General features: G+C 46.6%; 3 protein-coding genes across 4 annotated transcripts; 1 reads left to right on the top strand and 2 right to left on the bottom strand.

Annotated features, from left to right (window-relative positions):
- Positions 1-13,078: 13,078 nt before the first annotated feature.
- EDN1 (endothelin 1) lies at positions 13,079-17,895 on the bottom strand. Its single transcript, XM_040984002.1, has 5 exons — positions 17,832-17,895; positions 16,002-16,173; positions 14,904-15,062; positions 14,612-14,725; positions 13,079-13,181 (listed from the first exon to the last, which is right to left on the bottom strand). The coding sequence occupies exons 1-5, from the start codon at positions 17,893-17,895 to the stop codon at positions 13,079-13,081; spliced, it is 612 nt and encodes a 203-aa protein (XP_040839936.1).
- Positions 17,896-130,482: 112,587 nt separating this feature from the next.
- On the bottom strand, positions 130,483-264,782 carry HIVEP1 (HIVEP zinc finger 1). Of its 2 annotated transcripts, XM_040984146.1 has the most exons (9): positions 264,542-264,782; positions 261,401-261,541; positions 186,682-186,735; positions 158,195-164,076; positions 154,612-154,745; positions 153,776-153,951; positions 150,419-150,520; positions 133,524-134,014; positions 130,483-132,165 (listed from the first exon to the last, which is right to left on the bottom strand). In XM_040984146.1, exons 2-9 carry the CDS (start codon positions 261,438-261,440, stop codon positions 131,023-131,025), a joined length of 8,022 nt encoding a protein of 2,673 aa, XP_040840080.1. In that variant the 5' UTR covers positions 261,441-261,541; positions 264,542-264,782; the 3' UTR covers positions 130,483-131,022. The 2 variants fall into 2 exon arrangements, with proteins under 2 accessions (XP_040840080.1, XP_040840079.1); XM_040984145.1 differs by lacking the exons at positions 186,682-186,735; positions 261,401-261,541; positions 264,542-264,782 and having other exon boundaries at positions 158,195-164,371.
- On the top strand, positions 263,725-267,845 carry LOC121158987 (basic proline-rich protein-like). Its single transcript, XM_040983970.1, has 3 exons — positions 263,725-264,152; positions 264,475-265,567; positions 267,399-267,845. Exons 1-3 carry the CDS (start codon positions 263,725-263,727, stop codon positions 267,843-267,845), a joined length of 1,968 nt encoding a protein of 655 aa, XP_040839904.1.
- Positions 267,846-288,358: the final 20,513 nt, after the last annotated feature.

The following is a 288,358-nucleotide window of genomic DNA, read 5'->3' as shown; positions in this document are numbered from 1 at the left end:
ACACAGGGGTGCCAGGAGCTTGATGGGTGATTACCAAGTCACTAACAAGCAGGCAACATGAACAGCCAGGATACGTTGACTAGATGACTCAGGTCCCAGATGAAGGAAGTTGGATGGTAGTAGGAGATTTTGATACACTGCTCAGAATGGTATACAGTTGAAAACTTCAAAATTGTTCATTCCTGGAATTTTCATTTTAAAGTTTTCACACCACAACTTCCACAAGGAACTAAAATCACAGAAAGCAAAACTGTGAATGACAGGGGAGAAAAGCAAGGAGACCACTGTGCTCGTGCCCAGGGGTGGCAGAGATAAGGCGGTGCTGGGAAGACGTGTCTTCCTGTCTGCCCAAGGAAACCGCTTGCTTTAGCAGAAGTAAAGCAAATTTCTCTTCTTCCAGCACTAAAAAGGTATTGCAGGTGGAAACCTGAACTGGCAGGCATCATTTTTCTGACTTATCAGGGTGGCATACAGGCAGGCACCCTTTCTTAGAAGCTTCCTCTCCAATAGATGCTCGGTCCTCTATCAGCCGCGTGTATTTTATCCAGTGTCTACATCACAGTTTCATTTTGCTTTGGCTTGGTTTTTGGTCTGCAGCTTGCCAGAGTTTTCCATCGTCTGGCCCGAAACTTTGTAAGACTCTTCGTCCAGGTTTGTAGATGATCCTAACGTCAGCTACAGGGGATATTCCGCTCGTTCTGCTTATAGTACGGAGCTGGGTTTGTCGTTTCAATGAGCAGACATTCAAAGCACGCCTGTTCTGGAAGCTGTTCATCTGGAGATGAACAATAAGACCCACCTCCTCCCCACAAGATCTCTGTTTACCAGAGCTCACTGTCAAGTAGAGAATCAGACCTGTAGACAAACACCAGGGCAGAGGTGACAAAGTCCTTTGGTCTTGGGAAGTCCAGGAAGGTCTCACACAAGAAAAAGCATTTAAGTAAAGTTGAAGAGTAAATACAACTTGAACAGCAGGACTGGGAAGACAAGGCATTCTTTTTCAGAGACAGTTGCAAAAGATAATCCAGGATGGAAGGAAAGTTCATTGGCAGGGTGAGGAACTGCTGACACAGTGCATCTAAGAATAAACTGGAGGCAATTCTTTCAAATCACCTGTATGCTTGTTTGTGACCTGGGAGTCTTCGTTTTGGCACACTGCCCAGGTAATCCTGTCATGACAAAATTTGAAAAGGGTTGCCCTGCACGGTGCCGGTGGAAGGTGGAGAGTGGAGCTAAAGCACGAGGGGTCAAGTATAGAAGGCTGCTTTCCAGATTCTTCCATGAAGTGTTCATTTTTGCCGTCAGGCTATATGGTAGGTATGATTTCTATATTTGTGATAAGCAGGCAACGATTTAGGTGGATTAAACGGCTGTGCACAGGTGCAGGATGGAGGACCCCAGGTTTGAATCCAGGTATGTCTGCACACATTGACCATCTTCTCAGCCATTTAACTCGAGGGACTTTTCCTAAGGCATCTGTGCTGATCCTCCTGTCCTTGCCCCCCTCTGCTTGTGAACAAGGACTCTCTCGGGTGCCATAACCATGCCTTCAGATCCACGTTAATCCATGGGAGTCCTTTGTGTTTCCGACCCTCCATTTTTGAGACCCAACAGTGAGTTCAATCCCTGACCATTAGGAGTACAATAAAGATTTGACTTTTTACTCTTTTTACATATTCACTTGATTCACAGTTTCTCTTTCTTTGCGTTTCATAGATCAGCCAGTTTGGTCTCGATAAGCAGTTTACTCTTTCTAGGGATTTTTGCCTGACGGGTGAAAGATGGAAGAGCATTTCATCCTGTTTATTTCACGCTCTGTGCATCTAATTTAAACTCAGATCAATAGGAAATTCATGCCAACCAGCAATTCAGCATTTGTAGGAGAGCATTTGGCAGTCTGGGATTTGTGCTTGACTTACGGTTGGAATTTTCCTGAAACTCTAAGCTTTTTTTCCAAGAATGTCTCTGTTTATGTATTCGTAACAAGTCTTGTTGTGAGAATGTGTAATTACTTTCAAATCTCCCAGTGGCACTGATAAACTAGATTAGTCTGTACTCTGACTGGTTTGGAGACAAATGAGTCCTTAGCTAGATTGAAGATCTTTTAAATACCAGGAAATTAAGAAAATTGTACTAGTACTTTAAGTGTGGAGGGGGAAAGAAAGAGATTTTCTTATAGAAGTCAACTCTGAAACAAGTTAAGAATTCAAGTTCACAAAATGTAGATGCGATTATGGGACAGAAGACAGCTTACTAGTTTTGATTTAATAAAAACAGTTACCTTTTTTTCCTGCTTAATCAAGGTCAAACAGAGTATAAATATAGATTTTCATTCTACTTGTAAGTTTTTTCTTAAACTTCCACAGTCTTATTGATTGATTATGTTATCATCACTTCTACTAAATATTTAAAATGACGAAAAACAGATTTGTATTTAACCGATGTGAATTCTTTTTCTGACATTTATTTTAGCAATAATTGTGTTTTATTGTGTTTTTTTGCTTTTTCTTTTTTTTTAAAGATTTATTTATTTTTATTGCAAAGTCAGATATATAGAGAGGAGAAACAAAGAAAAATATCTTCCATCCTATGATTCACTCCCCAAGTGACTGCAATGGCCGGGGCTGCGCTGATCTGAAGCCAGGAGCCAGGAACTCCTCCAGATCTCCCACACGGGTGCAGGGACCCAAGGCCTTGGGTCATCCTCCACAACTGCCTGCCCAGGCCACAAGCAGGGAGCTGGATGGGAAGCAGGGCTGCCAGAATTAGAACCAGCGCCCATATGGGATCCTGGCATGTTCAAGGAGAAGATTTCAGCCGCTAGGCCGCGTGCCAGGCCCTTTAGCAATAATTGTGTCTGCAGTGTGTCAACTTGAAGATAATTTGTAAGAGCTTGGGAAACTTAAAATCTTAGAAGGATAATGAATTGAGTTAATGGGTGGATATTCTTGTAATGCCTAGATCATTTCTGAGAAAGGAAGCATATGGAAACATGAGTTGGTATCATGGTTTGAACAGGATTTGGCTCCCCAAACTCACGCAGACCTTTAAACCTTAAGATGTCATATTAATGGGTAATGGATAAATGTTAATAGCTGATGAATTAAAGGCGGAGACTTGATCTGATTATGGCATCGTGCAGGTAGGCCTCTTGAGAGATGTATAGGTCACTGGGGACTTGCCTACTGGATGACAATTCGCATGAAAAGGTTATCTGCTTAAACAGATCATGTTTCTGCTATGTACTTCCTGTCCAGCCCTGTGATCCTCCCTCAGCATACAGATTACCCTCATCAAATACCAAAGAACCAGCCCACTAGATAGTAGACTGTGAACCTCCAAACCCGTGAGCCAATGCAAACCTTCTTCCTTCCTAAGATTCCCTTTCGAGCGATTAGGTTGTAGTCGTGAAAAGCAATCACCGTGTATGATTTTAAGCTTCTTGTATTTGTATGGCAAAAACCTGTACACATTTATTCCTGGATTTCCGGCACCCTGAGAAATGCAAGGATGAGCCATGCCTCCTATGGGGCTGAGGAGGACCGTGCAAGATTTCATGACCCTACACATAATTTATAACACAAGAATTGTCCATTTCTGGAAACGTCCATGATTGCTGACCATCGTTGGCTTTGTGGAAACTTTAAGTGCAGAGAGTGAACTTTGGATAAATGCTGTCAAACTTCAGTTTGTTTTTTAATATGAACGTGGTCATAGACTTCTTCAGTTTGACAGCAGTGTCTTCTAGGCCCATGATTTTCAACTGAAAATTCATTGCACTTAACTATGCAGTCTTACTGGCATGTAGATGCTTAGCGCATATTCCATCACAGATTGCTTGACTTGCTATTCCTGATTTATTATTGGTAGTACATGTTTGATATCTTTGTGATATGTTGTATCAGGATGATTATGATTTCATTGTCCACCAGGTCAGTGTTACAGTGCAGTGAGGTGAACCGCCACTAACAGCACCAACACTGCTTATTGGAGTGCCAGCTTGAGTCCCAGCTGCTCTGCTTTCATGCCAGGTGCTTGCCAACGAGCCTAGAAAGGCAGTATATGACGTCCTAAGCGTCGGGGCTCCTGCTTCCCTTATGGGAGATCAGGAAGAAGTCCTTGCTCATCGGCTTCCGTCTAGCCCAGAGCTGGCTGATGTGACATCCGGGGAAGCGAATGGGCAGCTCTGAGCTTCCTGTTTGTGTCCTTCCCTCTCTGTGTGCTGCTCTGCCTTTCAACTGAGTAAAATGTTTTTAAAACTCATCCATTTTTATCAATTAAATGCAGTGTTCATCTTTCTTTGAAAATAAGGGAAATGATTCGTTAGGATTACTTTAGGATGATTGTGTCAAAAATTTTCTAAATTGATTCTATCGTCTTATTTCACGTGTCACAGAAATAACCAGATTTTCTCAACAACTGTGTTATTTGTTAAAATGAACTGTCGGATTTTTTCCACTGTTGAAAATTACAAGCAATAAGTTAACAACAGCTACAGGCCAGAGTGTATTGTCTACACCAAAGGATTGTCTTGTTTGTTTTTTTTTTTTTTCAGGTACATTGGGTAAAGGGTCTGTGGGTATTAAACTATATTGAGTGAATACACTTGAACTGAGTCAGGATGTCCAAGACTTCAGCTGAGACAAAAAATGAGTCATAAGACCACCAACTCAAAACCAAGTAGATGTGTAATAAAGAGTATCATATCCAGATGTGAAAATACAAAAAAAAAAAAAAAAACCAAGTAGAGCATAGGATCTTAGTGCATGCAAGGTGAGGATTTAGCCACTAGGCTATCACGCCAGGCCTTGCTCTCATATTCTACTTGCAAGATATACAAGAAAGTCCTCAATGTACATGTAACTCAGGTCTATTTAGATCCTGATTTTGTCAACGGAAATGAAACGTTTTTAATTGCTGCCTTATTTCCTCTGCCTGACTCTCCCAGAATTCAGAAACTCTTACCAAACATGACTATGTCCACAGCAACATAAATATTTGCATAGGTTCCATGAGAATCTGTCCTCCTTGTTACCATGACATGACTGAAAATATTGATGGGACAAGAAAGATCTTGGCCGGCATGTCACATTTGAGAATTAGATTCCCTGAATCAGAGATGAACAAACACTTTCATACTAAGGTTAGTCTTCAGTAGTCTGATGTCTTACATTGAGGGTACGTGTATTAAGGGTGGATGTGCTGCCTTTTTATGCCATCTGAGCAGCAGACTTCTTGAAAGAACTTTAGGTCATGGAGGGTTTGCCTCAGAAAGCAGTTGTCTCAAGTGGTTTGGGTAAACCAAGTTTAACCTAGCTTCTCTATTTCCTGACTCTTAGTATGATTGTCCCCCTGCTTGTACTCTGGTGGTCAACCTCTACCAGATACCAAACCAGGTGAGCTGCCTGATCCCTGTGAGCTGTCAGGTCATAAGCCAAAATAAAATTTTCCTTCCCTTCAAACTTCTGTCAAGTGTCTTAGAGTAACAAAAGCTAACGAATACAGAAAACACATGTACCTCTGTAGGGTTGCTACTGTGAACCACGCCTGAAGCTGTAGACAAGCCTTTGAAACTTATCAGGAAAGACTGGAAGAGTTTGGGAGAAGCAGGCTAGAGAAAGCCTGGTTTTAAGCAGTGATGTGGGTGATTCTGGCAACCAGATGGTGATGGAAGTATGGCCTTCAAAGCCCATGCTGGTAAGATCTCCAATGGAAATGAGGACCTTACTGGGGAATTGACCTAGAGGCTACCCTTCTACCCCAACAAGAGGACCTTGGTTGTACTGTGTCCAGGTCTTGAGGTCTTGTGGGGAGACTGGACTTCAGGATGGTCACTGGTTGGTGGGGAAGATTTCAGTGCAGCCAAGCCTTCAGGTTGCAGCCTTGGTGCTCTTGGCTGCTGTTAACAAGTTTTACAAAGGCTTCCAGGAGCAAAAGCGAGCAGAGCAGAGGTCTGGAAATTTTTCGGCCTGGCCAGGGAAAGAACAAAGGACAAGTTCATTGAGGATAGAAAAAGTAAAGAAGCAACAGCTACTAGGTAAATGGATGATTCAAGTGCAAGAAAGTCAGGTATGAATGGGCAAGGCGATGAAAGAAAGATTCCCCAAAGCATCTTGAAGATTCAGGGGTCAGACCTTCCCAATTCTGTTCTCTCAGAGGGTTAGAGGTACAAATTCATTTCAAGGAACCCCAGGGGGCCCTGTTCCCCCAGACCTGACTCTAGCTTGATTGGCTCAGGCATGGTTCCTTTTGGTAGCCGGCCTTGTTGTTATCCACCTGCTGCTAATATTACAAGTAACATAGATGGCAAGAGTCACATACCCATGGCAGCTTCCACCAAAATTTCAAAGGGAATCCTAGGAGGTCAGGCAGAGTTGGCTGTGGGATTGGAATTGCTGCACAGGGCACTGTGAGGATTGTAGAGGATGCCCCCAGAAAAGTAGAGGTACCAACGATAGGAGGCACCTGCCTTGAAGCATGCCAGGCAAGCCTGAGAAAGCCACAGACATCAGTACACAGCCTCAGGAAGCAGCCACGTAGGCAAAGAGCATCAGGGCCATGGAGGCGTGAAGATGCCACAGCTTAGATGGAGATCACTTCCCTGAGAAGTCACTGCCAAGGGCTTCCACTGGGACCTTGTGAGGTAGGGTCGGAGCTGCTGCCAAGTCCCCACCAGGGCCATGACTAATGAGGCTGCCCAGGTGAGACTTCCAGCCCTGAGAACAGAAGCATGGGCTGCTGCCACCAAAGACATACGGGAAGACTGTTCGGGCCTTTGTCAATTCACTCTTCAATACAGTAGACCCAACATGCTAGACATGGAGATTTAGGATCTAAAGTGAGTTCTACTGATTTTAGATTCGGCATTGTCTTTAACTAATCCCTTCTTATTCTTCCTCTCCCCTGTCTAAAATAGAAATGTAGACCCTATGTCTGCCTCACCACTGTATCTTGGAAGTCTATAACCGATCTTAGTTATCCAGGGTTCACCACTAAGAGAACTTGCCTTGAGTGTCCCTGGAGACTTTGGACTACAGACTTCTGAATACATGTTGAGGTGAGTAAAGACTTCAGAACTTCCGGGAATGAATGGCTACATATTGTATGTGAGTTTTGGGGTGCCAAGGGGTCAAATGCTATGGGCAAAACAGGACTTGACTCCCCAAACTCATGCAGAAGTTTCAGCTCTGAAGTCTTACGTTAACAAATGATAAACTAAGAGTGAGGACCTGGCCTAACGTAGCGTCTAAGAGGAAGATCTGGTGGGAGGTGTCGAGGCCATTGGTGATTTGCCTTCAGGAGGCAGTTCTCATGAGCAGGTTGTGGGTTTAGGCTGAGTTTAGCTTCGCTTCTCTTTTGGCCCAGTGGCTCATTACTTCATGATCCTGCCATACATTCTTTACCATGCCCAGCCTTCACCAGATGCCAGACAAATGGAGTCACTATCCTGAACTGTAAACCTCCTCCAACTGTAAGCCAAAATGAACCACTCCCTTCCCAGGAAGCTCTTCTAGGGTGGTTGAGTGAAAGTAATAATAATAATAATAATAATAATTTTAAAAGCTGACTAACTTACGTTCAAAGAGGCGATACTTTATGGGCAAAAGGCCTGATGAGTTAGAGAGACCGTCAGCTTTAGGATATTCTGGGGATCTACGGAAGAGAGGATTTGTCCAAATGTGTAGATACTATGCTGAAATCTGATAGCGAGTTCTTGGTTGTGTTGCTTCAACCGTGTCAGTATCAGAGCCATTGTAGTGTCGTGGGTTGGGCCACCACTACTTACAAGATTGACATCTCACATGGGCATCGGCTTCAGTTCCTGCTGCTCCCTTCCTGATCCAGCTCCCTGCTGGTGCCTCTGGGCAGGCATAGAACATGCTCCAAACATGGGGCCCAGTAACCACATGGGAGATCCAGATGGGCTTCCTGAATCCTGACTTTGGCCTGGCCCAGTCCTGCCTGTTGTAGCCATTTGGGGAACAAACCCAGTGGAGTAGGATCTCTCTCTGTCTCCAGCTCTCTCTTTGGTTCTGCCTTTCAAATAAACAAAACAGATCTTAGAAAAAGACTGCCACTATCATTTAAGTAATTATACTTCCTGAATTTTAGCAGGATAAATCACCTCTTAATGATCAAGATATCTGTTTACCTTTCCCGTGAGTCAATCAGGTGAGCATGTTAGGCTATGTTCTCCTTATCAAGTCATCTGCAGACAAAAATATTTTACTGGGAGACTTCTCCATAACTTTGCTTAAGGTTCAAAGCTTTTGAGAGTGATACCATGTTTAGTTAGGGGCACAAGGCTCATTACTCATTGTTTCTTCCTAAGAAACCATCTCTCTTCTCCCTGCCCTTCAGGCAGGATAGATCACTGTCATTTTTTCACCCTCCTCAGACTTGATTATCCCATTGTGTAGCCTTTATCACTTTGTGCTCTTTTTTTTAAAAAAATTAATGATTTATTCGTATGAAAGAGTTACAGAGAGATGAAAAGACAGAAAGATGTTCCATCTGCTGGTATAGTCCCCGGTGGCCAGCTGAGGTTGGAGACACCGAAGCCAGGCCCTTCATCCAGGTCTCCTGCATGGGTGCAGGGGTCAGTAAACTTGGGCAATCCTCTGCTGCTTTCCCAGGTGTACTTGCAGGGAGCTGAGTGAAAAGTGAAGCAGCCAGGATGCGAATCGCTGTCCCTAAGGGATAGTGGCATCACAGGTGGCAGGTTGAACTGCTGTGCCACAATGCCAGCTCCTGATTTTGTGTTCTTAATAATAACAATTTTTTTTAAAAAGCTTAGTAAATAACACTGTGTGGTTTATACTAAGCAGCCACCTGGTCTTGGACAAATCGCTGTTGCATCTCTCATTAAGTTTCTTCATCTACAAAATAGGGTAAATGAAAGTGCTTGTCTTATGGGGAGGAACAGGAAGGAAGACATCAGTTGGTACACACAGAGCTCACAGCTCTCTGTACATGCATCCACCTCCATTGTTACTGACCATTTGTGGTTCACTTGTTCTAAGTTCTAGACCTACAGATCCAATGGACTATTTCACAGTTTACCCCACTGCGCAAAATGTATCCGATGCATTATATTCACGCTGAAATATTTACAGATGAGATGCTAATGGCGGCTGGGACTGGCTTCAAAGAAATCCACTTGGGGAGGGCAGGATGTGATGGAGAGAAAATAGTACCAATCAGAACCTGACAACCGTTGAGACGGAATGACAGGTATATTGGTTTCAATTGGATTTGTTTAAAGATACTCGGAATGAAAAAGTTTAAACATGTAGTGTATTCAGTATTTTCTCTGAGGTCTCATTCTTCCCAAACGTTCCTTGTACACCCTTACCTTGTAGATAGCATAATTTCATTCTATAAGCAGAGAATGGTCACTGAAGATAGTTTTTTTTTTCCTTTTGATGAGAAAATGACACGAATCACTTTCAAGTACTTCACAGTTTCATGTTCATTGAAATTACCGCTGAAGTATTCGCAAAGGTTATGATGGGGCCAGTGTTCTGACCAGACAGAGACAGAATTACCACCCACCATACTGGCATTTCATATGGGTACCAGTTCAAGTCCCAGCTGCTCCACTTCTGACCCAGCTCCTTGGCAATGCCCCCTGGGAAGCGGCAGAAGACAGTCCAAGTCCTTGGTCCCCTGTGCCCACATGGGAGACCTGGGAGAAGCCCCTGTCTCCTGGCTGTGACTTGGCTCAGCTGTGGCTGTTGCAGCCATTTGGCAAGCAATTCAGAAGATGAAAGATTTCTCTCTCTCTTTCTCTCTCTTAAAGGAAAAATAAAACAATGATAAATTGTATACATCTCTTCATATCCATTTTTCCTTCCCGAGGCTTCTTTCGCCTTAAGGCAATGGGAGGCCATCAAGCAGAGGTTTGTGGCAGGGATTTTCTCTTTGCACCCAGGACCCTCCACTGCGTGCTGAGGCGTCTGACCCTGCCAAACCACAGGTGTGTCTGGAACACCATCCACCAGGCTCCAGGATGGCCCAGCTCACCGCACGTCCTCAGGGTAGCTTCCTCTCTTGACTTTGGTCTGCCCTTTCCCACTGTTAGCAGGAGGCTTCCTGGGAAACTATATCTCATGATGATGTAATGTAGTTGTGTTTCAGGAACACACAGGTCAGATCAGAGGCAGAGGTTCAATCAAGCTGCGAAAGAAGCCAAGCTGGGCCTGATGGCTCAAATGGCTCATCCTCCACTTCCAAGCTCCAGCGGATCCCATATGGGCAACGGTTTGTGTCCTGGCTGCTCCAGTTTCTATCCAGCTCTCTGCTTGTGGCCTTGTGCAAAAGCAGTCGAGGATGACCCAAAGCCTTGGGACCCTGCACTTTCATTGGCGACATGGAAGAAGCTCCTGGCTCCTGGCTTCAGATTGGTTCAGCTCGGACCATTATGGCCATTGGAGAGTGAGCCAATAGATGGAAGATCTTTCTATCCCTCCTTCTCTCTGTAAATTTACCTTTCCAATAGAAATAAATAAATGGCTTTTGGTTGTTGCTGTTGTTGTTGTTTTGGTTTTTTTTAAAGAAGCAACTTACAGAAGACACATGGAGTACTCACCTGGAGGGGGGTTCTCTCTTCACACCAAAGGTCACGCCCACCCCACCCAAGTTCCACTAGTCCTCAGAATTTCAAAATGAAAGCCCCGCTGCTTGTTGGCCTGAAGAGAGAAAGCTGCTCTACGTGGGTCTGCAGATGCCACGAGTTTGCCAGAAGGTGACAGGGCATGTGGAGACCACCCCAGCAGCTCACCCCTCGTGCCCATGGGCCTCAGGCACTCCTGGGACTTTTCCCTACACTTTTGAGGATACCAATCCTGGGGACCACGAATGCATGCCCCTGCTAATCTTCATGCCCAAAGTCACTGCGGCAGGATGAGTAGGAGTGGGCAGAGAAAACGACAAACTCTGCTCTCAGTCTGATTGCGAACTATGAGACAGCAGGCTCACCCAACCCGCTGTCACCACGTCACCCCCGTGGCCTCACAGCTCACAGCTTCATATTTCTGTATCACCTCGACATCTTCCTGGAATTTCACGCTCCCTATGGAGCTGTTTGAGAAACTTCCTCACTCTTCCCTTAAACACCTGAGAAAACTCACAATGCCAGGGAACTGAGGAGTTTGCCCAGGCTTCAGTAGTGGCCAAGTTCGGGCCTGGTCCCCCGATGGTGTGGACAAAACTGGGTAATTTTTTGGGAAGATTTCTAGGCTAATTCCCACAGAGAGTAAGCTGTGTCTTTAAAAACAAATGTAATAGATGGGAAAGAATGCCAGTAAGGGTGGACCCCCAGCCCTGGCCATGGGCCCTCACCACGGGCTGACACTTGACTTCCTTCTGATGTTTGAGACTGTTTGAGACAGTAGTGATCATCCTGAGATTGTATTTGCGGAATGCCAGGCATCCTCTTAGGTATTCCCAGGGAAAGACCATTGGATATTCTTACTGACCGATCAAGCTCCAACTCACAAGGGCTTCTCTGCCACAAGGCCCCTTCCCAATATTGTGATAAAGGGGGAAAGAATGAGACTGCCACGAAGCAGGCAACCGGAAATTAACACCTGGCATCTCGAATCTGCATGCGTGAGTGTCCAGCCCTGGGCTATCCCAAAGGCACGGGGGGGGGGGGGGTATGCAGTGTTCTTTAATAGACGAAACTGTTTTTATCCGAGTAGCAGATAAGACACCCCTGGGAACCGCTGCTTGCACAGAGCACACGGGCCCCATTCTAACAGCAGCCAAGCTGCAGCACTGAGTAAAAGCAGCTTCTGTGGGGCTGCTTGCATATCATTAATCATTAATCATCTACATTAATGACTTTGTCTGTTTGGTTGGTTTTGGTTGACCTAGAATGGTCCTTCTGTCGCATCTGTACGAAGCCCTTTGGAGCTGTTTCTTAGCACTTCGTTCCACTCCTTAACGAAATTGCAGAAATGATTCAAACATCAGAATATAGTAGGGACACAAATATTTTATTTTCTAACGTCATTACCTTGACAGGCAAAAACAAAGCATTTTCTCAATTTCATTCAGAAATACATTTAAAAAATACATGGACCAATATGGCCTGCCCAGACATATTTAACATGGTAAATATAAGGAATAAATTGTTCCAATATAAATATCTATAAAAAAATAAGTACATCAAAATTCAATCCAACCTCTTCCATTACCCGATTATATAAAGGAAAAGAGTTTTACTGCTTTAAAGCATAACCAACATGTACTTTTCAGTATCTTTCATCAACAACCCTACATCTTTTTTTTTTTTTTAGATCTAGGTAAGGGAATCGCCTGAATCCATATTTTTTTTCTTTTTCTGATGGGTGGAAGCTAGTGGATGGCCATGAGAATGGAAAAGCTCCCAGTGACTGGCCAGCGGGAGCGGAACAGCCTAGAGGTGGGGCTGGGGAAGAGGGCAGGACTTTGGGGAGCCGATCTTGAGTGCAATAGAGGTGAGGTAGATTCATAGTCATGAAACATCCTGCTTGACAGTAGTAACAGTTTTAGTTTGGCATTTTATGAATCAAAAAAAAAAAATTACAAAGTCTTTTTTTTTTTCAGTTGAATGTCCATTTGAGCGTGTTTTCAATTTGTGCATTCCTTCGTCAGTCTTTGGGTGGACTTTGGTGGTTCTCCCTGAAATGTGTCAGGTGCCTGACACACACACACACACACACACACACACACTCACTCCCTTAGGACCTTCTGCAGAAATGCCACCCTCCCACTGCCTGGGCTTCCTCCTAGAGGAACACCACACCAACTTCAACGTCACTGTGTCTCTGTGCCTTCCGACAGGTCTACTGTCCCCGAGAGACCAGAGCGGTTCCCGCCGAAGGAAGGGGAGATTCTTCAGCCAGTCTCGGAATGTTCAGAGCAAGGGCGCCGATCCTCTGCCAGTCTGGCAAGAAGAAGCGGTCTGGCATGGAGACTTTGCTAGCTCTGATTCCAGCCAGTGAGTGTAGAGAGAGAGAAAGCAAGTGCAGAGTCAGCCACGTGGCTCTCCAGGAGGTGCTGGCCTCAGAGGGGCCCAGGAAGTCGGTCATCAATGGGTTCGGTTGTGGGTGACTTTCTGCTGCCGGTAGAGTTGAGCTTTCAGCTTGGCAACATGGAAGGATGTCTTGACGCTATTGCTGATGGCCTCCAACCTACGCACCGAGACAAGAGAAAACACACGTTACTTGGAATTCACTTCTCACCAAAGAAACGTCTGACATCAGACCCTGACACAAACAGAAATCTGACCCTGAACTTTTTTTTTTTTTTAATCACAAAGGGTAACCTATTACTATTGTGAAAGCAAAGCCTGCCCCTTAGGCTTTGAACAGAGCTGGTGAGGGTCATGTGGTTACGTCTAAGAGGAAGTGAACCCCAAATGCAACTTGAAAATAAACCATAAAGCTGTTCTAGCTTTCTCTGTGCGCAATCCCAACCTCAACAGCCATGGAATTCTGTGTGGACGCAGTCAGCACAGGTTTCAACTAGCCATCCACATCTCCTTAGCAACATGAGAAGTCAAATGTGGAAAACATCATTGAAAACAGAGAGGAGGCATACAGGTAGGCCCAAAGCTAACACCTCATCCAAGTGTTAAAAAAACGGGGGGAGGGGAGTTTTTTCCCACAATTTTTTTTTTTCTGGAAGAACTAAGAAATACAATGTTGATGTAATAACTGACATAATACATAAAAGCAGTAGTTTCCAGATCTAGTACAAAACTGATTCATGGGAGAACCAGTGACCTGAGATCACAAACGTGGAAGGGTAGCCAGCAGGTGCAAAAGGATGCTGGCCGAGGCTGTCCCACAACATGGCAGAAAACCACTCAGAAGCCACCTGTTAGCACCAAGCCTGGGCTTGGGACACTCGGGGTATGCAACGCTTCACTCCCAGGTTTCTAGGCACAATTCCCATAGATGCAGGTAGGAAATGTGGAACATATGACAGATCAGAGCATGGAATTCCTCCTTTCAAAAGTTTATGGTGGAGCTGTTTGTAGCATCCCCACGGTGGCACCTAACACAGCCGGTCCCTGTCCCACCTGAGGCTGACTATAAGCCCAGAGAGTCTCTGGAATGACATGGGCTCACCATCAAATGCATTCCCCAAATTAAAAAAAAAAATTAATAAATAAACCCGAAAGACGGAATGTTCTGAACTCTCACCAGCCTTGCCTAATGACTTCATTTTCCCTTTGGCTATTTCAATAACTGCTGGTTTTCAAAGACCTTCCATTATGTAAGGCACTCTAGGTTCGTTCTTGTGTGTTTGTGTTTTTGTTTTTGACTGTCCCCTCTCTGAAGGAATTTCTGACTGCACGAGGAAAGAACAAAACACGTTGAGCCCAAGAGGCCACATCCAAATGGGCTCACGGAACAGAGGCGTCCCTCACATGTTGACTGAGGGTTCATGCCCAAGTTCCAGGAACAACATGAGAATGTCCCACAGGGACTCCTCTGCTTTCTTCTATCGACTGAATATCAAGATCCATTTTGTGGTTATTTCGAAGGCCTTCTGACTCCTGGCTCAGCAGTTTTGGGGGGAGAAAGGCCACGATGCCCAAGTCCAAGCCACTCACCTTCTTATTTTTCTTCCTTCCACCAACTTCTGAAATATACATTTCCTTCCAAGCGTGGCACAGTCTTTTCCTTTCTTATGGTCATCCCTGATTTTCTCCACGGTGTCCTGGGCTCTGCTAAAACACCCAGCAAAAAGCACTTTTGAGCAATGGAATCCTCAGCTTCACCTTCCCTCAACACCTAGTACTCTCGCTGTCTCTTCTCAGACAAGGAGACAGTCTCCCGCCAGGAAAGAGGCCAGGAGGTGAGAACCTGGATTGGAAAGCTAAGGCGTGCCTGCTCCCGACTCACCTGAGTTCTTTTCCTGCTTGGCAAAAAGTCCAGCACTTCTTGTCTCTTTGGCTAGCGCACTGGCATCTGTTCTCGTGGTAGGCTGCCCTGGTAGGAAATAAATCCTTCAAGGAGCGCTTGGACCTGGATGGGCTTCCAAGGCCATACGGGACGATGTGCCTGTTATGGCAAGAGAAGAATAAAATATGTTAGCATCATGAATAGTCTTTAAAATGTCACATTCTTCAGGGTCAGCATATTCCTTCAGGCTCACACAGAGCTCATCACACAGTAGAGTGGGGCCACAGTTAAGAACACACATCCTTCTCCTGTGCCCAACCAGAAGGAAGACCCAAATCTAAGTCGATGAGACTCTATCTCATTTCCTAACAACATTTCGCTTTCCGGTACTTTCTAAGGTGACTCCTGGGATTCTCCCTTATAAGAACAAGCTAAGTCCCTAGTGATATATTATTTCATTGAAGTCAGGGCTCTTAGGGGGTTGGCTCTCTCAGATCTGATCAGATTGAATTTGGATTTGGGTTGTTCTTTGACAAAATGGGACACGGCAGACCCATCGAAGCATTTCTGTTCAAGACCACATCCGCAGGGGGCGTTTGTGGAAGGAGTTGGGTGGGAAAGGAACCCATAACCTGTGTGTCCACTGCTGCCTGGACACAAGCTTTTCCAGGGAATAATAAGGTGACAGACTCCAGACTTTGATCCTAGCTCTACCTCCGCCCCCTGTCTGCACAGGTGGCCTCCCCATCCGAGGCCCGACTCCCCTAGGGAGGAAAGGCAAGGGACCGGATCCCACCTTGGGGTGCCTTTCTGCCCTTGTCAGATTGGACCAAGCCACCCAGCACCCCGAGCCTTCCCTACCAGCCTTCCAGAGCTTCCTCTAAACCCCCTCATTTAAAACTTCTGCTTAAAAAATTCAGTAAGGAGACACCTCTCCACCGATCCAAGATACCTTCTGCCCCATTTCTTAAGGAGGCTCCTGTCACAGAGTCTCAGAAGACCCTCCCCCGGGGCACGGAAGGCCCCCTTCACAATGCCTGGGAAGTGTTCCTGTCGAGCTAAGGAGCCGCTGGAGTCAGACGCCCTCTAGAGACTCACCCGGGAGTGTTGACCCAGATGATGTCCAGATGGCAGAAGTAGACACACTCCTTGTCCATCAGAGAGGAGCAGGAGCAGCGCTTAGAGCGGTGAGGCCGCCAGGGTGCACTGGAAGGGGGCTTGGCCCCAGGGTTTTCAGCTCCTGTGCTGAGCTCCTCGGTGCCCAAGGCCACTGTGAAGAGAAGTAGCGGATGAGCAGGGGAGTCCTCCAGGGGCCCGGGGGAGTCCTCCAGGGGCTCCAGGACTCCAGGGGAGTCTTCTAGAGCCACACGGGGTTCCCAGGACTGACACCAGATCTAGATGAGCTGTTACACACCGGGGATGCCCAGCACCTGCGCTTTGCAACAAGGGTGGCAAAGAGAGCTCTCCACTTTTTTTTTCCCCCTTCTTTAACATGACTTCACTCCAGCGCGTGCTGGCTTCTCCATTCTGAGATGACACAAATGCAGAAGAGACATACACCTTGCAGCAGCCTGCAAGGCGACCCTGCCAGCTGGGGCAGGGCTGGCCTTCCCTTGGATCTTGGTGGGATGGCACAGCCCGCAATGGCTTAAAATGGACTGATGACTGAGAATCAATAAATCGTACTGCTTATTGCTAGCTGCTTCCCCACCCAAGGATAAGCGAATTCATTCGTGGCTTGTGTAGGGGCTGGGCTCGCGCAGGTGGCATCCACGCCTCTGGAAACTACCGGGCAATAGCGTGTGGGGAAGGGATACGGGAACGAGGGGGGCGAGGGTGGAGGCAAAGGTTTCAAAAGATGCAAGCGAAGCAGGCAGCTGCAAAATCCAGCGAACTCGGCTGAGAAGCTTCCTGCCCCAAGCGCTGTTGCTCCTGAACTCAGAATCCGCGCTAGAGGCTGCGGGACTGCCCACCCACCCGGGACTGCCTGCCCACCCACCCGGGCGCTTGTGTGGGGCTCCGCAGCCACCCCCTCTCCATCGGCAATTCATCCAAGCGATTTTTCTGGCCCAATTCTGGACATGTCCATCCCTTTGACATCTTTTCCCTTTAACCAGGGTCATAAATAAAACACCCCCTCCTCAAATTAAAAAAAAAAAAAAAAAGTGCAGTGACCCTAACAAAATGCGGAGCGGGGAGGGAAGGGAGCAGCAGCAGAGGCAGGAGGCCCTTAGGCTGCCACAGTCCTTAAACTGCCGAGAACGGTCCCAGGACAGGTGAGCATAATTGCACATAGAGCTCACACTGTTTTGAGTGCCAAAAACCTGTCACAAGGAAACAAAAGTCAATAATGACAAAGTTTAAGGAAAACATCTGCTTCACCCCCGAAACTGCGTGGGGGGCGGGGAGGGTGCTTACTCAACACACCGTTGTTCAGTAAGCAGCTTTTTACTGCTTAGATATTGCTTGAATGGCTGGAATAAAATTCCTTGGCTTCGTGCTGGAATGTTTAAATACAGCACACGTTATCGCAGTTAAAACAGTGAATGGGGCATAAGTTCATATTTACTCTAGGTGCCCGCATGAGCACCTATGTGGCAAAGACACACTTGACCACATTATGTCTGGTCCATACTCTTTTTAAAGTCTTATTTAAAAAAAAAGGGGGGGGGGAGAAGCAAGGAAATGCACTATGCAATAGCAACTTAGAAATGAGAAGCCGTTTTTAATGCTATGCTGTATTCCGCGGAGGAATTTTCTTTTCTGTTCGCTAGAACACTCAGGGAGTTTCGAGCAGCCCTTGCCAGACACTTGCTATCTGAGTTGCAGCAATAAAAATAAGGGGAGGAAAACAGAAGCGAGAAGCAGCGCATGCCGCGACCAAGCAGGCAGGAACCTTGGCGGAGGTTTGCAAATCCGCGTGCCTACCTGCTTCTGGAGCTCCTTGGCAAGCCAGCAACAGTAGAAAGAAAATCACGGAGAAATAATCCATTCTGGAAAAGGGTTCCAAAAAAGAAAGAAAAAGGAAAAAGAAAGAAAAAGAGAAAAAAAAATCTTCTGCAAACTGATCGAAGGAAAAAAAAAAAAAGAAAAGAAAACCAGCGTCAGCGCCTTCCACGCGCTTGCTGGTTGTTCGGGTCTCCGTAAGTCCAGCTGCGGCCCGAGGAAGGGTCCACCGGTGGCGAGCGAAGGGCCCGGTGCGGGAGCGGGGCGCAGACGGCGGGGCGCGGGGCGCACGCGGGGCGCGGGGGCGCAGCGAGGAGCCGGGGACGCGGCGCGGCTGCAGAGGCGCGTCTGGCTGGGACAGCTCGCGGCCGCCTTTTTATATTGAACCCCTATAGAGTGGGGGTAAACAGCTCCAACTTTATTCCAGCCCCCAGACAATCTTATTGTGTTATTAGTCACCAACAGGCAACGTGCAGCCGGAGATAAGGCCGGACCCGAGAGGAAATCAGTGCAACTTCAGAGGCAGACGCCCGCCGTCTGACAATTCGGGGGCGGGCTCAGAGAAGGAAAATACCCATTGGAGACCTTTGCTAAGCCTGCCCGTGCGGCGCTGCCGTCTGCTTCCCCTTTTTGCAAGCTGCCAGCCCCAGAGTCCAAGAATCAGAAGAGGCACTACAGAAAAAGTCATAGGATTGGTATGAAAAGTATGAGCCACGGTTTAAATAGATTGTATTGTTGTGTGCAGGGAGATTTTTTTTTTTTTCTCTCTCTCTCTCATTGTTGTTCACTTCATTTTCCCTTTTATGTCTCTTGGCTTTCTTAGACTCCCACAAACACGGGGACGCTCTCCTTGTTGCCTCCTCCGCCCCCTGCCCGCTGCCCCTGCCCCCTGCCCCTGCCCCTGCCCCCTGCCCCCTGCCCGCTGCCACTGCCCCTGCCCACTGCCCACTGCCCCTGCCCACTGCCCGCTGCCACTGGCCCCTGTCCAATGACTCTGGCTGTGCCAGGTGCTTTTTTGTCTTCTGCCCTCAAGCCCCTTCTTCCCAAAGACCTTTTCGATAAAGTTCTTGTGCGTCAACGGTGAGGAAGATCGAGGAGCCATTGGTAAGGAAGGGGAGCTTAAAAGAAATCAAAGCTAAGTGTTTTTTTTTTTTTTCCCCGTTTTGTTTTGTTTTTTATTACCACTCCTGTAAAAGTCCAGAAGTCCTCTTCTGCCTCAAGGTGCAGCAGCGCAGCTCTTAGGAAAATGGCACAGAGGGACGCCAGGGGGCGGGAAAGAGCCGCGAGGGCCGCTGCTTCATTATGGGACAAAAACTGATTTTTCCTTGGCTGTTCCGACCCCAACCTGCTACGGGGACGGAGGGAGGGCAGGGCAGAACGCTCAGCCCAGGGAAGGAGCATGCATCTCCGGACACCCCCCACCACCACCACCACCGTGGCTCCCACGGGGACCTCGTTTCTGAGTCTTGTCCTCCCCCACCCATCACTCCCCCAGCTTCCTCCCTCAGCCACAGCCACAAGGATGAGGTGGATAGCATCAGGCAGTGGGGAAATACGCGTGCTGAATAAGGGCTCCGCTAATGCCTCTCATTGAATAAGGTGTTGACATTTTCAAAGCAATTTCCTGTCTGTTGAACCTTGACATAGCCCCGGAGGTGCCCACGGGACAGACAGAAGGGCGCAGGTTACAACATGCCACCACCGTGAGAGAAAGCAAACAAAACAAAGCCAAACAAAACGGGCCGTCGTTGGTGTTCTTCAAGCAGCCCCATTCTCCGGGTGAGAAAACTGAGGCACTTGGCACATAAGCACAGGGGGTGGGGAATGACGCCAAGGTGCCAAGGAGAAAAAACGACCTCTTGCTGCTGCAGGGAGTGAAGGGGGCAGAGAGAGAAATTAAGCCAGCTTCTGCCCCTGCCCTGGGGGCGGGGGGGAACTGAACCTGGGAGCACACCTCCTCCCATCCCCTCCAGTGTCCCCAGGGGTGACAGCAAGGGGTCATTTCTGAGTCCTCCCAGGGGAGAGAAACACAGGTTTGATCGCAGCCCTCAGGCCCTCCTTGGCAATCGCACCAGCCTCCTAACCAGCTGGGCTCCCCCTTGAAAGTCATGGCCACCCCTGCTGGGAAGGGCTGGGAGGGGACTCCACGCCTTCACAGGAAGCTGACCTCAGCTTAGCCCTGAGGGCCTGGGAGATGGCCCCTGCAGCTGCCCCTGCCGGCCTGGGCTGGACTGGGGACTTGCAGAGGGAGGCTGAGTAAAATTAAGATTTTATTTATTTTTATTGGAAAGTCAGCTTTACAGAGAGAAAGAGAAACAGCTTCACTCCCCAAGTGGTCCACAATGGCTGCAGTGAACGAACCAGCACCTATGTGGAATTCCCGTGCACAAGGAGAGGACTTTAGCCACTAGGCTATCACACCAGGCCCAACTACCAAGTAACTTTGACCAAACCCTGGTACCCCTGAAAACCAACTCCAGTGGCCCCCTGACACACACAATTGGAGCCTTCCTCCTGCTTGGACGCCCCTCTCCCCGCCCCATCGCACTCCTGCAGGTGCCAGCAGCGCGAGAGCTGCCCAAAGGGTTTCCCACCAGCTGGCCAGGCGGGACTCCCCTCTCCTCATTGTACCATCATCCCCCGAGTGTATTTGAATTAAACCTCACAGAATGTGGGCAACCACCCACACCCAGCTGGGCCCTCCGCAGCTTCAGTGGACGCCAAGTGTTTGTGAAACGGGCAGGATTTCACACACCTGGTTGGGGAGGACGGGTCGAAGTGGCAGTGGGGGGAGGGCAGAAGGGGGAGCCATGAGCACAAGAAGGAATTGTGCCTCCCCCCCACCCCCCGGTGGCATGTGTGCTCCCGTGGCCATGTGTCTCTTTGGGGCAGAGGGGCAGGAAGGGCCTGGTCTGCCTCTCTCTCTCTCTCTCTCTCTCTCTCTCCCTCTCTCTCCCCTCCTCTCCAACCACTGGACCCCGAGGCTGCAGCCTCCTTTCCCTCCTTGTGGAGGAATAACAAATCCTGAGCAAGCTGGGAGAAGGCAGCTGTCGCACTTGCCAGGCAGCCAGTTTCCCCAAAAATCAAGGGGAGGGGGCAGAACCCCGACAAACCCATTTTACCAGCTGGGGGCTCCCAGCCTTCCTGTGCTTCAGACACTCGCTGGAGAAGGGAGTGGGAAAAACAGAGATACAAAGACCTGGGCAGAGAAATAGTGGGCTAGTTTGATGGCCTTGTAGGTGTCCGGGCAACCCCAGCCCTCAGACTCATCTTTGCAGCCCTAGGTCCTCAGAAAAGCCACCTGCAGGCTGGGGATGGGCAAGGAGGGATGCGAGAAAGAAGATGACTTCTTCCCTTGGAAGAACAGCTCCTTATTGCTGTTGTTGCCGCAAACTATTTGATAAAGCTGGCTTTTTTATGTGTTTCTTTTCTGTATCTCTTGACTATGTATTAATAGATATCTATAAATAATACGGCCTGAGCCCCACGTACAGATACAACAGAGTAGCAAAGTGTACCACTTTTAATACTCTTTCCTTTGCTCTTTTGTCAACTTTTGCGTCATAGCGTTTGGGACTTGGCCAAGCCAGTGAATTTGATGTGAGATGTTACATTCAGCTCAGGGAAGACAATAGCCACCGGATTGCTTAACAGCAGCCCCCGGGGGGGGGGGGGGGTGCGGTTCTTGAAGACACGGTGAAGCTGTGCACGCTGGTCGGGGCCTGACTCAGCCCCGGCTCGTGCCTGCCTCACATTCCCACCGTGTGTGGCGATCTGGAGTGAAACTGTGCGGCGCAGCCAGTATGCCTGTCGCATGCGTGCTGCACCGAACAAACACGAGTTTTTTTCCTTGGAGTTCAAAAAGAAATGGTTGGTTTCTGGCAGGAAACACCATCTTGCTGAAACTGAATGCATCGCATGCATTTTCAAAGCATTGCCTATGCAACTCTGTCTCCTTGCCATGTGTCCATAGGGTAGCGGGCAGTGAGCGGCGAGTTTGAACAAACACACCCAGTTCTCTAGATACGTATCACCCACGGCAGTCACCCACAGGCCCCCGTGCTCAGGTTCGTCACATTTTTGTGGCACCTGCGCACTTGTCCTTAGTTTTGTGTTAGAACAACTTTATGAAAATTATATATCGCTGCACTCTTAAGCAATAATACACATGAAGTCGTGGTTTACATGAAATCATGGTTTTAGTGTGTCAAACATTCAGTGATTATCCACTGTTAAAAATTAAAATGCCAATGCGTGTTCTACCGCAGCCAACAGCAGCCCACTCCCCACTCTTGGAGAATGCTATTCCATCCAAGCAAGATTATGCCTTCTTGGAATAAGAACTAAACCCTAACTTAGTTCTCTGCCCTCTGCTTAGGTAACAGCTTCAAACATCCCACATTAAAACTCATATAGATGCTCCCCAAGTAACAGCCCTCCTTAAGCCTGGCACGCGGCCTGGCAACTAAACTCCTCGCCTTGAATGTGCCGGGATCCCATATGGGCGCCGGTTCTAATCCCGGCAGCTCCACTTCCCATCCAGCTCCCTGCTTGTGGCCTGGGAAAGCAGTCAAAGACGGCCCAAAGCCTTGGGACCCTGCACCCGTGTGGGAGACCTGGAGGAGGTTCCTGGCTCCTGGCTTCAGATTGGCACAGCACCGGCTGTTGTGCTCACTTGGGGAGTGAATCATTGGACGGAAGATCTTCCTCTCTGTCTCTCCTCCTCTCTGTATATCTGACTTTGTAATAAAAATAAATAAATCTTAAAAAAAAAAAAAGAAAGAAAACAGCCCCTCACACACGCAGAACCAAGGCGAACAAAGGCTGTTCCACCAAAACATCTGGTGGACGTTCCCCCTTAGCACTGGCTTCAGTGATTGACAGGACTATATCATCCAACTGCACACCCTCAATCAAGAATGTCAATGTCCTGAGTGCTTCCACTGAAGACAGAGAGACAAAGAGACAGAGAGAGAGGACAAAGATTTCCTGTCTGCTGGTTCACCTCCCTAATACCCACAGTAGCCCTGGATAGAGCAAAAGCAAAGGTCAGAACTCAATCCAGGTCTTTTCCATGAGCAGCAGGAACTGGAGCTTTCACCTGCTACTTCCCAGGATAAACAGTAGCCAGAAGCTGGAGTCCAGAGCCAGAGCAGAGCTTAGAAGGCAGTGCAAGATGGGCTGCAGGGTATCAACCCATGTCCCAGCCACCAGGCCAAATGCCACCTGCTCTTTTTCATTTTGAGTCTATGTCATCTATAACACTAATACTAAAAGCGCTCTGATGGAGGAGAGGAAAAGGACCCCCCGCCAGGTGAGCCAGTGGAGTGGACTGGAGTCACTTCAGGCAGTGTGCTTCCTGGAGGTATTCTGCCCGAGTCTACGGTCCAAGCGTCTGTGGTTCTCACAGTCTTGCGAAATCTGAATCCCACTGAGGCGGTAACTTTAAGAAGTGACCAGGGAGCCAGGCGTTATAAGGCGGGTCTGGCCCTAAGGTTTTGGGGTTCCCACACTTGCCAGCTTGCTCTTGTGTTTTCTGCTATGAAGTATGCAGCCACATGACATTGAACTTGCTCCTAAGCCATAAGCCTGAATATATTGCTTGCTTTTAAATATCTGTGATGGCAACAAAAAGGGGACTGTGACGGACTATGAGGACACGAGGTACAGAATGGTTTGGGACAGTGGCTGAGTGGAGTCTTGACAGCCTAGAAGGGAAGATCTTCAAAGAGAGGAGGTTTTGGGGGGCAAAGGACAAAGACTGGACAAGAAGGGCTGGGAATTTCACAAGGCTGGCTTGGTTATTGCACTTACAGTTTCCACGAGAAGAGATGAATACCGTTGATGGCGTAATAAACAACTGGTACACGTGGTTAATATGTCCAGGACCTTGGGGTCAACCATGTGATAAGACAGCCACATGCAGGGACAGCATCTCCTATGGACACCAATCGCAGTCTAGGTTGTTCCACGTTCTTATTCAGTCTGGGAAAAGCAGCAGCAGATTGGACCCAAGCACTTGGACCCTGCCACCTGCAGAGGAGACCTGCTAAGGGACATGAGTCTTGGCTTTAGACCTGAAACACAACAGTCTTCTGAGGAGTGAGTCTATCGTCTGCACCTATCTATGCTCCCCGTGTCTGTAACTCTTTCAAATAAATGCATCAACTAAAAGGGATGTTCCGTGCCTGCCGGTCATGTGCCTGTACAATGTCTGCACGGCTTTCGCCCTGTGCGTCTTGCATCCTAACCATGAATGTGGACATACCAAAGCAGAAAGGAGAGCGTAAACCAGCCACGGTTGGATGAGAAACCATTGTGTGTGTGTGAGATCTGGATCTTATTTGCGCTAGAAAATACTAAATGAGCTAAAATTATTACCACGTTTCTCAAATCTCTTTTCTGGATTCAGTACTTTGTAGGGGATTGCGCGGGGAATCATTATAAAATTCTAGAAAGGTTCTCTAAGCTTTCTGCCTCTCTCCTCTTCCTTCCTTGAGCCTTTTGTTGAAAGGTTTCTTTTATTATTTCTACCTGCAACCCACCTGCAGTAACTGAGATCTTTCTCTCTAAACTATAAGTCAAAGTAAACTTCTCTCCAACTGGTAGTTGTAGTCCCAAATGAGAGTATGTTGGGGGAAAAACGAATATCTATTACCAGTTGTCATCATGGGGAAAAATATTAGGGGGAAATGGGTTACTTTTTTAAAGGCGCATTTGGATTCATTTTTAAAATGCACATTTAATTCCACAAATTCCAAATAAATTTAACAGAGGGTTTTGTTTGATCTGGCATTTGCACTTTTTTTTTTCCATTTGTTCATTTAATGAAAAGAAAAAGAAAACTTTAGGGGTGGTTATGAGAGCAAACTTCCGGGCAGTTGATGTTTCTCATGTTTATTTGGCTGTGAAGCTCAGTGGTCTCTCCGTCTCTGGTGCTAATGTTGTTTAACACCAACTGATTCCTGGTGTATGTCCAAGTGCTGCTCTCAGCAGGGGACTTTCAAGAGAAGCAATACTGAAGATGCACATTAAAAGAAAGAAGAGAAAGATGTGGAGGAAGGGATGGAGATGAGAACGGATCAAGGCAGGGGCACCTTCCGGCTCTCAGTCCCTTCTTTCCTGGCCAGTGCCAGAAGCAGGAAGCCTGGGTGAGAGAATCCTGAATCTGAACATTTTCAGGCAAAGCCCAGAATGTTGCTACAAAGTGGAAAAGGGCTGGTGAACTGCAAAGTAGCTTGTTTAAACTTTCTTTCCAAAGTTGTTTCAAGATTAGTCAGGGAGGGCTGACATTTTCTAGATAAAGCATTTTTTACAGCCTTGTTTCTTTCTGACCGTTCCTTCTCCCCCACCATCCATTCTATTTTTGTCCATTATCTGCAAGGAACTATCTTTAGGGACAAATGACCAGGTCTCTGTACAAGTGCCTCCATTTCTCTCAATTCTCTCTCAAACTCCTCCCTGTTTCAAGGGACATTTTGTCACTTTTATGATGACTTGGACACAATAAAAGTAGGGCAAAGAGCACAGGATCCCAACACAGAGAAAACTTTCTAGCCAAACCCTAACCTTTTTTTTTTTTTATTGGATTGATTGGCCTTTTTTTTTTTTTAATGCAGATCTAGTCGTAGGTCCCCTCCCTCCCAAGATCCCAAAGGTAAATAGAAACTACACTGGGGAGTTTTATGTTTCTCTATTTCTTTCAATTGAATCTGCGCTTAGTTTTAATCCTTTAAATGAAAGACAAGAATGATATTGTTTCAGGGTCTTACACAGAAATATAAGAAGTAATCAACAAGTGATAAATTCCCAGAGAGTTTCCAAGAGCTTTGAGTTTTTCCAGAGAACACAGAATCTAAAGGGGGAAACCACCTGTGGGGTAGCCATCCTTCGCCCACTTAGAAACAGGAACATATGAACATATGAACTCTATATGTTAATTAAAGGCTTAACTTAATTAAGATCTTAACTAAGGAAAGTGACCAATCTGTAATTCAACCAGAAAATCAAATTATGGGAACACTGAACTGTTAGGAACATAAAACCCTTTCTTAGTAAGGATGTGATCCAAACAGAGATGATACAATTCAACAGGAACTGGCATCCACCCATTACACAGTTCCTTGGAAACCAACCCTCCCTCAGACAAGGCAAGGAACCTTCGGCCATCTGCATTTTTCCTTTACAAAATGGATGGAGATCAGGTGCAGAAGGGGCCTCTCTCAGGTTCTGTGGAGACGTTTCTTTGGGGTCCATCACTCCCTCAAAGGATGGAGACAGATGAGAGAAATTCAGGGAGATAGAGATCTATCTACACATCTTCCAAAGTCAAAGGTCCAAACAAAAGCAAAGACCAAGGAAGGCATCTCCAGATGCAAAATGTGAAAAAGAAGTACAGCAAAAGTCAGAAGGACAAGTTTATATAGGCCCTCATTCCTGGGTGTTGACTGGAGCGAAGCACCTGCTGTTACAATCGTGCCAGAGACAGCTAACCTCAAGCGTCAGAACCAAAGAAGCTCTGCACATGGAAACCGACATTGTCCACAGAAGCTCGATGGAGGACTAACTGGACTAGCTCGGCAGATGCGGTTCTGAAACTCAACAAAATATTCCTGTTTCTTAACTGAAAACGTTATGAAGTGGGAAGTGGAGAAAATGCGATTTGCAAATACCTTTAGGAGGAAATTATTATTAGAGGGTTAAAATTTTCCCTTTGACTTTAACTACATCAAATTTGAATAGAAACGTGGGCAGTGGAGTTGCCAAATCAGTCCTATAGGAAGCAAGGTACGGAAGCCTCTTCAGAGGGGCCAGTGTCACGGCACAGCCAATTCAGATGCCACATGCCCAGCGATGTCCGCTCCGTGTTTGACCTAGCTTCCCAATCATGTGGTTGAGAAGACAGTCAGCGCAGACGGACCAAGTACCTGGACCCTGGCCACCCATGTGGAAGAGCCAGGAGTTCCTGATTTTTGACTGTGGCCTGGCTCAGCCAGTTCTGGCTGGCTCAGTGCTGCAGCCACCTGGGGAGTGAACTAGCTGGTAGAAGATCTCTTTCTCTCACTGATTTTCCCATTCTGTGTTCCATTCTGCCTTCCAAATGAATAGAAAAGAAGTCTTCATAAAACACCTTAAAGAAGTTATACAATGAAGAATTTGGAGTTCCCCATTTAGCACAAAGTATGAGGGAAAAAGAAGTCAAGAGTGTATGTAAAAGATTTTTGTGGAGGGTGATGTTATTATGCACAAAAGAACATGGGATGAAATGAACAAGAAATGACAGAATAGAAAGGAAGACATTTGTTTTCTCCCGTCTTGGTGTTTTTCTGTTATTAAAAGCAACTTCAGAGGTGGAACAAGTAGGACTGATGGCACTTTCCTCCATTGAGAATGCAGATTTTTTTTTTTTTTTTTGCCAATCCCAGCTCACTCTGCATATTTGCTTTTCTTTTCTCTAATTTATTTTTTTGCAGAAGGATTTTTAGGAATAAATTAAAGCCATCTTTATGTCTGGGCTTAATTATATTCCCCTTCTTACATTATTTATGTAGATTTCTATAAGCAACTTCTCTCTAAACAGGAAAAATTTCTATCATTTTTTCTTCATGATCAAAATTGGTTTTAGTTGAACTGCTTATAGTTGGACTCTGCTTTTTTTAAAAAAAAAAGATTTATTTATTTTATTGGAAAGGCAGATGTACAGAGAGGAGGAGAGACTGAGAGGAAGATCTTCCATCTGACAATTTACTCCTCAAGTGGCCGCAATGGCCGGTGCTGTGCTGATCTGAAGCCAGGAGCCAAGAACTTCTTTCCGGGTCTCCCATGTGGGTACAGGGTCCCAAGACCCTGAGCCGTTCTCAACTGCCTTCCCAGGCCACAAGCAGGAAGCTGGATGGGAAGCAGGGCCGCCGGGATTAGAACCAGTGCCCATATGGGATCCCAGTGCATTCAAGGTAAGAATCTTAACCATTACTCTATCACGCCGGGCCCAGAATGTGTTTCATTTCACCTTTTCACTTCCCAATATTCTTAAGTATGTTCCCTTTTAGTGATCTCCAGGGACTTTACATTTTTGGTTTTACCTTTTACTATAAGCTTTGTAACCTGCTTTCTAGGGATCCAAGCACGGTATCTGTTTGCTTTCTTTCTAGATTTTTCCTTCTTTGGGTATTTAAAAGAATAGCACATCAGAGTTTCCTTTGCAGCTCTGATCATTCTGCTTTCAGCTGATGTGTTTATTGCAGCCAGTTGGGATGTTCCTGACAGCATCTGAGACACAAAAGAACACAGAAGCCCATGCACAGGAACTCCACTCTCATTCACCCGGGCTCAGCAAAGTGTCTCCTTATCACAGCCTGGCTCTCTCACTCCTAGCCAAATTGGTTCAGCTTCCCATTTGTGTCAGAGCTGCCATTAGTTCCCATCTTGACCTAAAGTCTTACTTATTCTCCATCCCCAAACTCCATCTTTTAAGTTCCCAGTATACGTGCTGTTTACAGGTACATGGGTCATCCCTCAGACTACCTGACTCAACTAACAATCTTGGTGCTTAGCTTTGGCCAAGGACAAACCTCAACGCCTTCCCATCTCTGTGTCTAGGTGTTGTGCTTGTATGATACCCCCAACCTCCCTTGGCCTCTTATACCCAACAATTTGTGATGAAAAGAGAACTGACCTTGAAATACAAACAGGGTTTGCAAGGGTAGACTGAAAAGCCATCATTTACTGGGCTCGGCACCATGGCTCGACTGGCCAATCCTTGCCTTGCAAGCACAGGGAGTCCATATGGGCGCTGATCTATATCCCGACTTTTCTACTTCCCATCCACCTTCCTACTTGTGACCTGGGAAGACACCAGAAGTCCCAGTGCCTCGGGACCTTGCACCTCTGTGGGAGATAGGAAGGAAGCTCTGGCTCCTGGCTTCAGATGAGCTCAACTCTGGCCTTTGTGGGAATAAGCCAGCAGATACAAGATCGAGCTGCCTCTCCTTCTCTTTATAATTCTGCCTTTCCAAGGGCAATAATTAATTTGTTTAAAAAAAGGCAAAATTTCTCTCTCTTTAGGTCTTCAATGGTATGGGAGAGACAGCTGAACAAGTAAACAGACACATAAATTGACAAGTTATGGAGAGAGCTATATAAACAGATTTTATAACCACAATGGTTTTACAATGTCTAAATTGAGAGCTTAGCACAAACACTACTACAGAATAGGAGAAAACTAAAAATATAAATATTCAGACAGAAGGGAAATGTTGAAAAACCTACTTTGCTGATTCTAAGCGTTATAAAGGATTCAGACATCCAAGTCAAATTTTGCAAGATATTTTTAGATATAGAAATTAAAGAGTGAGAAACCATGTGGTGGTATATGGTGTGGGAATGACACACGGGGCTTCAGCTAGTGGCAGACAGGAGAGTAGCTAGCTCCTGAGGACTCCCCATCCACTGACAACAGGTGCATAGGGTCTCCTGGAGTTTGTGGAGTTTAATGAAAGATTGCGGGAGAGGGAGAGTTGAGTTTTCTCCAGGGAAAATACCTAAGGAGTCCTCCTTAACAGTGACTACAAACAGCAAGGGTTACCAATAACCCTTGTGAATCATAAGCCACCAAGATTCGTCTCAGCCTTGAATCTTCTGGATATAATGGAAATCTTCTGCTTCACTTCCTGGATGCTTTTCTAGCTTGTTTTAGTGGAGGGAGGAGAGGAGCTATGATTTCAAACAAATCATTTCCCAACTCATCGAATGTTACAGTAAAACATCTCACAGGGAATAAATTGGACTTGTAACCAACTTTATAATCAGGAGATAATCTGCATTTTTAAGTCATAACCATATCTTTCATTCCAGATGACCAAGAGTCTAAAACCTCAGCATCACACTCCAGGGGTCACTCTCCAAAGGCTGCCTTAGTCAGAGGGCCCTGCCCTGGGTCGTGGGAAGAACAACAGGTCCAAGAACACTACTGCAAACCCAGCCCTGCCATGCCCAGGTGTTGCTTCCTCATCTAAGGCAGACACCAGCCCAGCATGGAGGCCCAGGGCGTGTGCCACAGCACTGTCTCCGGAAGTCTCCAACCTCCCGTGCTGAGCCAAGTCCACTTCCTTCACACATTGGCTCCTAAAATATTCAAATCTCTCACATGTCCTCTCCTGACTTCTGAAATATTGGAATTTCCCTCGCTTGCATCTGAGGCTGTTTCCCTTCCACCAACAGAAGCTCCCTGAGTTTCTACTTTTCAATCCTCAAGACCGTCACAAACTCAACACTATGAAATCTGTCTCTTACCAGCCATGGGACCTTGGGCGGGCAAGCTGTCCTTTTTTGTTTGAATTTCCTCAAGTACAAAATGGGAAAAATAGTACTTGCATCATTGCATTGTTTTAAGACCCAGATGAGTTCACAGATCTAAAGCCTGTGGAGGAATCTCTGATAGAGTCGGTACTCAGTATGAGTGTTCTGTTGCTTCTTCACCAAATCCCCAAAGCCAACCGCCCCCCCCCCAGCACCCCTGCCTCTGGGCTGTGTTCCGCACAGACTTCCAATCTTCCCAGCCATCCCTCTTAGCAGCATGTCCACTCCTCGACTCAATCAACCTCACGGCCGGCCTCCTGCCTCCAAATTACATTCTCCAAGCTCCAGTCCCCACACTGCAAGAAAATCAACTCAAATCAGCTCATTTTATGTCTTGATGGATGTGCTAATGAAGGATTTTGTGAAAAAAGGCAATTTCTGAAAAGCATGAGCAGATCCTGCAAATGGCCATTTATAACAAAGTCCCTGTCCCTCATCCCCCCAATCACTCCAAACTATCAAGAATTTAAAAACGAATAAGCACGCTGACAGATTCGCTCTTACAAAATCGATTCCAAAATCAATTTTGCTCTCCTCCCGCGGTAAACTCTTCAACCCCAAGCCCGCCATCATCATGATGAACCTCAGTTCTTTAAAACATTCTTGCCTCTCTGCCCTGTGTGTTTGAGCCAAGTCCTTGCACTTGTCCGGTTTTGTCTTGCTTCTGGAAGGTTCTGCAGGGTTTTCCTCTTGCTTGCTGCATCTGTATGCGTGTAATAGGGTGTGAGGCCCCAAGTTGGATGTGACCTCCTCGGGAAGGCCTTCCCCCATGCCCTCCTTGGATGTACTATCCTAGCCTCGTCTTCATGTTTGCACTGAGCCCTGGCAGCTTTTAGCTAAGATGAAGTGTGTGTGCCCCTCCTTAGTTCTGTGTTATAGTCCTGCTGCAGACTCTTGCATAATTCTTACCACACCCATTTATGATCACCAGTTGTACCTGCCTTGCCTTCCAAACCATAAATTCCTTGGTATAAAGGAATGCACTGCACATTATTTACGTTTGCTTTCCCAGTTTTTGCACAGTAACATGCTTATGGAAAGCGTTTAGAAAAATGTACTCACGCTTAAAAATAAATTGAATCTATAACATACACAGAGTTCTCCCACAAGGCCTGCATCAGTAATCCTTTAGTTCCCTTCTCTTGCTTCTATTAGAGAATGCCTGATGAATGAAAACTGTCCTTTCCAGAAATTACCCTCATGTAGTAGCATCTTTGTTCAAACAACAAAACTCTTGGTGTGTTAGAATTCTTGTTTTTTTTTTTACATGTAAACATTGGCTAAACATACACACACACGAACCTAAACTGTAAATACAGAAGTCATGAACCTCTTACTCAGAGTTCTTACTTTACAATCGAATTGGCCAAAGAGGGGAGACAGGTCTAGGGGCAGGCATCTGGCCTAACAATTAGAATGCTGATTGCGGCCCCTCACCTCCCACTTCCCACCCCGAAATGACTGAGCTTAATTCCCAGCTGTGACTTCTGATTCCAGTTCCCTGTCAAAGCGGACCCAGGTGGGCCAGCCGTAATAACCCAGCAACTGAGTCCCTGAAACAAAAGTGGGGGACTGCTGACTCGTGGCCCCGCCCAGCCCAGCCCAGCCCAGGCTATGAGGCTACCACCGGTGTTGGGATTTAGGGAATGAACCAATGGGTGGAGACATTTTCTCTGTCTCTCTTTGTATCTCTCTCGTTATAGCAAAACGGATGCATTAAAACATTATCAATGTATAAATACCTTAAAAAGTCAGTTCCATCTTCATAGTCAAGCCCAACATGTTGGGAGAAACATAAATTTCGAGTACAGTCTACAGCACTGCGCTCCTGCTGTGTCAAGAGAAGGGTATCTATTTTCGACAGGTATTTTTAACAAAAGAAATATGTGTAGACCAAGGCTCCCCATCCAGGAACGCACACAAAGGATCTTCCCCATTGTTCTCCCACTGCCCGAGCAAGAAGCAGCTCCAAAGGCGAGCATGACTCACCAGGACAGTATTTTCTGTCTGCTCCTGTGACACAAAGAAGCACAGGGAAGGAGCAGCATGGTCAGCAGTCAGTAGCCGCGTGAGGTACTTGTGGACACCCCTGGAGTTGCATTCTGCTTAGAAGACTCTGAGCTTGCCTGACATACTTAGCCATAACTAAACGCTGATTTTTGGAAATAAATCCACTAGTCACTCAGCTAGAGGCTGTATAATCTTTGGGACTTGATACCAGCAGAAAAATGAACCAACACCCCTATGGGGATGCCAGTGCTTGAACATGGAAGATTAGCCAGTTGAGCCGATGTGCCATCTTCAAGACATCACTTTAAAATCTGTAGTCCTTGCTACAGTTATAGCTACATCTGCGCTAGTGTTCAAAAGCACCCCTTAAGAAATAGAATGATGTTGCTGAATTTGGTGTCTTCAACAGTCTTCACTATAATTGCTCCTAAGTATGAGTACAGCATGATTATTTGTTGTATTCATATGTTAATTTTTCTTCTCTGTTTTAAGGATTGATTTATTTACTTGAAAGTCAGAGTTACAGGACAGAGAGAGAGAAGAGACAAGTGAGAGATCTTCCCTTTGCTGGTTTACTCTCCAAAAGGCTGCAGTTGTCAAGACTATGCCAGGCTGAAGCCGGGAGCTGAGAGCCCTCTGGGTCTCACACGTGGGTGCAGAGACCCATGCCCTTGCACTTCTTTTCTCAGGCCGTTAGCAGAGAGCTGGTTACAAAGTGCGCAGCCAACACGCAAGCCAGTGTCCCCCTGGGATGTACATGCTGCAGTATCTACAGTATCAGTCCAAATGGAGCTTTCTTTTCTTAAGATTTCAGAAAGTGCAGATCTCATTTTGCTCTCTCTCCCCTCCAGCACTGAGAAAAGACAGTCTCAGCCACACAAGGGCACCTCAGGAACTTGGTGGGCAAATGGAATTTTAAAACAAGATGAGTTTAGTTGGTGAGGAAAAGCTGTTGAAACCTGGACAGAAGCTTTTCATAATACTCATTTGACATAGAAAGGAAAGCTGAAGATCTCTTCTCTCCAAGTTTCACCATTTGGGCACCAAAATCAGCTTATCTTTAATCTCAACTTTCCAGCTCTTGTGGTGTCCTGGGAGCGTTCAGCACCTGAGCCACAGTAGCCGGCTTACAGCTCCCCGGAATGAGTCACCTTCTCCCACCTCAGACTTCTGAACATTCCTGAAATTTACTTCCGCCCCTATCTTTACTTGCTTAGCCCTGGCTTTCTCTTAGGACTCAATTTGGACATCACGTTGTCTGGGGAGGTCTCCTCTGCCTCCTTCTTTCTCCCGGCACCAAACAAGGTATCCTTCTTCTGGCATCCCATCGGACACAGTGTGACTCCATCTTAGCCCTCACAACACCGTAGTGCCGTCAAAACATGCTTGCCGGGGTGTGTCACAGGATAAGGTGAACTTGTGAGGTCACACTGTGCCTTTCAGGTCTCCATCCCCTGCAGATTAGTTAGTGAGACCACTTCAAGGAGGTTACTAAGAGTTAAGCGTACGATAGCCTCTCTGTTCTTCCCTGTTGCACTTTTGCCCTGGACCTCAGGACTCCCTCGGTCCAGTCCAGGGCTCTGGGGTATCTGCTCCATTTATTTTCCCTGTCATGTCTGTCTTTGACACATGTTTTACAAAGGGCGCGACTCAGTAGTTAAGCAGCTCCCTTTTCTTCTTTGATGTTGGTTCTGAAGTTATTTTGCATGTATGAAAATATGAGTGATGATTGCAGGATTAATTGTTCTTGACCCCAAGTCTGTTTCATCTCTTCATTTCCCTAACCAGGGTTCAAATTCCAGCATCACTGCCTCATCACATTTCTCTCCTGTCCTGTATCTGAAACAGTGAGCTAACGATGAGGCCCTAATCCCTTCCTCCTCCTTCGGGACTAAGGGATTCTCTAGGGAAAATATCAGTCTAGCTGTGACCGGTCTCTGAGTCACTGGAAATGAGGGGGAGTTTTGCTAGCCTTGTAGCATGCTGGTCTTGCACCATTTCAGCTGTATTTCCCACATACATTCTTGCTTTGGCTCACCATCCACCTATGTCCTACATTAATTCAATTTATTTTCTCCTCTTCCCCTAGCTCAGTCATTTAGAACTTTCAAAGAATGAGTTCTCATCATGAGAATAGAAGACAGCGTTGTCTCTAATTTAAAAAGAGTCTTCGTTTCTGGGGACGCCATCACAAAGCGCCACAGACTCGGTGTTGTGAACAGTGGAAACACTATCTACTCAGAGTTCAGGGAGCTCAAAGTTCAAGATCAAGATGCCAGCATGGTTGTGTTTTTAGGCCTCTTTCTTCTTTGGAGGAGTGACATCCCTCACCACTGGGCATCTGACATGGGCATCTGATGTCCCTCACGCCTGGGCATCTGACATGGGCATCTGACATCCCTCACGCCTGGGCATCTGACATGTGTAGGCACATGTGTGGTGTCTGTCCATATCCTAATCACATCTTCTTCTAAGGGCACTCATCATTGGTTAGGCCCCATTTAAGTGACTCTGTTTGAACTTGATGACCCCTTTAGAGACCCTGTCTCAAAGACAATCATAGCCTGACACACTGGAGGGACAGAGCTTCAATAAGCATATGGGGGTAGATACTTTTCAGCAATAACAGTTACAGACTTATTTTCATTGACTCAACACTCTGTATGGCATTGAAACAGGTTTAGTGAAATAGCCCATACAACCTGGTCAAGTTCGCATCAAGAACTCCCACTGGGGCTGGTATCCACGCAGCTTGTTGCAAATCTGAATTGTTAAGTGGAACCTGCTTCGCACCCTGGTTTGCATTCATCTCGAACTCGGCCATCATTCACTTATAATCAGGCTTATGCTATCACCCTGGATTCTCTAATTGTGTTGGGCTAACCTCTTTTAATAAATACAGATAGTGCCGCCAAGTTGAGAATATGGTTCATAAAGGAAATCTACGATCAAGAAACCAAGAGTCCTCTGATATCAAAATCTAATGAAACAATGCTTTTATTCTTATTGATGAGCATCTGGGCTGAGAAGACCGACTTAGGCATTGTTTCCTTTCTTCATCTCCTGTTACTTCCCAGTTCACCTTCTCTAGTCCATTGTGCATCTCTTTGGCCATTCCCATGCCAGATCTTCTGTCTAGAACACTGTCTCTTTAGTTCTTTCCCTTCCAACCAGCTCCTTGAAGTTATGCGAGAGACTCAAGCAATACCTAGCTATTTAAGATTCCATCATTTTTGTGGGGGCAAATGGTTACCCAGTTCTTTGGAACCATTATCTGACACTGACTTACCCACTCCTCCAGTAGTCGTTTATACACATGGAAGCTTGTAGAATTAAGAAACTACTTCCCAGGGGCAGGCATTTGACCTTAAGACACTGATGAAGATGCCCGTGTTGGAGTGCCCAAGGCTGGTCCTGGCTCCATTCCCAGTTCCATGTCCCAAGACCTTTGGGTACAGTGGTGATGACTAAAGCAGTTAGATTCCCAGCACTCTTGTGACAGACTTGTATTCGGCTCTCGGTTCCCAGCTTGGATCTCAGCCATGGGAGAGATCTGGTAGACATGAAGTTCTCTTTGTCTCTCAAACAACTTTTTTTTTTTTAAATAAATACCAACATTTCCCCATTTCTACAATTCCAACCCAACTTGCTTTTGCTCTAAACCCCAAGTTCCTAACTGCACTGTATGTGTTATCTGAGATTTTTTATGAAACTACAGCCGTAAGGATTTTAAAGGCGAAGACCCAACCATGAGAAAGACAAGAAGGTTAGCTCTAATATGAGAGCTTAGCTGAATATTAATTTTATTCTTCATTTTATATTACATAGAAAAACAATTATATCAGATATGTTGGTAGCATGACATTTTTAGAGAGAGAGATTTATTCATGAGCCCAAATCCATGTTTAAGGATAAGGGGACTTACATAGTCATTGTCCTTTCCATCCTCCTTGAGAATCAGGAGAACAGAGATGTTTCCCGGGCCAAGAGTAGTACACAAGATAATGTGCAAGAAACATAAGGAGATTAACATAAACTTCCTATGGCTCCGTCTAAAGCACACTGCTTTTAATTTCCATTTTTGGTCTTCCTTCACTGATCCACTCTCTAGACTTCCATTAGTGCCAGGTAGGACCTTGGCAGATTTTGGCTGTTCATTGCCTTATTCTGCTAGAAAGCAAGATCTACCCATTGGTCCACCTGACTTGAAACTCAGCCGGAAGTTCAGTAACCCTACATGAGTTCTCGCTCTGACCATTCACCTTGACCCAGATAGCTTCCATGAATACCGGATTGTCAATCTTTTATTGGTGCTCCCTGGGTCTATTTCTGTCATTTGTACTTTAATGAACAAATAATCATATATCCACCCTGCCTATCATTTCATTCTCTTGCAAGGCATTCATTCAAATTATTCAGTCATGGGTTTTTTCCTGACACCCTTGCGCAAGAAGTCAACCTCAAAAAATCCCCAGAAGCCCAAGGCAATGAGGTGGACCTGAGGTGGCTGAGAGAATAGTGTGCAGAGGCATTTTTCTCGAGTTCTCTGTGAAGTTTTGGTTGAACTAGTAGTAATGCCAGCTCCATCCCGTTGCTTCTGTGACTGCCATTTCCTGTCCATCCCTCATCTTGCCGAATGTCCCATTGGCGGAATCCTTATAGCACGTGTTGTGGAGGCCACCCTCGTCCATGCGGCTCCATTCCAGGCAGAGGAGTTTGACCATTCTGCTTGCTCCCCATAGGTGTGGAATATGGTTCAGGTGCTTGGAAAATACATTGGTCTATGATAACCCAGTTTTAGCTGCTGGAATGCATGAGGTAACTTGAAAGAGTTCATGGAAGTGGAATTAAGACAGTCTTATTTTAGTGCAAAATACTGGAATTCATGATTTGGAAGACTTCTCAGTTGTGTACTTCCATTGATTTTCAGCACTAACATAAACACAATTCCATTTTTCATGAACTTTTAGAAGTGCCCTCTCTGTTACTGCTCTCTTTCAAGTATTTCCCCAAAACAACTTTTAAGAAGTACTTTACCAATGAATCTCAAGGAAGCCAGAACACAGACGTCCTTTGCCCTTCATGTTACATCCCAGGTAGCCCTTCATAAAAGATTGTAGGTTAGAAATATATTTAAAACACCAAATTTGCAAGCGTCCTGGCTCAACCTTGCCTACCTTACATATGCTGATAACCGTGACATCACGCTGGGTTACAGACAGGCCAAGTCATCTCACAGAAAGCCCATGTTACAATGAAGCTGAGTATCTCACGTAATTGACTGGGAGCAGTGCACTGCAACGTGCAGTGGCAGGCCTGGCTGGGAGCTGCCCTTTACTGACACTGCCCATGAGGCCAGGGAACTATCACATGCATATCACCAGCCTGGGAAAAGATCAAAATTCAAAATGCAAAGTCCAATCTTTACTGAATGCAACTCTTGCACCATCACAAAGCTGGAAATTTTTTTTTTAATTGAGCCGTTGTAAACCAGGGATGGTCTGTACACATAATCTGTTCGCCACTCCTGAGCACCCACGCACGTCACTTCCACTTCTTCACACAAACATTACGGAGATCAGCCTGGTGCATGGAGCTGCAATGCCAGCCTCTGCTGATGGTTTCAGAGACGTCTGCAGGTGAAGTGTGACAAAGCTTTGCCCGTTGATCGCCTTGACCACCTATTAACTGCCAGCTTTGTGGGGCACTTGGAGCAATCCGCCCTCCAGCCCGAATGTCTCACCACACCCTTTCTCTTTAATCATTTCCACACGTTTCTGCAAAGTAAGCAATCCAGACCAGGAGAGAATTTGCTTAGCACACTAGATATGATTAGAGAGTGGGTTTTTTTTTTAAAATATATATACATGTATATATATGTGATAAAGGCGATTAGCGTTATAAAAAAATAAAGATAATCAGAAACTCCATAGGGACAGGGGGCGAAAGACCATAAAACATATATAATCATAAAATATTACTGGATCTTGCAGGGAGACATATTTACATGATCATAGCAGTGTAATGATTTCAAATTGACATAACCCCGCAGGCAGGAAGGGATAGGAGGAGCATGCGCCATGGGAGTTGGTCTTATCATGTGTCACTGCAAAGATCAATATCTAGGGAATAAGACTGATAAGACAGGAAGGACAGTTCCAGCTTCTCATTTCAGGTGGAAGAAGCAGTAAAGAGTTAAGAAATTTCTTTCAGAGAATGAATTCAGGATACAAAGTAGGCAGGCAGCTTACTGATTTTTATTATGTTTGGTCACTGAGCATTTAAACTTTGGTTTCAAAGATTCATGATATTCTGAAGCATAGAGGTGATCTGATGTCAATCAATACTTTAAAAGGCGCTTCCTTTAATAAATATTATTTCCAAAAATCTGAGAGTGTTCTATCACCTGTGTCCCCTATCTCCTCATGTATTTTTATCAAGAGATGTTACCAGTTCTCTCATGGATTTATAAGTTTTTTTTTGTATATTTGTCTATCACATTTGCTAAGAAATATTGTAGCTGGTTGGCATTTACCCTACATTTGTTCCTGTTGTGGAACCAAAATAATAATAATAATAATAATAATAATAGTAATAATAAAAGAGCATATCAGGTTGTACTTTTTTGAATAGAAATTCCCAAATCAATAAAGAACTCATCAGAATTTTCTTTCATTTCTAAGGGTTTAATTTTTTTTTTACCATATTTTAAATTTTTTTCTTGATATCTTTATTGAGTGAGCATTTACACAAAGAACACTGTTTTAGGGCACCATTATATCCAACCAGTGGTGCAATGAATTCAAGCTCCTAGCCCAGAAGCTTAAGATGTGTTTGTTTCAGATTTTTTTTCCACTTTTCAGTAAAAACCAAACTACCTTACTTTGTAATACAGCTACAGCGGAAGGAGCGATTCACTTTTCACTACCTTTAGGAAAAGATATTTATTCAAACATTGGAGTAACAGGAATAAAAGGAAATACACTGTATTCACTGGTCCACTCTCTCAATGGCTTCAACAAGAAGGAGCCAGGAGCCGCTTCACCTATGGCATGCTGAAGTATGTGGGTCGTCTTCTGCAGCTTTCCCAGGCGCCTTAGCAGGGAGGCGCATCAGAAGTGGGGCAGCCAACTCATGAACCACATAACATACGGGATGCCAGTATCACGGGCAGCAGCTTAACTCACTATGCCACAAGGCCGGCCCCTTCTTATTAGTTGTAATAAACCATTTTGCCTATTTATTAGGTAACCTTTTGAATTTTTTCGACAAACTTTAAATTCCACTGGAACTGTAACCAGGAGTTTGTTCAACCTACAAATTATGTAAGAAGCATTTTTCTTCTTCACGGTATTGAGCAGCTTCACATTGTCTCAGCATGATTCCTCCCTCCCTTTCAGAAATTATACTTTCTCATCAGCTCATAATTTTGTACATTAAAATACTACTAAGTAAAGGGAATATATGTAACTCTACATTTTGAAGAAATATGCAAAGGCCGAATGTTTAAACAAACTACTATTGAACCCAAACCTTGGCTAAGTCATTTATCACCAATATTGCACAAACATCAGGCATACCAAATTCATCTGAAATGAGCTGTAGTTATCATCGCATCTGCTTTATTTTATCTTGACTTACTATTTTTCCAGTGTTCTCAATAAAGCAATAGGCGGTCAGTATACGGCATCCCTGGCCTGTTGAACTTGGGTCTTTGCTGGCTGGCCGTGTCCCATCGGATTCTCTCAGCAGTGCTAACCAGCGGCAGTGACAGCGACCAAAGCTCCCATCCCTTCCACCCCACAGCCAGGAGGGAAACCTCCCACCCTCTGCACTTCCCTGTGCTGCCACGCCACGCTGGTCAACATATAATGTTTTGCAACCAAGGATGGATGTCTAGATTTTAACCTGCCAACCGAGGAATATCTATATAATTTCATCATTCAAATTCATAGTAGTCTGATTTATAAATGCGACATTAGGATGGAGAAGTGCTGATTTTTCCACCCTATTGGCTGCCGGGTTCCTTCTAGGGGTTCCATGCTGCACACCGGTGATATTAAATAAACACTCAGTCTTAGCAAGGTGGGTGGAGAAGCCAGATTTTTTTTTTTTTTGGCTTATTCTACCAAGACAGGAACACTGATGAAGAAGGCACCGCGAAGATTTCCTTCCTTGTTAGCAATACTAAAGAGAAAAGGTGCATTCATTTGACATTCCTGGGCCTTAAAGGTTTGGCCGATGCTGGTCTGCAGGCTTGCTGAAACCATCTCATCGGCCAAAGGCTCTCACTGCAGGCACGAAGCACCCTGTGAAACTCAGAATCACACTGAAGATTTCGCCTCTCATGGACTTCGCTTCCTAATATATTTCGCACTGAAATAAGTCATTTGATTTTTTAAAAGAATGTTACATGTTCAAAACCTTGGACCGGAAATGTCACAAAGGAATGTAATTGGCCACCAGGGGACAGAGTAACCACGGCTTCTGCCTCCGTTAGCTCGGCGTCCACTGCTTGCACAGTGATTGCAGTGTTTTATTTTCCTGGAACCAAGTGATAAGAATATTTCTGCAGTAAGAATCACATAAGAAATATTTGCATTCTTTTTTTTTAAAGATTTATTTTTATTATTTTTTTTGTTGGAAAGGCAGATATACAGAGAGGAGAGACAGGGAGGAAGATCTTCCGTCCGATGATTCACTCCCCAAGTGAGCGCAATGGCTGATACTATGCCGATCCGAAGCCAGGAGCCTCTTCCGGGTCTCCCACGCGGGTGCAGGGTCCCAAAGCTTTGGGCCGTACTCGACTGCTTTCCCAGGCCACAGGCAGGGAGCTGGAAGGGAAGTGGGGCTGCCGGGATTAGAACCCGGGCGTGCAAGGTGAGGACCTTAACCACTGCACCACTGCGCCAGGCCCAATATTTGCATTCTTAAGAAGAATCACATTGATTATCGTGCAACTTGCTAGCCTGCAGCCATTAGTCACAGCGTGCGATGCGAAGCCTTTATTTTTGTTAAGGAACCCCTTTTACAAACCATTTCTTACAAATAGTAGCTGTTGCCCCATTTGTGTGAAACACGACTCTACATTTAATTTATTTATGTTTAATTTATTAGTTTAATTTATATTTTTTAAAGATTTATTTATTTTTATTACAAAGTCAGATATACAGAGAGGAGAGACAGAGAGGAAGATCCTCCGTCCAGTAATTCACTCCCCAAGTGAGCACAGCAGCCGGTGCTGTGCCAATCCGAAGCCGGGAACCTGGAGCCTCTTCCAGGTCTCCCACATGGGTGCAGGGTTCCAAGGCTTTGGGCTGTCCTCAACTGCTTTCCCAGGCCACAGGCAGGGAGCTGGATGGGGAGTGGAGCTGCCGGGATTAGAACCGGCACCAATATGGGACCCTGGCACGTTCAAGGCGAGGACTTTAGCCACTAGGCCATGCCACCGGGCCCATACATATAGTTTAATTTATTATCAAGAAACAATAATTGAAGAATTCTCCCTTCTTTCTTCGGGATATAGGCAAATCAGTTAAAATAGAGTAAGCCATAATTCGTTTCTGAGCACAACAGAAAGTGTGAGTAACATCCTGTATGTTCCCACCTCACTTGCAGCCTTCATTTTTTTGGCTCGTTGTTTAGGATAATGATCCTTACTCACTTCCCATTTTCTCTCCTTTCTCCATTTCTCCTCTTATTCTCCTGGCTAACTCAGGCTTCCGGCTTTCTCTGAAAGCTCCTGCTCCACTGTGCTGTCACCTGCATCCACAAGCTGTGCAGGAATTGCAGATCCAATCATGTCAATAGTTCGGGCACACAACAAAATGGAATTCAGGAAAAATGCGGATTTTTTTAGTAGTAGGTTTCATAGATTGTGCGAAGATGAATAATTCTTGAACATTCAGAGACACAAGGGATTATCTTCTTAATCTTGAGTTATTCTTATTTGCGCTTCTTTGAAGTTAGATTGATGACGTCAAATCTGGATTTACTTCCTCATTTTTGCTTTTATATATACACACACATGTATATATTTGCTTCTATTCAGTAATGTGAGTGCTGGCATCCAAGCAATTCTGCAAAGATTGCTACTAGTCTAGTACCAATGCAGTAGTTTTCTTCTGTTACATTCTTCTGTAATACGTTCTAGTAAACCTTCACTTGTTCAAAGTGTCTGTTTATGTCACAGTCAGCGAGTCTTATTCAACCTTCCAGTCTTTGGGGTGAACAAGTCCTTTCCTGAACTACACCTGTTCATACCCTTGAACTGGGCCTTGTGGCTCTCTCTCTTGCCAACTACATAATGATACCATCTTTCACCAGGCACATTCCCAGGGTTGCTAGAAATCTACCTGAAATGGGCACTTGTCCAATCAGTCTCCCATAGCCAAAACCTAAAGCAAAGACATGCAAGCAGATATTGGCCAATTATGTCCCCATACTGATGTCCAGGCCTGTCCTAGAAGTATAATGGCGATAGATAATCTCTTAAGTCTTACTCAACGGCTTAATGAGAGAGCCAGAGTTACTATTTAGCCACCAGATATTGAATAATAGCTCCTAGAAATGGTCTTTGTATTTACATTTTCTAAGAGTTATTATCTAGCAAGATATTTAACATTGCTATGTGAAATTTCTATGTTGTTTTTTTTTCTCAATAGATCCACCAAGACAGTCTGTTAACATCTTTCTCTTCTTAAGCCATTCTTGAATTCCAGGAATAACCCTGCTGAGATATTTCTTCTATTCACCACAGGTTTATACACCTTCTTATGTGCCTGTATTCTTTCCAAAAGAGTACTCTCCCATTTTCTGATTTATTTTCTTTTATTTTGGTTGGATTCTTCCTCTTTTTTGGTTTCCTTCATTATCCTCTTTTATAGCTTCTTCGTTGTAATTCTTACTTCTTTTGAAGAAATATTTCTTATTTAATAATAAAGCACTTCTAGATTGACCTTTGTCCTGGGACTACGGTCCACAGCTTTATGGGGTTTGTAATCTAGTTTGGATTACAGACATATCAGCGGGCTACTGTAATAAAATGGGAAAAGTTCTACAAGAGGGGGAGTTCAAGGCTCTCCCACAGCTCTTAGAGTAAGAACCCAAGCGGAGCCGCTCTCAGGGCGAATCAGGAAGTATTCAGAAATAGAAGCAATGTAGGCATCAGCGTAGCACCTGGCCTGGTGCAGGAGATGGAAGGGCACCAGGCAGGAGGGAACAGCCCGTGCTGTGACCCGAGGGAGTCTGAACCTGACCTAGCTGGGGGAAATGCTCATGACCTTGTGACTAGGCATGAGAGTCACAGGAGGCATAAGTGTTTGGCCGGGTGGCGAGAACACCAGCTGGCACCCCTGCATTCCTGTTGGAACGTCTGGGGTGTTTTGGCTTTGGTGCCTGGCTCCAGCTTCCTGCCAATGCACGCCCTGAATGGCTGTAGTGATGGTAGAGGGACTGGCTTCCTGTCGTGCATTTGAGGGACCTGGATTGAGTCTCCTAGGCTGAGGCCCAACACTGACCACAGCAGGCAAGCAGTGGATGAGAATCAATCTCTCTCTCTTCCCATTTCTCTCCCCATCCATTCTGCATTGATCTCCATGCCTATCTGCTTCTCAAATAACAACAGCAATAACAACAGAAGGCAGCTCGAGGGGAGAAAAACAGACTAGGGAGATGAGCAACAAACCACAAAAGTGACATTACAGAAGTGTGGACGACGAGAAGGCAGAGACCTTGTATTCAAAGTGATGGTGTAACCACATGGATCTCCTTGCGGAGAAACAAGACAGGAGCTGGGGACGCTGGATACGAGGTTATGGCAGAAACCAGGTAAGAGAGGGGGTGTTTGAATGAGAAAACTCAGCAAGTACGACAGCAAAGAGATGCGCTGAGATGTTTCTGGAAACATGAAAATAAATTGTGACAGGTGATGGATCAGATAGGTTGGGGTGAAGAATGGCACCCAGGTTTTTTTTGTGATGAATTCTGGGATTTAGAATAACAGCCTAAATTAGGAAGTCAAACATGGGGCTGAACAGGAAGAGTCAGATGAACTTGGTACATGCCACTAGTATTGTTACTGCTACTATTACAGGTGGGTTTTCGTCCTGCTTGCCTTGACTTCTGTCTCTATGAAATCATTTTTCTGTTCTTTGTGCTGTATGTATATGTAAACAAATGCTTGAAAATTATCAAACTCCTCTTTCTTCTTTCTAATTAAAGGAATTCATTCTTGCCTCACTCACTGGTACCCTGTTATATCCTTTTGTATCCCTATTCATTTTGTTACAAAAATCTAATATAGGGCCCGGTGCGGTGGCGCAAGTGGTTAAAGGTCCTCGCCTTGCACGCCCAGGATCCCATATGGACGCCGGTTCTAATCCCGGCAGCCCCACTTCCCTTCCAGCTCCCTGCCTGTGGCCCAGGAAGGCAGTCCAGAACAGCCCAAAGCTTTGGGAACCTGCACCCGCGTGGGAGACCCGGAAGAGGCTCCTGGCTTCGGATTGGCATAGTATCGGCCCGTTGCGTTCACTTGGGGAGTGAATCATCGGACGGAAGATCTTCCTCTCTGTCTCTCCTCTCTGTATATCTGCCTTTCCAATAAAAATAAATAATAAAAATAAATCTTTAAAAAAAATCTAATATATTATCCAAAATTATTGTTAGTATGTTACTTTGCACCATGCATTTCATTTATCCTGCTTACTCTCTGAGTCCCCTTGGCGTATGAACTCCAGAAAAGTCAGTTTATTTTCTATTTAATTTTTTTTCTTTCTAATTTACTATTGTAATTCACTGAACATGATAGTATCTGACTTATAATTGAGACCAGATAAACCTTGTTGAAAAAAATATTTTTTTTTCCCATTAAGAGTTCTCACTCCTCTTTTTTTCACGATTGGTTACAGCTTTTAAATAATTAAAGGCCTTGCGAATGTTGTGGCAGAGCAAGTTAAGTCGCCCCCTGTGACACCAGCTTCCCGTATGGGCGTTGGTTTGAGCCCCAGATGCTTCGCTTTTGATCTAGCTAGCTGCTAATGGCCAGGGGGGGGGAAAGGAAAGAAAAAAGGAAGGAAGGAAGGAAGGAAGGAAGGAAGGAAGGAAGGAAGGAAGGAAGGAAGGAAGGAAGGAAGGAAGGAAGGAAGGTTGGAAGGAAGTAGGAAATGTCAGAAAGTCACCAATGACCTGAGGCCTTTGCACCCACATGGGAATCTGCAAAGACCACACCCCACCCTGGCCCTGGGTTCCTGGCTTTGTACTAGTCCAGCTCTGGCCATCGTAGTCATTTGAGGAGGGAAATGGTGCTTAGAAGACCTCTCTATCTTTCTCTCCCCACTCACCTTCCCTCTGTCTGTGACTCTGTTTTCAAAATAAACAGATACATCATTTTCTTTAGAAATATCCACTATGTCATTGCTTTTGGGAAATCTGTTTCCGGCACAATTTCAGCATCTAGTTTTATTCAATCCCTGGTAAGCTGTTGTATGTGTCCAATCATTTGCCCCCAAGTGTGTGGGAGCATGTGTTCTGATTCTCACCACACAGAGAATGCTTTGGTCGACAAGCAAGTCCTCTAGGGTCCAGGGAGTTGTCCCATTGTCTTTGGCCTTGCAAGCAATGAAGGCCAGTCCTGAGTAAACTGCATGTCTGTTTTGTTGTAGGCAACCTCTTCTTTGTAGAGGCAGGCTGAACGTGTTTTCATTCTCTTTTAACTTGGAAATTCCTTCAAGTTTCTTGAAGACACTTGGGTTCATCTTTTGCGTACTCGGCGTCTGGTCCATCAGACCCCCACCAACAGAGATGCAATGGGCATCACAAGCGAACAGCATGTCTGTCTCTCTGCCTTACTGTGAGTCGCAGGTAACTGACACCTGTAGTTTCCCAGCAGTCAGGCTGGTCGCATCACCCGGCTGCAGAGCTGCCAAGGCCCGCCTGCTGTAGGAACCTGCACAGGAGCTTAGCTACTGTTAGAGTTCACCCCTGTGAACCCCCTGCTTGCACGCTTCAGAGTCTTACTTCACAACATTCAATATTCTATGCTGGAGACGTACAGGGGCCAAAACAATCTAATTTTCCATTTCCTTGGTGGTTGCTGTGAAACAAAAGCAGTCTCAAAGCCACAACACAGATCAGGAGTGAAGTTCCCTTTTGCACTTTTTGAATTCTTCCTTTGGCTACCACTAACTTCATCAAGACAGTCCTGCCGGATCTCAGCAACAAATTCTCACGATTAGGAAAGACACCAATGACTTTTACTACAAGCAGATTTTCAAAGCGAGTCAACAAAGCAAGCTGAATCCAAGTAAACCACACAAAGAATGTGTATCACTTTGGCCCTAATGCAGGTGTAGAAACCCAAAATGATGCTATGGTTGAGACCTTATCCATGCACACTTAGACCTAAGCATAAATCATGCTTCTATCAGAGTCACCTACAAATGGGCCCATTTCTTTTAAGATTTAATATTTTATTTTTATTTGAAAGGCAGACTTACTGGGCGAAGGATCTTCCATCCACTGGTTCACTCATCAAATGACTACAGAGGCCAGAGCTGAGCTAATCTGAAGCTGAGAGCCAGGGGCTTTTTTCTGGATCTCCCATGTGGGTACAGGATCCCAAAGATTTCCATTCTTCTCCACTGTTTTCCCAGACATATTAGCAGGGAGCTGCATCAGAAGTAGAGCCACCGGGACTCAAACTGGCACCTGTATGGGCGGAGGATTAGCCAACTATACCACAATGCCAGACCATGGATGGTCTCGTTTTAGGCACACTTTAGCAACAGTTTCTTGGGAAGTCAGGAAATTAAAATGGAAAGTCTTTGTGCATAATTGATATTTGAAGTCTGGTGAGCGTCCATCAAAGACATAGGATGCACAGCAGTTAGTTGATAACTGCTTTATTTGTTGTATTGACTTTCCAGAAACATCCATAGCATTTATTGGTTTGATTGTATAACACCGAAGATTTTTATGCCAGTGATCTGTGTATTTTATCAAGCACTAAAACTGCCCATCAGTTAACCAGGTTCTGAGTGTGACTCCATGCATCTTCTGTTTGGATTTTAATGTATTAGTTCCCTGAGTACTGCATATTTGTCAGTGTCCATGGAAAGTCAACTTTTAAAGCAAAGCAGCTAAGGTGACAAATACATTATTTTGCTAGCCTGTGGCTTTAATCTGTTCAAAGTTCTTTTATTTTGCTTCACTCTATTTTGGCTTAAAAAGATTTATTTCTTTTTATTGAAAAGACAGATTACAAGAGGAAAGACAAAGAAAAACCAAAAAAAAAAAAAAAAAGATCTTGCATCGTGTGGCTCACTTCCCAAGGGGCCACAACGGCTAGAGCTGAGCTGATCTAAAGCCAGAAGCTTCTTCCAGGTTTCCCATCGAATATAGGGTCCAAAGACCTTGGTCCATCCTCCACTGCTTTCCCAGGCCATTAACAGGGAGCTGGATGGGAAGAGGAACAGCTGGGACATAAAATGGGGTCTATATTAGATGTTGAGCTTGTAGGTGGAGGATTAGTCATTTGAGCTATCACGGAAGCCCCAGTAAGTTTTCAAATTTATTTCCTTTTCTGGATACAAGTAGATTATTTTGCAAAAGTAATTTAGGGCCCGGTGGCGTGGTCTAGTGGTTAAAATCCTCACCTTGAATGCGCCATGATCCCATATGGGTGCCGATTCTAGTCCCGGCAGCTCCACTTCCCATCCAGCTCCCTGCCTGTGGCCTGGAAAAGCAGTCAAGGACAGCCCAAAGCCTTGGGACCCTGCACCCGCATGGGAGACCTGGAAAGAAGTTCCTGGAACCCAGCTTTGGATTGGCTCAGCACCAGCCATTGCGCTCACTTGGGGAGTGAATCATCCGACAGAAGATCTTCCTCTCTGTCTCTCCTCCTCTTAGTATATCTGACTTTGTAATAAAAAATAAATAAATCTTTCTTTTTAAAAAAAAAAAAGTAATTTACACAGGTTTTCTCCTAACATCTGGATTGTTTTTTCATTGTGTCAACTCTTAGATGTTTCTATTTTAAAAATCTTTTCGCAGATATACAAAAATTCTCCCTATTTGTGGGGTGAGATTGATAGACATGCGTGCGTGTGTGATGTCTGATTCAAGTGAGTTTATCTCTTCAAACTTTAGTGTTCCTTTGTGACAAAACATCCCAAATTCTATGTTCTAGTGAAATAAATATAAAGCATTGTAACATTGTCTGTCGTCACTCTAGAACCTCAGAACTTCTTTCTCCTATCTAGTGATTTTTGCACCACTCCTCCTTCCCTTCCCTCTGCAGTCTCAAGTAACCAATATTGGTTTTTTAAAATGATTTTTTAAAGATGTATTTATCTGTTTGAAAGGCAGACTGAGGTAGAGGCAGAAAGATCTTCTATTCACTGGTCCACTCCCCAAATGGTCTCGATGGCCAGAGCTGGGTCGATATGCAGGCAGGAGCTACTTCTGGGTGCCCCCATGGGTATGGGGCCCAACCACTTGAGTCATGCTCCGTGGCTTTCCCAGGAACATTAGACGGGAGCAGAATCAGAAGGGGGTAGCAGTTATACCAGCTATACCACACTGAGTCCCTATAGCTTTAAATTCTTTGAAGTTACTTATATCTTCCTTCCTTCCTCTTTCCTTCTTTCTTTCTTTCTTTCTTTCTTTCTTTCTTTCTTTCTTTCTTTCTTTCTTTCTTTCTTTCTTTCTTTCTTTCTTTCTTTTCCCTCAAGATTCCACCTGTGCATGCAAGCCACATGTACTTGTCTTTAACTATGCTTGGCTGATGTACTCAACACAGTGAATTCCACATCCATCCACGCTGTTGCAAACGACACAAGCACAGCATCCTTTTGATGGTTGAATTATCCCTCGTGTACATGTGCAGTGTTTTCCGCAACCACTCATCAGCATGTTTGTGGGTGGCTGCCACGTCTCAGCTATTGTGAGCAGTGCTGCCACAAACAAGACATGCAGACGTCGCTGGGACCGATTGATTCCACCCCCCTGTGTATACGCGCAGTAGAGGGATGGCTGGATCACAAGGTAGTTCTAGGTTTAGTTTTCTGCAATGACTGTTCCAACTTACATTCCCATCATCTATACACCATGGTTTCTTCTTCTCCATCTTTGCCAACACTTATTATCTTAGGTCTTTCTGATAATAGCCCATCTAACCGGAGCAGGGTGCTAGCTCAGTGGAATTCTGAGGAGCAGTGATGTTGAACATTGTTGCATGCACCCAGTAGCCATTTCTACATCTTCCTTTGAGGAATGTCATGGGAACTTCAGGGGTATTCTTCCAAAGCTAGGTAGCTATGGGTTTTGCTTTTTCCAAAATGCATGGGATGGGAACATACCACCACTGTACCTGCATTAAAAAGCAAGCCCTGTAGGAGACAATCAGATCCTAGGGTCTGTACCCTCCAGTGGAGATGGACCTGCAGCAAGGGGGCATAGCAGTGCACTCCTGTGCTGCTCCCTGCCGGCTCCCCTCACTCTCTCTTTGCCCCTGACCCACAGGATGGTCCACCCACAGGGTGGTCTCACAGATGCCAGCACCTTGAGCTCAGGCTTCCCTGTCTTTGCACTCTTGAGCAAATATTTTTTTTTCCTTGATAAATTATCCCATCTCAGATTTTCTTTTGCAGCAACACAGAAGAGATTCACGGGCATGCAAACTTTCCAGGCACAGGAAGGACGGCACAGTCTGTTACATGCAGTAGGCAGGAATGACTGGCTGCATTTTACTCTACATTTGAACAGTCCTGGGGGACCTGGACATGCTGGGAACCTCCAGTTGTTACATTCACGCCTGCCAGTGGGCACTAAAATGTGTGCACAGGGAGCGCTTACGTTGTCCCCAAGGAGTGAGGCTGACCTCACTCTTCAATTCCTATCTCTTGAAGAGGTGGCTTTTGAAAAAAAAATCTTTTAATGAAATATTCTTCACTCTCCTTAAAGGAGTCCATTCTTTAATTGTGAGATTAAAGAAACACTTCCGTGGGAAGAAGAAAGTTGAAAATCGGTGCATTTTAATTGCCTAATTTTGGAACCTGAAATTTTTTATAATATAGTTATAAAAGTGTCACTTTATTGACTGCGGCAACATTGGCTTAAGTACACGCATGAGCAGGCCTTTACCCAGGTTATGCAACATACACCCGTTTTGCAAACTCAGCCTTACACAAAATTCCTCACAAGGAACATTGCAACCTTTCAGTATCTGAAAATTCATACTCGGAAATGGCAAGAGGCCCAAAGGACTTTAATCACTTGAAGAGTTCAATGGAATTGATCCCGACAATTCTTGCTCTCATTCAATTGTCCTCCAAGCTTTTTAGTGATTGTCACCCCTGATAACAGTGACAGTGGGCGCGTATCCATTCCAAGGTCAAGTCTAACTTTAAAAAAGAAAAACGACAATGCGAAGACCAAACAAAAAACTCACACTAACTTTCCCTACTCTGGCCATTAACAACAAACATGATACGGTATGTCCACAAGCACTCCTTTATTCGTATTTTTTTTTTAATTTATTTATTTCAAAGTCAAGTGACAGGGAGTGGAGAGAGCTCTTCCGTTTGCTGGTTCACTCCCCACATGGCGACAACAGGCAGGGTTGGATGAAGCCAAGTCAAGGTTCCAAAGCTTCAGCTCCAGCCAGGTGTCCCAGGTGGGTGATGGCACCTAAACATGGGGGCTAACTTCTTCTTGCTCTGTTAGGTACCCTGCCAGAGAGGTCTGCTTCTGGTCAGATTCAAGCAGTACTTTAAAAAAAAAAAAAAAAACGGATTGATTTGTTTTTATTGCAAATCAGGCACACAGAGAGGAAAAGAGACAAAGAGGAAGATCCTCCAGGCTCAATGGCCAGAGCTGCGCCGATCCGAAGCCAGGAGCCAGGAGCCTCCTCCGGGTCTCCCCTGCAAGGCCCCAGGCCAACCTGACTGCTTTGCCAGGCCACAAGCAGGGAACTGGATGGGAAATGGGGCTGTGGGACTAGAACCGGCACCCATATGGGATCTCAACGCATTCAAGGCGAGGACTTCAGCTGCCAGGCCACCTCACCGGGGCCAGACTCGAGCAGTATTAACTCAAGACTGGTGCCCACATAGGACACCGGCATCGCAGGCTGTATTGCACCCCCCCGCACTGTCCCCTAGAGTCTTTTTCCTTGTCATTTCATGAATTTTATATCTTTTATATACTCCTGGGAGATCTGGTTAGGAGTGCAGAGTAATTATTCTTTAAGTCAAAAATTCTCATTAATTCCACCTTTATTAATTATAGCACGTGGCCCGATGCACACTGCTGCATTGGTGGGTAAGTCCATTTGACACATACATCGAAAGAGTGCACAAAGAATTTCCTCAGGTAAGAGCTGTAGCCTGCCCTTGACCCCAGGGAGCTGCCTCATTTCCTTCCCTGGTGACACCGGTTCTGGCAGTCTCTGCCGTCTGGGCGAGAGAAAGGCGGAATCCAATCAATACTGAGTGGGCCAGGGAGGCGTAATCCACAGGAGGAATTTGCATGTCATAAATCACGGTGAAATAAACAATAGCACACCCACATACTTATCACTTGCGACCCAGTGCTCTGACTTTCCCAGCTTTCCAACAGGCAGAGTCATAAAAAGAGGAAAGACGTTCCCTGACCACACCCTGTGGCGATGGCTCACCTCGGAGCAGGGAGCAAACACACGCTCAGGACAGCCCACCTCGCCCCGTGGCTCTGCCCCGTCCGCTCTGTCTTGTTGCTGATCGCACACACCGATCTGCTGATGAGGGATGGATGAGGTGGTATTCTCGGCAGCGCAACTTGGTGTGTGTGCGTTCCAAAAACCAATCGGCAGTCAACTCGGCACTTGCTCGCGCCACGCACTTCCTGCTTAGATCGTTGTACACGCTGTCCTGGAGTTCCTGGAAAGGTGAAGCGGTGAGGCGTTTTCTAGACGTGTGTATTACAAAATGCAGCCGGCTTTTGCACAGTAACTCGCTCGTGCTCTGCCTTTTCCATCTGTTTCACGCTGTTCTCCACGGCGGCTCCTTCAGGCATGTTACACGCATCAGCCGGCACTGACAGAAGCTGAAACTCCTCAGAAAGGCGATACCTGGGGCTCTTCCCAAAACTGAATCAAAATCTGTGTCTTAACACACTCTGAGTGCTTCAGAAAAATGTTGTTAGGGGGATGGTATGACAGAGCAGCAGGCTATTCCTCAGCCCTGCGGCGCCAGCATCTCATATGGATGCCGGTTCATGTCCTGGCTGCTCCACTTTGCGTCCAATTTCCTGCTTATGGCCTGGGAAAGCAGTGGAGGAAGGCCCTTGGGACCCTGCACCTGTTTGGGAGACCTAGAAGAGACTCCAGGCTCCCAGCTTCAGATCAGTTCAGCTCTGGTAGTTGCTGCCGCTGGGGAAGTGAACCAGCATATGGCAGGTCTTTCTATTTCTTCTCCTGTCTTGGTAAAAAATCAAATAAAAATAAGCAAATCTTTTAAAATGTTGTTAAGACCTGCTAAAATAGGTTAGCTTTACTTCACTTATATCTGCGCACATTTTAAATTGCGCCAAGTTAGCAAGGTACTAGCACCAGTCTTTCAAAATACTAGAATCTGGGGAGTAGATCTGAAATTGCGAGACACAGCCTGCACGCTTGCTGCTTCCCCGTCTGAGTAGACGGTCCTCGCGCTCCCAGATAAGCATTATTTTCTGCGCATGTGCAGTAATGCAGCTTCCCCCACAGCAGTGGCGCGAGCAGAGTCAACCTGTCAAAAGCCACTTTGGAAATACTGTTGTAAATGAGACACAGAAGAGCGTGGGCCGAATCATGCTGGCTGCACATTTCCTAATCCACCAACATAACCGACGTCCTCTCCCTGCCCTGAATTTTCATGCAGCGTTTTTAGCTCAGACAGGCAGAACAGCTACACTGAATGCTTATTTTTGACTTGACGTTCAGTGGCTTCTAACTGCTCTTACGTCCTCTCTTCCGGCATAAGGAATTCAAACATACATATCCGGTCTGCTGTTGACCACACTTCTCTTGCACCTGGGATGAGGACAGCTACCCGGAAGCGAGCTGGCAGTCCAAGGGGAGAGAACATTGTACAGATAGCCCCCGACGTATGGATTCTGTGTCCTAAGACTTTCCTACAGTGGCACAAAAGCATTCAGTAGAAACCATGCTTCAAAATTTGAACCAGATCCTACCCCAGGCTAGATTAGATGTGCACAGTCTCCTGTTCTTGGGCAATGCTGAGTAGTAGCAGGGACCACAGCTCCTAGTCAGCCCCACGGGCCCAGAAAAAAAAAATGATGTTCTGCAGGACACAGTGTTGCTAGGAGACATGATAGGTTAGGTGTATTTAGCGCATTTTTAGCCTTGGATATTTTCAACTCGGAATGGCTTTAATTGGGATGTATCAACCATGGAAGCTGACGATATCGCATCCCACACTAGAGGAGGCTTGGCCTGCCATAAGAAAATAGTACAGAGGAAGTGACTTGAGCAGCATAAACTCAGGTCCACACAGTTTTGGGGGTAGGGAGTCCTAGTGTCAGGTGATAGCCACTGGCTTCCTTCCTGCAGGCACCCCCTTACCCATCCCAGCTGGCCTTCTTGTTGCACACAGGAACGGGTGTATTTTTTTAATCCTTTTATCATAATAACATCAGTCACCTGCAACTGAAGACTTCCCTGACAATCTCATTTTGTCGCCTCCTTAGAGTCACTGTCTCCAAACAGGCATGATGGGGTTAGGGTGCACACTTAAGAATCTTAGGGGGAACACAGTTGATTCCCTAAAACAAGTGTAAATAGGAATCCTCTGTAAGAACACTTCCAGATGTCTTCATTTTGCCGTAATGCTGGTACACTGCTGTGTCTTGCTTGCTGTGGAAATTCCTTGCAATTTTACAGCCAGCCGGATTTCTCAGCGCCAGCATCTGCACCATGCCATGTTATGAAGACATGTTATTCATTGGTTAACACAGCCCTGCATCAGCCCTCCAGCATCAGGCTGTTCATATCAAATGCTCGTTTAGTGCTCTCTGCTGGGCAGGGATCAGAGCCATTCAAGGCTGAAGAATCGCAGGAGCCAAGTGGATGCTCTAGTCTGCTCCACCTGCTCCTACGCCGCCCAGGGCAGGAGGAAATGCCAGGAGCACTGGTGGCTTCTAGAATCATGAAAACTATCATAAAAGCACTTGTATAATGATCTCATAGCTTATGAAGTATTTCCTATTACAGCCACCCATTTAACAAATGTTTATTGAGTAGCTCTTACAAGCAGTCGCTATGCTGGCCACTGGAATGAAAGTATTACAACAATCCACACGGCAATAATTGATTCTTACAAGGATCTCATAAAATGATCTGAATATGGTCTTTTATCTCAAATTCAAGGTGAACACTGAAGCAGAGAGAAGTTAATGTCTTGGTGTAGCCCAACCAGTGACCGTGTAAACTGACCCAGGGCTATTTCCTAGCTGAATTGAGGGTACTTTTGGACCCAAAGCACTCTCACTTATGTTGCTCTTTTGTAAATTTTATTTATTTATTTGAGAAACAGAGACAAAGAGAAAGAGGACATCCTCCAGTCTCGTTCACTCCCCAAATGTCCACAACAGCCAGTCAAAAACTGGGAGCCAGCAAATCAGTCTGGGGCTATAGGAACTCAAGGACTTGAGCCATCACCTGCTGGCTCCCAGGATCCGCACCATTAGAAAGCTAGAATAGAGAACAGAATCAGGGCTTGAACCACCGTGCTAAATGCTTGCCCCAGCTGCTCCCAATTCAGAGAAGAGTAAAGCGAAAAACAGTGATACCGAGAAAGAAAAACACAAGTCAAAACAGATTGCATAAAAGGGAGGCGAAGATAGGAAAAGCGTAGAGTAGCAGAAAGAACAATGAATCCCAATACGTAGCCTTGACATTTCCATGGCCCCGAAAGGCAGGTTTACAAACTCTGCACGTATGTACACGCTAGACTCTCCCCACTGGCTCCTGGACGAGGGACTTTTTGAACTGATTGCTATTCTTGGCACGGAGGGACAATGTCACCGCCATTCCTAGGCAAATCACTGTCTGAGAAAATGATTTTCCACCCAGACAAGTCTCTTCAAAGGTTAAGAAATGATGAATGCAGCTGAGCAACATGTCTGTTTGTTGTCTGTCTGTGACCTTGAGATGCAGGGTAGTGGCAGAGGCCTGTCACCTGCAGCCTCCTGCCCACCAGGTGTGTTGGGTCAAACAAGAGCCACTCAGGTCACCTGTACTGTTCATAGAAATCCAAGCCAGGATTTGAAGAGCAGGGAGCTTGGTGAAAGCAACAGGAGAAGAAAAGGCAAGAGTGTCTTCAAGAGAAAGGATCCTGGGACTAGGAAGATGGGAGAAGGCAAGTACCACTTTTCTTCACACCACAGAGAGTACCTGCGTTCTTTCAAGTATTGTCTTCCGCCTCTGATTGGTCAAAACGTGGCCCCCCATAAATACAGCATTGCTATGGCAGTCACTAACAGGGGTATGTCTGCCCCCACAGGAGGAAAAGCTCTCATTTCCCTTCTCTTCAGCTCCTCCCCTCCCCCCCACATCCACATCGTCTTCCTCTTCAACACATTCTGCTTAAATATCCAACAGTTATTCCAGCAACGGCAGGCCAACAGCTGTAGACTTCTCAAACAACTTACTCCTCTAGCCGCAAAGGGGAAGGAGCAATGCACATGTACTTTCAGAATGAACACCTCCAGGGGCCTCAGGGTGGGCGGCTCTGTCATCCAAGGCTGGTTCTGTAATCTGGAATTCTAAATTTAGCGAGTGGTGTGACCCAGAATGACAGAATCCCTTCCGTTGACTGAACTTCCTTCCACCTCTTAGCGGAAACAAAAACTTCATGAAAGTTGTTCTTTCTTCTGTTTGGAAAGCTCCACCTATGGAATTTCCAATGTCACTGGATTCTTTAGAATCTTGTCTTATTGTTCAAATGAGGCATGTTCCCTGGGGCTGGCTGACCAAGCCATTCAAAGATTCAGCTTGGTGAAAAACAGCAGAAACTGGAATGTTAATCAGGAGGGTCCCCTTAGTTTGACCACCCAGGTCCCAGTGGCTCTGTCATTGTCCTAGGTGACTGTGGATGAATCCCTGCATTTTCCTTCTTATCACCCGTGAAATGGGAATACCAAGATCTGTGCAACTATAACACAGAGATGTAGTGTGTTCAAATAAAATTATACACGATCGAGTTTTGGAGAAAAAGCTGCTACAAGCATGTTCAAATGGGACTTGGTAGTTTTTCACAGTAATTACTACCGCATCTTCTTAAATTCTGAAACGTGTAGCTCAAGTTACTGGGTAGAAATTTTGAAAAACTCACATTGAGACTCCTCCCTTACTTTGCTAATTGCTGATCACATGTCATGTGTGTGGGTCTGAAACTCACAGATATCATACATTTTTGTAATATTTTGCCCTTGGTTTATTTGTTCCTGGTGAGACAGGAAGTATAGAAAAAGAAAATTAAAATGCCCCATTATTGTAATTGCTGTTAATTGTATTGCCAAAAACGAATGAGTCGTTTAGTTTAATGTTAGGGTGCAGGTAACCGTGTGGTCAATGGACCGCCCCCCCAACACATCTGAGATTCTCTGATACATCCATGAGATTAAAATTATTTGTAAGTAGTACTAAGGCATTATTTGCCTTTTTCACAGTGTTGATATTTGCAGTAGGACTAGGCAAAATGCTTGCAACCAACAGTGCTGGGTCTGAGTCCCAGCTTCCAGCTCCAGACTCTTACTTCCTGCCAATGAAGACTCTGGGAAGAGGAGCTGGTGTCTCAAGTTACTGGGTTTCAGCACACACTGGGAAGACCTGCTTCTCAGATAAATAAGTGGATAAAATCTTAATAATAAAGTAAGGATTTCAGATTGTACCAACAATCACTGCATCCTCCATCAGCAGACACTAGCATAAAAAAGGCACAAAAATGGCTTTATAACCTCCACAAAGCAATAAAAATTATCAACTGCAGTAAGCCTCATCTCTTGTCTACATGTCTTTCTAGTATTGTCTTCGATGATAGACATTATTTGGTGCTAAAGATAAAACACTCTGAAATCTCAGTGTTTTAAAGACTCTTCTAATGAGATCAGTCATCTTAATAAATACGTTGTTTTGGTAAGTACTGTATAGCCAATTTTGAAAGATTAAATATTTACTCGATGAATCAACATTTTCCAAATGACTGACACATTAGATGGTGAAGTCATACTTGAACAAAATATCCCAACAAATAGAGATGAAAATCTTCCATGTGCAGACCCACTCCCCATATGACCACAACATCCAGGGCTTGTCCAGGCCAAAGGCAGGAGCCCACAACTCCAGCCAGGTCGCCCATGTGGGTGGCAGGAATCCACGCACTAGAGCCCCATCTTCTGTTGTCTTTCCAGCCACTTTAGCAGGAAGCTACACTGAAAGCAAAGCAGCCTGAAGTCTTTAATGTGAGATGCCAGCATTACAAGCAGCAGCTTAACCCAGTAAGCAACTACTGCTGGACCTTCCTCTCCACCTCATTGGCATGGCCATTCCCATTTCCTGAACTTGGAATGAAGCTAGTGAGGACTAGCTACGACACGGCAAGATCCATGAGGCAACCCTTAGTACTGCTATGCACAGCACACCTGCAGCCAGCTCGCAGCATCGCTGGACAAGGCCTTCCAGGTTCCTTGCAGGCAAGCCTTGCAGTACAGAGCAATGCGTTGCTGAAGGAATGTGTCCAAAGCTGAGTCTTTCCCTTCCTCATTCCAGAAAAGTTACTTTCACACACAGCGCATTACCTAATGGGGCTATGGTTTAACTTCCTTCAAGCCTTTTATGGAAAGACAGTAAAGATGGGTCAGCCTGGCTTTACACAGAGGGACGGTTTCAAGAGAAATTGCCACCACCACACCCTTTGGGTTTATTGGGTTTCAATTTGTTTTGGGCAGGTGTTCTGATGTAATTTGGGCAAGCTGTTGAAGATATAGCACTTGCCGGGGACAATGAAAGATCGCAAATAATGACGGAGTCTTCACAGAAGTGTTACTTGTGCAACGCTTGCCCCTATGAAACCAAGCAAGAGAATAATAAAAAAAAAAAATCTGTTTCAACTGTAAACTGTACTTCATCCGAGAAAAACAGTGAGCAGTGAAACCCATGTTCTATTTGTCAGAGTAACGGGCAATCTCGTTCGGCAAAGACAGAGTCATGCTCTTGTAAATGATTCATCTAAACCAAGTGGTGTGCCTACAGAAACCGTAATGTGCCACTGCCCGCAGCCCCCTCCTCTCCTTGAGCCGGCTATTTCATCATAACCTCAAAGGCACCTGCTTGTAAGTGTACACCCTCCGCGTCCTGCTTGGTCATCTTCTCAGGGCTTCGGGGATTGCTCCAGCCAAAAGCAAATGCCAATTCAAAATACGAATAGCTTTAAGTGAATCAAAGTTCCTGTGACCCACCCATGTGGGTCCTCCAGGACTTGCATGATGACCACAGCAGAATCAGGGCGTCCAGCACTTACTCCCTCCTTGTGCTATTATCCAGCCCATGATGGGATCCAGCACCAGCCATCGCATCTTCATTCCAGGCAACAGGATCCCAGGGGGCAGAGCTGGAGGAAAGAGTAGAAGAAGGGAAGAGAAGGGAGAGGGGAAGGGAAAAGGAGAAAGAGAAAAAGCCAAAGGCTGCATCCTCTTCCCGTAATGACGCTTCCCGGGGGTTCTCACTCTCTGAGCACTTGGTTCATCCATCAAAGGAAGAACAAAAGAACAGATTTCAGAGACCCCCTAGGTCTTGCTGTTGGTACTTGTATATTTCTGTGCACCCTTATTTCCACAATTTCGATGTCAACGTTTCAGCAAATTACTCATCTGATTTTAAGTCAAACCCCTTCTGAATAACTCTTGGTCATTTTCTCAGGTCTTAGTGCAGTTACACGTATTCCAGGGGCCTGTAAGACAAACACGTGGGCAGTGCAGTTGGCCTGGCAGATTCCTGCGCTGCCAGCATAGCGTATGGGCAACCAGTTCAAGTCCAAGCTGCTTCACTTCCAGTCTTTACACTCTAATCCCCTGTTTATGGCCTAGGAAAGCAGTGGGCAATGGCACAAGGCATGGGCCCCTGCACCCACGTGGGAGACCTGGAAGAAACTTCTGGCACCTGGCTTCAGACAAGCCCAGCTTCGGCCATTGCTGCCATTTGTGAGTGAACCAGCAGAAGGAAAGATCTGTCTCTCTGACTCTCCTCGCTCTAACTGTACCTTTCAAAGAAAATAAATAAATCCTTAAAGACAAGCCAGCAACTATTTCCAAAAAGAGATTAATTTTAAGAACAGACGTCTGGGTTTGCAGTAGACCCCCTTTCTTCCTGGTGGGTTACACTTGCTGCCTTGCAGGGCCCTTCCCTTTAGAAACATCTCCTTGCCCAGCATTCACTGAAGTGTCTGTCCCTCCTAGAATCTTCCCTGCCCTCATGGCCTTTCTGATGGTGTTAGTGGGGAAGCAAGGTCACCTCAAAGGTTTAATGGTCAAGTGCATTGGCAAGCCAGGCTTGTGATCTTCCTGTCAGCACAAAACCTAGTGGAGGATGGCAATCCATTCTGCTTCCAAGTGCCCACAAGGGTGAGTTTGTGCCCAATATCTTTGTTTTGCTTTATAGCCTCCATGCCCCACCACATCATCTCTCTCTCTCTCTCCCATTTACTCTCTGTCATGTATGCTCTTTTTCTGTGTGTGTGTGTGTGTGTATGTTTGTGTGTCCCACTGTCTCATACCAGGCTCTTTTTACCAGTTAGTTCCAACCATTTTCAGCAGTGACTTCTACCATGTGGTCCAAGTCTCAAGTAAGCAACAAGATGTAGTTTTTCTTCTAGGTGGCCATGACCTAGCTCGCTTCAGACTCTATTGTAGAGGGAGAGGAAAGATGGATACGCAAGGAAAGCTGGTGATTCTACTGTGCACGTATGTGCATTGCTAAGTGGGCTTAGGGAAAAGAACAACTGTGATGGCCAGTGCAATGTGCATCACAGCCTGAAAGCAACAAGAAATCATAGTGGAACATTCTGAAAAAGATGCTACTTACCTCACTTGTACAGAATTCTGGGCTCAGAATTTTAGCAAACACAAGACTTGTGGCTCTTCAGTCAGCACATGCTAAACGCTGCTGTCCATTGGTGGCCAAGCATTCACTGCTCTTGCTGGGTATCTAATTTATGCTGAAGAAGCTTCTAAGTATTGGAATTTTAAGGATTAACTTCTGAAAAATCAATGGAGAGTGGCTAATCCCACCCCTGCAATGAGAGAATATCTGCAGTGTTTCAAACAGCTGGCTTCAGTGCTAACTCTGTAGTTCCTCTAGGAAGAGCATGCATTGTACCTCCCGTGCATTTTCTAATGTGCCTTCACATGGGACACTGTGGTCAGGCGGCTTTAATGGAAATGACTGGCCGCACGACCTGCCTAGGCCCCATTTTTTCTTTCCTTTTCTTCCTTCACAGTTTGGACATGGTTTGAGCATAACCCATAAGTTCTGCATTGGAGCCTTGATCCTCAGTAAGGTGCTAGGGAAACAGGGAAATCTTCCTAAAGTGAGGGCTAGCAGGCTGTGGCATTGTATATGCATTGTATATGCTGCCCTTAGAATGGAGTTGGTAGTTATGCCACGCAGGCCAGCTTCCATGAGTGAGCTGCTATTAAAAAAAAAGAAGAAGAAGAAAGAGGGGGCCAGACACGGTAGCCTATTGGCTAAAATCCTCGCCTTGCATATGCCAGGATCCCATATGGATACCGATTCTAATCCCAGCTGCCCCACTTCCATTCAGCTCCCTGCTTGTGGCCTGGGAAAGCAGAAAAGGACAGCCCAGGTCCTTGGGACCCTGCACCTGCGTGGGAGACCCAGAAGAAGCTCCAGGTTCCTGGCTTCGGATCGGCGCAGCTCCAGCTGCTGCAGCCACTTGGGGAGTGAATCAGCAGATGGAAGATCTTTCTGTCTGTTCTCCTATGGTGTCATCTTTCTTTATGAGCCTTGGGGGACATGGAAAATATTCACCTGCAGAGATGCGGCTTGCAGGTTTTCAGTCACCTCCTGGAGGATAGATGATTTTTTTATACCAGGAGGAAGGAAGGCATAGAAGGAATCCTCCCAACAGTCCCATTGAACAGCAGTGGCGTCCCCAAGCAGCCAGCCACCACACAGCCCAACGGGAAAACTCGGTCACTAGATGAACTCTGTAAGGGTCAGTCCTTCATTGCTGGAGTGCCCTGGCAAATTTTGAACCGTGATAAATACGCTTTCTCATCCAAGCCTCCCTGTGGACATCACAAAGCTCTCCACGTTCTAGGATGCTTCCTTCTCTTCCAGACCGAGCGTCACACTCTCCGACCTGCTGCCCACCTGGAACTTGAACTTCATTCTTTGATGACAAAATGCTTGCTTTTGAAAGAAGTTGAGGATCATGTCATTCGGTGTTGGTCCAGTTAGGAAATGCTGGCTTAATACATTAGAAAAATATTTGGAATGGAATGCTATTTGACCCCATTCAAACTAGTAGTTACAGAATGAAACATTTAAAGCATTTCCAGTTGTTTTGTTGTAATGTCATCCTCCATAATAAGCATTCAGGAAAAATTCATATATGTGTGTGTATTTATGTACGCACATCTATATGAAAACCTACTTCTAGGGAGAAAATGTATTTTCATTATCTCTTGACATCAAAAAAAAATACATAGTAACTAGAAGGCATTATAAGATATATATCCACATTTATTCTGCTACTGACTTTTAAAAAAAAAAAAGCCTAAAGAGTGAAAAAAAAATCACTTTCCTTTCCACATGCAGCCGAGAAATAAGCTTGATTCCTGCAGGATCAAACATGGCTGCTTTTTCTGCTGCTCAGCGGGAAGTGAGCTAAGAAAAGCCTCCATCACCTCGAAGATGGAATGCCTTTCACAGAGACCTCTGTGCCCACTGTTTCTATGAGATGCTATTTTCAAGAGCAACAATGTAGAGGAATGATGTTTTATGCATCTGCTCAGAGAATCAAATGTTACAACACACACTCCATTCTTAGGGAAGCCACAGTGACTGTGACAAAAATCCGTCCCCACAGTGGCATGAAGCTGCACCGTCCACTGGCCACATGTGGCTGCTCAAGCTCAGATTTTAGTGAGTACAAATGAACACACAGAAAATGCGCAGCGTGTCAGTATTCGGAGCCACATTCCACGTGCTGACATGCCACCTGGGGCTGTTGCAGAACACACGTGACAGGTTCAATATTGTGAGTGCTTATTGGGCAGCTCGGTTCTAATGTGAATTTGGAAGAAGATAATCCGTTAAAAAATGATTCAGCAAAAAGAATAAGATCCAGGAATTGAGAGGGAAAGTACCAGGATGGAAAGTAGATTGGGAGAGGGTTTTGAAAAGAGCAGATACTGCGTTGGTGGTTTTATATTTGCCATCTAAGAGATGACAATTACACGGCAATGCTTCCTCTTTCCACAGTACTTTTAGGGCGCTTTCTGTATTTCTTCTTGGTGTAGAGAAGGAGGTGGGTGAGTCACGAATGATGTAGATGCATCTGCTTTGGAAAAACAGAGAACAGTAGTTCCCCAAATCAATAGAGTGAACTTCACTCTGTACCTTGTGCTGCCAAAATTAGCCTCAGATTCCGCTGCGAGTCGGAAGCAAGGATGGGCGAGAGCACGCTTTCTACGGAAACAGAGGGCTGAAGTTTCAACTCAAGTTTCCGTGAAGTGTCACTGTGTACTGTTTTAGACCCAGGCATCTTCCAGTGACGTCCAAACCCTCTTCTACAAGAAAGGCGGGATGCAGTGACAAAGCTACCCCCAGGATTCTCACCAGGAGGGAGGACTTCCCTCTGCTCCTGCTTCATTCACCTGCTAGCCATGATGCTGCGTTGCCTCATATTCGAAGCATCCTATATGATACAGTTCTTACTTTCCAGAGAAGATAAATTACAGCTCAGGACAGCACCACAATTGTACGCACACATATTTGTCACTTGTAGCTTCCTGATTTGTTCCTTTATGAAGCCATGTAAGGGCTGGTCATTTGCTCTCTGGCCCATCAACAAAAAGCAAAATTTCTCCCTAGCCGCTGGCGCTCTCAGAAAGTGGGTGGGCACAAGAATGTCCACACTTCTGAGGGCAGACCTCCTGGTCAGGGCAACGTTGGAGAACAAGCTCCTTGAATTCCCCTGGGATTCTGATGACTTTGGTTTGGTTTGGTTCGGTTCAGTTTGGTTTGGAGTTCAGAGCCCAAATCCTCTAGGCTAGGCTAACACAGACCCCCTGACCTCAATCTTGGCTGTGGAGGCCAACGAAGAGCAAGAGCCTTTGCTTCAAAAAGACTTGACTTCTAAGCCTTGCTTTTTCACTTTCGTGTGATTGGAACTGTAGAGAAACCTGAGCCTTAGTGTCCTCATTCACATGTGTAAAGCAAAAAGACCCAGTATATTTTAATGGTGCAGCAGGTTGAGCCACCACCTTTGATGCCAGTATCCCATATGGTACCAGTGTGTGTCCCAGCTGCTCTGCTTCTGATCTGCACCTGGGAAAGCAGCAGAGCTTGTCCCAAGTACTTGAACTTCCACTATTCATAAGGGAGTCCTGGATTAGAGTTCCTGGTCCCCGGTTTGGTCCTGGCCCAGTCCTGGCTGTTGCAGCTTGTCTGGGGAGTGAGCCAGTGCATATAGAATCTGTCTGTCTTTTTTTCTCTCTCTAACCTTGCCTTTCAAGTAAATAAACAAATTTTTTTTTTTAAAGAGAGGGAGGGAGAGGCAGTTTTCATGCACTGATTCATTCCCTGAAGGCCTACAATAGCCAGGTCTGGACCAGGTAAAACTGGGAGCCTAGAATTCAAACGGGATGGTGGGGATCCTAAATGCCATAACCTATGGCCTTCGAGAATTCACACCAGGAGGAAACTGGCATTGGGCCCAGAACCAGGACCCCAAATCTGGAGACTTCTCTGTGGGATACAGGTCTCCCACATCACATTTTAATCCCTGTGCCAAACGTCTGTCCATGCTCCTGGTTTCAAAAATGTTCATTCCATTGATTGCTGTATGTGACAGCCATCGTGTATTAGTGTCAGAAATGTGGGGCTCACTGGGACTCTCAGGAGAAAGGCCCCTGTGGGTGCGGGGGTGTTGCTTTCAGACACCTGGGAGTCCACTTTGAGATCACAGCTTCTGGGTTTCTGCCACCAGCTGAGGGAGCCTTCCCAGGCTCAGCTCTCAGACTGTGCTACTTTAATAAATGCCTGAAACCACAAGGTGGTGCTTTATTCTAATGTTTGGTATGAGGCGGTTTTGCCAACTGCCGAAGTGAAGAGAGCATGCGCTGCTCTTCCTAATGTGTTAGCAAGCTCCCATCTCACCAACACCGGCTCTGGGCGATTCCTCTCTAGTCTCTGTGGCTTTCAAGTGCCTCCTGAGCGACAGCTCGGGCAGTGCAACGATGAGAAGGGGACGTCTTTGCCTTTGCAGAGACCCAGCCAGAACACAACAAGAGTTGCATGTGGAAGGCAGGTGCTCCACCCTCGGGATTCCCAGCACACTACTAGGCATGCCACTGCGGCTCCCAGAGTGTGCGTTACACCGCCAACAGCATGTCCATCCACGGGACGACCTCTGCACACATTCAGAGACCCACTCGCAGGTTCCTCCTCCACAATGTTCAATCGCTGATTGAAAACATTCTTCAAAAACTACGTTGGTACTGAAGACGTACAGACGTTTTTCCTTGCCAATAGTCTCTAGTACAGGATGACAACATTTTAGGTAGTGATGTTGTGTTGAATAAATAAGTTATTGAGAGATGACATGAACTCTGTGGGAGGGTAGGGGCTGTGAGCATTTGGCATGTTCTTTAAGACTCTGGGTTGATATCTTTGCATCCCAAAGGGAGACTTCTGTCCCAGCTCCACTCCCAATTCCAGCTTCCTGTTAATGAGCGCCCGGGGAGGCGGCAGGTGATCCAGTAGCTGATCCAACCCACCATGTATAAGAGCCAGATTCCATTCCTGACTCCAAACTTTGTCCTGCCCTGCCTTTCAAATAAGTAAAATAAATTTAAAAAAAAATTTTTTGAAGTATATGTTAAAGAGAATTGAGCATGTGTGAATTTTGGTATCATTGGGAACCATGGAACCCACTCCCCTCGGATATCAAGAGATAACAATGACAACATCCCTGCCGATGAGTGGGGCTTCTTAGACCGTCCAAGGCCCTTGTGGCCAAATTGCAATCAGTATTAACAGTCAATGTGGAATAAGCAATCCTTTGCCTACGTCCATGAATTTTGTTTACCCATAAGACCCCGGACAGAAAAAAAAAAAAAAGGTGGGTGGGTGGAGGGTGAGGTGGGGGAGGTTGACCAGATGGTTTCTAAGGCTTTTTTCTCTCTCTCTCTGTCTCTCTCTCTCTCTTTCTCTTTATCTCTCTTTCTCTTAAAATTTTTTTTTATTTGAGAGTCAGAGTTACAGAAAGAAAGAAAGAGAGAAAGAAAGAAAAAAGGAGAGAGGTTTTGCATGGGCTGGTTCACTCCTCACATGGTTACAAAGGACAGAGCTGCCCCAAACCAAAGCCAAGATTCAGGAACCTCTTCTGGGTCTCCCACTTGGGTACAGAAATCCAACTACTTGGGCCATCCCCTGTTGCTTCTCAAGGCCATTAGCAGGGAGTCAGAGAGGAAGTGGAGCAGCTGGCATTCAAACTGGAGCCCATTCAAACTGGATGCTAGCACTGCACATTAACACTTAGCCCACTGTACCACGGCACTGATGCCCTGGCTACCAGTATTTGTCACTCAGTTTCATTTCCTGCTCCGAAGAGGATCTGTACTGGGGGAAATCTGGGTTACTATAGAGGGTGTAAGTACTTTAGGGGGTAACAGATAAACTCCAGCAAAGATGGTAGAGGTGGGAGAAAAGAAAGCCAGGACAGAGCCAGAGAGGGCGCAGGGGCGAGGCAGAGCAAAAAGGAGTGGGAAGAAGGGAAAGGAATGTTGGTCCTGTACCAGGGGATGAGACCCCCAGGAACGGTGAAAGGGGCTTTGCGGGAATCAGCCTCTGGAAAGGGGAGAAAAGGCCCCCCCAAATGTGTCAGGTTTTCTTTGGACCCAGTCCGAGGATTAGCTCTCACATTGTTTTCTTGCTGATCCTCTGATAACAGCTTTCTGGGGGGTGTGTACGGCCGTCCCTTCACCAAGCTCTCTGACCTTCTAATCCTGCTGAAAGTGACCTGCCCCGGCTTTCTACTAATGAGAACAGAGGAAAAATAAAGGAAAGTTTACCATAATCTTTCCAAGAACACTGTGTTGATTTTCTCTGCACTGAAGGGCGTGCCCCACAATCTTTCATCATAAAGGAACTGAAAAAGCCCAGGGAAACCTTCCTAACAGCTCTGACTGTTCAGCCGGCCCAGAGACTCTTGCCTTTGTCTCTTGGTATTTTTAAGTGTTAAGAATCAGCTAGAGCCATTTTGATTTTCACAGAGACGAGTTCATTTTCATTAAGAATTGTTTCTTCGAGCCATGAAAGGTTTATAAGACTCTAGGGGAGGGCAGAGGGGACTCAAGGGGTGCTTCGTGGTCCCAGGCTGCACGGGTCACGGAGAATCCAGGGGCTCGCCGCATTCCACCTGCTCCTGAAGTTGGAGCCGTGCCACACCTGTGCTTTGGACACGCTCACACGTGGGCTCTACAGAATGTATCGGCAGTCCGGCTATCTCCTTTGGGTGTCGTAGGATCCTTATTTATTTGAGCCTTGGCAATTGATTGTCCAGTGAGGAAAAATCAACTTAGTAAAAACATAGATTTTTTTTTGATCTGATGAGCTAATCATAATTATATATATTACAAAATAATACTATGGATTACATGATAAGAGATTACATAAAAATATAAAGAAATGCTCTCTTTTGGTAAGAACTCAGCATTTTCCTCCTCCTTGTATTTAACACCAATGCTAATGAATTTATTACACGTTTAAGGTTATGCTTCTGACCAGGCAATTGTCAAGAAACACTGTCAGCCGGGTTTGCCTCTCTTAGAAAATTACTGTTAGATGACTTAATCCACATCCAGCTTCGAATACGTCCAATTGAAACAAAAACATAAAAGCTAATCAGAAAGAAAATATTATCACTAAGTGTGTGCTTTGAGTGAAGCTCTGAATAAGAGCTAGAGGACTATATCAGACAACAATGTTATTCTGAGAAAAGCAGGGTAAGGGTTACAGTGTCTAAATGTTACCCATTTCTCTTCTGCCTAATGAAATACATTGATAGATTTCACCTACAACTAAGCAGATAGCTAATGTGTTTCCTTTCACACTGGTTGTCTTATAAGCCACTGAAATATTTTCCTTTTGCTTCTGCTCAGAGCATGACCCTGGAAGAATTCAGAAGACAAATTACACTTTAGTTCTAATAGAAAAGTAAGTTTCAATCATTAGCCTTGAGTAGCAGGTGCATATGGAACCATAAAACGTGTTCTGAACGCATCTCATGCCATGCACTTTTCTTTTCCATCTTTTTTTTTTTTTTGATCTGTCTCATTCTTTTAAATCAACACTTTCAATGTTCTGCTTAAGTAAGGACTTGGCTTTCAGTTCTGCAAACCTTCATGTTGGCCTTCACGTTTAAAATGCCAGCAAAGAAGGTGGCATACAGGAGCCCATCTGGGCCAGTTCCGTTCTGTCTCCTACCGCAACAAAAAAATCGGGGCAGTGGTCTCCACCAGTAGCACCAGGACTAGACAGCTGCAAATTCACAGCCAGTTCTGAGCTGCTTCATCCCATGGCTCATTGTCTGGCTATAAATCTATTTTCTAATTAAAATATAATTACTCTCACATGGTAGCAAAGCCCGCATAAGATGGCAGGTCATTTTTCACCTGAGGAGAGCTGCAGACAGATCGCTGGAGCTGCCAACAGTTACTTAAGCCAGTTAGCTACTGTTTTGGTTCTAGGCCATGGGAAATCATTTTTTTTTAAATCTCCAAGCTTCCAAAAATCATTCACCCTTTCTTTATACTGTATGCAACAGAACCCGTTACTTAGTAGAGAGTAACAGGCACAGTCGATTTTCATTATTCGTGAATTCTGTATCTGCTGATTTGCCTCCTTGTTGGAATTTATTTATAAGCACCAAATCAGTACGCAACAGTACTTGTCAGTGACCCGTGGACACACTCAGAGAGGTGAAACAGTTGTGCTGCTAGCTAAGATCAATCAAAGCAACTTTTTTACCTCCTTGTTTCAGTTCTCACACTGTAGATAACTGTCCCATTATCTAATTCTTCAAATATTAGGGTTTTTTAAAGCACAGTGCTGAAATGCTGTGTTCTTGTGTTCTTACATACAAGAAGGCTGGCTTGTAGGGACAAGATGGGCTGGATAATCTTTAATCAGACATGAGTTACAGTGCTGAGTCAGCAACCTGCAGCATGAAAGGTGTTTTCATGCAGGAATCCTGGAGTGGGCGTTTGGCATCCCCGTCAGAGCAGCTGGGTGTGCTCCGGCCCCAGCATCCTGCAAAGGCAGACACTGGGAGGCAGTCTGACAACTCCAGGAATGTGAGTCCTGCCACTCCTGGGGGAGACAGACTGACGTCCTTGTTCCTAATTTCACTGCCAGCCCAGTTCCAACCAGTGCTGGCATTTGGGGAATGAACCTGAAGGTGGAAGCTCTGTTACTGTCTCTAAAATACATGCATTTTTGAGAAGGGTTGAGGGGAAAGAGAAAAAGGGAAGGGAAGGGAAGGGAAGGGAAGGGAAGGGAAGGGAAGGGAAGGGAAGGGAAGGGAAGGGAAGGGAGGGGAGGGGAGGGGAGGGGAGGGGAGGGGAGGGGAGGGGAGGGGAGGGGAAGGGAAGGGAAGGGAAGGGAAGGGAAGGGAAGGGAAGGGAAGGGAAGGGAAGGGAAGGGAAGGGAAGGGAAGGGAAGGGAAGGGAAGAAGGAAGGAAGGAAGGAAGGAAGGAAGGAAGGAAGGAAGGAAGGAAGGAAGGAAAGAAGGAAGGAAGGAAGGAAGAAAGGAAGAAAACACCTTGACACATAAAAAGAGAAGGAAATTGGAGCTGGCAATTTGGTGTAATAGACTAAGCTTCTGCCTGTGGCACTAGTATGCTATGTGGGCACTGGATCAAGTCCCAGCTGCTCCACTTCCAATCCAGCTTCCTGTTCATGCATCTGGGAAAGCAGTGGAAGATAGCCCAAGTGCTTGGACCCCTGCATCCATGTGGGAGACCCAGAAGAAGCTCCTGGCTCTTGATTTCAGATTGGCTCAGCTCTAGTCGTGGTCATCTAGGGTGTGAATTAGCAGATAAAAGTCTTCTGAATCTCTTTCTCCTTCTTTCCCTGTATCTCTTCCAAATAAAAGTAATAAATCCTTAAAACCAAAGGAGAGGGTGAAATAAACATAAAACAAGATTATTGATGCTTAACAGAAAGTACCATTCCCAGGAACCTGACCCAGTATTTCTCCTAGGAATGATGTTTAACATTCCTGAATTCAGTGCTCATAGCCACCCTAATGAACCAGAGACACTAGAGCAAGAATGATGGGAATCTCATTGAATAATGAGAATCTACCCTTACTATCGGTAGCTCTTCCGTTCTCCAAAACGCAGAGTCTTGCTTTTCCTTTGTAGGGAAGGTCAACTGAAAAGGGCATGGTTCGGAAAAGAGAAGTGAATCATTCTATAAAAACAGAAAAATAAGCCTCAGGACAAAGAGTCAAAGGAACTGGTGTTTGTTGAATTCAAAAAGAGATCTGATCAAAAAATCTTTCTGACCTGCATTTTAGAGGAGGCCTGGGAAAGGAGGGGAGGGGTTGTGGCGGTAACCTTCCACTAAAGCATGAAGGTTGTATTTGAACTTGGAGAAATATTTGGCTGGTCAGGGTAATGCAATGTGGGAGCACATGGCTTCCGCTCTTAAAAAAGAGAGAGCTGACATCAATATGCAAAATGGCTCACCTGAAATTGAGAGTGCCAAAACAGACATCCCGATCACCGTTGAGAGGTTGTGGGACCCTGTGAATGATGTTCATTCAGGGAGGGATGTTGTTGAACTCAGGGAGTACAGATGAAGCCTCCGCCGGTGACTCCCTCATCCCATGTGGATTCCAGTTTGAGTGCCTGATACTCCCCGCAGGACCCAGAGCCTTGAGAACATGTCTGGGAAGGCAACAGAGAGGATGGCTCAAGTGCTTTGGCCCCTGCCTCCTGTGTGGGAGACCTGGATGGAATTCATTGGCTTAATCCATCTCATGAGTTGAACCAAAGGCCATCTCCTCACCTATGTGTTCTAGACCATTCTTCCTGGAGAAAGGTTTGTCAGATCTCTTTTCGTTACTGTGAGTGCAGAGGGCAGTGAGAAGAACCACAAGGGAGTGTGTCTGCGTAAGCAATAATTTGCCTTTTTTCCATTCATGCTAGATCTTAGGATCCAGCATCCTGTTCTTTGCTATGCAAGTTGGAATCTCATAGAAGTGAGTTTGTGGTCTCGGGCAGGGCATTGAACCACCCCTCTTTTGGTGTCTTCCAAGATTGCAGCATCCATCTTGCCGGACTGTATAAAAGCTCTCTCTCGAGCCCCAGACCTCTTGCTGCCTTCCTGACTGTTATTCGCTCTCCCACTCACTCTCTGACCACTAAACCACAAATTCCTTCAGGGTCAACCCCATGCATCTCTCTCTTGCTGTGCCCCCAGAACCCAACTTAGCTGTGAGTATCTGGCATAAGCAGAAGCTTGGGAAATGTCTGTTGAAGAACCTTCTAGTAGAGAAACATTCCTAGGTGAGAATTCTTGAGAGGTGCATCACTGCCCGCAGAGTACACGCCAAACCCCTGAGAGTGCCAGGAAAGCCCTATGACTCCGGGTCCCTCCTGCCCTCATATGGGATTCCCTGGGCAGAGATGCAGGAAACGCCCGTGGTGAGGCTCCGCCCTGCGCATTACTCAGCCACCCCAAAGGAAAATTGTCCTTCTTGCTGTTGCATGGCTTAGTGTTGCAACTTGACTTCCTTGAGATGGTATTGTTTTCTTCTTTTCAAAAGTGGCTGTTTTTATTTCAAAAGCAGAGGAAGAAGAGGAGAGGGGAGGGGAGGGGAAGGAGTGAGGAGGGGAGGGGAAGAGAGATCGTCCTAGGGCTTGGCCAGACTAAATCAATGAATAAGAAAATCTCTTCCTCTGTCACTCTGTTGCTCAAATAAACTAACTTTTTTTTTTTCTAAAAAGATGACTTGATCTTGGTACAAAAGCATTTTGAGGGGCCCAACATAATGGCTGAATGGCTAAGCCTCTTCTGACAAGCACCAGGATCCCATAAGGGCACATGTTCAAGTTCTGGCTGCTCCACCTCAATCCAGTTCCCTGCTTCTGGCCTGGGAAAGCAGCAGAAAATGGCCCAAAGCCTTGGGACCCTGCACCCACGTGGGAGACCAGGAGGAAGCTGCAAGTTCCTGGCTCCGGATTGGCTCAGCTCCAACCATTATGGTCATCTGGGAAGTGAACCAATAGATGGAAGATCTTTCTGTCTCTATAAATCTACCTTTCCAATAAAAGTATATTTTCCAAAAAAAAGCATTTGAAATCCATGCATATGAAGGATATTCAAAAAGTTCATGAAAAATACATTCTTTCAAAAATGATGTATGGATTTCAGAGGCTTTGGTTAAAAAAAAAAGAAGTTTATCTTAAAATATATTGGCATTCCCACCATTTTATTGGAAAGGTGACTTGACAGAGAGAGAGGTAGAGGCATAGATTTTGCATCGGTGGGTTCTCTTTGCTAATACCCAAAAATGTCCAGGGTGAAGCAAAGCCAGAAGCCTAGAATTCAATACAGATGCATGAGGGTGGCCAGGACCCAAACATCACCACCCACTGCCTCGCTGGGTGCTCATCAGCCAGAAGCTGCTGGGAAGCAGAGCTATGTGTCAGTCAGACGCTGCAGGTGTCCAAGGAGCAGCTTAACCACTGTGTCCGACGCTCAGCCAAACACATTGCTGTTTTATTCTTCCACAGACCTTCTGAAGTGTGGAATAGTTGTTCACTTGTTTGCTCTGGCCACCTCCCATCCTGTGACGGAACACAGAGTCTACAGTACCTTGAGTACTGCCTTTCTGGGTCATCGCTGTGCGCTCAGGATCTGCCTCTGATTAGTGTGTATGGCACGCAGAGGTTTCTCTGTCTAGACTAACACTCTGTCTCCTGGTGTCTCAGTCCATCCTTAGCAACAAGCTGCTTACTACCCTCCTATCAGCCATTCCACTGTCACCTTGCCTTTCTACAATTTCCTGCTTTACTTCCTCTCTATTTCCCACTGTCGCCATTCCAATTGGTCCTCTGCACACAGAGCAGGACATCAAGCAAGGTTTCCACGTTAGAACTCAGCTACCACGCAGTACATTGGATAGAGAGCATGAGAACTAACCCTTCTTCTACAACAGTAACAACAACAACTAAAACTACATCGCTCTGGGATGTATGTCAAATTTAGCTGATGGATTTTACAAAAATTCGTCTCTTTACCTGTCCCCCATCCCTTCCCTTTTCCCCACCCTTTGGACTGGGCTCGACACAAACAAATCTCTGCCTTGGAATGCCCTCTGCCAACCTCCATTGCTTCAGAAATCTAACAGCCACCTGCCAGACCTGCGGAACAACCGTCCACTCTGCAACTTCGCTCCTGCTTTGTCTCTGCCTTGCCAAAGATTAAGCCTCATTGAAAGTAGAAGCTCATTCCGGTGCAAATGTTTCTGAAATCCATTCCTGCTTTATGTGATCTCTGAATCTGTTTCAGATTCTTCTAACGCGTGAGGTTTTAGATTTTCATCACCCAATAAATATGCTTATGGATGCATTTCAAAACAGAACTCCTCAGTAGCATAATAGCAGTGGGAAAATGAGTGAGTGAGTCAAGTGAGGGTTTATCTTAGCCACCCCACTCTGTGCCTTAGGGAATTTCCAGAATTCTTTAGATTTCTCTAGCTGGACAAGTCTAGCCACACACCGATGCAGCTCATAATTGTCTCAACTTGTCCTTAGTCCTGGTGAATGATGTGTGTGTGTGTGTGTGTGTGTGTGTGTGTGTGTGTGTGTGTGTGTGTGTGTGAGCGTGTGTGTGGTTTACTGTCACCATAGCATACAGCTCTGGCATTTGCTAGGGCACCTTATTCCTTCTCCCTCCTTCCTTGGTAGAGGCTCCATCTCACAGTGAAGTTTGGAGATGTTAGTGGATCATTTTCCCATGGGCCTGTCGCAGCTCAGGAGGGGAATCGCAGTCCATCCTAAGCAAAGGAATTTGAGAATGTTTGGAAAATGCTTTTCTTCCCTGGTTTCCCAAGGAGAGATTTCTTCTTGTTTCTGCTTTCCATTGTGAAGGCAAGTGATGCCCGAAGCCTCAGTTCTGTGATGCCATAGGGGCAGCATCAGGCACCATGAGGAAGCTGACCCAGATGTTGCTGAATGGCTCAACCAACTTGGAATCGACTCTTTGTGGTCTTTTTGTTAGGTGAGTAAAAATCTCATTTAAGCCTCTGTTAGAATAAACAAGTAGGACCTCATCAAACTAAGAAGCTTCTGTACAGCAAGGGAAACAATCAGCAAAGTAAAAAAGCAACCCACAGAATGGGAGATCTTCGTGCACTATGAAGAGGATAGAGGGCTAATCTCCAGGATATACAAAGAACTTCAAAACAACCAAAACACCAAAACAAACAAGCCACTCAAGAAATGGGCACGAGAAATGGGCAAACATTTCACAAAGGACAGGCCCAAATGGCAAACAAACATATGAAAAAATTGGATAAGAAAACTTTGGTTCATCTACCCCATGGAATACTACTCAGCTATTAAAAAAAAACAAAATGCAGTTCTTTGTGGCTAATTGGGCCCAACTGGAAACTATAATGCTAAGGGAAATGAGCAAATCCCAAAAGGTTAGATACCACATGTTTGCCTTAATTTAACCAGTAATTTTATTTGTTTGTTGGTTTATTTGTTTTTGAAACTGTCATTGATACTGTCTCAACCCATGTGTTGTGAAAAATTGAACTTGCATTGCTTTTAATATATTGTTTACTCAGTACTATGTCAATCAATTTCATAACATTGTAAATTGTTGCTGATGTTTTGTAGGGGCTTTTAACTGACCGGGACTTTACTCTGTTAGCTCTACCTTCAGACCAGAGAAAGTCTTCCCTAGAAACCGCTGAAATTATCTGGACAATAAGATGCTGGACTTTATGCTAGGTATATGCTTGCAATGAAGGAATCACAATTGAACTTCAACTGTGAATATGCAGCAAGGTGGAGGAATCCACCATAGGGATAGGGTTGTGGGAGGGATGGGGGAATCCCAGTGCCTATAAAACTGTATCACATAATACAATGTTATTAACAATTTTTAAAAAAGCCTCTGTTAGTCAACTATATTTTTTTTTTGGCTGCAAGAGAGCATTCATGAAAAAATTATAATATAGTTAGTTTGATATTCACTAGTGCAAGCATTATCACATATTCCTCTTCATAAGCTCCATTGGGCTTCTCTTTGTAGATGACATAATGTGCAGATTCCTTCCCTGGTTCACTAGCCCCAGTCACTGCCTCCAGCACTCCAAGCCTTCTCCACCTTGCTCTATGGCCCCTCACATGTGCTTTCCTTCCTTCCTTTGTTGTTCATTGTAACTGTCAGGCTATATCTCTGGTCCTTTTGCACCCACGGACTAACTAAACCCTACTCATACCTGCGTGTTGACCTCACAAGCCATTTCCTCAGCACAACCATGCTGTAGCACCTAATCTAAAGCGAGTGCTTCCTGTTATTTCCACTAAGAGCTCCCTGACTGTGGTGGGCTCTCCACACACACACACACACACACACACATTCCAAGCCCCTCGTGGAAAGCAGAAGTAGAGACTCCAAATGCCTGTCTCGGGCTTCTCTGCAACTGACATACTGCCCATCCAATGCACTCACATGTCATCACGGGTTGTTGCTTGGACAGGGAGAGCGTACAGAAAGAAGCTGATTCATTTGATTGGCAGGTGTTCCAGCAGAGGATATGTGGTTGTCACCTTGACAAAGACAGCTGCTTGGGGTGGTCACTGTGATGCAGTGTGTTAAACCAACTCTTTGGTCACCAGCATCCTGTACTGGAGCATTGGGTCAAAATTCAAGCTGATCCACTTCCAATTCTGCTTCCTGTTAATGCGCCCAGGAAGGCAATAGATGCTGGCCCAACCACTTGAATTCCTGCCACCCATTTGGGAAACCTGGAGTGATTCACCCTGCCCCAGCCTTGACTGTTTGTGGACATTTTGGAGAGTGAACCAACAGACAGAAGATCCCCGTTTCTCCCCCCTTTCAAACAAATAAATACACATAATCTTATAAAGATAATAGCTCTACTGGTGGCTTAGTTCTGCAATATGATCTGAAGTGTTGATCTTGAATTTAGGAGTAGAGTATGATTTACAGGATTTTTAAGAATATGGAGATAATTGTACTCATACATATTTTTTTTCTGCTTAAATTTTCCAGAGGACATCGTGTTCTCTATAATTGAAAACTTTAAACCATAGCGCAAAATTTACTGAAATCTATAATTATACATTTCACAATCTATAATTCATACATTTCTTGGTTCCTTGTAATCTCCAACTACCTAGTAGGTTTGATTGCCTAGCACAGGGTCTGGAACTCGCTGTTTTTTTTTTTGAGTGAATAAATCAGTTGATGACAGCAATAGATATTATATAACGAATGGTAGAGAAATGAAGTACTCAAGTCATGCTCAGTCACGCTCCTTTGGCTGTCACACCCACGGGGACGTACCTCCATCACTAATCAGTGTACCACAATCCTTGACAAGATGTCTAGCACACAACCAGCGTTTTGTAAACACCGGTTGGGAAACAAATGGATTATGTGCGTTGTTTAAGCAGATATTCAGGAGCGTTATAGAAGGTTCGAGTTAGCCTTATATTCACAAATCATGTATTGCTTTCATTCCTTATTTGTGTGTGTGTATTCGCACACGTGTATGGCCTTTGTTTTACACATATAAAGACATATTTTGCACAGGATACAGACATTTTTCCTTATTGTGGGCTCTTGATTCTCCTGTGTTTTTTTCCCACAACTGCTGAAAGTAATAAGCATGTCTTATGCTGTCTTTCCCACTCCGCCTGTAGCTGGGCTGGCTCCACAGCACTTCCTTTACCTTGCACTCGCACTGCCAGCTCATGCCCTTCAGCATGACTCCTGGTTTGGAGTTGCTCCTGCAGACTGACTCTCACGTGAGAAACATTGAAGAGGAGGGCATGGAGGCTAAGGAGACAGAGGGAAACGAGAGAACCCATTCACCTCAGAAAACCTCTCCAGAAAGATCGTCATCTCAGGACACAGATCCTAACAGAGGCTGGCATTCTCTTTTATGACCAAATGTTCCTACTCAGAGTCTGATGTCAGCCAGAGCAAATGTGTGTTTACAATGCTTGCTTATGTTTAATTTTGGTATGTTTATTGCTCTGTAAATTCCATGAAGAAGTATAGAATTTACTGGGGTAGAGGGTTTGTTTTTTTTTTTCCTGTTGTTGTTGTTAAACTTTATTTGAGAGGCAGATTCACAGAAAGGAGGAGAGACTGAGAGAGAGGCCTTCCTTCTGCTGGCTCACTCCCCAAAGGGCCACAACTTCTAGAGCTGAGTCCATCTGTAGCCAAGAGCAAGGAGCTTCCTCTGGGTCTCCCACATGGTTACAGGGGCCCAAGGACTTGAGGCATCCTCTATTGCTTTCCTGGGACATAAGCAGAGAGCTGTATTGGAAATGGAGCAGCCAGGATACAAATCAGCATCCATGTGAGATTCCAGCGCTAGCAGGTGCAGGATTAGCCTGTTGAGCCACCACACTGGCCTCAAATTTACTATTTTAATTCCATGTAATCAGATATTAGATAGATAGATTATTTTTCATCTAATACATGAGTGATAAACATGGTACCTCTAATCTTTTTATTATTTCTATTATGCCTATGCTTGACACCAATGTCCCAAATCTTGAATGTCTCGAAGACCTATGTATGCTCCACCAGTAGTTGGGGTAACCCGGTCCTCAGATACTCTTCCATCTACTGTGACTCAGAGATGAGAAGCCTGACATGTGCTCATGCGCTCCCATCACACCCATCTTCTTTCACACAACTACTCATCTCTCTCTCTTCCTACTTCTGAGGACCATACTTTGAATAGATCCTGGAAACTAGGGGGCTTTGTCAGTAGCCAGTCTGAGGTATGCAATTGAAGTGTCATCCTGTGGGAGGGAGGTGGGTACAAGCCCAATGTCTGCCTGTGAAAGAATTCTTTCAAGTGCTATCACTATTTAAAAATGGTAGTAAGGTGAAAGATACGTTAATTTTCTGAATCTTTCTATAATGTACAACTGCCCTTCAGTGTTGAGGACAGCATTAGTTTTGAGAAGACCCCGAATTTCTATGGATATGAAAACCTTCAGATGCTCAAGCCTATTACATAGAATGGCAGTGTCTACATATGCCCTCAGCACATCCTGTCAGACACTTTAAATCATTTGTGGATTATTTACAATACCAAGTATAACGTCAGTGCTACAAGAATCATTGTTCTGCAGTATCATTTAGGAAACAACAACAAGAAACAAAAGGTTTTCACAATTGAACACAGGTGCAATATTGCTGTCCTAGTATTCTTTTTCTTAATATTTTTTTTAATTAAATTTTAGATGATGCTTACATAGCTGACCAGAGTGGGAGAGATCAAAGGTTAAGGAGAAGTGGATGTGTTCATTGCTTCCAAATTTTCAGTTTCTTCTTCCTGTTTCTGGGAGGAGGAGGTAGGAAGGACAAGAGGAGAAGCCATATCCAGCCTCCCAACTGCCCCAGTACCCAGGGACGGGGAATGGCCACCCAATATCATCCCACGGTCCCCGTGTGGTGCAGCTGATCGTGATAGCTCTGAAATGTTGTCGAACTCACCAATCCAGTGATCCTCGGCTGACATAGGTCTACCTTGGAGTCTCCGTTCACCCAGAGATTTGCTGTCATCATTTGGCTAGGGTAGTTGTCCAATTTGTTTTGCCTTATTCGTCTGGCATGGTACCAGATGATGTCCTCTGTAGGTCTCAATGGGCTGCCATGAATCCTCCATGTGGATCCAGGCCAGCTGTCCAGTGCTCCATCTTTTCCATTGAGGAAGACCAGTTCTCACAGGTGGACTCAAGGATCCAGGCCAGGCAATCTGGGCTTCACCAGACCCTCTGCTCCCGGGGCTCAGGGACGTGGCACCCACTGCACGGAATACTGCCCTAGTATTTCCAAACTGCAGTTGAAATACCTGTGGTCTGTGGAGGCAGAACCTGACAGTGTGTAGGGCTAACTGCCCTCAGGTAACAAAGCATCCTACAATACCCTACAAGGCATCCCATGGTTATCTTTCAGTTTTAAAAAAGGAACATATATGAAATGAAAATTCAGAACAAAAAACTTTGTAGTACTTGCAATGTTTGACTCATGACGAAGCATACACAAAAATGTAACATTATTTAGGTTTTATCACGCTCTGAGGGCTTCAGTGCTTATGGAAGATACTCAGCCGTGGAGCTTGTCTCTCCTTCATCTTCTACAATAACCTGAGTCTTGTTTCAGAGAACACACAAGCTTTCCTGTTAGCCATTTCCCAGCAGGCTAACAATGCAGCTGACAGAAAGAGTGGGCACATTTGGTGGGACAGAGTTTCAGGCAAGGCAGAGCTAGTGACCACTCAATCACAGGAGGGGTAACAAGCAGGGGAGCCTGGAAGAAGGTAGTCTTCTCACATCCTGAGAGGCCAGAGGAAGAAAGAGGGGAGCCAGTTATTCTCGAAGCATGTGCCCCAAGTTTCAAAGGCTGTTTTCCACAGCTGCGCCTGAGACTTCTGCATTGAGGGACAGGTGCAAGACAGATGTGGATGAGGTGCTCCAGAACTTGTTTCATTGTGCTGAGCAAATGCAGAGCCATGTAGAAAGCTTCTGTAAGGATTAATATTGATCATGTACTGAGTGCATAGCAGATACATTATACTGAGCTCTGAGGCTATGACTCAGAAAAAATATATGAGATTTAGAACTCAAGAATTCTGTCACCCACTAGGGAGAAAGCCGATAAACTAGGTAGTTATAGAACTATCTGGAACTATCTCTTATTCCAACTGTGTGCATACTTCCGCAATATCCTAAAGTCTGCTCACAATCAAAATCAACCCTTTTTTGCAGTTATTTGTTTTACGTCTTCATCTCCTGCAGATGTTTTTACCCCTTGCCCCACAGGGTCAATTTTGTAGGTGGCAGTACAGTGGTACCTCATCCTGGCAGTTATTGATAAATAATACAGACCCTGACTTCAGATGATTTAGTGTTTTTGACTCCTTGATGAAGCAGAAATGACATCCATTCCACCGAATGCCTACTTGAAGTATTGGCTTTAACTGTTTCTGGGACAGGCCCATGTGGGTTTACCCTCCCCGAGGGAGCCCTGTGGTCCTCAGGGGAAAACCACCCAACCCCCCAAATCCTGCTCTACAGTGCACTGCGCTGTTGAACCAAGGTCAGGTGCATTTGATATTTTCAAATGGCAGTGGGCTTAGCCAAACATTATAACCCCATTTATCACATGCAAATAAACGAGTCCCACCAGCCTAACGAGGAAGAGAGAGCAAGTTACCACAACAAACGTCCTCACTCATGGAAAAGCTTAAAATTCAAATGTCTTTTAAATTGACAGCCATCATAAAAGTAGTATCCATGGGTGACCAGCTTTGGGAATGTCACAAGTAAGACTTCCAGGTAATGGTCTGTCATCACACAGGTGATCCATAGGAATGTCTTAGGCCACGAAGTTCAAAGCAAGGTATCAGGTGACAGAATGCCTTCGGAGGACTCAATCAATGTCTCCCACGTGGTGCCTTCTAGCCGTGTGCTTGTAGTCCAGAAGGGGAGATGGCTCCTTCTACCTTCATTTTATTAAGTCACCGATCCCATTCTCAAGAAATCTTAAGCATTCATTGTATCCTAAAGCTCCCAACACTTCATACTGTGACTGGAGATCCTGTAACAATATATGAATTCAGGGCAGACACCAATGCACAAACCCTAACACAGGACATGAGTGGATGGATGGATGGATGGATGGATGGATGGATGGATGGATAAACTGATAGATAGATAGATAGACAGACACTGAGCTGAACAATTAAGATTTGAAGCCCTTTACTGAATGTATGTTAAGAGAAAGGACAAGAAAAAAAGACCATTCTGATGTTCCATGGTTTCTCTTTGTCGGGTCAAGTGTGGAGGCAGGAAGCCTTTTGAGAGGTGACATTGCAGTGGCTCAAGAGAGAGAAGATGGTTTCAACTAGGATGCTGGGAGGAATGGTTCAAATTCAGGTGATATTTGCTAATTTTGGCTGATAAAACCTGCTAGCTGATTTGCTGTAGCATGCTAGATTTTTAAAAAGAATCAAGCTGGACAGACCAGCACCCAACAGCATGTGCGTGGGTTGGATAGTGGAGCTGGCTGGGTTGAACTAGGCTTTAATGCCATTGACATGTATGAGAGCTGAATGGGATATGGGACAGACTGGACTAATCTGTTATACATGCTGCTAAGCCCTGGAACCAGGGCAGAGGGTGGGCCTGGTGGGGGTTATTGGGGGTCTTCCCGACTAGGCTGTAGCTCCCAATGGTTTGTGTGAGAGCCAAGTGTGAGGTGGGCAGAATCAGGCTGGACTACAACACCCGTTGGTTCATATGGAACACAGGGCTGGAAACAGAACTGACCCAGCAATTGCAACCACCAGCTGATTGGGGCGACAGACTGTGCCAGGCCTTGTACTGGCAAGTACACACAAAAATCTGATCTGGGATCACCTCAGACAAAGTTTCTTTGGGGATCTCCTCAATCGAACTGCCAGACTCAGAACCCCAACCATAAGGAGAAGTGCAGGTTTCATGGTCTGACCACGGAGCGCAAGTGTCAAAGCTGAGCCTCCTCAGAGGCTCAGACGGAGAAGTGGACAGCATACCCAGGTGTACATGGAGGATATGGCAGTCCATAGGAACCTGCAGAGGACACCTGGTACCACAACAGAGGACAGAAGACAGAACAAATAGATAAACTACCCCAGCCATATGTTGGCAATGAAAAACTGGGCAGAGATTCTAAAGTGGACTATGTCAATCAGTGGATTCTGCAGCGACTTCATCATGCTTGGAATGGTGAGATTGGCAGCAATTCGTAACTGTCGAATTATCAAAACCACTTGAACAGGACCCTCGGAGCATGCCCCACATCAGGGACCTGGGATGGAGTGGGAGACCGGGTGGGGCTTCTCCCTTTATCTCCCCTTTTACCCCAGATACATTAAAAAATAATAATAACAACGTGGAAACAATAGTCTCACTCACTTTCCTGTAACCCTTGACCCTTTGTGCCCTAATTATCTATGTAAAGGTTGTCAAAAATAGGGCCCGGTGCGGTGGCGCAGTGGTTAAGGTCCTCACCTTGCACGCCCGGGATCCCATATGGGCGCCGGTTCTAATCCCGGCAGCCCGGCTTCCCTTCCAGCTCCCTGCCTGTGGCCTGGGAAAGCAGTCGAGGATGGCCCAAAGCTTTGGGACCCTGCACCCGCGTGAGAGACCCGGAAGAGGCTCCTGGCTTCGGACCGGCATAGCATCGACCGTTGTGCTCACTTGGGGAGTGAATCATCGGACGGAAGATCTTCCTCTCTGTCTCTCCTCTCTGTATATCCGCCTTTCCAATAAAAAAACTAACAAAAATAAATCTTTAAAAAAAATAAAAAAAGATTGTCAAAAATAAAGGGGAACAAAAAAGAACCAAGATGACTTCTGGTTTTGTTGCCTAGGAAAATGAGAGGGAGGGTGGGCTAATTGTGGACACGGGGAAGACTGGGAGTCAAGCTTGGGACCAATAGGAGAGAGTAGCACAGAATTCTGTTTAGCATGTGTGGAAAGTCAGGGGACCCGGAAATTCACCTGTATCAACCACGGCCCTTAGTGTCCGAAGAAAAGGACTAGGGAAATGCTTGTATTCAAAGCCATGGGCTAGTCAGGCTCTCCCAGGGAGCTGAGTGTGCACAGAGCAGCAAATGCTGAACCTAGTGGTACTCCAGCACTCTTACAGGAAGGAAAAAAGGATGGAACTCTGTGTGTGTGTGCATGTGCGTGTGTGTGTGTGTGTATGCGGAAAAAAGTTATGGGAATGGTACGACCCATTCCAGTTCATGTAGTTTTACTGAGTTAATCAGATGCGGTTTTCATTATTAATCTTCAGATACAACTCTAGGGCCCAAGAGTGAATACTGTTTGTGAAAAACATGCATCTACTTGGAACATCTGTTTATCTGGCAGTAAGACTTTTCAGGATGTTGAGCTGTCCATCGCCTTAACCACTCGGCCCCCTCGTCCCATTTTCAGGATGTTTAAACAGCAGCATAAAAACATTGCTGGGGCCTTGTGTAACAGCCTGGTGGCTAAATCTTTACTTGGCATTCCTGGGATCCTATATGGGCGCCAGTTTGTGCACTGGCTGCTCATGCGAGTGACCTGAGAAAGCAGTTGAGCATGACCCAAAGACTTGGGACCCTGTACCTGTATGGGAGACCTGGAGGAGGCTCCTAGCTCCTGGCTTAGGATCAGCTCAGCTCCAGCCATTGTGGCCAATTGGGGACCGAGCCAATGGACAAAAGATCATTATCTCTCTTCTCTGTAAATCTGCCATTCCAGTAAAAATAAATAAATCGTATATATATATATACAAACCACACTGCTAGTACCACTTAAGGAAAACTTTCAAAAACACAAATTATTCTAGAGAAAACCATGTCCAAATTTGGAACCTGTTCTTTTTGTCTGGGGGGAAAAAAAACAGCTGGCAAGGAACTTGAGGAGAATATATGTTGAGCTTTCAGCGAAGACGCATTTAATTTGTCTTCCTGGCACTTGTGTTTAATTTACAAAGGTGGATCCTTTGTTCTTCAGATGATCCCATGCAGTCCCCAGACAGTGTCTGGAATGCACTGGAAGCTGCAACATGACCAATGCCTGCGAGGAGCACAGAAAGCAACTTCACACCTGTTATGCTTCCAAGTCAGCATTTTGGTAGATGCTGTTCTTTCTCCAAAAATCTCATGGTGGTGTTGGTGTTTTCTGTATAACTGACCTTTGCCACCGCCGAAGGAAGATGCTGCCGTGGGTTACAAGGAAGCAAGCAGGGCACACACACAGCAAGGATGGTCCATGTTTCAGAGGAATGTTCTGTTTCAACTTTCAGCCAGCTTCTTATCTTGATGACTGCGGTGAGCCAAGGCTGCAGTCCGTGGTCCGTGGCTTGGGATGCTCTGCTTCACCCAACCTGTGTCTTTCAGTTCTGTCTCTGCTATCTTACAGACTCTTTTATCACTTCCTGAGCTCGCACAGTGTGGTGGGCAATCATCAGTGACTGATACATGCCGGTCCCTCTTTACCACAGTCTCCTTTTTTTTTTAAAGATTTATTTTTATTATTTTTTTATTGGAAAGGCGGATATACAGAGAGGAAGATCTTCCGTCCGATGATTCACTCCCCAAGTGAGCGCAACAGCCGATGCTATGCCGATCCGAAGCCAGGAGCCTCTTCCGGGTCTCCCACACGGGTGCAGGGTCCCAAAGCTTTGGGCCGTCCTCAACTGCTTTCCGGGCCACAAGCAGGGAGCTGGAAGGGAAGCGGGGCTGCCGGGATTAGAACCGGCGCCCATATGGGATCGTGGGCGTGCAAGGCGAGGACTTTAACCACTTGCACCACCGTGCCGGGCCCCACAGTCTCCTTTTAAAAACATAGATCCACCTGTTTTATTTGAAAGCCTGGGTTACAGAGAGACAGGGGAGGGAGACATCTTTCTTCTGCTGACTCAGTTCCCCGCAAAAGGTCCCCAACAACAGGGCTGGGCCAGGTCGAGGGCAGGAACCTGGGTCTCCATCCAGGTCTCCCACAGAGATCACGGGTACTTAGGTCGACCCTAGTGCTTTCCGGGTGTGTTAGCAAGAAGCTGGAGCAAAAGCAGAGCAGATGGGCCTGGCATGGTAGCCTAGTGGCTAAATCCTCAGCTTGCATGTGTCAGGATTCCATATGGGCACCAGTTCATGTCCTGGCTGCCTTGGGACCCTGCTGCTGTGTGGGAGACCCAGAGGAAGCTCCTGGTTCCTGGTTTTGGATCAACTCAGCTCCAACCGTTGCAGCCACTGGGGAGTGAACCAGTGGATGGAAAATCTTTCTCTCTGTATCTCCTTCTCTCTGTTAATATAACTGTCCAATAAAAATAAATAAATCATATTTTAGAAAGCAGAGCAGATATGATTCAGCCAGCACTTACAGGGAATGTGGATATTACAGGCAGCAGCTTAACTTGATAAAGACAGCACAGTCCCCTAAGCTCCTGTTTGAAAGGATAAATTATTCTTCATCGTGAGTCAAAGCTTCCTTCAAAAGCTTTGTCACCGTTGGTTTGGCTTTAGAGGGATCCCCCAATCCATTTCTTGTAGTCTCACAACATAAATAAAGAGGGGATAACTATCGTTTGTTGCCACGTGTTTTGACTGCATGACGTGGTATAACACATGTTCAATAGGGACATTGTGGTACAGCTGGTTAAAGCAGCTGATTGCATCGCCTGCACCCTGTATCAGAGTGGTTGATTTGATCCCATGTAGACTGTGATTCTGAGCCAGTTCCCTGCTAATGTACTTGGGGAGCTACAAGCAAAGGCCAAATGCTTGCGTGCCTGTCAACTGCATGCCAGACCCCACCTAGCTCTGACTCCTGGCTCTGAGCTAGTTTAGCCTCGGTTGGCGTGGGAATTTGAGGAGTGAACTAGTCAATGGAAGATCTCTCCCATGCTCTTGCTCTCCCTCTTACTCTGCCAAACAGTGGAGTTTGGGGCTAGATCGGAAACATAGCAGCTGGGACTTGAACCAGCCCTCCATGAGGTGGTGGTGTGGCGTGCAGCTCTTGAACTGCAGCAGCACCATGCTTGGACCCATTCTCACGGTCCTTCAATCTCTATCACGATGATGATGCAGCAATGAGGCTGTTGAGCAACACGGCCGACCTTCAGTCTGTGGCTCAGTCAGCTTGGAAGGATGTGTTGCAGTGTGGCTGGGTATCAAGACAGTCCAAGGATTTCCAGAAGTGTATGTGCACTGTTTTAATTCAGTGGAAGTTATGTGTCGGTCCGTTTTAACACAGGTCATCTAAGTTGTCTAAGGGAAACAGCCAAAGCTAAGGAAAACAGCGTGATCCTTAAGACTGTATCTGTTGAGGGAAATCCCTGAACTGTCCAAGCGCTTCATAAACAAAGACGTGGAGCCTAACAAGGTCTTTCTTGAATGGCCCTCTAATGGGGCTAACCCCGTCATCAATGGGCACATTACTTCTCGGGGTGGAAGGGAAACATTTGCTGGAATTTAGATCTCAGGCTGAAATGAAGCCACCCAGGGCAGGTGCCCACAATCTCGGCTCATCAGAGCTCAGTTATCTTACTGATTAAGTCAGCAGAATCTGAAGCGATCACTTTAAATGTTTCTGATTCGTGGAAGTAACACTTCCCCTCCCCCCCGTAGGAACCAATTTCCTTATGCTATGAGCATTGGCAATCCTATAGAGTTATTAGCAGGTGGTATAGGCACCTGCTTACAAGAGGAAACTATCATACATCAAAAGGTCCTGGGCAGCCCAGGAACTGCTCAATGCTTCAGGCTCCTCCGAGTGCTCCCCAGGAGTCCAGCACTGAGTCTGCGTAGTGTTTGGGGAAGGACTTCTTAGAATGTGTGAAATAGATTCGGTGACAAGCACAGCTCACGTGTTTCCCGGGGTGGCCTTCACTCAGGCAAGTTCACAGACTCATGACTTCACTGTGAACTTGCGATTTTTTTCTTTTTACAGAGTTATTGATTTGTTTACTTATTTTTAAATACAAATCATCACCTGTTTGACGCACAGGTTAAGAAAAGGCAAGTTTCAGACACTTAGATGTAGTTTGTGGGTTGTCTTTTATTTGATCCAGTTTATTTGATCCAGTTATTTGTACCAGTTGATGTTAGGCCCTTACCCAGCACAGCCTGCATCCCAGTGTTGGCCTTTGTGTATGCTGGTGGATATTACAGCCTGGCCCATCCTACACTCCATTCTTGGGTGCACCTGTAGGTGCTGCAGCCTGGACTGATCTGGCCTATTTCCAACCCCAGTGCCCAGGAGTGTTGGTAAGATCCATGATTATGGCTAGCTCAATCCATCATGACCCCCAGCCCTCAAACAAACCAGCTGGTATGGCAGTCCCCCAGAGGTGAGTCCATGATCCCATACAGAATCTGCTCTCACATCCAGTTCTCTCATAAGCTGGTTAATGTAATGACCCAACCTAATATGGCCCACCCTCTGCCCTGCACTCACTGGTGGGTACTGTGATTGAGCCCTGCCAGGCGGGCCCCCCAGATCATGGTCTCTGTGTACACCAGTGTTGGTTAACACTTACCACCCCAGCTCAGTGCATCAGGTCTCCCACATGGGCAGGCGAATTGGTTTGGCCTTCAGAAGGTCCTCCAGTTTCCCCCTTCTAAACTGCCAGTCTCAGCCCCCTCGCGTACCTGCCATTGTAGTAGCCTTGTTGGTGGAAGTCCCCCGAAAGACATGCCTCATTTGTCACATTGTCCTTCAGCAGTCCTCCGTCCCACACATCTCTACACCTGCTTCCTTGAGCAACCCACAGCACCCCACCATGCCCAGTCCTCTGATGGTGCGCTATGCCAGCCTGGAGCCCTGCCTTGCTCACCCAGGGACCACACATGCTCACACATGGGTCTCTATACCCCTGTGTGCTGATGTGCTGGCATCTGCCCCTGCTTATCTTAAAAAAAAAAAAAAAGAATAGGCAACTCTACTGGCACACTGGTATAGTTAACACAATTTTGGTATTAACCAGACCCGGCATGCCTGCCAACTATTAACTGCTATTCTCCCAGCAGTGTAGCACTTGCCTAGGTACAATGCAACCTAGGGAGCTGCCCACAGCTGATGGGAGGCAAGGCTTCAGCATTTATTCTCTCACAGTGCTGGGAGGTGTCCAATTCAAGGTTAAAGACTGGACAGTCATGCTCCCAGTGACAGCGCCAGGGAAAAACCTGTTCCAGGCTTCTCTACGAGCTTCCAGTAATCGAGTTATGGATACACAGCTGCAGTCTCCCCCTAGGTGTTGTGTGTGTGTGTGTGTGTGTGTGTGTGTGTGTAAGTGTGTCTGAGAGCTGCAGTAAAGAGTGGTGCGCGGCAAAGCCACCTTGCATGCGCAGGCACTAGGCTCCCACATGCCTCTGATATGAGAGGAAGGGACCCTGGCCCTGAACCCCTGGCCTCCACAATTGTCCACTATGGGACCCACGTCAGTATGAACCTCACGAAGTTGAGGAACGTTCGGGAACATTTGCTATCCTGAGCAACAGCGGATGGCGCTCTGTGAGTCTCACGGGGACTTCTTTCCCCATTGCGTTGCAAGAGCAGAGAGAAATCATCTCCCAAAGGCTTATTTTGTCTTTTCTTGCTGTTCTCAGCAAAAGAGTAGCTTGCCCGTGACGGCGGCTGCCGGTGTCGCCGCTGCAGTAACGAATGGCTGAACAAAGCAAACTCGTTCTCTCGGAAGCACAAAAAAAATTGGTTTGGCCATCCTGGTCATGTAAGGAAAAATAGGGCAGGCCCGGGGTGTGAAGTCTAAGGGTGATTTCCCAAGGTTTCCAAGCATTCCACGGTGCTCCTGGCTCCAGCCCCAGCGTTCTCTGCAACGTGGCTGATTCCACGTGAATCTTGCTGGCCCAGGAGCTTGGGAAGCGGCACTCCTAGATAAGGTTATTTCCAATGACTGATGGTGACCGAGCCGTCGTGTTAGATCATCCTCCTACCAAAGGCGTAGACTTCTCCCGGATGACACAGCGTGGGGGGGTCAGCGCAACACGCACAGGTACTGCTGAGAAAGGTGGCTGACAGCAATGTGCGCTCAGCAGCTGAAAATGCGTGCCTGTTTCAGGGACCTGGAACGCAAACTCCTTGGGGAGAAATGCATGATCTGACGTCTCAGTTCATGTTTATATTCATGACAGAGATGAGAGAAGGTGTGCCCTGTAATGGCTTAGTTTCGGGGAGGGGGAAGTAGAGAAGCTTGATTGCCAGATAGCTTGTTGAGTGGCTACAACTTTGTGTTGACACTGACACATTCACACTGCAGAAGATGGGTCGAGGGGGCGGCTGGTATTATTTGGTTCAGTCAGTTGAGCCACTGCCTGCCACGACAGCATTGCATATTGGAGTGCCTGGTTTTTGAGTCCCTGCTACACCACACTTCCAATCCAGCACCTTGTTCATGAGTGTGGGAAAGCAGTAGAAGACAGCCCCAGTGCTTGGGCCCCTGCCACCCGTGTGGGTGACCCAGATGGAGCTCCTGGCTGCTGGCATTTCCCTGGCCCAGCTCCAACTCTTGCAGCTATTTTGAGAATGAATCAATGGATGGATGTGCAATTTCTCCCTCCCTCCCTTCCTCTCTCTCTCTCTCTCTCTGTAAGCATCCTTTCTGTGTCACTCTACCTCTCAAATAAATAAAAGTAAAATCTTAAAAGAGAGAGAGAGAGAAGGAGACAGAAAGAGGAGCAGTAGCCCAGCGTAGCCACGGATGAGGGGCAAAGTGCGTTTGTTCTCTGTGGGACATATTTCTAAGTCAGTGTAAGCATCATGGTCACGAAGCACTGCCTCCATCTATGCAGCCACTCTACAGCTCACTCTGCTGGCAAGAAAGGGTTGGAAGCAGAGAGAGGAGGAATGAGAAGATAAGAGAGGCAAAAATGTCCTAAATTGAGCAGCATCAGGGGATATGTAAGAACAGACTGTGTCTAAAACAGTCAATAATTTTACTTGGCTGGAAGTGTAATGGGAAAATGAAAAATACACTCTAAATGATAAACTAGAAGAAATCTTTCAAGAAAATTAAAATATGGAAGCAAAGACTCTATGGGGATTTGCATTGTAGCACAGTGGGTTAAGCCTTCACCTGTGGTGCTGGCATCTTTATATGGGCATCAGTTCGAGTCTCAGTTGCTCCACTTCTGATCCTGCTCCCTGCTAATATGCTTGGAAAAATATTGAAAGATGGCCTCCGTATACACTCAGAAGACCCAAAAGAAGTTCCTGGATTCAGGCTTACTTGCTGCTAATAGCCAGCCATGTGGAGAGTAAACCAGCAAATGGAAGACTCTCTCTTTCTGTCTCTTACTCTCTCTTTGAATTTCAAGTAAAGTAAAAAATTGAAAGAAAGAAAGAAAGGAAGGAAGGAAGGAAGGAAGGAAGGAAGGAAGGAAGGAAGAGAGAAAGAGAGAAAGAAAGAAAGAAAGGAAGGAAGAAAGAAAGAAAGAAAGAAAGAAAGAAAGAAAGAAAGAAAGAAAGAAAGAAAGAAAGAAAGAAAGAAAGAAAGAAAGAAAGAGACGAAGCAAGGAAGGAAGGGAGAGAGGGAGGGAGGGAGGAAGGAAGGAAGGAAGGAAGGAAGGAAGAAAGAAAGGAAGAAAGAAAGAAAGAAAGGAAGGAAGGAAGGGAGGGAGGGAGGGAGGGAGGGAGGGAGGGAGGGAGGGAGGGAGGAAGGAAGGAAGGAAGGAAGGAAGGAAGGAAGGAAGGAAGGAAGGAAGGAAGGAAGAGTGAGTTAAAGGGCCAGTGCTGTGGCTGGACAGACTGATCCTCTAACTTCCAACACCAGCATCCTGTATGGGTGCCAGTTCACATCCCAGCTGCTCCACTTCTCATCCTGCTCCCTACTTGTGGCCTGGGAAGACGGTGGAGGATGGCCCAAGCTCTTGGGACCCTGCACCCGCATGAAGCCCGGAAGAGGCTCCTTGGCTTCAGTCATCTCACCTGTCACCAGTGTGGCCACTTGGGGAATGGGCCAGATGATGGATGCTCTTTCCCTCTGTCCCTCCTGCTCTCTGTGAATTTGCCTTTTCAATAAAAAAATAATAATAAACAATGCAGAGGACCAATTTGACTTTTCTATCAGCATCTTCATAGAGATTCTTTTAATTTTGTTGTTGTTGTTGTTCGAAAGGCGGAATTACAGAGAGAGGAGAGAAAGAGAGGACTGCTAGTTTATTCTCCAAATGGCCACAATGGCCAAAGCTGAGCCAGTTCAAAGCCAGGAGCCAGGAGCTTCTTCCAGATCCCCCACATCACTGCCAGGGCCCAAGGACCAGGAGCATCTTTCATTGCTTTCCCAGGTGACTAGCACGCATTTGGGTCAGAAGTGGAACAGCTGGGACTAGAACCTATGCCCACATGGAATCTCAGTGCTGCAGAGGGATGACCACTATACTGGTCCCAATGTCTATAGTTGCTTTTTACTCCCAGATCAGAAAATATGGATTTAGATAGAAGTGTTTTTTCTAGATACCTGAATAGCAGAAAAAAAATGTTCTTCAATGTAGAGGGCGACATTTTCCTCTGGTGGAGCATCTCCGTATTTCTTCCAGTTTTCTTTTTCCCTCCGAGTCAGCTAGATGCCTATTTTGGTGGAATTCTCATGAGATTTCCCTGTACAACACCTTAAACTTAACTGAAAAATCTCAGACAACATCAGCTAGGAAAAACATTTGAGCTTCCCCTATTGAATCTGTGCAAATGATGTATCTTGTACCTCTCCAATTAAGCTCTTATCAAATAACATTTAATGAACATAAAATGAAAATAAATTTGACTGTACAATTCGTGCAACAGTATCAAGTTCAAATGAGAAGAAGGAAAAATGAGTTATCACAGAAGATTCTTAGGGATTTTCCCCAAAGTCATTTGTAAAAATGGAAATGAGATCCAGGCAGTTTAAATTAATTCATCTTAGGATTGTTTAACTTTGTGGCCCATAGTTTATACATGTTTAAAAAATTAATTTTTAAAGGATTTATTTATTTTTATGAGAAAGGCACATCAAATTTGCAGAAAGCAGAGACAAAGATCTTTCATCTGCCTTTTTATTCTCAAAATGGCCACAACAGCTGGAGCTGAGCTGATCCAAAGCCAGGAGCCAGGAGTATCTTCCGGGTTTCCCACATGGGTGCAGGGTCCCTAGGCTTTAGGCCGACATCAACTGCTTTCCCAGGCCACAGGCAGGGAGCTGGATGAGAAGTGGGGCTTCTGGGACGTGAATTCACATCCATATGGAATCCCAGTGCTCGCAACATGGGGATTTAGTCGATTGAACCATCATGCCGCCTTCCCCTCCCCTAGAAAAAAGGTTTAATTTTAAATAATAGAAATTAATAAATTTAGTGAACACAATAAGATTGTCATCTGCTGGAGAATGCCTAAACTAAGAACAGAAGTGAACCTGTCAATCAGTCATGATCGATTGATCACCTATTAGATGTTCTCTGTCCCTGGACTATAAGCTACAGTGCAGATACCTGGATCAGAAGTAGAGCAGCTGGGACACAAACCAGCAGCTCTATGGGTTGCCAGTGCTTGCAGGTGGAAGATTACCCTGTTGAACCACCACGCTGGCTCCTCATTCTCTTTTGCTTGAAAGACTTGGTGGAAAATGTATGGGGTGCGTATTTACCATGGAAGTCAGAAAAACAATTGGAATGGCCACATCCTGTAACAGAGTTTCTGGATTTGAATGCCTAGCTCTGCTTATTCCAGATTCCTGCTAAAACACATCCTGGGATGTAACAGGTGATGGCCCAAATACTTGGGTCCCTTCCTCCCACCTTGAGAACTGGATTTCATCCCAGGCTTCTGGGTTCAGCCCAGTCCAACTTCTAAATGTTGAGGACATTTAGAGAGTGAACCACCTGATGGAAGGGCAATCTCTCTCTCTCTCTCTCTCTCTCTCTCTCTCTCTCTGCTATTCTTTCTCCCTTTCTCCTTCCCATTCAAATAAAGAAAAATTAAGTAAAAGAACCATACCTCTAGTCTCCTTTAAGTGGATTTGGAGTGCCCTGTGGATGAATGCAGGGGAGAGGCTGGGGGAATACCTCAGCTTACAACGTTCTAGATTCCAGTCTCTGGCCCTCCTTGAAGCCTGCCCCACGTGCATGATCTAACTACATTCTCCCAGAGTCTTGGCCCCCATCTTGGAAACATTCCTTATCTCTTAATCCCAGTATCAATCCTGGGTTTCAAAACTGGACTTGGGGTTCTTGAGTCCAACTTCGACCCTGTTCTACCTTCTGAGTCGTGAAGATCCCATCACAGTCAAGTGAGAATCGAGAGGACATAAGCAAAGCCGTGGTCTCAGAGAGCAAAACGCGGGGCTCTCCATTGGAAAATGAAGCTAAAGAGCTAAATGTGCCCAACATAAGCTTCTATGTTTGTTTTAAAGATTTATTATTTATTTTTATTACAAAGTCAGATATACAAAGAAGAGGAGAAAGAGAGAGGAAGATCTTCCGTCCGATGATTCACTCCCCAAGAGACTGCAACAGCCAGTGATGCGCCAATCCGAAACCAGGAACCAGGAACCTCCTTCGGGTCTCCCAAGTGGGTGCAGGGTCCCAAGGCTTTGGGTCGTCCTTGACTGCTTTCCCAGGCCACAAGCAGGGAGCTGGATAGAAAGCAGGACCACCGGGATTCGAACCAGAGCCTATATGGGATCCCGGCGCATTCAAGGCGAGGACTTTAGCCACTAGACCACACAGCCGGGCCCAATAAGCTTTTATGTTTTCCTTTCCAGTTGTCATAATAAAGAGGCCAAAATTCATGTTCAAAAAATGCACTGATGATTTTTAGAATCAAAGAGCCAGAAAGCATGTATAGAAGTTTCCTTCAGGTTTCATGAAGAACTATCGTAGGTAGTTGCGCAGTGTGGTGTGCCCCTGAGAAAGGGGAACTAGGACCCACTGCCTCAGTAGTATGTGTCATGCACTGTGCTACCAACTGAGCACTGTGCTGTATCTTACGCAGTATCGTAACACCCAAAAGCCACCTTGCTGCCATCATCTCAGGGTCGAAGCAGATCCAAATGCAAGTTCCAAAGTCCAAATCCACCAACTTCCCACACCATGTCACATCTCCAAAAATAAATGCCAGATTTTGTTTTCATTCCAAGATAAGACTGGAATACAAAAACTGACACCCTACAAGACCGTTTCCCCAGTTGTCACATGACACAGCTGTGGTGTCCAGCTGGTTCCTTGGGCCCCTTCAGCTCTCATGGAGTTCAAACTCCCCCATCGGCCATCATTCACCTGGGGAGACACTTTACTCCATTGTCTGGTGACCCCAGGGCTCTGCTGAGTGGACGTCAGACAATCTTCATGAAGATCCATTCAGAACTAGGAATTGAGGTCCATGATTACTGAAAATGGGCAGCCAGACCGTACTTTCTTTGGTGTTTATAATTGAGAGGAGCGTTCAAACATGAAAAACTGATCTTCTTATAACATTGCTCATTATACAGCAGAATTCTGTCTCTTGACAACTTCAAGATTCACTCTCAATCCCAACAAAGCCACATTGGGCACCTCTCCCATCACACACCCACTCCACCATAACTCATGTCATAGCATGATAAGTCATGCGCACACTGACCATGTCTTATCTTTACTTCTGTTCTGTTTGCCAGGACTGAATTTCATTCCTCTGACATCTTGGAGACCTAGCACCGTCAGGCAGATAGTAAAGACAGGGTAGGGTAGGAGGTGGGAATAAAAGAAATAAAATGTTCTTTTCATTAAATCAGCTATCCAGACTTATTTATGAAACCCAGTTGCCACACCAATGCCTGGCTCTCATTCCATCATCACCACTCCCTGCGCTGTCCTTCTGTGGGTCGCCTCTGGCTTCTTGGCATCCCTCTTAACAGACGGAGGCCACACGTGAGAACAGCCCTCCAACTCTGAACAGAAAAGTTCAGATTTCCACCCCCCTCCCCATCAGGACAGTAACCTGCTTTTTAGTGTTGACACCCCCCTGCAGGATTATGAAATTGATGGCCTTCGTTGTGAATATCGCGAACAATGAGCAAGACTAGTTAGTGAACACGCAAGCATGCTTTGGAGAGTGGGGTCTGTTGCTGTCCCGCAGCGATGGACTTGGTGCACGGAGCCGATAATAACACGCGTGGACCCTGACTGATGGTCAAAGCCGAAGCTTATTAGGGGCATCAGACCTTATACACTTAGAGTCCATACTGTTTCCCTCTCTTGATTGGAATTCCTTTTGTTTTGTATATTACACCAGGTGTTCTCATTTACATGCTGTTTATACCAAAGGTAGCCATTTGGTTGTTGTCATGCAAATACTGTCCAATGAACTGCAAACCTGTGCTCGCTGACCTTCCAGGCTCACAGTGTCCTCCCACAGGGGTCCATCCAAAGCCGAGCTGTTGGCATAGAGGTTGAGATGACTTGAACTGGGCAGGTAATGACCGAGGTGATGGAGAAGTAATTGAACTGTGATACCTGCTGCATGCTATGAGTCCCTTATCCACAGGGACCATTCCTTGTCATCTTTAGACTCCCAGCAAAATGCCTGCTGCACCCAAAGCTTTCAAGGCCTTGAAAGTTTCCCACCACTTCTATGCTAACACGCTGGTTCAAGCTGCCATTCCCGTCCCTCTGTGTCAATGTAACTTCTTAATTAGTCTGCTTGATTCCATCATGAGAAATTGTTATATCAACTTAGCTACCCTGTGGCACCAGAGGGTTGATTGAAGACTATGCTAGATGCTTCTGCAATGCTACTCTTTAAATCAGTAGACACGGGGTGAAGCAGAGTGTCAGCCAGGCAGTCTTTTCCCAGATGTTGGCATCTGCCAGGAGATCCTCACTTGGTCCCCAGCTCAGTCGCACACGTGTGCTCTCCTCCAGCACTCCTCACCCTTCTCGCACCACTTTCTTTTCCTCTGTAGTTGCACTGGTCACTTAATTGCTTATTTCTTGTTGGTGCTCCCATGCCCCTATGAGAATGAAAGCTGAATAAGACCCATCAGGGCCATTTGTTCCCAGCCTTCTGGGACATTTAGCCAATATTGACTGAACGAACTAAAAAATAAATTTTTTTCTGCTCCTAGAAAAATGACTCCATCACCATTCATTCTGCTTGGCATCTTCAGACTCTCCTTTGGGTCTTTTCTCTCTGTATTAAAAAAAAAATCCACAAGACCACAGAAACCAACTGCAAACTCTCCTATAGCTTCCCCCGGGGCCTCTGACTTCAACACTCCATGCCACCACACAGTGATTCATCAGAACTCACTGTATATTGTACCCGGCACAGTAGCCTCGTATGTGCTAGCATCCTGGTGCTAATCCCAACGGCCCCACTTCCCATCCATTTCCCTGCTTGTGGCTTGGGAAAGCAGTGGAGGACAGCCCAAAGCCTTGGGACCCTGCACCCGTGTGGGAGACCTGCAAGAAGCTCCTGGCTCCTGGCTTCAGATCAGCTCAACTCCGGCCACTGTGACCACTTGGAGAGTGATTCAGTGGACAAACGTTCTTTCTGTCTCTCTTCCTCGCTGTATATCTGACTTTCCAACAAAATAAATACATCTTTTTTAAAAAATTCACCATATGCGCACTGTTCGCTTGCACCCCAAGTTACGATCTTGAGCTCAGCCCACTCCTTCTGCAGGTGTAGGTAGGTCATTCCAGGCAGCTTCCTAACCCACAGCACCCTATATTCTCTCCACAAGCAGCCCAGACTGACCCGGAGCTACTTGAAGGCATCGTCGCTCTCTTAATAACCTGCCTTACGGCAGGAAATCTTGTTCTGCCCAGGGCCATCTGAATTTTTGCAACATAATTTGTGGGCCAAACAGAATTTCTTTAAAACTTAGCCTGCTCCAGATTTATTGAATTTCAAGTCCCACCTGTAGCTGCCTAGGCAGGGTCAAACCATATGACTTCCTGTATGTTCCCCAGAACATTCTTCCAGAATGTTCCTCAGCCCTATTTTAAGGGGCTAGTTTTCCTTATCTCTGCGACATTCTTGTCCACCCAGCTTGCCCAGGCCAGAAACCGGGTTCTCTGTGCCTTCTCCGTTCTGAACCCTGTTTCTAAACATTCAGGAAGTTCCTAAAGTTCACCTCCTAAATAACCCGAGTCGCTCTACCGTTCAAGGGCCCGGCTCAGACTCTGACAACTCTCTGGTTTGTTTTTTGCTGATGTTTTTAATTTATTCTTATTGGAAAGGTAGGTCAGATTTACAGAGAGAGGAGAGACAAAAAGATCCTCCATCTGCTGGGTCACTCCCCAAATGGCCACAGCTGAGCCAATCTGAAACCAGGAGTTTGGGGCTCCTTCCGGGTCTTCCACACAGGATCCCAAGGCTTTGGATCAGCCTCTACTGCTTTCCCAGGCCACAAGCAGGGAGCTGGATGGGAAGTGGGGCAGCCAGGGCATGAACCAGTGACTGGCACTGGCAGGGTGAGGATTTGATCCATTGGGCCATCATATTGGGCACCCTTACAGCTTCTTATCCATTTATTACTTATCCCCCTAAGGGTCTTTCTGTTGTGGGCTAAGGAGTTGATTACTGCTCGCTAGCCCTGGCAGGAACAGGAACTGGGCTTGTGGCTAAAAAACACCTAGACTAATTGGACTCATCTGTATCCAATGTCCTGCTAAATGATGACTTCGGAGGAAGGGTATATAAGGAGAGATGAAGGAGCAATAAAGAGACTTTGCAGAGGCTTCCACCATCACTGGTCTCCTGGCAGTGCTTCATCCCCAGACCCTCTCCCTGTCCTCATTACTGGCCCTGCTGGCCCGAGCATCTTTCCTTTCTCTTGTTTTTCTTGCTCTCTTAACCCTTCCAGGCTACCGGAAGTCGTGCCTCTGATACACAAATCAGGGTCCCTCACACAGTGCCTTCAAGCCTTTCTTTGGCTCACCATGGCACTAACTAGAGCTAAAAAACCCTTTATGTTTTTTTACAAAGCTTTGTTTTATCTGCTAGAAGGCAATTCAAGAGAGAGAGAGAGAGAGATTTCATCTGACTCTCTCCCCCCATGGTCTCAGCAGCCAGGGTTGAATCGGATCAAAGAGAGGAACCAGGAATTCCATCTGAGCCTCCCTAGTGGACAGCAGTCACCCCAGCACGTGGGTCACCCCCACTGCTCTTCCAGGTACATCATCAGGCAGGTACATCATCAGGAAGCTGAGTGGGAAACACAGAGCTGCCAGAACTAGAATCAGCACTCCGATATGGAACACCAATATCGCACACAGAGGTCTAAACTGTTGTGCCACCATACTGGCACCCAAAAGCTTTTATGACGCAGACTCAACATACCTGTCCCACACTGTGTCTTACCACGTGCCTCCTGTGGATGTGCTTTTCCCACGAGATTCCCAGAGCTGCCTCCTGTTGGGTTTTCCTGACCGTATCCATATGCCACTCTGTCTGGAACTCTCACCTCTCTGGAAGTGACTTTCGCTTGCAGGCTTAAGCTTCCTTTTTCAATGATTGAGATATTTGGCCTTGGAGCTCTAACAATGACATATAGGCATTTGCGTTAGCATCTCTTACCTGAATGGAAGTTGATGTACTGACTGTCTCCCTGTTGCTAAGCTTCACATATTTTTGAGGCTAAGGAATACATTTCCATGTGTGTGTGTGTGTGTGTGTGCATGCGTGTGTGTGTGTTTTAAGTAAGTTCCTGGAATGGATAATGTGTTCTGTAATTCTTAAATGCAATCATGATTTTCTTGTTAGTTCCCAGCTGACACTATTTAGCATAAAACTAAATAAATCTTGACTGAAGAAGGCAAATGGAAAGTGACAGTCAGGGAAGCTTCCGACCAACTACAGGAGCATGACTGCTTCCCCAGGGAGCTTGGGACAGGACTGAAACCCTGGTGGAGGCTCCTCCGATCAGTCAAAGGATCTGGAACATGACTCGAGTTGGCAAGAAGGGAAAGTAAGGCAGCGATGGTTTAGAGCCAAGACTGTGTCAGCCACTGTCCACCAGTCCCTTCAGCCCTGTTCCCGCTGGCATGAAGGATGACAGTGTGGCACAAAGATCACAAAGTCCTGAGAGTGCCAAGGAGACCCATGCTTGCGGAAGAGAATGGAAGATCTTCCCAAGGAGAGGGCCTGGTCCATGCCTACGGCCCTCAAGTAAGCGATGTCCGCTTTCCTGAGTCTGTTTCCTGATCCATAAAATACCAATCAATGTTACTGTGTGTATTCAACGAGATGGGAATGTTTAAAGGAATCCTTGACTATTCTGCTTTTCTTCCATTGTAAATTTTTAAACTAATGACATTTTATGTGCCTGATACTCTTGGGTCTCTACAAGGCAGAGCCCTCATTTTCACTCTCCTAAAGACCAAGCTGAAGTCTGTGCCATGGCACTGCAGGTTAAGGTGTTATCTGCAGTGCCATGTGGGCACCAGTTGGAGTCCAAGCTGCTCCACTTGCAATTCAGTGCCCTACTAATGCACATGTGACAGCAAAGGAAGATGGTCCTGTGCTGGGCCCTTGCACCTATGTGGAAGACCTGGAAGAAGATCCTGGCTTCAAATTGGCCCAATTCTGGCTATTGCCTCCACTTGGGGTGTGACCCAATGTGTACCACAGCTTATAAATCTTTAGAGAGAGAGGGGGAGAGAGAGAGAGATCAAGTTATTTCTGCATCTCAGCCCTGTGCTTTTTCCACGTGCTCTGTGTATATGTCTTCACGCAGCCCTGGCACATTCATTGCCCAGACAGCAGGCAGTGTTGTAGCCGCTTGGAGATGCAGCTGTGAATGAGTCTGCATTTTCAAGTAGCTACATGAGCTTTGTTTTGGAACCAGTCAAGTGCTAAGGACTACCAATGAGTTCATTTCCCAGAAATACAACTTAGCTGAAGCTGGAAAGGAGAATGGATTTATGACGCCCAGATAGACTCCTAAATCTTCTGTCTTGGATTCATTTTCCTCTTCAGATTTCTCTTCCAATTTGAAGATGATTCTTTACAGAGGGGACAGAGGGAAGATAAGAGTTCCACGATTCTCTCTCTTTCTCTCATGTTTGTGTGTTCCCAGCACTGATTCCTCGCAATGTCTCTCATTGCTTAGGAGCCTTTCTGCTCTGACACACGTAGTTTCCAAAGTTGCCTTGACTTCCTCTCCCTACTCCTGGAAGAAGAGTCCTGCCTCGCGTCCCTTCCAGCAGTGTGTCCTTTAACAAAAGCTGAGTGTTTGAACAAACACCCAAGCTCCGCAGAGACCTCCAGGCTGGCCCTGTTGGTGGCTGCTGCTTCACCAGCTGGGCTCAGTGGATCACACACTGCGTTCTCTCTCCTGTGGATCATATTCCATTTTGGATTCCTGGCCGGAGCCATGAGATGTCATAACCACCTTCCTGAGACCTGAGATCAAAATGATTCTCTAGGCCAATGTGTACCAATGCAAGCTGCATTGCAATCATATTTAAAAAAAAAAAGTCATGTTGTAAAAAAATAAAAAGTAATAGAAAACAGGCACAAATTAATTATAATGTTTTATTTAATTCAGTCTCTCCAACCTGCTAGTATTTCAACATGTTATCAATAAAATGCTATGACATATTTAGCATTCTCTTCGTTTAAGTCTTTTGTTAGACTGCTTGAACTTATATAAGAGTTTTTGGCAGGATACAAACTAAACAAACAGAAATCAGTGGCCCTAGTCAGTGAAAACAACTCCAAGGCTGAAAGAGAACTACTCAGCACAGTACCATTCAAAATAATGGAGAAGATCCTGAAATACTTTGGAATGAAACTAACTGAATACATGGAAGGTCTCTACAAAGAAAATGATGAACTATTGAAAAAAAGAATTAGAAGCAGATTTTTTAAAAAGTGGAGAAATGCACCACATTCCTGGATGGGCAGAGTCAATATCATCAAAATGTCCATATTACCAAAAGCAATATACAAATTCAATGCAATTCCAATCAAAATACCAGGAATAGTCTTCACAGAGCTGAAAAAAAAATGATACAAAAGTTCATCTGGAAACACAAAAGACCACGAATAGCCAAAACTATCCTGAAGAATAAGAACTTAGCTGGAGGGATCACAACCCCAGACCTTCAGACATATTAGAGTTCAGTAGTAACCACCAGCCTGCTACTAGGTCAGAAACAGAGAGGAAGGCCAATGGAGCAGAATAGAAACATCAGAAGGGAGCCCACACGTGTACAGCCATCTAATCTTCGATAAGAGAACAGAAAATGACCTAGGGAAGAAAGTAGTTCTCTACAATAAATGCCGTTGGAACAACTGGATAGCAGCCTGCCAAACTAAGAAACCTTTCGCCATACGCCAAGATCATGTCTAAATGGGTAAAGGATCTAAACCTACACCCATAGACCTTCAAACTTTCAGAAGAAAATGCAGGAAATACTCTCCAAGAGGGAAACACAGGCAAAGACTTCCTAGAAAAATGATAAAAGCCAAAGTAGCCAAGACCAAAATGAACAAACGGGACTACATCAAACTAAGAAGCTTCTGCACAGCAAAGGAAACCATCAACAAAGAAGTAACCGACAGAGTGGAGAAGATCTTTGCACACTGCACAACAGACAGAGAGCTAATATCCAGAATGTACAAAGAACTCCAGAATTACCATAACAACCAAACCAACAAACCAGTCAAGAGATGGGCGAAGGAAATGAGTAGACGCTTTCTGAAGGAACACATGGCTAACAGAGATATGAAGACATGCTCACGCTGCCTAGCAATAAGGGAAATTAAAATAAAAACAACACCAGGGTTCCAATAACTCCAATGAGAATGACCCACATATAGGAAACTACCAACAACACCTGCTGGTAAGGATGCGGGGGGGTAAAGAACCCTACTCCACTGCCGGTGGGATTGCAGTCAGTATGGAGAGTACTCGGGCAACTGAACGGTCACCTACCATACAACCCAGCAACCCCACTACTGGCAATATATCCAAAGAATCTGATGCATGAGAAAGCAGCTTGTACCCCTGTATTCACTGCAGCATGATCAACAATTGAAAAAGTATGGAAACAACCTACATGCCCATTGGCAGAGGACTAGATAAATAAATTGTGATATGGGTCCGGCGCAATGGCGCAGTGGTTAAGGTCTCGACTTGCACGCCCAGGATCCCATATGGAGGCCAGTTCTTAACCCCGGCAGCCCCGCTTCCCTTCCAGCTCCCTGCCTGTGGCCCGGGAAAGCAGTCAAGGACAGCCCAAAGCTTTGGGACCCTGCACCCGCGTGGGAGACCCAGAAGAGGTTCCTGGCTCCTGGCTTTGGATCAGCATAGCATCGGCCATTGCGCTCACTTGGGGATTGAATCATCAGATGGAAGATCTTCCTCTCAGTCTCTCCTCTCTGTATATCCGCCTTTCCAATAAAAATAAAATAAATCTTTAAAAAAAATTGTGGTACATACACTCCACGGAATACTACTCAGCTATTAAAAAAGAGTGAAATGCTATCATTTGCAGCCAAATGGACCCAACTGGAGACCATTATGCTAAGTGAAACAAGCCAAGCCCAAAAGGACAGATGTCATATGTTTGCCCTAAAACAAGTTAACTTCCATCAAAAATACATCACAAAAAAAGAATAAACACACACGTAAGCACATAAACAAAGGGACCAGAATACCAGGAATCCAGAAAAATAAACAGAAGTCATCTCTGCTAAGGAATGGATGTACACTCCCAATGAAACTTCCGAGTATACCTTGACAACAAAAGACTACAATTCCTACTACTGACCATGCCAACAATATCCTGACCCATGTAAAAAGCATAAAGTTAGAATCATTTCACTTTCATCTTTAATTTTAAGTGATTGTCCCCTGGTGAGTGAGCTTGATGCTGATATGGCTGAAGGGTTGTTTTGCTCATCTTAGAGAATGGCTCTTTCTTGTTTCAATTAGCATTTTTTTGTGTGTAAAATGTAATTATTTTTGCTGTGGATTTTACCTTTTCGCGCTTCCTAATCATTTGTATCTTTTCAATAAGTTCTTGTGATTCATTCATTGGTCATTCATAAGAGACTTTTTGATTGCTTATAAACACATGAGACATTGGTAAATGTCCCTTCAGCATGGGTCATGCAGTAGCATCAATTTCTACACGAAAGTTTTTTATTTTCTTTCTCGTCACTGTGACAATGCATTGGTATTTTTGTAGCTTGTTCTTTAACTTCATGTTGATGGAAATTCACTGTTTTTTTCTCCCTGTTGGGAACTGTGTTTCTTGGCTCTGTATTCAGGCGTTGTATAATAGAAGTGTAGTGGAGACTGACACCTTCAGATGTGGAGACAAAGTGCAGTAGGCCTCTCTGCATCCAGACCAAAAATGGACTCCCAGTGGAAGAACGGAAAATATCCTGAGAGTAGGAGGATGCTGGACTCTCCGACATGGTCCATGCCTACAGTGTTGGGAAACATTTCAATAGCATGATGGACTTATGACTGTTCATGAAAGACCACCCATTGTGATACTAGAGGGGAAATTAATGGGGAAGAAAAATCCCAGAGCCTATGGAATTGTATCATAAAACAATCATTTTTTTTTAAGTGAGTCTTTTTAAAGTGTTGGTTCACTTTGAGCACAGTCTTGGCCCATACCTGCCCCATCTCAAGCGTTCTTGTGTCACAGGCACCTGGCTGCCTGTTATATCGCCCCTCCCCACATTACCCAACATGCAGAAGCTCTTCTTCCTCTCCCTGACTTCCTTTCAACAGGGAAGTCATGATTCCTCCTTCTAGCATTTGGTTTGCAAAAACTTGTGCCCATGGAAAGCCATCCATGAAATTCTAAAAACCAGGCCAGGCTGAAGTCAGTTTCATCACAGCCCTATGACTTCTGCATTAGAATGTGGCCAACAATTTCATTTGAGGTACTCAGCATCTTAGAAGGGGGCCCCTTGACACTTCTCCCTCTCCCCTACTTTTCATCTTCAGAATCTTAGCTTGTCATTAAAACACACAGTAGACTAATCTAGCCTTGAAAGATATCCAGCAAACAAATTAGAAGATGCTTGATCTCAGGAATAAGCAAAGAAAGGCAAAATGAAAGAACAACTGGGAGCGATTTAAGCCTATTAAATTAGCAATTTACTTTTAAATAGCAACACCCAGTAAAGGGAAAACTTTGAAAACTGTTTTTCACGCACGATTAGTGGTATCTCCACACTCTTTAAGAAGAATTTTGAGAATATGAGTCAGTAAGGCTGAAAGTCTTTATGCCTTTAGGTCCAGCAACCATCCTTCAGATGAACTCTGCTGTGGAAATGATAAGCGATGTTGGCTGTACTACTCCCATGAACTGCCTACTGAAGAATTATAAATTTATAGATGAAGAACTATAAATTTATAAGAATTATAAATGTAGGGCCAGGCAGCTTGGCCTAGCAGCTAAAGTCTCGACTTGAATGCCCGGGATCCCATATGGGCACCTGTTCTAATCCCGGCAGCTCCACTTCCCATCCAACTCCCTGCTTGTGGCCTGGGAAAGCAATCAAGGACAGCCCAAAGCCTTGGGACCCTGCACCCGTGTGGGAGACCCAGAAGAGGTTCCTGGATCCTGGCTTCGAATCGGCATAGTATCGGCCATTGCACTCACTTGGGGAGTGAATCATCGGACGGAAGATCTTCCTCTCTGTCTCTCCTCCTCTCTGTATATCTGACTTTCCAATAAATAAACAAACCTTTTTTTAAAAAAGAATTATAAACGTAAAGACACATTAAGGTTCCATACTGGAAGCAGGATAAGCAAGTTATACTGTGTTCATCAGGCAACCTGTTTAATGTACATGAATATTATGGTTATGAAAGCTTTTGGTGAAAGTGGAACTGTAAGAATGATGTGGTTAACTACAGAGTATAAAATGAAATTTTCAGTTCTCTGGATCTTTCTTCCATATTTTCCAACCTGTTGTTTCAGCTCAGCTGGTGCATCTACAGTTCTAGGTTTTCCATGTATTTGAATTTTATGGTTGGGATTTCTCAGCTGAAATCCATTATCTCTTCACTCAAAAGTGCCCATGTGTCCCCTTAATCCACAAAAGGAGTTCTAAAACTTCTTCACACATTCTGCTTTCATAGTTCCACTGTGTGCATCACGCCACATCCGTGTCCTTTGTTGCCTTGCTTTAAATTGTGTTGTGTTCTGGCTAGCGTACAGTTTCCGACAAATCAACTTATCTAATTTTTGTGAGGGAGCACAGCACCATCTTTTTCTTCTGACAATGCCACCCTTTTGGAAAACATATAGAACTTAGTCACAATGACCACAATCCTGTTTAGGTGTCTTGCTATCAACCCAAAAATCTTGGAAATGTGGTCCCTAGATAATTCCAGATCCCAGTCTCCTAGGCAACCAGTGATCTGCTTTCTGCTGATGGATTTGCCTTTTGAGTTAGTACATGTAAATGTGTGTGTCAGGCTTCTTCGAGCTAGCCTATGTTTTCATGTAATGCATTTTATAGCAGGTGTCAGCAGTCATTCTTAGTCACTCTTTTCATTGCTGAAATGACAGCTCTATTGCATGGACACCTCTTCAATGGGATGCAGTTGGGTTTGGTGCTGTGGGGCAAGGGTTGAGCAGTTCCTTGTGATGCCTGTATTCTATATTGAAGCACTGGTTGGAGTCCTGGCTGCTCTGCTTCCTATCCAACTCCCTACTAAGGCGCCTGGGAAAGCAGCAGATGATGGCCCAAGTACTTGGGCTTCCCCCATCCACATAGGATACCAGGATGGAGTTCCTGGCTCAGAAACAACAGTTGTGTCCATGTGGGGAATAAGCTAACGAGTGGGAGATACCCAGCTCCTCGTTCTGTCACTTTGTCTTTCTGATAAATAAATCTTTAATTTAGAAAAGCCTTGGAGGGCCTGGCATGGAAGCCTAGTGGCTGGAGTCCTTGCTTTGCACATGCCAGGATCCCATATGGGTGCTGGTTCTAATCCCATTGGTCCTGCATCCCATCCCTGCTTGTGGTCTGGGAAAGCCTGGGACCCTGCCCCCATGTGGGAAACCCGGAAGAGACCCCAGGTTGCAAGCTCATGGTTTCAGATCGGCACAGCTCTTTTAAAAAGTGTTGGATTTCAGAGCATTTTGAATTTCACATTTTTGGGTTATGAAAGCCCCAAAAGGAAAGTCCACCCCAAAAATGCTTAGATCACTTCCGGTCCCACTCATTCGGAGTAAGGAATTCTCAGCCTGTTTACCTGCGTGGAGATTTGTAGAGCTGCTTCCCCCCTTCGCTGTTGTCTCTTGGAATCCCCATCTCTGCAAGTGGCACCTGCAAGAGTCCCTGCCATCTGATGCCTCAGCCCTCAAGTTCTGCAGGAGAAGCACTACTAGCCAGCAGACTTCCCTTCGTTGTACCATGGTCTGGAAGCATTCCAGCCAGGAAGTTCAGCTGAATGGAAGAGGCATCTACACGCGTGGGCTTTTTTTGTCTCCTAATGACGGCAGACCTATGTGGTTGATCGTCCAGTATCTAAGAAAAGCTTCTTTTCAGATTCCCTCCACTGTGATAACCGATTGATCTGAGTAGCTACATCTAACACCTGGAGGTAGGCATCTGGCCTAGCAGTTAAGTCATTAGTTTGGATAACCACATTCCACATCAAACTGTTTGGGTTCAAAATCCACTTCTGGCGGCTGGCGTTGTGTCATAGTGGGAAAAGCTGCAATGCTGGCATCTCACATGGGCCCTGGCTGCTCTACGTCTTCTCCAGTTCCCTGACAATGACCAGGGAAGAACAGTGGAAGGAGGCCCAACTGTTTGGTCCCCTGCCACGCCTATGGGCAACTCTGGTGAAGCTCTGGGTTCCTGACTTTAGCCTAGCCCAATGCTGGCCACAGGGGCCAAACGGATAATGAACAAAACAGATGGAAGGTCTCTCTCTCCCACTCCCATTCTCTGTTTCTTCCTGTCTCTAAAGTTCTGAGTTTCAAAATAAATAAATAAATCTAGAAAGAAAATTGAGGTCTGGATCCTACTAGCAAATCCCAGGAGGGAGGCAGCATGATGACTCAAGTGGCCTGGTTCTTGTTACCACAAGGTGAACCAACTGAGTCCCTGGCGCCTGTTGAGCATGCTGGGAGTGAACCAGAAGATGGACGCTCTCTCTGTCTCTCCCTTGGGCTTTCAGATGGATAAATCGAACCCCCATGACTCGGTTATAGCCATTGCTAGGAGCCTCTTCTAATTCCAAAATGTTTATCTCAGAAATTTTCTCTCTAAATTCTATATGTTCATAGTGCTATTATATGAATATGTGTATGAAAGTTTAGTTCCAAATGTAGAGAAATATAACAAAAGCTCCTGCTGTTTTTATTTTTAAATGAGTAATAATTTTTCCTAGGCAAATGTTTAATGTCATAATAAAATATAAAATAAGACATCATTTCCAGTCATGCCCTTGATCGCATGGGATATAGTCATGTGTAAGAGGTTTTGTTTACTGGTGGAATTTAAGCTTATGAGTGTGGGTGACTTTTTTTCCCTAATTGCTTTGCAGAAACAGAAAATCCATCCTACAAAAGTCCATCTGTGACAGGAGATTCTCGCTCCAAGAGCTGCACTTTACATTAAAGAGGCTAATACAAGACAAATGATAGCTTCATTGTTCCAATAATCATGAAATCAAAATGCAAACACAGGATGCCAAAATGGCATCGTTCGTAACTGCCACATGACTAGATGGCCCCAAATGCCAATCAAAATCTCCTGTTGTGTGTGCAGAATTACGGAACGGAATTTGAGCTTGTACTTAATGTAATCAGTAACACAAGTAATAAGGAATCAACTTTGTACATTTGGGCTAAACATTATTAATGCCATTAGTGCCTGAGCCTATTGTAACTCATATTTTAGAAAGTGTATGGTTCTGCCCTCAACACAGACACAAAGACATTGGCTGCGGTCTTAAGGGCTTTGAGGACTTAAAATCAGGATCTTTGTGAACATGTCTTGCGATGACCTGTGAAGCCAAAAGCAGCAGTAACCCCGTGTCATCTCTCGGTGTTCCCAAGCAAACTGACCTAACAGAGGCACCTGCTTGTCTGGGAACTCATAGATGAGTGATTAGAAGTGTGATTGGTTCAGAAGCCCTGCCACTGTCAATCCTTAAAGTAACACCACACTCAAGACGCTGAAACCTTTTGGTTTTTGTTAGCTAATCTTATTTCACTTTATTCACTTTATATTACTAAAGAGTCTAGAGTCCACTCTTGGGCTATATATCTCCAATCTCATGGGGTATCACAAAATTGTTAAGGTAGAGTTCATTTTGATTCATAAGTGTTTCTAGAAGGGTTTTTTTTTTTTAATTTTTGACAATCTTTACATAGTTAATTAGGGTAAAAACGTTCAAGGGCTACAGGAAAGTGAGTAAGACTATTATTTCCAAACTTTCCTTTTTCATGTATCTGGGGTAAAGGGGGAGATAAAGGGAGAAACCCCACCCAGACTCCCACCCACCCCAGGTCCCTGATGTGGGGCATGCTCCGAGGGTCTGGCTCAAATGGTTTTGATAGTTCAACAGTTATGAATTGCTGCCAATCTTGCCACTCCAAGCACGATGAGGTTGCTGAAGAATGCACTGATTGACATAGTCCATCTTAGAGTCTCCGTTTGCCCAGTTTTTCATTGCCAATATATGGCTGAGGTGGTTGACTGACTTGTTCTGTCTTCTGGCTTTTCACGGTTAGGATTCTGGGTCCGGCAGTTCAGTTGAGGAATCCCCAAAGAAACTTTGCCTGAGGCGTTTCCAGACCAGATTCTTGTGTGTACTTGCAAGTACAAGGGCCTGGTACAGGCCATCGCCCCAATCAGCTGGTGGTTGCAATTGCTGAGTGTTGCAGTCCAGCCTGATTCTGCCCAGCACACACTCGGCCCTCACATAAACCAGTGGGAGCTGCAGCGTAGTTGGAGCAACCCACAATAACCACCACCAGGCCTACCCCCTACCCTGGTTCCCGTGCTTGCCAGTCTGTGCAGCAGACTAGTCCAGTCTGTCCCATATCCCATTCAGCTCTCATACATGTCAATGGGCATTAAAGCCTAGTTCAACCCAACCAGTTCGACTATCCAGTCCACACACATGCTGTTGGGTGCCCTTCTGTCTAGCCACCAAACCCCTGTCCTGGTTTTCGTGCCCTCCAGTGGGAGTAGTAACCCAAGGGGGAGGAGCCCACTATTTTCCTCCCAGGCCATTCCCACTGCCGGATTATGCACTCTCCAGGTGGTTCTGCAGTGTAACTTGTCAGAATTAGCCCCCAGTGCCAGCTTCTGCCAGCTGATGCTGCGGCTAAGCCCAACCAACCCTTACCCACTTTAATTTTGTTTGCACCAGTAGGAACAATAAGCCCAGCCTGGCTTTTCCCTGATCTAGTCCACATGAGGCGTACAGGCGTTGTAGCCCTGCCTGGTCTGATCTGCCCCCATCCCAGCTCATGCTCTCCAGTGGGAGTAGCTGTCCAGCAAGGGAACCCCCCCCTTATTCCCCTGCTGGCTGTCCCCTCCCTTCCTTGTTCTCACGCGTGCTGGTTGGGTGCTACAGTCACATCTGGTACAATCACCTCACCTTGTCATTCCATAATGTGTACTGGTTTTTGTCACAACTGAACCTGGCTTGACCCACACTCTGTTCTGGTGCTTGTCCAGTTTCTCTTGTTCCATGTTGGCTTAACATTTTTCTTACACCATTTGACAGCCGTCCTCATCCAGAGCATATTTGCTTTTTCCGTATGTGTCAGCGTTCTCCCTTTTGGCCTCCGTGACACAGGTTCAGGATCAGTGCAGCAGACAGACCCTCGGCCACGGTGCTGCGGTCTCACCCGAAGCAGGTGTCTTTCCTGCTAAAGTGTGTTCCCTTTGCTGAGTCACTGGGCCCTCGCCACCAGCAGTCTCTACACCTGCTCCTTGCAAGGAGCTGCTTACGTCTTGATTCCCTGCAGTCGCATTGTGGTGTCCTTCTTACAAGACCGCTCTGAGCCCTGCGTGAGCTGCGTTGTAGCAAAAGAAGGGGAAAAAACGGACTCTCCGGGAGAGCAGGTTGCAAGAGCTTCGGCGGAGATGGAGGCACAACACAAGCTCCTAGTCTGAGCCGCAGTCACAGTGTCAGGCCCTCTTTGATCTCTGAGGAACCAGGTGTGCCCTCCAATGAAAACACCTGGGCTTGGATGACATCACATTGTCAGACGTGATGAGAACGTGTGCTACCGTACAGAAAAGGGGGTGTCACAGCTTCTGTCGCGTGGCTAGTAGCTTGCCAGCTTCATGATTTATGCGCTGGGTGTTCCGTCTCTTTGCCTCCCCTCCCTGCGCTGTGGCATGCAAAAGCAGTTTCGGAGAGGAACCTGACCTTGACCTTTCTTTGGCTCACTTTTCCTTTCATTTAAGGAAAAGAGAAATGTTGGTTTTTAAGAACTAAACAGGGTGGGGGAGGGGAACCGGTCATTGTAACGTGAATTTTTTTCCTCTTTGGCTTCTTCACATGACAAGTGCCCCAAAACTGATTTCTGAGGATTTTCTTTAATCAGCATCTTAAATTGGTTTCCCCTGTTGCGTAATATCTTCGTTCCTTATTACCAATAGAGGAAGTGCTTTGTGCCCCAAGTATAGGCTTGTTTAACTTCTAACTCTCGGGAGCTGACAATAAGCTAGGGAGTAATTTGGGCTTGAGGATCTCGGCAATCAGATTTGGGAAGAGAAAGCATGAAGCGGTGCACCGTTTCATCCTCTTGGTTCTGATGATCAGCTCGGATTATTTTTAGCAGATAAGAAACTGGCGCCTCTCTCATCTATACCACAAAATGCTTTCTCACTCTTGGAAGAGAATGAAGTGTCTTGTTGAAGACAGGTCACCAAGATGCCAGCCTCCATGTTCTAGGACACGAGAGCTGGATGGATGCTTGAACCAACGCCCGCTCTCACCTTAGCACAGTGGCATCCAGGCTGGCATTCCCATCAGCACATACCAACTGCTACGCCATGTGGTTGGGCTGTGTTTGGTCCCGCAAACATTCACGCGCTGGCAGCTGCTCCCGCTGGTGCGGCATAAAGAAGTGGTGTACTGGATTCAGAGATGGACTTAGCAGAAGGTATTGAAGTCCCTAGGAGAACTGCCCTGCGAAGGAAGCAGTGCTGCCCTCCAGGAGTGGGTCCTTCAGAGGGCAAGCTGTTGCAGGCAAGCACCAGGCCACCCGCCCACCTCTCCTGCATCCCTCCCTTGCCCTGTGACCCCGCCCTCTTGCACACACTCCTCCCACAACGTCTGCTGTTCCGCACTCACATACCAGGGGTGCCATGCCCTTTGCACTGTGAGCTAAACGAATTTCTTTCCTTCCTAAGTGACCCAATCGCAAGTGTTTTTACTAACGCATCAGAAAGAAGGTTCCGGACAGGAAGGGAGTCAGCGGTTTGCATGTGGATACATTTCTCAAGAATCTACTGGGAGTGCCCAGTTACTTTTCCTTGGATGCTCTTGGTTCTTCTCAAGAAATTGCCCAGATAAACTGAATATATACATAGTCAGAACGACAAGGTTGACTACACCTGCTGGCTACCAGCTCTTAAACTGCAGTGTCCCTCATTGCCCTGTGAACCTGAGGAAGCCGTCGCTTCCACATAGCCTAAATAAAATCCTATGTGGTCTTCACCTGTCCTGGATAGATACTTCCAAGCTCAATTCAAGCCCAGGAAAAGCATTTCTAATTTAAAAAAAAATTGCTGTAAATAATAGCAAAGATACATTAATGTATTCAGCATAGTCGAGTAAGATTTGAGGTGATCCCGAACAGAAATAATGAGTGGGTTCTTCCCATGGAGGCTTCAGCCCAGAGTGCACCTAAAAATGCTTTTCGGTATTTGAATGGAAGTTGCGATGAGACAAAATTATATGGTGATTATGAAGTACAGGAAACACTGGATCTCTCGCTCATTTTTCTTACCAAAACATCTATTTATAATTACTTGTTAAGAAATCTAGAAACAATAGTTCAGAGAAGCTGACAATTAGAGAGAGCCTGTAGGTGATTATTAAAGACTTGCTCTAAACAGATACACGCTTCTCTCTAAAAATATTGAATGCTTATAATTATAGTTTAGGCGAATACAATATTCTTCCTTCTCAATAGATGGAGTCTCAAGTTTGCAAATCACTGCCTTGTGCATCCCAAGAAAACAGGAATCTGGTTCAATTTAAAATGCATCTGGTCTACCAGTGTTGGACGTGGGGAAGAACACGAGCAGAAAGGCACTCCCAGCTCCCAAACCCTGAGCGATCTTCTCCCACTTTGGGCTTCTGTTGGTTCAACCAACAAGCAGCTCCGGCTTCACAGTAACCGGTTCTGTGGTTTGAAGGTGTCCCTCCAAAAAGCATGGATTGGAAATTTAGCGCAAGCGCAGTGCTGCGGGGAGGCAGTTAGCGCAGGAGGGCTCCGCTTTTGCGGATGAATACACACCGGGAATAAAACGGAATGGTGCTGAGTTCAAATCCTGCTCTCTCAAGTCCCTTCGCTCTTCTGCCCTGCCCCATGGCACAGCACTTTGTAAACGATCCTTACCTGCTGTGGGTCCCTCAGCCTTTTGCCTCTCAACCTCTGGAACTGTGACTGATAAACCCGGCATTCTGTTACAGCATCACAGGGGAGCTCATTAGAGGATTAAACACAAGCCGAATCTACAAAATAGCCTGCGGTGTTATTTCACACGCAGGATGTAACCCTACTCTTCATTGTAACTTTTCAGTATTTCACAAATGTTCCTCAGCTTCTTGAGTATCTATTATTATTGATGTAAAAAAGGATTTTTGAAATTCTACATGATTTGTTTCAGAGAAGTGGCCTCTGGGTTTTTTAAATGTCACAGTTATTTAGCTTCTAGCGTTTCCGAACTTAACTTTGTTCTAGTTCCTGCCTCTAACATAAACACATTACCCTTTGGGGTTGCTAAGTAAGTACAGGGGATGGACGTTTGAAGAAGTGGTTAAGGCAGCCCTAGGTCTTCAGCCCATGTTAGAGTTCCTGCCTTCTCCTTCCGGATTCCTGCTTATGCACACCACGGGAAGCAGCAGCTAAGCGGCTCCTGTACTTGGTCCCGCTGCCCAAGTGGGAAACTCAGATTGAATTCTGCGCACCTGGTTTAGTTATGGTTGGGGTGGGCATTTGGGGAGTAAATCAGATTTTCAAATGTATCTTTTTAAAAACTAAGTAGCTACATTTGGGAGAAAGGGCTAACATTATTGTAGATTTTTTTTCGATGTTAGTTTTGCTTACTTGCATTGTATGAATATGTTTTTGAAAAAAAAAAAAAGTAAAAACATTCCTTGCAGGTAGTACTGGCACGGGATATACCTGCAGCGCTTAAGCAGTAACAGCAACAGCAAACACAGTGAGGATGAGCCAGCCGGGCCCCCACCCCTGAGTGCCCGGCTTTCCTTCCGCAGTACTCCCAAGGATGCCCATGGCCAAGGACATCAGTCCCTGTTTTCAAGTTCAGATGTAAGATTGTAAGACTTAAGACAGTTCAAGACTGTGAGACTTAAGACTCAGACTCTTGGGCCCGGCGCGATGGCACAGTGGTTAAGGTCCTCGCCTTGCACGCCCGGGATCCCACATGGGCACCTGTTCTAATCCCGGCAGCCCTGCTTCCCTTCCAGCTCCCTGCCTGTGGCCTAGGAAAGCAGTGGAGGACGGCCCAAAGCTTTGGGACTCTGCACCTGCGTGGGAGACCCGGAAGAGGCTCCTGGCTTCGGTTCGGCATAGCACCGGCCGTTGCGCTCACTTGGGGAGTGAATCATCAGATGGAAGATCTTCCTGTCTGTCTCTCCTCCTCTCTGTGTATCCGCCTTTCCAACAAAAATAAATAAATCTTAAAAAAAAAAAATAAAAGACTCAGACTCTTTGTTCCTGATGCTAAGTAATGTGAGTTCTACAGAACTGAACACCCCTGCGGAAGACTGGCCCGAGTGTCAGCCTGACTCAGAGGAGGGGCGTGCAGGGAGGCAAGGAAGTGTGGCGAAGACAATATAATTGGCATAGCTGTTTAAGCCTCTGCCAGCATTGCCGCCATCCCACTTCGGAACGACGGTTCGAGTTTCAAGTGCTCCGTGACCCAGCTCCCTGCTCATGTGTCGGGGAAACAGAGGCCCGCGTGCTGGCATCCCTGCAGCACGGGAGACCTGATTCGAGCTCCAGCCTCCTACTTCCACCTGGCCCAGCCCTGGCTGCTGCAGCCGTTTGGGAAATGACTCAGTGTTAATGGAAGGTCTCTCTCTCTAACCACTCCCCCCCCCCCCATCACTCTGCCTTTCTTTTCAGATTTATTTATTCGAATATTAAAGAGACAGAGAGATCTTCCATCTGCTGTTCCCTGCCCCCAGTGACTCCAACAGCCAGTGCAGAGCTAGGCTGAAGCCAGGAGCTTCATATGCCTGTTCGCTGATTTTCCAGGCCATTAGCAGGGAGCCGGATTGGAAATGGCGCAGCCAGGACTCAGACTGCTGACATCACAGCTGACAGTCTTACACACTGTACCACAACACCAGTCCTCACTCTGCCTTTCAAAAAAATAAATAAACAAAAATAAATCTTTAAGATGCTGCTAGGATGTATGGAGCATGCCCATAGACTGTGTCAGTTTCAACACTGACATTTTAGCCGACATGTACATATCAATGTTCAAGTTGGACAGAAACAAGTATTCATAGGATCCTCAACAATGCCACAGAGGAGGACAGCCCAAAACCTTGGGCCCCTACACTCAGGTGAGAGACCCAGAAGATGCTCCTGGCTCCTGGATTCAGAGACGCTCAGTTCTGGCCACTGTGGTCATTTCGACATTGAACCAGCAGATGGAAAATATTTTTCTCTGTTTCTCCTTCTCTCTATACATCTTCCTTTCCAATAAAAATAAGTAAATCTTATAAAAAAAATTTCATGGAAAATGGGCATTATCTTTTGCTTACATTTCTAAAATTAATTGAGTTTGTTTATTTGAAAGACTCACACAGAGAGAAGCTCCCAACACTAACAGGTTCTCTCTCACCTGAGGGTTCACTGCTCAGATGCCCACAAAGAGCCCGGCTGGGCCAGGCTGAAGCCGGGAGCCGGGAGCTCGATGCCAGCTTCTCCCGGAGCTGGCAAGGCCTGAAGCCAAGATGCTATACATCATTTGCCACCTTCTGGGACACACATGAGCAAGAAGCTGCAGTTGGAAGCAGAGTCAGAACTTGAACCCAGGCACTCCAATAGTGGCACGCAGCCATCCTGGGCTGTTTTTCACATGCTAGGCTACATGGCCACTCAATGCGTTCATTTTCAATTTCATTTTCCAGTACCTTTGTGTACACCCTGTAAAATGTCACTAACCCTGAAAGACTTTCCCATAATCCTCAGTGCCTCCCCAGAGATGTCCATCGTTGTGTTCCATGCTCTGTCCTATGCTCTTGTGTCACACTGTCGTGCGCTGGTATTTTAATATCAGTTGAATTCTCTTAATGAAATTTTCTGCAACTCAATTTCCCCCTCAACCCCAGAGATCTAGCCATCTATATAAAGCATTCCTTTTAAATCCTATTTCATATTCCAGAGGCAGAAAATGCTGCTGTTGTTTCTGGAACTATTTTATTGACGGACATCTAGTCTGTTTACAAATTTTCAATGTAAACAAACAAATCTCACATGGAATGTGCTGTCTCCTTTCCCGCTGGGAAATGCCTGTGTGGAGTTGAGGAGACACGAATGTATTCGGGTTCCCCTGAGTCCTTCCAGCTTGTCACTGCAGCTGGCCCCATCCTCCCGATCTGCCTTCTGCACAGCTGCCCCCCAGGACCAGGGACTGGGTCTCAGCAATTCCCATCTCGTTATTAAAAACTACATTTCATTTCAATTGACAGTCACCTCATTTAACATGGAGATGTACCTTTTTTGTCATGTATTTGCTGAGCATTTTTGTTCTTACAATTTTCAAAACATTTTAAACAAGGGTTGGCTGAGAAAACTCTGTCAGCTATATCTCTTCATATCTTTTCCCAGTCTAAGCTGTATTTGTTTGTTTATATTTATTTATTCACTTGTTTTAAAGCCAGAGGGGGCCAGGGAGAGAGAGAGAGAGAGAAAGAGAGAGAAAGAGAGAAATTAGAGAGATTGCATCTCTTATTTCACTTCCCAAATGTCTATAACAGCTAGGGCTGGGCCAAGCTGAAGACAGGAACGTGGAATTCAATCCAGGTCTCTGGCTTGGGTAACAGAAACCCAAGTACTGGAGCCGTCAGCACCGCCTCCCATCAGAAGGCGGAACATGCTGCTCCTGCACTCAGTCCCGGCTTCTCCGGCTTCTCCTCAGCAGGAAGCTAGTGTCCCGGGTAAGATCTTAACTGCTGCCCCAGTTACTTGTGCTTTAGCTGCATTTTAAGCACGCAACGTTATTCTGAATACCATAGATTTGCATGTTAACGAGCTAGGACTTACAAACCTTCATGATTTTTGCTTTTGTTTCTTATCTGAAAGCTCTTTCCTAGCTCACTACCATCTAATATTGTACATTCTTGTGGTAGTTGAGTATCTTTCCTTTTTATACTTACATTTAGTTATCTTAAGGAATATTGAGTCAAAATCATTAAAAAAACATAAACCCAACAAATCAAATTCTTCAAAACACTAAATTCTTTTAAATAACTTAAAGTCTTCTAAATATTTAACATTAAGGCATAGATTTTAAAGCTCTGATCTCTCCAGTACTTTGAATTCTGAAATGGAATCAGACAAAAAGAAACACAGATTGCCCTAATCATAACAGTTATTGACTCTGCATTGTGGTTTACACTAGAAATTTCCAAGTGTGGTGGTGGATACTATGGTGCAGTAGGCAAGTCACTGCTTATAACACCCACATCCCACCTGGGAGCATCCTGTTTGAACTAATGCATCTGGGAGGTAGCAGATGATGGCCCAGGCGCCTGTGCCCTGCATCCCATGCGGGGGACCCAGAGGGAATCCCTGGCTCTTGAATTTGGCCTGAGCCAACTCCAGTTGTTGTGGCCATTGGAGAATAAGCCAGAGGATGGAAGACCTCTCTCATTCTCTCTCTCTCTCTCTCTCTCTCTCTCTCTCATTCTCTCCCTCCCTCCTCTTCTCTCTGTATGGCTTTGCATTACAAATCAAATTAAAGTGTTCCAAGCAGGGAGAGATGTGTAGTCATCCACCTCTGACTCTTCCAACTTCCACCTCGGCTCCTTTCCAAATAGGAACAAATGGTGGGACAGTGGTGAGAACAGGAGGTGACTGCCCAGGCTGGGCATGGGCTGTGTGAGGCCCTTATTACTGAATACCCACATGACATCTCACTCAATCCTCCATCCTATCTCTGAGGTTTGTGTTCTTATGATGCCCATTTTAGAGATGAGGAAATCGAGGTACAGAAAGGCTCACATTCTCCTGTTGAGCAAGGTCACGGGTGGAGGAGGAACGACGTCACCCAGATACCCTCTGGAGCCTGAGCTATCAGTCACCTGGTACGTGGCCCTTTGAATCCTTTTTATTGTATTTTTAATTGATGCACAATAATTGTATCTATTAATGGGCTGCAGCTGATATCCCGATGCGTGTATACCATGTGTAAAGTTCAAATCAGGGTCATTAATACCTTTGTATCTTTCTTAAAGGAAGGAGCAAGTATTTTCCTTCTTGGCACATCACTTTCTTTATGTAATTGAGGAGATTGGAGGGCTAACCTTGAGTTGCCCCTTTATGCCTGAAATTCTATGCATCTTAAAAACACAGCAAAACTTTAAAACAAAACAAAATCTAATGACCTAAAATGAAACTCTACACTTCTCTAATCTCTGTGGAACAGTCAGAACCAGTTTTCTTGTAGTGGAGAGTGACCCTGGAGTGGCTCGGCACAGATCAATTCTCAATTGCAGATCAACTTAGAGGTGCTGCGAGGCTACCGGACCCCACGGGGTCCCCGGCTCCTCTGGCACTAGGAGGCTTTCTCATGAGGCTGCCCCTTGGGAGGCACTGCGCCTCACGGAGGGTCCCAGAGCAGCTGTTTCCTTCCAGATTCCTGTGAGAATCAAGCCAACAGATGGAGTGTTGGGGAAGTGTGCACCTGTCCTCCTGCCAGCCCGCCAATTCTGCAAGACTGAGGAGGAAGGTTAGAAAGGGGATAAGGGAGGCTCTCCACTCACTCCTCAAATACCAGCTGGGGTCAAACCAAAGCAGGATTGAAGTTGAGGTGTCTGCTGTTGCCTCCCCAGGGACTGCTCTACTGGAAAGCACCTGCAGGGATCCTGAGAGGACACAGTGGCACTCCCCACTGGCACCTCACTCACCAGGGCAAGTGCCCACCCCCTAGCAGGGTCTTTAACAGCAGGGAGTGAGGGCCTTTGACTGACACGGGTCTTGCCTGCAGTTGCTATTTCATATGTTTGAGAGTAAACACTAGGAACTGGCCTATTGCAAAGCATTCCAAATTACTGAGAACCTCAGCTCTTTAGCTCTAGCATTGATGTAGGTCTTCCTACAAATTGATCATACACGTTAACATTCCTACGCACCTGCTTTCATCTTCCCAGAAGCCCTCTCGGCAGGGCACTTTCCTGTCCCCTGAACACAGAACAGCACAGAAGGCAGCCTGGCAAGTAGCTGGTCGGTCACCCATGGGCTGTGATTTCAGTGTAGGCCATGTCCTCTTAAGCCTGCATTGCTCGTTTCCATCTGCAATGCTTCAATGTAACAACTAAACATTAGGCATATGTTCGGTAAATGCTACAAGATCAGTGCTTTCCATAATTAGTTACATTGTTGCATTCTATGTAGATTATAAACTTGGAAGCTTTTTGTTTTGTTTTTCCAGCAAATCTGTTGTCTTGTTTTGCAAGCCATTTAGGCATGCATTTGTGAGGTTGGCTGTCACAGGGGTAGCATCATCCATGACCGTGGGGAGAAGCCTTGAGCAGAGATGAACTCAAGTTCATTTGTCTTCCAAGCAGCAGACCTAAGGTACCCCTCAAGCTGGACTGAATGAATGGAATGACAAAGCTTTACAAGTCCCTCCTTTATAATTCGTTTACATTACAAATCATTGACTAATATATCTAGTGGTTATTCAGCCTGTGTGCGAGATCGCCAGTAAATAATAATAATAATAAGGAAACTCCGCTGAAATTCTCAGGAAACCTACTGGGTTTCTTGGGGACTGGGTCTACAGCAGACACGCTAAATGTGTTGATGCCTGAATGTCTTTCTAATCCCCCTCGCCAACCTCTTTTTTTTTTCTCTCTCTCTCTCTCTTTAAGGATTAGAAAAATGACAACAAAGAGTTCCAAGGAATTTGTTTAGTTACAAAACAAAACAAACAAAACATTTTTTTCTAGCATGGGTCCCTGGAGTCCCCATGTCAGTTCTGATCTTTATCTCCAGTTAAAGGACTTTCAGACATCTGACCCAGGGGCCCTGGGGCGGCTCAGCATCAAAGCTCCGTGATGTACCGTGGACTGAGGGTTTTACAACTCTGCCCCACAGAGGCTGCCACCAAGAAAATTATCTTTCCTAAGTGTTTAACCTCATGGTCAGTAGCAAAGAGAAATCTTTACTGATTTGGGTCTGACTTTTTTTTTTTAAATAAATGTTACTGTATAATGAACATTAAAAATTAAATTTAAAAAGTAAATGTTTCAAATGATTTTTTCTCCTGAAATTTTTTTTTTTTGGAAATCCAACTGTGAATTGGAAAGGTTGTAATTCTTGCAGACAGCTCAATGATGCGATTTATTTCATCAGAATTATCAGCCTGTGGATTTTCCCGTCAACAAACGTTAATAATTGTACTTGGTTGCTTATGAAACAGCACATGTGAACTCGTGACCTGCTCCTAGCAAACATGAGTGTAGAATTCATAGAAACATGTCATGCCGTAGAAGGTGCAAAGATGTGTCCCTAAACCATGAAATGCAAACGTGTCAAAGGACTGCCCCTGGGTCCAAACCCGTCTTAACATTTGACCCTCCTGGGCCAGAATAAGCCTGACTATTAGCAAAGGAAACGAAGCATGCCTGGCTAATTGACTGATCTCCAAGCTGGCTTTTCCTCCCATGACTGACTTCCAGGAATGTAAAGCCTGGCTGTCTTTCACCTAACATGTTCCTTAGATCCTGCGCAGCAATATTCACAGGTAAATAAATAATCAAACACAGCGGCTTTCAAAGACCTGAACGCAAAAGAAAATGTTTTGTCTCAAGCAAAACCAACCGTATCACTCATGTCTGACGATTTTCAAAAAGCATCCTCTCAAAGCCCACACGGAGACGAACATCGGCAAGGGCATTTAAACATTTGGTATTACCTTTAAGACACCAAAAGTCAGAATTGGAACAAGAAAAATCCATGAAGCTCTAGACGGGGCGCTCCACTGGCTTGTGTCAAGACAAGCAATCCTTTGCAAGGTGGAGCGCTCTTTTGTAAACAGCATTTACAAGTGTCTTCGCTTCCTTCGCTTCTGTTGCTGCTTTCTTACTATATTCCAACCTGTACGATAAAAGAAAGTACAATCTGACGCCTCCTCTCATAGGAGAAATACGGCTAGATCATTCTCCTATCAATATTTAATGGAAGCTTGCCCCTTTTCCTTTTGTATTTCTGGAATGAGCAAGTTCAGAGATTTTACCATAGTATTATAATAGATGTTGCCACATCTGTACCCACAACAACGTTAATCCCTGTTCGGTCTTCCTGGCTTGCAACTTTGTATTGTCAAAAGACACATTAGAAAGACATTCCTCCCTATAATGATTAACGAGTGAAATCTAATGTACTCAGAAATTTACAAGTGTTTGCTTGATGAGAATTGTTACTTTGGAGTGCCCCTTTCTCTCCTGCTCTTTAAATTAAATGCTTGTTCACTAAACATTTTTATGGCTCCTATTATGTCAATTGTGAGAAAACGGCATAGAAAAAGTTACAAAATCTATTATCTACACAAATATGCATGGCACTGGACATTCTCATTTCTATGGGAATGCTAAGGACTCCAGGACTGCAAATCATTGTATAAACAGCAGCATGACGGTGTGAGAGAAATCAGGCCCTCAAATCTCAGCCTAGTTTGCAACCCTGAGGGATTTCTCATCCATCAAATGGGAGTGACATCACACACTGCCTGTTATCCTTGTTGCAACATCTGTCACGGACCTTGTTCATACAACAGTCACAGCAGGGCAGGCATTGCCGAGCAGCCGGGGAAAGCGCCACTTGGGCAGCCCACAGCTTGTAGCAAAGGGTCTGCTTCAAGTCCTGGCTGCTGTGTCTGAGATTAGCAGCTACAGGATTTTCAGTCCGACTTCCTGCTAACGTACCCAGAAGGCAGCTGGTGCGAGCCCAAGCACTTGTGTCCTTGTCACCTGTATGGGAGATCCTGATTGAGTTAATTATTCTTTTCTTTTTCTTATCACCCTTTTCGGTGTTTCCTCCCTGTACATGTCACTTCAAGTGACAAGGAGACCCTGGCCAGGGCCTGAGCCTTGGGCCAGTCCTAGAGGTGTGACTGCTGCCTGCCGGCAGGTGGTGCTCCCTAACACTCTACCCCCAATTTGGGACCCTCTCAGTCATGGACGTTGTTGGGCACCGTCATCATATGTACACCAAGATGCAGACAGATAGCAGCAGACAGGAGCAGGTGCACTCAGAAGGCGCCCACTCCTGGCAGGGGTCCATTCCCGGAAGGGGCCCACTGCGGGATGGTTCATCCTCCTATAGCGCTGAGCGCACAGCCAACAGCAGAGAGAGGCATTGCGGGAGGAGGGCTTTGGCAAGGTTAGTCCCGGTGTGGGAGGACCGCTCAGGGCTGCAGTGGCTGCAACAGCGACCTCAAGAAAAATGAACCGAACAGCCTCAAAGCACTCGCCTGAGCCGGGCTCTGTTTGTAAGCTTTTAGTTATCCCAAAGTACCCAGGTATCTCATATTAAATATTTCATCCAGATATTAATTTTTTGGAAAAAACCTCATTTATGTTTTTGAATAATAGCGATTAAAATAATCCACCAAAATGGAGGGGAAAATGCTGCTGAGTTTAACAAGAGCCACCCTGGGTAACTCCCAGAAAACCCCACGGCCGAGTCGTTAACGTTCCTGCATTGCTGAGACAGAGCAAAACTGGAACAGAGTCTTCAGAAAGACTACAATTTCCAACACAATGATTAGTTTCTTTAAAGAGTTATTTATTTTTATTGGGAAGTCAGATTTACAGAAGAAAGGAGACACGGAGCGAAAGATCTTCAGTCTGCTGATTCATTTCCAAAGTGGTCACAATGGCTAGACTTGACCGATCTGAAGCCAAGAGCCAGAGAATCCCCTTCCAGCTCTCCCACCTGGGTGCAGGGTCCCAAAACCTTGGGCCATCCTCGACTGCTTTCCCAGGCCACTGGCAGGAACTGGATGAAAAGTGGGGCTGCCGGGATAAGAACCGGTGACCATATGGGATGCTGGCACAGGCAAGATGAGGACTTTAGCCACTAGGCTACCAAGTGCGGTCCCATGATTAGTGTTTATAAAGGCAACAGGAGGGCTTGGCAAGGAAGAAGCCACATTTTGAAACCCAAAATCCTTTCACTCTCTCTTTGGCAACAACAGAATCGTGTTAGTCCCTGAAGCCACAACTTTCCCTAAAGCAGAGCCCGAGAACGTTGAACCTGTTGGTGTGGAAACCATGTGAGAAAAAAGAAGATGGAAACTGGTGGATAATATAAATCACAGGAAAATAAAATCTTACAGAATTTAGAAACGCTTTGTTTGCCAGGAAAACAATGGCGTCTCTAAGGACCCAATGTGGTAGCCTAGTGGTTAGAGTCCTTGCCTTACATGCGCTGGTATCCCTCAAGGGAGCCAGTTCGTGTCCTGGCGGCTCTGCTTCCCTTCCAGCCCCCTGATCATGGCCTGGGAAAGCAGTCGAGGACGGTCTAATGCCTTGGGGACTGTTAGGAAGATCATTCTCTCTCTCTTCCTCTCTCTGTATATATGACTTTCCAATAAAAATAAATAAATCTTTAAAACAGGGATATCAGAGTGGGCAGCTCAGTGGCCTAGGCAGATCTTCCAGGATGTTCGATCTCATCGAACGAACTGTTGTAATGATGCTGATTATGAGTAGAATAAAGTGATTTCCTTAAAAAGACAACAACATCAAAATCCAGTGTAGTCATCAACTGTAGCCCGCAGCTGAGCCTGAACTACCTGCTGGAGATGCTCTGGGAGTTCCTGGCGCTGACCTGCATCTACACCAAGAAATAAGGACAGAGGCCCAACTCAACAGTTGCCATCATCCTCCAGGCATTGGTTTCCATGGAGCACCTGTGCTGCCTCATCTGCCCATTGCTCACCAGCCAGGTCAGGTACACTGTGGCGTGAGGCACCAGCACCAAGTACAGCCCGCAACAGGTGGGCCTCTCTCATCCCATGGGGCACAAGTTCTTGAAGAAGTCACTGTACCTGCTGGGCCCCACCCTGTCCCCAGCAGGAAAGGGGGGTCCCTTGGGTCTCCATTGCTTCCAGAGCCTTCTTGAGTAGGCAGATAGGGGAGAGCGTTAGGGCAAAGGGGTGAGACTGAGGCCCAAGGGTCTCTGTAGCATTTCCCATGAGACCATTCTTCCTGGGGTTCCATAGTTTGAGGGGTCCACATTTTGGCAGCCATGGGCCTGTGTTCTCAGGTTCCAAGGGAGCAAGTTGGCTACTTCCCACCAGGCCAGGGCTTAGAGCCGATGGCAGACTCAGCACAGGGTAGGGGTTTGGACCTGCCTGGGTCACTGCAGGTAGTGGATACTGTTTGGGGCACCTGGTGCCGTCAGCTACTGCCAGCTTCCCTAGTCCTTGGGTGAGAGCCCACCCTGGACGAACCTTCTCATTTCAACCCAGCCTGTGCCATGGCAGAACCAGACTTCCCCCTGCACAGTCCCAGTGGGGGTCCTCAGGTCCTCCCTTTGTCCCTGGCAGGAGACAGCTCCACCCTGCCCATCACACAAGCCCAAGGCCCCCGCCCTGCCCAGCTGAGTGGCCACTTCTGACATATGGATGCGGTGTGTTTTCTCCGTGCCCTGACAGCCCCCGGCTGTCCTTTGTGAAATAAAAGGAAAAGATTCATGGTCGGAAAAAAAGGCCTGTCCTGGCCTTGGCTCTTGAGGGCATTTGGGGAGAAACCAGAAAATGGAAACTCATGTGTGTGTGTGTGTGTCCCTCTCTGTCATTACTTTTCAAATACATAAATTTTTAGAAAGAAACTTTATCACACTAACAAAACATGAACTGACTATAATCTCAGAACCTTACTCAGAGTACCTTGGGAGTTGAAATAAGAACATGCTTCCAGAAACGAAGCCTTTACCTTAGCAGTGAAGGCCAATGCAGCAGACAGCGGGCTCCCTGGGGTGGGTGTAAGCCTTGCCTCCTGACTCCGGCTTGCTGCTAATGCAGACTCTGCTAGGTTGCAGCGATGGCTCAAGAAATCTGCTTCCTACGATGTGCTGGAAGACCTGAACTGAATCCTCTGCTCTCAGCCGCATCCCTGGCTCAGCTCCAGCCGTCATCTGGGGGATGAACCAGCACAAGAGAGCTACCTGTTTCCCTTCTCAAATGTGTGGGGTTTTTTAATTAAGAAAAAAAAAAAAAAAGAAGTGGCACAAAAAAGGAAACTTACTGATTTTGAAAATTGAGCAATGTTTTTAAAATTTTTTTAAAAGTTTGTTTATTGTTATTACAAGTCAGATATACAGAGAGGAGGAGAGACAGAGAGGAAGATCTTCTGTCTGATGATTCACTCCCCAAGTGAGCACAAAGGGCAGAGCTGAGCTGTTCCAAAGCCAGGAGCCAGGAACTTCTTCTATGTCTCCCTCGTGGGTGTAGGGTCCCAAGGCTTTGGGCCATCCTCAACTGCTTTCCCAGGCCACAAGCAGGGAGCTGGATGGGAAGTGGGGCCACCGGGGTCAGTACCAGCACCCATATGGGATCCCAGCATATGCAAGGTGAGGACTTTAGCTGCTGGGCCACGGTGCCGGGCCTGAGCGAAATGTGTTTAAATGGAGGCCTTTCCTTTTCTATTTGCGATGCCAAAATATTTACCTACATCCATTGCAATTTTTCAGAATTATTGGACACATAGCTTAGGTGCTGGGGAAATAAAATTAAAAACTTACCTTCCGTTCTTCCACCAACACCCTACGATCTCACGCCTTGAAAGAGTCATTCATGGTTGCAGACGATGGCTTGAGGACCCCTGCCGCTCAAGTGGGAGAAACACACTGAGTTCCCAGCCTGACTGTTGTGGGCTTTCAGGAAGGGGGTCCTGGGACACAGAGTCTGTTTGTCTGTCTCTAAGGCTTTCTGCTTAAGAGAATAATTCTTCTTACGCAGAAATCAATTCATAACGCCTACTGCCCCAGGACACAAAGGATGCGGCAACTTAACTCCCAACAGAGAAAATGCCAGATCATTAGAAAACTCTGGTTGAATGACACAGGGGTGCTGTACCCAAAGGCTAGAACTACCACATGGCCACACATGGATTCAGGACTTGCGAGAAACATCTTCCAGGCCCTCTGCCTCGGTGGGTCATAGATGAGTCTCCGACTCTCCTCAGCTGTCTCTTCCGGCTCCCTCTGAGTAGGTCCGGGCCCCAGGATGTGAACTTTTTTTTTTTTAAGATTTATTTTATTTTTATTGGAAAGGCAGATATACAGAGAGGAGAAACAGAGAGGAAGATCTTCCGTCCGATGTGAGCGCAATGGCCGATGCTATGCCGATCCGAAGCCAGGAGCCTCTCCCATGCGGGTGCAGGGTCCCAACATTTTGGGCTGTCCTTGACTGCTTTCCTGGGCCACAAGCAGGGAGCTGGATGGGAAGCAGGCCGCCGGGATTAGAACCAGCCTCCATATGGGATCCCGGGGCGTGCAAGGCGAGGACCTTAACCACTTGCGCCACCGCGCCGGGCCCCAGGATGTGAACTTTGCATAGCTGTGCTCACTCAGAAGGAGGGAGGCCCCGTCAGACAGGTCTCCCAAAGGCCAAGCTTCTCTCGGATCTGCATAACTGCAATGCAGAATAGCAGAATCCAGAGTGAAGAACCTCGGAGTTGGGGAAGAGCAGCAGACTTTGAAATTTTGCATTCTTCCTTGAAGGCAAACCTGTTCCGCCCTATCCCTGGTCAAATGTGAGACAAATGTGCATTTTGCAAAATATTTACATAGGTAGGTATTTGCTTATTTATTTGAAGGGCAAAGCTACAGAAAGAACAGGGGCAACAGAAAGAGAGAGAGAATCTTCCGTCCACTGGCTCACTCCCCCCTAATGGCTGCAACATCCAGAGCTGGCCAGGCCAGAGTCAGGAGCCCCACACAGGTTTTGCGCATGGGAACAGGAACCCAAGAGTCCTCCTGGTGTATTCTTTCTCAGGCACATCAGCTGGATCGGAAGCAGAGCTGCTGTAAGTTGCCGTGAAGTTGGCTCATACAGGGTGCTGGCATCAGAGGTGGCAACCTAACCCTCTGCACCACAAGGTCAACCCTGCAGATATGCATTTTAATGTGTACCTGAACTTGTAAGTTCCCATTGGCTCCTTGCTGTGAGATGCCATTAATGGGGCCTGGGACTTTTCTCACAAGAGCTCACTGTCTCATTCTTCAAAATCTTACAGGAAAGCAGCATCTTCTGGGTTTTTGTTGCTGCCGTGGCCCCCTGGGGTGCTGGGATGTTGCTCCGTTTGTCCTGTGACAGGTCTCTCCTGGCGTGGAGGAGTTTCCTGGAGCACGTGGCTCAGGAGTGTGGTTCTCAGGATTCTGTTCCCTCTGTTCCCGAGACTGTCCCCAGACACAACTCTGCAGTGAGGAAAGTATTGCATGATTCAGCACAGTTGATCCTTCCACCCAAGAGCTGGAACCTCAGTGTTCCTGTTAGATCCATCTTCCTTGAGCATATTGCTCTGCTGAGTCGTGGATCCTGATCCCCTGCCTTCCAACATTCTGTCCTGCATCCCGGTCCTGTCCTTAAGTGTAATGCATTGATCCTCCCAGACCTGGCTTCATACGCCAGCTCCAGCACCTACATGATGTGGTTTCTGCGATCTCCAGATTCTAAACTCCCTTTAAAACATAGCAATTTCTCACAGACATAAATCAGTCTTTCCTTGTTTTAATATTTGATGTTTGAAAGATAGGAGCAGAGGGAGAAGAATCTTCCATCTCTCATCTCATTCCCTTGATGACGACAACGGTCATTTGGAAGCCAGGAGTTCTAGAACTCCAACCAGGTCTTCCACGTGGTTTCCAGGGGCCCAAGCACTTGGGCTTCCGTTGACTGCTTTCCCAGGCACACCAGCAGAGAGCTGTGTTGGAAGCGAGGCAGTCAGGACTCGGATAATCACTCACGCGGGATACTGGCATCATGTAGGATGCTGGCATTGCATGAGATGCTGGCATCACAGGTGGCAGATAAGCATGCATCACAAGCAGGCCCCACAAATCATTCTTTAGTTACCAAAGACAGGAATTTTCTGATCTCTCAAGGGTTTATTTCCTGAAGTTTCTAAGGTATGGTGGTCTTGTATTGTCCCTCCTAGGCATGTATCTTTAAGATTTAAAAAAAAAAAAAGTCTATAAATTCTTGTCTGTCTTGCCTAGTCCTGGAATTGACTGAAACTTTTCTTACAGGACTTTAGGTAGCCACAGAGTTCTCTGTTTCACAAGCCATGGGCCACCTCAGGACAGGCTAGCTGCCCTGTTCTTATGCCTCTAGCGTCTCATGCAGGTGCAAGGTTGTGGATAAACCATGTGGGAATAGGGAATGCAATTATTTAACTAAATGCCTCATGATTTTCAAATTATTTGATTTGTAGAAGAAAATATTTATTAAGAGTTATTCCTTCTTATTGGAAAGGCAGATTTACAGAGAGAAGGAGACACAGAAAGATCTTCTGTCCACTGGTTCGCACCCCAAATGGCTTGCTATGTTCAGAGCTGAGTTGATCTGAACGAAGGAGCCAGGAGCTTCTTTGGGTCTCCCAAGAGGGTGCAGGGTCCCAAGGCTTTAGACCATCCTCTACTGCTTTTCCAGGCCACAAGCAGGGAGCTGGATGGGAAGTGGAGCAGCTGGAATACGAACTAGTGAACACTTGGGATCTTGGTTTGTGCAAGGCAATGGTTTAGCCACTTAGCCCTCACACCAGGCCCATAAAATTAGTTTTGAGAGGCAAACAGAACAGGAAAGAGTGAGGACCATGATAAAGAAAGTGAGTGAGGAAGGGATGGATGAGGGGGTAAGGAAGAAAGTGATGAAGAGGAAGGAGGAAAGAAGAAAAGAGGGAGAGAGAGTGGGAGCATGCCAGGATTCAAATACAGACACTGCAAAATAGGCTGCAGGTGGAGTCTTACCTTCTAGGTCAAATCCTTGCCCATCCAATAATTTAGTATTCATCTTTTATATACATTATCTCCACTTAAAAAAAGAAAGAGTTTCATTACAAGATTATAAATATATATCTAATAATCTTCTTTGAGTAGTAAATAATAATTCTCCAAAGTTGGGATAAGTCACTTCAAGAAAAAAATCTTAAGAATTTAAGTCTTCATGTGGTTTTAACTCTGAGTTTTTCAAATGGAAACTACCTTTTTGATATTGCTTAAACATCTCAAAGTAAAAGGTTCAACACAGAAAATTGAAAAGCACTGATGTTATTATCATCTGACTGGAATATGCATCAGGAAGGAATTTCTATCTTCACGGTATTTCAATAAAATAATGAATGAATCCTGCATAATCCTTAAATCAGTGTCATCATTTGAAATCCAGGGCAGGGATTAATTCATGAGAAAAGCAGTTTATACAGTTTCTGTGAAAAGAAAATTGCATTATTAAAAAAGGAAAAAATCCCTCCACATTATATATCACTGGTGAATTATCATTCTGAAAGGAATAATTACTAAGGGGCTTAGAAGTTTGGGAGATGAAAATGAATTACTAAGCTATCCTTGAATTACATTAGCTTATAATATATGTTCGTATAAAGGATATACTTACTTTTGAGAGCTAGAAAGTGATGTTTTGTTCATCAGCTATTTCAAGATTTTCCTTTGAAAAGCAGATTTACACAGTGAAGGACACACACACACACACAGATCTTCCATCTGCTGGTTCATTCCCCAAATGGCTGCAACGGGTGGAGCTGAGCCATCTGAAGCCACAAGCCTGGGTCTCACAGGTGGCTGCAGGTGTCCAGCGACTCGGGCCATCCTCTGCTTTTTTCTCGGGCCTTTAAGCAGGGAGCTGGATGGGAAATGGAGCAGACAGGACAAGAACCAGCATCTGTACAGGATGTTGGCACTGCAATCAGGCCACGTTCAGCTATTTTCTTCCAACAGTTTTGATGGTGGGATTTTGGTATGAGAAGATACTGGAATTTTACGGATTTTTTTAATGCTGTTTGCTTGTTTTGCCAAACAGGTTTTCTATTCAACTGTACTCTAGTTCTGAACAGGGTCTTTTCAGGACAACAGGAAAAAAAAAAAACCAGAATAAAAGGCAAGGCAAACATAGTCAGACCAGCTCTCTGAATTACATCATTAAAGGTCAGCTGCTCTTGGGAATATCAAGTTAACAGTGTTCCTTGGGAAAAATGACTTAAAATGGGTTGAAGTCAACTATGTCCTTATTTTGTATATGTGATTCTCTCAAAAACAATGGCTCAAATATTATTTCTTTGCAGCTGCATATGTCAGATATGGTTCTCTAAGTACAATGCAGCTCCCTGCAAGTGTTCTGGCTTGGCAGCAGATGCACTGTTGAGTGGCAGGAGTTGTCCTGGGTGACCGCGGAGCTGCCCGGGAGCTGTGCTGGCATGTCAGCACGGGCAGGATCCACAGTCATGTTTATCTCTTCTGCGCCATCACAGAGCTGAAAAATCATGAGCCAAGCCACTATGTAGTGAGTGAAATATTTTGCAAAGCCACCTCACACCAAGAAGGTTGCTAATCTTAAAGGCACGAGTACGCTGTACTCAACTTTGGAAAGTCCAAAATAAGATCAAGGTATATTACACAATTATGACATTTTCAAGAGATACAAATACACCACAATGCTAAGGCAGCACTTCCTCAGAGTTAGAGAATTTACACCAACTGAAAAAAAAAATTGTTAGGCAAAATTCTGAGTATCACTTTTGGTTTCACAGAAGTCATGTAGAATTAAACTACAGTCAAGGACATGTCTATTGACATGTTGTGAAACTGTAGCCAGCAAAAGGATTAGGAAGGTCCAGCTTTGAAAACTGTAAAATTTAATTATTCTTTTGAGACACTGGATAAGGAATCTCATTTTCAACAAACACATTAATAGGGCGATGTGACTGTTGGAGATGGTGCCAGAATTCCTTCCAAGTCTTAGAATGTGAGTGGGGGTGTGGGTATGCGGACAGGGGGCAGAAGCCTTTCTGAATGTCACAGGTGTCGCAGGTGCGGCTGGGACAGGTGTCTCGCCTCCATGAGTCGCCAACACACAGTCTTACCAAAGCGCTGCATATTCAGAGCCCGACATGTCCACCTCTTCCTGCGGCAGGCGCGTCTTTAACACGCGGACGATGTACCAGTCCCCCAACCCCTCACTGTCCTCAATGAGTGAGGGCAGTCGGACCTCCCAGGACAGCAAGTGGTCACTGTCATGGTCATTGAAGTGATTTCAAGTCTGAATGTGGGTCTTGCCTAAATCGTGGCTGCCTTGCTGGCTTCCTGCTGGACAGGGCTCTCTGCCTGTGTCCCACACGGCTGAGGAAGACAGGAGCACAGAGCTGCTGAAGGATCTGGGTCCGAGACCAGAAACGGGCCTTGTGGCTCCTGAGCAAGCAAATCTCCCAGGACCGCTATTTTCTGATTCACTTTTCTGTTTATCACAAATTCCTGTCTCCTCAATATGAGGACTTTCCTGCTTTTAGGCCGTGTGCTCCAGATACTTAACAGAAAATGCTGCTAAATGTTCATTATCTCGAGAAGTTAAAGCCTACAAAAGCCCTCCCGGGTGTCCCACGAGAGCAAGGTCACGTGGCTCCCGTCTCTGCGCCAAGGGGCAGACTGGGGCAGGGGCAGGTACCAGAAAGAAGGCATGGCCGAGGCACTGGTAAAGTCAGTGAACAATACTTTACTGAAACATTTCATAGCACAGAAAATCTGTCTGAGGTGCAGTAGTCACCTTCTTACACACTCCAAGGACAGACACATTTTCCAGGACTAAGATGAACACAATAAATATGGAGTTTACACACCAATTTACACACGGAAACTCTGCCCCATGGCCATAAAAATCCGCACTTCACAGCGCAACATATAATTTAATCATTTGATTTGTTGGACTGGTTTTTCTTACTAAACACAAACCACCTGGCTTTCATAGACATATAGAATATATTTTTTATGTATATAGATATTCAACAAACTGTACAGTCTCTAAACATAAAACTCCTAAAAGGCACAATTGTCTATACAACATGTACAAAAACAGTTGGAGCTGACACAAAACAACAATTATTGGTCAAAAGTTCATGATTGCACAAAGATTAGTCATGAGTTTACATCAGAAAAAATGTGCTTTAAGGAAAGGAGGGTTTTCAAAGAAACCTCTAAGTGTTATTAGAAAAAAAGAAATGATACAAAAGAATCCACTAGGTCGCTATCACCAGCCGGTCCTCGTCGTCGTCGCTGCTCAGGTCGCTCAGCGGCACAGGGCGCTGCCTGCGGGGCGGCCCCGGGGCCCTGAGCGCCCGGACACAGGGCGGCTTGGGCACTGGCTCTGCAGAGGACAGGGACGCGGACGGGGACGCAGGCAGGGCCCGCCCGCACCGGGGCTCAGGCTCGGCCTTCACATGATTGGCGGAGGAGGCAGCCTTCCCTGCGTCTGTCGAGCTAGCCGGCCTCGCGAGGGCACCTGCGGGGCCGGGCGGATCCGGGATTTTGGTTGTCTGTCCCCGCTGGACTCTGGGGGACCCCTGAGGAGACTCGGTCCTGCTGGCCTGGTTTGTGTTGGCTACAGAAGTCTGCTTGGGCTGCATATCCCGCGTGTGGTTCTGGGAGGCCAGCCCCTCGGGAGCCCCCTGGGTGTCCACGGGGACCTGACTGGCCGAGGGGATTAGAGCGGGCAAGGCGATGTTGAGGATCTGGAGCCCGGGGAGTGGGGCAGGCGGGGCGGTGCTGCTCTGGGAGGAAGGCTTGGCGGTCAGGACCTGCAGGCCCACGGCGTTGAGGGCGAGGCCGGGCGGCTGCACCTGCTGGCCCATGTGGGGGCCGGCCAGGCCCACGATGTTGAGGGTCTCCATGCTCAGTGAGGGCAGTGGCTGTAAGCCCGGGGGACTCAGGCCAGGAACCTGGATTTGGCCGACCGGGAAGCACGGCACCACGCTGCTCAGTTCCGCCAGGCCGCCAGCAGCGTTGGCCGCGCCGGCCACTTGGGTGGCAGGATCCCCAGGAGCGCCCGTGGTCCTGTGGATGACGCTGACGGCAGGAATGGTCAGCTGCATAGGCCCCGCCTGAAGGGGTACGAAGGTAGAGTAGGTGAGGCCGGCGGGCACCACGTGGATGCCCCCGATGGGGACCATGTTGTAAGGTGTCCTTGCCTGCTGCTGGGAGTGCAGCGGGAGGTGGCTGAACAGATGCGTCTGGGGCGAAGATGGGCCCGCAGCCAGGTGGGGGCCCGTCTGCTGCTTCTGTTCTTGGGGTTCTGGATGAGGGGAGGGCCCAGAGGGCGACCCTGCTGTTGGTAGGGGGTTGTGCTGGGCATGGCACGGTGGTCCCACAGAGGACGTGTCCTCCTGAAAGTCAAGAGAGAACCATCTAGTTAGGGCAGATCTTCCTCAGCTCAGGAGCTAACCTGCGGCTGCCTGCCCCACCGCCCCGGGGAGGCACAGCATATGGGTGCATCGTGCTCTCTCAGAAAATTATAAAGTTGCTGAAATACTATATGCTAATTCCACTAAAAAAACAAAACAAAACAAAACCATGTATGATTCAAACTGCCAACAGGAGCAACAGTTTGTAGTTTGCATACTACTTTGCATGTTTCATTTGAACTTTGGGAATTTTGTCACACTGTAAATTGGAAAGGGATGCTGGCTCTATTCTTAGGCATCTATTGCTATTCCTGGGACCACCAAGCAGCTCGACCCTGTGTCAGAGAGTAATTGTTCACTGAGGTGTGTGTTGGCTGAATCAATGCAATGGGGAAAAACGAAGCAGAGTGCCTGCTAGTTACTGGTGAAATAGAATTATATTAGGACTGAGGCCTTTAGCTGTTTGGTTGTCCACGCCTATGAAACGCTCAGACAGCCATGCCTCCAGGTGCTTGTGTGTGTGAGAGATGGGATCTCAGGACAGAGAAACAGCCCGGGCACGCGTGCCTACTGCCAAGGATGTGACTGACTGCAAGGCCTCCTCTACCTTCACTTGCACCATGAAGCCTGCCTACCACCAGCTCTCCCTTGGCCATATCTGTATACGCAGCTACATTCATCTCTGTGTTCCCTAAACTACATGAAGGTGGGCTAGGCTGCAGAAATCCACATCCTTAAAGATTCTGCATCGTGTCCACAGCAAACCACCAACCTCGGCTGGAGCGGCAGGTTCAACTGCAATGTTTGGTACACAGGAAAGGGCGCTGCTGAGCAGCCGGGGGGAGAGGGGGCAGCTCTCCCCAGAGGCCAGGGGGCGTTTAGAGCCACGGGGCAGAGACCTCCAGCGGGCAAGCTCCTAGGCTGTGCAAGCCACTTGACGGTTCAGGTGCAGTCTGTTTTCTGCACTGGGGGGGGGGGTCACATTAACTCTGCCATTGAAACTGTCTTGCTGACGGGGGCAAAGTGGAAGAGGCTTGGGTGGTTTAGCACCCACTGCACCTCACCAAGAAGAAAGCAACTCGGAGTGAAGTGGGGACAAGTGCAGCTCACCAGTGACATACTCACGGGGCACACACACTGGTCTGCTCTGGGTATGTCTTCTAGAACCAGCCAGTTTCTTCATGAATCTAGAATATAAGACTCCAATGGCCAGGAAACAAGCTCTGACCTTCAATCTAACTGAAAAATAGTCATGCTAATGGATTTGACCAGTTGTTAGGTTCTGCCACAAGTAAGGAGATAAAAAGAAGCAAATGAGAGAACGGACACCAGTCATTTACCTTTCCTGCCCCAGACCCTCTCAGCAGTTCTGCTGCCTCGGGGTAGTCCACGGACATCTGGTGACACGGGGACCTGGATGCAGCCCGGGGTGACCTGCAGGCATCTCCAGGAGTCGCTCCTCCTTGGTTCTCGGCAGCCTGTGGCTTGGCCAGGGCCAGCGAGTCGGGCTTCGTGGAGCAGCTGGAATGCACAGCGCTCAGGACCGTCATCTTGGTGAGCAGGGCCCTCGGCAGCATGTCCATGGGGTCAGCGTGTGCCCCGGGGGAGCAGTCAGGTGTCCGGCTGTCCTCGTCGGCGCTCGCCAGGTCCTGTGGGCCACCTCGGGAGGGCAGATGCTGGGGGCTGGCAGTAACCGACGGCGCGGCCGACAGCACTGACTCGGCCTGGCTGTCTTCGTCATCATCCTCGTTCTCGTTGTCTTCCTCATCGGGGCCATCAGACTCCTCAAGGTCATATCCAGATCGCTCGTAACTGAATCTCTGTTTCTCATCTAAAGAAACAACCGAGAGGGGATGTTAGGGAGTGTTGTGCAGTCTCTTGTTAGGAACCCAGCGGCACTGTAAGGAAGGGGACAAGGGCCCAGCCCATGGGCAGCCCACATGCCAGCAAAGAAGGGGGACATGGAGAAGAGCAGTGAATCTCAGAGGAACTCGGGAGAGCGGGGTGGCCAAGGCAGGCAGGGCAAGAGGGAGGGCCCAGCAGGTGCTTTGAACAGGTCATGTACGATGATGATTGCAGAGGAAGTGCTTCGAAGTGGAGAGGTTCCAGCACTGCTCACGCCTGGGGGGACTACAGGAAGGAGGCAGGCAGAGTTAGCACAGTCTCTGCCCTGCTCTCCCGCACACGACTGCTTCGGTGCTCCCTCTCATGGGACAAATGAGAAGATGCCACCACACAGTCCTACTGGAGTAGAGAGGGTCTGTCTCCACAGGCCCGAGTGGTGTTCTTCAAGTCTGTTTTTCTTGTTTTTATGTTGTGACTCAGTCCTCTTTCACAAGAAGGGGAGAAGTACCTAAAATGTCACTGACATTGGCTTCATAACCTCAATAGACTTAGCAAGGAATATTCAAGCTGGTCCAGGCAGCTGTCTCCAAATTCTCGTAAGCTCAAGGAAAACCTAGTTCAAAAGCCTCACCTACCCCCGATATTATAAAAAAGAGAGAGGCCGATTCCCTTGGAAAACTAACTTAGCAAAGTTAAAGGGGGAGGGGCTGCCAATCTCTCCCTGTGACTGAGAACTGCCAAGGACGACATGAGGCCACGAGTGGTGTGGCTGTCACATATTCTACCTCCACACACAGTCACACCCCCTGCTCTGCAGCTTTACTTCTGAATTCATTACTTGTGGCCAATTACAGTGCAGAAATAAAAGATACAAAATGCCAGGAATAAACAGTTTCTAATTTGTTAGTTTTAGATCAAGTGCTGGCTGTTGCGAAGGCCTGCCCCACTCCCGGCTGCCCGCACGCTGTGACAGAGACGGCCCGTTGGTCACTGCGTCGGTGAGCCCATCAGATGCCACGCTACTGAAGTGTTAGTGCTCAGGTGAAAAAAATGCAACGTAAATGGAGAAACACACTTTCTGAGCTGTCCCACGGCCAACAAATGTTAGAGGAAGTTCTTGAGGCAGAGAGAATGTGTCAGGTCAAAGCCTGGCTCAAGCGCTGGAAATGGGGTACTTCCCCTGAAATAATCAAGTGTACGGGGCAAAAGCAGTAACTATTTTTTTTTGTGGTTTTTTCAATAGCATGTGTTAGTGTTAAAGGTACAGTACTGTCACAAAGGACCAAATTAAGGAGTTGTCAATATTCTATTTATAATAACATGCTAGTCAATGTCATATTATTTGAAAGAGGGCAATTATTTTAAAGTTAACAAGATAAAACAAAATCATAAAATGCTCAATTAATATGAGAGAAGGCATAGAAGAAGAAAACTGAGGCAAGAGAAACATGAGGCAGACAGAAAACACTAGGACCATGGCAGATTTTAGTCAGCTTCATGCAAAATCACATGGAAACAAATAGCCTCCCAAATCAATTCAAAGTCTGAAACTGATAAAAGATTTACTATCTGCTATATATAAGGAGCTGATAAACTCAACAACAAAAACAACACAGTTAAGAAACAGGCAAAAATTTCGAATAATTTTGAAAGAAGAAATACAAATGGCCAACATGTGAGAGAGCACCCGGTGTCACAACCATCAGAAAATAGAGATAAACATCTCAGTGGGGAGCGGTGTGGCACAGCAGGTGAAGCCGCCACTCTGGGTGCCTGTATCCCACATGAGTGCTAGGTTGGAGTACTGGCTTTTCCACTTGCTGCAAACGAATCGTGGGGGCTGCAGCCCATGTGGGAGACCTGGACAGAGCTCTAGACACCACACTGCAGTCTGGACTGGCCCTGGCTGAGTGAGCTGATCAGGAGTGAACTAGCAGACAGCAGGCTTGCATATTCTCTCTCTCCTTTTTCTATGTTACCCTGCCTTTCAAGAGGATGAAAGTAAATATTAAAGAGAAACTGCCAGTGGGGTACCATCTCACTTCAGTTGGAAGGGCAGACCCCTGTCTTTCAGTGTCGGAGGCCCTGAGGCTCCTCAGAACTCTACAGCCAAGAAAAGCAATAGATGCACTCCCAAACAGCCTAGAATTATGAGCCAAATTCTCTCTCTCTCTTTATTTAACACGAAAAAAGAAGAAAATATAAATGCTGCTGAAGGTGTGGAGGAAAGGGAACCCCAATACTCTGCTGCCGGTGACACAACTCGGCTATTATGGAAAACTGTATGCAATTCATTCAAAAACTAAAGACATATCTACCAGAAGACCAAGCTACCCTGCTTCTGGGAATATATGCAAACAAAATACAGTCAGCATAAAAAAGAGATGTGTGGACTTCCTTGTTTAATGCAGCACTGCAGCCAAGAACGGCCGTGACCTCCGTGTTACCAACAGATGAATGAACACAGGAAATGTTGTGTATGTACACAATGGAACATTATGACATGAAAAAAGAACCTATAACAACATGGACAGAACCGGAGATCTCCATGCGAGGTGGAACAAGCCAGACACAGAGAGAGAAACACTGCATTTGCTCTCACACGTGGGAAAAGGACGCCGTACTGTTTAGTAAGCAGATACTGACAGTGACTACTGAGCTGCACCCTCACATGCATGCTCTTCTTCCTCAGTTTATAATCTCCATGCTTTGTGAAATTCACATACCCACCCCTTTTTAAAAAAAAAAATGAGGTGTGTGTGTGTGTTCACATATAAAGTCAGCGTAGCAAAATGCTAAAATTGTTCGAAAAGATTGAAACTGCCAGATTGGATGAAAAAGCAAGTTCCAAATAAAGTGAGTTGTAAAAACTTCATGGGAAATGTAATTAAAGGCAAATTTATTTTGGTGCAAAGCCAGTTTGATATCCATTCACGATAGGGGGTTCTCAAAAAGTTCTTGAATATTGCATATACATATAAAACTACACATGGATTTCCAATTTTTCTATAAAAATAAGATTGACATTTAATTCTATTTCTATTGAATTTTGGGGAGTATCTTTTCATACTGTTTAAAAATGTATTTAAAATATAAACAGATAGATTAGCTAAAAAAAAAAATAGAAGCTTAGAGAAAGCTACCCAGTCATGCAGTCATGTATCATATAACAGCATTTGGTCAAGGACAAACTACATAAATTATGGCAGTCCCCTAAGACTGTACTAGTGACAGCACAGCTGGTTTTATTTGTGTAGATCTATTCTATGGTGTTTGCCCAATAATGAAATTGTCTAACAATACAGTCCACAGGTTGTATTCAAATCAAGTGATGCGTGACTGTACCATAAACCATTGAGACAGGTGCAAGCTTAGCATGCTGAAAACTACAAGGCATTCATTAAGGCAGAGATGAGAAACAGACACCATGTTCACAGCTTGCAAGTTTCAAAATGGCTAAGATATCATTTCTCTCCAACTGACGCAAATATTTCATAGGCATTTGCATCTATTTACACATAATTCTAAAATTCCTACAGACAAGAAAGATCATCTTTTGCATAAATGGCACGAAACACAAATGGACATCTACATATGAAAAAACGAATACCGACACATGCCTCACATCTTACACAAGTGAGAACTCCAAGCAGGGCCAGAGCCCAACCTAAAATGTAAAACTGTAAAACCTCTAACACAGAAGTTTTGGATTAGATAAACCTTTTTGACATATGCTGCCAAAAGCACAATCAATAAGATAAAAATTAATAAATCAGTTTCAATACTATTTTAAAAAGCCACTGTGCAAAGGACATCATAAAACAACAGCAACAAAACAAAACAAAACAAAAGCCAACAAGCCATGTACTGGGGGAAAACTTCTGCAAATCAGATTTCTGACAAAAGGACTGTATCCAGAACACACAAACGCTACAGGAAGGAATAACCCAATTTAGAAAATGGACACACCTTCTGAACACTTCCCTAAAGCAGACACCTGGAAGACAACTAGCACATGAAAAGGAGTTCTAGACCATCCGTCGTTAGAAGGCGACTGCAAATCAGACAGCAACATCGCTACAAATCCTTTAGCAATGAAATGCAAAGGGTGAAACAGGAACACATTCACAAACAACAGCAAAGCGCCTTGGCAAGACCACGTGCTGGCAAGGCTGCAGAGCGACTCCAACACTCACCCACCGCACGTGGCAACCTAAGTGCCAGTAAAGGCACTTTGGGAAAAGTTTAGTTATTTCCAAAACTACACACACAGCCATCATCTGAGCTAGGAATTCAACTCCTAGGCATCAACCTCTAAGGAAATGGAAACTTCCATTCATATAAAACCCATACAGGAAGGCTACAACTGGAAACATCTCAGATGTGTTCCAATGGTTCAGTGGACAACCGGCTACCAACCACCACACTTAGCAGTGAAATAGCATTGACAGCGGATGAAAACAACAATGTGATGTGTTTTCCTATTTTCTTAGCTGGAAAGCCAGCGAGATTCAAGAAGCTACATATTTGGTGTTTGCTTTTTCCACAGTGTCAAATAAAAAGAATCACACAGGAGGGAAGCAGTCACTAGGGACTGTGGGGTTATGTGAGGAGGGAGCTTGTCTACAAACAAGGCATGAGGGGATCTGGGACAGGTGGATCTATGTGTATGCAGTTACGCAGGCAGATGCACAACTCTACGTGCCTGTTGACACTCATCCCATCCACACATCATCAGCAAACAAACCCGGCCAGTGAGTGCAGGCTGAGGCAGGCGACTCCACTGAGTGCAGAGCATCAGAAAACCACACCGAAGATGGTGGGGAAACCTTAGGAGGCTCAAGACAAAGACTGCACATGGTGGACTGTAACTGTAAATTTGCTTCTTTTGGGGACAAGGGTTAAGATTTCCGAAACTAGTTTATTTGTATCCTGGCACTCAGCAAGGATATACACATACAAGTAAGCACAAGGTTGCTCAATGTGGGTGAAAAAAAGCCAAAATGATGATGGGAATGGAAAACACTAGAATAGATTTTGTGGCGCTGGACTGGACGTGGAAGTAGCACGGATTTGTGTTTTGACACATCTACAGCGCATGTTGTGCATGTGTGCAGGTGTGTGCTGGGTGTACACGCATGATCCTACTCCTAGCTCTCCCCAGGGAGAGGGTCAAGGCAGGACGCATGCCGTGAGCACACCGCCCAGCACGCAGAACTGATGTCTAAACACTAAGTTCGCCAGAAGCAAGTCCCAGACATCCTCAGAGAGTGCTTGGTCTTGGGCTGCAACTCACAGAGAGCCAGAAAGTAAGAAACTTCTTAGAAAAAAAATAGGGAATGTATAAAGGACACAGGGACAGACCTCAAGGTATTCTCCAAGGACAATGGCCAACTGAGCTACACAATAAGTAACTATGCAACCCAAAGAATAAAATAGTTATCTTTTAAGTCCTTACTGACACAAATGAATGAATGAATGGAGAAATTACAGACACTTCAATGAATAAATTACCACCTAACAGTAACATCACAGATAACACTCCATGTATGAACTGGGCATAGGCATAATCCCAAAGGAGTTCTTCTCAGATGTTTCCAGTACAGAATCCTGACAGCTTGCCCTGCTGATAAAGGTTAACTAGACTGAACATCCTGGATCCAGATATGATGCACTGAGAAGATCACATCCCACAGTGGGGATCCTTCCCAATCACATATGACCTCCTTGTGGTGTTGCTGGGTAAGCCTTGACCTGTGACACTGGCATCCCATGTGGGTGCTGCTCTGCATGTGACCCAGCTCCCCGCTAAGGCGCCTGGGCAAGCGGCACCAGCCAGCTGAGGCACTGAGCTTCTGCATTGGCAGGGCAGACCTGGTGAAGCTCGCACAGCCTCTGCCTTCAGCCTGACCTGGCTGTGAGCATGTTGAGAGAGAACCCAAAGAACAAAGATCTGTCTGAGTGTGTCTCTTCCTCCCTTCAAGCCCACTTCCTTTCCTCTTTCAAATAAATATATTTCTCCCAAGATATATAACCTCCATCGAATCACAGAACACATCATCAAGCAGTTAGCGGAAGACCATTCTTGGGAGTGACGCTCTCGCTCCTTCTCAGGGTTGCTGAGCACAGGAGGAGCGAGGGCACACTGCAACAGGTGGTGCTTACCACGTGGGAGCCTGTGGGGAAGGGACAGTGGCAACACCAGGGAAAGCCACAGGCCCTCCGCATGGGCCAGCAGCACTGAGCTGAGGTCACGTTCCCAGCACTGACAAACAGTCCGTGGTTATGTGTTTTATAACATAAGGGAAAGCCAGGAAGACAAGACTTTTTATCCTAGTTTTTTGACTTTTCTATACAGTGAAAATAGTAGAGTTTAATAAGAAAATAAAAATTCCCTCTCACTTTTGCTCCATAGTGTTGATTGCACTTCACTGATACCAATATTTGGTCTTTCTAACTCTCGCAGTATTTGCCTTCTTATATTCTCATAGTCAAACGAAGACTGTACTCAAGACCAGCTTGTCCTTTCCTGCTGTTTAGTATTTTTGAAATTCCTACACTTCTGCCTTGGTTAGAAGCATGGGGAATTTTTTTTCCAAATCTCCCCTCGCCTAGAGGCAAGTCGTACACTTCTCCACCTACGTGTGCTGTCATCTCGCGCCTGGTTTTTGCACCTCTGGTGACGAAGCAGCCTTACTCCAGCTGTGTCTGTAACAGAGCCTCCCTTAGTGCTACATACAAACCAACAGCGCTTGGTCATAACTCAATAAAGGCAAGACCTGCCTTTTTCCCAGACAAGTTATCAAGAAACTGAAAAAACGCTGTTAGTTATAAAGTGCTTGGTCCACAGAACGCAGGTGTCAGAACTGAGGTTCTAACTCATTCCCATTTGTGTTCAACATTTCACGTCACTCATGTTTTAAAGCTCTAACTGCCAACAACGAATTAAGGCTGCTGGGCTCGCTTAGAAATATGAACCCGTGTCCACAGGTACACACCTGAACACTTTCCTGTAATTGTTTGAGTCAGGTCAGAAGAAAATAAAATGCCATCCCTAGGGAAAATGTAAAATAATAATCAAAATACTAACTTTTCAAATGTACTACATTGTTTAACTCAGGAGGCATCCTGATCCTTCCCCCATGTGCAACTGACAGGAAGACATTTTATAGCTCACCACAGATTTGGCCAGGTGAGTATGTGTGAAAGAAACAATCTGAACCCGGTCCCTCTGCCTTTGCCCCAAACATACCAACTTTGAGCTCACAGTGGGCAGTGCTGTGGGAGTCCAGACACACGGGGGGCTTCCCTGTGTCACTCTTCCTGGACACAACCAAGCAGCTCTGATGCAGACAGTCAGAGGAGCCCCTTTTCTCCTCCCGTGAGGCTAGGAATGCCTGGCACAGCATGGGGAAAACCACTGCTGCAGGGACCAATGCTCAGAGGAGTTTGGGATCAGTCTGTCCTTGTCCAACAGGGGTACCCTTTGGGGGTGATGGAAAAGGGGCAAGATGGGTGGTCATTGAATAGGCATGTCAGTGCCCTGTACGATATCAGACAAAGCTCGGGTGACCCTGCTTTCTGTGGGATCTGTGCTGCTAACAGCCATGTGCATTACTTCAGTGCCTCTAACTGCAGCGGGTAAGCTCCACGCAGGAGTGAGCATGCGCTCATGGCAGGGAAGTGCCTGCCTCTGACAGCCAAACAGTGAGCACACAGATGAGGACAAGGACATGGTAGCGAGTGCTGGCACTCACTGTCGGTGACACCAGGATGTTCTTATTCGGCTACTCACATCTATTATACCAGGGACAGGTAAGGCACAGCCCGGGCCATGTGTGCGCCACCTCCCATTCTTAGGAACAATGTCAGATCCCAGCCACGTTTCCTGGCTGCTTTTGCACTATGCTCTCAGAGTTCAGTAGCCGCGACAGATAATGCATGGCATGCAAAACCTAAAATGCGGACTATGTGGCCCATTACGTAGTGTGCTGGTGTCTATATCAGAATGCTTAACTGAGACTAATAAATGGGCCCAGCATGGTAGCCTAAAGGCTACAGTCCTTGCCTGAACACACCGGGATACCATATGGGTGCCAGTTCTAATCACAGCAGCCCCGCTTCCCATCCAGCTCCCTGCTTGTGGCCTGGGAAGGCACTTGAGGACGGCCCAAAGCCTTGGGACCCTGCACCCATGTGGGAGACCTGGAAGAGCTCCAGGTTCCTGGCTTCAGATTGGCACAGCTCCTGTTGTTGCAGTCACTTGGGGAGTGACTCATCAGATGGAAGATCTTCCTCTCTGTCTCCTCTCCGCTCTCTATATATCTAACTGTCTGATAAAAATAAATAAATCTAAAAAAAATACAAAATAAGAGTAATAACCACCCTGGCAGAATTGCTTTCAAATCCATTGTGCACCATGGAGACATATATGGCCAGCAAGCATCAAAGCCAGGATTTATATGCATTTTGGAGTCTAGTCTCTATTAGAATAAAATGTGGTCATGCTTCCCTATTATACAACTAGTGCTATGCACCTGGTGCGTACATCCCAGCCCAACAGTCCAGTGAGTGAGTGAACACTGTGGTTCATCAGACACTAAAGAGAACACGAGGAACCCACTCTTAGAGCATGCCGACAGCTCCTCAGTGTCTCACTGATGCGGCAGGTGTTGGGTGGAGGCCGATGTTTCATACCAGTGTGTCTGCCAGGCTGCAGTCCCTACTCCAGCTCCCGGCTTCAGGGTCCCTATGCATGCGTGGGGTGGCGACAGCTCAAGCAGCTGGAACCTGGGATGAGTGCCCAGCTCCTGGCTTTGGCCCGGCCTATGCGTAGCTGTTTTAGGCACTTGCGACAGACAAAGTGGATAGCAGCTCGTGCTCCTGCTTACTCCCTACTTCTTTCAAGCTCAAAGAAAAACAAACTGAAAACACTATGTATGTCCTTTTAGTAACAGTCCCTAGTCAGTCTAAATGCTTCCAATACTTGATGGAATGTATCCCCACCCAATATTTCCATTCTTTCTGTTAATGTCAGCCTGACGGGCACCAAGGGGAATGCAGCACAGCCTTTCTTCTTTTGCTCAGAAGCACGTTGTCCGAGGCCTTTATGTCAACTGACGCCCCTGCAGAGGCCCTGCTGTCCAAAGTGATCCAATAGTGAGCTGGCTGGCCCGCGCCTGCCCTGCCACACGCTGACACCTGCTGGTGTCACGGGGCACAGCCCACTGCTGTGCCGAGTTATGGTTCCATTTCTCTGAGGATTTGTACAAATACTACTCTGAAAGCCAAACAAACAGTAGCCTCCTGAGTAAAATTTTTGTTCAAGGGTGCAAATGCTATTGTGTTCTATTTATTTTGAAAATGGAAACTTCTGATAGTTCCATACAGGTATTCAGTGGGTGCTGAGCGGCTTCCTATGCTGTGGACGCTTTTACCTAAGAGGAGTAGCAATGGTTCCTCCAGAAGTCCAGTAACAGCACATTCTCCAGGCTTCACTTCAAAGGAAGGCTCTACTGGTATTTTCATAACATGTCACTGAAATTATTTGTAAGGGTGATCTGTGACCTCATCTTCTCACACAAGCACAGCCGTAGTTTGCCCTGGTACCAGGTGGCAAGTGACGGTACTCCTGACCACAACTTGAGTTACCCCAAGGGCTCCAGGGCTAGCACTCCGCAGGGCACACATGAAGACCTGCCACTGCCCACAGCATGATCTCTGACCATCACAGCTGTTCGCAGACACCCCAAGAAACACAGAGCAGTGTTCCCGAGGCTCCGTCATTTGGTAAGGTCTGAGTGGTGGTTCGGAGGGCAGCGACCATGTGTGCATGTAACCATTAATTCTAACAAGGTGGAGACTCCTCCGAAAGGCTCGTGTTCTCATGGTGATTTCCTTACGGCACTTCCAAGTTCCTCTACTTAAATCAAAACTGATATTCCTCAATGTCCCTATGAGTTAACCCACTAAGGAGGAGAAAAGAATTTATCGGCTACAAGGCAAGGCAGCCAGCCACAAGTAGTTAACATCAGGAGTATCTGGCCTGCATCCTGACACTGTTTTCACAGCCACCTTTAAGGCATTACTTCAGTTGGGTTTGAGCGTTGCTGGAAATGACATTCCCAGGCCAGTGTGGCTGGTAGAGCAGTGAACAGGTGCATAAAGGGCAAAACAGGAGGAAGCAGTGCAGGAGTTAAGTAGGAATGCATATGCAGACAGCCTTTAAGCAGAAACAAAACAGGGCAGCCTGCAAGTACCACAGACATGGCAGAACCCAATGTGGGCTCTCCTGGAAAGCCCCGAGCCCAGGCAGAGGGCAGAGGGTGCTGCTGTAGGAATGCTGGCCTCTCCTGAGCACTGAGCATGTTCCGTGTCCTGAACCTAGGCCCAGGGCCACACTTTGGTGATGTTATTTGTCCTACAGAGGAGATGAGGTAAATGTGCCAGCCCCAACCTTTCCCCTACACACCCCAAAATTCTGCTCGGGCTTCTGGGGGTCATTCTGCGGGGTGCAGTGGGGACTGCAGCTTTTCTGCCAAGACTGAGAAAGTATGCCTCTCACACAGCCCCCTTCCTGTTCGTTGGAGCTCTTCACATTTCCTACATGTCTGCCATGATAGGAATTTAAATGTACGTGGGACTGTCTCCCAGGATGCACACCAGCACAAAGCTAGAACTGGCAGAACTAGGACTGAACCCCAGCAACCTGATATGGGATATGGGTACCCCAAGAAGCATCCTGTTGTTTCAAACACCTGTCTCTACTTAGTCCTCTGTCCATGGCATTACTTGGTAGGCATCTGTAATCTGTCCGCATCCCTAAATAACACATTTCAGCGGTGCTTAGGAAAAATCTAAGCCCACAAAGGAGTTAACTGGCTACTTTTCATTTCTGGGTTCCATAGAGGAAGGCCCCACATTCTGCTGGCAGCATCTTCATCTTTTCCTGTGGCTCTGTTGTTGGCACGCAGCAAACAGAACTGCAGAGTGGGTGCCACTGGTGTACTTCTACAGTAGATAGCATGACAGCTAATGTGAGAAAGGACAAGAGCCCTGCCATATGACACAACTGCTAACCAGGAAGCCCTGTGTCAGAGGACCCCACAGGAGACAACGGAGCCTTACTGTTTATTCTTACTCGCCAGGCCAGGGGAATGCAGAGTACCCTGGAGGCGGGGCTCTTGAGAACGGCAGAAGATGGTGCATGGTGGCTCTGCAGGCTACCCTGAGTACTGGGGGCTGGGGGGGAATGTGGAGAGCAAACCCATGTGTATGTAGGAGCAGGAGGCCCTTCAAGCCTACAGATACCCCAAAACCACCTCCCACCCTTCAGGCTCAAAACTGCACCCTCTGAAAACCTCTCCACAACGCTGTGTCAGCTACCTCTCCCAATCTTAGTGTGTCTAAGAGTTTGCATTTTGCCTTGGAACACAGAATAGGCAGTAAAATGAAAGACATCATAATATGTTGCTCTCTTTGCTACACCTTCATGCAACCAGGCAAGCTCTAAAGACTTGCAAAAGACAAACAAACAAGAAAAAACTTCACAGCAGGAACAAGTTAAGACCTCGTGTTCCTTTGTAGTTATTCCATGGGGAAAATTTGCTTCTTGAGTGAAACTACGTCAGAGGAGAATTTCATGGCAGCAGAGATAATGCTCTAACATGAAAAATGAAGAGCAAGTCTTCCCAACCAGCCATTACTCACATGTAAACACCTGGCACGGGACATGACAGGCAAAGACACGCACCATCCTGCCCTTCCACCCACAGGGCAGACTCCACCTGCTGGAGAAAGACGGATGCTGACCTGGGAGGTGGCCAGAGATCTCTGACTGTTCAAAGCGACTGGCCACTTTATGAATGCATGCTTACCGTAGTGATTACTGTCTAAATTCCCACTGTAAAACAGTGGAGACAGCAAAACAAACAAACAAACAAAAATGGGGGCCATTCACCATGAAAATTCCAGCAGCGCAGATTAGAAGCCCTATTGCATTTTGTCTCCTAGGGTTTCTTGGACTTTTGAGATAATCCAGATTAAAAGTCAGGTATACAATCTGGTTCCAAAAAGACAATGGCTTTAAGTGAGCTTAGCTAATATAAAACAAAACAAAACACCTCCCAACCCAAACAGACTTCCTTAAGGAAACAGTATTTGTATGCCATTGACAATTGAGAAGGAGAACACTGCAACATTATATCTAAGAAGGCATGATTCTGAAGCATCAAATGGTGCAAACTCTGCTGTAGAGACTCTGAGTGCATGCCAGCACCAGTGTGCAAGGCTTGGATGCAAACCAGCCCTGCTGCTCGCACACACCACCATCCCACACATGAGAGCCTGTCGGCCTTGTCCACATTAGGTCCCTGTGTTTCATTCCTCTCTCTCAACCTGCACACCTTTGTCCTCCCTTAACCAGCCTATCCCTCCACAGCAGCACTCTTTCACTGTAAAAACAAGGAATCTCCTCCAGCCCTTCTGGGATTCCCCTGGACAGCCCTCTGTAGCCCATCTAGCTGCCCTTGACCCGGCCCTACTCCTGGTGTGGGCAGGGAGGCCTGCCAAGTGCGGGCTCACCCCTGGATCACAGCCCTGGGACAAGAATTGCATTCACACTGGATAGTTGCTGAAAGGCTCCAAAAAGACTAGAAAACTTCTCTTCCTGCTCTTCAGTGACACTTAAAACAAGAAATCTGGAGAAATTACTACTCAAGACAAAGCAATGCACAGTCAAAAACCAAACCATCTTCTGATCTTGTGATCAATGACCAATAAATAACAAAGGGGCAAGTTCCAAAGGTTACTTCAATATTATCTATATTGACCTTGGCCCATACAACACAGAACTGAGTTGTAGGGAAAGGTATTAAAGTGTGAAGTTATGGCTAACATTTAATTTTAGTGAAGGAATTTATTGGTTAATTAGTGTATCAACTTCTTAAAAAAAATCAAAGTATTTCCCATAAAATTATATGCTATCTTTCCTAGTCATTCATTTAATGGGTAATTATTTACTGCCTGCTACGCTCAATACCCAGGAGCTATAGCAGGGGACAAAACAGTATCCCCTGTCCTTCCATCATTCATGTTCTGGTTGCTGGATAGATGAATATATACAACACAAAGAGCGAATCTGGCCACAGGATTAAACAATGGATACAGTAAGGCAGGCAGCTAGAGAGAGGGGTGCTTCTTACACAGGGAGGCTTTCTGGGGTCCCACGAACAAGCAGCTTTTGCATTGTAAGTTGTAGAACAAAGGGAAGAGATGCAAAAGCCTGAGACGAGCTCAGTACAGACCTGGTAGGTAAGAGATGTGGTTGCTGAGAGAGTGAGCGAGGAAGGAGCGGGAGCCAAGTCTCGGACAGTGAAAAGGAGAGTGGGCAGGGGGCACCCTGGAGTACTGGGCCACAGCTCTGAATGAAGCAACGGAGGAGGGTTATAAAGGAATGACATTGTTTTTAAGAGACAAGGCTGCTGGGTGGCAACCAGTGTGGCGCTGGCAGAGTTGAACCACAAAGCCTCAGTGGAAGCTGTCAGGAGCACTCAGTAAGGTGACGGGACCTGGAGCCGGAGGTTGCAGGTGGTGCTAAGACACAGTCGGAGTGTCAGGATATTCGGAGGGAAGAGCAGCTTTGGCCAAATTGGAGGCGATAAGAGAAAGAATGAATGTCAAGGAGAACTTGCAAGGTTCTACCTGAGCAACTGCTGGTTTGAGAGAAGACTGGTGTGCATCTTAGAGGAAGGGGCCAGGAAGGAGCCTGGGGTGTGTCCTGTGTGACACACCCAGGGAACACCACGCAGGGATGGTGCGAAGGGGCTGTCAGCAGCACCTGCCTGGAGTATGGAGTAAGACAGTGAGCTGGGCAATGAGCAGAGGCAACAGAGAAGCAGAGACCTCAGTCGGGGCTCCTGAAGGGTTGTGGGGAGGGGCTGGCACGGCATGGGCAGCCTTAGGGTGGGACAGAGGGCCCTGCAGACCCCATACGCGCCACAGGCTCCTAGGCCTCCCCTCCATCGGAAGACACATCTCTGACGGTTGTCAGTTTAATGGGGCAAGATTTTCTTCAAAAGCGTGATGACACCCAACTTTAGTAATCAAGAAACCACAAATAAAGGAAAACAGAAAAAGACCTACCGAAACACTGAAAATGTGACAACACAAATTACAATTAAGGAACTAGGGAAATGCAAAACCTCTTCTTGAAAATCATGTAAAATCACAGAATATAATAAACTTTCCAGTTGTCTACATATAAAGTGGTATTGTTCGCAAAGACTTAGAGTACACACACAGAACCACATGCCAGTCCCTGGGGTGCATAGGCATGTTCAATGAATCGAAAGGAAGATCCCTAACTCACGCAGCTCTGCCTCTGGCTGGCGGAAGGCTGGTAACAGGGCGGGGAGAGGACCCGCACCGGCACCGGTAAGGCCCCACAAAGCCTGTTTATTCATATTTTCTAAAGTATCCTGGAATCATGACGAGGACATGAAGCAAATCTAAGAGAAAACTTACAGTCATCAAGTCTGGTGTGAACACAAGCATACATGTACTCGGCAATTTTTTTGCATTAAAAAATCTCAAAATATGTTTTTAAAAGCATGACAGAGAGGAATAAAGGAAAACAGGATGATGCATTTAAAACAACCACTGTTTGCTATTTGCACTGACAATACAAACGGGTGATAAAGTAAGAAGAGAGGAATATACTTTGTTGGATTAGTATTTGAGGTCCCTAATATGACATAGCTTTTGGCAAAATTTCACCTATACGTTACATTTTGGTGATTCATTAAAAATCATAAAGAAACTGAACACTCTACCCACATCTAATAAACAAAACCAACTCATAGAACAAGCATAATGAACTTGTTTAATCAGAAGATCTACTCCAAACGGCATTAAGTCACCAATTTCACTTTATGATCTAAGACTGGCTTCAGATGTTTTTGGAATAAGATGAAATTACAAAACTAATGGATGGATACGTAAGCCAATCTGTCAGCCAATTGAAATCTACACAGTGCATGGCAATTAACAGAAAGGGCATTCATTCTCCTACGAAAGTTTAGGACATGACGGGCTCTATAGACACACTAGTTTTTGCGAGTCTCGCCTTAAAGCAGTGATAGCCGTCAGAGTACGCGTTCTCAGACTCAGAACTTGCACAGGGACACCTTCTCCGGACATCAAGGTTTCATCTGAAACCTCCACCTTGGATCGTCCATCATCCGTGGGCAATGAATGTGTTTGCTGAAACTCTTACACATTTTTTTCAGCTTTTTATAACTGAATCACGCCGCAGCACTTACACAATGCATCACTTCTGCATGTTTAGGAATAAGTTCTGGCTGTCTCACGTGGTGTGCTATTGGTTGTCAGTTGCGATAGGATGCATTTCATATTTTTTACCTACATTTTCAGTGGTGTCATTTTTTCTTACCAAATTAGCACATAATAAGAAAAACACGTGCTTAACTTAAGACATTAAAAAAACCCAAATGGAATAAATATATTTTAATTCTCTCTGGCAGATAACTCTTTGAATCAAAAAAGACTTTTTTCTAAAAAAAGATATTTCTATTCTCTGATCAATCACAACAGATGAACGGGTTTATTTTCCCTCAAAAATCTTGGTCAGAGATGTAAGTGCTGAGTTGCCAGTTTGCGTAAAAAGAACCAAGAAACTTCATCACAATGGTAAGTACGTTGGAGAAGCAGATGTTTTACCCACAAGCACTTTCAGAGCAGCCACAGGGTGCAGGATGCTGTACTAGCTGCTGTGGGTGAGGCCAACACAACTGCACTTGGAACCGCCCAGAAAGTCAGAGCAATGTGGGGAGGGAAGAAACTCTCAAACACGACAAGACCTCAGGGAAGGGACAAACTGTCCCTCACCAACAGCAAGAGAAGGGAAAGGCAGAGAAGGCTTGGAGCGACACATCTGGGCAGCACCTCCAAGGAAAGCGGGACTCGATCAGCACAGTCAGCCTGCTGCTCTCCTGCGCACCAGGGACAGGGTTTTGAGAGAGGGCTGCACAGGCAGGGGGCACTAAGGCATGAGAGTGGGACACGCAGCTGGGAAGCGAAGGCTGGGGGCATGCAGGCTTTGGTGAAGGGGAAGCGGGTCACAGCTTCTGTGGGAGGACCCGAAACAGAGGAATCTAGTCAGACACCTGCTGCGGGAAGGTGAACGGAACAACCGCAAGCAGACAGCCGGGGAGGAAGATAAACTTGAGCTGGGAGGATAGATCAGCAGGCTACGGCACAGGCCAAGGAAGGAGCAATGAAACCAGGAATTAAGCAGCATGAGCAAGAACAGAAAGAAGAGTGTAAATGCAAAGACAATAGCATTGATGAAAAATAGGTTCGAAAGCCTTACCTGACTCTTCCGTGTCTTGTTCCTCTAGCAGACCTACTGAGACACCCAAATCCACACATTTCTTGCTGTGTGCCTTGGACTTCATGTGTTTGGTCAGATTTCCTGAGGGAAGAGAGAGGATGTTTACTAAGCTTATGTAGTATTGTTTTGCTGCTATATTTGTCAACACTGGCAAACTCCATTTCTATTTTGAGCCACAGTACAGACTGTGGTTTCACAGATCCCATGAGTGGATTCAGGAGCACGCAGGGACCCATAGCTCCGCTCTCGGAGTGGTCAGCTTAACTCATAGGGACACTGAGCAATTTCTCAACCGCCTGGGGTCTTAATATTTGCATCGGTTCAGACCACTGATTCTGGGCCAGTTGGCTGGTTTTTGCTGGGCTGTGCTTTGCATGGTATTGGTATAGGGTTTTGTATTCAGGCTGATCCTGCTTCCTCACAGCCAAAGTCACCGGGAGAAGACAGGCTGATGTCAGGGTCCTCTGGCCCTATCCTGGACTCAGGCTTACATGCTGTGCTGCTGGGTACGCCTGGCTTTGAGTTCCCTGTGCACATTGTGAGCAACGCGCTCACAGTGCTGGCTTTGCATTTCTGCTGGTAACTGAGTCTTTAGCTTTTAAAATTGCAAGTCCACTTATAAAAAGCCATGTTTGATCACTTTGCATTATAATCGTCTCACTGAAGGAGTGTTCTTCCAGCAGATGCATCAACCGCTCCATGCATTAGCAGCTGAGCAGGGGACCCACGTGCTCATGAGTGTACGGTCAGCTCAGATTCTTCTGGGGATACCAAACATCTCAAAGGTGACATTTACACAGGACTATCACCAACAAACGCAGTATTACACCAAAATCTGAATACTGTGCTGGGAGGGCTGGGCTGAACCTCAGCGCTTGGGGAAGTGGCTGTGAGCCTGAAGCTCTGGTCCAGGTTTCAGACCTGCAGGAGCACAGGCAAAGCCACTCTCTGGGAGTGCTTCCCTTCCGTATTCTCTTTCAAAACACTTTCGTTTCCGAGAGAGGCTGCCGCAGCAGACAGCCTGCTATCCAAGAAGTTAATATATGACTACTAATGAGACAAACTTGGAAGAGAGTTTTTTATGCAAATATCTCCTATCAATATTATGAAACTGTATATATGGACTTCAACAGTTTTTTCAATAGTTAATAAACCTTCTCCTCATCTTCTGGAAAGCACGAGAGGGTCTGTTTCTTGATTCCTACAGCTATGTGTGGTATAGATTTCTGTGATACAAAGGGAGTTACATCTCGCAGAGACAGACACTCTTCTATTGACTGACTTTGCAGAATCAGGAAAATCAACCAATTAAAATTATGTTTAAGACATTCATGAAATAAACTGAGAACAAATGATGAATTACAGACCCATAAGTACTGCCAGCAGAAGGAGCAATTTCTGGCACGACAGCTCACTCCTCCAACAGTATTTGGTCATCTTTGTAGAGCGTATCTATATAGCACGGCTTCCTTTAAAAGGTGCCGTGGAATGTATTTTACAAAGATTCACAAGAAGTACACTGCTGAGAGGAAGCTGACTCTAGAAAGCAAGAAGTGCCAGGCCAACAAGGGGAAATAGTGAATTCTTGGTATCTCCTTTACCAGTCTCATGAACTGAGAAAGCCTCAATTAAAAGTTTATCATCACAATCCACATGATTTACTCAGTAAAACAAAACACTCAATGAAATTCAGAAATGCAGAATATTAGGGAAATGTTTAAGTCATGAAAACTGCCAACAGACCACAGCTCCCTCCTCAGGGTCCTTCTGCTCTGCCCACCCGCAAAGAAGAGACTCAGTGTCAAGCTGTCTCTCTGAGGGTTACAACTTGGCAACTTAGTATTTGTCTTCCAGAAGACAATCTCTCAGGCTCCGCCTGGCTTTCCACATCTAGGCTGTCCTTTCTTTCTTGCCCTCATCTGATGAATGTAACTTAAAACAAATACACTTCTTTTTAAAATTCTTCATTGAACAACATCCATTTCTTACAGTTTGGTAATACTTTATTAATAATATCAGCCTTTTAAGTATGACCCTGGCCTTACTGTGGAAATTAATAGCTATTTCTTAATCATAGCATCAATACCAGCAAAACAGTAATGATGTGGGATGGAAGAACCAAGCACGTGGTTCCATTGGAGCCCTCCCTGGAAAGCAGCCGGAACTTGCTGGAATGTGCCCTCGAGGGAGGGGCTCCATTTGTCAACCCAACAGTTACAGAATAAAGTCTTCAGGGTCCCTCTGACTTATTCAAAATTGTGTGGAAAACATCTCATTGAGCCATTGCTCTTATTTCAGATTCTACTGGCATTTTTGAAAAGAACAAATGTGAAGCTAGCCTGTTACTCTAATCTACACCTCTCTTTATATGCCAATAAATTATGATTAAAAACTACACAATTAATTTTGCCAAAATGTTGATCTTATTACAAAACAAAAACTGCAAAGGCAAACATAATCAGAAAAAAAAGCAAATAAGTCAAAAGGGATAAGAAATTTCTATAAACGTTCACTAAAAATCCTTACAAACATACATTTCCATGATTACACTGTCCTGTGGAAGAAAGATTCCTACTTTTTAAAGGGTAGTACGTGAAATTAAAATCTCAAGTTGACACGTGGTGACCTAGTGGTGCATGAAGATGGAGCCCCCAGAGACACTGGATGCTGGACAGCACTGCGTCCAGTCCGTGAGCCCAGAAACCCGTAGGGGCTTTCAGGATACCAACAATAACAACGGCTTAAAAGTTAACTAAAACCTTCAACATCAAAACGAGGCTAAATGTAATTTTAATGATCAGTTCTGAGAGCTCCTGGTAAATATTTAACTGAAGTATCAAAAAATGTTGAAGGCAAAAATCAGAAGTTTTTGCATTACAAAATTGTATCATGGAAAAAAAGGAAAGGATGGTTCTATGTGTCTAAAAATAGATAATAAAACACCAGTGTAATCAGCACTGCAGTTCACTGTGGTTAATATTTTAACTCTTTCCATCTTTCAGCACCCAAATTAATTCCTCGGGATCACGAACATCTTTTTCTTCTTTAGCCCCAAATTTTGTTTGGAAATACATCAGTCCTCACGTTAGGCAACTATACAGTGCAAGTTGCTCCTTGGAAAACCTTACACTTGGCGTATACTTTCTAAAAGCACTCAATGAAGAAACTTTTCCCCAAGAGTTCTAGAAACACGCACAGAAGGGAGACTACACTGTTGAGAAGCCAGCATTCAATTAGTGTATTTAAACTACCGTAATCTTGGTCAAAGAACGTGCAAAGACGGGGCTGCGCTGACACGCCTGTGGAGAGGCCCAGGCAGCCGTGGGCGTGTCCCACCTTTCGTCTTGAAGGAGAAGTTGCAGTAGGCGCAGTGGTAGGGGCGCACGTCCGTGTGCGTCCGGATGTGCTTCTTCAGCATGCTAGGCTTCTTACAGCGTATCCCGCATTCTTCACAAATGTACTTTCCTCTTCCCCTGCCTCGGACATACACGTACTCTTCATTTGACTTATATCTAATTTAAAGAAAAGAAATCAACACAGAGATTGGACACTTTGAGAGAAAAACACCAAGAACTAAAATCCAACCTATAAATTAAAGAAAGGCACAACTAGCTTTTCCTTTCAATAGAAACTATATGTACAGTGTGAATAATGGAATGCTCCAGCTTTTCACGTCAATACAATATTCTAATATTAATTACTGTACTGCTATTATAATATTGTCAAACAAATGTTCAATATTGCATTAAACTTAGATATTTCCCTAGTCTGTCACTCACTTAATTCTCTGTCACTACTCAATTCCAGCAGAACTCCGTAAGTACCGAGTGCCTTCTGAGCTTTACCGTGACTACACTTGGCTTCCACGGCTGCTCTTCCCGCACAGAACACACAAACCCACAGCGAAGTCTCAGGGCAGGTACTCCATGCCACTCCAACTGTAGATTAATATGAAACCCACGTTCACTCTGAAAGCATGGGTCTTCACTGCCCGACGGTATATCCTAAATCAACATGGTACTGAGTTTTGCCATGAGGATTACTGAATGAGCTGAAAAATCTAGCAACAATTATCCGAAACTGCTACTGATAAATCTTCATTCACATAAAAACAAATGTACATTTAAAAAGTAAGTTTAAATGTACATTTAAGAAGTAAAATTTGTACTTGCCCTCCATCAAATATTTTAATTCTTCTCGGTTCACTTTTGATTAGGGAATTTTCTTTATCTTGCTCACTGTTAATTTCAGAGGCATCTTTATTGCTGAATTCAACTAGTGTGGACTTTTGATTACCTAATGCTCTCTGAAAGGAAAAAAAAAAAAGAGAAACTAATTTAATAAAACTGAAAATACAAACATGCTAATGTTTCACTGGCAATCAAAACATGGCAGAGAAGAGAGGATACAGTTAAAATAAGGCAATGCATTTCCAAGAAATAACAGGTTCAAAGGTCATTTACTTCAATCTCCTCCCGTCATTAACCTGCCAAGCCACAGGAGCATGATCAATCTCATGTTATCTTAGAAGTCAATCACACTTCACTGGTGCCCACAATCCACCCTGACAGAGTGCACCACAGGCTTGAAAATGGACTGGATGTTCCTTCTGGTATTTAACCTACCACTCCTCCTGCAGTTGAAGCATAATTCTTCAAGTTTCCTCTTAGGAGTTGGGCCTCCTGCTACCTATTTGTCATGGAAGATCTCCTATCTCCTCCCAGTTAGGGATTTCGGAGGAAAAGCATCTCCTGACACCTGCTTCTCCTCCTTCCCATCATTTTAAAGCCCAAGGATAATGCCTCTCTGTCTTCTCGAAAGTTCCTTGAATTCTGAAAACTGTGGGAGCCAGATCAACTGAGAAGCTGTTTTGGCCACATAAGCACAATTCTGGAAAAGACTAGAAGAGCAAAGTGATCTACACTCCACAGCTTTCCCACAGGAACAACCGAATAATAGCATGCCCTGATTGCATGCAGGATCTTACTGCACCGCTAATGGGATGCTTCCTCACCCATCACGAGGCCAGTCCCACAGGCCCCGGGGAAGTAGGCAGCTCAATGAAATCACACCCCTGCGAGAAAGGACACGCTCAGGGTCCGGGTGGGTCCTTGAAAAAGGGAACATGCTGACAGCAAAGGCGCAAGCTCCAGGCCCCTGACACTCCAACCAGAGGAGCCACTGCTCTCACCTCTATGCCAACTTTCTTTACAGCAAGTACACTGCCAAACTGACAGCTCTCTATCAGACTGAGATGACCTAACAACAGTGAGTGGCCAGTGTGTACCATGAAACAGAGGGTCTGCACGGGCTCAAAAAAGCACCTTGGAGACCCCTAAGCTTACTGATATAGCAGGCAGGGTCCTCGGGGACAGTGCAAAGGCACACTGACCCACACCCCAACAGAGGAAAGATGCATCTTTACCCACTATTGGGCTGCCCCATGATTTGAAATATACAGAATTCTCTTGCTCACCTTCTGACCATATTTAAGTTCCCTCTAACTTTTGCTTGCTTTCCTATTATCAAAGTCAGCTTCTATTTGCCAGTAAGCAATGAGCTAAATACCCAATACACTGTCATTTTCTTAGGCTTCACTCCCTTGACCACTCTGAGGTTAGGTCTTGTCGATGTCTTGTTCTCTTAAAAACTTTTTTTTTTAAAGATTTATTTTTATTATTTTTTATTGGAAAGGCGGATATGCAGAGAGGAGGAGAGACAGAGAGGAAGATCTTCCGTCCAATGATTCATTCCCCAAGTGAGCGCAACGGGCCGATGCTATGCCGATCCGAAGCCAGGAGCCTCTTCCGGGTCTCCCACGCGGGTGCAGGGTCCCAAAGCCTTGGGCCGTCCTCGACTGCTTTCCCGGGCCACAGGCAGGGAGCTGGAAGGGAAGCGGGGCTGCCGGGATTAGAACCGGCGCCCATATGGGATCCCGGGTGTGCAAGGTGAGGACCTTAACCACTGCGCCATTGCGCCGGGCCCTTAAAAACTCTTTATAGCAAGGGGTGGGTAACATGGCTCAATAGGCTAGCTAGTCCTCCACCTTCAAGTGCCAGGATCCCATATGGGCACCGGTTAGTGTCCAAGCTGCTCCACTTCCAATCCAGCATCCTGCTTATGGCCCGCAAAGGCACCAGAAGATGTCGCAAGTCCTTTGGACCCTGCATTCATGTGAGAGATCCAAAAGAAACTTGACTTTGGTTCAGTTTACTCTGTTAATTGTGGCCATCTGGGGAGTGAAACAGAGGATGGAAGACTTTTTCTCTCTCCTTCTCTCTGTAAATCTGCCCTTCAAATAAAAAAAGAAACAAATCTTTGAAGAAAAAAACCTCTTTATAGAATCTACCTGGTTTTTTTTTTTTTTCCATTTGGAATTCTAAGTGCATCACATTTGGGTCGTGGACGACAATCACCCAACCCCGACTCCGTGACACACACAGCAGAGCCCAGAGCCCAGCAGCTCTGCTCCTCCCCAGCACTCCTGCCGCTCCTCTCACCTGACCGTCTGCCCTGTTTGTGTGCTGTCCCTTCCTCCTGCTCCTCCTCCTCTAACAATCTCTTCCAGTTTTTCGGGAGGACTTTCTTCATTGCAAACTTCTTCAGATCTGACAGACGCCAGGGTTCTAGCCTAGCCTCTCCTCGAGCAATCTCTTACCTGTGCCTGAAGCATTTCTGCACCTTCCACCATAAGATTTAATTCCAGATACGCACTTGCAGGAATTTCTTCCCAGGCACTTGGCTCTGAAGCAGAACCGTATCTCACAGGCACCTCAGAAACATGCATGAAGCTGCTTACATTTTCAAAATTAGGTCTTCTCTCCCAGCATTCTGAGATGGACTGAGGGTCTAAGCATTTAGACTTCACTGAACCTGCCACACCTCTTTCTCCTGCTGGCAAGGTCAACTGTAGATCTTTTGGAATCACACATTTCTACCATATGCTGATACTGTTTTGACAGCTGTGCAAATTCTTACAAACCTGTATTAAATGCTTGTGAGTCAAGGACTCAAATCTGTATTCCTCAACGTCCAGAGTCCAATGTGATAAACTTACTATTTACTTATTCTTAATCGCTTAATTGATGTTTCCCATTTTATAAAGCCAACAATTCTAATGTGGCTGATCTCACAAATTAAGCCAAAATAATCATTTCAGGACCTTAAATTAGCCAATAGCTATTGACCACATCTTCTTATCAAGCGTGGAAGTTCATGATTTTGTGAATCTTCTCTCTTGTACTAGATGATTCTCAGAGTTACTAAGAAAAAGAACTAGGAATAAGCTGTGTGTGGGGGGAGGGGGGAGTTAGAATCACAGAAGGTGTATAAACGGCTCTCAGAAATACCACCAACTCTGATTATCCACAATCCTGTGGACGACCACACTCTCCACACTGACCAAGGACGCCTCAATAGAAAAGGAAGTCCAAAATGATCCTGCAATTTTCTACACCGTTATGTGGATACTTATAGAATCAGCTAAGAAAAAAGCTTAAAAACTGCTCAGGGTATGCTACCACAAATGTAAGTTATCTTAAAATGTCTAAAGTGATACTCGTGGGAAGGCCTCCACATGAACCATCAGGTTAAGTCTCCAGGGTATCCAACACCTTGCCTTTCAGACCCATCACACATCAAGCCCAATTTGTTGTTCAAAATTAAACTCTTTCCCACGAAAATATTGAAAGGTATTGAGGCACATCAAAAATATCTGCATAAGCCATGTTTGAAGATAAACTATATTTGAAGTACCTTGCTCAGGTTGCTTTTCCACTTGCTTGAATAGACCAATAAATCTGACTTTGAATGAGTAGTTATTGCTTGACAGTACAGCGATTTTCCAGTCTTCTGCTTCGAGTTAAGAAGAGACAGGGCAACTTTTGTCGGCAAACCCAGAGGGTTGGGGTTACTGGAGCTGACGGTCCAGTCAGAATAGGCTGACATCTTCTGGTCTCGCTGGGGCAAGGGCAGTGACTTCCGTCTTGATAAGTAACACCATGTAAAGCTGGTGGCTGTCTTCAGGCTGGGGAAAGCCAGTGGTTGCGCGTCCCCAGCGTCACTCAATGGAGGAGCAGTGGCCCTTGGTAGCTGCCTGGGAGCCTGGCTGTTCCTCTGACCACCTTCGGGTTTAGTCCCTGGCAATCTTTCCTGGTCTCCATCTGCAGACTGGGGAGGAGAAACGCGGGTACCTTCTGAAGGCACAGGCAGCTTTGCAGCAGTGGGAGCTGACGAGGCAGAGACTTGGGGGTTCTCAGGTTCTAAGCGTTCATTTACAGGTTCTGCAATCACCAGCTTCAAGTAACCAGAGGAGGAATCATCAGCTGACGAAACACTTGTCAAGTGGCCAGAGTCACCGGCACCTTCGGTTGGAGGAAAGACCCCCAGTTCCGACATGGCTCCATCCAGGGGCTCCGTCGTACAAACCTGCCTGACCAGCACGGGCTTCTTGTGCTTGCTAACTTCGCTAGCTCTGCCACTCAGCGGTGCCAAGAGCCCGACCTCCGGGGCACAGACGGCTCCATTTTCCTCTTTGGCCCGCTTCTGGTGCTTCTCCATGGCAATGTCCAGGCTGTTGGCTGGGGACAGCATCCTTTTGCTGGAAACTGAAGATTCTTGCTGAGGAGAAAGTCTACCTACAGACATCTTTTGGGTTACAGGCAAAGATTCCAAAACAGGACTCTGGCTGATCTCTGAGAAAACATTTTCACAAACAAGCTCCTTCTTCAAGTTTGGCAAAGCATTCTGATCACTTTGTGAATTTGGCACGACAGTTAGCTCTTTGCCGATTGGCACTGCACCATGATTAACCTGACAAATCGGCTGAATGGACAAATCCTGGGTCACTAGGATTTGTGGCAGAGATGTCACGGCAGTAAAACAGTAGGCAGGGACACTTCTGTGAAGGGGGGCAGCCAGCATAAAGGACGAGGCCTGACTGCTAGCCGGGCCCAACTCCGACAGCGACGGGGACGATGCACTGGATACAGGATCCACGAGCTTGGTTGGGAACACCGCCGAAGTTGTGCTGCCGTCTGTTCCAACTGGATCTGAGAGGACTTGATTTGGCAAAGGATGCACAGGATGTGAAGAGGAAAGCTTGTTGGGAGTGAGAACTTGACAATGCAGTTGGTATTTGGGAGCAAAGCAGTCCTCACTTTTCAAAGACTCAGCTGAAGCAGAACTGGCACCTGCTCTGTCACCCTGAGCCGACGCTTGCAGGAACACCTGCGTGCCCCGGTGGCTTGGGGGGGCGTTGATGTGATTGAACACACTGATGCCAAAGAGCTGCTGGATGGGAAGGATGCTGGCGGAGCTGGACTTGGGCACTTCCGACTGCAGATCCCTGCCCTGCGTTTGGGAGTGCAACGTGAGTGCAGGGGATTCAGGGAAAGGTGTTTCGGGGAGGGCAGGGCCCTGAGGCGGCACTGCACTCACACCGGGCAGAGCAGTATTTTGGAAAGAGGCAGGGTTTGCAGGAGGGAGCTGGCTGTCGGGAGCCATGTTTAAAGATATCTGCCGGATCAGCGGACCTCGCCTTCTCTCCAGCAGAGGCACGTACCCAGAGACGGCGGCGCTGGAAGCGGAGGAGGAGGGCTGCGGTTCGGCCAGTGCTGCGATCTGGGGAGGAGTCACGCTTCCACAGTCAAATGACTTGCTTCTGAACTCAGAGACCTCCATGGACATCTGCACGCAGCTGATCTGTTCTGAGGCTGCGCGCCTCATTTCCCGGTGCCCTCCAGGAACACTCAGTGTATTGGAGCCCGAGTGGATGACAAGAAACTCGGCCTTATTTAGAAAGTCGATTTTGGAGGGAGCCTCTGCTTTCGCTATGTCCTCTATGTCGAAAGAGGCCGACAAGCTCGACGTGTGCGACAGACTGCTCTCCCTGCTGAGGCTCCTGGACAGCGTGGAGTCAAGACTAGACTCCGTGGAGGAATGCTCCACCTCCGCCAGCCGCAGCCTCTTCTTCTTGGGAGGCAACTTCTCGGTGGGCAGCTTGGACAGGGTCTCGCTCCGCTGAGGCCAACTGAACTTGTCCGACTTCTCCGCATCGTGGCTCTGAGCTTCCAGGTCACGATCTGGCTCTTCCGTGACCAGAATCTCCGGCACTTGGATGTTGTGCTGCCGGACCAGTCTCGAGGGCTGTCCCAGAACATGCCGCTCACTGCACAACTTCCGGGGACCCTCCTGAAGCTCTCCCTGAACGGGGCCTGCAGGAGCAGGCTGCAGGGGACGCAGCGGATCGCGAGAAGGGTGGCCTTCCTCTTGGGAGATCGGCAACACCTTCCGAGTGTCCAGCTCCTGCAGGGACACCGCAGGACTGCCCTCAAAGGGCTCGAGCTTGTCAAAGGAGCCGGGCCTGCTTAGGGAGTTGGTGTGCTGGATCACCGAGATCCCACTCCCGACCCTGGCCAGCTCCCCTTTGTCGGCTGCAGTCGAGCCCCCCTGCTGCTCCGTGCTGCTGGACAGCTTGGCGTCGGGGGACTGCTCTGGGCCCCTCGACAGCAGCTGGATCTGGGGGCTCTGCGCGTGTGTGTTTCGGTGCTGCTGCTCCCTAGCCAGGGCAGTGCAGTGCTGAGATGTGCCAGGCGTGGAGCCCAGCACGCTCGGAAACACAGGACCCTCGCAGGTCTGCCCCGCAGACCCGCTGTCGTTCTGCTGGAGCTCGTCGTCATCGCCGACGCTCTTCATCTTCCTCCTCTTCCTGACCTGCGGCGTCTGCTCCCAGACGCCCGTGGAACCGGCCACTCGGTAGTGCAGCATCTGCGGCTGCGTGCTGCTGGCCACAGGGCTCTGTTCCGGCTCCCTCAGGACCACCTTGGTTTTGGGTCCGTGTAACTCTGAACAATAAAATTTCTTATGGTTTTCAAAATTCTCTAGCTTTCGGTACCTGTTTCTGCAGGTTTCACACTCAAACATCGTCCCCCGCCCTTGATGGGACTTCTTCTTTTCGGAATGGGAGCCTGCGGCGGGAGCCTTGCCTCTGGGTGCTGCCCCACCTTCGCTGGCAGCCTGGAAGCCCTCCTCCAGCGACTGCCCGGGACCAAGGGCCTGCCCATCCCCTGCCGACGAGTCCTCTACTGCTGCCTGTCTGACGAGTGTGCGGGGATGCCCACTAACTGGCACCAAGGTGTTGGGGCCTGACACAAAGACGTCATCATAGAGTGCGCCAATTTTGTCATCAAATGACTGGCTTCCTCTCAGAGGATGAGGGGGAGGGATGATGTTGGCAGGAACTGCTGAGTAACCTGTAGTGGGCATGGAATTGCTTCTGGTAATAGGCAGGCAGTCTAGGGAAGGGACCGACAGAAGAAACACCTGTTTGGACTTCTCCGTCGGGGTGAACGGGGACTTGGGGATATCTGAGCTGGAGCTCGTCCTCCGGCCCATCGGCTTTAAGTCAAACTGGAAGGAGTCCTTGAATATGTACGACTTCGGCGAGTCGATGCTGCCCCGGCGTGAAAGAGACGTTCTTCGGGGCTTGACACTGTCCAGCTGCTTATTGTCGACCAGGGCTTCGTTGTCCGAGATCAGCTTGGAGATCCGCTCCTCCAGGGTTTTGGTTGCCAATGGTGGGCGCATCTGTCCTGGCAAAAGCTGCGCTCTCTCGCCCGGCAGTAAAGCAGAGGGGGCCGGTGCACTACTGCAGGACCCAGGCGGCCCAGCAGTTTTGGTGGAGTCTTGCTCCAGGGTGGGGAACGTTCTGGCAAAGGGGGTTGGTGGGCTCACTGTCTGGTCAGCACTCTCGGAACGTGAGAAGTAGCCAGAATCGGTGCTCCCCAAGCTGCGGGGACTCAGCAGCAGCTTCCCCTGCTGTTCCTGGGAGCAGTCAGTCGCCTGCTGCCTCTGGAGCTGGGCGTGGGCAGTTCCCACGGGAGAGTCCTGTCTGCCTTCTGGCTGGCCTGCGTCCCCTTTCCGGCCGGCCTTCTCATCCTTCTCAAAGGGGCTTGAGTGTGGCGCCTGGAGGTCCTTCTGTTTCTGGGCACTGCTGCCAGGTTCCGGCTTGAGGGGGACAACCTTTGGGGGGTCAGTTCTTGCAGGGGACATGGTGATGGGGTGGACCACAACTTTGGGTAACTCTGTCATGGCCTGGGACTCTGAAGATCTGTCCTGCGGTGAGAAGTCATTTGCTGCATGGTCTGCACGGCTTGGGATGGAACTTGACATCGGCAAAGCCTCAGAACTTGACACCCTCTTCACGGTCTGCACTGGCTGCAGCTCCATGGCACTGGGCTCGTGCTGTCGTTCCTCCGTGGCAGCCTCCTCCTCGCTCTCTCCACTGTCCTCCACGTCTGAGTGGATACTAAGTGCTCTGGGGGACTCCTGGGCCAGGAACAAGCCGCCTGCATCTGGCTGCAAGACCAGACCCAGTTTGATGGTGTGGGCGTGGGACTTTTTGTGCTTGTACAGATTGCTTTTAGTCTTGAAGGAGAATCCGCAGGTCACACAGGGATAGGGCCGCTCTCCCGTGTGCGAGCGGATGTGCTTTAGAAGCACGCTGGGCTTTGCACACGCTCTGCTGCAGTACTCACAGATGTATTTTCCTTGCTTTTTTGGCTTCGGATCTTTCAGAAGATTGCACATTTGCTCTACACTTTGATTAACAACGGAGTTATAAACTGGCATGGGGGGAGACTGGGTGGCAGCGGCTGGGCTCGCTGACAAAGGCAAAGAGGACTCCAGGTGCTGGTTCTGAAGAGTGACCTGAGTTCTGCTGGAAGGAGAAGGGAGACCTACAGATGACGTCACTGCGGTGTTATAAACCTGCTCTAATTTGGCGTTCTCTTGATTTTGCAGGGTTGTTCGGGTTGCGGTAAAATTTAGACATGCAGGATGCTGTTGGTAATGTTGGCTGGACTTGGTTACAAAGTGTTCGTGTGGACTGTAGGAGCGAGACACCGACTGAACTGCCACCTGTTCCTTCTGCTGGGCAGCCGACACATGTGCTGCATATGAGGTACCAGGGGAAGGCTGGGATTCAGCCAGCAAGTCTTGTGAAGTCCGACTGGGGGCATCCAGTGAACTGTTTTTTAATCTGGAAGGAGATCGTGCAGTTTTATTTGGCTTTACTTTTTCTGCCTTCATTGCACAAGATGAGCCCTTTTGTGACAGGGTGCTGAGTTCCGGCTCCATTGCTTTCAGTAAAACATCAAACGCGGTCGTGGTATATGGAGGGGAGGGCGTTCTACAGCGAGGGGCGAGGCATTCACTGCTGTCAGTCCTGGCTGCACTTGAGTGCCCCTTTCCATCAGGGACACCCAACCTGGCCGGGTTGGAACCTTCAGACTTCCACCTGCGCAATTCTGCTGGATGCTGGACAGGCAGGGGCTTCTTCGGGGAGACGGAGGCGTTGGACCTCGCGGCCTCGGCCGGCACCCCGGGGGCTTCTCCGTTTTGTTTGATGCACTGCTTGCCGCTCTTTCCAGAAAGGTGACTCTGCTTCTTGTGTGACTCGGGAGCGCTCTGGAGAAGGGTGAAAGATGCCTCCTCGGTATTTTGTTTATGTTTTGCCTGAAGAGGATTTCTCAGTGGGGATTTTGGTATTTTTTTCAGGTGATTCTCAGCTACAATCTTCTTGCGTTTCACACCTTTAAGGGATTCTGAAGTTCCTTTAATACCAGCCTCTAGGATTTCTGTTAGAAAACAAAAAGGAATAAAGACCAGCTGGTAAAAATCAGAGCTACACCAACTAACTGTTGAGAAGTGGGATCTCTTGTCTGAGGAATGTCTACATTCAATAACACTGTTTTCTAACATTGTGGCAAATTTAAAACAGTTGCCAATCAAAACTGATTGAAATATTTTTAGCCAATCAAAACTGATTCAAATATTTATACAAAGGCCTTGGTGTGCACAACTAGAACGCTATGCTCTTTATCAGAGAGACCAAAGCTGTAAGCCAGGCCTCTCAAAACTGGACTGCTCATGCCCATGCTGTGTATCTGGCACACAGCAGCGATACTGACATTCTAATGCCAAGGGACCCGCTACATGACGATCCTCAGGTGGTCACGAGGCATCAAGCCATTGCTAAGACAGCGCTTATGTCAGGAAAGAGAAAATTACGGAAGTAAGATTTATTTTTGTGACAAAGGTAACATGTCACAATGCTATAATGGGTCTTGAGTAAAAATATATTTTTACTATTTTAGCTAAAAAAAAGAGCCTCGCTAGATAAGTTTCTTTGTAACAGGGTAGATAGTTATATAAATGGGCAAAGAGATGAGAATAGTTGAAACTTCTTGCAGAAGACAAACTACCTCCATTTCTACCTATTTGGAAATAAATTAGCATTTTAAGTGGTACTAATCACTCACAGTCTGTGTCAATTACTATATTTTTAAACAGTGATTACTATAATTTACTTGGTTTCCATTTGTTTGATCTAAAAAATTATCCAATCTTATTTTTTTTCAAATAGCTGTTGCAACATACATATCTGAAATTCACACTGGATTAAAATGTCTACACCACACAATACAATGACCTTGCATTGACTAAGGACTAAAACACAAAAATTTAAAAATCTAGCCATGTTGGGACTGTCCTATACTAATTTAATAATAAATAGTAATAAAAACAGTATTCCACTGAAGATCGTTTAACCCACCATAATCACCAAAAGAAGGGGGAGTACCTCATGATACAACAGTTGAGGTGAAAAATAATTGGGGGAAAAGTGAGCAGCATCACTAACTTTCCCAGGAAGATGCTGGGAGAATCCTTTTTACTCTTGGACGTACTCATTTATGACACAACTCCCGCTGGCTTTCCAGTCAGGGATGCATTCCCCGCCTCTTGCTAACCCTGCCAGGGGAGGGATGCAGGAAGAGGACTGGCAGGACTGGCAGGACTGGCAGGAGCTTCTCCAACCCAGTTCTGATATACAGGTGAGGGGGTGTCCTGCGTCCAAGCCCATCGTACTTCAAACAAATGACAAAGACAAGCGCCTGGAGCGGCAGTCGGAGTAGCTGAAACGCCAGGTGGCAAGCTAGACTCCCTGACCTGAGTCCCGGCTGGCTTAGATGGTGTTCCCTACACTGTTGCACATAGCTTTTGGACTACACCTTTCAAGTTCTCCTTTTTTTAATTAAAATTAATTTGGTCCAAAGAAAAATGCAAAAATCTAACCTGCAGGTGCAACATAGACACTTTAAACCAACTTTAACTCTATACTTAGGCTGGAAGGATCTCTGGAAGGTGGTGGGTGAAGCTGCCAGTCTGGATGCCCACATCCCCACACCCAGCTGCCAGTGTGAATCCCAGTTCTGCCCAGCTCCCTGCAGACGTGCTTGGCAAGGCAGCAGGAGATGGCCCAGGTGTTCAGGGCCCTACCATCCACAGGAGTGTGAGTTCCTGGCTCCTGGCTCCTGGCTTCCAGTGGCCACACACCAGCAGGTGCGGCCATGTGGAGAATGAACTAGCAATGCAAGATCAATCTATCACTCTTTCAAATAAAATAATTTCTTAAATGAAGCAGCATGAAAAAAAAATTTACTCAAGCTACATTAAAAAAACAAAAACAAGAAGTGAGAATTTCCTAAAAGCATGTCCTAAGAATTGGAAAAAAACAAATTTTTTTGACAGATTTTAGCTACAAGTTTCAATTTTAAGTTTTCTATTTGAATATTAATACTGCACTTAGGCTAATACTTGAAAAATTCCTGCCTTTAAAACAATGAATCAGCTTCACCTATTGGTAATTTGATTTGTTTCAAGTTTCTTCCATTATATCCACAAGGACATTTTTGGGCCTTTTACCTTTGGCCCAGGTCTGCTTCCTATAACTTACACTGCTTTCGTCGCTTTGCATTTTTTCCTTTTGCTTTCTCCATAATTTCCTACAGTCTTTTTCTATGTCAGTAATTCAGTTCGGGGGCCATTAAGTTCTTCGCTGTTTCAATTTTACTTATCTGGACAGATGTTGTTTGCTTTTACTGTATTTGCTTAGTTCCATATTTCATTACCGTACAATTGGGATTCTTACTCTAACAAATGTGTGCTCTGGTGGAATTCTGTGCCAAGACTGGGCACTGGGTCTGTCTGCTGTGTCCCTGGGGCCTCTCTGTTGTCTGCGTCCTGAGGAAGGGTTGGACACAGCTTTATCGTGCTGCTCAGGTTCATCCCGGGTCAGGTCCACGCTCCCTGGACTTCCTGCACCCGCTTTTTGTAACAAGGTTCGTCATACTTGTTCAAGGGGTAAAGCCCACTCGTGGCATGCACTTTGCAGGGGAGGCGGCAAGTAGGATGAGCCTCGATCTTCAGTTTCTACGTTCAGGGGCTTTTACTGCTGTTCGGGGGACAGAGATGGTGGCGGGGAGGGGATGAGAGACGCAGCACACGGGAAGCTGCCGTGTCATCAGCCTGTAAGCGGACACCGCTCTCCACCTTCCCATCCATCTCCTGACTCACTTTTGGGAAAGGGGGAGTCACCACGGGCACTAAGCTGGGAACCCATCCCTGAGAGCAGGTGTGATTTCAGAGGGTGATCTATTCGGGGTCCTTTCAAAAACAGAACCTGCATCTCCAGTAGCTACAAACACAGCTGTTAGAGTGGTAGCTGTCACTGATCCTTGCTCGTTTACCTAGAGAAGAGGTGGTGTGCACAGCAAGCCTGGCGGCCTGATGGACAGTATCTGGCACAAGTGCCCCCTGGCCACAGGACAATGCAGACTCAAAGTAGAAAGGACTACAGAGCCTCAAAGTAGACAGACAACGAGCAGGAAAAGGGCAGGAGAGAGCTATCCACTGGCAGTACCTACCAGGCTTTCCTATAATGTTAAAACAATTTGCCGTTATAGTAGATTACACAGAAAACATGCTACGGGAAATGAGAGAAAAGACCAACTGTGAAACAAATGGCAGAGGACAGGCCAATGTCGGACCAAGCAGCACAGGCCTTCTGGGCCCCTGGCCAGGACGCAGCTGCCTGCTGTGCACTCAGCAGAAACGTGGTCTGCTTTCCGTTGGTTTGTTTCTTGGGAACAGAGATTGGCTGAGTGCTTGGTGTACACCAAGGATAAAAGACAGCTCTCCTCACACAGGAGAGTACTTAGTCTGATTGAGGAGTGAGGGAAGATTCAAAGCACGAGTCAGCTGAGGCTGGACATCAGCTTCTCAACTTGGTAGCAGGCTCCAGGAAATGACTGAAAATGAGGCAGAAATTGGCACATCAGTAGGTCAAAAACCCAAATACAGCTTCATTAAACAAACACAAAAGATAGTTAAGCAGAACGCCAGTGTTGCCCCAACAGAATCGCTGACTGCCTCAGCTTCCTGGGAAAAGGCGAGTTCTCCAGCAGCGAGGAGCTGCAAAGAGCTGCGAATGGGCGCTTCCCTAGACATGGCTGACTGGCTGTGGAAGGACTCCTCGGACCCGTGAACCACAGGCTGGCCCAGAGAAGGACCCCGCGCATGCTCATGCAGCACACCAGAGAGAAAGCAGGCCACGCTCAAGGACTTGGAGTCCTTCCTCCAACCTGGGAGGCCAGATGGAGGCTCTTGGTTCAGGACTGACCCGAGCAGGAAACCAGCAGATGGGTGATCTCTGTCTCTGTCTTTCCAACATAAAACAGGAAGAGATTTATTTTAAAGCAAAGAAAATATCATCGTCAATTTCCAAGGTCACTTCAAGAATTACAGATTCAAAATAAGCCAGCTTCCTGTTTCAACCAAGTACTTGAGCTGCAAGTGAGATGCGCCAAGAACATTGTCAAGGTAGGAAGAGCCCCAACCTCACAGTGCATTTGAAAGTCTGCCTTGACTAGGAAAGTTGCTTTTTCAGATGTGTGCAAAAACAATAGTGTGACAAACCTGAGACCTCTTTGGGGCCTTTGGGACACAAGAATTCATTTTCTAACAACGGAGAAGAGGTTGGCTCAGGGACAGTCAAAGACCGGAACCAGGGCAGGCGTTGAGAAGCGTGTCAGTAGTCTATGCGCTGAATGTAGGCGGCGGCAGTGGGCCTCTCTGCTGACTGCAGAAGACGACCTACAGAAGCACTGCCACGCATCCCACAGAGGTTTCTGTCTTTGTATGGAAGCACTGAGCACTGAACTTGAGAGAAGAAAAAAATCTACTAGTTTTCCACTCCGCTGAACCTCAAACTCAAGATTCATGTGCAGAATTGTAAGGGAAATGGTGAGGCTAATTATGGTGTAACTGCGTAACAGCATACATCCATTTAAAATAATTACAATGATTACAAAGCAATATGAAAATTACGATACATTAAGTACACACACACATTCCTTTCTTCCTCCTAGAGAGAGGTCTGGGTTGAGGCATGGACTGCGGAATGCACAGGGAGAGCTCCTTTGGGAAAAGCAAACAAGACCAGCCAAGGGGAATACGCTGTGGCAACAGAGGGGCAGGAACTGTCCCCACGTTTAGGGGTGCCCAAGGGACAGGGAGAGTCAGGGAGGGACTCGGGGAGATGCAACATGGGCCAGGGAAGTGTCAGGAGTCAGAGCAGAGGCACTGCAAGCAGGAGTATGCAGCCAACAGTTCAACACTGCCTGATACGTAGGATGGAGGGGATCACCATGTGCTGGGATGTGGTGGTCTCTGCAACCAGGAGAACACCCAGTTCTCCGAGCACAGCATAAGGCTGTCACCCGCAGGAGCCAGCAGGGCTGGAGGGCACAGGAAGCACAAAAGCCAGCAATGTGGAAATGCGTGAGCGGGAGCAGGAGCCGGGGCAGGGTGTAGTGTGCTCCCGGCCAGGAAGCCACGGTCAGCAGGGAGATGGTGATGAAGACACACAGCTGCCATGGGTGAGGGGCGGGGAGAGCACAAGAGGCTAGAACTCACTGAGGAAGTACCAGGATGCCATGTCACTTCCCCGCCGAGTTCTTCCCACTCCTCTGCATGTGGCCAAGGCGGAAGGTGGGCTGGCAATCACGGCCTTTCCTACCTCCCCACACACCCTGTGGCCAACTCATCAGGCATGGGCCATGCTGTGGCACCTTCCAGTCCTCCATCAGGCCCAAAACTCTTCTGCCCCTCAGGGTGCACACGTGCCAAACGTGCAGCTGAAATAACTTTAAAATAGGCCGTGTTCACCCTTCAAACCACAGCACCAATGTCACCTGCCGGTTACTCCTCCCGTGCTCACTGCATTTTTCATTACAGTCACAACCGGGAGTGCCTCCTTTCCCCTTTACCTGCTCCTGACTCTTCTGATGAGCAGAGAGGTAAAATGGCATCTTTATTACCCACACCTGCCACCCTCAAGGGGGGTACTCGAGAAATGCCCATTCCTGAGAGAACAAACAAGGAACAGGTTTACCACGACGCAAATGCTGGGTATAATTCATCATAGGAAATGTATAAATCAGAAGTCCACAGCACCATTCTCGGGGTGAATTACACTTAATAAAATTAGCATCTATCCTTTATATTTCCAAAGAAAAATCACCGCACTTGCTTCAGGGTATGGGCCCTGAGCTTTGCTCCCAGCTAGCAATGAGCAGCCGTCAGATGACACCAGGAGCACTCCTGAGCGAGCCCACCAGAAAGTCCAGCTCCCAAGGCAGGAACACCCAGCTTGGACCCCAACAGGGCAAATGGGGTATGTGGATGGTTCTTCTGGGCACAGTATGGGAGAATACCATGGGAACAGGAGGAGAAAATGCCACCGATGGTTGGAGAGTGAGCCTGGGCTCAAAGTACTGGACCTCACCTCAGCATCAGGAATGCCCACTTGTGAGCAGAGTTACATTCTGTGGGCCTGCACAGCTGCCCACACAGGGCAGGACAGCAGACCAGAGCCCCAGCCTTCATGCAGGCAGGCATGCAGCCGAACGGCACAGCGACCTCCCTGCCAGTGCCAGACACACAGGAAAAGCCTACAGCTTCAAGCTGCTGCAGCAAGGGCAGCAGGCATATCATCACAGAACACAGGCAGAAACCCACACAGCTGGGTGATGGGCAAATCCCCAGAGAAAGTGCTGGAAACCCAGAGGCTGCCTAAGACTGATCCTGGCCCAGGATAACAAAGCAAATCTTACCTTTTCAACTAGAAACCATCGCTGAATAAGCAAGAGTGGTCTACTGCTAACAGAGGAGTGAGACGGATTTCCTCCTCAGCTTTTATTTGGTCTTCCCCCAAACTCATTTTGTGAAGCACTGTTTTAGGGAAGCCCTTTAAGCAGCGACGGGTCACCAGGGCTCCTCCTTTACAAGTATACTAGCATTATCGCCATGGAAGAGCCCTATCCCCACTCCTTCACCATGAGCTCAGCTGCCCTCCCACACAACCGCTCTCAGAGGCTGCGCCACTCTCTTTGACATTCCTGCCTCCAGCCACACGTGGCAAATGAACCTGCCCTGTCACAAGTTCCCCAGAAGGTGAGCTCCATGACTGCAGCAGGACATGGGCTAAGATCCCACCGGATGGTGCAGCCAGTGATAGACTGAGCAGTTATACAGACACTGAGAAGAGCATGCGATTCAGTCGCCAGTCACTCACAAGGAAATGATGGGTCATCCCTCAACAATCAGAAGCCAGTGCAATGTCCGCTGACAGATGGGCTCAACGTCCCTCCTAATGACCTGGCGGAACCAGGTGCATTTCTAACTATCAGACATCACTGACCTCAGTATCCACTAGTAATGACCAAAATGTCAACACAAACTTTAGATATGCACACAAATCTAAAATGCACACATATGTATGTGTCCACACTCATAAATGTGTCCATGAAGACCAGTCCACCACCAAGAGAAAATGAGTCAACACATCCAGACTCTGTGATGGTCTAGGGGTTGGAACTCACAATGAGAACCAGAAAGTCAGCAGCTGATGAACAGGCAGGGCTGGGGGGACGCGGAGACAGCCTGTGCTTACGGGCAGAGAGGACCACGCTGGAAACAAGTCACAGGCAATGGAAAAGCCTTTGACAGACTCACTAACAGACATTTAACAAACTGAGGAATCTGTAAGGAACTTAGAGAGAGGTCAAAAACATAACTCAAAGATAACAAAAAACAGAAAAAAGAGAAGACATCAGGGCCACAAGAGAGATCACACAGTCTAATCTGTACCTGGAGAAAAGAAAGAATGAGGAGGTAAAGTCAATGAAGATAGGACCAAGAATCTTCCAGAACCAGTTACAAACTACAGATGCAAACAGCTTACATGCATTCCAAGCAGGGTGACTGACAGGGGCAATTCAAGTGGCCACGTCCCCTATTGGTTTCTGATTCCAGTTCCCTGTTGGAGCACATCCTAGGAAGCCCTGGCAAAGACTCAGGTAATCTGGTTCGAGCCACCCGGGTCCCATGCGTGAGATTTGGACTGAGTTCCTGGGTCCCGCCTTCCGCCTGGCACAGCCCCGGCTGAGGCCATTTGGGGAAGGGAGCCAAAAGAAGAGTGGTCTCTGTGTCCACCTCCAAAATAAACACTTCAATAGAGTAGAATTAAAGAAAGGAACAAGGACAACAACAACAAAAAAATACGGGAATCAGAGTTCCTGCAGCCACAGGCTTTCACTGTGCCCAGAAACTGGGTGAGAATGGAAAGCAAAGCTCCCCACAGCCCCAGGCAACAGGCGCCTGGCTGTGAGACCAGGGCTTGCTGGCCTGGCGAGTCCCAATGCCAAGGTGCTGCTTTGAGCTGTGAAGGGGAGACTGACTGACATGTCAGGTAGCCATAGAAAGAGAGGGGGCCTTGCCAGAAATGTACGCTGTTTAATAAAGTGATGTTTTCTGACCACAATGAAATTAAAAGGAGAAACTAACAGTGGAAAGCTATCTGGAAAATCCCCAAATACTCGGAAATTAAACAGCGCTGTTCCAAATAGCTTAAGGGTCAGTTAAGTAGTCACAAGGGAAATTAGAAAATGCAAAACAAAACTAGTGAGCTAAGAAAACTTGATAAAAAAAAATGAGACAGAATATGCAAGAACTTCAAAAAGTTCATGGAAATGAAATTACGTTTATATTAGTCCCAAAATTTTTTCAAATTTATGCATGAGTTTCTCATGACATGCATGCATTTTTGCTCAAGTTTTTGGAAACCCCTTGTCCTACCCTCATGGCAGTGACATGTAATGCTGAAAACTAAACACTAGAAAGATTTCTCGGGAGATCCAGGGCAGCCCCACGATTCCTGAGATAATCACTGATTTGTAGCCATCCTCCAGACCATCTCCTTGTAGCTAGCACGAGCAGAAAACAAGGGGAGGGAGAAACGACAAGGAGGAGGGCAACAACCTTCCTTCCAGGTTCTCCTCCGGAAACGGCCGGAAGATAACCCAACAAGAGTCCAGTGTCACGGCAGCAGGTGCCAAAACACAAACGTCAACCTTTCCCACTTCTGCTGAAAAAAAGAGAACACACAACAGGAAAATATTCTCCTTATAATAACAACAAAATAGAAAAATAGACTAAAAAATAAAGTAGGCACAAAATGTTCAAAACTTTCATAAAATTTAAAAGGGTTTGTCATGATTTCTTAAACATTTTTGCAAAATGAAGACACAGGTCATACTACTGGAAAGAAGCCATATTTTCAAGTTGTCAATTCTTCACTAATTTCAAAATTTAATGAAAAATTTTTAACTAGCTTTTTAAAAAAATTATTTATTTCTATTGGAAAGTCAGATTTACAGAGAGAAGAAGGAGAGACAGAAAGATCTCCCATTTGCTGGTTCACTTGCCAAACGGCTGCAATGGCTGGAGCTGAGTCAATGCAAAGCCAGGAGCCCAGAGCCTCTTCCGGGTCTCCCATGTGGGTGCAGGGTCCAAAGGTTTTGGGCCGTCCTCAACTGCTTCCCTAGGCAGGGAGCTAGATGGGAAGTGGAGCAGCCAGGATATGGACCAGTGCTATATGGCACCCCGATGAATACAAGGGAAGGATTTAGCCACTAGCTATCACCCTGGGTCAGAAAACCAATACAATTTTAACAAAACCTTTGCTTTTTAAAATTTATGTTATTTGAAAAAGTTACAAAAAGAGAAGGGGAGACACAGAGATTTAAATATATTCTACCTGCAGATTTATTCCTCAAATGGCCTCAACAACCAGAGCTGGGCCAGGCTGAAGCCAGCAGCCAGGAGCTTCATCTGGGTCTCCCACTTAACTGCAAGGGTCAAAGTACTTGGGCTAGTCCTTCCCACTTTTTCAGGTGCTTTACTGGGGAGCTGGAGCCAAAGAAGAGCAGCCAAGACTCCAATCAGCACCAATCAGCTCTGCCACAACACTGATGCCAAGTTTTGTTCTTTTTCAAAAATGTGACAATGTTCCTTATTTGCACTTGGGAGCAAAAACATTCTAAACTGGACAATAAAATTCTTTACAAAGAATTATGTAACGCTAATTTTATGGAAGCATATACTGTATTTTCTCAAGGTCAGATCAATAAAACTAAAAACCCATTTAAAAGGTTGCATCATATGTATGTACTTAGGACATGAACAAAGTGTTATTTTAAAATCTCCAACTCACATTTCATATGTAAGGAAAGGCACTGAATAATCAAGTCCTTATGGATCAAAAATGAAGAAACGTTACCTGCCAATCTCAGTGCACGCACAGCCCTTCACGCAGCTGACAGCACAAAGAGGTGTGAGGACTGCACGGGGTTATGAGTGAAGGGGCTGCTGCGGTGCCTGGAGCTCCCAATGCTCTGTGGTCATCATCACCAGTGGGAGTGATACTGTCATTATTGTATCACAACAGTACCACGGGCTGCAACTGTGATACCAGGATAATACTCCAATACTGAATTGATTATACACACACATATAATATACATATACCTATAATATGCATATAGGTAAACTTTCAGTAAAATTAAAATTTCAATGCCCTTTTAAAAATCACAAATACATATCGTAGTGGTTTCTAAAAATTTACTGCAATATTAGAATATAAAACTAAAATATTATTGATATGTCGACACTATTAAAATAAAATTAAAACTAACCTTAAAAGGCCAGTGTTTCCTCTTATTCAGAAGTATGACCTTGGAGGGTTGGAGTTGGCAGAATTTTACTCTTTCACTTATCTGTATTTACACAGCAAGGTGTACTGGAGTTTTACAGGCCACCTTTCTCAGGACCTGCATCTTTGCGAGTTTTCTAACGTTTGGAGATCCTAAAGCCAAGCCACCTCCCCAGCTCCTCCGTTTCCAGGCCGGGTGTCTGTGTCAGGTGAAGGTTCTCCGTGTTGCTCACAGCCGTTTCTCCTTCCCCCCAGAGCTGCTTCAGGCCAGCAGGTGTTTGGGTCACCGGTTTCTAACTTCCTTCTAGGGTTACTGTTACCTCAGAAGGAACTCTGTCCCCAGAGGATGCTGCCTGTGTGATGAGCATGGTACCTCCAGGCCAGGTGGGCGTGTGCAGCCCAGGGACTTCGGCTTCTCCATCTTCTACCTACAAGGACCCATCAGCGATGGAGACACAGCTAGCGACCTCTCCCGTTACTGCTGAAGTCACCACTGCTCCCCTGACTTGGCAGTTTTGTGTATCACAGATTCCGAGCCCTGTTGGATGACTGCTCGCTTTAACTGTTAGCCTTTTCTGATGGACCGACCTGTTCATCACTACAAAATGCCTCTCCTAGTCCCCCGTACCATTTTCATCTAAAAATCCCTCTCGTCTGATTGGTGGAGCCACTCCACTGGGTTTCTGACGCTTACTACATGCACATCTTATCTGTCACCTTACCTTCAACACACGCTGTCTCTGATTCTACAAAGAGTCTTAGTATAGTCAATTTATGGTATACTTTTTTAATACTTTCAAAATTTTTAAGTGGATTTTCACTCTATTTGAGAAGCAGAGAAAGAGGGAAACAAGAAGTCCTGGAGGGAGTGGGGAAGAGAGATCTTCTATGTGCTGGTTCAGTCTCCGAATGCCCACAAATGCCAGCCATGACTGGACCAAGCTGAACCCAGCAGCCTAGAATTCAGCAGGATCTCTGCTGTGGGTGGCACAGACCCAGCTACCTGAGCCATCAACTGATGCCTCTTAGGGGAGGCATTCATGAATGCTGGGCTGCAAGCAGAGGGCCAGACATGAACCAGCTTCACTGACTCAACCAGCAGCTGTCAAATGCCTGCTGCTGGGCACCAGAAACTGCAGGACGCACTGGGTTATGGGCGCAGGAAAATGGAACTAGAGGAATCATCAGGGAACCCATGTGGCAGGGATGAAGGGGCGAGGAGCAGAGGGCACCCACACAGGTCTTCACGAGAGGTGCCATCCTAACAATCAAGAGTGCTGGGAGTTGCTGGGGGTATCCTACCAGCCGGGTGGTGGGCTTCCAGCAGCCCTGACCCTGTGTAGGCAGCGAACCCCCCACAGAGCTGCTCACTCAACCCTGTCTCTCCACTGAACCCAGGGTTCCCCAGATCCTTGGCTTTGTTCTCTGAGGTTTCACTTACCCGCAGTCAACTGTCCTCTGAAAACATTATGTGGAAAATTCCTGAACAACTCACAGTTTTAAGTATCCTCTATTACCCTGTACTGCTCTAACTGTTCAGTTTGCCTGATGAACTCTTTTTAGTGTCTGCTGAACTTTGCCACACATACGGATGCAGTGGGAACACAGTCTGTGGAGCCTCTCTGTGGCTTCAGGGTCCTGGACCGCGGCCACAGATGCGGGGCAGCTCAGATGATGTTCAGATAGCCGATCCACGTTCGTTCTCACTTCAGGGTTCTTCAGTTCTCCATGAGCCTCTTCGCGCTCATTCACACAATCTCATTTGCTGCTTCCAAGCCTTTTCTTCAAGGAAATAATCTTAAAACACCCTATGCTTACCAGGGCCAAATTCTAAGTAACCACCTTCAAGGAAGGTATGATGTTTCCTCATGTAGGACAGGACTACAAAACACACTCTTTAGCAAAAGAATAAAAGAACACCATATTTTTGATGAAAAACGACCTTGTTATTTCTGTCTCTATTTGCCTTTTAGTTAAAAAAAAAAAAATCTATTTTCCAGACCTTTGCTCAATGCCTTATCTGGCCTCCCTGTATTTTCCGTTCTGCCTTCAGGCGGGAGGAGAGCTGCAGTGGCCGCCAGCCCCTCGGAGGGAGCGGGAGAGGCACAGTGCAGCACCAGCTGTTCTTAGGACCCCACCGCACAGCAACAGCAGGAAGGAGGCAGGCAGGCCTGAATACATCAACGGAGACTCGCGCGTGCTTCAAGTCTGCACCCTCACGGGGAAACACGCATGTGACGTGGGATGATTACCAGAAAAAAAAAAAATCAGACAGACCAGCGGAACCCGGGGTTATGTTTCTCTTCCCACACCATTGTATGAAGAATGCCCCCCCATGAACCTGAAGACAACAGCCCCTGGGATGCCGCCCTCAAAGAGGCTGAATGCCACATGGCAGCAGCTTGATTCCCTTGCCTTTCTTGTCAAAAAATGAAGGGATGGACGTAAGTTTGCACTTGATAGAATGTCAAAACTTGTTTAAAAAACAACATCATATTTCTGCAATCAGGCTGCATCTGCTGGCGCATGGCAAGAGCACAGGCCACAAGCCAGCGGGCAGTGAGTGCCCTGCGAAGCGGCACACACGGTCGCTGTGCGCCCCACGCCGCACAGCACTCGCCAGTCACTAAGCGGAAGGAATTAGCCGATGAAGTGAAGCTCACGTCAGCGAGGAGGGCTGACGATGGCTCACCACGGAGAAACCAGTAGTACTGCCAGGAAACAGTGAGACCTTTCGCCCTTCAGTATCTCACAGGATGGCATTTTTAGATTTTGTATTTAAATATGCTGAGGAAATAATATTTAAAGAAGGTTAAGTACACTAACATAGTAACAAAGCTGTTTATATGTTTATGGTAGTAAGCTTTTATAAAATACTATGATCTATCTGAAAGGCAAATGGTCTCTTGCAATTTCACATTTGCACATTAAAGATCCAAATATCAATAGGAGTGACCTATGATACTTTTATTTCATGCACACGATACAAATAATTCCCACAGTACCAATTTCACCCTAGAGAAAGCCAAGAGCGTGCACTACCATGCTGAGAACAGTTCATGAGGCCTGATAGGTTCATTTGAATGTCTACGTCACGTAATATTAAAACAGGAAGATGCTTTTCTTTTCCAAAAACCAGACAATCTGTGGCTGTTTTCCTGAGGACAATGGGTTAGGCACTAGAGACAGTCTACACGAAGACCTCAATCCTCCACCAGTTCCGATGTGAGGCTCGTTAGGGCAAGGGCTGGGTTAAAACCGGTAAGCTCCTTTAGGGGTCTGACTTTCTTCCCTGTTTCCTGGGGCTTCAAAAAAAAAAATGTTGGCGGATGCATACTAAAATTGTATTGAGTAAATGGATGAACTAACAACTTTACACAAGGACAATGTCATGAATTTTCTAGGACATTTAATTAGCAGAGGAGAATTTATAAACATCATGATTTACACCCCATTTAAACCTGCACATTAAAACTCAATACTTGCTAATAATTAGTTTATAATCCCAATGACCACAACTTGTCAAAATATGCACTAAATTAGCTAGAATCATTGGAATACTATGATAAATCTGAGTTCCTTTAAAAATACTTAGTAGCTGACATTTCATTAAGACACTGCACTTGCCTTTTTGTCTACCTATATCAACAAGAGCTTTCATTTTGTAAATTATTAATGTCCCTCCAAGTCTGAAACATTTTAACTAAAGCCGCCATACTTTGCTTGTTGCACATACTTCCTTCCCAGATTGTTTTAAAACAATTTTCTCTTAGCTTAAATTGCACTGTTTATTTTAGCTCAGTTGGTTAAAAATTTTTAAAACGTGTTCTAATTTTCTATTTTAAGTTCCACCTAAATTGAGTGGGTGGCTGTTGTTGCTGTTGTTTTTTAAGATCCACTCATTTGAAAGGCAGCGTTGGGGGGCTCTTCCATCCACTAATTCCCTCACCAAATGGCCTCGGTGCGTGGGGAGGGACCTGCTCAAGCCGAGAGCTGCCAGGTCCCCCATGCGCAGGTGGGGGCCCAGGCTCGGGCTCTGTGCTTGTGCCCCTTCCCGAGGCCATCAGCAGGGAGCTGGACAGGAAGTGGAGTAGCCGGGACTCTAACTGGCACCAGTTAGGGATTTCAGCATTGCTGGTGGCTCACTACATCACAAAGCCAGTCCCTGAATTCAGTTTTATATAAAAACTATCAACACTGTCAGCTGTGAGAATATGCTCTTCTATTTTAATTAACAGACTTAGCAAAACTTTTAAGAACAAAATATCAACATTAAATCCTAAGTGTTATCATAACAGAAAATGCTATTCTAACTAAGCCTTCTTTTTTTTAAAGATTTATTTTTTTTTTTTTATTGGAAAGGCAGATATACAGAGAGGAAGATCTTCCGTTCAATGATTCACTCCCCATGTGAATGGCAGAGCTGAGTCAACCTGAAGCCAGGAGCCAGGAACTTCCTCTAGGTCTCCCACGTGGGTACAGGGTCCCAAGGCTTTGGGCGGTCCTAGACTGCTTTCCTATGCCACAAGCAGGGAGTTGGATGGGAAGCGGGGCTGCCGGGACACAAACTGGCAGCCGCATGGGATCCCGGTATGTCTAAGATGAGGACTTTAGCCACTAGGCTACCGCACCAGGACCAGCCTCCACTTTTTCAGATTCATTTATTTGAAAGGCAGATTGCACAGACTCTCCAAAAGGTCACAACAGCAGGGGCTGGAGACCTGACCTCCACCTGGAGTTCCTTGGTGGTGCCAAGGACCCTTGGACTTGAGCCATTACTGCTGCTTTCTCAGGCACGTCAGAAGCAGAACAGGACTGGTCCTGTGAAACGGCATGCTGGCGTTCTGACGTGAAGGTTAGCGCACTGAGCCACAAGGTCTGCTCCTGCTTTCATTTTTCAAAATATATACTAGTCGGTATCTAGAAACGCCTTTATGGTGAGTCACCATATTTTTTACTTTTTAGAAATACATTTATATTACAAGCAGCTTTAAATACAAACAAGCAAAAAAAAAAAATCTGAAACATCTTGATGTAGAAAAGAGGGGAGGGCACTTCAGCGTTTCTACCGACACACTGAGAGCCACCGTCGCCTCTCCTGGCACTCCCGTGCCTGCCACTCTCCCTTCCAAATTACACAGCCTCACTGAACACAGGAGCCCAACGTCCCCCAAGCATCGCAGGCAGTAGAGCATGGCATTCCAGGGCATAAACTCTGCTTATCCTGACAAAAATCCTACTTGTCAGCTGCCGCCTCAGAGCTATCACGCGTGCCCCCCACTTGCTAATCACACGGTCCAGGGACACGCGCAGATCGCACTCCTCTCCACACCTGGAAAGCAGGCGACGGACGGGAATCACTTGTACACATCCACTTCACAGGGATGCCGCTGCCGTGCGGAACGAATCCAAAATCTCCATCTTCACACCCATGCTCTGAACCCCAAGTAGTTTTTCCTGACTCAACACATTCTCTTTGGAGTTGATGATTTTACAGTCTCACCACCCAAAAGTGTAGCTCAGGCCAGGAGTAACTGCCCCAGGACTCACTGCCCCCTAAGCACACAGGCTGCCCTGTGATGCAGGGGCAGGAGAGCGCAGTCCTGGCACCGGAGCCCTGGGTGCACACCCTGGGCAAGGTCATTCCACAATGCTTCTACTTCAGCAGCCTTGTGACTGCAGCACGGCTAACTTATAAAACGCAAAATTTCTATTATAAATCAAGGAGTATTTTTTACATAACACTAAAAACTTTGATGAAACGATATTCAGAAATGGAGCAGAAGCAATCAGAATGGTCTTCAAATAGTTAATATTACAATTCAATTGACTCAGAAACCACAGAAACAAACAAAACCCCTGTCCAGGTGGATTGGGGGGCGGAATACAACTTCCTACTAGATAGTCAAAGGAACTAGCAAGGGAATTAACGAAACAAATACAAAAGGGTGTATGATACACTGCACTGATATTTAGAAGGAAATAAACAGCTTTAACTGATTGCAACTGAAGGGTAGAAACAAATACGCCATCTTTTCAACTTAAAAAATCTGAGGAACGGAATTAAATAAAAAAGAAGGTATTAACTAACAAAATCTAAGAAAAATGAAAAGAGTTATCAAGAAAATCAGCAACTGGCACCAGGAAAAAACAAAGCATGAAGCGCACAAATCTCTGGTGACACTGACCAAGAAAGAGAGAAAAGACACAAACGGACAAACGGACCACGGACAACGGAACGTGACTACAGACCCAGAAGCAATCGGAGAGAACTGTGCTGTGAATGATGCGCTTTGGCCAATAAGTATCAATGTTTATAGCAAAGATGAATAAAGCATAACAAATGTAACTCTTCAAAGCTGATGGAAAAGTTTAATAATTCGCTATGATTAAAAGCACTGAAGTAGCAGTTAAGTATCTACTCTTCAACTACTTGCAAAAGTCACAGTATTTTGTTGGACCTGCCTGCTCATTAAAATGTTTTCTGCATTTCACAAACACTCCAAGGAAATTAATTATCTGGTCCTCATGTTATTCTGCTCAATTAGTACAACCTTAAAACAGAATAATGCAAGTAAAATTAGTAACAGAAAAAAGTAAGATTATGGATGGATATGTCCTCAAAATGTTTATAAAACTTAATAAAATACTAATCACATCCAGTGGTATATCTGAAAAAACTGTAAACATCATGCTGACATTGATTTTACCAAAGAATATTCAAGTCAGCTTTCTACGTCATACAAGACCAAAGATCTGCTAGTTCTCTTTACATATGAAGAAAAATATTAATAGTCATTTATTTTTACAAATTCTATGCAAATCAAAACTAGCAGGTACATCCTTAGGTGATTAGAAATATGCTGATCTCTGTCCTATGCTACACAATAAGAGGTAACTTTAGTTTTCTGTCAAATTAAGAAGCAAGGATGTCAATATTAACACTCTTTGTTGCTATTTTCCTGAAGCCAACAGAGTGACAAGGAAATCAAAGAAGCAATGTTTAAATAGGTAGAAACAAACGGCTCTTATGACAGACAAGTATCCGCATACAAATTTTTAAGTGATTTGAGCTCAATGGCTAATTGCAGTATGCAAAACAACATGGTGTTCTTATTTAGCAACAGAGCTAAGATACTGTTATACCAAAAAAAAATTCCATGAAACCAACAGAATAGTGCTGTTCCAGGTAATAAACCCAACAAAATACATACAAGATAAATAATAAAAAATTTAAAACATTAAAGAACATATGAATGTCAGAGATAAACCCAAAGATAGAAAAACTAAAAACTGTGGAGACAGTCTGTCCCAAAACAAGTACATTTCTCAGAAAAATTGCCCTTTTTTAAATCGGAGGTACACATTTTAAAAGATAAGCTAAAAACTCATGAAGATGAGTAACTTGAGGCATTTTTATATAATTTTTGCCATATATTACTGTATATCCTATACCAATACAGTAAAATTAGCAGTAATTAATATATTGTGATAATAGCTCATGGACAGAAAAACACAATAGCAAACTCAAAGTTCTGAATCTTCTCTACACACATATGGGAAGTCAGTACGGAAGCACTGCAGGGAGGACCTGCTCAGGAAATGCTTCCGGGCCACTCAGCAACTCTGACAATGACTAATTATTCATCTGGGAAGACAAAAACCGAAAATGTAACTCACAGTATATTAAAATATATATTTTCTAACTCAACCCCAGATGGGTTTTTAAGTCAAAATACCCAAGTCTTTCAGAAGGAAACAAGTAGTGCCCTGAACAGGAAGACTTTTTTTAAAGTTAAATAAAGAAAAATCTTTGTTAGAAAACACATTTATGATGAGAGAGATTAATAGTTTGGAAATACTGGAATCAAAATATTCTCTTTACTAAGAGATACTTTTTAAAAAGTGAACAATCAAACCACAAATTAAACCATACAAAATGAATAAAGGTTGCTAAACCAAAATGAATAGAAAAAATGCCAAGAATGCAATTTATTAAAAAAACAAATGAGCAAAAGATACTAGCAAGCATTTCACATTTGCAGGTGTGTCTGCATTGTTGCTGTTCCATCTGCACAGGCCCCAGGCCAGCAGCCAGCTCCTGACTTTGAGTATTTACCTAACAACTTCAAACTAACAGAAAACAAGCCAAAACAATTTACTAGGCTATATCTTTGTGTCAAATAATAAGGCATAGCTGTGACCAGAAAAAGCATAAATCAGGAGTACAATAAAATATTATTTGCACCCGTGTAACTGGAGAAAATTAAAAGCCAGAAAATACCACATACACGATAGTATAAAGTGAATTGTTAGACACCAATGGTGGGAATGTAAAAGTCACCCCTCACCCCAAGGAAAACAATAAACTTTGGAAAACACTTTAGCATCACGTGGTGAGGCTGAACATGCAGTCTCTTGATGTGTCTTAGAGAGCTTACGCATGCACGCCCCAGCATCACAGCCGCCCCATCTAAGTTAACCACAAAAGTAGAAGTGACTGAAATCTTGCAGCCGATAAACAGATGAACAGTAAAATATTACAGCAATGAAAAATCCAGCTGCATAGAATAACGTGGATTCTCGCAGAAAAAAATGACAGAAAAAGTAGATCATACATGACATTGAGGCAAAATGAAAATAAAAACACAGAGTTTGGGAATACAGTGGTGCATGACGTACTTTGTTTACTAATCCGATGAACACAGATGGACTGAGAATGCCTTGGCAGGAACGGTGCCACAGTCTCAACCACCAACATCCCGTAGGGACACCGGTTCCTGTCCCGCTGCTCCACTTTCCCTCTGGTTCCCTCCCTGTGGCCTGGAAAAGCAGCCGGATGGCCTAAAGCCTTGGGACCCCTGGCACCTGCAAGGGAGAGCCAGAGGCTTCTAGTTCCTGCCTTCGGTTCAGCCCTGCCCATTGCAAGCACTTGGGAAGTGACTCAGCAAATGGAAGATCTTACTCTCATTCTCTCTGTAAATCTGACTTTTCCATAAAAATAAATGAATCGTGAAAAAAAAGATGGATATGACACAATTGGTGATGCCCCTGTTTTCACACTCTGTGGAATTCAAGATCATTGCGTTACTCTTATGATTCCTAGTTTACACCTACTGATTTACATGTGTGAAACACTTACGTGATAAAAATGTAAAGTGAAATATTGAGATTAAAGCTTATTCAAGAAACAGCACCAAAAGCTTTCCTAACTGATCTGCTTGTTTCTTTCCAGATTTTGAGAATTTTACTTCTACTCCATTACCACATCTATGACACTCCCTATCTCCTTTAAATCCGCTTCAACAACTTTATAAATGGTGTCAAACACCAGCACTAGGAGTTACTAGACAGCACCGCGGGAGGAACAGGATGACTCCACCGAGGGCCGTGTGACTGCTCTGTGCTTACATCTGCTCCCAATCTGATTAAAACTCAAAGAAACCAAATTCAAGTCCTCCAAGTTTCATTCATAAGGAGAGAAAAAAAATAAAACAAATATATTAACATAATTTAGTGCACTGTTTTATTTTACTGTTATCTGACAAAATCAGTTTTAAAAAAAATCAGTTTCCATGCTGACATCAAAGAGCAAGTTTTGTTTCTCAATTTTTTTTTTTTTGAACAGCACACTCCCAGTGTGCTAAATGTTTCTGAAAATGAGTCCGTTACTTTTCCTAATGGTCACAAAGCAGGAGACATGGGGAGAAAGTTTCAAGTCAGGGTCTGCAGAGGAGATACACTGTACCTTGAAAGCATAAGCATAAGGAAAAGATCCTTAAATGTGCTCATGACAAAAAAAATCAATTGACATAGAGGAATGGCAATCAGACTCACAGCTGATCTCTCACAGGAAATTCTACAGGACAGAAGAGAATGGAGCAACATATTCCAAATTCTAAAAGCAAAAAATTGTCAGCCCAGAATAACACATCCAGCAAAGCTTTCCTTTGTCTTTAAAATAAAATAAAATTCTTCCACAATAAAGAAAGTTAAAAGAGTATGCTTCTTCCAAACCTGCCCTACAAATGATACTTCAAGATGTTCTCTTGACAGAGTGAAGGAATGGGACCCACCAAAACCAAAGGCAAATGTGAAGAACATCCCAGTAAAATGACAGAAGACTAAATCAAACAATGAACACCTGAGTGCTAAAATGACAAGACCAAATTACCACCTAGTCATATTAACCCTGAGTGTAAATACCTTAAACTCATCAATCAAATTTCATAGATTAGTTGACTGGATTAAAAACACAAAATCCATCTATCTACTCTCTGCAGGACACACATTTCATCAACAAACATCAGCACAAACTCTATCTCATGGATTTTGTTTTTTTTTTTATTGGGCCCGGCGCGGGTGGCGCAAGTGGTTAAGGTCCTCGCCTTGCACGCCCGGGATCCCATATGGACGCCGGTTCTATCCCAGCAGCTCCGCTTCCCTTCCCATCCAGCTCCCTGCCTGTGGCCCGGGAAAGCAGTCGAGGACGGCCCAAGGCTTTGGGACCCTGCACCCGCGTGGGAGACCCGGAAGAGGCTCCTGGCTCCAGATCGGCATAAAATTGGCTGTTGCGCTCACTTGGGGAGTGAATCATCGGATGGAAGTTCTTCCTCTCTGTCTCTCCTCTCTGTATATCTGCCTTTCCAATAAAAAAAAATAATAATAATAAAAATAAATCTTTTTTTGTTTTTATTTTCATTTCTTCAAAACAGATTTTTCTTCTCATTAAATTCTTTAATGACTCATGCTATCATTAGTAGTATCATTTTCTTCAGGAAGGTTCTTGATTTTCATTTCTTCCGTGACACACACTGGTCATTCAGTAACATGTTATTTAACTTTACGGCATTGTAAATTTCTATTTTTTTCCTGTTGTTGATTTTGTGGCTTTTCATTTGAGGGATGTACATAACTGTGTAATGGAGACTATCATATCCAGATGTGAGGATACAATGCAATATGTATCTCTAGTTCCAGATCAAAGATGGACTTCCAATGAACCTGTTAACTATATCTTGACAATAGGATGCTGGACTCTGTGCCATTGTCCATTCCCCCAGTGCTGGATTTATGACATTTTGTGAGGGACTATCGTGTTGTGATGATATGGGGGAAATCAGTGGGGGGAGAATGGGTCTTGGGAACGGGGTAGGTAAAGCCCAGAGCCTATGGAACTGTATGATAAAATAATAATTAATAATAAAGTTTAAAAAAATGGATGGAAGAAATTACTTCTACTGATACTTAGTAACTGGACTAGATTTAAAAGATACTTGAAAAAACGGGAAAACACATGAGGAGAACTTGATTTTCCTTCAATATTGGAGGAGCACAACTGGTTTTGCTGAGTGCTGGAACTCTCCACCTTATGAACTGTGCCCCATGTGCTGTTCTCGCTTTTGCCTCGGGTACGTGTAACAATCATTAATGTGCTTTCTACGTCGAAAACCAATTTCTGCACTTTGTGTTTTGATTTTTTCTTTTGTACAAGTCACACCTGATGTAACCGGTGAAATGACACACACAGATGCCTTGCCCCTCCCTCCACTTCTGTCATCATACCTGCGCATCATTTCTTTCAAACCATGAGTCTTGTGCGTGTATGTGACAGACACACCTGAATTTGTCATTTTTCTAAGCAAGAAAGGGACTGTATTTCGTAAGCTTCAGTACGATTCTGTTTCTTATGTAAAAAGAAATCATCATTATCAATTGAAACAATGGCCTTTTTTAAAGCTGTATGACGATATCATTTAAGCTGCAGTATTGTATCCGTAACTGCGTAACATTTCCTGAGAACCCTAGTAGAGTTTAGATGAATACACGACAATGTGTTCAGCTATTCTGCTAACTGGCATTCAGGGTGTTTCGGCTCTCAGTCATTCCAAAGCACCGCAGGACACGAACACAGGCAGGTGTGAGTACAGAGGCTCGCAGCCCCAGTTCTGGGGTGTCAGGGCCACAAGATGCTCACATCCCCAGCTCTGGGGTGCTCACGGCCGCAAGACTTTCACACCCCAACTCCAGGATTCTCTGGCTGTGGCCGGTCTAACAGAGAGCCGCACCAACATCTCACAATCTTCTGGGCCTGTCTGGGCAACAGCTATAAAACCTCGAGGACTCATGACACAAAGTTCACGAAATTTCTAGAGTCAATTAGTTTCATATGACTTTGGATTTTAAGATCATGCTTGTGGTGATTTAATTAGCAACACTGAAATGATATGGTATCTGAATAAGCATTTCCATCAAAAACAATGTCATATAAAGAATTGCTTTAATTTACCTTTTTTTGAAACTTCTGCCCCATTGAGTTCTTTTTGTGCTTCTTCAATTTTGTCTGAGGAAAACAAAGAAAACTATATAAACGGATGCACCAAACAAGAATACACAAAGCAACATACATATCAGGAGAAATTTGCTGAATGATTAATGAAAGCAATATGTGTAAACTATCCATATTTTCCTTTACATTTATAAATTTACTTTTAGTCACAATAAATATTCCTATAATGAGAAAAAGAGCACCCTTTTATTGAACTACAGCTAAAAAAATTTTTGAGTTTTCCAACAAGAGTATCTAAAGGTAACACTTTCCTCATATACGAAGTTCCCAATGGGGATTTTATTAGAGCCGCACTAATACCGACTAGCTTAGAATTAAGACTAAGCAGAATCCAGGTGGAATTACAGCTCGTTCAGTCACACCTCTAAGCTCGGCAGCCAGCCAGTCACAGTCTTGAATTAACGGCTGGCAGAGCGAGGTGGAGGCTGGATCCACTTGTGTGACTGGGAAGTGACTGCACAGGGTCAGGTGGGGGCGGAGGTCCAGAGGCAGAATCAAGATGGCTTCATGAAAGACCCCTGAGCACCTGGGGTCTCTCCTTCCCAGTCCCCCAGTTTCATGGTCTGTCTACCAACCGTCCAGCCTCTCCAGGTGCCTCAAACAGTGGGGTTGCCTGACCTCACGCCAGGAACCACCAAAGTGCCAGCTCCAACATGCCTTCTTCCTGTCCGAGAAGTCCCTCCCTGGAATCTCTGGTTAAACTATCCAAAAGCTGCCAAACACAGGCAGACTAAGACCTAGCAGGGCCACAGGAGACAGGGAAGGATGGACAGCAGAGGTGACAGGGATGTGGGGGAGGCGTGGGGGTGGGCTGGCAGCATCTGCCAGTTAGCAGCTCCATGGGCAAAGCTGCAGGAAAGACCTGCTGTAAGGAAACCCCGTCTACACCACCGCTGCCTGACCGCCTGCACAGCCTGGAAGGCCAGGTGTGACTCAGAGGCAAGCAGGACCAACAATCAGCAGGGCTTCCTTGGGCTGCACGAAGGCAAGTGAGTCTGGGCCCAGGGCAGCTCCTCTGGGATTTCTGCCTCTGGAAACCACTGGGTTTTGTAAAGGTACAGCTAGTCTACCTTTCCTGAGGATATTCATACCTATGATGAACCCATCCTACACTTAATACGTCAGTCTGAGCGTTTACTGCAACAGTACTTTCTAAAATTCCAAGAGTTGTACTTTGTACTAAATTCAATGACATTAATAACTAACGTTTTTGGTAGCCCTGGTATAGTTTAGATTAATGTACTCAAAATACTGTGTTGGGGGTCATGCAAAGCAGTAGCCTCTGCCTTCCGGTAAAATCAGCAGCCCCAGAAACTGTCTCCAACGGCAGATCGACCGGGGCTGGCCGCCGCAGGGAAGCTCCCAGACGCACATGCACCAGACTGCCAAACGCAAACCCCACCGCGCAGCCGTCAAACTCCGGCCTGCCTGCCTCTTTCGAGAAAGCCCGGAAATTGAGAAGACCTTCAACCTGCTGATCACATCTCCCTCAATTTCATATTGATCTGGCCAGCCTGCTAAATGAAGGCAGGATGGGAGCCACAAAGGAGGTCTGAACCCTGAGCTGGAATTACTTCCACAATAGTCAAAAACAATAACATTTTATCCTGACAAATGCATCCCCACACGGCAATATCCTGTTTGTCCCTGCTAATCATCAGATCCAGAAAACAAATGGACGGGGGCAGACATCCTTGAGAAAGAAGCACTTTCTCTAATTTACAAGTATTAGCAACTTCTCCTGAAACGATGAGATATGCACAGAAGTCAAGAGGGGGCTCACATTAAACACAGAAACTGCGCAGCGTAGTCAAGAGGAATTAAACCTTGAAGAGAAAAATGTGAGATGCATGGAGCATATTTGCGTCAATATAAGGAACAAGAGGGTAAGACCTACTTAAAAAAATAAAATACACTAAGTGCCTTGTAGATATTCGAACTAAATACACAAAACACATAATTTAAACACAAAGTCCTTGAAAAACACAAAATGGAGCTTTATTGCTGAAGCACTATTATTTCTATGCCAGCAGTTCACTACACTTCAGAATCATAAATAATACATGCATATATTATATATATTCATGGTACTAATGGCTGTACTTAATAGAATTTATGTATACATAATCTAGCATTATACATAAAAGCAACTTTTTGTCAATAAAACCACTTGTGGCCCAAAGCAACAAAAACTCCTATGATTTCACAAATATAAAGAACAGCTACTGTTCACACATGGGAGTTTGGCCACCTTCTGTTAGTACTCTATCATAACAAAATGTTATAAAAACGACTTCAGTGCATATTTGCTTGCAAAACATTAGTTGCTGCTTTCTGGAAGTTTCAACTATGTCACCTTTCTGTCCTAATAACAGCAGCACACAATGCAGACTGCTGACTCAGTGCCGCCACACAGCTGCAGCCAGCGCCCCACGAGCGCTCCGCAGCCCCACGAGCGCTCCGCAGCCCCAGCTCACCACGTACACAGAATCTTCAATTAGAGACTTGTAACAGCCATTATTAAAAGCTATTGCTGGATTCAATTTTTTATTTTTAAAAATTTCATGTATGTGCAAACTGTATCTTATAATTCTCCTCATAAATATAATTTGGTTCACAGACTATGCAATTACAGAGAAAGTAGTTACTTATTGTACGTTCCTTAACTGGCTCACACAAGAAAATTTAGTGATGTTTCCAGAAATATTCATCATTTTTTATCATGTTTAAGAAGTACATTTTCAAATATTCTGACTCATCACATATTTCCACACATATAGCAAATACATATAATTCTGAAAAAAAACCTAACCACTTTCCATTTTCTATCTTTTCCTATTAAAGCTGGAAAACGCTGCTGCCAACCACCACAGCGCCCTGGGCCTCCTGGCTGGGCTGACCCTGCCGGGCGAAGGCAGCACACTGGCTCCTGAGCACCTAGCGCAGGGCAGCGCTGGCCATTGTGGCTCCTCATATCCTGAGGCCTGATGGGGCAGTGAAGGAGGAAGGGAGGGAAGGGCCTCAGGTTCTGAGACATCCCCCAATGCCCTCCCTCCTCACCCTGCAATCAGGATAAAATGGCTCAAAGACTATACATTCAGAAAACATAACGGCTTCTCATTTATCTGAAAAGAAATATACAAACAAGACAGACACACCACGTCAGTAAATATGGAGGAAGTTGTGCAATCTTGGTATGAGAAGTTATAACTGGTTTAAACTAAGATGTAAGCCTGAATCACTTCACCAAATAGCCTCAGAATCCAATAACACACGAATGGGTCCATAGTCTTTCCCAGGATGCACAGGGCCCAGGGCGGAGTTGACACCAGGCCAGAAAAGGTGTTACTCACAGCAGATTTGTGTCAGCTGCTACTATGAATGCATGCCTGTTTTAAAAAAAAAAAAAAAAAAAAAAGGTTCTCCTCCTTTTAAACTAAAAAAAAACTGCTAATAAAAAAGTTTAAGAATTACGTTATATAACGCCATATTTAACGTACCTTTTTTTGTTCTAGAACAGGACAAAAGCATGTTGTTTAGGGGTCGCTTGTGAGAGTGGCATCCATATCAAAGTGTGAATCCTGGAAGACACTCTACTTCTAATCTAGCTCCCTGCTAGTGCACCAGAGACAGTAGAGATGATGGCCCAGGTACTTGGGGCCCTGTCTCCCATAGGGACCCAGAAACAGACCAGCTCTCCTGGAGAGGCTCACAGCTTCTTACAACCATCAGACAAGCACAGTAGAATCATCTGGCGGTATCTAAAGCTGGGAGAGCTAACAATGCTCTTGGCAACCTAGCTACGTCTTCCTCCTGCCCTCCGATGCTCTCTCATAAGGCTCAGCCACGCAAAGCCAGGTCCTGCCAGATCCCTGGAACATAAGGGTAGCTTTTCCCTCCCACACCAACTTATTTCTAGGGACTGTCCTTCCAATATGGTGCCGCTTTCAGCAAGCCTTCCCTAACTTCTCATTCAGGGCCCATCAGCCCCTTCTCGGCACCAACACCAACCTGCTTCTCTATAGTTAGATGCTGCATGATTGCAAAAAATGGAGCTGCATGATTTACGGATGCTGAAAACCCTGCTGAGGACTTGCCAAGCAGCTCTGAGAGCACGGGTGTGCTCTGAAAAGTAAATCTACTGAAAACTGGCATGGCAGTCTCTTCAGCGAGCTTAGCACGTCACCATCTTGAGCACTAGAAAAGACTTCAACAGTTGGGAATATTCAGGGTGTACACAGTGGGCACTTGCTATGGTTTAAACAACTCACGTTAAACCCCAAGGTCCCAGGCATGGTACCTGGAGGATGGACACTTACTCACGGTTGGGAGGTGGTCCTGCTGGGAGGTTTGGGGTCACGAAGGATGTGCCCTAAGAGCTCTGCCAGGGCCAGGGCAAGACCCAACTCTCTGAGCTTCCTGGCTCACCACAGAACCCTCTTCCAAGCAAGCCCAACACTGTCATCCGCTGGACTCAGCCTACATCCAGCCGTGGGTCCCCCAGTCATGGACTGTGAATCACCAAAACTGTGAGCCAGAGAGGACCCCTTTGATTTCATACATTTATTTTCCTAGGATAGTTCATTATAGTAATAAAAAGTTAATTTAGCACTCAAATTGACCACTGCTCTAGCCACTCCACAAGACCCACCTTACTTCGCCATCCACACTGAACTCCATCAGCTCAACCTTCTCTCTGCTGGTTGCACTAGGTGACAGACAGCCACCCTCTTCGTTGTGCCTTGGAAGCACAAACTAGTGCAAAGTGCAAGCTGATGGATATGTTAATAACCCCGACTTAATCATCACTAAGCATACCATAAAAACTGTCTAAGTATTATATGGAAATCAAAAACATATTAGTACATGACAAAATACATTCTGCTGAACTATAAAAAGATGCCTGTGTTTACTGAAAGAGGCACCATCTGGAAAGGATCACCACACGACTCCTACTTCCTCTCATTAAACATCAGCTCCAACTTTTTACTGTCACCTTAACTGCTACAGCTATTTTAATATTACCAAATATATGACAGCAGCACAATGTAAAAACTGCACCCCTAGCACACAATTACTTACACATGTTCTCCTATGTGGCGCTTATTCCCAGTGTTCATGGCTAGGTTAATTAGGCTGATCTACCTTTCCAAGTAGCCTCTCAAACACGTCTGGACCTAACTGAACATCTCTTAGAAAGATGACATGCTAGACTACCAATATCGCAAATGGAAAGACATGCCTGAAATCAGGGGAAAAAAATTAGTCTCAACTCTGGCTAACGAAACTGAAAATGAACTAGTAAATGAGCTAGTGAAACTTTAGAAAGACAGTTTCCCAAATTAGTCCAGGGAAAGGAAGACACAGCCAAGGCGATCATCACAGTTATTTCATGGATGAAGCTGAGAAAGTTCCTACAGAGGAACACAGACTTAGCTGTTTTAAAACCCAGACACTTCCACTGAGACTCACAAATTCTGAATAATGAAGCATTATAATGAAAGGTTCCAAAGCACTTTACACAACATAGGACGTTTCCAAAGAACGTTATAATGCTTGTGTGACTTGGGTCAGCACTGTGCACAGCACCTTAAGCATCCACCTGCAACGCCAGCAACTGATATGAGCACAAGTTCAAATTCTGGCTGCTCTACTTCTGATGCAGCTCCAAATTCCAAATTCCAAGATCACTTGCAAGACTATATAATAATTTCTAACATGTAGAAACACCTCAAATTGGGCAAATGATAAACCTGTAAAGTTGATGCAGCCCCAAGGATTCCAAACGAGAGCCACCAGGTCCGATTCTGAATATGTGCCTCACCACCTCCCCGAAAGTGAACAATCCCATCTGCAGGGCCTTACAGCCACATCCCTGGGCTGTGCCGACATGGAAGAGGACACAGGTAAGGAGCACAAGGCAGGAAACAGGAACGTGCTGGCAACTCAGAGCAGGTTCAATACAGACACACAGAACTTGCGCACCACCTTCTTAAATAAATGATGGCTAAAACATGATAAAACCGATGAAAGCAAAACGTAAAATCCAATCAAGATGACGGAACAGAGTAAGGACACATTTAAACAGATGAAGAAACATTACCCAAGGTGAAGCAGAGAGGGAACATTCCAGGAAATAGGAGAGGACAGAATGCTGGCAGAGGGGCACTTGGAGACTGATAAACAGGGGAAAGCAGAAGACACAACAGTGTGGTGCTGCAGTGGCTGGTGCCCCAGTGGTATTCAACAAGGGACAATCTGAACTCCAACAGAAGCCAGAACTCCACCAGCAACCATGTGGGAAGGGGAGTTCACCAGGAACTAATGAGGTGAACCTAGACAAAGAACTGCCCATCCTGCTGGTTTGTATGAGTTAACCAAAAGCAGAGGTAGAGTGACAGGTCCTAGACAGGCGGTGTAGGAACCGGATGGGTTTCACAGCCTAAACCCCCAGTAGAAACAAATCGGGCACCATTTTGTGTAGGGAGGCAATGGCTATGGGACAGGACTGTACATGCACTGAGCTGGGAGTGAACTCATTTCAGGCTCACTGGACTGCAACAATGTGGCATCCTGCAGGTCCCAACCAGGATAGGTACCAGTAGCTCTCAGGCCTGACCGTTAGCAAATTAAGAATTCTAGTACTGGCACATCAGGTGCTATTTGGTACAGTGTAGAAAAGCTCTAAGACTGCAGGGACAACAGTGAGTTCTATGCATTGAGCTGAGAGTGAACTCACTGAACTCAGTGCATTGCACTGGTCACACAGGGAAACTAATGCCGACTTTGGCATCATACGGGTCAAAATAAGTCCATGAGGCGCTCAGACCCGACAGCCAACAGGTTCCGGCAAGATCAGCACCACCATCAACCTAGCCATACAGGACACCAGGTGTCTCCCTAATCCTGAGAACTGCTCGAACCAGAAGTGAGAGAAAGGTTGTATAGACAATGGTGCAGCCTCAGCCTGGTATAACAGAAGGTGAAACGTGATGAGCCATGGAGCTGTGACTACAGAGACCATGGTGGAAGTCTAACATAAGAACCCAGACCTGGAACTTGCTGAAAAAAGTGACACAAGTGACTGCAAACAAAGAACCGTGTACCAACCACAACAAGTAAACTCGAATCACATACCCATGGGTGACAAAGTTTGAAAACCTGCCCTAGGCAGAGGAACGTGCTAACCTAAAGTACAATGACCAAGAGCGAAAGAAGAGACAAAGGCACAATGAATATTACTGAAGACTCCCCTGCAAATGAGGCAAAAGCTTTCGGCAACCTCAGAGTTAACTGAAGAAGACATCGAGAAAATGCGGGATACAGAATTCAAAACACTTGTTATAAAGCTTCTTCTCAACAATGAGAAGCAAATTCCACACAGCAAATAGCAACTCTGAAAAAAAAGTCAAGCTGAATTATTGGAAATGAAGGACACAACAGAGCAAATTAAAAATTGAATGGAAAGTCTCAGTAACAGAATGAAGAGTTGGAATACATTTCTTGTATTTCAATGAGGAAACAATCAAAAAGCTAGAAGCAGAGCCAACTTAAGCTAAAAAAAAGTATTCAAGAATTAAGAGACACTATCCAAAGGCCAAATGTAAGAGTTACTGGAGTTTCAGAAGGTACAGAAAGAGAAGCTTGGTTTAAAAATGTGTTTAATGAAATAATAAAGGAAACTTCCCTAATTTGGAGAAAGAATTGGTAAACAATATCCAGGAGGGGAATAGAACTCCCAACAGGGTTGACCAAAAGCAAACTTCACCATGACACATGATATTCAAGCTCTTTGCAATCAAATATATGGAAAAGATCCTTAAATGTGCTCGTGACAAAAACCAACTGACATAGAGGAATGGCAATCAGATTCACAGCTGATCTCTCACAGGAAACTACAAGCCAAAGGAGAATGGAGCAACACATTCCAGTTTCTAAAAGCAAAAAATTGTCAGTCCATGATAACGTTCCTAGCAAAGCTCTCCTTTATCTTCAAAATGAAATAAAATTCTTCCACAGTAAAGGAAAGCTCAAAGAACATGCCTCTTCCAGACCTGCCCTACAAATGATACTTAAAGAGAAAAGGAATAGAACCCACCAAAACCAAAGGCAAATGTGAAGAACATCCCAGTAAAATAACAGGAGACTAAATCAATGAATAACTGATTGCTAAAATGACAAGACCAAATTATCATCTATTTATATTAACCCTGAATATAAATGGCTTAAATTCATCAATCAAATGTCATAGACTAGTTGACTGGATTAAAAACACAAAATCCATCTATCTGTTGCCTGCAGAAGATACATCTCATCAACAAAGATCAGCCGAAACTATATCACATGGATTTTAATGTTTTTGTTTTTAGTTACATCTCTTCAATACATGTTTTGTCTCATTAACTTCTTTAATGACTCAGATTATAAATTGCATCATTTTCCTCAAGAATGTTCTTGATTTTCTTTTTCATGTCTTCAGCGAAACATTAGTCATTCAAAAGCATTTTATTTAACTTCTATTTATTCTTCCTGCTGTGGATTTTGTTTTGTGGCTTTTCATTTAAGGGGATATAACTGTGTAATGGAGACTATCACATCCAGTGGCATGTTGTTTAACTTCATGGCATTGTACATTTCTGTTTTTCTTCCTATTGTTGGTTTTGTTTTGTGTCTTGTCACTTGGGGGAATTTACAGTGACCGTGTAGGGGAGACTGACATGTCCAGATGTAAGGATACAGCACAGTATGCATCTCTACTTCTGGATTGAGGATGGACTCCCAGTGAAATTGTGTCTTGACGATGGGATGCTGAACTCTCTGCCATTATCCATGCCCACAATGACGGACTCATGACTGTTAATGAGGAACTATGTTGTTGCAATGATATGGGAGAATGCAATGAGGAAGTGAGGAGAATTAAGGGGGAGGGTCAGGGAAATCCCAGAGTATATGGAACTGTATCATAAAATGATAATAATATGATTATAATAAAAATAAACAAAAAACCCAAAGTGAAATCCACTGTTCTATTTGACCATCTATATCCTCAAGATGCATCCTTCAACAGAGTAATTCAACATTGAAAAATCTATACTGAGACCATGAAAGGAGAGAATTAGATGCAATTTGTCACACTATCCTTCACCATAGAAATAGACTAAGTAAGCAACAGCACCCAGGTAAAAAAAAAATTATGACACCCCCACGTGAGTAGCAGAGAACATTGTCATGTGTTTTCAGAAGGACTTATCGAATCAGATAATGCAGAAATAGCACCCTGGATTGCATGATGTTTAAAATTTTTTTAATCAGCAGTTATTTTGCCATAATCAGTAAGTTGGACTGGAAATGAAGCAGCCAGGACTTGAACTGGTACCTATATGAAATGCCAGCAGTATAAGCAGAAGTTCAGCCCAGGACGCCATAGTACTGGCACCTGACAAGCCGTTCTGGTGGGTAAGTTGGTCCAGTTACAATCACTGGTGGGACAGGCGGTTCCTCAACTTTTAAGCAGCAAGTAGAGGAAAAACCCAAGAAAGGCAAAAAGGAATGCTGAAAAATAATTAGGAGAAGATAGAATTAAAGCCATGTATATCAAGAGAAGAGGGCTTCAACATCACAGCAGACAGTACAAAGCCTAAGAACTGAGAAAGTGTCAACTGGAGTAAGCAATGAAATAGCCACTGAGAGTGCTCTGCGCATCAGATGGGGAAATAGGAAGACTTGAGGGCAGACGGTTAGACAAGTCAGGGAACATGAGAAAAGGGAAAGGACAAAGAGAAACTGCCCTAGAGAACACTGAGCAAGACAGACGAATGTGAAAAACCCAAGTGATGGAGACTGCTTGTTTGCTGCTGTGTGCAGGCAACTCAAGCAGGAACCAATAAAAAGAAGAGGGAAGATACGGGAGAGAATTAGGAATATGAAGAGCAATGTTCCAGAACAAATAAAAGGGGACATCAAGAGTTCAGGTGGAGGGCTGATTGGAACAGGGAGAGACCCATGGCTCTTCTTGGAGACCAGAGAGAACGGATGAGAAAGGAAGGTATTGCTGGAAGTGTGTTACCAAGAAGGGATTACTGAGTTCCCCCCAGTTGCTTTAGCTGTACGGGGGCAAGAAGCATGGCTCTCTGCAGGAAAAAAGGAGCTTAGTGTGTTGCAAAGGGCTTGGTGACTGTGAACGGAAGAAATGGTACTGATGGTGGTAAAGGATGCTGAGGCCAAAAACAGCATCCAGGGCTCTGGGAACTTGGAAACCCATCCAACACTCACCATTCCTTCTCACAAAGCTTGGCCACCTGAATGAAGGAGTGCAGAAGAGATGTCAGAGTCGGGACTTGTCTAGGAGGACGGACAAAGAAGCTAGTTAGATGGAGGTGCCAGGGAGTACACTCGACTGGCCCATGCACAGCAGGGCAGGTGGCAGGATGAAAGTGCAAAAGGAGACAGGGTGCCAAGAGCAGATGGCTGAATAGGTGGGAGTGCTGGAGTCTGAGGGGCTCCAGGGGCACAGAGGGCTGAGGCTGTGATCAGTCTCCTCTCAATGGTTCAAGGGTCAGCAGAAGATCCAGAATCACTGCTGTGAAAGCAGCTAGAGAGAAGGGTTAACCAGACACAAGTCATATTCAGACTAGCATGACAGTGAGCGATGGCACAGGAAAAATGAGTTTGCCGTTCTAAAATGCAAAATACAAAATGCTTAATCCAGCTATGTCTTCACGGCCTAACCTTGTAGAATTGTTAATTCACCCTGTCCCCAAATCATGTGTCCTTCATGACACAGAAAAACATGAAGTAACAAAATAGACACAGGTTCTATCAGGCTTTAAAATTACGGGTCACTTAGATGAAGATTCTTCACTAAGATGGCCATCTTCACGACAAAATTGCTCAGGAAAATGATAAATACAGACACATAAAGCATACTTTGAGCCACCTGGGATCTGTACTTTTTGTCCCTTAATAATGTCATCAGAACATATACATCACACATATGTATCTGGGTCACCCGGATTTACATGGCAGCCTTGCTAGTGGAGTTGAAAGCCAGGAGAGGTCATGGCCCTTAACCTTGGGAGCTGAAGGGTTCTAGCTGATGCTCAGAAAAACACAGGCTTTTTAAAATTGGGACATGCTTCCTGAGAACTAAACAGCCACAGTCCAAGTCAGGCAGATTCGGAGCTCCTGAGAGCCCAACCAAGGGCCAGGCATACAGGCAAAAGGGCTGTCTGTACCCAGCTGCCAAAGCAGCTTAGCCTGAGGCGGATTCCCTGGGCGCTGCTCCTTCACATGTACCCTGAAACAGCAGCGCCCAAACCTGCTGTATAATTGAGACACTTTCAGTCAGGTGGCACCCCATGCTAATTAAGGTGGCATGTGAAAGTTCCTCAGGTGATTCCAACACACACCTAACCTTGAGGAGCCATGCTCTCTAAATTACAGCTATTATCAGGTCAAGACTCAAAATCATATTAAATGTGAGAATTTGGGGGTGGAGGGGAGGCAGGAAGGAATTCTTCTCAGCCAGGCCTGGGTGGCGGTGTTTTATCAGGTGCAGGAGTGCAGGCAGCATCTCTCTCTTATCACAGAGCTGCTGATGCTGCTGGCCAGGGGAGCGAGGTTCAGGCTGCACCTGGTGGCTGAGCATGGCCAATCACAGCTCCCCTCTCAACCACCCATCCCTTGCAACTAGTACACCAAACACAGACTTAAAAATCTTTACTAATGTCAGTCCTAAACCAGAAGATAGTTTTCTAGCTGAAAATTTGCTGTTTGAAAACACAGAAACTATTTAAACATAATAAGCAATTTTATCATGATGCCTGAATTGCCATGTTTTCTAATACACATTTGTAATAATACAGTTTCTAATAATGACAACAAAATACTTGGTTTCCTGTGGGGTGGTGTATTATTATCAGAGGATGACAATGCTGCTTCCTTGTCCCATTTTTGATGATTTCGGAGGTAGCGGATAGAGGAGGTAGCCATGGTAACTAGGATGGGAGAGGAAGGGATGGGAAGACAGGGCACTCCTCCCTGCACGTGCTGACTGCCAGGGCCCACGGAAGCTGGGATATTAACCCAGTAAGGAATCCTCCTAGAGCCCATCTATGCTCACCTAAACTGCAGATGCAGGAATAAAGGGGCGGAGGGACAGCCTGCCGAGAGATCAGGGAGGCATGGACCTCAATGATTCAAAAACTCACCAGCCCCCACCTGAGGCTCTTCAGACTGGCTCTCCACCATGCCCTGGCAGCACACAACACAGCAGCCTTCCCCTGTAATGTAGAAAGGTCCTCTTCCTATGAAAAGGGGGACAGGAACTTGGAATAAAGGAGGTTGTTAACATCCAGGGCAAAAAATATGGAGGCTGGGCACAGTGAGCTCCGGCTGTCAGACCCAGCTCTCCTCCTGCCAGTGTCCACCTCGGGTGGCTCCACTCCCGCTCTGACCCAGACAGAGCAGCCTTTGCTGCTGTCCCAGCAGGGTGAGAACTGGGGGAGATGGAAGATCATTTTAGGCTGAGCTGCGGGCAGCCTTTCCAGCTCCCAGCACTGTTTCCCTGGAGGAGTCCCGGCCAGGGGCTTTCCAGGCCAGAGGTGGCTGCTCCCTCTGGGTCAGACCGGGAGTGGAGCCACCCGAGGCATGTGTGAGGGAGCAAGTGTGCAGGCACGGCCCCAGCAGGAAGGAACACAGCGCCCCTCTGACTCCTGCCCCTCTCCCACACTGGAAGCCCTACCTTGAACACCCCTGTTCAGCCCCACCAAGAGGATGCTGGGTGCAGCCTCTTTCCCATCCCTTCTCTAGGGCACCTGGGGAAACAGCCCTGCTGGTCAGGTGCCTGGCCTGTGATCAACATCTCCCTCACATCCAATACTCCTCTTCGCCACCTTTGTACCTAAACAGCTAGAGCAGATGGGCACAAGGTGGCGGATGGTGGCACTCCTTACCCCTATTATTCACCTTCCCACCCTGTCTAGGTACCACAGACACGAGCGAACCTGAGTTCTCTAAGGATAGAGATGAGAAATGTGAGAAGTAACTGCTCAGGGCCCTCCTGGGTGTGGACCCAGTGAACAGCAACTTGAGCTGTACAGCACCAGTTCCTCCTTGCACCACAGACCAGTAAGCAGCTACAGAGGGCCTCTGCAGACAGCTGGTTTATGGCCCCAGCCCCAGCCTCCCTCCAGACCCAGGTGCATTTGCCCAGGAGGCCCCTTTTTTCTGGAAATGCTCCTTCCCCAAGCAGGGCTAAGAAAGGTGGCAAGCGCAGGGGACTTCACAGCTTTTGTCCTGGCTTCCTTGGTACAGCAGTACCTTCCTGGAGTCTTGAGTTGTGACAATAAACAAACTGTCCCTGGGGGACACAATGGCCTTGGTAGTAGCCATCACATTAACAGGATGAGCTATACATTACCAGTTATAATCAAGTCACCCGTGATGTATTTGCAGGGCATACTGGAAACCTAATCAGATGCCTCGAAATACCATCACTAACACTAACTGCAGACTGAGGGCCAGGCGACAGATTTACAGCTGAATTGGAATGGCAAGCAGGGACTTGGACACAGCTTGATTTTGTAATTACTCTAAAGCTTCCACAGCAAAAACACTAGCCCAATCTGAAATTAAAAAGGAAACATAAAGCTCACCAAGGTATTACTCACATCCTGTCCCAGTGTTAAAATCTCAAAGAACACTGCACAGCCTAAGACAAGGGAGCAAAGTCCCAAAAGGCCAAAGGGCCAGTGTGGGCATTCTCATGGGTCACTGCCCCCATGAACCTCGGGAGCCAACAGGAAACAAAACCTCCCTGTGCCACCGCTAGGAGTCAGGTTTGCACAAAGCTGTAAGGAACAGCAGAACAGAAAATCATTTCTAGAATACTCCCTGGCCTGAACACCTTTTGTTGGGGTTTAGGGTGTCACCACACGACTCCTGGTGACAACATGAGAAGCAGAAATCATCCCAAGATACAAAGTTAGAAACAACCAAAAACCCAAAGAGCAGAACAATGCACAAGGGTACATCCAAAGCCTGTGAAGACACAGGAGTGCAGGGGTCAAGTCCAGCTGCTGCATGGCCGCCCACATCCCGTACGGCTTGGGCTGAGTGCCGGCTACTCCACGCTTCCAGGCCAGCTTCCTGCTAATGCACCTGCCGGGCAGCCAATGATGGTCCCAGAGCTTGGCTCACTCACCTGGGAGGCCCGGATGGGGTTTGTGGCTCCTTGGCCTGGCTTAACCCCAGCTGTTTCAGACATCTGAGGAGTAAACATGCAGATGGAAGCCTTCGCCCTCCTCTGCCTTTCAAACAAAATATTGTTTAAGTTTGTGGAAAAAATGTAATTAAAAGATGAGTTTATTTTGTAACAAAACAAATTCTGAAGTTCATGTACAGGTTTGGTTTTTTCCTTTTTTTTTTTTAATAATACACACTTGTATGAACTTTTTGAAGACCCCATGATGGTTTTTATCTGTTTGTTTGCTCACAATAAACTCATCTTTTAATCTTTCCAGGATGAGGCGTTTGGTCTAGTGGTTAAGATACTCATTTCTCAGTATCTGGTTTGATGACCAATTCTAGCTCCTGACCCCAAGTTTTAGCTAATGTAGACAAGTGATTGGAAACTGCCATCCATGGAGGAGACCTAGAATGAGTTTCAAGCTCCCGGCTTTGGCCCACAGCTAATGTAAGCATTTGTCTAGTGATTCATGAATGGAAACCTTCTCTCTCTCTCATTTAAAAACAATTCATTTTCTGTGAGCCTCTTTATTTGCCTATTTCTGTTTGTCTGTTTGTATTATGTATGTATTTGCAAAGCAGAGTGTAAGAGAGAGGAGATCCTCCACCTGCTGGTTTAATTCCCAAAAGACAAAAATACCCAGAGCTGGACCAAGCTGAAGTAAGAGCCTAAAACTCCATTTAGATGTCCTGCTTGGTCCATCTTCTGCTGCCTTCCCAGGCACGTTAGCAGCAAGCAGGCTCAGAAGCAGAGCAGCCTGGAACACAACCAGTGCTCCAACATGCAATGCCAGAGTCACAGGCAGTGGCTCATCTGCTATACGGGCCACCCCAGGAGGTTTTGTAAGTGCCATGGGAGGCAGCATATTCCATTTGTATCAAAAAATAAAAATAGGTGTGTGTACATATGTGTAAGTAAGGGCACACGAATCGCTCCTGCTGGTGTCTGCAGTCACCCTCGGGGAGGGGAACAGGGAGAAGGAACCGACTGTACCTTTCACTGACTTCTCTGCTTGAACTAGTTAACTTGGTGAGATCGTTACATTCTAAAATTCAACATCAGTATAGAATACAAGAAGAAAATGCTTCATCTCAAATTAACATGTGGCCACTTTATTACCTACATATATATATGCACAAACACAATTTACAATAAAATGCACAAGAACTAAATGCGCCCAGGAACCAAGTAGCTGGGTTCGCCTCCCATATGGGAGACGCAGGAGTTCTGGGCTGAGTTTGGGGTCTGGTCTGGCCCGGCCCCAGTTGTTGTGGCTATCTGAATAGAAGATGGCTATCTGTTTCTTTCTGTGTGTCACTCTGCCATTGAAAGACAGAAAGGAGGGAGGGAGAGAGGGAGGAAGTGATAAAGAACTATATGAATACATTATTCTGCTTTTGTTTTAAATTCAGAATATCCTAATACTAATACTTCTTTCTTTAAAGTTATCACTAATGAATGAAACTTTAAAATATATCCTCTAAAAATATCATTCATATAGTTCTTCTGCCAAGTCTGATACACACACACTCACACGTCTGCACACAACTCAGGGATTATAGCAATCATTTCTTTTAAAAATTATTTATTTATTTGAAAGTTCGAGTTACAGAAACAGAAGGAGACAGAAAAAGAGAAAGAAATAGAAAGATCTTTCATGCACTGATTCATGCCTCAAATGGCCGCAATGGCAAGCTCCCGGCCAAACCAAAGCAGAAGCCGGGAGCTTTCTACAGGTCTCCTACATGGGCCCGGGGCACAGATACTTGAGCCATCTTTTGCTGCCTTCCCAGGCCACTAGAGAGCTGGATTGGAAGTGGAGCGGCAGGGACACACACAGGAAGCCAGTGTCACAGGCAGTGGCTTGACATGCTATGCCACAATGCTGGCCCAATCTCTGGAGACCTCTAGACTTAGATCAAGCAGCTCTCGTAGAGATCTAAGCTACAGTATCAATATTCTCTGTTTTGAATGAATACAGGGTTACTGAACACTAACTTCACCCATTCTTATTTTTTACCTGTTGACTGCTAACCAAATAACAATACAATCCTTATCAGTACAGACTATTCTTATTTAGACAAAAGAAAAGAAAAAAAGTAACTGGGACACACAATCTGTTCCTTTCCATAATTTCCAGTCTAAATACACTAAACAACTCTGTACAGAGCTGGGGAGAGGAGAGGGAAGGAACAGGACTGACCCCCGCATCACAGGGGTGCCTGGCACTGTGCATCTCCCTTGGTCCTTAGAGTACCCCACCTCACCCCTTAAGCCCTGGGCTCTGGCACCAATGGAAAGATGCTAATCAGACGCATTCACAGGTGAACACTATAATCCACACTACGCAATAACAGCAAAAGAAAGAAGGGACAATGAGGCAAAGTTCTCATACTACCTGCTCTCTCCAATCAAGCTGCATGGGCCCAGTAGCACCACCACAGATTCTGCAACATGGACAGCTCCCCCAGCTCAGCTGCAGTCCCTGCCCACCACTGCGTGGTGGCCAAACTTGCAGCCCAGCAGGAACTTGGGCCCGGTCTTATCACTGCACCTGCTGGCTCAGTAGGAGTCCTTTTTGAGAATTTTCTACTTAGTACTATAAAAACTTAAATAGCAAAGGCTACCCAATAATTTAATAGCTGCTCACCTAATATTACTATTCTAACAATCAGAAGTAATTTAATGTGGGATAAACCTTTCCATCAATAATAAAACTGTGAACAAAAAAATTTTTTGTAAAAAAAAAGGTGCTGGAAAGTGATGCTTATAAACCAGCAGAACTGAATGGGTTGACGCTTAAAGACGAGATGAGAGGAGGAGAGATCACATTTGAGCAGCGTTCCCCGACAGGTGACAGGTTGGTCCAAGAGCAGCAGAACTCACACAGAAAGCAGAGGCATTGCTCCTCTGGGACAGAGATGAGATTAGGTGCTGCTGGGACAGGAGGCGCCACAGGGGGAGCCCAGAAAGGAGGGAGGCCAGAGGAGGAGTCTAGAGCCTGTGAACAAGCCCACAGCTCCTTGTGTGTTTTCTGAAATAAAGGTGTGGCAGCTAAGACCCCAAGGAACCCAAAGACCAGCAGCCAAAGGCAGGCTGAGAGGATGGAGCGAAACCCAGCAGCTAGTTAGGACGGGGACACGGCCAGGATAGGACAGCAAGGACAACACCTCTCCTTCCACTGAGCCCTCGGGAGGCCAGGCCTGAGGAGCACCCACAGCCCAGGCCAAGGACAAGCCCAGGAGACCTTACTCCAGAGGGCTAACCCAGGCTGCCAGCACTTGGAAACGAGCTGCCGGTCACTAACATAGCTGAGTGCATGGTGCTCCCAGGGAGAACTCGGAACCAGAGCCTAGGAGGCACTTTACCTGCGTCACTCTCTACTTCATGGAAAAAATGACCGGGCAGGATGACTAATGAAAATGTGATTAACACATGAACAAAAACAGAAACACTATAGATACAGAGAGCGAAGTTTCTACGTACTTTCTCACAGAGGAACCGTGCAGAGCTGACCTACCGTACTTGTCAGTAAGGTTATGCTGCAGCATGTATCTCCACCCCTGAATAAAAGCAGGACTCCCATGGAAACATGTAAATATAACAACACGATACTAGACTGTCTACCTTTACCTAAACCTCAAACATCACAATACATTTAAATGACAGAAAATTAATCCTGCACCTTTAATAAGAGACTATATTACTGTGACAATATGGGGAATGACAGTGGAAAGGGAAAAGAGGGAGGGGGGAAGGGGCAGGGAAGAACCCCTATACCTACAAAACTGTATCTCGGTGGATAACATTTTTTTAAAAGAAACACTAAAAGACAATAGCTGAACTGCAGAACCACCCAGAGAGTGCAGGATCCTGGAGTGGCCCAGGAGGGAAACAGTGGGCACCTTCCTCTTGGATTACTACTCCCACTGGGGAGCATGAAAACCAGGAGTGGGGCAGCACAGCTAGACAGACGGCACCACCACCATGTGCGTGGGCTGGAAGGTAGGGCTGCTGGGGTTGAGCTAGGCTTCGATGCCCATTGACATGTATGAGAGCTGAATGGGACGTGGGACAGACTGGACTAGTCCGCTGTACATACTAGCAAGCACAGGAACCACGGTAGGGGGCAGACCTGGTGGGAGTTATTGGGATTCACCCTGACTAGGCTGCAGCTCCCACTGGTTTGTGTGAGGGCCGAGTGTGAGGTGGGCAGAATTATACTTGATTGCAACACCCATTGGTTCATATGGAAGACAGGGTTGAAAACAGAACTGACCCAGCAATTGCAACCACCAGCATAAGCATAAGCTGATTGGGGCAACAGACTGTGCCAGACCCTGTACTGGCAAGCACACACAAGAATCTGGTCTGGGAACGCATCAGACGAAGTTTCTTTGGGGATTCCTCCAACTGAACTGCTGATCTCAGAACCCCAACTATGAAGAGAATTGTAGGTTCTATGGTCTGACAATGGAGTGCATGTGTCAAAGCTGAACCTCCTCAGAGGCTCAGGTCAAACAGTGGACAGCGTATCCAGGTGCACATGGAGGATATGGCAGTCCATCGGAGCCTGCAGAGGACACCTGGTACCACAACAGAGGACGGAGGGCAGAACAAACAGATCATCTGCTCCAGCCATGTGATGGCAGTGAAGATCTGGGCAAACAGAGACTTAAAGGTGGATTATGTCAGCCAGTGGATTCTGCAGCAATTTCATCATACTTGGAATGGTGAGATTGGCAGCAATTCAGAACTGTTGAACCACCGAAACCACTTGAGCAGAGCCCTTGGAGCATGCTCCATGTCAGGGAACTGGGATGGAGTGGGAGGCTGGGTGGGGCTTCTCCCTTTATCTCCCTCCTTACCCCACATACACACACACAAATGTGGAAACAATGGTCTTACCCACTTTCCTGTAACCCTGGACCCTTTGTGCCCTAATCAACTATGTAAAGATTTTCAAAAATAAAATAATAAGAAAAAAAATAATAAAACTTGCAACTGGATCTAAAGATGACAAAGGTGTAGGAATGAGGATAAAACTGGTAAAGTAACCATGCAAGAGTTTCAGGGAAAGGTGAACACAGTGAAGCGGGAAGAACCGAAGCTCTGAAAAAGACAACAAATCCCAGAAAGGAAATCACAACAGAAACACATAATACTTGCCATTAAAATTCACTGAATGTGGTCCCAGTGTGATAGCCTAGTAGCTAAATCTTTGCCTTGCATGCACCGGGATCCCACATGGACACCGGTTCATATCCTGGTTGCTCCATGTCCCTTTCAGCTCCTGCTTGTGGCCTGGGAAAGCAATGATGACCCAAAGCCTTGGGACCCTGCACCCACGTGGGAGACCTGGAGGAAGCTCCTGGCTCCTGGCATTAGATCAGCTTAGCTCCAGCTGTTGTAGCCTCTTGGTGGAGTGCATCAACAGATGGAAGATCTTTCTGTCTCTCCTCTCTGTAAATCTTTCTCTCTATAAATCAGACTTTCCAATAAAAATAAATAAATCTTAAAAAATATTAAACCATAGTAGGAGAAAAGCTGAAAACAGAAAACACACACAGAGGAACTAGGGCCAGCCACCCCCCAACATCACAGCGCCGCCTTAGGCCTGGCATGCGGCTCTTGACTCCACAAGGCATCCTCCTTCCAAATTGTAAAATAAATGATTGGTTTGTTCTTTTTCATCCTATTAAATACTAACAAAGCCTGAGAGCTGACGTAAACTCCAGTACGATGGGAAAGGCTTCTGTAAACAAAGAACATACAGAATAGCATGAGGTGGAAAGAGGCGCAGTGATAAGGAACGAAAACAGTCACCCTGAGTTAAGCACAGCTTGCAAAACCAAACGCGAAAATTCCAGAAAGAAATAAGTTGTAAGTAACCTCTATTGGGATTTCTGTCACAAAGCGTTCTGTTGGTGTTACTATTAACCTCTCACTGTGCCTTATTTGTGGATTTAAGCTTTACCCTAAGCATGTATGGACCAGGGTCGGTATCAACAATGCTTTGAGCCTCCCCGGCCACTGTCAGCACCTGGGACTCACACGTCAAACACTAAATGGACCAAAGCATGATGACCCGAAAGTGGCTTGTCAGGCATGGAAGCCCCCCTGCACACATCACAACTCTGGAACATAAAACCAAGGAAACTGAGGCTATTCTAAGAGAGATGCTTCAAAGAGAAGCTGGCATGCAATACTGCGACTAGCGCAGGCTGGACACATGACTAACTGGGAGCTGAAAGCGCAGACCGCTTATTCTAAGAGATTCTGTTCTGTGTTTTCCTTATTTGGTCACTAGAGAAAACTGAAAGTGATTTGCTCTCATTCTCTGTCAAATGCATATTCTATAAATAACTGCACGAGTAGGAAAAAACACAGCAAGAAAATGACACAGGCATTTTTCAGTGGGCGAGAAGAAGTGTTCATCGCAAAGCACGTAGGACATTTGAGGGTAGCCGAACTCTGCAAGTACTCAGGATACAAACTGATGTTTTCCTAATGGGATAGCTTTTGTTTTGATTTTTATTATGTTTTTACATATTTTTTAGTTTTTGCTTCAACGAGTAAGGACTTAGGCAATGACTGCTTCAAATGTGACAATCAAATTTTTTTAATAATACAGGTTCCGATCACTACACATTATGTAATCACGTTTTAACAGACTGATACGGTCATGTCCGCATAAACACTTCTGAGGAAACAGTAAGAAGTTGACACGGCTATGTAAGAGAGAAGAGCCAAAGCAAGAAAAGGGGACAACGCAAGTGCTCATTTCTATTGTTTATATTTCTGTGCTGCTTGATTTTTCAAAAAGACAGACTTCACAGCATGTATTCTCACACTGCAGAAAATTACATTACTCGCTTAAGTACACAAAAGTGTGTAATACACACCTGTAAGTACATGCAATTGTAAACAAAAAATATTCAACTGCCTCAATTCTTCTTTTTCTTAACATTCATTTAATTTTATTGGAAAGGTAGATTTGCAGAGAGAAGAAGAGACAGAGAGAAAGGTCTTCCATCCACTGATTGATTCCCCAAGTGGCCGCAGGTGCAGGGTCCCAAGGCTTTGGGCCGTCCTTGACCGCCTTCCCAGGCCTCAAGCAAGGAGCTGGATGGGAAGTGGAACAGCTGGGACACAAACCAGCGCCCGCATGGGATCCTAGCACACGCAAAGCAGAGATTTCAGCCACTAGGCTACTGTTCTAGGCCTTGCCTCACCCCTCTGCATGCTGAGAAATAAATACAAGCCTACTTTAATATGCTAATGGAAAATGAAATTTAAGATGCTTATTTTAGTGCAGAAAGAAATTGGAATCACACATGTCCCTTTCATAATACCCATGTTTCATGAATTAAGACACGTGCATTTATGTGTACATGTCAATACACTTGTATACCAACATTCCTTTTTTCAGCATTCTCACTGAAAACTCCATGTGGAATTCTGTGTTTCTAAATTATCTGATGCCTGTTTCCTTCCTCAATTAAGATTACTGTAACATTTGTAACAATAATATTATATTCCAATCACTACTTCCCACCTTTTCACATGCCTTTAATTTAATCGGAAAGTTCGAGAGTTAGTTGACAAGCCTTTTCTTTCCTTTCAAAACAACCCAATTTGTATCTCTCCCATAGGACAAAATCCCTCAACAAAAAGAATTGGAATTTAAAATGATATGCAAAATGACAGGTGGCGGTGAGGAGAAAAGGTGAGGGCAGCGCACAGGGCTAGCAGTTTTAGTCACTTTTACGGGGGGAATTACAGTCAGCAACACCAAGCTCTCTGGCACGGATCGTCCAGCAGGAACGGCGGCCACCACTGACCACATCCCTACGTCACCAACTCCTCCCCCTTCCAGAGTCCCACAGCCACCTCCTCTCACGGTGAGAAACCACCGGGGACATGCCCGCCTCGGTCCCAGCCACAGGGCTGCACAGAGCAAGTGGGGTGTCCCCTAACCTTGTGCTGGTGCCAGAAAAACAAGATCAGTTCTAACTATCCCATACAATACAAGGTTACTGAGAAACAGAGAAGAATGAAAATTTCATAACCACAAAACACAGGTGTAAACATAAAATACACAAGCTCAAGAAGTTTGATTGATGATTGATGACAAATAGTACTGTTTTTTCTTATGTGATGACTGCGTACATGGCTGACCACAAACTCCTATTCAAGAATCTGTATGAGGGGCCTGGCATGGTAGCACAGAGGGTTAAACTGCCACCTGAAATGCCAGCACTCCGTAAAAGTTCTGCTTTAAATCCTAAATTCTACGCCCCTGGCTCCTAGCATCGGCCTGGCCCAGTTCTAGGTGTTGAACCACTGGGGAGCGAAGCAACACATGGAAGATCTTTCTCCGTCTCTCCTTCTCTTTATAAACAAACAAATCTTTAAAAACCTGAACCCACCTGATTAACAGTTCACAATATTTTCGGCTTTAGAGATAAAAGGTTAAATACGTAATAGTATAATTTTAAGTGTAAACAATGACCGACAGTCATATAGTTCATTAAAAATATAAAATGGTAAAATACTCAACTGTATAATCATTAATTTTAAAAATAGCTTTTTATTGTCAACATATTCAGGGCTAAATTCCTCAACGGATTTTCAAATGACTAATATCTGTAAAATATTTTGCTAAATCTGTTTAAAATATATTAAATGGTGGGTTCTAGAAACATGGGGCCTATCCACTTTCTTGTTCATCACTCAGTGTATGTGGGGGCACCTCTGTCTGAGCATGTCCAGATGCCATTCCACGGACACGTCCACGGCCCGCGCTCAAACAGCCTCACTGCTATTGTGCCGGAACGGCTCACAGAAGATAATGATGGTATTTCTTCCTTAGTACATTCAAGTGACCCTGAAAAAAATGCTTACTAGAAAATACGCAATGCGTGAAGTTTTCAACGTAAATCCTCATCAACAAACATTCCAAACACATAAACTTCAGGAAATCAGCACAACCGAAGCCATGGACAGGTTCCATCACGCCCCACCCCCACCCCGAGGAAACACGAGGCTAAGTCTACCACTTCCCGGGACTCTGGCCAAAATTAACAGTGGTTAGCTTTGCAACTTTATATGTACATCTACGAACCAGTCAACCCAAAGATAGCTTTCTGCTCACTTGTCAGCGCCTGTCATTTGCTCCACAGGCTTAACTGCATCAAAGACCAAATTAGACAAACCACAGAGAACACAGGCTGGAAAGGAAACAGACTTGGGAAAGCTCAGAGTGCTCTGCAGTTACAATACCGTGGAGGGTTATTATATTACATCATGAAGGACGCCATATAAGGGACTACTCTTCCTAAACGCCCCATGCTACACAGGAAATGCACCAGCAATGCACACACGTTTGTTCCTCCCTGCCGAGAGCATCTGGTCTAGCAAACCTTCCTGTGGTGTGGCCAGCACAGCCCTGCACATTTTCTGTGTAGAGCATCAGGCCCACCTCTCCAGCTGCCTTCTGCGGGTGGCCTTCCCAGCCCAGCCCTCATCCTCCCTGTCAGAGCTGCAAGACGCTGAGCATCCATGCAGCACCACTCAAATGCAAGCTAAGTGTTGGGGGTCAATCTTGGGGCTTCATTAGCTCACCCCAGCCTCACAAACGCCATTCGCAAACCACAGCACAGGGGAGGCAGCCTCACAGAGGTCACCCGGGGAGTGCTGGCTGTGGGCTCAGGCACACAGCTTCCACCGCAGACCGCCACACGGCTCATTCACACCTGCGCCTGATCTTCATGGAGGTCACACTGACTGGCCTACCAGCAGCAACCATTCCTGTGTGAGCTGCCACATCATGTGCCCTGAAAAACCTGCCAGACCACTGCCTGGGACCCCACTGTGTGCAGCAGCAGTGTCCTAACCTCCCTCGTAGGGCCCAGGCACACAGCTGCTGCTCTTCCTCATCTCTATCGCCCACGCCAGTCACAAACTCCAAGGTCAGGGTCAGTCAGCCATGGAGCCCGAAACTCCTTCCAGGTCGCCAGTTTTCCCTGACAAAGCTTGAGTTCCACTTCTCAGGCAGATCCACTATCAATTCCAGAAAAGCAACGTCCTGCCGTTCGTACTCCGCTTAGAAACTCAGTGGTTGCATGTCAAGTTGAACTGCATGCTATCTGTCCAGGGCTGTCCACGGGCCCACCCAGGCCCTCCATCTTCTCCCGCGTGTGGATGTCCTTCCCATGCCGGAGATGGTTGAAGCTACTAGAAGGGAAGTGAACCAGTCTGCTTCCTGACTGCTCCATGAAGGCCCAGTGAGAAAACTTAGGACGCAAAATCCTGCCCAAGATTCCCTTTTCCAGGGCAAAATAAAGCAGCTGACAACTGATCTGAGCCCAGGAGATGGGAGTGGAAAAGCATGAGCTTGTGTGGGGAGGAGGAAGAGGAGTAGAGAGAAGGAAAGGCAAACCCCATGCAGGCAGCAGGGAGGGCCACCTCCTTTCCTTGCCTCCCTCTGAGCCAGGCTGAAGGATGAAGAGGCCTCAGCTCTGGCTCTCAAATGAATTGCCAAAAGACTACAGAACACATCACAGATACACAATGTCACCAACACAAACTTGCAGGAAAAAAAAAAAAGCAGTCAGCAATGCTGAAGCAGCTGACAGTACAGAATGCCCATCACACCTGCACTGAACGGCAACTGCAGTTCTCGTTGAGGCTAATAAAGGATGGGTGAGTTCATGGCGTTCTGCTTTCAGTGACACGGCAGGCGTTCTGCTAAGGGAGAAACGGTATCCGGCTTTCCCGAACGCCCTATCACACAAAAGGTCTTCAAGAGTCTGACATGGCCATTCCTAAATGTATGGCACATACACTGAGATACACTAAATGTATGGCCCACCACAGAGATGCATGACCTTGAGAAACCTTACATTTTAAAACAGTGATTTGAAAACAAAATCATTACCTGATGCTCAACAAATGGTATACTTGACAGGGGGATGCTCTGGGCTCAAGAACACAAACCTGGCATGTGGTTGGGGGTGGCAATCAGGGACAGCAATCCAGGAAGTAGGAGAGGACTACCAAGGCTTGCTCCTGGCCAAAATACATTTCTTGTTTTCCAATATCACACCAGATCTAATGCAACACAGATGTGGGTGAAGGGACTGTTGCAATATGGCAGTCACATGGATGGCAGGAACCAAGTTAAGATGCTCAATTTGCCACATGTGTGACAGTCTGGGATGCTCAGTACTCCTCATGCTGCTGAGGAGCGTGGGTGGCCCCAGTCATGGCCAGTCTGGCACACAGGAAGTTTCCCTGGGTTGGTTAGTCAGCTGTGCCAACTGCCCAGTGTCCACTTGCCAAAAACCACACTGCCTGTCATCCATCTTGTTAGTGAGTTGCCAGAGTTAACCCCAAGTCCTCAGATTCTCCTTCTGAACAACCTGCTTGCCTTGGCCAACCTGCCAGGGCCTCTCTGGGCCTCCTGCACCATGCTCCCCACACAGACACACCTGCTGCAGGCCAGCCTACTTCGCCACTCTTCCTCTGCTACAGCTCCTGCGCTGTGATGTGTTCTATCAGCAGCTCTGCCCCGCTCTGTAATCACAGCATGCAGTCTGACTTAATTCCTATAGAACCTTATTAGTGGTCAGTAGCCACAGTTGATTCTGCCTTGGGTCCCCTGAGGCACCTCGCAATATCTGGAGATATTTATATTGCTACAATTAAGGCAGACTAGTAGCAGCAACCCATGCCCAGTGTATGGGCCCAGAGATTCTGCTAAGCATCCAAGGACACACGGAAGCACCAACCAAAGAAGAAGAATCACCCAGACCAAACCATCAATAGGGCTCAAGTTGGAAACCTTGCCACAAGCCCCATTAAATAACTGAGTGATAACTGAGGAAGGCTTTAATATTACATTCCTACCTTTTTTTCCCTATTAACTGCTACTAAACACAGTAATACAGAATAATCTACTTACCATCTTATATTTAATTATTATGTACAGTAACGCACATTGGCAATCACCACTGCTCTCACGGTTCTCTACAGTTACAGAGACGAGGCACTGCCAAAAGCTGGTGGGAAATGCAATTCAAACATAAGCGTAGGGCCTGGCACAACGGCTCAGTGGCTACATGCTCATCTTGTGCACGTTGGCACCCCTTAAGGGTGCCATTTGGTGTCCTGGCTGTTCATCCCCCCATCGCCCTCCCTGCTTATGGCCTGGGAAAGCAAGGGAGGATAGCTCATGTCCTTGGACCCTACACCCATGTGGGAAACCAGGAAGCAGTTCCTGGCTCCTGGCTTCAGATCTCATTTCTGGCCATTAAGACCTTGTGGGGGAGCGGATGGAAGATCTTTCTGTCTCTCCTCTCTGTAAATCTGATCTTTCAAATAAAAACAAATCAAATCTTGGGCCTGGCACAGTAGCCTAGTGGTTGGGAACCTCACCTGGCATGCGCTGGAGTCCCTTGTGGGTGCCGGTTCATGTCCCAGCTGCCCCACTACCAGTCAGTTCCCCTCTTGTGGCCTAGGAGAGCAGCTGAAGACAGAGCCCAGCATGTTGGGACTTGGTACCTGTGTGGGAGACCCGGGGGAAGTTCCTGACTCCGGATTAACTCAACTCTGGCTGTTGCAGCCACTTGGGGAGTGGGTCAGTGCACAGAGGACCTTTCTGTCTCTCCTTCTCTCTGTAAATCTGGCTTTCCAATAAAAATAAATAAATACCCCTTGTAAAAATTTAATTTAAAAAGATACACTTGTTTTGGTGCCAAAAAATCCAAAACTTCATGCATGACAGGGGTCTTCAAAGACTTCACAGAAATCTTGTAGTCTGATACAAACTACAGATGACTTTGCTTCTTTGCGTTAAAATTATCTACTTTCCATAAACTTTCTGAATTACTCCATTTTCTAGCATCAAATATCTATGAGAAAACTAAGACAAAAAGAATGGAAACCTCGGCTATATCACTTGGCTAAGACAAGGAAAGCTGGCATTCCTTCCTGGTATACCCAAAAGGAAAGTTTTTTTAGCACCATCTTAGATTACACTATGCTTTTAGTAAAATGCAGTTGGTTAAGAATTTCCTTGGGTTCGAATTACAGCTCCTATCATATCTTTGTGACACTGGGAATTATTTGACCCTCTAAATATCAGCTTAGTCATCTGTGAAAAGGCTAAGACAACAAGGTCCTGGGTTCAGAACAGGCAGCAAGTGTGTTTAGAACAGCACCCAGCCTGTAGCTGGTACTAACTACAGGTCACTCTTACGCCCTTAAAGATACTTCATGCCCTGCAGCCCTTTGATGCACACAAGTAACCAAGAAAACTAAATTTAGCTTTTGGCTGAATAATGCAACTCAAAATTAATTTTTGAAACTTAATAATGAAAATGTCGATTTCATCAATTTCGGCATCTAAGAGGCCAGGCGCACTGCAGCACTGCAGATTCTGGCTGCTCTGCTTCCACTGCAGCTCCCTGCCCAGGCATCTTGGAAAGCAACCAAATAGTTCCTGGGTGCCTGGATCCATGCCACCAATGTTGTAGACGAGAAAGGCATTCTGCACTCCCAGCTCAGTGTGGCCCAGACCTGGCTAAGTGACCATCTGGGGAGAGAACTAGCGAGAAGAAATTCTCTTTGTCTACCTTCAAACAGACAAATAGATCTTTTTAAAAATCTGCGTACAATAACACAAAATGCTTATACCTTTAGATATATTTTTAAAATATTCTTCCTCATATACAATCTCAAACACAAAAATGTAGTTTTTAGTAAACAAATAAGGTTATTATTAAAGGGGCAGCTTGCATATACAAACATATAAAATCTCTCCAGCACTTGTACAATTTGTGAAATATTTTCATTTAAAATACTACTTCCCAAATAAATGACCTATGCAGTGGTTCCATGTAAAGCAGCAGTCTGTCCAGATGCTGCACAGCACTACCGCCACGGAAAGGCCACTTAACCTTGGCGCTTGTGTCATGGATTAACTCAGCCACCAGCTACAATCCTGAAACAAATGAAGTTGTACCATGTAGCAAGCAGCCCATGACTGCCATCGCCCTTACAACACAGCCCTTCATTTCCATTCACTTCTGGTTCTAATACTTACGAACAACATTAATATTCAGCTCTCAGATCACATTAGAAGATTGAAAAGTAAGTTTCTCTATACTCGTGGAATTTAATATAGGATATGACTTCCTCAATAGCATTTTTTTTAAATAAAAAAGCTCAGTTCATGGTAACATTACCATTCACATTCATCGTTAAACAAAGACATTATTCACAATGATATCCACAAGACAAAAGACTCACAGCATCATCCTGTTCAATTTACTACTAATGTAAAGAAATCCAGACTAAAGTCATAAAATGATCAATTGTACTCTAAACTTATTAACAGCAAGATGATATTTCATATAAAAGTATTCCCAATAAAATAATAACAGCAACAATCAAAATCCTCAAAATTTCTCCCTCAAGATGCAAGCAGATACATCCTACAAAATGCAGCACTGGTTCACCGCACGGTTATGCAGAAACGAGTCTTACAACTTGCATTGCTTCATTCTCTTACATTAGCTAAATGCGGTCTTATTAAAGATTCCAGGTTGGTAACACATTCATTTCTGGTTTCCAGTTTAACCTGCCATATTAGATTTTTCTGAGTGTATTATTCTCACCATAATTTTTTTGGACTTCCTATCACTGTCATTTATCTAGATGCAAACATGCCGACTGAAGTTAGTTTATTATTATAACCAGGGTGCACATTTGATTTAATTGTTTAAACTCTTCTCAGCGAATAACATCGAGCCTAGGAAATCACACGCAAGGCTGGGGACACACACAACGTTACAATCCTTGCACGACAGAGAATCCACAGGCACTTCCACAAACAGGCATCACACGCAGGGCTATGTGCACAGTGAGGTTACCAGCCGTGGCGGGTCAGCCTTTGCCCTTATCTGTGCCAGCACACCTGAGCTCCCTGCCCTGCCCGTCACACTCGTCACCGCACAATCGCAGCTCAGGCACTCAAGGCTGAGTCCTGGGAGTCCTCCCCCACTACCTCTCCATGGCAACCACAGCCCAGAGCAGCCAGTCCACCTCTTACGCAAATGAAAGCAGGCCACAAATGTCAGCAGTCACAACAGCCCCCCTCCCTCCCTACTTAATTTCCTTCTTAAAGTCACAGCGGTGCATTCTTAGGATTCTGTATTTGAGAACACCTTCCCAATCATCTCATGATTTTCTCAGGAAAATCAGAGTTAAAACCCATCTGTAGGACCACTTACATAACCTGATAGGAATCCAACATGATATGATTGGATGAGTTTCATTTACCCATCCAGCACCTCAGCCACCTCCTTTGGTGTCTGCCATTCCAGATAAGAGCCCTTTAAGATAATAAGGATGCAGTAATTTGGCTTGACAGAGAGACTATCCATTGTGACGACCAGGAAACAATCAGCATTCCACACATATTGTCTCTTTTAGAGATTTCATTTATTAGCAAAAGTCAAGGTTATTTAATTTTGGACCCCAATTTTCAATTACCAGTTCATAATCCTTCAGAAGCTAAACAAACCCTACCGGGTAAGGTAGGTCTGCAGTATATTTCTTTGGTATTTCACTTCTTATACAGCAAAGATAATGAGCTGCACACACTTCATATGCCCACAGGGACAACAGGAAAGCATACATCGTCCAGCCCTAACAGTAGCTGATAAATGACAATACTTTAAAATAAATGTTTCAATCCTTGAGTTTCACTAAAACATCCAATTCTGTACATAATGTTTCGAACATGTGGTTAACAACAACTCCAACCTAAACAGCACAGTCTGAACACGCTCCGAGAGGTGCTTCCTGCAAAGAAAAACATAAATTGGAATCTGAAAGTTATGTCTGTGTGAAAATACAAGGAAACTGACAATGATTTTTTATACATACTAATGTGTGGGAACATATTTGTTTTAGAGCAGTTTAAAAATTTTCATCTAATTGTTCAGCAAGCAGTTTTTAAGCCTACAGCAACGTGCCAGGTGTCATAGAGTTAGATACAGACAGCAGGCCTTTCCAAGGCGGGCTACTCAGCAGGAGGTGCAGGCCAACGCTGCCAGGCCCAGGCTTTCTGGAGGGAAATCTGTGGTGGCCTGTCAGTCCATGGCAAAAGCAAAAGGAATGTCAAGAGACTCAGGGCAAAGCACACTGGCTTTAGTGAGAACTACAGGTAGTGAAACAGGGGCAGCGCTGGGAAGGATGTGGCAGGAGAGGTGGGCTCTAAGCCTTCCTTCATCTGAGATCTAGGGTAACAGTACAGAATTTTAGTTACCACAATGACACAGCTGGAGTTAAAATTATGGGACACACATTTGGCAGAGCAGTTCCATTACCCCTTGGGTCATCCATTCTCCATCAAAGTACCCGACTCCAGTCTCCGATCCACCTTGCTGCCAATGCACTTCCCGAGAACGGAGGTGAATGCTCAGGCACTTGAGTCCTTCACCGGGCTTCAGCCTGCATCAGCTCCAGCATCCTTGGGGATTTGAGTAAAGAACCAGAGCAGTGGAGAGCAAGCGCCTCAATTCACATGTATCTAGGTAAATAAACTATATACCTGAATTTATGTACATCTATAGAATATACATTGCTAGGTTCTTGCTTATTTCAATGCTTAGTGGGCCAACCCGGCGTGACTTGTGCCAAGAGGCCAGACATCTGGGTCCAGAAACAGCACCAATGCAAAGCTGTATGCACTGGTGCTGCCGGCCCGTCTACCTGCAAGAGCAACAACGACAATCACAGAATACCTACTCCCTGCCTAGAGATCCTGTTCCAGAGCCAGGCAACCTGCAGGAAGGCTCATTTTCAGGTTATCTGTCTTGCAAGGCAGGCTCTAGGGCGAGAGTCATGGTGCACTTATGTTTATATCCCCAACATCTAGCACAGTAACTTGCTCCACCAGAAATGCCAAAACACATCCTTCACGGCTGTCCACCAAATTCCTTTCATCAGTAAATCAGTCAACTTGGGGATGGCCTTAAAATGTGACATCACTAATAGCTTTCTTTAACTATAACTACTTCTGTTTCTCCGAATGCAGGACTGGGTGAATGCTCTTTTCAAGAAACTAACATTTTCCTAATTCAGCAGTTAAGAAACCGTATACTACAACATTTCCATATTTTACAAGTGTCTGGCAGTACTGACACTGGGCAAATGCTCTTAGACCAAAGCCCTTATGTTACAGCAGCATTTTGGTTCAGACATTATCTTTCCACAAAGTATGCACAGTTTCCTGGATTCTGAAGCAGGAATTCATCCAGACCTCCCAAAGTCACCAAGACACAATGCAGGATGGATGCTCTGGTTACCAGAAACGGCCTCATGACCAAGTCCCTTCCTTCCTTCACACACTGAAGAGATGTGAGGTTCCAGCGAGCTGGCTTCAGGGAACAGAATTCTAACCTAACGTGCCTTCTCAGTGCACTTAGAGCATCTTGATGCCTGGCATTTAGGAGGAATGCTAAACAAACACCAACTCCCCTAATATTTTCAGAAGAATTACTAAAGTTTCTGTGTCTCATTCTAAACTAATAGAAATAATTGTATTATCAGACATTCAAGGAAGAAACAAACATGTTTTAGTGAGCTTAACAGAAAACATAACGTGGAGCATTGCAGGACACTGCAATCAGAAGATGCACACAGGAAAGAAAGCAAAGCTTTCAAATCAACCCCTGCGGCAGGCCGTGCACAACTACCAGATCTGCAAATGTCCAGGACAGAGAACAGAGGGGTAACTCTTCAGATTGGCATCACGTGTGAGAACGTGCAACATTTAGGTTGGCACCGGGATCATCCAGACCACAGGCTCACAGGCAGACCACCAGGAGGAGCTGAAGGAGGCAGCAGGTGTGCTGAGTGTTCAAGTTCCTGACCATCATTTCAAGCATGAGGACTTGTGTATAGTCCTCCAGAAAACAACAGGTGGTATCGTTACCATCTGCTAATGTCAGAATCCTACAACAAAAATTTATGAGAGGGACTGGCACGATGGCTCAACTGCCTAATCCACTGCTTAAAAGCACCAGCATCCTATATGGGTGTTAGTTTGTGTCCTGGCTGCTCCACTCTCCATCCAATTCCCTGTCTTGTGGCCTGCGAAAGCAGATGAGAAAAGCCCAAAGCCTTGGGACCACGCATCCACGTGGGAGACCAGGAAGAAGCTCCTGGTTCCTGGCTTCAGATAGGCTCAGCTCTGGCCCCTGTGGCCATTTGAGGAGTGAACCAGCAGGCAGAAGAGCTTTCTCTTTGTCTTTCCTTATTTCCATAAATATGATCTTTCTAATAAAAATAAATCTTTAAGTATAATATATATACATATATAAATCAGAGCAATACCTTTAATTTTCCCCATATTTCATTAGTCACAGTAGCATTTATAACAATTAATCTACTTAAAATACAATACCAAAAAATATATATGATGAAAATATCACCAATTTAGATCAATCTCAGGAATGTAGATATTTTTAACATCAGAAAAATATATATCCTTATAATTCTGCACAGACATATCAAGCCAAAACTGAGAAAATATCCATACCTCTTCTTAGTGGAACATTCAGAAAGTAATGATTAACAGATAATTTCAGAATGCTTGGCATAGTGGCTCAACAAGCTATTGTTCTGTCTTGCAGTGCCAGCATCCCATACGGGCCCTGGTTCTAGTCCCAAGCGCCCCACTTCCAACTCAGCTCCCTGTCTGTGGCCTTGGAAAGCAGCAGAAGATGGCTGAAGTCCTTGGCACCCTGCACCATGTGGGAGACTGAGAAGCTGCTCCTGGTTCCTAGCTTCAGATTGCCTCAACTCTGGCCATTGCCGCCATTTGGGGATCGAACCAGCAGGTGGAGACAGATCTCTGTCTGTCAATCTGCTTTTCAAATAAAAGTAAATATTAAAAAAAATAAAATACAAAAGATAATCTCAAAAACTATATAATAAGCAGACAAAATCAATCGTAATCCATGTAATTAACTGTAAACAACCAGACATATTCCAATCAAGTAAGTATTTTTTCAGCGGCACCATGGGTTTTCAGCATCCCTCATCTGAAAATTGGAAATCCACCAAAACATGAAACTGAGTCTGACATAATGCCACAGGTAGAAAATCCCACATCAGGAACATTTTTCTCCATGAGAAAAACAATAGAAAGATAAAATTAGCTTCATTCCATGTGTGAAAGATGTAAATAAAGCTAATTAATTTTTCTTTAAACTTGGGTCCCATTCCCAAGATAAGATACTGCAAAATCTTTCTTTAAAAAAAAATCCAAAACCCAAAATACTCTAATCCCAAAATTTCACCTAAGTGATTCTCAACTTGTATTTCATATTCCACTAGAGGTGCTAAACAATGCGATAAAATAAGAAAAATAATGCAAAAGATACAGGAGAACGCTAAAGAAACAAAACCATTTTATTTGCAGTTGATATGACGTTAGACAAATCCAAGAAAAATCAACTGAATAGCTAGGAATTAATCAGAAATCAGTAAAGAGGTCACTTACTAAAGTCGGTAGCTTTCACATGACTTTCAGACGGACCATGGAACAAAATAAGGCAGAACAGAGAGATGAGACAGAGACAATCCATTTACACTTGTGAGTTTAAGTAAAGGCAACCTGGGGATTCATTATCTGTCTTTCAGCTTTTGTTTTTTCTTTTTCTTTCTTTTTTTTTTTAAGACTCATTTACTTTTATTGGAAAGGCAGAGTTAGAAAGGAGAGACAGAAAGAAAGATCTTCCATCTGCTGGTTCACTCCCTAAATGACCACAACATTCAAAGCTAAGCCATTTTGAAGGCAGGAACTCCTTCCTGGTCTCCCACATGGGTGTGGGGTCCCAAGGTTTTGGGCCATCCACTACCACTTTCCTATGACACAAGCAAGAATCTGGATGGAAAGTGAAGCAGCTGGGACACAAGTGGGCACTCATATGGAATGCCAGCACTTGTTCGGGGAGGGTTAGCCAATTGAGCCATCACAGCAGGTCCATAACTTTTCTTTGAAGAACATCACACTCCCTTCAATGTAAGGCTCCATGTATCAAAATAAGTTAATTGAAAACACTACCTTCCTCTTCCAATCTTCTTAAATTGCCTAGTGACCACCAGCAATTTGCCGGTCTTATTTCACCTCTACAGATTCATAAACCCAAGAGTATTCAACTTATTTTCTGCTCTGGAGTCTTCACTCCTAGTTTTTCATTAGCTAATCTCTTTCCATTTCAGTTTTCATTCTAAGTTTGTCCAAAGATCAAAGTTAAATCTAACCTAGACCTCCCTCTCATTCTTTAAACCCAATACACAACTTGCACTAACTGGGCTGCTACGCAATCAAGCATGTGAGAAAAAGAGCACTCAAGAACTCACCTTTGGGTGGGTACATACAAGGCACAGCACACAGGCCTGATGCACAGCACCCTACCTGGAAAGCACCACCTTCACACCTGCTGGTCCGGGGCTTTTCAGGCCAGTATCTCCATCTGCACCACCGTGCTGCTTTTGTTTAACTGGCCTTTGTGAGCAGAGCCAGGCTTTATAATCATGCAGATGAAATCCAGGATGCGGACACAAATCACTCAATTTATACCCTGAAATTTGCTAGTTCGAAAGAAATTTCAGCCTAGGTTTCAAATATTCACCCTAAAAGATGGATGATTTTTTTTTCCCCTCTAGACTATATACCAGAAGTCAGTTGACAGAAAGACACACAGTGGCCCTGCTGTACCCCCTGGTGTGTAAGTGCTCCTATTTTTCCTACAGAAAGGACAAAGGTGACAGAATTCATGAGGGTGAGTCTATGGAAGAATCCCCTTTTCTTTCTGCTGTAGATTTCCTAAGTATGACCCTCCTCACACATCTTGACTCCTGCTCTCTCATCAGTTGGTCTGTTCTGTTTTGCAGAGCAGTCCGACTTCCCAGGATGAAGAAGCTCAAACTACAGCTCACGAACAGGAATCAAAGACCAAACTGCAGTTAACAGGAGTAACACCAAAATCTGGAGCTTCCAAAAAGTACATGGAAAATCAAAGGACAAGATGAGTTTATTTTGGTGCCAAAAAAAGTACACCTATGCATGTGAGGAGCAATCTTCAAAGAAGTCAGAGAAAATGTATCATAATAACGTTTTATAAAAAAACTACACACACAGGTCAAAATTTTGCACACCAAAATAATATTTTAATTTTATTTTTCATTGCTTCTCGACATTTTGGCTAAGACTAAGTGTAATTCTGTTTCCATAAACTTTTTGAATTATTTGGAATGTAATGAATTTTTCCTTAAACATATTGCAGGATACGTAGAAAAGCGGAGTATCACAGCTCCTCAGTAAGTGCTCGGGAAACGTTCGGAGTCTTTCTTAGTGAATAAGGAACATAACAGTTCTGTCCAAAAATACGCCATGTCATCAAGCCATGTTACTTAGAAAAGCAATAAATGAATAAGTAAATGCATACAAAAGACAGAAAAAATGTAGTCATCTGAGAAAACAAAACAGATCAATCATCTAACAGGAAGAGAATACTAGTTACAGTAAAACCGCCTGAAATCACTGTCTATAAGAAAGACAATACCCGTGCTGGGTAACACTAGGAGACTAGGAGAGTGTTCCACAGAAAATATACCATATGCATCAACTGTCTTAGATATCTACGCACGTCCAATTCTGTGTGCACATGTACAGGTATGTAAGCAGCAGGCTTAGAGCCACACAGGTACAGACACACATACCTACAGATACACAGAAAAACGGGATGCAGCCAAATTCAATGCTAACAACAGTTCCTGGTAACATTTACAAGTGACTGTAATTTCTGTGAGTGTGTACCTTCCAGTTTTTCTATTATGAATGGTATGCACAAACTAATGCTGTGTTTTCTTGCAAATCTAGATGGGAGCAAGAGAGAACAATGAACTATTCATGCTCCTATCAGGCAAATCAGACTGGCTCCACAATGGACAGGTCAGAGTAAATGAGTACAGATCGGCCCTTCCACGGTGTTGATAATAGGAGCCATGACCAGTCCCGACCTGAGATGGAGTCGGAGCTAACCCTTTCTCTGCTCCCAGCCAGCCACAGCCTGTACTGCCAATGCAGAGAACGAAGAACATGAGCCGCGTCTCCCTCGCACGAGATGCTCACCCAGTAACCGCCTTCCCTCTGGGGAAGAAACAAAGCTAGCACACCATCACCGCTCTGCATCCTCTCTGCTGACGTTCTCATGGCATCCCTTGTTTTGGCTGGGAGCTTGTCAGGGTTGGGGGAAGAAATGGGTTGTTTTTCTTTCCTCACCAGAGCTAGCCTGGAGGAAGTCCCCTGTCAAAGCCTCCCCCGAGAACCTGCAGTCCCCCACCTGCACCCGCCCACCACTATTCAGGCAGGTTATGGACTCACTTGCACCTGACGTGCCAAAGCTTCAGGATACTTCGAGGGCCCAGCACAGCAGCCTACTAGCTAAAGTTCTCACCTTGCATGCACCAAGATCCCATATGGACACTGGCTCATAACCTAGCTGCTCCACTTCCCATCCAGCTCCTTCCTTGTGGCCTGGGAAAGCAGCAGAGGACGGCTCAAAGCCTTGGGACCCTGCACCCATGTGAGAATCTGGAAGAAGCTCTTGGCTCCTGGCTTCAGATAGCTCAGCTCCAACCATCGCAGCCACTGAGGGAGTGAATCAGTGGATGGAAGACCTTTCTCTTTTGTCTCTCCTTCTCTTTATAAGTCTGACTTTCCAATAAAAAACAAATGTTTAAATAAACAAACAAAAATTTTAAAAAAACAAAGAATATTCCCAATAAGGTTCATGTCTGTTAAAACAGTGAGCTTCTCTTTAGGTCTTTGTGCTGTATCCTAAAATTCAAGTTAATGTATAATTAATGATAAATTATTTTCTTGTGACTATCAACACATTTCTATGCTGCTTCTCTTATTTTCTCTTTATTAACCTTTGGAAATCTTCAGCTTTTATTTTGATTGGAAGCCAGTCCCATTCTACTTTGTAAACAAGCCACAATGGATAGTCAGGCTATGCCAACGTTTAAGGAGCAGCAAGTACAACACAGCCACATAGGACACACCTGTGTACAAAGCCCGCGGTGTGTCCGGGAGGTTTCAGGGCAACTTTAGACTTCACCTCCTGAAAACCTTTATTGTCCAACAGCACACGCTACCGACATGGCGCACGTTAACAAGCAGATGTGCACCAAGGCTGCTGCACAGAAAGCTCTTCTGGAGGAAGGCAGAATCACAGCTCTGAAGTGTCAAGGCACGTGGCCAATTACGGGAACTACACAGCCTCTCCCACAATGAAAATCAAATTATTTTAAAAACTGTAGTGGTGAGAATCTCCTCCTTCACGCCAAGAAATTGCTTTCTGAGTGCAAGTCTTCAATAGTAACATTTCCTAACCATTTTAGTTTGTGTTTTTAAAGCGGAGAACAACTGCCCTCTCCTCTCAAATTCCTAGTAGATCACCGCTCCCTAGTCTTGCTCTGCTGGGATCAAGGAAAGGCGATCTGCGCCACACAGTGCACTGCATCCAGTCAGTCTCTTCCTCCCTCTCTCTCTGTCTCTCTCTGATTTCCTGGCTCTCTGGTTCTGCCATTTACCAGATGCAAGATATGAGCAAGTGACTACCTTCCACAACCCGGTTTTCCCTCCTCCCCCCACCCGCAAAAAGAAACGTCTTTTTCAGACATTTTTTTTCAGCTGACCGATAACCTAAAGTAATTTTGTAATACACTTGACAGGGAGGAAGGAGGCGGGGAAACAGAGTGTGTAAGTGAATGCTCGCCCAGCGGCCGAAGCCTCCTAAGAGCCAGATGACCCATCCACGTGGGAGAGAAGGGTCCACTCTCCAGGGTCTGCAGCATAGGGGGCTGGAGGCAGGAAGAGAGCCAGAAATGAGCCCAGGACACTCAGGTGGGAAGCAGGCACATCAGCGCCTGGGCCAAGCGCCGAGCCCCGACACTGTACCCGCTTAAGGTCAGACACAAGTGCCACTGTTTCCTGCACATCATGCTGCTGCTGCTGCTTTTTTTAAATAATGTTTAAGAAAGTATAATAAATTAATAAAATCACAAATCAATACTTAGGTAGCCCTTTAAATATGTATTTGCCTGCCCTGGTGTTCACCATAGCTGCCTCTCCTTGCCAGGTAAACACGAGTCACCCAAGTGCTCAAACGCTGCACATTCCCGGTGTGCGTGGACAGACTGTGGCTCCTGACGCCATCTGCAAACATCGCTTTACTCACCCTCAGCCACGCGCAAAGGGAGCCTGGGAGCTTCCAGACTGCTCTAGACCCAAAGGCATGTTTTACAAGTGAGCACCAGCTGTCGCCAACTCCAGGGTCTGGACTGGCTAACCACACGGCACCGCATGCCTTACTCATTTGGAAAGCCCCACACGCCGCGTGTGTATTCATTTTGAAACCAGAGCGGACAGTTCCTCCTCTAACTCCTCCGGGCCGCTTCAACTCAACCAGTTTTTTTTTTTTTTTTCAGAAAGCCACAGAGGTTCTCTCCTGAGGCTGCTCAAGTGTAATTACAGACCAGAGGCGAACTACAAAAAAAAAAAAAGAAAGAAAGAAAGAAAGAAAGAAACCACTGAAGCCAACTGAATGGGAATTTACAAAGGTTAAAAAGTAACAAGTTAAACATCCAATACAGTAACCTGAGTAACACCTGTTGATACCCTACCCTCTCCCACACCTCTTTCCTGGAGGGGCACGGGTTCGAATCCTGTGGGTGTGCAGCAATTGAACCAGACTCCTCTCCTACAGAAATATAAACTACTGTTCAATACACACACACCTACATACTCAAATATATTACAGATGCACATTCTACATAAAAACCATGCAGCACATACAACAGTTTCTTTATTTCCCACACACAATGCTTCCTACTAGAGGACACGGAGAGTAACTGGGCTACTTTGACAATATTCCTAGAACTTTGCACAGTCCCAAGTAAAAACCATCTCTAAAGATTAAAAAGTAAAATGTGGCCAAGGAATGTCAGTATGTACCAAGTTGGGGCATCAGCACACAGAAAACCGGGGAGTATGAAATCCCATCGGCCAGCTGCATGCCCCAGCCCTGGGGGACACGGGTGCCAGGAAGTGTGAAGAATGCTCATGGTGGCACTGGAACCACTGTTTGGAAACTGGTGTGTATGGACCTTGCTATAAAGCTGACGCCACTGCTGAAGCCTGCGCGCAAGGATCATCACGGTTAAAAAAGAAGCTAAATCTAAGTTCAGAGAGGTGAGGAAAAACTCCCCCCCCCACACACATGCACACATACAAACAACACATGTACTTCCGCAGCAGGCCTAGAGACGGTGGTCAGCTTGGTGGGTGGCTGCCAGGCACCCTGTCCCACCACTCCTGGTGTCACCAACAGACAGAAACTACGAGCAAGTGCACACACCGCAGGAAGCGGGGCCAGAACAAACAGTAACAAGGAACACGGCCTACTCAGGGGAGACAAGCACCCACCTGGCCAGGCGCTGGAAGGCCAGGCAAGCCTGTGACGCCAGGCAGAGCGGCCAAGTGCCTGGAGCAGCAGCTTGTCCAGAGCAGAGGGGAGGGTGGGAGGAGGGGACACAGCACGTGCATGCCACCCCAGCCCCCCACCATGGCCAAGGTTGGCTCCCTGTGGGAGTGACGCATTTTATCTCCAAAGGGTTATATGAGTAGCAGGTTCCAGGGCTCACGCTCAGGCTGATCTCACAGAGCGCAGGGAAACCCCGGGTTCTAAGCCCCGCAGGGTTTCCTAAAACAGCAGGCATCCCCTTCACCCACAGTTTCACTTTTCTGTAATTTCAGTTACCTTCAGCCAACTGTTGTCCAAAAATACTAAACGGGAAGTTCCTGAGCCACAACTTTGCAATTGCTCAGTGTACTAAGTACTGTGAGAAATCGCAAGCCGTCCCAGTGTCCCCAGCCCAGGACAGTACTCACCCCCACGTTGAGCATCTCACCCAGTGTGTGATACCTGCCCTTAAGTCACTTACAGCTCTCAGGCTCCAAGCCACCCAGCACAGCAGCACAGTGCCCCCAGCAGATGGCCGCGGGCACAGTAACAGTACCAGGGCGTGTCACTGGGCTGAGGACTAGCACAGCTTGGAGGCCGGGCCAGTGGTGGCAGAATAATGACAGGTAAAGATGTACTGGACACAGCTGGTCAGGTAGGCAGGCGCTTTCATTTTCTCAGGAGCAGCAGGGGAAGGACAAGTGCTGCTACTGCTGTCCACCCACCCCAGCACGCTGCCTCCAGCAGCACCCCAGGCGCAAGCAGTCTCCGTCCTCAGGCTAAGAACCAGTCCATCCAACTCCAACTGCCTTTCTCCTAGAGCAACAGTTACATCTGAAAAGGAAGCAAAGTTACAGGAGGAATACTCCCACAGTATATACCAAAGATCCCTGACAACCCAAATAAGGTTTGTGAGAAAAGACAAAGTTTACTTAAAATTGCTTACACCTGTCAACAAAGTACGAGCTTGGTGGGAATCTGTGACTGTAACGGTTTCTAAAGAGCCTGAGCCATTTGTGAATCATCCTTCCATCTTTCCTTCTACACAGCCCCAGCATTTACAGCCCAGGCACACAGTGAGTACGATCTGTGACTCTGGATTTGCTAATTCACAGAGAATCTGGTCAACCCTAAGCATTAAAGAGCCTCCTTAGGTTGCTAATATCCTGCAGTCATGCAAAGAGAAGCAACGGATTCAGGCAGGGCAAGCGCTCTGCCACACATGGATTAGCAGATCCTTTAGGCCTCATCATAAATACCAAGGTTATAAACGGCAGGGGCTCGCCCTTCCACACGCCAGCCGCCCAGGTTCTCCCTGGATAAGCAGACCTTGGCTGGACTCAAGAATCCAGGGCCCTGCCAGGCCCAGCAATCAGCCACTCTCACACTTCCTTTTACTAGCTTCTCCCCAAAAGGCATGAAGCAGCCACTGTGCTCAGAAGATGCCACACACACGCCTTGCAGTTTAACTACTGGCGTCCACTGGGCCGACTGCTAGCAAGAATATAACAAATACGATTGAGCAGGAACAAAGCAGTGTGAGCATTCTGCTCCGAGGCAGCGGGCATCTGTGGGGCAGCACCACAAACACAGCGAGCTACAGCTCAGCTCCTGGCAGACTAAGGACCTTAGCTAAATACTACTGAGGAAGAGAAAGTATTTTTTTAAACAGGTATTTCAAGTCAGACCTTCATATCTTCTAATAGAAAATATATCACACACCATTGGCAAAGACTAATCCTGCACGCTCTTCAATATCCTATGAATGACAAAGAGCCTCCTGAGGAAGGGAGGAGGGTGTGTCTGGTGGGAAGGAAACACAGCACGTCTTCTAAACAATCACCTAATGCTTGGCTGACAATTCAGAAAAATTAATTCTTGTAAGTTTTTATTTATTCACTTGTGAGGAAAATGGACAGAGAGAGACCAACCTCCTCCTATTTGCTGGTCCACCACCCAAATGCCTGCAACGTGCAGGGCCAGGCGGGGGCCCGACCCAGGCACTGGGGACAAAATCTTGGACATGGGTGGCAGAAGCCATGCTTATGCCAACGCTGCTGCCTTCCAGGGCCTCGGGGGCCAAAGCTGCTAGACTGCCCCTCCTTCAATCACAGCTCTCTATTCAAGCAGACTCCCCCTCTTACCATAAGGAATGCCGAGATGCTGATTCAAGACAAATGACGGGCTTCTCACAGCATCTGCAGCCCATCACGTGGCCAGGCCCACCCTGTTTGGCAGCCCCGCTCTACCATTGGACACCAAGGCAGCCAGAAAGGATGACCTGCACAGGACAAGGGCCTGCCCAAAACAGAGGTGTCTGCTAACAGAAAGCCTGTGAAGAGCTGGAGGCTCTGTATGCGCCCTAAGTGCTACCTGGGAACTGCAAGGACCAGTGCACTGGTCAGCTATAAATTGTTAAGTAAGGGCCTCTACAGCCGCATCCCAAACTGCTGCTCAGTACCCCAGAGCAAGAAGGGTACTGTTCTCGACAGCAAGTGTCACAGACCCAAAACAAGGGTCACAGACGCGTTCCCAGCTGCTTTGTGGAGAAAACCACATGAGTTCATGCCTGCACGTGACCTCCTGCAATGGAGACAGGACGAAGGAAAACACTGCCCACAGGTACAGAGACAGGAACAAGGTGACTGCACAGAATTACCTAACCAACTTCAAGAATGAACAAACAAAACAAAAGGAAAGACCTCTGGCATCAGCTAAACCCACTCCAAACACAGAGCGAGAGGAGAGCCAACCTGAGTAGAAAGATGGGTTTGCAGCAGCAGATCTGCTTCAGAGTAACAAGGCTGTCCCATGGCTGTGACCTTGGACCAGTACCCAGCCTCCTGGGGTACTGTGAGCCTGTCCCACCAAGGACTACTCACCCAGCCTCCCGGGGTACTGAGCCCGATCCCAGCACTTTAACAATCATTGGACACAGTGTCAGGGGCTCAGTGAGCCCTCAGTCAATGCACTTTCCCAGAGATGCTTTCCAAAAACACAACTCGGCCTGCTGGGCAGGTGCAAAGCTTCCTGGTTCCTCTGGCAGTAACTGTGGCAGCGTTTCCAGTCACTAGATTGCCTGGTCTCTCAGCAGCCAGTATGTCACTGTAGAAGGCTGATGCTTTATACATGGCCAAAACATAATCTTCCGAAGACTTATACACTTGCTGCGAGAATTCAAAATTCTGTCACTCTGAGCTGATTTACAAAATATTACTAGAATCGTTTGGCTAGCATTCCCTGCTAGGACAGCACAGTGATGAAGGAGCAGGTCGTACACCAGGCAGGCCCAAGGCCACCTCCACCCCAGCTTTGGGGCTCACTTCCTGTGGGGCCTGAAGCTTCTTACTCCGACAGGCCTTGGATTCGCTCTTCCTGAAACAGATCCCATAAAGGCTCCAACACATCACAGGGATTCTTGAAGCATTAACGATACGGACGTCAGGACATATCCAGATACGCAGAGAGGTCAGTAAGTGCCAGCCACTATCCCTAGTAACTGTTCAGAATGTATTTCATCTCTTCTTTTGATGTTTCATGATAGATATTTACAGTTTAAAAGTTATATTTATCTATAAGAAGAAAAAATGCCATATATTAGGCATATAAATTAACTGCCATTCTCAAAAAGGCTGAATTTAAAAGATAACTGTGAAGTGCAGCTTCTAATTCTTTGTAAATATGACTACCAAGGTCTTACTAAGTGTATGTGTACCACCATACAGAGTGTTTCAATAAATATGTGCTATTAAAATTAAGCCATCTTGTTTTATTTTTTAATGTAATTAAAACGTTGAGAAAGACAGAATTCTACTTTACTTGCTCAAATACAGCCAATGCCAGGACCTCAGCTGGGGTCTCCCAGGTGAGCACCACTGCAGTCACGGTTCCATCGCTGCCACCTCCAGGCCCGAGCGGCCCGAAGCCACAGTCAGGAGCTGCAGATGCGGAGCAAGCCCGGGCACCCGAACGTGGGGCACAAGCTAGATGCCTGCTCTACAACGCAATTTTAACCGGGAATAAATTCCGTTTGAAATCTGTTATGAAACACCATTTATGTGCTGCAACTATACTGACAAATCCACCAAGACAATGTCCACTAAACAGACGTTCCCTTAACCTGGAGGGGTACGCTTCATTACTAAGCATTAACACAAGATAAATGTGCTGAAGAAATTAATGGGCTAGTTCAAACCCAGAGGAAATCATTTACACTGCATTCTAAAAGCAGCAGCACAGTGGCCCCAGCGGCATCTATAAAAATGTACCCAACTCATGACATGTTACAGAAAATATGCAAACAAATTAGTCAGCCCTGGCACGCAGCACACATGCCAGAAACGCCATCTTCATGTTGGATTAACGAGTGCATCAGACGGCAGTGCTTGGGGGACCGGGGGCAGTGCTATGCTGCCCACCACCCCACCCACGGAGCAATCCAAGAAACCCTGCTGGGACCCCAGGGCTGAGTGGCTTCTCCGAGACAGATTGGGGTTTTGGGTCCCCTCACACTCGAAACCAATTCAGTCTCTAGCCAAGCGCGTGAATCAGATGCCCAGTACAACCCGGGGTCAGGAAGGGAGCTGAATATGCTAAAAGAAAGCCAAGATACACACAACAGCTTCATCACCCAGTGATCTCATTAGCCTTCTGTTCTCCACAGCTTATCTCAATAGCCTCAGAAGCCCCAGAACTAGAAAACAAACATGAACCTCTGACAAAGCAAATTTAACTTCGCGCTCCAGACAGATTACAGGCAAGCATCCCAGTGCAGGCTCCACTGCACCCACACAGGAGGGCTGCACGGTCAGGCCACGGGGCGAGGGGTGGGGAGACGGAGGCCCTCCCTCACTGGGCGCTCACAGGCACCCTGACTGAGCACCTGCAGAGCAGGGGATGCGGGGCGGCGCAGCTCCCTAAGGCAGAGCTGAAGCCCCCATCAAGCCCCTAAGTAAAAAGCTGTTGTTTTATATTCAACTGAAAATCTTGTTAAGAATTTATAACATATGGGGGGTGGCTAGCACACTGGTGTAGCTAGCTAATTTTCCGCCTGTAGCACCAGCCTCCCAGACAGGCACCAACTCCTGTCCCAGCTGTGCCCTGTACTGGCCTGGCAGAACAGCGGAAGCTGGCTGCAGTCTTTGAGCACCTGCAGCCTTGTGGGAAACCTGAAAGCAGAGCCTGGCTCCTGAAAGCAGAGCCCGGTCAGACATGCTCATCTCCAGTCGCTGCAGACACTTCAGGGGTAAATCAGTACATGAAAGATCTCGGTCTCTCCTCTCCATAAATCTGACTTCCAAATAAAAATAAGTAAATTTAAAAAAAGAAAGACATTATAGTATGTTAGGATATATCGACACATTTGAGGGAACTGTGATTAAAAGACATACATTTGCGGGGCCCAGCGCGGTGGCGCAAGTGGTTAAAGGTCCTCGCTTGAACGCCCGGGATCCCATATGGGCGCTGGTTCTAATCCCGGCAGCCCCACTTCCCTTCCAGCTCCCTGCCTGTGGCCTGGGAAAGCAGTCGAGGATGGCCCAAAGCTTTGGGAACCTGCACCCGCGTGGGAGACCCGGAAGAGGCTCCTGGCTTTGGACCGGCATAGTATCGGCCCGTTGCGCTCACTTGGGGAGTGAATCATTGGGCGGAAGATCTTCCTCTCTGTCTCTCCTCTCTGTATATCTGCCTTTCCAATGAAAAAATAATAAAAATAAATCTTTAAAAAAAAAAAAAAAAGACATACATTTGGGTGCAAAAAGATTTATTTATTTGAAAGGTAGAACTACCGAGAAAGAGGGAAGATCTTCTATCCACTGGTTCACTCCCCACATGGCCACACAGCCAGGTTGGGCCACACCAAAGCCAAGACCAGATTTCCATCAGGACCTCCCACGCAGATGGCAGAGCCCAGGAATTCAGGCTTCTTCTGTGGTCACCAGCACATTAGCAGGGAGCTGCATCATACACGGAGCCGCTGGGACTCAAATCAGCACACTAATATGCAATGCCAGCAAGGCAAGCACTACATGCCTGCCCCATGCCTGCCCCAGAAAAGTATGTTTCAATTCCATTTCCACAAATCTGTTGAAGTACCTTCAAATTTTCCCTTAGGAAAAAAAAATCACATATTTGTCTGGTTTTGAAAAGTCCACACATTTGCTCCCCAAAATAGTAAAATGTTAATAGAGAATGCAATTACTGATCACAGTGATGCTTTATCTGAGACAGGAAGAGCCAATGATAATTATTATTTAGGAAGCCAGAAACACATTTTCCATGGATACTGCAAACCGCTAGTGACCTTGCCAGGGCCAGCCCCTAGTCGGCCACTGAAAGACTGCATCACTGACACATACTGGGCACCAGAAAGAAAAGAAAAAAAAGCTATTCCGGGAAATCCAAAAGTATTCAAAAGCCCAGGGACCAGTATGACCTGGTGTTCACGCTGTCACTTCCCCCAAGAGTGAGCCATCACTGCGGAGCTATGCTGACCCAACAGGGTGCTCCTGGCCCTTGGGGGACAGACCTCCAAGGGGCAGCAAGCCCCAGGGAACCCCAGGATGGCTCCCAGTGCCTGTCCTAGGAATGCTTCCCCCAGGCTGAATAGCCACTTGGCGAAACACAGTGGGAGAACTCAGGAAAACAGGATGCTGCCATGGTGACCAACAGGGCCTGCACATACCATACACAACATCTGCCCAGCCAACCAACTGTGTGAGCAGAGTGGAGATGGAAACAGACTTCAGAACCAAAAGTTAGGCTGAGTAAGGAAAACACTGACATTATTTTTCTAAAAGGACAGTGAAGCTGGATTTACCCTCCTGGAATTTGTAAATCATGACCAACCTGCTCAGAGCGCTGGCCTTCATATTAACACAGGATTCATTAAAGAGGACCCAGGCCAGGGATCTTCATGTCTACAGGACGTTACTTTCCCTGAAATATTTGATAAAGGATTCTTCATTTGATAAACAAACCTGGACACTGGCTTCAGTTTTGGAGAAAAAAAAAATTATCCATCTCAAAATACATATCACAGTAAGGACAAATGTATTGGAAATCAAACTGCACAAAATATCAATGATACCGAATTTAAGGTACTAGTTGTAACACAAACCATTATTTTATATATCACTGAAGTTAAAAATACTAGCTCAGCTATGATAAAGAAATTTGGAGAAGTGAGCATGTTTTTAAAAAAACTATCCATGCTACAACTGGTAAAATATTATTTGATAATTTAATACACTACGTCTTTGACAAGAAATCTTAGGATAATATCTGCACACGCACAGGTTAAAACAGGAAAACGTTAACAGAAACATTACAGTAGGAATTCCAGATGATGCACAGGCACCAGAAACAGGCCTCGAACACAGAGCAGGACGACCGCACTGTGGCACACAGCCAACACAGCACCCACAGCGCTCCAGGCCCACTGCCAAGAACACAGTGCCCCCTCGGAGCCGAGGAGAACAGGGAAAGCTCAACAGGTAGTGAGTAACGGCCGTGCGGAGACAGCACCCAGACCACTGAGGTCGAGTGGCCCAGAAAAATCGGCCGCGTGAACTTGGCTGAGGCATCAGCAAGAGCACTGAGTACATGGAGGGCCGCGAGGGGAGAGCTGACGCGCCACGACCCACCACAAGCAGCAGAAGCTGCAGAAATCTCAAAGCGTGAGTGTGCGTGAGCTTAGAAACTGCTACAAACACCAGCAACAACACAACACACTCAGGAAGAATGGTTACTGCTGTCCTTTGTGATGACAAAAGATGAAAGATAAAATGGAAAGAATAGGTCAAACCAGAATCAAGGTGTTATGTCAGAGAAATAAATTAAGTAACTTCATATTCTAGACAACGCAACTAATTCAAAAAGGTTTCGGGCCTGGCAGCGTGGCCTAGCAGCTAAAGTCCTTGCCTTGAATGCACCAGGATCCTGTATGGGCACCAGTACTGAGCCCGGCAGCTCCACTTCCCATCCAACTCCCTGCTTGTGGCCTGGGAAAGCAATCAAGGATGGCCCAAAGCTTTGGGACCCTGCACCCGTGTGGGATACCCAGAAGAAGTTCCTGGATTCTGGCTTCAGATCGGCATAATATTGGCCATTGCGCTCACTTGGGGAGTGAATCATCGGATGGAAGATCTTCCTCTCTGTCTCTCCTCCTCTCTGTATATCTGACTTTCCAATAAATAAATAAAGCTTTAAAAAAAAAAAAAAAAGGTTTCAAGATGTGCATCAGAAAAAGTGAAGTGTGTTAGCACCCAAGTGTTCTGAGAAGGCTGGACAGATGCAGGCTGGACGGTCATGTATATACCAGCTCTGGAGCAGCCCACTTGGTCCCTGCCTACTGATTTGCATTTCCAGCAATGCGAGAGAGATGTAGCAGAGGAGGGAGTGCAACCAACCAGCTGCTGCAGACCCCGGTCTGACACCATGTGTCTGCCATATGCTACTGCTCTCTGACACCAGGAGAAAGAAGTGCAGCCTTTCCCACTGCTCCCATGACCTGGATACGATTCAAATACGATACACTCAAAATGGAAATGAAAAATGCAGGAGTTTGCTCCTCTCTAGCCCACCTGAGACAATTTCTTCAAAACCCCAAATGGTTCCAGGCAGCACTGAGATTCTGGCAGCCTCGTGCTGCCAACAGCCCCCTCTGGGGTGAGGGAAAGCGAGTACAGGCAGCTTCCAGCCCCCTAACACTCAGCCGGGAGCAGTCTCCCCGGGGCAGGCACCGAGCACAGCACAGCAAGGACTGGTGGCCACGCAGGCGCAGTGTCGCTCCAACAGGGTGGGAAACAGGGACTAAAACGACCTGGACCATGGAGGGGGCCTTCCCAAGCTCAGCCCCAGCAAGCAACTCTTCCTCCTCAGGCACAGGTTCACTTCAAGTTCAAATTAACACCTACCTTTTCTCCTTCAACGGAGCAGTGACGGTGAGCTTGAGATCGAAGCTTACCTTGCTTCTCAAGTTCTCACCTAAACTTGGCACATGGACCATGGCTCTGAGGCTCTTTGCAACATGGAACTTCTCAACTGTTTCCAGGGATGAAGTAAGACTACTGCTAGTTCGCCATTGGCATAAACAGCCTAATAATAAACAGCCAAATCTGAATGCTGAATGATCTAAGCTAATTTTAGCATCACATGTTTTAAACAACTCTACTTATGTGTAGGTAATGCTTAACTAAATTTAGAAAACGTATTCAAATAACTTTCCCCAAAAATATTCAAAGTATGTCCAAAGTGATAAATGTCCAAATTTCTTAAACAATGAATTCTAAGTCACAGGTGAGCGCGAAAAGCATCCACTCGGACTTGTCTTCGTCTTGGCGCTGAGACAGTTCCGCTTGGCTCATGGGGACATGACCCCCACTGGCAAAAAGGCACCACAACTGCCAACTCAGGCTGGAGACCAACACACTCGACCTTCCTCCCGTTATCTCACCATGACTCACCTGCCATGGAACCACCCCCAAAGACGGTAAGCACATCGCAACAGGCCCTCTAACGTCAAATGATTTCCTCATAGCCTCACTGAGCATTTCTAGCTCCATGAGAGCAGGAAGCAACTTTTTCTGGCCAGCAGTTTCTTTCAAAAAAGAACAAAATACCACAGTCTTATAAACCTACAGAGGATTTAGATCTATGGACAATACTTGCAAAAGATAATTAAACACATATAGCCAGGAATTTCTTTATCAAAGATGCAAAGAAACCAAAGAATCCAGACAAAAATTCTTCACTGCAAGGAAAAGAAAAACTTGAAAATTTGAAAATTTTCTCATTTCTTAATTTAACTTCTGTGAATATCATAAAAGATTTGCACCACCTTGTGGAAAAGCAAAGATGCAAACACAGTTAATCTCTTCATCGCAGAATGTCTTTTAACTCCTTTGGGACTAAAAGCTCCTTTAGAGCTCTGATGAAACCCAGGATCCCTCTCCAAAAGGCAGCCCCCGCTTGCACAGCTGGGCAAGTCCTCCATTCTCACACACAGAGCAGGACTGTCAGCTCTGGATGCGTTCATTGAAAACATGCCTGTTGGGGTTGGTGTGATGGCTCAATGGGCTAATCCTCCACCTACAAGCACCAGCATCCCACAGGGGCCCTGATTTGTGTCCCAGCTACTCCACTTCTGATCTAGTTCCCTCCTTACGGCCTCAGAAAGCAGTGGAGGATGGCCCAAAGCCTTGGGACCCTGTACGCACACGGGAGATCCAGGGGAAGCTCCTGGCTCCTGGGTTTGGATTCGCTCAGCTCCTGTCATTGTGGCCATTTGGGGGATGAAGCAGCAGATGAAAGCTTTCTATATTCCTTTCTCTGTAAATCTCTTTCCAATAAAAAAGAATAAATCCTAAGTGGGAAAAAAAGGGAAAGAAAAGCAGATACTCCTGGCCTGTCTTTGGGCAGCCTGGCTTCTGACCCCGGTCCCACAGCAGAGCACTGCAAGGGGCCCTGGAGGCGAAGGCTGCAGGCCAGGGCTCACAAGCTGCCAACTGTGGCAGGCACCCATTGCAAGCTCCAAGGAGCCCTCGGGGCCTCCAGGCTGCTCCTGAGCAGGGATCTTGTAGCTTCAGGCTTACAGTTCCCCCAACCCACACAGAGAAATCCTCCAGTTACAGGGAATATGACAACAACCCAATTCCCTCCAGTGATTCCCTCTGTTGAGAGAACGTGTGTCTGCTCCTTGCAATCCTGAACCCTTCCTATGCCCTGCTTTGCCACAAGGTTCCTCTGATGAGCCAATGCCTTCCTGCCAACCCGGTACCCATGGAACACCTGAGGCCTGCACACTGCTGCTGGACAGAGAGAGGAGAGGGTGACCACATCCTTGAATGCAGGAATTATAATTATCAGTGCCATTTGAACTGAAGCAGGATCTTCAAAAAAAAAAAAGCATTTGAGAAATGGCAGTATCTGAAAGACAGTGGAAGTGGGAGAGTACAGAAACCTCCCAACCACTGCTTTAATCCCCCACGAGGGCAGAAGCTGCGAAGGTAAAGCCGAGAATCGGAGACAGTTCAAGTCCCCCAAACGGGTGACGGAAACCCAAGTCCTTGAGCCATCGGCTTCCCAGGGTACACACTAGCAGAAGCTGAAACTGGAAATGGGGCCAGGTATCCCCAATGGTAACTTAACTTCTCCGCCAAGCACCCACCCTCAACCATCCTTTAAACAACAGAGCCATGCCATTTACAGAACTTCATGCCACCGTCTAGGGAGCCAGGTGCTCCCGAGCAATGCTCACTCCCCAGCAATCAAACAATGCTGTCCCGCTGTTGCCACCCCAAGTAAAATACCCCACTATGCCTATATCATCATTTGTTCTGCCCTGCATCCGCACATGGCCCTGTGCATAGAGCCAGTGGTTTTGTTCCTACAGAATCTCAGAAGTTATCATACGTAATCTCCGTAAAGATCAATCTACCAGTCCACCCAGTTTCACCATGTTGCTATTTAAGATATCACCAGACACTTGGCAGAAAGTAATTTTTTATTTCTTTTCAATTATTGCAATTATTTCCAAGAAATGGGACATGTGGGTAAAGACATTCACAAATCTGGATGTAAACCCCTTTGAGTCACTCTGTCAGGGCTGGAGCTGTGGCGCGATGGGCTTGGCCTCCACCTGCAGCACCAGCACCCATGGGTGCTTCTTCCAAGCCCAGCTGGCTCTGTTTCTGATCCAGCCTCCTGCTGCCAGCCTGGGAAGGCAGCAGAGGAGGGCCAGAGGAATCTGGAGCCACCAGATGGAAGATCAGATCTCGTTTCCCCCGTCCCCCTCTCCAACTCCAACTCTCCAACTCCTGTACCTTACCTTCCTCTCCCTTTCTTTCTGTAGCTCTTTCAAAGAAATAAAATCAACAAAAATAAATAACCCACAAATCGAAAAAGTACAACAGATATAAAATATTTCAGAATTAATAAAAATGTTCAAAGGTGCTTATTCTGATATTTAAGAAAAGGTATAGGTAAATATACAAAGGAAACTACAAATGATAAAGTACATATGGCAAAATCAGTCTTTGTAATAAAAAGTGAAAATGGAAACACCATGGAGATTTGATTCCCCAATGTGTTCACTATGAGGATGACAAGGTCCTCCAGACCTACTCACATCTGCAAGGATGCACAAGGGCTACTGATGACAGAGTACAGCTGTTTAAAGAATGGTTTGTTTTTATTGGAAAAGCAGAGTTACCGAGAGAGAAGGAGACACAGAGAGAGGGAGATCTTCCATCCCCAGACGACCACAACAACCAGAGCTGGGATGGTCCCAAGCCAGGAGCCAGAGGCCAGGAGCCTCTTCCAGTTCCCCATGTGGGGGAAGCTAGAATCTCCAACTCCATCCAGGTCTCTCCCAAGGGTGGCAGGGGCGCAGGATATGGGCCACCACTGTTTTCCCAGGTACATCAGCAGGCAGCTGGGTCAAAGTAGAACAGCCAGAACTGAACTGCTGCTTATAAGGGATGCCAGTTTTGCAGGCAACCACCAGACCCGCTGTGCCCACAGAGCCCCAAACCTGAGGATATCACTCCAGAGATCTAAAATGCTCCACAATATTCTGATACTCTCTTTGCCCACTCTATTTCAACACCTTATCCAAATGCCCACCCAGTCACAACATAATCCTAAGAGCTCTTCCCGGCGTACACGTGTGTGTTTATGTGCGAGTAAGAATCACTCCAAAAACATAAAGTTCAGAAAGTAAGTCCATTGCAGAAACAGGTCTTGGAAGCAACCACCAACAACACAGGTTGGTACACAGGAGAACATGAGAACAAAGTCCCAGACAAGAAAACCTGAGGAGCAGAACGCTTTCAGTGCGATTCTTCACTGAAACTAGATCTTTTTCTTCATTAATATTATCTGTCAGTAGGTCACTCGACCTCTCTGAAGTGTTACCATATTAAAAAAACAAAAGAGTACATGACTGCAATGCTAGCCTAAAGGACAAGGGGCTTTGTCCTGCCACCTCGTTTGAGCCCACACTGGATCCCGGCAGCAGGGCTTCTCAGAAGTCCTGGAGGAGGACCAATCTGTGATGCCATGGAAGAGGTAGCCTGCACATGACTTCATCAAGTCCCCCGAGAATGCACTGCACAGCTTTCCCTGCCACAGACCAAACTCAGGGACTGAGACACTCAGAACTACACATGTGTTCATACTGAGTTACCCGGATGCAAACTCCAGTCTGTGCACAGACCTTCCATCCCTAACAATAATAACATGCACATCCATGAGGTGTCAGTAGTTCTTCATACATTGGGTACAAGGGCCTGAGTCACACAAGCACTCTGTTCCACAAACCTAACCTGCCCTCAGCACAACAGTGCCCGCCCCAGGAGTTCTGTCAGTGTTCCCTGAGACCGTGACCTCCAGGGCTGCTCTAGTGAGCGGTCAAAAGTCAAGACCACATGGGCAGCCTCCTGAAACCTGTTCCAACCCACAAAACCCAACTCCCCGTCCACAGTTCTTAGCCTACTTTCCCACTCTCCAATTCCTCCTTCATCTCTTTCAGACACCCCCAGCAAGGGACACGGAGAATTCTTTACCTTTGGGAAGACAGAGGCAACTCTGCCATGGCACCAGAACCAGAACTTCCCTTGCCAGCCACTCCAGGGCACAAGCCACTCTGCACTTGTCACCACAGTCCGCCTGTCTTATGTCTCCTGACCTGCAGGTTGGCCGAGGCTTGGTGTGGGCTGCGACCAAGCCACGCCGCTTTCCTCCACAGCCCTCAGCATGCCCTGCGCCTTGCACGGCTACTTAACATCTGCTGAGCACACAAGAAAAACAAAGTCATACGAAGAACAGAGAGTTTAAACTTTTGCTTCATTTAGTAAAACTTCAAACATGTTTTATCATAGACATTATTGCCAAAAACATGATTTTTAGAACTTGAGGGAGAAAGAGTAATTTTTACAAACCTGCTATACAACTGTCTCACAAGTATTTACACCCATGTCTAGTTGAAGTATGAGATCAGGCCAACACACGTGGACAATGCCATACGTGATTCTTGGAACAAATCCAAGTGCCGAAAGACCAGTTAGCGTTGATGAACTCTACGACTGTGCCCCAGCACTCTGGCTCTCTCCTGCAGGCTCCTGGCTCGTCTGGCTGTTAGGTCTGACATCACCCCAGGCACGACGGAGCTGCAATGCCAAGTGTGAGATGACACTCCATAACCCTCCACATGATCTCACCCGACCGTCCTCTAACCTGGGACTTCCTGATTGCACTCGACTGTGAATGAGCTCTAAGCCCAATTTCCTATTTGTCCAAGTTTCTCAACATCTCTATTGCAAAATTTCAACCTGCCCAAGTACTTTATTTTCAGTAGTCACTCTCAACGACCCTTTCCAAAACAAATACTAACTTTGGGAGAAAACTGAAGGCTTCCAAGGAAAAGGTAACGCCCAGAAATCTAATGTTAAAGCAATAAAATGAACAGCATTAGGAAAGATCCTGCAGCAAGGTTCTCTGCCAGAGGTAAATGAAACAGGAGGCGGAGCTAACCTATTGGTTCTAAGAATTAAACGACAACATACTCTTCCGAGTATCTGGATGAGCCACAGTCCAACTGTGGGCTCTCCAAAACCAAATTCAACGCCGAATCATGAGGTGAGGAAAGCCACCGCGCCACGTCATGAACTGACACAGGACAGGCCAGAGCCTCTGGGCTCAGCAGAGCAGGTGCCGCTCCGGCAAGGCCTCACAGCACTCCATGGTAAATTCTCTTCCCTTCTCCTTTGGAGACCTCACTTTGCTCTTCCCAGGGGCGGCCTGGGAATGCCTGGCTCATGACTCCGCGTTCTCTTGCTGGACAGCCACCCCCACCAGCTGATCTTCATATAGACACATTCATATACACACATGCACAGAAGTTCATTCACCATCAAATGGCAGTAAAAATTTTCATTGTCATATCACTTCAGAATGGTGGGAATATTTGAGTATCTGAAAATAGCACTCAACCACATTGTACTCTGAGAACAAGCACTTTGTTACATGACCATACTGTGCAAAACAGTGATTGCCCGGCAGAAGGAGATGAACACTGCAGCAGCAAAGCCAGAGCCCACCGCACTCCAAGCTCCTCACCCCAGGCTTCACGCCCACGCTCCGGACGGACTCTCCAGGGGGACACTGTCTCCTCACTGAGCACACACAGACTTCCCTTCTTGTCATTGTTCCCTAAACAATGCAGCAGGCTTTAAAAGCAACCGAGAGATGATGTGAGATATGAAAGAGATACATGTACGTTACATGCAAACACTACACCATGCCATGTGGTGGACCTGGCATCTTTGCTTCGGGTGTCCACAGAGGTCCTGACGGCGAGCAGGGACTGGCCCTGCCAAAAAGCCAGACACTTTGCCTATACAGAATTTAGTTTTTTAGGATAGCACCCCCCAAATAGGATCTAAGATGAGCAAACACAAGCCTGGAGTGATTCCGCTACTCACTGATACAGTAAATTGTAGAAGCAGTATTCAATCCCATCCCACAGCTCCAAAATCCTGCCTTTCTTTCTGACTGAAAAATGATTAAATATAGATGTTACCATTGGCTAATACCCGCATCAGTGGTATGGATCTGAAATAGTCAGTTCCTGTTGCAGCAGAAGCACTGCCACCTGACTCTGTATTGTCCAAGAAGCACTGACATCAGATCCTGCATGAAGGCTCAGTGACAATCCTTGCCTTGGATGTGCCGGAATCCCATATGGGCATCGGTTCACATCCCGGATGCTCCACTTCCCATCCAGCTCCCAGCTTGTTGCCCGGGAAAGCAACAGAGAATAGCCAAAAAACCTTGGGACCCTGCACCCACGTGGGAGACCTAGAAGAAGCTCCTGGCTCCTGGTTTTGGACCGGCTCAGCTCCGGCTGCTGTGGTTACTTGGCAAATGAACCAACTGAATAAAAATCTTCCTCACTGTATCTCCTTCTCTCTACAAGTCTGCCTTTCTAATAAAGATATGATAAATCTTTTTTAAAAAGCATCAATATCTTCTGCCAAGATGGGCCTCTAGAAGCAGCTTTGGGCAAGAAACTGGATCAAATCCGTAATAACTTGATGCACGCTACTCCTCACAGGGTGGCGCTGAGGACCAACCCATGAGAAATGCACAAGAACCAAGAGCTGACAAGCCGTCTCAGTAAACAGAGCCACAGAATCACAGCGGGAGCACAGCGGGTCTCCAGCAAAGCCTTGAGCAACACAAGCATTTCTTCCAGGAAGGTATTCCACCTCCAGGAAGCTGGGCACAGCAGAAGCCTGGGGTGTTTTTGCTCCTTCCCTCTGCCCACCCCAGCTCTGCCAGGGCCTGCATTCAAATGTGTGTGTGTGTGGGGGGGGGGGGAGGCGGGGAAGGAAGATGGCAAAAGCAGACACTGCAAGGACCAGCACTGTGGCACAGTTGGTTACGTCACCACCTGGCCACCAGTTCCTGTCCCGGCTGGCTGGTTCACTTGATACCCAGCTAATGCACCTGCGAAGGCAATGCAAGATGGCCCAAGTGCTTGGGTCCCCGCCACCCGCACGAGAGACCCCAGTGAAGCCCCTGACTCGGACCTGGTCCAGTGGGAGCTCTGCAGGATCTCTCTTCTCTCTGTCTCTCCCTCTCTATCTCTGTGACTCTGACTTTCAAATAAATAAATACATATGAAGAAAAAAAGGAAAAAAGGAAGGAAAAGAAAACTGACAACAACACCACACCACTGAACGCAGGCTCACAGGGGCAGGCGATTTAGTGCCAACCCCAGCAGCAAGAGACCGTGCGAGGTCAGAGGCTCAGGTCCCGTGGAGGCCAAGCGAGAGAGCAGCTGGCTTCCCAGGTACATTTGGGAAACCCGGGAGATGAAACACTGCGTGCGACGCCCGTGATGGACTGCACGCGCCTCAGACACCACAGCCAGGACAAGCCATCACGCATTCCTTTCCGATAGGGTCTGCAGGCACACAAAGGAGATGTGAGGGGTCCCTGCTGAAAGCAGAGCCAGGGCAGCTGGGGAGGGGAGCTCACTATAACCTGACAACGCAGAGAACAATCAGTGCGAAGTGGAACCTTACAATCAATCCTAGGCCAAACAGACCAGCGCAAAGGGTGACAGGGACCAGGATTTCACGGCAAAATAAACACAATAAATACGAGCAACCGAAGCAACCACAAAATATGGGAGAAATGAGAACTGGCTATTTACTCTGGACAAGTCACAAAATAACAAATTCAATTTACAGGGAAAAAAGAATGCAGAGTTGTTACAATCTGTTGTCTGAAATGTAAAACAGTCAGCAAAAAGAGAACAAGAAGGTCTAACCACATTAAGGAAAAAAGCAGTCAGCAGAACTTGTCTTTAAGACTGTCCTTTTGGGCGTTGGTGTAGCCTGCTAACCTTCCACCTGCAGGGCAGGCATCCCATATGGGTGTTGGTTCTAGTCCTGGCTGCTCCACTTCTGGTCCAGCTCACAGCTTACGGCATGAAAAAGCAGTGGTGGATGGCACCCTGGACCCACATGGTACACCTGACAGAATCCCAGCTTGAGATCAGCACAGCTCTGGCCACTGCAGCCATTTGCAGAGTGAACAAGCATTCTCCCCTGCCTCTCTGTAACTCTTTCAAGTTAAATAAACAAACAAATAAATCTATCTATCAAAAAAAGAAGAAGAAGAGAAAGACATCCCTTCCTGCACAGTGGTGCATCAGGGTAATCCTTCGCCTATAGTGCCAGCATCCCATATGTGCACTGGTTCGTGTCCCGGCTGCTCTACTTCCAATCCAGCTGCCTGCTTATGGCCTGGGAAAGCAAAGGAGATGGCTCAAGCCTTTGGCCCCTGCACGCATGCGGGAGACCCAGAAGAAGCTCTGGGCTCCTAGCTTTGTATCAGTTCAGCTCAGGCTGTTACAGCCATTCAAGGAGCGAACCAACAAATTGAATTATCTCTGTCTGTCCATCTCTCTCTTTTCTCTCTCCCTCTCTTTCTATCTCTGCCAATGAAGAATCATAGACCTAGAAAACTACTTTTCAAAATCTAAAGAGAAACAGACACCCCATGCTTTTTTTAAAAGAGCTCAAACAGCTGCCTTACAAGCAATGTTCTATGAAATCCGCCAGACTGAATGGAAGTAACATAAATGACAACTCCAATCCACAGGAAGAAGTGACGAGTGCCATGAATGATAAATATGTGGGTTGATATTAAAACTCAATCGAAAATACAATATTTTCCCCTTTTCTTTCTTTCAGTTTCAAAAACATAAGATCATATCGGTTATAAAAACTCACTGTATAAAGCAGTAATTTAGTACTGAATAGGTTTTATAACAATAAGGATCAAATCTAAGACAATAATAGCATGAAAGAACAGGAGTCGTGAAACAAAGTTTCCATATTTTACCACAGTTCAGGAAGTATTAGCCTCTAGCTGATAGTGTCACATTCTAAAAGCCTATTACAATCCCTAATGCAGCCACTAAGAGAATTACTCAGGAGTCCAGTTTACAGAAAAATCCCAAAACTTAAGACTTAAAAACTCATTTTCTAACATGAAGGAGGCAGAGAGGAAGAAACGTATGAAGCTGGTAGACAAGAAAACAGCAAAGCATGGGCAGCAGACATCCATCCCACAGGTTTCCAGAGTGGACAAAAAAACAACCGCAACAATATGCCCATGTCCGCAAGAAACCGCTGCAAACATCACAGAGAAACAGGAAACATCACAGAGGAACTCCAACCCTGAGAGGGCTGACATGTCCGCGGTAACAGCAGGTACAACAGCTGGCAGCAACCACCTGTGTGTGAGGAGTCAGAGGGGACAGCAGGCAGTTAGGGTTTTTCTGGTCCCTGGTGAAGTTATTTTTTTTTTGTTTGTTTAATATAAAATCGTATTTCTCCCCCACGTATTAACTTCCCCAGAGCACATTTCTCCCAAGCGCACGCACATTTCTGCCTCAAAGGACACAGGGGCAGAATTAACACATCAATTCACCATCTAGAACTGACCCATGTAATCTCCGCTCCGGGCCACTGTCAGAGAGCAGGTGCCTGAGCGAGCAGCTAGCGCCAGAATGGGGGCAAGGAGTTACCCAGTCCCACCCTTCCGAGGCTTGACTGATAACCAGATCCACTGTGAATAGTACCATCCTCTGAGCATACAAGACACCATCTCCACCCTTAACTGAGGGTCTTCTCTCCTTCCTCCCACCACTGTGGCAGGAGGTCTGGGGTTTTTGCTGGGGACACATGGAGCCCCCTCCTGCCACCATGGCAGGAGCCCTTTTCCCCTTTTTTTCCCTAAATACATCCTGCTTTGCAAACTGAAATTGTCCGCATGGAAACTCTTCTTCAGTATGAGACAAGAAATGAGGCTGCTGCCATGTTTTCATGTCGAACATCCTGTAACAACTTGACCTACGATTTCTAAAACACGCCACACCTAACTCCAGGACTGTACAAATTTGATTACAGGAATATTATTCATGGTTGCCAAACACTGAAAACAATCTAAAAGATGATCAATTAGTGAGCAGATAATACGGTACAGTTAATTCACACATTATTTAACTCTATAACACAGAAATCCTGATACATGCTAAAATGAAACACATAAAGCTAAATGAAAGAAGCTGAGCAAAAAGCCGTATGTTTGCATGATTCTGTAGTGAGGTAGGCAGCTGGTTCTGAGTCACAAGCTTGGAAGTCACTCCCCCACCATCACCTAGGTGTTTCCTCCTGCCCACCTGTGATGCCCACCTATCACCACCTGGAACCTGAGAGGGTGGTACTGCATTGCTTTGTAACCACTCCCCTCACAAGCCTCCATAAAGGCTCAAGATAAGCAGGGGCGCCTTCTCTTGGTACCATGCTTCCCTTGCTCTGGCACTCCGACTCTTGGCCTTCCCAGCACCTGCTTGCTCTCTGGCTTTACACAGGCACTCTGAGGACAGGTGTCCCCTGAGCATGGCCCCTTGTGTCTGTATTCCTCACCCTCTGTTCACTGCTTGGGTGGGACAGTGAAGCTGGCAATGCTAAGATGCTTTGTATTTCTGAGCCCAGCATGGTAGCTTAGCGCCAAAGTCCTTACCTTGCATGCGCTGGGATCCCATATGGGCACTGGTTTTAATCCCATCGGCCCCACTTCCCATCCAGCTCCCTGCTTACAGCCTACAAAGCAGTTGAAGACAGCCCAAAGCCTTTGGACCCCACACCTATGGGAGACCTAGAAGAGACTCCTGCCTCCTGGCTTCGGATTGGCTCAGCTCTAGCCTTTGCAGTCATTCGGGGAGTAAATTAGATGGAAGATCTTCCTCTTTGTCTCTTCTCTGTATATCTGACTTTCTGAAAAATAAATCTTTAAAAGATGCCTTGTATTTCTAATTTGTGTACTATCAGGAATTCCAGCAGAGGTGAGGCCTAGCAGTAGTAGAATGTGGGCAGAGAAGCCAGGGAAAGGGGAATGTCTGCAGCTTTGTACGTGTGCCCAGGTTGTTGGCTGTATGTCTCTTAGGACAACTTCTATTGTTGTTGAGGCTGGGACGTAGGTCTTCAGCTTAACAGATGGACATCAAAGTAACGACCATTTGTTCCTCTTGGGGTTTCAATGGACTGGATTGCTATATGGACTTGTGATTTGGTATTTGTAGTGCACACTGTTATCACCAAGCTTGGTTAATACAGACTCCTTAATACACCCAAGACTTGCCTGGCATGATCTCACTCACACCCTGCAACAATTCTCTTACTAAACATTCAGAAAATACAAGTTAAAGAGCTACAAAGCACATGGGCAGCTGCCCATGACTGGAAATGATGGGCATATTCTAAATATGAATTGAGGTAATGGCTGCCCAGCTCCACAGACTGACTGCATTACCACTGGATTGCATAGTTGTAATGGGTGACTTCCACTGCATAAACCATACCTTGATAAAATAGTAAAACAAGAATTATAAAGTATACTCCTAGAGCAGTAAACTTTGATTAGGAGACTAGAAAAAGTAGTCTTTCTAAAAGTAGTCTTTCTAAGAAAGATTATATTGTCAAATACCAGCTTACTGTAACTCCACCAAGGTGATAACTGAATGTTGAATACGTAACTCATCATACATATGGCATTCATTTCACCAGAACAGGGCAGATCAACTGAAGCCATCAACATACAGACCGTCAAAGGAACACTCCCCTCCCTCTGCCCGGCTCTGCCATCAGACCCCTCCCATGTATGTTCAGTGAACACTAACTTCCATGTTCACTTGCCAAATATTTGCACAGCTGTCTGGACTTCCATGTGTAAGCCATTACGGTCTTTACTTCTCCAACTGTAACTTCCCCAGAAGACAGAGGCCGATCTGCTCAACTCTACTATGTGTCCACCACAATCAGCAGGGCCCCAGGAATCCAGATAGAAACTTCCTGCCAGCCCTCAGTTACCAACACCCAACACAACCACCACCAGCCCTTGCTGGCACTAAAAAGAGAGACCCACTGTTACTGATTTTCACCCAGTTTTTGAACCATGTGCCACACTGGTGTGTACCAAATAAAAGAGGCTAAGGATTCTGTAGAGAATCCTCATTGTTTCCAGAAGCATTTTAGAGTTAAAATGCTTCACTGAGTTGACCCCAATCCAGGACTAGCTCTAAAGTATTCACACAGAATGTCAGAGAAAATCAAAGAACACAAACAGCATTTCCCCCACCTATCCTCAACCTGCTACTCTGAAACCATGAGAAATCTACAACTATCAGGATACTAAAGAAAGTGCTGGAAGGCAGCTATGTTGCTGTGGCTGTTCTAACTCATACCAGTTGTTGACCTGGTTTCATGGCTTCTCAATTATGGAAATGTATAGTGATAGAGTCCTGGAGTCTATCATACATAGATGTGAAGGAATAATGGAACATGCATCTCTGCTTTCAGGCGAAAGATGGATTCCCAATGAAACTGTTGGACATGTGTAGACAATGGGATGCTGGACTGTCTGACATTATCTGCACCAACAATGTCGGGGTACACTTAAATAAGAGACTGACAGAATTATGATTCCTTATGAAGGACTACATATTGTAGTCAAATAGGGAAAAATCTGTCGGAGGGTGAGAGTTTGAGACTATACGAAATTGTACCACATAATTCAAAATCCAAAATAAAAATATATTAAAAAAAAAAGTGTTGTAGGGGACACTGAGACTTTAGACATGACTCGGAAATTGAGTTGATCTTACTAAGAATTCAGTTGCTTTTGATCTTCTGACACCAAGCAACTGAATTCTTCTAGTAAGAGCAACTCAATTTCTGAGTCTCCCCTTCACTACAGAACCAAGTAAAAGGACTTCTTCACAAATGAGTTCTCTCATCCTGCCTGGCAGCCAACAGATGCTCACGCACGGTAACTCCAAGTCCCTAAAAATTCATTGCTGGGCAACCATCCACAGGAAGACTAGAGTATGCTTATTTACTCCAAATACCAAGAGGTTTACAAGTATATCAACTCTCCTCTAGTTCCTAAACAAGAATGAAAAACTATATAAAAAGGCTAATAGGCCAATACACTAGACTGGGGGTAGAGACTTTCTCTTTAGTCAAGGCCCTCTGGATAACAGCATCATTCACAGGCCTGCTGGGCCTGACATGACAGCGTATCAGGCTCACTCTCCACCTGTCACGTTTGTGTCCTGGCTGCTCCACTTCTGATCCAGCCTCCCGCATATGGCCTGGAAATGCAGTGGAGGATACCTCAGGTCCCTGGGTCCCTGCACCTAAGTGGGAGACCAAGAGAAGGTTCCTGGTTCCTGATTTCAGATTGGCTCAGCTCCACTCATTGCAGCACTTTGGGGAGTAAACCAGCAGACAGAAGAGCTCTCTGTCTCTGTCTCTCCTTCTCTCCCCATAAAATGCACCTTTCAAATAAATATAAAGTTTGGGGTTTTTTTGTTCTTTTTTTTTTACAAAATAAAGTAAAAATTAGCCTGCAACAGACTGAATTTCAACTTCCGACTGTGGCTGCTTGGACAGGGCCTGATCAAACAACTCTGCAGGCCTTCGGGCCACATGGGCCACATGCTTCGCCACCCCCGCCCCAGCCTTTAGCAATCATAGGTAATTATTCATCTCTGGCACCACTATTGGAAAGCAGTCGCATGCAGTATGTAAATGATTTGGCAGAGCTGTGTTTCAATAAAACTTTACTTACAAAACCAAACGGTATTTGGCTGGCTGACTGCAGCTTGCCAATTCTATGTCCCAGACTAACCGCTATTTAGAACTAAGAAGAGGGCCCAGCATGATAGCCTAGCAGTTAAAGTCCTCACCTTGAACGCACCAGGATCCCATAGGGGTTGTAGTCCCAGTGGCCCACTTCCCATCCAGCTCCCAGCTTGTGGCCTGGGAAAGTGATCGAGAACGGCCCAAGGCCTTGGGACCCTGCATCCGCGTGGGAGACCAAGAAAAGGCTCCTGGCTCCAGACTTCAGATGGCCTCAGCTCCAGCCATTGCATCCATCTGGGAAGTAACCTAGCAGATGGAAGATCTTTCTCTCTGTCTCTCTCTCTGTAGATCTGTCTTCCCAATAAAAATAAATCTTAAAAAAAAAAAAAAAAAAAAAGCACTGCCAGTCCAAAATTTGGGGGTGGTGTGACCTAAGAGCTTTCAACTATACAGAAGTACAAACGTGACATGTGTTCAGTAGAAACCATACTTGGATGGATGCTGACCTGGACCTTCTCCAGGCAGACCCTGTGACACCTGATCCTCTCCAGCAAGGAAAGGCAGCCACAGTGAGCAGAGCTGAGTCAGTCCCAGGGTTTCCAGCGGAACCCCAATGCTCTGCAGGGCCTTGCTTGGCAGCCACAGTGAGCAGAGCTGAGTCAGTCCCAGGATTTCCAGCGGAACCCCGATGCTCTGCAGGGCCTTGCTTGGCCAGGGTAAAATGCACAAGGTCAGGTACATAGTACACACTTCTGATTTATGGCATGCTCAACCTACAAAGGGCTTCCTGGGCTATGACCCCATCATATGCTGAAAACTCCTGCATTACCACACAGCATCTCTGATCTTCTTTACCTATTTCTACCCACCTGACAATGTAAAAGAACTTGAATATTTCACAATGACCACCACCCCAAGTAAAAACTATACAGGTAGACTCCAACAAGCCTGCTTTTCCCTGTTCCCTTAAGTTTCAAGTTTATGGAAACCAACTCTCACCGCCAAGCACATCAAACTAACAATCACAACACGATTTTCTCCCTTATTCTACCAGAGCTTCAAAGCTAATTATTTTCTCTACTAACTTACCCTTCCCTTTTTAAAAATTCCTCCTCACTCAGGTTTTCACTGAGAAAAAAAGCTGACGCCAAGAAGCCATTTGTCTTACCCCACTGAATTTTGTGTTGTTGTTTCTGCTCAATTCTCCTTGGGGAATTCCATACTGCTTGAATCATATCAACCTAAAATTATATTTATTGCCTTATGTTACTCAGATCTTTTCCCTGTGCTCGATGACAAATTTATTAAATTTCTAACAAATCAAGCGCTATGTGTTACTTCCAAGCATGGTCTAGTTGCTGATTTCACTACTGCTAGAATTAAAATGAAACACTAATAAATCCTCCTACCTCTGGTTCTCTGGAAGCAGTTTTGCATTTCTGCTTTTTCTGTGCCTGCAATATGTAAAGAATCCACATACTTTGGGGGATTAGCTGCTAAATTTCGCGTGAATTTTTAATGTTTTCACAATAATGTCCCTAGAAATATCTTCCAAGCCTTCACGTCAGAATCTCGGCTCCCATGGTGAGCGTCACTGAAACGCTGACATTCTGCACTGTGACGGCGACACGTCTCTGCTCCCTACGCAAGTCCCGCAGCAAGCGCCCCGATAGAATCGCTGTTCTTTCCCACGCCACTCAACTCCGTTGCAGCAACAGACACACAGACAACTCTGGGTGGATGTGCAGCCATCAGTAACTTAGAGGACGCGTCCTCTTCAGCAGCTGCAGCTCCCCACCCGACCCTTCACAAGAGCCCCTTGGGAACTGGCCGAGAGCAGTGACACCCTGGCACACGTGAGGAAAGAACTTTGAACACTAGTGACCAGAGCATCACGGCTGGGAGCACAGGTGCTGAGGAAGCAGCTCCTAGCTGTGCGACACGGGGCTAAACAGCACTCTGCACTTCACGTCTCGGTCCTTGCAGATCCGATGGGGGCAGTGCCAACACCTGTCTCCCACAGCTGCAGGAGTAGATGGACGAACACACAGGAAGTATTCGGAACTAAGGCTGGTGCGCACAGCTACAGAAAGGGCATATCTTTTTAGCATAAAACCTACACTGACTTCAAAAGTTTTCATCAAAATATCCTCTAATTCCATACTGGAAAAAGAGAAAGGGGGGGGGAGGGGAGAGAGATTTATTGATCGAAAGTGTGAGCTCTCATCTGCTGATCCAACCCCTCAGTGTCCATGACAGCCAGGCCAGGCTGCACCTCAGGCCAAAGGCAGAAGCTGGAATCCGATCCAGAAGATTCGAGTGGGTCACAGAAACCAAATCACGTGTCCTCACAGCTGTCTCCCAGGGTCTGAAGTACAGGAAGCTGGAGCTGAGCCCTGACCCCAGGCCCAGGACATGAGGCAGAGCCTGTAACTGCTAGACCAACGGTCCACCCCTACAGAACTCCGCAGCGTTCCCGGTGATGCCTACGGAGAGGCTTATGAGAGACAAGCAATGAGGGGGAGATGCCCTGAGCTCCCCAGGCACTTCCTAGCCGCCTTCTGGGTCTCTGTGGCTCAGCTCAGCTCCTTTTCCTTTTCCAGGTATTTGTAAACTAACACACACACTGTCCCGAGTGTACCTGTCAACTAGTTCTATCGGGGTTGCTCTTAAGTAACTACATGCCGATCTTATACTTTTCTTCCCACACAAATCCAAAGAGTTGGACAATAAGCTCGTAGTAGCACCGTTCAAAATACGCAGCCTTCAGTGTGTCGGTGAAGTTCACACCCAAGTCTTACAGACACAGAGAAACGTGGGGCAGCGAAATGCCAACGTGCATGAACTCAGCCTTTCTGCCAGCAAGGCACCCGGAACGCGCCCTGCGCAGCTTCACTTCACGCTTGGGCACTGCGACACCACGTCGCTACCAGCAGCCAACTACTTGTAACTGCTCCTTTTCTTAAAGTGCTTTTACAAAGCAGCACAGCCTCAGGATACCTTTTAGAACAAAATTCAACATGGAAAACTTGCAAGAATCTTTACAAAAACTCTCTCACTTTAAGTCATAAGAAAGAAAAAAAAAAAAAAGCAGCCCAAAGTGATGTGGTCTGGGCAGCACTAGCAGCCAAAGCCTTAACGGTCCAAGGGTCTTTTGAAAGAATGACTGGAGCACGGAGAGGCATGACCTGGTCATGCTGACATTTCTGCGCCACAGGAAACAACAGCTAAGCAAAACCAAGCACTCTTTAAGAACACCTCAGCAGCATTGTAACTGGCATACTATTGGTATGCAGAAGAGTACTGCTAATTAATATGCAGAAGAGTAGTGCTAAACAGCTCTAAAAGAAATCTATGAATGAAAAAACTAAACACTTAGCTTATTCATAAAATAGTTTCCCTACGTAATGCAAGAAGAGCAACCTCAGCCTTGTTCAAATCATATTCTAAGTGTCAAGCTTTAAAATGCTTATATATCGATCAGAGATTTCATGTACGTTATTTTTTTTTTCTATTCCGTGGGGAGATAAGTTAGACCTCTTCAGAAAATATTTTGTGCAAATCTGTTCTAAAACATAATCCTCATTCTGCTTAATCATATCATTACCATTCTGCATTTACTGTTAAAAAGAAAAAAAAAACATTTGGCTAATGTTAATAAGCATGTAAGAAAACACCAAATAAGCTCTCAACATGAGCTCCAAAAACCATTATCTGAAAAAAAGGAAGCTTGCTATCTTAGATCTAGTCTCATATTTTTTATCCTAGTCACACTAAGTTAACGTCAGCTACTTACATGATGGTTCCCAGTAACTTCAACCACTTTCTCACCTATATCAGCAAAAATGAATTTTTTAATTATTACTTACATGCTTTCTAGCTGCAATCATACAAAGAATTTCTTTGGAAAAATAAATACATAAGTAAGTAAGCCAGGAGGCTATTTTCCCTACACAATTCCTGACTTCCCAAATCCTCAGGCCCTAGAACTGCTGACCTAACATTCAAATGTGAAAAGGAAAATCAGCAAACTGAAACTTCTCCCACTTACAAGCCTGCAAACGAATCCTTACGCAACAAGTAACCACGGCTCATGGCAGAGTTTATAAAACAGCCGCCAAGCAGGCCCACACACTGGGGAGAAATGAAAACCTTCCCCTCCGTCAGATGAATTCTGAGAACCCAGGTGGCTTTCCCGTCTCTTACAGAAGCAGAGGAGGGGCCAGAACTGGCGTTTATCTCCAAACCCAAGCAGAGTGCCTTGCTCCAATCTCACAGGACCCTTTAAGTTCACTAGAACCACTCAGAACACCTGGAGCTGGCATGGCAGTTCAGCGGCTTAAACCAACTTATGACACTGACACCCCATATCAGCACTAGTTCAAGTCCTGGCTGCTCCACTTCCAATCCAGCCCCTTGCTCATGTGTCTGGGAAAGCAGCAGATGGCCCAAGTCCTTGGGAGCTTGCCACCTAGAGCGGAGACCTGCATCGATTTGCTGACGTGTGGCTTCAGCCTGGTCCAGCTCTGCTGTTACAATTATTTGGGAATCCAGCAGATTGAAGATGTGTGTGTGTGTGTGTGTGTGTGTGTGTGTGTGTGTGTGTGTGTGTGTGTGCGCACGTGCACTCCCTGTTCAACCCCATTTAGCACTGCCAGAAAAGGAGGCAAGGTTCGAATATGCTTCGGTGGGAAACCAGAAGTGGCAGCTGCACACTGGCTACGCCTCTTTCTGCACTGCCCTCTCTCTTTCAGATCCCAGGCTTGGAGTAGAGGGGACAGGCCTGGGACACGTGGGTGACCACTGCTGAGCACACATGTGGCATCCCACGCGAGGCTTCCTGCAGGGGTTCCTCTGGGATCCAGGGTACGACAGCAGCCAGCTGCTCAGACACAGCTGCCCGGCTTGCCCATGCAAGGTGCTGGGACGATGCTGCCATGTGCCCTCCAACCACCTCCATTTTATAGATGAGGAAATGGATGCTGGAACCCTGTCCAGGACCACACAGCCTGTTCCTCAAAACAGGAGGCCAAACCTGGGCCCTGGTGATAACTCACAGTACAAGGCGCACACCCCAGGAGCCTCATGATGACATTTCTTATAGCCAAAAATGAATCAGATGGGCCCAGCAAGGTAGCTCAACTGGCTAATCCTCCACCTCCAAGCACCAGGATTCCATATGGGCGCCAGTTCGTGTCCTGGTAGCTTCAGTTCCCTTCCAGCTTTTTGCTCATGGCCTGGGAAAGCAAAGGAGGACGGCCCAAAGACTTGGGACCCTACTCCTGTGTGGGAGACCCGGAAGAAGCTCCTGGCTCCTGGCTTAAGATCAGCTCAGCTCCAGCCATTACAGCCACTTGGGTAGTAAACCAATGAATGAAAGATCTTTCTCTGTCTCCCCTTCTCTCTGGAAATCTGCCTTTCCAATAAAAACATGAATGTTATCAAAGAAAAAAAGTGAATCCAAGCCACTCACTCACCCGTGCAGGCAATTAAAACTATTGCAAAAGCACAGATTTCTCACTCAGAAGCTACCACTGGCTGGAAGCACTTCCCACTCCAGGTAGTGGGGGCTAGTGGTAGGCCCACACAGGAGTCCAAGCAACGGCCTGAGAAAGTGCCAGGGGCAACACACACACACCCACACACCCACACACGTTCCTACACATATACACACATGCACACGCACCTGTGCACATGTATCTCCACATATGTACACAAATGCACCTGTGCCTACACTTACATGTATACATACACGTGTACCCTTGCACATGTGTGCATATGCACATGTACCTGTACACATGCCTATACCTATACACATGTGTGTACATGCACATATATACATATGTACACCCGTGTGCCTGCACAAATGTCTGTGCAAATACACACATGCATGTGTGTACGTGCGCATATATACATATGTACACACGTGACTGCACATGTATCCTATACACATGCATGCACAAACACACACACGTACCTACACACATGCAGAGGAGAGGTCAAGCAGAAAGGCCAGCGCTGCCCCGTCAGTTCTCCCAAGCACACATGCACAGGGCCCAGCGTTGCCCCACATGGAATGCCTTTCTTCACGCTCGTCCAGAACTCCCTTTCCTGTGCAAGCGCAAGCCACGCACACAGTGGAAGGGCAACAGGCACCACAGACTCGGGGCCTCGCCAGGGATGTGGCGAGACAAGCGCACAGGACGGAAGCCAAGCCCAGCCCCGCGGTACGTCCAGACCGGCTGTCGGGCCACAGGTCACACGTACACCCCAAACTGATTTCCACACCTGCTCCCGCGCTTCCCAGACTACTCTGCTAGGAAAGCTCCTCAGAGCAGTATAAAATCTACTTCCCTTCGGGCATAGCCTGTGTAGACACAAATCTGACAGTCTTGCACGGCAAACCTCACGGCTGTACTTCTTATGCCTAGTACCTTAACGTGCGACGTGCACACACATCCACGCGCAACTGTGTCCACGCGTTTGCCCCTGGGGAAAGCTGACATTACACATGGATGCCTTTGGTCAGCCCCCTGCCCCCCGCAGCGCCACGGGAACACACCCACTCCACTGAAGAACTGACGATAAACCACACAGAGCTTAGATTGAAGAGTTAAAACTGCCGCGGGAGCCCAACGAACACATCATTTGAGATTCTGTTTTCAGGATGTCAATGCTTTCTAACGATAACTTCGTCATCAAGTATAAGTCACGTAACTCCATTTTCGGAAGCAGCAGTGGGCTCTGTGCAAACTCCTAAGCGGACAGCAGAGAGCGAGCTCAACTCTAACCCGACTGTTTTCTCACTCCCTGTCTCACAGGTGACTGCGTGAGAGACATCTTCTGCCAGCTCCTGCAGCAACACGAGGACAGCAAAAGCCAGCCGAGATGCCAGCCGTCACCGGGAGACACAGAGCTTCCTCAGCCAACATTCACCTGCAGACGCCAACCAGAAACTGCACCCAGCCAGCGCCCTCCCCACTTAGCAGAGCTAAGTGGCAATTTCAAAGTTTTGCACCTTAGCACCCTCTCGGCTTACCCAAACTGGCCCAGCTGGAGCTGAAGCTTCACTTTCCGTGGTCGCAGCCAAGTGAGCTCAAGCAGCTTGGAGACCACCTCTTCCTGACGGCCTCCCCCCTGAGAAGGCGACCCTGCTGCAGACCCACAAGGCTGCAGCCTGCCTCTGGAGCCCACCTGAGTCAAGTAACCTTTTGGACTCGCACTGAACGGCTAAATCCCAATTTATTTCAAATTCTCTGAAAAGTTTAAAAGCGGCAGCTTTTCCCATTAAAATGCGTAATGCCTAATTCTGTCACTGTGCCTCGGCGGGTGAAGCTAGTGCCTATGTCACCGGCGTCACCACAGGTGCCCAGGCTGTAGCCCTAGCTGCGTAGTTCCTCATCCACCTCCCTGCTAGAGCAGGGGAAGAGGACTCCCACCCTTGGGCCCCTGCATCGTGTGTGAGACCTGGAGGAAGCTCCTGGCTCCTGGCTTCAGCCTCACCCGTCCCGGCCAGTGTGAACCAGCACCTGCAAGGGGGTCACTCTCCCCGTCTTTGTAACTCTGCCTTTCAGGTAAACAAATCTTTCCAAATAATTTGGACTCAAAGCTGCTGCTCCGGTCCTGAGGGGATTCCTCGTTCTCCCCGTGCACTCCGCCACCTTCCACTTTCCTCCTGGAGAGGAGCCCCAGGCAGTGAGAAGAGCATCTGGAGGCACCCAGCCCTTCCCCAGCCCGGGCTCCAGGCAAACACCCTGAGCTCTCCGGCTTACTTCACAGCACTGTGAGCCAACCCCAGTGCCACCTTTCCTCCTCTCAGTCACTGCCTTCCGCCCACAGCAGGGACAACACACAGTCCCCTGGCAGCAGGGAACACACCCCCGCGCCTCACTGCTTCCTTCTCTGCTGGAGCAGTGACCTGCCCCTCAGCAGCCCTGCCCTCCTCACAGGCTGTGCTCTGTGCTCACTTGACCCTAGAACCCAGAGCGGTGTGCACGCAGGCTTCCAACAAACAGCTGCTGACTTAACATCTGACACCAAGAGCAGGGTGCGCGCTCTGAAAATGTGCGTTTCTCAGGATGCCCATTTCAAGTAAAACAGCGTAGAGCACACATTCTTTTTAATTTTACTAACTTAAATTTTGATTTCAAATGTAGTGAGGCAGACTGCTCATCTGCTGGTTCGATTCCTAAACTGACCACAACAGCCCGGGGTTGGGCCAACCCAACTCAGGAGTCCAGCACTCAATCTTGCCCTTTTGGGTGGCAGAGATCCAACCACCTCAGCCACCACCTGCTGCTTCCCAGGGCACACGGCAGCAGGAAGGCAAGGGCAGAGCTCAAGTACTGCTCTACAGAAGCGGCAGCTCCAGCGGGCCCCTAACCTGCTACACCCCAACACAGGGAGAACAGGAAAGGAGAGACTGTGTGCATGCGTACGCACATATACGTATCTACTTACTAACTGATTTTCATTGGAAACGTAGAGTTACAGAGAAGGAAATACAAGAGAGGAACATCTTCCATCTGCTGGTTCACTCCCCACAGGCTGCAAAGACTAGAGCTGAGCTGATCCAAAGCAAGCAGTCAGGAGCTCCCTTCAGGTCTCCCACACTGGTGCAGTCCCAGGGTCACAAACAGGCAGCTGCATCAGAAGTGGAGCGGCTGGGTCTCGACCACTGCCCATATGGAATGCCGGCACTGCAGACCGAGGCTTAGCCGGCTATGCCACTGTGTTGGCCCTAACAAAGCATGTACTTGAAATATGCAAAGTGCATTCTCCTCCCGATTTACTGAGCAATCCCTCTAGATCAATCATGTGTTCACTGTTCCGACAAATCCTCGGGCTGGCATCAGCTGGCTTAGGGGGCTGTCGGCCTCAGCGCAGCCTCCGCGTGGACAGGGACAGGATGCCTTCCCTGGATGGTGAGCGGGAACAGCAGGGCTCAGGGCTCCACACGCCCAGCTCCACTCACGCCGTGCTACGGGGAAGCCTGTTTGCTTTTGTTTTTGCTATGAAAGGGTTCAGATTTGAGTAAGGGAATGAGGGAGACGGGCAAAGCGCACAAACTACACTTAATACTTTCCCACCTCATTCCACACTGGACTGTAACCGTCAACTTAAACGTGGGCCCAAGGCGTCTAGCTACGCCCACAGGGGACTCTGAGGCACATTTTAGGTGGAAAACACTGTTTTCCCAATTCAATGAAGCCACAAACCCAACCATGCTTTCAAGCATTATTTCATGGTGACTGACCCGATTCACTTCACTGGGGAACACTTCCAACGATTCTACTGCTTTCTTACTTTGCCGAGTACTTGAAAAAAAAAATCCTTCTCCACAATTAACCAGCCATGTACCACAGAACAACATATTCCAGCCAACAGCAGGCCACACGCACGACGGATGATTTAAAATCTCCAAAGACTACAACAGCCTGGACAAACCCTATGGCACACAACACCACAGCCACCCTACCACTGGGCACGATGCAATTATCTGTGAATGCGGGAAACGATTGCAAACGCACCTGCAGAGTGGGACCTGCAGAGTGGGACCACACTGGGACACGGTGCCTGACACCTCATAACGACAAACTGTTACTCAGGCCTGTATTCTCTCTACTATGCCTTTTAATCACTGCTTCAGCAATTTTTTTTTTTTTACAAGGGAGGGGAGGGAAGGGAAAGGAAAAAGGAAAGGGAAAACAAAAAAAGAAAAGTACTGCGAAACGGCCTCAGGCTGGCACTCCGGGAGTATTCCAGAAGAAGCACGTGTTAACACTGAAGATAACTGCTCCATCGATGCTATTTGCTCCTGGGGACCTTCCAGAAGGAGTGACAGAGGGAAGACAGCAATACTGACTGGACGATCTTGATCTTGCTCACACCTAGGCTAATGTGTCTGTCTTAGCATTAGAAAAAAAAAAAATTTACACCATTTTAAAACTGCTTAAATCAGAACCAGCAGTGTGATATAGTGGTTTAAGGTCAGCATCCCTATGGGCCCCAGGTAGCATTCCAGGGGCTCAGCTTCTGATCCAGCTCCCTGCCAGTGTGCCCAGAAAAGCAGCTTAGATGACTCAAGTACTGGGCCCCCTGCAACGGGTGTGAGAAGACCCGGACGGAGCTCCTGGAGCCTAGCTCTGGCCGGCCCAGCCTTGACCGCTTGCTCTCTGTTGGAGAGCCAACCAGCAGATCATAGCTCTCTCTAACTTTGCATTTCAGATAAGCTAATGATTAAATAGAAACATGTTTAAAGAACGATGCTATAAAGAAAATGTATTTGCACAGCTATCACCATGCATTCCATTTTAAGTATAACACCATTACAAGAGTCAAAAATGTTTAAAATATATACAAAGTAAAAAACTTCAAGGTAAGCTAAGGTAAATTTGTTAATGAAAAAGAAAGATGGCTATGTTTACTTACACAGCACAACCCACGTGTGTCATAGTTACAAAGTTCACATCTGGGATAGGTCAGGGCCTCAGGCATCAATCACTCACCACCCACTCCGCCAGAGCCACCTCCAGTCCTGAAAACTTCACTCAAGGGGAGGCGCCCAGAACCCACGCCCCACTTCTTCCTTTTAGACCTGATTTGTACTTCCGCTGCGTGGGGACACCGAGGGCCCTGGCTCACCAAGGCCTTCAGTGTTGTGCGCAGTGGCGTGCTGCACAGGTCTGCACCTCCACACCATTAGGTCGCAGGTGTAGACAGGCCTGCACCACCCACGCTGGGGCCCACGCATTTTGTTACATTTGCACAACGATGAAACTGCCAAAAAATGTATTTCTCAGGAGGCAGCCCTGCCATGAAGCAATATGCGAATACATGTCACAAAATACTTATTCCATCTGAAATATCTACTTTAATAATTCTTAGTCGAACACTGTTACATTCTCATCTACTCATACTTGCCATTACTGGTTGATAAAACTTATGAGGATACAAAACATTTCAAATAGCAGAGCGGTATGTTGGCTTTCCCAATGTGAAAACACCTCTTCCCCATCCAGGAAAACGGCCTATCCAAGCGTGTATCCCTCATGTCCCTTCGACACCCTCTTCCTCAGCCTGCCGGTGCCAGCTGCATGCCCACAGCGACTGAGCCCACACCGCCTAGGACTCTCCTCACTTCCTGTCCTGGGAACTCACACGGCAATCCAGAAATAAACCTCCAAGAGAGTATGTAGTGAGGGGAGGCGGGAGGAAGATGGGGTAGGACAGAAAATGCTACCAAGCTCCTAGCACCCAGCTGGCAGAGGCTGTCAGCCACTGACTTGCGATTCCTCATGCCAAGCGTGGCTCCTGTTAAGAGTGAAGTCTCCGCCTTTACCACTCCCGTGAGTGCTTGGGAAGATATTGTCATTCTGTCAAAGTTAGTTAATTCATTCAGCAGATCCTTGCTGAGTACCTCCTGACACTACGGAGAACAGCGAGGGAGAAGGAGCAGGGACAGAAACCCAGCTCACCAGGTGGCAGAGCCACATCAGGCAGGCCCAGGCCGTGTCCCCTTCCCCAAAGCACCACGTGCAAGCCTCACTTCTCCCTGCACTCAGCCTTACCTCTTAGGTTTCTGGGGTGAATTTGTTTCGTTCGGGGCATCTTCTTTGATTCAATGGCTCCTTTCCAGGTGCAAATACTAGGCCGGGCAGTTCACAAAGGTTGGCTCCATACACTCTGTACTGTGTCAGTTAATCCAGGTACTGAAAAGACAGAAAACAAAAACATGAAGAATGTCTTGTTACCTTCAAAAGAAAAAGATATATTGAAAATTGTACTTTAACACAGCTCTAGGGCAAACTCGAGCCAATGTAACCCAGCTGAGCCTGCTCCAAGATAACCTGATTTCAATTAAACAGAGGAGCTGCTCAATTTGGCCAAAAACCCGGCCCTTCTCACTAAGAAAACAAAATACAAGAGTCACTATCTTTACCAGAAGCAAGCCAAAGAATTCACTTTGTATTTGAAAATACAGCCAGCAGGCTGCACTTTCCCCTGTCCAGGTCTGTGCCCGCCTTCCCAAGGGGCAGGGGCACGGCCAGCTCTTCATGTCTCAGAATGCAGCCCCGCTATACACCTACTCCACAGTCCCCCAGCCCTCCCTTCTTGGCCTACGGGAGCTACGGAAGGACACCCCCCTTTTGCCTTCCCCCTGGTTAGCGGGAAGGGTGACTAGTTCCAGCTAACCCCTTGCCAGTGGAACAGGCCAGCTTTGCAGCCTGCGTGGGGAATTCAGTTGGCAAAGTGAATTCCTGGGCACGCCCCTTCCTCCTGCTACGGGAGGGCACCGGCCCCGCCCAGAAGCAGACACAAACAGCAGAGCTCCCAGAAACGCCCACAGTCAGGAGGACTCGCACGCTTTTGTTACTGCAGCATGCCCTGGGCTTACACATTCAAACAAAGTGAGACAAAACACAATATGCCAACATGGTAATCGCCAAAAACCTAAAGCACCCATTCCCAAATCAGCTTCCGGAAGACTGTCAGACACTAGAGCAAAAATTTCAGTTTTAAACTTCCTGCAATAAAACCCGATAAGCATAAGCAAAGCCCATTCTGTTGACTTTAAGCATGAAACAATGTTTAATCACTACGCAAACACGGGATCGGAACAGAAATGCTTAGTGCGAAACTCCTGTTGAATCTGTAACTGTAGAAGCGACACAGACAATACACCCCAGCACTAACTCTGCCTAAGTGCCTTCTGCTTGGGACCGACTGTAACTCAGACAAGGCAGCTGCCATCCACTCGTCTGATGAATTAAAGACAAGGACTAACGGGGTGGCAAGGCGGGGACCTCCCCCAGGGCTCAGCGCTCCCAGAGCCACTTTCTCACTGGACATGATGCCGATGGCGCCTCCCTCCTCCCAGGAGCTTTTCCAGAAGTTGCAGTAACACTACACAGCAGGTCTGGACAACATATTTTGGTGTCCAATCAGCCAGGGTTCCACGCCAGCCTCTGTTGTCCTGTACGAGGCACTACACCTCCCTGAAGATCGTATTTCTCAACCTTAAAACGAGGAAATGCTATCCACCTCGCAAGGTTGTTAGGATGACTAAACGAACCGAAGTAGGCGATTCGCAGGACACAGAACTGCTGACAGAGCGCTTCTCCTTAGGAAAGGCTTCCTGGGAAAGCAAGCATCCAACAAGCTAGCCTGAGTCTCAGAAACGCACAGCTCCAAGCCAGCCAAGGCCGGGGAGGGGACGAAGGTAGAGTCAACTTCTGCAGACGCTTCCTGATTTGGCACTCCAGCAGCACGGATATTTTTGCATGTTTAACTGCATGCGTTTTTCCTTTAAGATTGCATATGCAAAATGACATGCCAGCACAGGGTTGATATCTCATCCCTGCACCACGCAAAAACGATGTAGAAAAGCTCTGGCTCCTACAGCCGAAAACTCCTACAACTGGATTCAGGCAGATTCTGAGTCACCAGGGAACGCCGGCACCTGAGGGCCAAATAAACTGCGAAGGCTGCACTAAACGTGGTGCTCTGTCCCTGGCTCAACCCAGAGCATTTAAATGGCCACGAGATGACCAAGTTTCTGAAGCGTGAACTCCCACTGCAACCCAATCACGTGATTCCCTGGGAGCCGGAGCTCACGGGTAATATATGCAAATCCCCATCCTTAACGGCTCCCTGCTCCCCCATCCGCTCACTACCCACCGGCCCCGCTGCCCATCCACATTTAAACCCTTGCTGGAGGAAGTGGGCCTTTTCAGACAGCAGCCACGGGGACCAGGGTGGGGGAGGAGGGCTGTCCCTTTTCTGCGGGAAAGAAAAGAAACACTACGCGGAGCAAAAAAAAAAAAAAAAAAACGTGACACGATCAAAAAGCGTAAAGACTGTCGCGGGGAGGGAAAAAAAAAAACATGAATGAATGTGGAGGGCGGAGCCTGGGAAAACCCCTCGCAACGCTGCACTGAACAAAGCGCTGCGCCTGCCAGGAGGAGGGGGGAATGGAAGTGCCAGCTCAGAAAGGAGCCTGGAGTGGCTGCAGAGAGCCGGGGAGGAGGAGGAGGAGGAGGAGGAGGAGGAGGAAGGCGGCGGCTGCAGCCGACACCGCAGCCCCGAGCCGCCGGCCCGCCACCCCCTCCAGCTCCAGCCGCAACTCGGGGGGCCGAGCCCGCGCCGTGACCCGCCTCCCCATCCCCCCCCCCACCCCCCGGCTGCCCAACAGCCGCGGGCACGCACTCCCAACCCGGAAAGAAACTCCCCAGGTGGCCGGGACTACACAGGCACTTGGAGCCGAAAGAACGAAAGGAAAAGCGGAGCCACAAAGCTGGGAGGTTGCGAAGCCGAGGCCTGGTCGCCCGGTGCGCGCGCGCGCGCGCACACACACACACACATATACACACCACACACACACACACACCCCTTGCAAACCAGAAGGCGGCCCCGGGGGCGGGTGGAGAGGCTTGGCCTCCTCCGTCGTACCTGCTCTGTTCCGGGGAACCGCAGCTGCAGGCGCCGGCGCGCTGCTGCAAGGGCGCCCAGAAGTGGCAAGTGCCTGCCGCACGCAGCCATCCCCCTCCGCAAGGTCGGCGGTTGCACACACACACACACACACACACACACACACGCACACGCATACACTCGCGCGATCGCCCGCCCACCCACCCCGGAGCAGGGGGCTTGCCTGCCCGGCCGGCCCTGCCCGCCTCCCCGCCCGCCCGCCCGCCGAGCCCGCGCCCAACCTGCTGCCAGGACGCCCGGCCGAGCGCCCGCCGCTGCCAGCCGGCCCTCGGACGGAGCTGCGCCCGCTGATGGCGGCAGCCCCGCAGCTCACAATCTCCGCGACCCCCGCGCGCCGGCGGCGGCTGCGGCTGCGGCGGCTGCGGCGCCTGGGATCCCTCCTTCACTTGACAACCCCAAACACAAACATGACCTCCGCCGGCTTTTGCGCCTGCCGCCCGGCCCCTCCCCGCCGCCCGCCGCCACAGGCCACGCCGAAGGCCGCCGACCGGGCGCTCACGCCACCCGCCGCTCCACTCTCCCACAGGGGCGCGGGGCCGGGGGCGCGCGGCCGGGCGCCGGGAGGGAGGCTCGGGCCCCGCGGGCTTTACCTCTCCCGCACGGTTAGCGTCTGCGGGGAGAGGCGGGGGAGGGAAGGCAGGCCGGAGGTCGGAGGCTTCCCCGCGGGTGGGCGGGGCGGCCGGGGATCCCCGGGGGCGGAGGGGGGCGTCCCGCGGCGCCGGAGGGCGGGGACACCCCGCGTGGGCCCCGGGCGTGGCGGGCGCTCCCCGGCGGGGCGGGCCCATGGGCCGCCGGGGCCGCCTCAGCTCCCTCGGCCGCCGGGGCCCCTCAGCTCCCTCAGCCGCCCCGGCCCCTCAGCCGCCTCGGCCCCTCAGCCGCCTCAGCCGCCTCAGCCGCCTCAGCCGCCTCAGCCGCCTCAGCCGCCTCGGCCGCCTCGGCCGCCCCGGCCGCCCCGGCCCCTCAGCCGCCCCGGCCGCCCCGGCCCCTCAGCCGCCCCGGCCGCCCCGGCCCCTCAGCCGCCTCAGCCGCCCCGGCCGCCCCGGCCCCTCAGCCGCCCCGGCCGCCCCGGCCCCTCAGCCGCCTCAGCCGCCCCGGCCGCCGCGGGCTGGGGGGCGCGGAAGCCGGGCCGGGGCGGGCTCCGGGCGCGCGGGGGGCGGGCCGGCGGTCACGCGGCGTGGGGCAGGCCCGGCCACCGCGCGGTCGGGGGCGGTTTGGGCCGGCCGGAGGCGGGGTCGGGCACCGCCCCAGTGTCCCTCCCGCCCCGCCCCGCCCACGGCCCCGCCGGCCCCGCCCCCGGCCCCGCCCGCCTCACGGAGCGACTCCGGACTTTTCTCCAGCAGGATGTGGGCCGGCCCGGTGACGTCATGGGGTCTCCCAGCCCCGCCCCTCGCCCGGGCCGCCAGGGGGGCGGGGGACCCCAAGGGGGTTTCCTCAGCACCGGGTCAAGGGGGAAAAAGGGGAAACTCAAAAAAAAAAAAAAGTGCTGCTGAAAGTTGAAACTCATTAACTTTGAAAAACAACTTAAAAAAAAAAAAAACACACAAGCCTAGGGGGGCGGGGCGGGGTGTCGGTGGAAGCGCCGGGTGGTGGAGGGGGGACGGGGCGGGCAGGGGGGGGGATGGGGGAGGAGGAACAGCTCATTAAACCTGAACTGAAACCTCTTCGGGGTTGGTGGATGTTCCACGAACCGAGCGAGGGACGCCGAGGTTATTCCAGAAGCCCGCGGGTGCTTCCCGAGGCTGCGAGCGTCGTTAACCCCTTGCAGGCCGCCTGACAGCGGGGTGGGGGAGGGGAGGGGGACCCCGGGGACGGGGGAGGGGGCGGCGAGACCCTCCCCCCCCACAACACTTCTCTTGGGGCTCAAACATTCCACACTCGGATCACCAGAAGCAAGCCAAAAAAAAAAAAAAAAAAAAAAAACGGGCGGCCCCGAATTTAGCAGCCGTGGGGGTCAAGGAAAGAGGTGCACGCCGCAGAAAATGAAGAGTAATCCCCTTTTAAGGAATTAAAAACACGCTAAAGGAACAGACACAGCGGCTCCCTCCCCGCGTGTCTTCCGGCTCGGGGTGACCCTAGGACTCCCGGGAAATCCTCCCTCCGCCACCGCACTGCTCAGGATTCTGCTGCCTAATGGACATTAATAACGACAAGAATGCTATGTCAGAGGGGAAACTTGCTTACTAAAAAAAGCAGAATTGCTTGGCGCAGCGAAGGTCCCGGGGAGGCGGTGGGGACACATTCGGAGGAATGCCTCTTTGCGTCGCCCCGTTTTAAAGTTTCCGGGTGATAGCATGTCTGCCATAAAATGAAATGATACCCGTCGGGTTGCAATCACAGAAACTGTGCAAGAATATTACAACTTCCCACCTGGGTGGCGTGACGCGCCCCCCCCCAAGAAAAAAAAAGGAAGGAAGAAGCACGCATTTAAATGGGCAAGCGGAGTGTGTCTGGCAGCAGGCTATTTTGAGGATTAGACCAGTGGGTTGCTCGGGAGTTTAAAGATGCGAACTGAACCAGTAGTTGTCTCACCCAACCTAAGCAGCTACTGCTGCGAGCTCAGCGTGAACTTTTTTTTTTCTTTTAGCAAAACACACGTTCAAATGTGAATGATCAGATATTAACTTCGCCCTTGCACTCCGTTTCCATGAGCACTAAGCTGATATTAAACTTAATTTTGCCAATGTACACACCAGGGAACAGTCTCCAGATTTTAAAATGTAATTTTTTGCATTCTTAATTCTTTCTACAAGTCTCAGCTTCCCAAGCATGGAGGTAACGAGACGCGGGGGGGGCGGGGGACAGAGAATCGAGATCTGCTACAAAGCAGCCGGTTTCCACTGGATTTGTTTGCTGACAAAATCAGCAGTACTTCTCAAAACGCATCACGTACGCGGAACGTGGAGTGGGGGAAAACACAATTTGAACCACAGCCTACGAGTCAGGGAACGGGGAACTGCAGTTTGAACTGTCAAAAAAAAAAAATCCTGGGACAGGGCTGGGGGTGCGGGGGAGAGGGAGTGACCACCCGGCTGCCAGGACGCAGTCCAAGGCTGCTGCAGGTGACCCCGGCGGGCGCAGGTGACCCCGCGAGTCCACCGGCCCGGCGGGCGCAGGTGCAGCCCCCCGCTGGAGCGTGGGACCAGCCAGCGAGCGGCCCGGGGTCGGAAGCAAGGCCAGGTCACCGAGTCGGGCTCCACGCGCCTGTGGGGCCATCCGGGGCGCGCGCACCAGGCCCCGCGGGGCCCTGAGCCCGGCTTCCCACGCGCGGCGCCTCCACGGCGCATCCCCGGCCCTCCGGCCCCGCAGCGCCCGCGCCCCGCCGAGATCCCGGAGCTGCCTCCCCGCCCGCGGCCGCCGCCGCCGCCGGGTCACGCCGCCCGGCCCTCCCCTCGGCCCTCCGCCCTGCAGCCGGGGCGCGCGCGCAGGGCTTCCCCGGCCGCCGGCCGAATCCCCTCCTCTTCCTCCTCCTCCTCCCGGCGACAAAAACCTAGCCCCCCACCCTCCTCCACGCTCCCCCCAGGCTGAGCCCTGGCCAGCGCTGCGTCCCCCCCCAACCCCGGGCTCCGGGCGCCAGACAAAAGAGCTGGGAGAAGAACTTACCCCCCGAGTGCTACGCCAAAGTCCCATCCCAGGCTTCCTGGGTGCAACTTTGAATTTTTTACAAACAACAAAAGCAGAAACCCCCGAGCCCTCCTAGGTTGGAAGTGGGCGTGAGAGGAAATGCTTGGGGGAGGCGCTTCGCTCGCTCACCCGAACCGCCCGCCCGCCCGGGCCCCGCTCGCAGGCTCCTGCCCCGGGCTTTGATCTTATCTGGCGCACCGCCTACGCAGGTTTATACCTTGGGCTGCGCGCCCGGAGCCGTCCGGGTACACCGCAGCCGCACACGCGCTGCCGAGCGGAGGAAGCAGGTGGCCGCGGCCGAGCAGCCCCGCTGCTCAACCCACGGGCGCCTCGGCCGGCTCGGCCTGGCCTTTATTACCTGCGCCCGGAGGAGCTCTCGGCGCCCAGCTCCGGGGTCTCGCACGGTTGGTCCCTGGTGGCATTTGTCTGTTGAGACTGTAGATTAACAGTCAGATTGCCCTCCACTCGTACCACGCACGCTTTGGTGGTGGGGCTTTGTTCCCTGAGGCTTCATTCGACTTTTCAGATCTCAGTTTTGAAAGTGAGCGGTACCCCTCCTTTCTCAGGTGCACCTGCCGCTTGGATGCCCATACATTGCACCGTGACAGGATCGCCCACCCTTGCGACTGAGTAAGCTCACCCACGTCCCGCGAGGGAGTGTGGTTTCAGCGTGTTTACCTGGATGCTTACCGAAACGGCTTGCATTTTTATATGAGGGTAGCTGTCTGAGGACCACCACTATCAGAGGATGCTTAGAAACAAGTACGTAGAGAAAAGCAAAACAACAACCAAAAAAAAAAACCAGGGAGAGCGCCATTCAGCCTTACTCCACCTAGCCATCCGTGCCAGGGACGCCAGTCCGTGCCAGGGACGCCAGCACCAGCTGGGGGGGCAGGCCTTGACAAATTAATAGAGAAGGGATTAACATACGGAAAAAGTACCTAGAAGGGAGAAGAAATGGTGCAAGATGCAGCTTATAAACAGAGCTCATTAAAGTTATATGTGATGGCTGGATGAGAGGTTCCTGGCTGGGCTGAGGGCAGGATTATCTGGGATGGGCCTAGGATTTGCCAGGAGAGCAAATTCAAGGTTAGGCCATGCGGTGAGGACCGTGTTCCAAGGAAGAGCAAGGCGGCTTGCTGGGGCTGATGATTTTGCTAGTGAAACAGGCAGTGCAGGCAGCCGCGGAACAACTCTCAAAGCTGGGTGCTTGGGAAGTGGAAAGGGAGCTAGCAGGATGCCCCGGAGGCCATCTCAGGCGGACAGGAAGGTAAGCTGTCCAGCTCCGGGTGGTGAGGACACCGCTGGCAGCCAGAGGTGACAAACAAAGAGTCTGCCTTGGGGGGGAGGGGGAGAAAGGTGCCATGCAGCCAGCAGTGGGTAGGCATCTACGCTGAGAATGGTCTTTTTAAGGAAAGTTGTTGCGGATGAATGCAGTGGAGCTAATTCCAAAACTGTAATAGTGTCATCTTGGTAGTGACGGTGACAGCTGGTCATGATGAACAATTACCCCGAGCGTCCAACCTGCCAGGCTTTCCTTACAAGTTCATCATAAACCTACACATCACGTGAGGAGACAAGAGTGAAAATGATTTACCATAGTCCAGTGCCTTGGCCTAGCAAGCTAAGCCTGTACCTACAGTGTTGCCATCCCATTTGAACGCCAACTGGAATCCCAGCTGCTCCACTCCCCACCCAGCTCCCTGTTTGTGGCCTGGGAAAGCAGGGAGGCTGGCTCAAATCCTTGGGTCTCTGCACCCATGTGAGTGACCCTGGAAAAAAGTGCTAGCTGGTGGACCTGGCAGCATGGCCTAGCAAGCTAAAGTCCTCTCCTTGAATGCGCCCGGGATCCCATATGGGCGCCGGTTCTAATCCCAGCAGCTCCACTTCCCATCCAGCTCCCTGCCTGTGGCCTGGGAAAGCAGTCGAGGACGGCCCAAAGCCTTGGGACCCTGCACCTGCATGGGATACCTGGAAGAGGTTCCTGGATCCTGGCTTTGGATCGGCATAACATTGGCTGTTGCGCTCACTTGGGGAGTGGATCATCAGATGGAAGATCTTCCTCTCTGTCTCTCCTCCTCTCTGTATATCTCACTTTTGTAATAAAAATAAATAAATCTTAAAAAAAAAAAAAAAGAAAAAGAAAAAACTGCTAGCTCGTGCCTTCAGGTCAGCCCAGTTCAGGCTGTTTCAGCCATTTGGGCAGTTAACCAGCAATGGACAATCTCCCTCTCTCTGCCTCCTCTCTCTCTAATTCTTTCAAATAAAAATAAATCTTTTAGCAAAAAAAAAAAAAAAAAGATTTATCATTTCTAAAAGGTTGAGTGCCCCAGCATAAGCTGTGACGGTACTAAAGGTACACACATCTGTAATCGGAAGGTGCCATCATGGGCTCTACTCCTACCGTGTGGGAAAGCAGCTACACCTGCCTTCTGATGTCCCACAGCTGTGGGGCAAAGGGGACAGGAGGAGAGTTCTAGAACATGCATCGTTTTGCTCTTTGAGAACCTGGTAGGCTGTGCCGTGAACGTGGGGATGGCACAGTAGTGTGGTGCTGAAGGGGAAGAAGAGAAAACGTGCCACGTGTTAACCCTGTGTGGTGTGCTGCAGGAAGATGGCACTCCGGTGCGGATGGGAACATGGCGAGCCTCGTAGGACACTCTGCTAGCGCAGCCTGGGGGCTCACTGTAAGCAGTGATGGGCCTGATTGAGCAAGCAGGAAGAAGGCTGGCCCTGGAGAATATAAGCAACGCATGCAATTCATCAGAGTTTCCCATAAGCCATGTCCACATGTGGCCTACTGCGGAGCAGGCAGCCTGTGGGAGGAGCCACACGAGCTTCTCATGAGCTGATGGTGTGGAATGACATGGTGACACGTGACACCTGGCTCATCAGCACCAGTAACCAAACAAAACACCCCCAGACAGGGGGCAGGAAGAGCATCCTTCGGGGTCTTGCAGTTCCGGGCAAAGCGAGTTTCCAACCGGTTACATCTCGGCTCTCTACCTGGGCCCACACACCAGCTGCTTCTTCCAAGGTTCTTCACTTGGCATTTCCTGGGGAGGGGTAGACATGCACTAGCTGACTGGAGCCTCCTTTGCTGAGGACACGGATTCTGTGGGATCAGGCCCGTACACTGATGACCTTGCTTAACCGTAGCCACCTCTGGACCATCATACTTTAAGGAGTGAAGGTTGCAACAGAACTCGTGCCAGGGGCCGCAGGAGGGAGGCAGGGAGGGTCAGTGACACTGTTCAGCCCAGACGAAAGGGCATTTTTTTTTTCATGGAATTGCAGGTAAAGCTAATGCCAGCCTAGCCAAGGGGCCTGGCAGACGGTTGAAGAATTCCCGAAGGAATTCATTCTAATCTCTCTTATTCCCAGAAAAAGTACTCCTATATAAGCCTTGAAATATGGTTGTATCCTCTCTTTAACATTTCTGTTCAGTGGTTCCCAGATATGCTGTGCAAAGCTGCCTCTGGATGCACACTGGTTACTGTAAAGAAAGCCATCTTAGTGGTTACTGAAGGATTTAAGGGTCTCCATTTCCCCATTATCCTCACAATCTGGAGATGCCAGAGAATCTGAATAATAATATGCCACAACCTGCATATTGTTGGGCATTGGGGTTTAAAAACAAGGTTATTTTAACGCAAAGAAAGAAAAATAAAACTTTGGAAATTCACCTACTTATTGTCCACGACTGTTTTAGAAATCCCTAGCCGTTAAATGAAACATCATCCTACAAGTGTGTGTGTGTGTATTCTAGAACCATTGTAACACCCCATGAATTTCCTTGATAACATCAAACTTTCCAGAATTTTGGTGTGGATTTCTTATCGCTCAAGTAGAGTGTTAGGGCCGCAAGAAAAGTGGACCTGTTTTGCTTCTGTCTCTATCCCAACCCCTCTAGAATGGTTGGAATAAATGTTGAATTAATGTTAAAATCTGAGTCTACGTCCCAGTACAATGGTTCATCCTCCTCTTTAAGTTCTGGGATCCCATAAGGGCTCTGGTTCATGTTCTAGCTGCTCCGCTTCCCATCTGAATCCCTACTTGTGGCCTGGGAAAGCAGAGATTGGCCCTGCACGTGTGTGGGACACACAGAAGAGACTCCTGGCTTCTGGCTTCAGATTGGCTCAGCTCCAGCCATTGTGGCCACCAGTGGATGAAAGATCTTTCTGTCTCTCCTTCTCTCTGTAGATTTGCCTTGCAAATACAAATAAACATCTACTTTTTTGGGGAAACAAGGAATGTGGGTCTTACTTTTCAGCCAGCTTATTTGAAATGTCTGGACTTGAAGTTCTATAGCATAGTTGTTGTAGTCTGGGAGCGGTCACCTGCTGGCTACTAGCAGAGCTTGCCTGGAGGACACCCAGCGCATGCTCCCCACCCCACCCTTTCTTGCTGCCCCCACATCTTCTTTGTAGGCCTTTCTCTCTCCGCAGCAACTGCGCTGTCCTGTTTGCGGCTAATCTGCATTCCCCGCTTTCAGAAAGTTTCTCCTCTACTGTAGCTTTAATAGAGATTCTCTGGCTTAAGCATTTTGTATGGAAGGAGAGAAAGTAGGCAGGTAGGCATGTGCATGTGTATATATAAAACAGAGAAGAGTATGGTAAGTAAGGTCAAGGTTAAACAGCAATGTATAAGAAAAGAGAGACATCAGCTGTTCTTGACGAAGACTCAGTGCTCCACCCTCGCTCCGTGTTGCTGAAATTGTTGAATTAAAGAGAGTAAAAAGCAAATGCATTCTAAACAAGGAATGGCACAAGTGAACAACTTGTTAGTCAGTATTTCTACTGGCACCCATCCGAGAGTGTGAGCATTTAGCACGAGGTGCCACAGTGAGCAAAAGCCAGGGCTTAGGAGCCAGCAGGCCTGGGGGACAGCCCTGCTCTGCCAGCCGCACAATGTGGGACAATGCTTTTGACCTTCGCGTGCCTCAGTCTTGTCATCTGTGAAGGGAAAGCAATTGGAATCCTGATGAGATCCTTAGGATTAGATTAGTTGATGTTTCTGCAATGTTCCTGGAGACTGCATCCATCCCCTGGTTCGGACTGCATCTCCAGGTGCTGACCGATGCCTTAGTCCGTGCCCAAGGGTGTTTTTGCATTTGTCACCATTTCAACCTTGAAAGAGACTTATCCAGAGGAGGCCTGACAAATACGTGTAACACGGTATCCTACATGGGATCTCGGAACAGAGAAGGGAAAATGGGTGACTTCCAAGCAGTCTGGAGTTGAGTGAGCAACAACATTGTCAGTGTCGATTTCTTCTTTCTGACAGATGCATCACGGTACTGCAAGATGTGAGAGCTCTCCATGCAATCATTGAAATGCTGCTGAACATGTAACATTATCCAAAATGCAGCTTTTTACGAAACAATAGTTTGCTTGTGCAGACACTGTTATTATCCATGTCTTCTAATGAAGAAATTCAGGAGAAGAGAGGTTAAGGGTCACACCTGAGTTATAACCAAAACAGGCTCCCAAGAATCTATCTATGGAGGAGACACTGCTCGAAGACCTATGCCGTCCTGCTTCCCTAACTCTGAGCTTTTCTTTATATTCTCATCTGTAGCAACTTAGGATCTGGAAAGCAGGTGGGGCCTAAACACAGTTGTGAGGCAGGTAATGTCTTTCCTTAAGTACTCCTAATTCTTTACAATGTAATCCCCTCCTCGATGGTATCTCTAGTGAACCAAGATGATAAGTTTATCAAAGCACATACAAATATGAAAAGTAGAAATAGGACTGGCTTTGTGGCTCAGTGGATTAAGCCTCTGCCTGCTGTGCTGGCATTCCATATGGGCAAAAGGTCAAGTCTCGGCTGTTCCATTTCTGATCCGGCTCCCTGCTAATGTGCCTGGGAAGGCAGAAGATGGCTAGAGGACTTGGGCCACTGCCACCATGGGGGAGAGAGGAATGGAGTTTCGCTCCTGGTTTCGGTCTGGCCCAGCCCTGGCTGGCTCAACCATTTGAAAGTGAACCAGCTGATGACTTCCTCTGCCTCTTTCTCTCCTTCTCTCTGTAACTCTACCTTTCAAACAAAGAGATCTTTGAAAAAATTCTATAGGGATGCATATATTAGTATATATACACAGAACATATGAGTTATGTATTTTAATATATATCTACGTATTATATAAGGATACTTCAAAAGTTTATAGGAAAGTGGAAAGAAGAGATAAGTTTATTTTCTGCCAAAAATTTTTGAAATCTACTCATAAATAGAGCTTCAAAAGTTCTATGAGAAATACGTGTCATGAAAAAACTGTACATTAATTAAAAAGAAAAAAAGGCTCACATGCAAACATTGACTTTTTTTTTCACAAACTTTTGAAACATCCAAGTGCATGTAAAGGTTATCTTCTCGCGGACATAGTTTTAGCTTGATGGAGTCTGTAGTCGTCTTTATGGAATTTTAGCATCAGCAGCTGAATTGCAGGTGTGTGGGGAAGCAGCAACAGGACAGGAGTCGAAGAAACATGAATGGATTTCCAACTTTGCTTCTAAGTGGTTGGTTATGAGGAAGCGTTTCTTTTTTTTTTTTTTTTAAAGATTTATTTTTATTATTTTTTCATTGGAAAGGCGGTTATACAGAGAGGAGAGACAGAGAGCAAGATCTTCCATCCGATGATTCACTCCCCAAGTGAGTGCAACGGCCAATGCTATGCCAATCCGAAGCCAGGAGCCTCTTCCAGATCTGCCACGCGGTTGCAGGGTCCCAAGGCTTTGGGCCGTCCTCAACTGCTTTCCCCGGGCCACAGGCAGGGAGCTGGAAGGGAAGCGGGGCTGCTGGGATAGAACTGGCGCCCATATGGGATCCCGGGTGTGCAAGGCGAGGACCTTAACCACTGCACCACCGCGCCAGGCCCAAGGAAGCGTTTCTTCTTGTCAGTTAGCTGTCACCCCCTGAAGCTCCACCAGCCCTACAGTGCCCCTGACTGGTGAGCCATCTGAGCTCTCCATGTCTACCTCTAACACCCACGGGTCTGCCTCCCTAATCCCCAGTACATCTCAAAGGCCCCAGCCACTTCTTCACTGATAGTATTGGGAGGCTTCAAGGAGCTTCCTCCAGCTGACTGCTCAGGGAAATCAAATTTTGCAATTGAGAGGTTTTTGTAAGATTTGGCCTTTGGGTAAATAACTCTTCAATCATCCATTCATTTCTTCCCTTTCCATTTTTATTGGAAAGTCAGATTTACAGAGAGAAGGAGAGTCAGATGGAAAGATCCCCCACCCCCTTGTCACTCCCCAAGTAGCTGCAATGGCCAGAGCTGAGCTGATCCAAAGTCAGGAACCAGGAGCTTCCTCTGGGTCTCCCATGTGGGTGTAGGGTCCCAAGACCTTGGGCTGTCCTTGACTGCTTTCCCAGGCCACAAATGGGGATCTGGATGGGAAGTGGAGCAGCCGGGACATGCATGAATCAGCGCCAATATGGGATCCTGGCACAGGCAAGGCGAGGACTTCAGCCACTAGGCTACCATGCCAGGCTCTGTACCATGCTGTTTTATCCAATTTCCTGTTTGTGAAAGTCCAGGGGTAAGCTAGTGATTTCTCGCTACCTAGGATAGTTCCAGCTGTTCCAAGATGTCCAAAGGGACCTCAGAGTCAAGGCCCAAAGCTGCAGAAAGAGTCAGAGAATGAAAGTCATATTCATTCACAGGCAGGAGGAATGGCAAGACAACAAAAGACTAGAGTACACCACCCGTGACAGGCTAATCATTGCTTACGGTAACATGTTTTCAATGCAGTTGCAATTCCAGCTCTTTGAATTGCTGCCGCTTGATATGTGTGGGAGATGATTGAAAGTGGGGCAAAGGTTATAATAAGTCATTTAAAGAAGATTTCTCTGCGTCCTCGTGTGTAGTGTATACCAGCTAGCCAGATGGCCGCCTAACCTAAAGACACAGCGGAGAGGGTTTGTCAGACCTTTTTTTTTTCCCTGCTGTTAATAGATTACACACACGAGGTTGGGTAATTATAAAAAATATTGATGCAAGCAGGAAATCTTGGCACGGTGAAGCTCTGTGGTGCTCAGAGCAGGAGTAGCAGTACACACACATTTGTCTTTTGCTTGCCACTCATGCAACTGTCATTCCCAACTGTTGTGGAACCTTCTGGTCGCAAAATTCCATCTCTCGCTTAGTAACCAGGGAATCAAAACAGTCCCTCCCTCCTGAGCTCTGCTCACACAACAGTTTCGTAACCATGTTCTCCAGAAAGTTCCAGACTCTACCCTTCTGGGCCCAAACAAAGTGATTTCCAGAAATGGTAAATCAGTTGTTCTCCAACAGTGGTTCTTTTCTTCATTTGCTAATGCTGCCAGCACAGTGTTCTGTGACCCAAGGTTTGATTCAGAGGAGGAGGAGGAGGAGGCTGTGAGCTTGCGACTAGTCCTCGGGAATATTCTTCTGCCGTCTGGGTTATCGGTTTGGCTCTGCAGCTGGGGATCCTGTAACCATTTTGACATACGTTAAACAAATCTGCACCTTTTTTATTCAACTCTCTAATGAGATTTCTTATGAAGCGATCTCCCATTTTCTCCTTCAGAATGAGAGGACTCATCCTCAACCAAGAATTGCACAAAGTTTCCAAACAATATTTTACGACAATGATCTATGATTCATATTCTTGAAAGGTCAAACCAATGTTCTGCAGTGCCTCACAGCCCAGTGTTTTCTCGCATGTGTGTGTGTGTGTTAGATTCAAAGAAGCCCCAAATTAGTGCTTATTAAACGAGAAATTCTGGGATGGGGCAGAAATCTTCACAGCTGTTCAGAGTATAGACTTCTTGTTACCCCTATTTCCTTGCAACTCGCTGGGTTTTTATCTGGTAATCTCAACACGTGGCAATATAGAAAAAATTATTGTTCTCTCTTGAGTAGTTGGGTCACAGTTAGGCCAAAGGAATCATTATGTTAGGATGAATTAAAGCGTCTAGAAAAACATTAAAAAAAAAAAGTGGATGTTTTTTGTGATGGCCGAGTTCCAACAGAGACACATTGCTGATTAGCAACTCAAGTTTAATATGCTAAAAAACGAAGAGCCATTTTACAGTGCCCTTATTTTCCTGCTGGTGACAGGGAAAGTGTTTTTCAAGGGAAGCTTGATAGAGAGCAAATGTGCTTATTAAGATTTGTTTGTTTGTTTGCGTGGGAGACCAAGAAGGAACTCCTGGCTCCTGGCTTTGGATCGGCTCAGTTTCAGCCATTGTGGCCACTTGGGGAGTGAACCAATGGATGGAAGATCTCTCTCTCTCTCTTTCTCTCCTTCTTTCTGTAGCTCTGCCTTTCCAATGAAGATAATCTAAAATAAACAAGTGCTTATTGCATAATCTGTAAAATGCACTTCTGTAACCGTGGTGTAACCGAACGGCTCCTTCGCTCTGCCGCTCTGCCACGGAGCCCTCTGTCTTTCCATGTCTGCACACCACGGCCTTCCTTCCCCTGCCTGCGCTGTATCACAAGCCTTTGAAATAAGCATCTGATTAAATACTTGAAACTCCTTACGGATCTATTTTCTCTTTCTTGCTTGCTTTGTAGTGAGTAATTTATTCCTAAACATAGGCTAGTTCTTAAAGTTCTGTGGATGATGATTTGAGTATACGTGTTCTTTACGGCCTTTTACCGGCTTTTACTTATATTTTCATTTGCGCTGCATTGTTTCAATAAAAAAGCACCTCGCAGCCTCTTTTTCTCCTGTTTTGTTGTTGTTTCTTTCTTAAAGTCCCTGTCTGATTAAAATCAGAATTCTCTTTGCAGCCGCCCATATCTCACACTCTGGCCTTGCCGGCAACATCTTTTCCAATTCCTTCAGTGTTTTCTTTCAGCCAACATTGTCCTGCCATTTACTCAATGCCAATTGCTTTTTTTTTTTTTTTTCCACACACTTCAGAATATTTGAGATTTCGTTATCATTTCCCTAGGATGTGGAGGCCTCAGGGGAGACAGTCAGTTTTGGAATTTTCCCTCATTTGTCTGCAGAAGATTTGTTTCAGATGTCAAGCAGGTGTACCCCATTTAGCATCTCCCCCCAGTTGTTCCTCAGTTGACTTCAGTGGCGCAGCAGCGCTGCCCGTGTTAACAGCTAACGGTGTCCGGGGAGACAGCACACTGGTGCACGGCAACGTCAACTTGGAAAACACAGGGCCAGCTTCCAAACACTCCCAGCATACCAGCCTAATTATCTCCTAAAAATACTGTTTCCATCATGTAACTCCCTTACGGCAAAGAGGCAGTAACTTCCCTCCAACTGCAGGCTGGAGCTCCCATTCCCCAGCTGACAGGCCCGGCTCAGTGGCCTCTGAGTCATCGTTTCCAGCTCAAGGCTGCTTCCCTCCGCGCAGGCAGCCTCCACAACACCGACCCAGCGCCGCTCTCGGGCGGGCGCGCCTCGGTGTGTGCACCGGGGGCCTGCGGCTTCTCTTGCAGGCTCCTGCTCCATCAGCCACTGCGCCCTACTTGCCTGCCTGTCTTCCCTTTGTCGCTCCGTTCCCTCTTTCCATTCCACGATTGTGTCTTCTTCGTGGTTATTCCAGGAAGCGATGCAACGAGGCAATGATGAATTTGGTGTTCCCGTTCGTAGGAAATCCATCATGCCCTTCTCTTTCAGTGCTGCTGTTCTTTCACCTTTTCAAACTGCTGCTCAGAGTGTTGCCGAACAGACAACCTTGAGTTGTGCTACGCAGCTCCTCTTTCATTAGTTAATAATCATTTCTGCAAGTTACCATAAAGCATCCCTCCAGGGAAATGAGTTTCAGGGTCTATTGGTTGTTATCTGGTTTTTGTTTTCCTCGGTTTCATTTTGGCTTGGGTAAGAAATACAGGTAAGCCTTCCGGCTTTACATGGGTGCCTCCTCCAGGGTATTTTAGCACCTACTTGTAAAGTCACTGTGCGTTGGAACAGCTCTCTAAAGTCCACTGTAGATTTAAAAAAAAACTTACTGTTTTGCTGGTCCTGCATCAAAAATTGCTGAGTTTTCTATTGGGTCCTTCGTGGCAAAATAAAGTGAAACCCCTTCACCTTCTCAGACTTTGTTTCTGGGAAGTTCATGCTCTCACCATGGACTCCTTCCTTCCGATTTCTTCTGACCTGTCTGAAGCAGTGTGGTCAGAGTCACATTTTGGACCTTGTCCAGGTTCAGCAATCTGCCGTGGCACTGTTTAGATGGTATTTTCTGGGCTCTGTTTCGTCTGTGATACCCTGCTTGACGCACTTGCACCGTAAACTGCCAATTGGAAACAGTATCAATCTGTACATTTTGTGCTTTCCTTCTGTATCATCTGATTTGTTTTATTGGAAAGACAGATTTACAGACAGAGGGAAAAATCCTCCATCCTCTGGTTCACTCCCCAAATGGCGGCCAAGGCCCAAGCTGAGCCAGTCCAAAGCCAGGAGTCAGGGGCCTCCTCTGGGTCTCCCACATGGTTTCAGGGTCTCAAGGCTTTGGGCATTATCCGCTGTTTTCCTAGCCCACAAGCAGGTATCTGAATGGCAAGTGGAGCAGTTGGGGCACGAATTGGTGCCCATCAGGGTCCCAGCACTTGGAGGTCGACGGATTAACTAGTTGAGTTATCACACCAGGCCAGGCAGAAAAATTTCTTATGTCACTTAGCTGAGGCATATTAGGATCTGACTAGAGGCTAGTGATTGGAGTAATATAAGACACACACACGATGCTTTTGTTTATTTATTTATTAAGATTAATTTTTATTTATTTGAAGGAGTGACAACGAGAGAAAAAGACAGATAAAGAGAACTCCCACCAGAGAAAGAAAAACTTTTGTTTCACTCTCCAATTATCTGGTCCTATCAAAGCTGGGCCAGGCCAATCGCAGGGGCAAGCAAAATATCCGGGTCTTAAATTTGGATGGCAGGAACACAAGTCCTTGAGTCATCTCCTACTGCCTTCCCAGGTGCGTTCTGAAGGAGCTACGTTGAAATAGAACAGCCAGGACTCAAACCTGCGCTCCAATCTGGGATGCCAGCATGGCAAGCAGCAGCTTTTCCCACTGTGCCACAACACCAGCTCCCTGAACTGTCATTGATTTGCAGTCCTGGCTAAAAACAGCACCACAGGTCCCAGATCCAAATGATTGCTTATCCTTTGTGTGTTTCAATATATAAGCTAATAAATAAAAATAATTTGGGGGATGATATGATTAGAAATGGTAGTTAAAGGCAATGGGTTCCACAGCACTGCACAGCTTAAGGAGCAAACTCTAGTGTGACCAATAGACCCGGGTGTGACCAAAGTTCCTCACTGGATAAAATGTTCACTGAGTGCTGGAAGAGGGAATACTTGGATCTCTTTTCTAAATGTAAAGTTGCTCTAAACGGGAAAGTCCACTTTATACTAAGTTTTGGATTCTAACTTACATGGTACATACCACTTATAAAACCAATGTAATTTTGTCCTGTGATGCCAGCGAAGTTGGAGCCCACATCATGTCTCTGTTTTGTTCATTTCCTGTTTTTCTGTTTTGACTCCCAAATGAGATGCAGAAAGTTTCTTTGTAACCCAAGAGAAAAGCCTGGTTTATTTTCTCTCTAAACTTGAGTGTTTTGCTACATAAATGTACTTTCCATTATTCCAGCTTAATGCTGAGATATCACTTAGGAATAAGTGAATATTAAACACCTGTGCTTTGCATGGTAACATTTTATTAACATGGGAGCACTGGAGAGTAGAAAGGGTGACAATATGATTTATGTGGCAATGGGAAATTTTAAATGTATTGAAGACCCAATTAGTGTCACTATGGTCTCTTTAGGAATTATTTTCCCACCAGTTGTTGCAAGTTTTTGCTCATTTATTCTTAAATTCATATTCTATAATATTAACCCAAATGGTACTTTGGATAATTTGACTTCATTGCATCACCTTCCTGATGACCAATGAACCATCAATGAAAGAACATGATGTGCTCTCATTACTGAACAAAGGTTGTTGGGGTCCGTGCAGTAGATGTGGGGGACATAAAGGGGTGAAGAGTGTTCCATTGCAGGCAGGGCCGCAAGGAATTTCCCGCTGTTTGGCAGGGCCCACCCAGCGGATGTCTCTACAACCACCTGAATGCAGCTCCACCTTCTTTTGCATGGACACCGGGACCACCCTGCGGAAGAATTCTAATCCATCCTGGCATTTGCTACTGCGAGGTTAACCTTTTGCTCAGCCTGAGCTTGGAGGTCAATGTCTTGCAGAAGGGCCTTTTATCATTCCTACTGTCTTGGCTGTCCCCATTGAACCTATGCTAATCAAGGGACCTGTATTTAGGCTTTCATTCTTTCCTTGATCTTTAAGTTCTCCTTTTCTTTGTGATACAAGATTGAGTTGTAGGATAAGTATCCTAGCAGGAACTTCTAGGTAATGTTAGCAGGAACTTCTATTGTTTCTAGGTAAAACTAATGGCAGAATTATCCTTAGAAACACCCACTTGGTCATGACGTAAAAAGTCTGAGCCAGAATTTGACTGATTTTGTATAAATAAAGCGGACAGCTTTTGTGCATTGTCCATTATGATCATGAAATCCTAGTGGTCCATCTCTTTCTTTCCTCTTTACGCCTCATCCACTCACCCTTTGCGAGTTCCGAACTCAGCTGGAGCTGGACTCTGGCAAAAGGTGACTCTTAAAATTCGTAGAATCCAAAACAAGAACCTACCAGCCCTGTCATCTTGGGCAAATTACTTCTTTCTTCAATCTCTTTATTTTTGTTATAGAGATTTTATATAATGACCAGTGAGATCATATATTATAAAATACAAAAACAGAGCTACCACTGCCCAGCACAATGGCTCAGTAGCTAAATTCTCACCCTGTAGGCACTGGGATCCCACACAGGCAGTGGATAGTATCCAGCTACTTCATTTTCCATCCAACTCCCTGCTTATGGCTTGGGAACCCAGCAGAGGATGGGCCAAAGCTGTGGCACACTGCACTGCATGGGAAACCCAGAGGAAGCCCCTGGCTCTTGCTTCGGTTAGCCTAGCTTAAACCATTGCAACCATAAGTGAGCCAGCAGATGGAAAATCTTTGTCCTTCTCTCCATAAATTTTATCTGCCTTTCCAATAAAAATATTTTATATGTATATGTGTATAATTAATATACATATCTACGAGCAAGTGGTCTTTGACAAGGGTGCTGGCAGTGAGAGAGGAGTTAGAGTGGGTGGTAGGCAGTTAGGGTATTATGGGTCCCCCGAGTAAAAGAGAATTTCCCCACCATGTCTTGAACTCACCAGAGCACCTCTCTCCCAAGGGACAGAGGTGCTATTAGCATATCAATTCCCCACCTGAAGTATTGGCCATTACCTTGGCCATTGTGGGAGGGCCTCAGGCTGATCTCTTTATGATTGAAAGGACAGCAGGAAGAAGTAATACACATCGCCTAAGGCCTGGAATGTCCTATGTCTGGTATCTCTGTGACCTTTTGTCCCAAGGCCAGGTACCATGGAAATCAGGAATTTTCTTTGTTCATGGAGAAACATCTTTGAGGGAAACCTTTAAAAGGTGCATTCCCCACCATTAATACGGGTTTTGGCTTCTTGTCCTCCTGCCACTATGGCAGAGGACTAGGGTTCTTATTTTCCTGCCACTATGGCAGAGCACTGGGGTCCTTTTCCTCCTGCCACTATGGCAGGGGTAAGGGCCTTTTCTATCTCAAAACCCCCTCCCGTCGCTAGGACGGGAGTCTTCTTTTCTCAGCCTTCCTAATAAATCCTGCTTTAAAACTAAACTGTGTCCGCATGAAAATTCTTCTTTCCTGCGAGACAAGAATTTGAGGTTGCTGCCATACTCGGAGTCAAAATTCCTGCAACAGCAGCACATCCTGGAGGAAGGCTGTATCCTGGGGAACGGGCAGCCTCTGACGTGTGTATTGCTAGAAAGCTGGATACCCATGTACAAAGAATTAGCAACGACCCCCTAAATCACCCTCCATGAGGTTAAACTCAAATGGGATCAAAGCTCCACATGGAAGGCCTCAAACTGCGAAACTACTAGAAAAAAAAAAGTACAGGGAAAACACTCCAAGGAAACCCTCACAAAACAGACAACAAGGTTCATCTGCACAATTAAAGAAATAATCAACGAAGTGATGAGACACTGCCACCAACGGAATGAGAGAAAACATTTACGCACTACACATCTAGCAAAAAAAATTAATATCCACATATACAAGAAACGAAAACAAAAATAAAGAACTACAACAGCCAAGCAAACGGCCTTTTGGATTTAACTAGAATTAGACTGGGCCTTTTAGATGGAGCTCCCTGATTGATTCCCAGCAGTATTTAAAGAGAAAGAGAAGCCACATGGTCACATGCTGCCTGTCACCTGCCTCATGATGCCCTGTACCACCTCAGACAGCCAGAAGGTCATTGTACTCGATGCAGCCCCTCCACCTTGGGCCTTTGTAGCAGTGAACCAAAACAGACCTCTTTTCCTTAAAACTTAACCAGTCTGTAGGATTGTGTTGCTGCGAACGGAAGGCAGACTGGTGTGCTATTACAACGTGAAATTCCTGAACGCCCTGGCTCTGCAGAGTGAATTACATGCCCATCATTGCCTTCTGCTTCTTGCTCTTGAGGCAGTGGGAGCTGTCCTTTGCCCAGGCAATCCGCCCCTCTCTGGCAGTGCTGCTTTTCATCTCTCCCAGGTGTTTGCCTTCCTGTTCTCTGCTCTCTTTCTTCTCTCTTACTTCATAGACTCTTGTTTCTTCTACTGCTACGCACGTGGAAGTCCACCTCGATTCAACATCACTTCTTAAACTCAGTTTCCTAGCCCAGTCAACCCAGGCCTGACATCCTCAGGATGAACACACAAGATCTGGAATGCTCCAAAGTCAGAGACTTGTTTGAATCTCATGGGATGCTGCAAGTGGGAAATCCCCCCACCTGACTCCATCTGCTGGGTGGCAGTCACAATGCAAACACACTAACAATACCATAGAGAGTTATCTCCGTGAAGTGACTACGAAAAACTCTGATACGCAAAACATTTCTAGACAAGATATCCTCAAGCTGCTTGGTTTCCAGTCTTCTCTTGACCTCTAACCTTTTAAAAAGCCTATTCTATGCCAATTCCCTTCGCATCCACAGGGAACCCTTGCCTCTGTCTTTCAGTCTTCATCTAGTCAGAAATGTCGGTCACTGCCATGTCATGATTGGACAACTCTTCCTGATTCACAAAAGGCTTCCCCCTCGTGTTCTGCATCACACTGGATTTTTAACTTTGTTCCTATATGTTATGTTCCTATGTTTTATGTCCTCATGTGTTTCTTCTTTGTCCTCACTTCAGTTTAGACTGACATTTTATATTATTTATCCTTGAGTTATCTGATGTCCTTTTTACAACAAAGCATTAGAAAAAAATTTTTTATCTTATTATGAGGAAACTGGTATTCATGAAAGAGACCGAGATGACCACAATCATTAAGTGATATAGGATTTAAATTCAGGTTTTCTGGTTTCAAATGTATTATATTCATAAAAATCACAGAATTTCTGCAGGAATTATGGTCTGTGTTTCTTTCTGATTTAGTGGCTAATGGGGCAAAGTCAGATACGACCGTCTGCCCATTATGTGCGGCCTCCCAGGGTGCACCTGGGCACCAGGCAGTTAGAATCAAGAGTGGAGCCAGGACACTGATGAGATCAACAGCTTCCTAACCCCCAGAACAAATCACCACCCCAGAAATGCATAGCTTTCCAGTTGCCTGTTGACAGCTAGGAGGTCTCAGGCTGGGTCAGGCTCCACACTTGAGGCCCTGGCTCCAGCCATCATGAACACACTGTGAGCTGGGCCCAGGCCTGCCTGGGTTCAAGAGCTTTTCCCTTCCTGGTGAGTATGCTGAGAGGGGAACTCTTGGGAACAAGGTGGGCCCGGGCTCCACCTGCTGCCAACATCGTGTGGTGGGTGGGATCTGGAGGGTGCGACTTTGGGGTCAGGGTAAGAGAACTTCCAGCAGCCCTACCTGCTGGCCACCAGGCAGCAAGCTCTGGGGTCTTCGGGGTATGGAATTGCTGCCTAGGTATGTCCATGTTGAGCCTTGTGCTTGTGGGCTGCAAATCAATCCTGAAGGACTCCCAATGGCAGAATAACTTTTCCTTGAAGGTAAGTGAGAATATTAAGACCTGGTAGTTTGGAGGAGAGAGACTAGACAATCTATATGGATCAGACTGATATACCAGCCTACTTATGGGTACTGCGTAGAACTTGTTATCACTGAACAATTCTGACCACCATATGCCAGTCCAAGTGAAAGCTAAGCCTGGGGGCTTGTCTAGCAGGGCCAGATCCTAGTACCTGATAGGATGTTGGGTCAGGGGTCAGGTCACATTAGACAGGGCCATGACAATAACCAGCACTTGATAAAACCATTTCTGGGGGTAGATTCTGTGGGAGGTGTGTGGGCCAAACCCAGTGGAAATACTAGTCCCACTGGTTAGCTCAAGAGTTTGGGTGTTGATGGGCTGAGCTAGGTGTGACCATGGAACCTGCCATCACTCAAGGGTAAAGGAAATGACAACAATCTGGGCTGGTCAAGGCAGCAGCACTTGAGTGTGCATGCTAAAACAGTGTGGGGGTGGACCAGGCTGCAACATTCACCAGCTCATACAAGGCCAAAATGGAAGACTAGATTATGCCGGGAACTGGCCTAACACCCACTGGCATGTATGAGATCTGGGAATGGGAGTGGGTCGACTGGGGGAACTTGGGAAATTCTCCTAGTGGGTTACAACTGTCACTGATGATCACATGGTTCAGGCCTGGGGGTTGGGTAAACTGGGCAAAGTATCTCCAATGGCTGGCTAATGTGTGGGTTGGTTATGCAATGGGGCGGACTGGGTAGGGCCAAGTAAACCTTAGCTCCCAAGCAAGAATAGAAATCAGGATGGAGCACAGGTCATGTCGAGTTAGGCTCTTACACTTACTGGTCTGCGTAAGTGAGGGATGCTAGGCCACAGCATCTAAGGCAAAGGCCAAGACAGATGAGGTCAGAGCAATCACTGTCATGTGCATGATCAATGCTGGGTAGAGGCCTGGTTGGGGAACTAAGAGGACATCCTAGCTGGGTTGGGATTCCCACTGGCGAATGCGGGAGCCGGAGTAGCTGCAGTCTCCCTTTGAACAAATGTGGACTGGGACTGGATGCACTAAGCTGAGCTAGACTCCAACACCATCTGGTGCTCTGGAAGACCAGGGTAGATGTAGGACAGACTAGGCTTGGTGTCTGCCCCTACTGAGCCATATGTGAGCTGTGGCTGGGTATGGACAAGCCTTGGCTGGGCTGAAACACCCAACAGTAAGAACTGGAATGGGCTGAAGGTCAGTCAGGAAAGGCCACTGTTCCTGCCAGGACAGAAGGTGGGTCCATGGGTTGACTCATGGACCCACTGGTATGTGTGAGAGCTGGCATTGGGAGAGGTTCTGGTGGAGGACTTGAGAAACTCCTCTGGCAGGACACAGTCCTTACAGGTGAGTGCAAGAACCATAATAGGGACCATCCCAGACCAGGCCAGAGAAAGACACCCACTGGCATACATTTGGCATAGGTCGGGGACAGACCAGGCTGAACTGCTCACATCACCCACTGCTGAATCTGAGCACCAGAACAGAGTGTGGGTGGGGCCAGGTTCAATCGCGACACAAACCAGTATACATTATGGCTGGGACTGGGTGCCTGCTGGGCTGGGCCAGACTGTAACGCCCACCAGAGTCAGCTGTAATTGGGGATGGGCTGGGCCCAACCAGGCTATAGCACCCACTGGCAAATGCTGAGGTGAGGGGGCCATGCAAGACTGGGATGTAGCACCAATCAGCACAGGTAGGAACTAGGGGGTGGGCAGGGGGTAAAGCTGGTAGGAGGAATGTGGAGGATCCCCTGCTGCAACACCACTCCCACTGGAGAGCATAAGTTGGGATGCGGGCAGACCAGACCAGACCGGGCAGGGCTACAACACCCGTGAGCCTCATGTGCACTAGATCAAGGAAAAGCCAGGCTTGGTTGACTGTCTCTACTGGTGCAAGCATAAAACAGAATGGGTGAGGGTTGGTTTGGTTTTGCTGCAGCATCAGCTGGCAGATGCTGGCACTGGAGGCTAATTCTGTCAAGTTAAACTGCAAAATCACCCAGAAAGTGCAGGATCCGGGAGTGGGCCCAGTAGGGAAATAGTGGGCACCTCCCTCTTAGGTTATCACTCTCACTGGAGAGCATAAAAACCAGAACTGGGGCAGATGTGGCTGGACAAAATGTATCAGCCAGCATGTGCGTGGGCTGGATAGTTGGCCTGGTTGGGTTGAACTAGGCTTCTATATCCTTTGCATATAGGAGAGCTGAATGGGATGTAGAACAGACTGGAATAGTCTGCGGTAAATACTGGCAAACATGGGAGCCAGGGCAGAGGAAGGGAAGGAGGGGGTTATTGCGGGTCGTTCTGACTAGGCTGCAGCTCCCACTGGTCTGTGTGAGGGTCAAGTGTGTGCTGGGCAGAATCAGGCTGGACTACAGGGTTGGAAACAGAACGGACCAGCAATTGCAATCACCAGCTGATTGGGGCGACAGACTGTGCCAGGCCTTGTACTGGCAAGTACACACAAAAATCTGATCTGGGATCACCTCAGACAAAGTTTCTTTGGGGATCTCCTCAATTGAACTGCCGGACTCAGAACCCTTACCATAAGGAGAAGTGCAGCTTCCATGGTCTGACCACGGAGTGCAAGTGTCAAAGCTGAGCCTCCTTAGAAGCTCAGATGGAGCAGTGGACAGCATATCCAGGTGTACATGGAGGATATGGCAGTCCATAGGAACCTGCAGAGGACACCTAATACCCAACAGAGGACAGAATAAATAGATCATCCGCCCCAGCCATGTGTTGGCAGTGAAAATCTGGGCAGAGACTTTAAGGTGGACTGTGTCAGCCAGTGGATTCTGCAGCGATTTCATCATACTTGGAATGGTGAGATTGGCAGCAATTCAGAACTGTTGAACTATCAAAACCACTTGAGGAGCAGGACCCTCAGAGCATGCCCCACATCAAGGCCCTGGGATGGAGTGGGAGGCTGGGTTGGGCTTCTCCATTTATCTCCCCCTTTACTACAGATATAGAAAAAAATGGTAATAATGTGGAAACAACAGTCTTACCCACTTTCCTGTAGCCCTTGACCCTTTGTGCCCTAATCATCTATGTAAATATTGTCAAAATGAAGCAATAAAAAAGAAGTGCATAGTTTTTACCCGAACTTTTTCATGTGTGTATATGTGTTTTAAATGACTGTATCCTTTTGCTGTAATTCAAAGTTTCAAGTGCCAGATGATGATCAGACATGTCAAAAAAACGTCATTTTTCTTGCCACATCCATTCTTTCCTTACTCCCCATATGCAAATATTTTCAACTCTGGGACTGTTC

Source organism: Ochotona curzoniae, unplaced genomic scaffold (genome assembly GCF_017591425.1).
Source record: "Ochotona curzoniae isolate NIBS_2020 unplaced genomic scaffold, NIBS_Ocur_1.0 contig_4064, whole genome shotgun sequence".
In the NCBI taxonomy this organism is placed as follows: domain Eukaryota; kingdom Metazoa; phylum Chordata; class Mammalia; order Lagomorpha; family Ochotonidae; genus Ochotona; species Ochotona curzoniae.
This window is presented reverse-complemented; position numbering and strand designations above follow the sequence as displayed.

Coding starts and splice junctions, on each gene's coding strand:
- EDN1 (XM_040984002.1), bottom strand. CDS start 17,895: ATGGATTATTTCTCCGTGATTTTCTTTCTACTGTTGCTGGCTTGCCAA. Junction 16,174..17,831: donor CCAAGGAGCTCCAGAAGCAG/GTAGGCACGCGG, acceptor TTCTCTTCACAG/TGGCCTTGGGCACCGAGGAG. Junction 13,182..14,611: donor GAAGGAAGAAAAATAAGAAG/GTGAGTGGCTTG, acceptor CTCGGTGCGTAG/GTTGGAGGCCATCAGCAATA.
- HIVEP1 (XM_040984145.1), bottom strand. CDS start 164,200: ATGTTAGAAAACAGTGTTATTGAATGTAGACATTCCTCAGACAAGAGA. Junction 153,952..154,611: donor ATTAAAATATTTGATGGAGG/GCAAGTACAAAT, acceptor TCTTTAAATTAG/ATATAAGTCAAATGAAGAGT. Junction 134,015..150,418: donor ACAAGACACGGAAGAGTCAG/GTAAGGCTTTCG, acceptor TTGTTTCTTTAG/ATGAGAAACAGAGATTCAGT.
- LOC121158987 (XM_040983970.1), top strand. CDS start 263,725: ATGTGGAGGGCGGAGCCTGGGAAAACCCCTCGCAACGCTGCACTGAAC. Junction 264,153..264,474: donor GGTTGCGAAGCCGAGGCCTG/GTCGCCCGGTGC, acceptor ACCCCGGAGCAG/GGGGCTTGCCTGCCCGGCCG. Junction 265,568..267,398: donor CGGGGTCGGGCACCGCCCCA/GTGTCCCTCCCG, acceptor CGGCGGGCGCAG/GTGACCCCGCGAGTCCACCG.